At 35.8% G+C, this 246220-nt stretch overlaps 2 protein-coding genes across 7 annotated transcripts; one reads left to right on the top strand and one right to left on the bottom strand.

Annotated features, from left to right (window-relative positions):
- Positions 1-47813: 47813 nt before the first annotated feature.
- On the bottom strand, positions 47814-208373 carry foi (solute carrier family 39 fear-of-intimacy). Of its 6 annotated transcripts, XM_081735933.1 has the most exons (13): positions 208236-208373; positions 153918-153956; positions 143440-143560; positions 104048-104144; positions 90110-90705; positions 87176-87261; positions 76334-76529; positions 71890-72059; positions 69910-70116; positions 66699-66831; positions 63417-63941; positions 58015-58202; positions 47814-54864 (listed from the first exon to the last, which is right to left on the bottom strand). In XM_081735933.1, the coding sequence occupies exons 5-13, from the start codon at positions 90630-90632 to the stop codon at positions 54718-54720; spliced, it is 2175 nt and encodes a 724-aa protein (XP_081592059.1). In that variant the 5' UTR covers positions 90633-90705; positions 104048-104144; positions 143440-143560; positions 153918-153956; positions 208236-208373; the 3' UTR covers positions 47814-54717. The 6 variants fall into 6 exon arrangements, with proteins under 6 accessions (XP_081592059.1, XP_081592062.1, XP_081592057.1 ...); XM_081735936.1 differs by lacking the exon at positions 143440-143560 and having other exon boundaries at positions 87176-87258; XM_081735931.1 differs by lacking the exon at positions 143440-143560.
- Positions 208372-229017, top strand: LOC145667643 (uncharacterized). The gene is made up of 4 exons (XM_081735105.1): positions 208372-209001; positions 218496-218633; positions 227476-227638; positions 228890-229017. Exons 1-4 carry the CDS (start codon positions 208567-208569, stop codon positions 229015-229017), a joined length of 864 nt encoding a protein of 287 aa, XP_081591231.1. The 5' UTR covers positions 208372-208566.
- Positions 229018-246220: the final 17203 nt, after the last annotated feature.

Genomic DNA, 246220 nt, shown 5'->3' on the forward strand with positions numbered 1-246220 from the left:
TTCCATTCTCAATTATATAAAAAAAAATGAGTAGCATCAAGTATTATTTTACGTTAGCCTATGCGTCATTCGCATAATACATCTACTATGAAAGCACTACTATTAATGAAAAATGATATATATACAAATGTCTAGCGAGAACGAAAAAAAAAAATCTACATATGCTCGACAGGGTCCAATTACTGAAACGCCTCTTTAAAGAATTATTATTATTTTTAACTTATTATCTCTGTTTACAACTAATTAAACTTATAGAGGGATGGATACGCTCTACTGGAGAATAGCAAGTTGAAAAACATTCCAACGTTATTGGTTTCCAACGAGGCAAATATCAATGTAGGCACGAACATCTAATTCTGCACTGTAATTATGGCACGTTCAAAGTAAATATCTACCTAACTGAAAATAAACAAACATAGCACGAAATAGTATTTTGTAGATAGTAATGTCGAATGTCGAACTCCGGAGGTATGTCCAGAGTAAGGTTCTCCCACATCGGCACAGATCTATTACTCGCACTCATCAAGATACGATATTAACATCGGAGGATATGTTATATTCAATTTTTCCTAACCTACAAAACTAAATATATGGTGCAACGAAATGAGATCATACATACGAAAGAAGATTTTAAATCACTAATGTATTAAAAGATACTATAAAAGGGCACACGACAAAAAAATAATAATAATAGACACGTTTGAAATGCAATTTTATCGACATTACACGTATTGAATATGCACATGACAAAATATGGCAAGCACGGATACAAAAATACATTACAAATTAATATCAAAGGGACACACGACAAAATATAGGAAAGCACGCTCAAATCACAATTGTTACCGGTTCTACACGTAAGAAATGGAAATTTTATCTAACCTACATGCATGTATTACAAATACGATTAAAAGACACTTTAATATATATATATCAGAGCACTCTCAAAGAAATTTCATCTTAATGTTTACGACTGACATACATCATGAAGCAATATTGAAGCGTATGAAATGAATTACGAAATACTTAAATTCTCAGACGCGGAATATTCGCATGTGCGTTCATGATAAAGATTTCCCAACAAAATAGCATATATCACATTGCAATATATAAAAGACACGTATTAAATTTGGAAAACACGGGTAAAAGAAAATCTAACCTCACCTACATAGATATTATGGATCACACATTTGCAAAATTAGACCTAACCTAACCTACAGCAAATATTTCACAAAATAAGGCATCATCACGGGACATAATTTGAGACATAATTCAGTAATGTATTTAACATAAACGATCTAATCTAAATATTCAAAATTTTCAAGGTACATTGCCATCGAAAGGTACGTACAAAGTAAAATATTACCCTAATATCAACATACATATTTTTCAAATTTACGTAGAGGCACACATAAGATTTAATAATTCAATTACGTAGCATAAGTGGATAATGACGATTGACAAGTTCAGAGACGCGTAACGCACTTTAATTTAGTTACACATCCTGATTCTTAAAGATGCCATTTGCTGAACTGCTATACTGTTTATAAGAAAAATAAGAAAAGATGTTACCATATTATCCGCAGGTTTCACAGAATAATAGTCCCCATATTGAGCTGGGCGATCAAACTTCGCAAAGTAGGTTTCAACTACTTTCTTATTTAAAATCGAGAAATGACTCCTTCGGTACACCGGCTACACACTCCACGAACGTAGAATATCTTTCCGGTCCGCCGCAGCAATCAGCTTCGATAAATTACATCTCCCATTCCATTACTGCATATGTCTAGTAATGGCGGAGATGACATTCGATGGCTTGTGGCCGAAAAAGGTTTTCACTAAATTTTGACTTTTGTTAGACTCCTCCGTATCTATTTCTTCCAAATAACGTCTTAGGTTAGTCTAAACCATGATTTTGATTAGGTTACAGGCCGAATTACACTTTTTAGTTATAGAATTTCAAAAGTTCTGAAGGAGCTAACAAGCCATCGTTTTTCCGCACTGAAATCTAATATTCCACTACGTCATCTTACACTCGTAGCCAGGCCTCTATAAACGCGGTTTCTACTATTATATCTTTGATTATAATTCGCATAATTTTACCATAAATACATATCAACACAAGAATCTAACTGTAAAAATCATGAAATTTCTATATCTAATTTAATATCTAACTTACCGAAAACTCTATTCAATAATTAACTAATTAAAAGATTATCTTCTCCCGGTAATTATTTGGATATCGTCATAGTAACAGAGGATTTCTTTTTACCGCCGAGCCGCCATCTTTGACACTGTTAGTTCCACGTATAGCGATTCGAACGCCCTCTTGCGGCAATAACCGAAGAAATCGCCATGTTAGCAGTAATATAATGTAACAAAAGAAAGCCGAAGTAGGTAACAAATGAATAAAATATAACTACATCGTATTCGATGAAATTTTAAGGTAAAATTTTCAATAGTATTTAATTTTACTTATATTAATTGTTCGTATGTGTGAGCTAAGAATACGATATGGACGTTAAAGAAACGGTTACAGTTTGAAGTGAATCAGTAAGGACTAGTTTTAAAAGACAGTTTGAAGTGAATCAGTAAGGACTAGTTTTAAAAGATTTCCGAATGTGTTTATATACGTATAACATATCAAAATTTGAGTGCGTGTATTCTTTTGGTGCCATTCCTTGTACTAACAATACAAAACAAATTAACATTAAATTAGTGTAAACTTACACGTAACAAAACTGGGCACAGTAATATTATGCGGGAACCAACTTCGATTTCAACCGGTACACATAACAATACGGATCCAATGTAAACAAACCGGTAATTGGTTTGTTACATTTTTCCCGGCAGCTTAGCAAAAAAAAAATTTTTTTTTAACTATTTAGAACATTAACAAATTTTTTTTTTATGACTGTTTAAAGTCTTTTAATAATTCTTCTCTCTTTTCCGGAGAGCAATTGAACAGTTTTACATTCGATAAATTTTGAGTCGGCACTTCTCTCCCCTCCAAATCTTTTAAAGAAACGGAATTGTGATGCACTCGAGTCACAACAAAAGGCCCCGTGAATACAGGCATGTACTTGTGTGTGACCTTCTTAAACGCATCCGATTGAAAATGGGTTTTGACCATAACCAAATCCATTTCCTTAATTTCAATCACATTATTTTGCGACTTTCGCTTTCGTTTTGATAACAAACGGGGTTCCACCTGAATATGCCGTTTAGAATTTTCTACTGTTTGCAGTTCAGACGGCCATGGAAATTTTTCTCGAAATCTATCGGTAGCTGAAAAAGAAATGAACACCTCGGCAGGTGTGCATCCAATGGTGCTATTATAAGAATAGTTTAGCAGATCTTGTGCTGTCTTTAGCACTGTTTTCCACTTAGTGTGATTATGGCTGCACAATAATCGAATAATTCGGTTGAGTTCTCGATGCGAACGTTCGATAATGCCATTCCCAGAAGGGTTGTACGGAGAGACCAAAATATGCTGAATTTGGTGATCCTTACAGTAATTCTTCCACGTGTTCGAGAGGAACTGTGGGCCCTGGTCGGATATGATAGAATTTGGGTAAGGGAAGAGATAGAAATATTCCTTTTCTAGAGTCCGAACAATCTCAGCAGCTGTGGCATTCCTCAACGGCAAATAACATAGAAACCGTGAATAGACATCAACAATTGAGAGGATGTAGTAGAATCCATAACTACATGGCAATTTTCCTACGAGATCTATGCATAATTTGATATGTGGCTTATCTGCCTCAATATGTAGATCCTCACGAGCAATAATTCTATTGGAGAACTTCGTTCGGGCACACAATTCACAATTATTAATGAACTTTTGGAACGTACGTTTTTGTCCTTTCCAAAAAAACAATTCCTGAACTAATTTCAAACATTTACTAACGCCAAAATGCCCCGTTTCATGAACCTTCCTAATCGTTCTCTCAATCAATAACTCTGGGATTACTAGCAGCCAACGTTTCGTTTTCGAATTTTGAATATAGACCAAATTATTCACTAGCCGAATTCGAGAATCGGTACTGTCTGACATTTTCGCCTTTAATTCGTTACAGTACCTATCACCCTCTTGCATTTGCATTAACTCATCTACAGTGAACCACGTACTCTCATCATAACAAACAAAATTAACAAAATTAACAGAATTAACATGGTATTCTTCAGGTTCGGCAGGGAGTTCCGGAGTATTGCGACTCAATATGTCGGCTATTTTATTGTCAACTCCCTTAATATGCTCGAACCGAAGATCGAACCTCTGTAACTTCAGCAAAATTTTTGTGGTTCGGGGATCTAGGTTCTGTAATGTAAAAGCGTATGTCACTGCGCTGTTGTCACAATGAACCGTGACTTTTCTACCCAAAATATAGTATGAGAAATGTTCACATAGAAACAATACTGCCAGCAATTCCAATTGGAAGATCGAATAGGAAACTTCATATAACTTTAATTTTCTACTTGCGTATCCGATAACGAGAAGTTCCCCAGTATCATCATACTGAGCCAGATAGCCGGCCAAATTCTCTAGTGACGCATCTGAAAATAAGTGAAAGGGTTGATCGAAATTGGGTTGACTGAGCGCTGGAGGCTCACTCAACAACTCTCTCAATTGTTGGAATCTATTCAGCAATTCCTCAGTTAGACAATATTTCTTGTCTTTCTTCAACAAATCGAAAAACGGCGCTGTTAGAGCAGCGAACTGAGGAACGAATTTTCTCCGCCAAGAAAGAATGCCCAAGAAAGATCTAAGTTTCTTCTTGGTTTTCGGTATCGGAAAGTACTTTATCGCTTCGTTGTGTTTGGGATTCGGCTTCAATTCCTTCCCATTCACAATGTGTCCCAAAAATAAAATTTCAGACTTGACGAACTGACATTTCTTGAAATTGAGCGCAAAATTTCCAAAGGTTAGAATTTCAAAAAGTTGTTCTAAATGAATGAAATGCTCATCGAAAGTAGAACTAAAGCACATTAAATCGTCCAGATATACTACAACAAAATGTCTAGTATCTAGTCCAAAATATGAGTTCATCACATTTTGGAAGATACTAGGACTTGACTTTAAACCCATTGGAAGGACACATAATACATACTGTCGACCTAAATATATGAAGCTTGTGGATGCGAAGGAATCTGGATGCAGTCGAATACCATAATACCCCATTGTAGCATCCATGGAGCTAAAGATTTTAGCTCCAGAGATGCGAGTGAGAATTTCATTAATAGGTTCGACCTGTATTTTAGGACTTACGACCTTTAAGTTCAGTAATCTCAGGTCGATTACAGGCCTAACACCCCCTGAGGATTTTCGCACGCAATGAATTGGGTTGCGATAACTGCTGGGATGTTCCTTAGCTATCCCCAACCTCATCCATTTCTTCAATTCTTCCTCAAACTCTTTTTGCATAGCTTGAGGGATTGGATAGATCTTTCCGACCACGGGTTCTTGGTCTGTTAATTCTATTTTATAAGGTTCGCATCGGATTGGCTTAGGATATTCGCAAAATAAGTGCTTGAATTTAAGGAGCAAATTTTCTAGTTTTAATTTTGTATCATCATCCAAATCATCACGACCTTTAATATATTCTTTAATTTCTAATTCCGAAATCTCACCATAATCCTTACATTGTTCACTAGAAAAAGAAAGAATTTGGTTAGGTTCACATGATTCAGAATTGGTATCTAAATGAACAAGGAGTATCTTTGGATAAGAGATATCCAAAGTTACTTCTTCCTCACTATTATTTTTCAAGATTAACTTTCTGTTATGACTATCCAAAGTAACTCTAAACTTAGCAAAGAATGGCGAGCCCAATAACAGTCCAGCTTTCATGTCCTTCACTACAAAGACTGGGACATTAAAAAGATTATCTTGTATATTTAAGGTTAATTCAAGCAATCCCTTAACAGGAAAATTATCTTTGCCTGCAAACGCAGTTAAGTGTACACTTGGCACTGGTTTGAGTTTTGCCGAACGAAAGGAATTTTGTAGGTTCTGCCAAATATTATAATTTAAAAGATTTAACTCAGCGCCCGTGTCAAGGATACACCCAATTTGCATTTCCCCCACCTTGCAATCTATAGAAGGGGAAGGAAATATCTCGAAATCTTGTTTGGACATATTCCCTTCTTCTTCTTTTAACACAAAATAAGTCAGTAATTTTAAAGAAGACTCACTTTCAATCGACACATTTTCTTTCTCAAAAGAATAAAGTTTACTAACATTTTGATTCGGGGAGAGAAGTTGGTTGGAGCAGCCGTCGTCTCCCTTAGTGACGACTGCTCAACATGTTTTCCGAAACAACTACCGGACTTGTTGGTTCCGCAGTCACCGAAGGGTACGGTGGACGTAGAGCGGAAGTGACAGTAGTCACAACAGGTAAGTTTTGGGAAACGAAGAAGTTACCATAGTAACGGAAGGACCTGGCATCATAACCGGTTTCATATTACTAAAGTTATACATGCCCGGTACCGTATATGGTACTGGCACTGGTACACCCCCATACATCGGAACCGGCTGAATACCGTTCATGGGTCTGAAGTTATTATTTCTATTTTTATCCCATCCTTGTTTTTGGTTCCGATTTCTTTTCCAGCTATTACGGTATAATTTCCCGTTAAAATTTTGAGGTTTATTTCCAAATTGTACACTACCTTCATTGCAAATCGGCTCGGTTCTGTACTGCATTGTCGGTTCGATTAGAGCTATTAGGTAAAAAGAATGTTTTCCTAACCTGTGGTTTCCTAGGTTGAAATTTTTGATTGCCCTGATTTCCTAACGAGGGAGTCGGACTACACTCTAACTCAGCTATTCTTAACATTAAATCTTGCACTGTACTCACTGAGCCTAGTTTTAAAATCTTTGCTTCTTCTCAGGAAGGCAGTCCAGGATCAGATCCTTCAGCTCTTGATCTGACGGGGAAGTTACAATTGAATTATATTTTCTACAATGTGCCTCACAAAACCTAACAAGGAAGCATGTTTTGACTTATCATACCGTAACGAGTAGAGGTGGCGCTTTTGTGCCCTCTCTAGTCGTTCCGATATGTATTGGAGCTTGAAAAGCCGCACGAAGTCAGAGAAAGATTTGATTTGAGAGGCGACACTACGATACCAAATTTTAGCTGACTTTTCTAGAACTCGTCCCACTATATATACACGATCTCTATCCGTGAGAACGTACATACTCATCGTTTGTAAAAGATCATCTAAGAAAATTTGTGCTACCCCTTGCGTCAATTGACCGTCAAATTTTGGGAAGTGATGAATTTCTTTGAGATACGTGCCAGCCCCCCTTTTATAAGAAGGACTAGTTTCCAAGGCTTAATCTTTTGATTTAGCTCCAAACTTACTGGATTGTCCTGATCGTTAATGACCAAATCTCTATGACCACACTGATTCTCACTAATACCCGTACGAACCGATTTCTTTGTCTTTTTCATCTTTTTCAAACGATTAGCCCTGCGAGATTCTTTGCGGCATTTTTCAGAGTCCGACGAAGAAGATGAAGAATAATTCATGTCATTCTCGGTATCATTTGCTAAAATTTCATCGAGTTTGAATACCGGAGTTCTCGGCAATGCCTTATCATTTCGAACGATCTACAACTTTCAAAAGGAGTTTCAGTTAAATTTAGATTACCACGGTTCTCAATCAAATTTTTCAAGGTTTCGCATTTCGTTCACATCGATCACGACTATGACGATACGCATCAATTACATCTTTTTCTATCGATTGTATCATGTTGACTGTCTTCTCATTAGTTTCCCGAAATTGTCTATGTTCCTCAACTTGCCTCTCTTTTACATTTTGAAGTTCACTATTTAATCTTACATTTACTTTGCTAATGTCACATTTCAAGATTTCCATATCCTTAGCCAAAGTTTCAACCTTACAATCTACAGTTTCGGCAGTTTCTTACAAATTTTACTTGTATTTTCTAAGTAGTCTGACCTAACTTTGGTAATTTCAACATGCAAATTATCTACTTCTCTACTACAGAACTCTTTGACATTTTCTACAGTTTGGCCTAAATTTTGATTACTCTCCTCCAATTCAGTTCTTAATTGTGACACCTCACGTTTCAATTCACGTTTGACAGTGGATAAATCCTCCTGTACCACGGACAAAGATTCTTTAATTGTGACAATGTCTACCTTCAATTCATTTTTGTTAGCATCCATTTTATTATTCATAACTGACATTTCAGTTCTCAAATCTTTAATGATCCCAATTAAGGTTTTAAGTAATGGTCCCCCACCAATTTCGATTTCGGGCACACCTCTCTTTTTCGGATTTCGCACCACAGGTGGTTCAGTTTCTGTATCCAACGCACCATCCAATTTGCAGTCAAAACAAACCCATTTATTGTTAGTGGTACGTAACACTTCCTGTTCCTCATCAGGAATGTTCAAACAACGGATGTGGAACCATTGATCACAAGTTTCACAGCGTATGGATACACTGTCACTAGTATTACACTTATTATCACAACATTTAAAATGTTCGGTAGAACCATCTACACTAAGACTTTCGTCACTCATTTTTTTACATTAATCGGGTCACGCGTCTAACAACTTGTCATCGTCATATCCACTCATTACTCTATCCACTCATTACTTCACATGCTTATCTCAATTTGGCACACAAAACAATAATCTATATATATAAAAGAGAACGCACAAAATCCTTTGTCCGCTCATCACGCTAATACGGCTGAACCGATTTCTTTCATTTTTGGGGGGTTGTTAGGATTTGGACCCTAGATGGTTTTTATCATATCACTTTAATTTTCAATTACCAGTGTCTTGAGATAATTGACCAATCAGGTGTCAATACGTACAAAAAATCCTTTGTCCGCTCATCACGCTAATACGGCTGAACCGATTTCTTTCATTTTTGGGGGGTTGTTAGGATGTGGACCCTAGATGGTTTTTATCATATCACTTTAATTTTCAATTACCAGTGTCTTGAGATAATTGACCATTCAGGTGTCCATACGTACAAATCCTTTGTTATTAGTTCATCATAGGTATAAAAATAAACGTATTTATATGCAACCCGCATGACCCTGTGACTCGGCGGGTTAACATAACTGACAGGCGCTATAAATCACTTGAAAGCGAAAAAGTAAAAATTATCTAAGTAACAAAGTTTATTGCGTTCCGGGATGACCGCAGCGAAGCGGGGCGGGTTGGGGTGACCGCAGCGAAGCGGGGCGGGTTAACATAAATGACAGGCGATATAATGTTAACATTAGTGCAATCTTCTATGGTTTTTATCATATCACTTGAAAGCGAAAAAGTAAAAATTATCTAAGTAACAAAGTTTATTGCGTTCCGGGGTGACCGCAGCGAAGCGGGGTGAACGCTGCTAGTTATAAAATATATTAAGACATACACAAATTATCAACTTAACAAATATCCTAAAGCTGAGGTCGCCAATTATAACAAATCGAGTTTCCAGGAATAAGAACATCTCGGAAATAAATCAAAGATCCTGGATGGTATCGCCAATTATAACAAACCGATTTTACGGTCGTAAAAGAAATGAATACATATCAGGCAAATCCTGGCTGAGATGAGCCAATTATAACAATACGTTTTCAGGGTATTGAAAAAAAAATTTCAAGGTTATATTAGATTTAATTTTTAGGTTGCATTAGCTTTAGCAAAAGAAAAGAAAGACACAACGATAAAGCTATTATTTATCATCAGAAGTTTCCAGATTCTTGTTTTGTGGCCAACCAAGAATAAGAGTCAACATGGTTCAGCTTAATTAGTACTTTTAAGGAAAATTTTAAAATTTTCATAAATTCTAATTGTATAGATTATATTTGAAATTATAAAGCTAAATTTTTATGACTATTTATTCGTGCCAATTTGTTAACAATTTACATCATAACAGATTGAGAAAAGAAAAAAAAATTTAAAACATTTGCCTCCATTGTGGTATCTCTAAGATACTTTATCAACATTTTATAAAATGATCTTGTTATATTGTTTTAACATATCAAGTCTCCAACATGATTCTCAAACATATCTCATTAATACATATAAAACTCATTATCAATCAAAGAATTGGCGATCCATCCCCTCTACTTATGTAGTTACAGAAGATTCTTTTACTTGGGCGTTCATTGCTTATAATGTCCCTGTCATTCATCAAACAACATGTAAATTATGCAGACATAGGCAGTATCATCGCTACTACAATTCCATTCTCAATTATATAAAAAAAAATGAGTAGCATCAAGTATTATTTTACGTTAGCCTATGCGTCATTCGCATAATACATCTACTATGAAAGCACTACTATTAATGAAAAATGATATATATACAAATGTCTAGCGAGAACGAAAAAAAAAATCTACATATGCTCGACAGGGTCCAATTACTGAAACGCCTCTTTAAAGAATTATTATTATTTTTAACTTATTATCTCTGTTTACAACTAATTAAACTTATAGAGGGATGGATACGCTCTACTGGAGAATAGCAAGTTGAAAAACATTCCAACGTTATTGGTTTCCAACGAGGCAAATATCAATGTAGGCACGAACATCTAATTCTGCACTGTAATTATGGCACGTTCAAAGTAAATATCTACCTAACTGAAAATAAACAAACATAGCACGAAATAGTATTTTGTAGATAGTAATGTCGAATGTCGAACTCCGGAGGTATGTCCAGAGTAAGGTTCTCCCACATCGGCACAGATCTATTACTCGCACTCATCAAGATACGATATTAACATCGGAGGATATGTTATATTCAATTTTTCCTAACCTACAAAACTAAATATATGGTGCAACGAAATGAGATCATACATACGAAAGAAGATTTTAAATCACTAATGTATTAAAAGATACTATAAAAGGGCACACGACAAAAAAATAATAATAATAGACACGTTTGAAATGCAATTTTATCGACATTACACGTATTGAATATGCACATGACAAAATATGGCAAGCACGGATACAAAAATACATTACAAATTAATATCAAAGGGACACACGACAAAATATAGGAAAGCACGCTCAAATCACAATTGTTACCGGTTCTACACGTAAGAAATGGAAATTTTATCTAACCTACATGCATGTATTACAAATACGATTAAAAGACACTTTAATATATATATATCAGAGCACTCTCAAAGAAATTTCATCTTAATGTTTACGACTGACATACATCATGAAGCAATATTGAAGCGTATGAAATGAATTACGAAATACTTAAATTCTCAGACGCGGAATATTCGCATGTGCGTTCATGATAAAGATTTCCCAACAAAATAGCATATATCACATTGCAATATATAAAAGACACGTATTAAATTTGGAAAACACGGGTAAAAGAAAATCTAACCTCACCTACATAGATATTATGGATCACACATTTGCAAAATTAGACCTAACCTAACCTACAGCAAATATTTCACAAAATAAGGCATCATCACGGGACATAATTTGAGACATAATTCAGTAATGTATTTAACATAAACGATCTAATCTAAATATTCAAAATTTTCAAGGTACATTGCCATCGAAAGGTACGTACAAAGTAAAATATTACCCTAATATCAACATACATATTTTTCAAATTTACGTAGAGGCACACATAAGATTTAATAATTCAATTACGTAGCATAAGTGGATAATGACGATTGACAAGTTCAGAGACGCGTAACGCACTTTAATTTAGTTACACATCCTGATTCTTAAAGATGCCATTTGCTGAACTGCTATACTGTTTATAAGAAAAATAAGAAAAGATGTTACCATATTATCCGCAGGTTTCACAGAATAATAGTCCCCATATTGAGCTGGGCGATCAAACTTCGCAAAGTAGGTTTCAACTACTTTCTTATTTAAAATCGAGAAATGACTCCTTCGGTACACCGGCTACACACTCCACGAACGTAGAATATCTTTCCGGTCCGCCGCAGCAATCAGCTTCGATAAATTACATCTCCCATTCCATTACTGCATATGTCTAGTAATGGCGGAGATGACATTCGATGGCTTGTGGCCGAAAAAGGTTTTCACTAAATTTTGACTTTTGTTAGACTCCTCCGTATCTATTTCTTCCAAATAACGTCTTAGGTTAGTCTAAACCATGATTTTGATTAGGTTACAGGCCGAATTACACTTTTTAGTTATAGAATTTCAAAAGTTCTGAAGGAGCTAACAAGCCATCGTTTTTCCGCACTGAAATCTAATATTCCACTACGTCATCTTACACTCGTAGCCAGGCCTCTATAAACGCGGTTTCTACTATTATATCTTTGATTATAATTCGCATAATTTTACCATAAATACATATCAACACAAGAATCTAACTGTAAAAATCATGAAATTTCTATATCTAATTTAATATCTAACTTACCGAAAACTCTATTCAATAATTAACTAATTAAAAGATTATCTTCTCCCGGTAATTATTTGGATATCGTCATAGTAACAGAGGATTTCTTTTTACCGCCGAGCCGCCATCTTTGACACTGTTAGTTCCACGTATAGCGATTCGAACGCCCTCTTGCGGCAATAACCGAAGAAATCGCCATGTTAGCAGTAATATAATGTAACAAAAGAAAGCCGAAGTAGGTAACAAATGAATAAAATATAACTACATCGTATTCGATGAAATTTTAAGGTAAAATTTTCAATAGTATTTAATTTTACTTATATTAATTGTTCGTATGTGTGAGCTAAGAATACGATATGGACGTTAAAGAAACGGTTACAGTTTGAAGTGAATCAGTAAGGACTAGTTTTAAAAGACAGTTTGAAGTGAATCAGTAAGGACTAGTTTTAAAAGATTTCCGAATGTGTTTATATACGTATAACATATCAAAATTTGAGTGCGTGTATTCTTTTGGTGCCATTCCTTGTACTAACAATACAAAACAAATTAACATTAAATTAGTGTAAACTTACACGTAACAAAACTGGGCACAGTAATATTATGCGGGAACCAACTTCGATTTCAACCGGTACACATAACAATACGGATCCAATGTAAACAAACCGGTAATTGGTTTGTTACATCTGGACTTCAGTGGATGGTCCATTGGATGTCAATATTTAATCCACAAATGAAACGTCCACGGACCTACATTATTTGGATAAAAAAGGGACGAACGGAAAACAACATTCAATTGTTAGTGACGGCGCATGCGCAGATCCTTGCACAGTGCACTCTCAGCCGGTTTGAATTAAATGGTTGATTAAGGTTGTTGAATTTAAGTAATTTATTTACGAAGACCTTTTTGTGTTGGAGTGAAACAGAAAGATAGAATAGGAACTGCGAAAAAGGTAAGATATGATGAGTGATTTGTTTATATTTAATCACACCCTCATATAAGATACTAGTGAGGTTCGTTCCTTGTGTACCAAAGCTCAGGACTCAATTCGACATTACTCGAGAAGACGGTTCAACCAAATTTTGACAGATTTCTTACATTCCCAGGTTACATTAGAGTTTTGTATTTCTTTTAGCCCAGCATGCACAAAATGAGGAGCTCCATTACTACTTGCAGATTGACTTCAGGAGAGCTCAGTATGGGTTACTACTGTATCGCGGGACCAATTTTAGAAAATTTACCAGATAAATTGGAGGGTTTCTTTTGGTTCGTGAGTAAAAGTAAGTTGAGGGTGATAGTTACCAAAATACTTGTCGTTAGTTATTTTTGATATTGTAAGCTACACTATATATATGGGGGGCGGAAGGGAAAGGTTCTAGATTACTGGTCCCCCATGCAGATATGTTTCTTTCTGTACTAAAGAGTATACATTTAACTTATACAGTGTTGCCAAGCGAGCGTTAGCGAGTGAAGGCGGGTCAGAGCCCCGCAGGGCACGTTTTCTGTCTTTATTACTGCTCAATGGGAAGAGGGGCCAGTAATCTAGAACCTTGCCGGGCGGAAGGGACTATTTGGCGGTATATTTGTTATGAATTTTGGGAAAGGCAGTGCGTAAATGACAAGGTTGTGTCATATCGTGATTGAGTTTTATGAAGTTATACAAAAATGAGTGTCAGTTGTCGAAATTGTGTGAAAGGCATGGTCTACTAAACAGGCAAAAAGTTTATTTTGACTAGTGTAAACAAATTGAAGCTACAGAAAAGAAGAGGAACATTTAACCAAACCTAATCGAGTATAATCTAATTTAGTACATTTTGGTACTTTTTTGGATTGCATGTAGTACCTCCCCCAAAGCTGTGCGACACATAAGGCGTGCATTTTATGAAATGAACTGTTAGATGAAATTGTTTTCCCACCATCCTCGTTTACGCGTATACTCATCGCCGCTGACGCGCCTGCTCCCTACGGACGCTGTTTCTGCTCTCCTGTTTTGACTCGGTTAGATGGCATTCGTGCTTTTTACTGGCCACGTAGCACAAATTAGTCAGTGTTTTATGGACTAGCTTTTATGCCATACGTTCACATCGTATTTCGAACATTACTCATTATCAAGTGAGCCAGGGCCAATATCTAGTATTTTCGGTGAGAAACTAAATAATATTCCTTTCTTATTTTCGTATTCTGGCAATACAGCAGTAATACCATAAGTATAAATACATTGCGGATGTGAGCTCCTCCGTGGCTAAGCAGTTGGCGTGCGAGACCCGAGTTCGATTACCGGCGAGAGCTCAGGTGGTTCGGATTCCACGTTAGTCAGTAAGTTTACGTCTTATATAGTCTTACTGATGAACGGAACGTTAAACTCAACAGCAACGACATTGCGGATACCGGTTCTGAAAGACTGACCTGAGCCTAATAAAAAAAATTACGTGTGTGTGGCATAAAGCCTACAATGCATGATGATGTACCAACTTGTGCTAGGTGACCAATAAAAGCATGAATGCTATATTCCCTAGGTTAGGCCTAGTTTGTTTCAGAGTATAATGAGAGTTCTTGGACATTTTACACTTCTAGTTATCGCTTAAAAGCTCTTCTCGCATCATTTCTCGTCTGCTCAGAGGAATAGGGTGAACATGTATTCGCCAAGAGGTGCTTAGTCTCTACCGAAGTTGCATACAGCACAAGCCAGTAATGTGTATCGTTAGATTTAAATAAGGAGAAGAAAAGTAAAAAAGAAATAATTTAAAGATGAACCCTCCCTCTGGCCCCAATCGACAATAGCACAAGTTCCTTGAGTCCACCTCTTTTCCTTCTTTTACCTTTCTTCCCTTCACCTGCTTCCCCTTCCCCCTTCTAATCACTTATACTCCGTCGTTTCGTAAATGAATGAAAATAATATTTTTGAGTTTTACGTCCCACGGTTATACCTTTTACGCTAAATGAGACGGTGGTGATGATGAGAAATGAATTAAATGGTGGAATGAAGAAAGTGGGAGGAAATTGGAGAACCCCGAGGAAACCCACGCACATGGTGTTTGTCCACCACAAAGTTCACTTGGCGGGAACAGTGTTTGAACCCGGGGCCATATGCACCAGAGGTGAACGCTCTACCACTGAGCCATCGTTTCTTAAAGTGAGAATTCTTCAAGTCAACTGAAGGCATTATTTTATAGTGAAGATACGCTTTCACAATACGATATACTAAAAACTTTTAGGTGCAGTGTTTATCTACTTAAACATATCTGCAGATATTGTAATATAAGTACTGAAAATTCTGCACAATAAAAACTGAAGATGCTGGATCATAGACACTCAGATGAAAGTAAATTGTGTATTTCTATGTACTTGTTTTTTATTTTATTTTAATTTTTATTATTTTTATTTATTTATTTTTTCCCCGGAGTTATTCTCCGTTCTGCCTGAAACGCTCCCGCATTTCAATACTTCAGTGTGTAACTTATCGTTACAATGATTAGAGAGAGAGAGAGAGAAACTCTTTTCGTACCCTCTCCCTTTTCCGTATAGATTTTTTTATCGTGTATTTAAGTATCAGCGCTTTGCCAAGAAACAGAAATGTCAGTTAATAAATAAACGTAAAAGGTCTATAGCATCATTTTTTTTGGGGGGGGGGGATCATAATAGTAAAGTTTATTATTTACAGTATCATTTATATTTATTAATTTGAAATACTAGCAAATGCTAGCAGTGATATTTTTTTCTTCGTCACATCTGCCACAGGTGGATAGAAGAAATGTCATTGGTTAAAGATTTTAGCTCTCAGATTTCTAGAAGCTGGGAGTAGGAGATGTAGAAGCGTCTTTTCTTCGAATATCGGGGTTGGATTAACACGTACAATGTAACTATAGATTTTCAGTTTTAAAGATTCGGCGTAAAAAGTATATCAACCAGATGAGGTTGAGTGGAAATTAGTCGCAATTCGGCGTGTAAGTGAAGACGAATAGCGTAATGACATCTATGCGTATTGATATCTTGCGAAACTTCATAAATACGTCCATAACGTTATTATATTATATATTTACAATATTTCCAATAACGAGGAAGATTTAGTAAGGAAAAAGTAATACAGGTTAACACATCCTATGGTTTTTTTCATTATTTCGGTATTTTCCAGTTTTTTTTTTTGTTGTACTTTATTTTCATTTGAATTAAGTGCTTTCTTCCTACTTTGTTTTCCTGTGAGAGGAAATTTTCATCTCCTTGTATACTTAATGGCGTTTGTCATGGTTTCTTCGGGGCAGAGCGGTGTGATGTGGAGGGACATGTGTGTGAGCTCACAGTAAGAAAGTTTAACGTTATTTTCCATCACCGATGGACTTGTACTAATAACTATCCGATTTAATTTTAAGCTTTCCTCCGGACATGTAATTTATTCCTATTTACTTAGTTCACCTTTTGATTAGAGTAATTTCTATTATTTAAATTTTTTTAAACTGGATTTTTTAAAATTTTCCTTTTTATTATCTTTGCTTTTTAACCAACTTTTGGTGGTAACGAAGTTTGTTTGTTATATAGAATTTAACGGTGGTCCTCCTTCGTATCTCTGCTTGGTCACAGACTTATAGCTGGTTTGAGGTAGTATAATCGGTCTGTATTGAGAGGACCATACGTTTTTGGGGTCTATGGCTAATTGTTTCGGCTTAAGTCAACAAATGGTTGTAAGTTTTGTAAGTCCATAGCACCCATCTCCAGAATTAAATGGCATTTACAGTACTGTCCTAGTAGAAATGCAGTGTTAGGTTAATACGTGTAGCATGTTTCCAGAGACACGAGTCTGAAATATAAAAAAATGTCAAAAATATTGCATAATCAATTTGGTTTTAGTCTTAATATTTAAAGATTTGGTTTTAGTCTTAATATTTAAAGGCTAAATTGTAGGCTATAATGGACGTAGATAAAATTGTAATTGATTTCATAATTTCTTCTAAGACAGTTAATGAATTTTTTATCCAGGATAACACGGAAATAAAATTTACTTGAAAGAAAAGGGTCGGGTTGAAAATGGGCTGTAGTGTAATAATTTGACGTGCAATGACTCAAATATGTTTATCTCCTTTTTTAAAAAAAAAAATAGTACAATTTTTATGTTGCACATTTAATGTGCGATAAATATATTTTCGTAGTAAATGGGCTCAATATTAGATAGATAATATTTTTGAAGTCGATTACAAATATCTACCTTGTAACATTTTTCCTTTCAATTACACATAATATATCATGTCTTGCTCTAAATTAAAGTTAGAGGCAGCGCAGTAACTTAGATATTTTTTTTTGGGGGGGGGGGAAAGCATTAATATTTGAGCCCCCTCCAAAAGATTGTTTTGGATTCCCCACAAAATTCGAAAATAGATCTCGTCTTTCCATCTTTCTCTTACTCTTTGTGGGCCCTCCAGCTCTCTGCAGGGCCCATTCCGTACATGACAAATTAACTAAAGGGACAATATTTACAAATGTCAAAGCCATAAGAATAAAGATTTCTGGGGCACTTAATAATATAGACATTTTTTACTGAAGTGGGTCCATGACACATTTTTGTTTTATTTACCTGTTGTGTGCTGTTTTGTGTATGTAATGTAGTGAACCTGTTTGATGCTTCATTTATAATTACATGTATTACAGTATATGGAATAAAAAATTGTCTTAAAGTAGGCCCCCTCGAACGGCGGGAAGCTTCCCTGGAGGGGCAGTTGCCCTCCCTGCCCCCACAAGTTACCTCCCTGGTTAGAGGCAAACAGGCATGATTACGTTAATTGATAAAAAATTCTTTAGTTGCTGTTTTTACATTTTCTGGTTATAACTAGTTTAGATCTCATAGATTAGCAGATGTTAGAATGTCAAAATAATACACACAGACTCAAGTATAACACACTCTTCTTTCCACAGAATCCGTAGAAAAAGCTTGCGGGACAGTTACAGAGAAATCATTCGCTTGTCCGTATTATACACTAGAAACGAAGAAAAAAAACTGGGAGATTTTTTGGAAAAAAAGAAATCGAAATTTTTGCGCCCTTCTGGCCCGGGCCTGGGTACAGTCATGGTTCAAACATCATTTTCTTCAGTATAACGAGCTCTTTCTAACAGTACCACTACATGTCCGTATCGTACACATCAACTGGAACAATCGAGAAAATCGGAAATTTTTCAGAAAAACTCACCGCTTCGGACCCCTCCGAAAAACACTTGAGCCCCTCGTACCCAACCCTGGTTTCACATAGGGATCTCAAAAAGAATGAGAAATACCGGTACCTAATGGTGCACGCAATCAGTATGCAAAGTTTCAATCTGATATCTTGAAAATTAAAGGCGTGAAAAATTTCTGAAATTTGTTTTATGAAAAATTTCACGCCCCTTCGCCCCCACTTGGCGTCGCCAAGTTCACCATCGGGTTTCAAAACGCATCTGGAGTGTTCTTTGGTCCATCCTAGACTTGACCAATAAAAAAAAACCGGCTTAAATATTTGTTATAGAACCTAAATAAGCGATCAAATACGATACTACGCCGTGGTAACATAAGTTACTATAAAGCCTAAAAGGGTTAAGCTTTGGAAACAGAACGCCACTGTTGAGCTTCGCACTGCCGCTACCTGTATATATATTATTTCGGAAAGGTGGGGATATATTCGTACTTACAGTATATATTTTTTTCCGATATTTTAGAAAATCGGAAAACCTTTAACATTCTTCGATCTTACAATGGAATAAGAAAGCCTGTTTCTTAGATGGAACGACTTTTGGGAGTTAAACTTGAAATTTGAGATTCATTGTATTGTGCTTGAACAGAATAAAGTATGAAAAGGAAATACATTTTGTGGCCCAAGGCTGCAAGAAAAAAAGTAGATTTTCAGAAACTTAAAACTGCCGCTAATAATACGTTTTGTAATTTGTATTGATTAATTTATTTATTAGTTTAACGTCCGTTTCAGCAGCGAGGCTATATGAGACGTGGACCTACTGATTAACGTGGAATCCGAACCACGTGGGCTCCCGCCGGGAATCGAACCCGGGTTTCCCACGCCAAAGGCGCGTATGCTAACCGCTTAGCCACGGAGGAGCTCATTTTTGTAATTTGTAGTTCAATTTGGAATTTGTAATTGTAACTTTGTATACCTTTGAGTCCCGTTTGTATAGTTTAAAGCCAAAAGGTCCCAAGTTGAATCCGTCATGTAATTTTTACTCTTTAAAGTTAAACATAAAGAACCTTACTTAACATCAACCTCATAATCTGATTTTAATTTTGATCGTTGTGATGTTGATTATACCTAGAATTAATTTCAGAAAATAGAAAAATGGAGCGCACGAAGAAAGAATCTCATGATATATCAGTGAGAAGGTTAAAATTCCCTTGCTTAACAATATTATGCGCTTATAATACATTTCATAATCAAGAATAAAACATGTATACGAAACTTTTAATATCATTGAGATGCGAAAGAAAATCGTATTACAATCTTATTCAACATATTAAAAAGACAAATATTGTGGAGCAGTGTATGTAATTAGAGGTAATCCAATAAAGTATATTGTTATGTTATTCGTTTCTTTCTATGTTACGCCTTTCTTATTCTTTAATGTATATAAGTTCAATAATTTGTAACGTTCTCGGCCATTAATGGATGGCATGTTTTGATTGAAGTTAATGTTTCTCCTATGAGTATGATAATATGAAAAAAAAAAAGGGGGGGGGATAGTGTTAAAAAGTTTTGGTCATCATTTGTTTCAATATGAGAAATGAAGCGTAGCTGTCTTGTCTGTTCTCAATACTAAGGAAAAGGGAGAACTGATATTTCCAAATGAATTTGAAACTTTAGAGTGAATCGAGGGAGGTTTCGGTTTGTGATATCTTTCTATGCATCTACAAAGAGTGGAAGAGGATGCAGGTTTGAAGCTTTTTTAATCAACAAATTGTATTAACTAAAGCGTATGGGCAGAATACTTTACATTGTTAATTATATTTTGAGTTCTCATTTTCGGGAGATAAGGATGCATTATTGCAAGGAAGGATTAATTCATGTAAATTTGGAACTAGATTTGCTATTGATACCGAATCTTCAAATAGTTTGACCTTTCAGTAGATACAAATCGAAAAAAAAATATTTTCGTGGAACACAGAACAAGAATTTTGACTGGAAAGGTACGAAATATTAAACGTATTAAAAATATTTCTCATTGTTTTTTTGTTTGCTCATAAAACTTTATAGTATAAATGTTGACGTGTGTATTTGTTGACTGATAGTAAAAATTGATGGAAGATGGCTTATTTAAATGTCACTTTGATATGGTAAAATTTAACCTATGTTAAAAATAAATTGATTCCAGATAGTATGGCTTCTGTATCGGGCTTTAAGTGAATAATCCTTCTGTGGCAGTCCTTTAGAACATTCAGTGAAAGGCCATAATTGGTAGGTGTAGGAACCAAAAATAGTCACAATTTGTACGTTCAGGTTCCCATGATATCCACATATGGACATCCTCTACATCAGTTTGAAGTCCATAATAGGTCCATTTTAGTTCCCAATGGACGTCCAGGAGATGCATGGCAACTGTCCCAAAGTAACATCTTGTGTATATCGAGTAGACGTCGTATGGACCAAAAGAACACGTCCTCTGAACGTCCATTGGGCGTCTGTACGTCCATAATTAGTACGTTTTGGTACCAGAAATGGACATAATATGTACGTTCTGGACGTCCAGTAGATGCACGGCAACTGTGCCACCTGTACTCTCCCGTGTACATCCACTAGACGTTGTGTGGACCAAAACCACACGTCCACTGGACATCCCGTAAATCCATTTTAGCTCCGAATGGACGTCCACGAGATGCATGGCAACTGTCCCAAAGTAACATCTTGTGTATATCCAGTGGACGTCGTATGGACCAAAAGAACACGTCCTCTGAACGTCCATTGGGCGTCTGTACGTCCATAATTAGTTCGTTTTGGTACCAGAAATGGATATAATATGTACGTTCTGGACGTCCAGTAGATGCACGGCAACTGTGCCACCTGTACTCTCCCGTGTACATCCACTAGACGTTGTATGGACCAAGACCACACGTCCACTGGACATCCCGTAAATCCATGCCCGGACGTTAAATGGATGTACATTGGACGTCGGTGTGCTGTGTGGGTATATATATATATATATATATATATACTTGAAGAATATACTAAACACAAACCATTCTTTATTCTTCTGTTTAGAGATCCTTGGTTTCCTTCCACACACACACACACATACTTATCTATCTATCTATATATATATATATTGTGGAACATTTGAGTACTACGGTACATTTTGCTGAAATTTTCTATATACTACATTTACTTTATTTCTACGTATTTTCTGGTCGCTCACGTCTTTGTGCCATTTCCCTTTTGCACCTTCTCGTTGTACCTACAACTGTCGTTATCTGAAGGCGCAGTTCTAGGCGAGCCCGGTGCTTGTGAAATAGATCTCCATAGTTATATTTCCTCCCTTATTTAACCATTTCTTTACAAGTCACTTCGCCAGGTCTTTTACATTGCCTCGTCCATGTCCTACGTGCTGACAAACAAACATTTTGTCTCTAAACGAATATGATGTTTCAGTATTGCACACTCAGTAAATTTTTATCCGGGCATACTTGGAATGTAAACACCGAAAAATATCTTCCACATGTAGGTACCAGCTACTTATCCATAGTTTAGAAATTTCCAGATCTTGACAAGTCATCGAAATTCAGAACGAATGTTTCCCAGAGTTCACGGAATGATAATATCTTGTCTGTTTCCAGTTTCTCTTGACGACTTTGAATGTTATAAAATCCCCTGCTTTGAATACCCTTGATTTTTTGAGGACATTTGCTGTCAGCGTCTGGTGTTCTGACGGTCCTATGCACTTGAGTTTCTTCCATATAGAGCTGCAAATTCTGTAGTCTTTGTTCCGTGCTCTGTTGACATGTCCAAAACTTCGGGTAGAACGCTGTGGAGGGTCATAATCAAAAAACAGGTCCACGTCACGTTCATTGGAGCTTTCCCTTCCCCAGATAATTCACGTTCATACTCGAAATGGTTGTCGTCCTATTCAACCTGTTATCTCGCTATCAGTTACTTCTAGCATCCGCAGAACGCTATCTTTAGCAGTCTTCGACGAGACACTGAAACTAAATAACAGAAGTTTCTCAATGCAACGTTGACCTGAAACGCAACATTTCTGTATATTTAAGTAGTCATATACTCAGACAACTTTGAAATTCAAATAAAATTAAACAATTTCCTCACAAATATTTTACAGGAAGTATACTTTTTGCTTCAGAGAATTTATTTGTTTCAAAAATATGTGTATAGTAACCCAGTAAAGTATCCAAATTGTAATATAATAATAACTCAAAGATCGTGCTGCCATCTTCTGACAATTTTTAAAACAGCACAACTCACATGTCATTGTTAGGAATTACCAATTAGCAAGCTTTATTTATCTGTCTGCGCATATGGGAGCATGGACAACTGAGAAGTCCGTACGGACCCCAGGTGTGCTAAATCCGTTTTGGTTCTTAAAAATGCTTATAATTTCTAAATACAAAAATGTGCAACAAATAAATTGTTATGAGTGAATTGAAAACATCTTAAAAAGAGATGTCCTGAGTCGTGGATAAAAATATGAAAGAAACACAGAAAATACACGAATATAATGAAGGGACCCCAGGTTGGCGTCATAAGGTTAATTCGCGGCCTCTGTTGTACTCCCTACATACGAGAAAAGTTTCATCTACTTCCACGGTTGTTAGGGGTCCTCTTATTTGGATGTTTCTAAAAAGTGATTTTTAAAAAGAATACTTTCTTGATTTTCACCCTTGGAGGGGTGGGGAGTGTTTTAGAACTTTATCTTTTTTAGTTCCGTGATATGAAGCCATGTATTACATTCGTATAAAATAATGAATTCAGCCCTTTTTGTTTCAATTTGGTACTATTTTTCAGCCCACTCCAGAGCTAAGACTGTGGCAACACTGAATCACGACGTGTACAAAATTTTGACGCTGTTTATTCACGCTGTCACTGGGCTTTTGATTTTTTTTTTTCACGAAGAAAAATGCAAACTCAACGTAAGTAAAAATCATATTCTGAAGCACTGGAATTTTCTTTTTCCAATTATTATGTATGTCGTTATGTCGATCATTTCGAAAATTATGAGCCGATTAAATGATGCATCAAATGATCCCTCTGTGCAGATATGGTTGTGATTAGTCGCATTTACATGATAACTATTTTGAAACTCAAAATAATATCTAACAATAATTTCTTGCCCACATTATGTAACAATATGTATTTGAAACAATCGCAGAGGTACATAAAACGTGTTTTCAGTGTCATAGCCTAAACTTGTAACATGGGGGTTGCCTATGAATCACAATAAAGCGTTAGTTTCGCATGTGCTGACGACATTTCTCCACAGTAATGACATAGAAACATGAAAATGAGGAAAGTACGGATGGGAGGGATGTTCTGGGGCTTCGGACTCCTGAAACCTAAACTTTATTTGAAAAGTGATTCTGATTTTAGGGATAATTTTACATATACAGTAATTTACCCTCATATTGAAATTGCCTTGCGCCAAAGATTCTTGCTCCAGTACTTGATTCACGATAGTTCATCACACCGCAAAATCATATTATCTTAGCACAGATTTCAAGAAATAAAGGGCCTTGTGCAGAGTCGTTCTGGCTCGTGATTAGTGCCATACTAAAGAGTTTGACTAACATGTTTCTTGCAGTAGTCAGGCCTTTATTATGACCCTAATCGTACGTCAAAACGATTCTGCATAAGGCCAAAAATATTTATTTTTGACAGATTAAATTCTATACAAGTTTTAGAAGTGAATTGCTCAATGGCGGATCTAGCTCGGGGCCGGGTAACTAGCCCCTTGTTTTCTGGGCAGAAAAATCAAATCAGGTTGTTCTTCTTCTTTTTGAAATCTTATATTAGTATATAGGTGATGTACCACATTTTTGAATCGTTTGCAATGCCCCCCTTCAAGTTTTGGGCTTCTTGATCCGCTAATGAAATTGCTACACCTGTATTAGTAAATGGAATAATCATGTGTTTACCTACTTGTACTTGAATATTTATTATTTTTTTTACAGCATCTCCATGGCTCAAGGGTTGTGGCAGGATGAAATTACCAGCCTTCTGTATTCAGAATTTGCAAAGACACCGAGGCCAGCTTCTGCAGTAGTAATGAAGATGACTATCCGCCCAACGATCAGAGTCAGATGACAGTGACCCTAATGTTTCTGAAGTGAGTGATTCCCAGATCGATCAATCACAAATTCCTATAGTGAATTATTCTGTAAATCAGGTGAGTTCGGCGACCTCCTCAAATATCTCCGATGAGAATTCACAATCCACATCTCAAGATCATTCAATTTTTAGTGCGAGAGCACCTCCTGTCTAACAAACGTTCTAAGATTTGGTTTGCTGGTGAAGACAATGATTACGTAAATAATGTTCCTGCTTTCAGTGGACAGCGTAATATCAGAGTAAAAGTGGTACCTGAGAGCGTTCTTTCACCTCGTCAACATGAGCATCGTTACGCCTGGATGTGCTACAGAGAAGTATCAAATGTTCCATTACTTCAATTCAAAGCCGCTATCGTTTCGACACTTATATACCTTGGAACGAACAATGATAAGAAACGAGGACGTCCATCAAACGAAGAGAAAAATCAACCCAAGAAGAAAAAGATCTTCAAAGCACCAAATCCACTCGATACGATTGTATAAATTATTTTCCACGAAAAGTGAAGGTCAAGCAGGCTCCTAGATACCATGACTAGTGATAGGTAAATTCCCGAGAAGATTCCAAAAGAATGGGAATTTTCCGGGAATTTATGTACAATCACAAAGAAAATTGCATTCTATTACTATATTCCGATTTCAAAGTTAAATTCGTTTCTATATCTCAGTATATTATTACTGTTGTCCCCAGAGGAGTCTTTAAAATGTATATTCTGAACGGTATTGTTATTTTATTAATATTTTATTATATCCAGAGAATATGCATAAATGTATATTTATTTACAATATGTTCTATGCAAGTAAATATGTGGAAAAATGGTATAGTAAGTCCACATACATTTAAACTGCTAAACAGTTTATATGTAAGTAGATTTTCTAAACTTGACTACTAGTGACATTATCAACATATTTTTTTTTAAATTTTATAAACAAATTTTATAAATTTATATTTTATAAACAAATTTGGGTAACTGCCAGAAGACACATGTCCCACCATTTTATCAAAATTTGCGCATAAATATTTATGTTCACAATATTTGCAAGATACTGACTTATCTTTAAAATTTTGCAAGTAACATTGCCATACAGGACCTTTCTTTCTACCCATTTCTCGAAATTTCCATGCGTTAATTCACATGTAAGAGAAGTCCGAGTACCTCTTCAGAAATTCGAGTCAGAGAGAGGAGACTGACCGACGTGTATTACTAACGGTGGTTCAGGGTTTATTAATAATACTTCATATATATTTCTACATAATTTCTACATTTCTTCACAAAGTGGTCCCTTTTCATCATTTGTAAATTAGTACTTTGCTACTTTTTAGTGCAAATGGAAATGGAACTTTAAAAATCATATTATTAGTTATATACAGTACATTCAACGAATTTTAAATTTTTTAACCTCCAAATTATTTAAAACCTATAAGTAAATCATAATAAATGAAAATAAAGTAATTCGTCGTATAGTTCTAATAATTTGGAAGATAAAAGTAAAGAAATGGAAATAAATTCCTTCCCGGGAATTTATATGCCAGGGAGAGACCCGGGAATATTCCCATTTTTTATTTTCCTTCCCACCGGGAATATTCCCACTGCCCATCACTCACCATGACCGAATGTGCGGCAAGAGAATCAGGTACATTTACAAAAAATGTGATAAACTTGTGTGTCCGGATTTCATGGAGAATTTTCACGCGGGACAGTGAAACAAACAAACACAGAGTGTGCATGAGTATCGGTTATTTTGTAGTCATGTGTTCCTTTACAGTGAAGTCGCTTTTCTATTCTCATATATTGTGTTCTGTTTCAACTATGTAGCATTTTTCCTAAATATTTCCCATTAGTAAATGTTTACATGGAAAACTTTTACGCAAGACAGTTAAACATAAAAAAAACTATGCTTGAATATTAGTTATGAAGTAGTTTTGTGTGTCTTTCAGTGAAGTTACTTTTCAATGCAAATGCATTGTGTTCTGTATCAACATTATGTAGCAAATTTTTTTTAAAATTGTAATGCGCCTAGTAAATGTATTTTTTGCCAATGTAAATAATTTTATTATTTATGAGGTCTCATCCTAAGGATGTCATAACCTTCATCCCATTGAAGGAAATGGCAAACCATTTGGAATCACCTTGCTCAGGGACCATCGGATCTAAGACTTGCCGTAGTACCACATCGTTATCACTTAAGAGGTACATTGAAAATTATTTCAGTTTGTTCCAGGAATGTGGCATCACCTGATGCAAGCTCCAATGCTTCTTAATTGCACGCTAGCAACAAGTGATGCCAAGTCTCTGGGACCCACTAGGACCCTCACAGAACAAACCTAATATTTCTTCTCATTTATATGTCAAATTATTAGTCTGAATACAAAGTGCGATTTTTTTTTACCTAGAACATGTAGCGTGCAAGAAGAAGTTAAACATCGATTATGATCACATATTGTATGGACAACTTCAAAAGTGCATTACCACCTGCAATTCTCCATTTCCTGCAATAGTAGGCAATCCAAAACACGATCGTTGCGATGGTTGAGAATTAGAAAGGCGTTGGACCAGACCTCAATTTTGTTACAAATATAGCAGTGCGCTAAACTGCAAATAAGAGAATAAAATAAATTGTTAAGAACGACGTCCTTTTTATCGTGAGGGCAATGGAGGACGTAAAAAGTTACAAAAAGTTCTTATTTAAGCAGTTCAAACAAGACGAATGGTAAGAAATAGATATAAGGGGAAAGCAATTTCTCTATTTTTTTAAAAAAAACTCGTAAAAAAGAAAATGTTACATAAGTAATCTTAATATAAAAGCCTAACAGCATCCACACTAAACGGAAAGAGATACAAACACAGAATAAGGGACACTACTGGCGTAGCAGACTTGCGACCCTCACATGCAAGATAAACAGATGGGAACCTAGTTGTAAACCCAATTGATCTAATAATAATAATAATAACTATTATTATTATTATTATTATAAAAACTCGGTTCCTTTTCAAAATTTCTGATTGTGGCTAAGAGCATGTCTGCATATAGTGTTCATGTGTGCATTTTTTGTCAATGAGCGGTCCCAAAGGCCAAAAAGGATGGAAATCTCCGAGAGAGAGGAACAAAAAAATTTCTTAACATAAATAATAGGTCAAAGTTCGAAGCACTTCCTTTTGACAGGTGCATTTTTGTTTCTTTTTCCTGGAACAGAAAAATTCTGGCTTCTGAGAAGTTGCAATATATAATATTGCAAATTTGCAAGTGGATTTATTTACATTACAATTTGTGGTTAGAAAGAAATTGTCATTAGAAGATATTTTAAAAATTGTTTTATTTCTTCATCCATCGCAAGTCTTAAGGGCCCCCTCTACCTCGTCCCCCGAATACCAACGTCGAAAATATAGGATGCTGATATATCGACGTAGATATATTCGCGATATCGAATGTTGATATATGTCAATATCAATATCGGCGATATCGATATATTGACATATCGCGCAGGCCTAGATCCGGGAAATCGTGCAATACTACTACTACTACTGCTACTACTACTACTACTACTACTACTACTAATAATAATAATAATAATAATAATAATACGAATATATAGAGCATGCTTGAAACATTCATTAAGTCATTTTCAAAATTAATACAAAACTTGGTGTTCAAATAAAATACTCAACTTCCAGTAGAACTGTAGATCTCCGAGACACTAGGATAATGCCAAACGTTTAACACATGCTTTGTTTCCACATGGTTTATTTGCAAATTCGATAGTGTTCACTGGATGTACTGATCCGAAATACATTCTAATAAACTCAGTAGGTAGCGTAGGTCATACCTTCCATTCCAGACTACTAATGCAAACAGAACAAAAAGAAAGAAATGAAATGATATGAAAAAGAAAGAGAAAATAAATGAGTGCTAGTATACTGCTTAATTTCTATCAGAAACACCCTATAGTAAAAGTCCAACTGTATCAATGAAAATTTACAAATGTTCAAAAGGAAAATTGGATGTTCCTTATAGATGTAGCAGACCTTGCATATTTCAAATTTCAAATATGAATTAAATACATTCAATTATAGGATGGAAACCAATTTTGTATCAAACTAATAGAAATAAATTCTTATTTTGAAATAACCAAAGGAGGAGGACATTTTATATTCATGTCGGAAGATTTATCTGTTCCGAACATCCGAATATTTCATCTATTACAGTTATAACGTTGTAATTCACACAGTTGCAGCCATTATTTTATGCGAAAAAACTATATTACCTGACGGGGAGTCGAACCGAGATTTTCCACGTGGAAGTGTTGCACGATAACCACTACTCCACTGATTGCTCTACCCAAACTTTGCTTAACAAATGGTGTGGTTTCTTTCTGAGGACGATAACACAAAAAGTGCAGCAGATCAATGAAGTGTTTCGAATGTCTTGGTAATTTCCTTGCCTTTTCTCAACCAACATTCGTAAATCGTCTCTATCATCATACAGGTGTTTGCTTCCACATTCTTAAGTATTGCTCGTCTAATATGGGAAGTCGATTCTTCATTATCAGATTGTTAAAAAACTTGGGCGTGAACAGGATTTGAACCTAGGGTAGGTAAAGGTATTGCTTGTAAACCCGCTACGTTACCCCTACACTATCATGCCACGAAGCCAAAACCCAAATATTGAGTATTTTATTTGACCACCAAGTTTCGTTATCATTTTGAAAGTAACTTCACTAATGTTTCAAGCATTCTCTATATATTTGTATCATTATTATTATTATTACATCATTTCTCGGATCTAGGCCTGTGCGATATGTCGATATATCGATATCGTTGATATTGACATATATCAACATTCGATATCGCGAATATATCGACATTGATGTATCAACATCCTAATTTTTCGATATCGATGTTCGGGGGCGAGGTATAGGAAGCCCCTAAGACTTAAGATGGATGAAGAAATAAAACAATTTTTACAATAATGTTTTTTAATGTCAAGTTCTTTCTGACCACAAGTCGCAATGTAAATAAATCAATTTGCAATATTATACCGGTATACTGTAACTAGTGCTCTCAACGGGTCGGGTCGGGTTGAAGACCGCCCCCAACCGACCCGTGACATGAATTGACTGACCCGACCCGTGACCCCATCCCAGTGACAAGACATGACAATCCGACCCCATAACCCGACCCGAGCTGACCCGAATGTCCGACCCGAGCTGATCCGAGTGGCCCGACAACCGACCCGAGTGACCTGACCTGACAATCTAACCCATTTGAGAGAACTAGAACCTTATAAAGATGCCACCAGAAAAAAACGCTGGCCAATTCGTATGCATGAACAATTGTTTCGGCTTTTTTATTTGTAGTATAATTATCCTCCTCCTCCTCATGTTCTGCCATTAATGCAGGTCAGTTTGCGTGAGCTAGGTAAGAAGCTTCCAGTTTTGCGATTTCCCGCTAATATCTTCGTCGCAATCCAACATATTGTACCACCCTCCTTATTACAATCTATCAATTGCAACCTTCTTACCCACTCTCGCTCTCCCGATGTCACCTCCTTTATTACATCTCTCAGAATGCAATCCTTCGCAAGATCGAAACTTGTGATCCATCCATTTTTCACTTCCTTATATCGTCCAATATTGCTCTGTCTCTCGCATTTTTCCAGCATTTCCTAATTCGATTTCCTCTCTACCCAGCTAACCTTCTCTATTTTCCTCCACATCCAAATTTCCAAGGTTAAAATTCAGGCAATCAACTCCCAAAGTCAAAATAAAATTTGAAGTCTGAAGACAACATGATTTTCTAGTAAGGAATGTATTTAGAACTTCTTTAAATAATTTTTGCTGTGTAATAAAGTATAAACAAAAATTTCATCGCGTTCCGATTTTTCTATTTAAAAACAGCGTTGGTGTCTGATAGAATCATAAGGAACTAATTGCAGTAAAATATCATATTCTGTAGGAATTACCTTTTAATTTTTTCTTGATTAATTTATCTAAAAGATATTGCAACGTTATATAAAATCAGCGAGTAATTTAGTGCCGAGAAAGTCAAATCATTACCACAGTAATAATAATAATAATAATAATAATAATAATAATAATAATAATAATAATAATAATAATAATAATAATAATAATAATAATAATAATAATAAACGGACTAAATTCAAGTTACAGAATCATAGGCGCAGATTGATAAAATAATAATTATTTTTTTCTTCAACTAGACTATTATACATCTAAACTGTTGTCTGAAATTCTTCACTTTTACGGAAATAACATTTTATAAAAAATGCTGAAAACCCAATAAAAGACGTAAGACTGTTATAGTAAGTATATATTTCACATTCTGATCTTTGATTTTAAAAAATCTTGATCAGTATTTCAGAATTAAAATAAATATTTATACATTATTCAAAATGAAAGACTGCTATATGGTACCACACAAAAACGACTTTTTAAAAATCAAATAGCATCACAGTTACTTTTCGTAATTAAAATGAATGGTCTTACTGTAATATGCTAAACGTATTTCAAATGTAGTAAAGGTATAATAAATAGGAATACCCAGAACTTTTAATATGGGTATGTGTGAAAGTAATTAAAGCTAATCTGCTCTTTTATTATAACATTTTACGCATTTTACGAGTTTTCAGCATTTTAAAAGAAAGCAAAAGTTATTTCGGTTGAAAAAATACAGATAACATTTTAGAATATATGACAATTGAAGAAAAAAATAATCATATAGGGTGTGCACTGATACATCCAATATATGCTCCTGTCATTGTCCTTTGGATTTTATCCTCGTCAGAATTTTCCTTGTATTTTGACCTCTTGGATTCAGTTCCTCCTCGTTACGACTGCCATTTTATACATGATTTCCGATCTGCATACAAACACGCTAGGAGCGAAGTTTTTCTGTGCTGCATTTACCTAAAAATTTCCTCCTTGCATAGAATTTCCTGTCTCCAAAGATTTGGCAGAACGGGAATTCCCATTCTGTCTAAAGATAAGATCATTTAAAATATTTTCTAGAGTCCTGGAGGGCTTTAGGCAGAACGAGAATGAATCTTTCTAATATTGCACCCCACTTGGGGGGTGAAGGAATTTATTTTCAGGGGTGCTGGGGATGTTAGGGGTGTAGATAAATCACTGGATGGCGGTGTAGATAAATCACTGGGCGGATTAAGGTTTTTGGGGCTCTGGAGCCGATAATTTCAAGGGCTATGTTACGAATACTTCCAAGCCCGGAGTCTGTGGGCCCTACCGCATGGCAAAGTCAGCGGGACCGTTAGCTGTGACTCTGAGCCTGTTTCATACATGACAAATTAATTAAGAGGACAATGTTGGCAAATATCAAAGCCATACTAATACATATTATTTCTAGGGCACCTAATAGTAGACAATTAGTGCTCTCAACGGGTCGGGTTGAAGACCGACCCGACCCGACCCGTGACCCGAATTGACTGACCCGATCCAAGCTGACCCGAATGACCTAACCCGAGGTGACCTGAATGACCCGAGTCAGGTCGGGTCGGGTCAACCCGACTCGTTTGAGAGCACTAACTGTAACTTCTAGCCGCCAGAACATTTCTGTTTCCGAAAAAAGAAAAACAAAAAACACCTCTTAAAAAGCAAGTGCTTCAAACTTTGAACTAGAATTTATGTTAAGAATTTTTTTGTTCCTCTCTCTCGGAGATTTTTATCCCTTTTGGCCTTTGGGATGACCACTATATGCACACACGCTCAGGCAAAATCAGAAAGTTTGAAAAAGAAACGAGTTTTTAATAATAATAATAACAATTGGGTTTACAGCTAGGGTCCCATCTGTTTATCTTGCATGTGAGGGCCGCAAGTTTGCTACGCCAGTAGTATCCCTTATTCTGTGTTTGTATCTCTTTCCGTTTAGTTTGGATGCTGTTAGGCTTTTATATTAAGACTACTTATGTAACATTTTCTTTTTTACGAGTTTTTTTTTAAATAGAGAAATTGTTTTCCTCTGATATCTATTTCTTACCATTCGTCTTGTTTGAACTGCTTAAATAAGAACTTTTTGTAACTTTTTATGTCATTCATTGCCCTCGCCATAAAAAAGACGTCACTCTTAAGAATTTATTTTATTCTCTTATTTGCAGTTTAGCGCACTGCTATATTTGTTACAAAATTGAGGTTTCGTCCAACGCCTTTCTAATTCTTAACCACCCCAACGACCGTGTTTTTGGGTTGCCTACTATTGCAGGAAAGGGAGAATTGCAGGTGGTAATGCACTTTTGGAATCGTGTATACCACAAATTCAAGCTAACTTGAAACTAACCGTATGTTGCTGGTTTATATGTAATTTCGAGGTTGCATACAACATTTGAAGCAACTATTCTAAACAGGGGTAAAGTGGATCTGAGAAGGTAGGAGGAAGCATGACGGCATTCCGTTCTCATGCCTATTTTTGCCCATTGTAATTATTTAGAAAGTGGGGGGACGCCATAAATATTTTTTTGGAAGAGGGGTGATGTTGTCTCCCCTGTTTTACCCCTGATTCTAAACCCATCGAACATAGTTTTAAAGAAGCCAGGTGAATAACACTATGCTAGAAATAATATCGTCAGTTTAATTTTCGGATGAATACCTCGATTGAAGTTTTAGTCCTAAGGTGCAGATCTAGGTCCCAGTTGTCTGTAAGTAATGCTATTAATAAATGTTGAGTAGCGTAGTAATTAAAATATATTTAAAAAATACTGAAAAATGTGGATGGTAATGAAGGATGGCGGACTTAACTCTTATTTAACTTCACTCATCGTTTTTATTTTCACTAATATAATTATCCGAGTAGTGATTATCACATGACAATGGTGAAGCTCATAATAGATTACGTGCATCAAAAGAAAAATATACTCAACAATTTAACACAGAGTTAAATTATCTTTAGAATACCAAGATGGTGGAATACATACCATTGTGATATTTGTGCATAAAATGTTATTCCTTCACTTGGATAGAATTACAGAGATTGGGAAAGGTCTCTCTATTTTATGTATAAAGTCTATGGTACTATTTATCTATATAAGTAATTGAAAGATGAAATATTGCCAAGTGAATATAGAAAACTACTTTTAATATTTGACCGTGAGTAATATCTACAGACATTTCACCCAACAGCCACTTCAAACTTACATACGAGAGAAAAGAGATATAACATGATGCAGGGCAATTGCCCCCCCCCAAACAGTGTTAAAGAAACGCATAATTTTTAATAAATTGTATACTAATAAACTTGAACCTCATATCGATGGATAATCTTGTTTCCCACCGCCCTCCCCTGGTAAAACCTGAAATATGCTACTTTTGCAATAATGTCTAATCGTCGTACGACAAGACTACAAAATAACAAATGAAAGTTACTAATACCTTGAAGAGAATTGTGACAGGAAAAGTGTCTTCAACTATTAATTTTTTTCTATGTTCAGCATATTGTAAAATTGCCTTGGTAAGGTAGTAAGTAGGCAGAGCAATTCATCAAGCGGGATTCTTGATTTTCTCCCCCAACCTTTTATTTATAAAAGCCTTGTTATATACAAATATAAAACACAACATCACTCTAATTGTGGTCCGAATGTTAATACATTCTTTGTCTATGTAGTTTGACTGAGTAAAATAGGTGTCCCAAGGCCCAGACAGCCAAGGAAAGGATACCACAGAGCTCTAGGAAAACTAAATGGTTATGATTAGTGATTCTCAATGCTAAGCCAGCAAAGAGAGTTTAAGATCCCGCAGAGCTACAGGCAATCTAAGCATGCAGGGACAGTGTTCCAGGTAAGCTAGGTGGTTGCGATTAGGCACTCCTAGTACTCCAATCATCCAAAGAGAGGATTATGCCCCACAGACTTCCAGACAAGCTAAGTGGGCAGAAGATCTCAAGGTTCCAGGCAAGCTAAGAGAGGGGGATAACCATTCAAAACTGATTTCGATGAAGGTTCTACAGTGTGTTTCATACCCTCTTCTGGACATGGTTGCACTAGTGTTCTGTCACATGACTTGATGATGATTATGCCTGTCGTCTGCCACCTTGTAGTAGTTGTACTAAGAGAAAATTTGGTTTGTTTACAAATAAGAAGCACGTGCTCTTGTTTACCAATATAGATCACGTGTAGAATATAACACCCCCAAGCCAGTTTTAAAAATACGCCGGAGAATTATTATATTTTTAGATTTGCACTCAGCAACCAGGCCTGAAAAAAACAAAAATGCACTAAAAATATGATTGCACTAAACAATAGCATAACAATAACACTGGCATGATAAAGGGATGGTTGTAAAAGAATAAGCATTAAACAGTTAGTCCTTTGTCCAAGGCAGGGCATGTAGCACACCTTCATTTCCTTCAAGGGAAAGGCTTTTTGAGCATTGGCGTTCATAATTAATATAAATACACTAATCCACTTATGATGACATTCGAAGTGCTTGTCAGTGGTCGTTGCGCATGTACTATTGGGTACGGGAGGAGATACAAAGTATCTCAACCTGTTCGTGGCAACTTAACACGTAAAAAAAGGAAATCCCGTATTGTGTGGACTAGTCTACCTGGGAAACTATCTATCCAAAATACTCATGTCTTGAAAGATAGTCTACATCAGCCATTGGCTCTGGTAATATACGGTGTGCGTCTACCGTAATTAGTGGAAGTCTCATATTGTCTGGACGATCCTACCGGAAGGGTGACAGAATGATGACTGGGGAAAGGTGCCGATTCCAGAAATCTGAGCAAAGTTTTCTGATCTCAGTAGAAGGGAGGAAGGTTTGCAGGATAAGAATCTGGCATCAAACACAAATGGTGACTTAACACGTACCATTGGATCCGGGATGAGATATGGGAGTATCTCGACGTGTACGCGGTACCTCTACTTGGAAAGCAGTGGGTATTGAACGATAGAGGTAGGCAGGGCCGAGAATGAATAAGCCGCCTCGGCATGAATGGGGCTCTCTAAATTGGGTTGGACTCTGCCGGGCAGTGGTCAAACCGTCGGATTCGGTAACCTATGTGAACTTGCCTTACAACGCTCGGGCATCATGGCTGCAGATAATGGGAGACCTTGATTCGTTAGGAAGGCCATCTCCACCAGTAGGTAACTGGTAGGCGTAATTGGTGTCCAAATGGCAAGTTTTGGGCATATTTTCACTATTTGTTGCGAACGGAGTCAAGATAGAATACAGAGAGGATAATTAAAAGCATTATAAAGATCGTTAGTCACGAGTATAATTAGTGTATTCATGCAAGAAATTTGTCTAATACAGTTTTTGTTAAGCATTGTTATGAATGACACCTTTATAGAGAAAATATGAAAATATTCCAATTAACAACCCCATGCCGTAATCGTCGCCAACACCTAGTGGCCCACTTGCCGGTAAATGTCGATCGTGGATATAGCGACACGTCGAAGGGTTGTCGCTAGTGTGCCAGGGTTTCGTAGAGTCGAAACAGATATCTAGAGTAGGGGTGTTGATGTTACCACTGCGTAGCAGCGAGGACCTCATTTTGGTCCGCATTCCTTGGAGTCGTTGCGGAAAATCGCGAAGAGACCAATGCAAACTATCGCCACTCATGTGCATGCGGTTGTTATATATTATTTTTTTCCTGACGAATTATTTCTGAAGTGAGGTCCGTGGGTCAAGGGTAATCCCTGCCTCTACATCATGAAGTGAAAAATCTTGAGATGAGTGCATATAGTTGTATGAATTGGATGGCAACTATCGCCGATCATTACAAAGTGAATATTGGAAAACTATGAAATGAAGTAAATAGATACTCATCATTTTTGTTATAAAATTACATGGCGAATGCATTTTATCTGATCCCAAACGGTCGAATATAAACGGTTAAAGGAGCACTCTGGTCAAATTAAAAAGACCCCAACGATTTATCCCTCTACATGCGAGGTTTCCTTCATCGCCTCTGTGGCGAAGTCAAAAGAACGCGCCTAGTAATCATAAGGTTGGTGGTTCGCACCCACCCCGGGGTACTTTTTTTTAGTGTTTTTTTAGACGCGTTAATGTAAACAAATCACGCATATATGCGATTTAACATATTTTGAGGGAGTAGTTTTGTGGTTCATTGGTGTTTCGTCCCGCTCTTACCGCTGGTAATATAATTTTCAAAGTGGGGCCACCGCGGATCGTCGCTGCGGGGCAGCCAATTTTTCCCGAAAGGTCACTAGTTGTTCATCGCTGGTTCGCCGACGCTTTCCGCGTGGGGAGAATAAAATTAAGTAGAGATTGCGATGACAATCCATGGCAAAGTGTTTAACAAATTGAAATCACGCATAGTATTCGGGAAAAGATGCTCTTTATGTTCAAGTAATGAGTACATTGATGTAATTATTCTTTGCAAATTTTGAGAAGGTAAAATTTAGATTTGGATTTTCTGCAAATTGGCGAAATTTTGATGTTTTTCCAGACATTTGAAATCCAAGCACGTCCAACTCGTTGTATAATAGATGCATTTTTCTAGGGCTTGCCCTAAAGTCGTGTTTGCCACGTTTCGGAAAAAGAAGTTCTAAATCTGAAAGCTGTTCCTTGCAATTTCTTGAGCCAATTACTAAATCATCTGCGAACAATGTTATACCTTCTGGTTAACCCTTCTAGAAGTTACGGGTCGCGATTAAAAGAGCTTCTCCCGACGCCTTGTAACCCATGACACAGCGTAGAAATCGATATGATATTCTTGAGTGGCTTACTTCAAAGGTCATACAGCTCAAGTTTTTAGAATGAAGCTAGAAAATTGGATCGCTTAATGTCGATAGAGGACAGGGGCGGATAGGGTCACCGGGCAGATCCCGGTGCGCCCCCTAAATGCAACATATAAAATTAAATTTTGAACTGAACGGAACAAACTTTAAATCGTGAAAATTGGTGCCGTGGAAACCAAGAAACATATTTTGTTTCAAGTGGGGCTCATACATTTAAAAAAAGAAACTGTTGAATTTCCTATTTTCCGAATGTTTAACATCATCCCGACCATAAACACAGACATTTAGGACGTCTCTGTGTAAACTTAGCTTGTTATATATTATTTTGCATTTGAAATACACATAACTGTTTTCTTATAATGCTACTTGACAATATTGAACGTTTCCTTCCATTTTTTGATTTTCCACGCATACATATACATGGAGTGTCCGCAGTTGTTTTTTTTTTTTTTTTTTTTTTTTTCACGACGCGAGTAAGCGTGTTTAAATTCACTACAGTAGACTTGGCAACATCAAGCTTTATGCAACAGAGAACGAAGCAACAAATTATTTCATACGTTCACAAGAGAATTATATCAACTTTTTATTACTATTTTCATAACCAAAAGAAAACACCCTTTTATCCTGAGTTTGCTTATAAACGAGCAGATAACACCAACAGTGTTTGGCTGTCATATTGTTTTCAAAATACGTTTGTTTGCAGTGTGTGTATAACTTATTTTGTAAATCGAACGAACACATTTGTTCAAGATTCTGTATGTGACACTAAACACGCTTATCAGCGAATAAGAGAACATAAATCCTCTAAAATACATCAGGCTAGTGTGGATGCCTACATACAAGGTAACCGAAAACGTTCTTGTCCTTCTAGAGCAGTGATACACAAAGGGCAATCCAGTGGATAGTATGCACCTTTAGATTTCGAAGTAATCTCCATCAGCATCCAACATCATTTGCCAACGTTCCTGTAGATGCACAATACCCTGATGATAAAACTCGGATACCGTGAATACAAAGAAGTCCGCAGGTCTCTCTAATTTGCGAAGGATCTCCCACAGAGGGAATAAAACAGTTGACATTCTGTTGGCGCAAGGGCCAGTGAATATGGTGTATGACAGTGTCTCCCAGTCAAGTTGCTGAAGGGTCTCCCGCGACCTTTTACTATATGTGGTTTGGCATTGTCGTGCAGGAATAGCACACCGTTGCAATTCACCAATACGGTTCCTTCTGCCGCGATGCACGGTGCACCTTTTGCAGCTGCTGAGAGTAGAAGTCACCAGTGATGGTCTGACCAGGTGAAAGGAGCTTGTAATGCATCATTTGCAGACAATTCTACTATATAGAGAACATAATCTTTCGTGGGTGCAGAGGTGGTCTTGTGGTGTGAGGAACAGGATCATATAGCGACAACCAATGTCGAGTACGCTTGGGAGTGTCATAGACGACCCGCTTTTCGTCACCAGTGAGCAAGCGATCAAAGACAGGTGTGTTCAGGTGCCGACTGAGCAACGACAAACAGGTTGTCACTCCTTGTTTCTTGTTGGCTGTCAACAATGGTTGGACCACAATGACATCCGTTGTGTATTGCAAGTGTTAGGTAATCACACACCCTACAACACAAGTTCTACCGACACGGAGACGGAATTTTCCAGGACAGTGCACAGTGCCACCAACCGGACTGTACTTGCTTGGCTTGAGGTACATTCCACGAGCTGCCACATATGGATTACCCTCTAACTTACTGATATTAATCCTATAGAACATCCATGGGATGTTGTGGAACGAGATCTTTGTGCCATGACTCCTGCACCAATATATATGGGATCATTGTGGGATGCCATAGTGTCAAATCATCGTGAAAACATATCAGCAACTTGAAAAATCCATGCCACGTCATCCTTTGAGCAAAAGATGATCAACAAAATATTAGGTAGATGGTTGCAATTCAGTGAGCACTCAGTGTATTAGACAATACTGAAGATATAATAGTTTGAGACCAGTGCTTTGTTGTTTTACAATATGTTGGTAAAACTGTTGTTAAAGAAAGAACTGTTGCCCCTGTAAAATGCATATCTATCACAAGTCAGTATCTTTGCGATTTACTGCTGGAAATTCTGCTGAAGTTGAACCTTGATATTAAGGTGTTTTGGAAATTCAACCGAAGTCACAAATAATATGCAAGGACAATATTCGGGTTTTACAAAACACCTAAGTACCGTGTGCACTGATCAGTTACACATCTGATGTTATGCTCACATACTCAATCTTGTCACATGTGATGCGATAAAAAGTTGCATTGATTCTGTCATTGTTCTGCTGAATGACTGTGCAGTTATTCCGGAGACAAGATGGTGGGCTAAGCACTTTGCTTTGCAAAAAATGTTTTGTCATTTTTCGAACCTAGAAAATGCTTTGTACATAGAGTTATCATAAAAATGAAGGAGATTGCTTCTACAGAAAATATCAAACCAGAAGCTAGGTGCAAAGCGGAAGGATATATAGAAGGTCTTCTGAAGTTCAAAACAATTCTGACATCACAAGTGTTCCTAAGAATATTTCAAGTGACGACACCTCTGTCAAACTTCTCCAAACACAGGGTACTGATGTATTGTAGTCATATCGAATGCTGCAGAGTACTGTCCCAACTGAAAGAGCAGAGAGATAATTTTGAGTCTGCTAAAAATGCAGCGTTAAGACTTTTAGAATGGGCCAACAACAGCTTTGAAGAACTAGAACGTGGTTTCTTTGTATCTAGACCTGACGAAAACTTGCCTTCGAAGGTGGAAAAGGATGCTTCCCTATGAATGTGAAGATGAAGCTGCTTCTGATACAATGATCAGGTACTGCATCGAAGCATTCAACACAATATTGGATACGGTGATTTCGTATTTCTTTAAGATTCAAGAAGCAAGATACTTTATGGGCTGATTTATCGTGTTTGGACTCTAAAACCTTTAGCAAGTAACAAAACTTCCATATACGGATTTCGATAAACTTACGGACCTTCTGAAAAAATTCAGTAAAGAAGTTTCAAAGAAGAGCTTTTGGACTCTTCAAGGAAGTGGGAATCCTTGAAAGTCAGTCGTGCTGACAAGTACAACCGAGAAGAAACGACCAATTATGTTGATAGCGCAAGTGATTCAGGATTAGAGGAAAACGCATTTCTTCACAAGGAATGCGAGCACAGAAAGGGCTGCAAAAATTGACCAATGTGCTGCTTTTTAATATTTTGGAAATATAATTTGTACAACAGTAATGCTTATTCAGGTTTGCTACTAGCATACAGATTTCTGTTAACTTTGCCCCTTAAGCCAGGTAACATGTGAAAGAACTTTTTCAAAACTGAAATACATTAAAAATTGGTTAAGGACTGCCATGTCTCAGGAACATTTAATGATATTTGTATTGATGTCTATTGAGAAGGACTTGTTAGAGAATGTTTTGAATGAAAAGCTGATAGATCTTGTAGCATCAAAAGGTAGTACACTAAACATCTGCTAATTTTATTAATATAGTGTACGTATTCCTTGAACTTTGTGTAATACAGTACTTTAAATAATTCAGAATGAGACGCTGATAGAAGGATATAAGGTTTTAATTGTTAATGGTTAATATTATTGACTTACTGCAGAAAGAAAAATGCGCAACTTGATTTGTGACATTGAGATGCTGGTGGTCCTTGTGAGAAAAAGCGCCCGCGCCCCCCTTATGATGCCTATTCGCCCCTGATAGAGAAAATATTTTCCTTGTAACGTTTGTGGGATGTCCTTAATGGATTGAAAAGGGATGTTAAGGTATTTCATAAATCAATTGCACCTCTGCAGATGTAAGACCAAACGAAATTCTGATGTATTTGGCTTCTTTTTGACTATGGTCCAGTAAATTTAGGCTAAAAATAGGGTGGATGTGAAACAAATTCATAATTAGCTAAAATTTGCAGGATTGGCTCCTAGAAATGTGTAGAACGAATCCTGAAAAGACCCTAATTTTCAATGTCTGCTTCCAACCAAAATGGCTGCCAAGCTGTATACGTCCTAAGTGATGTTTTCCTGCATATTTCAGACAAAAAACATCATTTTTTTTTCGATTGTGTAAAAATGTGTGTACTCTGCAAGGACGACTGTTGTGATTTAAACTTAGTTTTACTCAATAGAAGGATTGTAAACTAGCTGTAGGGCTAGTATATATTGATATTTTACGTAAAATGCGATTTTTTTCTGATTTACAAGTTAATCTGTTTAGCCTCATAACTTTGAAACAATTTGCAAATCGTAAGAAGTGATTCGAAACTTCGTTGTATTTTTGTTTTTGGACGAATGTTTAAAAAAGTGAGGAACGCTGAAAAATGGCTGACATATTTTGATTCTTACTCAAACGGTCATTGCGATCTCAAAGTTGAATTTTTTGTGTACAGCTAGGTACTTGATAGATAACTATGAATTTTTCTACGTTACTTTTCCATATGTTAATTCTGATTGAAGTGGCTTCCTAAACAACATAAATTAAATAAATTCTAAAAATATTGCAACCCCCTCCCGCCCACATTGCCCCATATCACTATTTATATCGTGCTATCTATTCTAGTAAAACAGACTCCGTTTTGTACTTGTTCAAGAATCGCTCCGAGGTAAGTGGAATTTTAGGTGATTTCCAAGCTTTTTGTAGTGTCTGCAATATGTCAATATCATCTATGAATGTTTCGTGCGTATTCCAGTGAAAACTGCTTCAAGTTTGAACAAACTGTGACTAAACTACAGGCAAACATGTATTTTCTTTAGTTTCCCATAAGAAGAACATTGGTTGTAAACAGTGTAGAATTATTAGTTTATACTCAAACAACTAATCGACGTTGTTGAAAGGACTGCAGAAAATGGAAACTTCTCGAAAACTAAAAGGTTGTGGCTACAGTATATGAAACATGTTAAGCTTGTCCTTCTTTGCATTCAAGCAGATCGAGTTGGGAACTGGGAATTACATTTGTATTGATTATAACAAAGATGCCTTACTTTCACGCAGCAGGTCACATTTTTATGCCAAATGTGCCCACTTATAAATACAGCAAATGGAAGAGTTGAATGGAAAAATGGACAACGTTCAATTCACAAAATTTGCTGAAGATTATTTTACTGTTCGAAGAAAAGGCAAAGTGTGGAGTATCGCTAGATATGATATTAGAACAGTGTCTTATGAAATCCATGAAAGTAACTAGGGGAGTAACACAAGGTTGATGAATGGCTGATTCTACTCTATCAAGATGGGTTTCCTCATCCCTTATAAACATGAAAGTATGAGAAGTTTTGGAAGACTTTTGTGAAAAACATTTTGCATCCTTAAAACAATACGTTGAATTTCGGCCATCCAGACAGCCACGAGGTGACTGATCTGACAAAGCTATCCAATTGGCTACTGCTTCACAATCATTTCAACGACAATTGAACTAAGCATTTATTTATAAATATAGCTACCGGGTGGTTGGTGATGATAAAACGAATTGTGACAGTGCAAAAGAAGTTCGTGAAAAAGTACTATCCTCTATTGCAGGAGGTTCCTTTGGGGAAGTTAAAATTCAGAGGGAAAAATAGTAATACATTGATGATCAGGAATGAAAGTGTAGTATTCAATCCTTTGCAGTTATCAGGATTGCTGCTGTGTTTAAGTCATAATAGCATAAAACCTACTGCCGTGATTGACAATTTCCATAGATTTCACAAAGAGCATCTTCCTAGTCTGATGTCATATGCAATCTTTGGAGAAGGGAAACAATGCAAATAAAGTCGTTTATGAAGCTATGGGAACATTTTGTGATATATATATATATATATATATATATATATATATATATATATATATATATATATATATATATATATATATATATATATTATTATTATTATTATTCAGGCTCTAAAAAGGCATTTTAGAACAAACGAATGAAATAGACGGTTTTAGAGCTATAAACCTTGTAATCATGGTTCCTGTTTTTTTTTTCCTGGATGGACACAGATTACTTTAGGCAAGAGGAGGAGGAGAAGGTAGTCAATTGAGACGTGTGTTCCTGAATGCATACGCACACGTAGCAAGTTTGTTGATAACTTGGACTTAAACAAGTAAACAGTTTGCAAAAATTGAAATATAGTATTTTTGAAATAAATCTGTCAACTTCATGGTGCGAAATTTTTATTAGATTTCCCAAACTAAAATTTAAAGTAGTTTATAAAACAAATATTATATATGCGATGGCGATTTGTAAAACACTTTGAAATATTGAATCTGGCATCTATTTTAGCCTAAAAGGTGTTAACGTATCATATTACTGAACTTCGGGAGAAGATTCTTTACACTACTCTAGAGAAAAAAGAAAAAAAGTCCCAACAAACACGAATCGGAAAAATCTTCCTCTCGTAACTATATTAAGTTATAGTAACAGAAATACCTTCCATGATTACTATAGGGTTGGATGACCCTTTACCTTCAGTTGTAACTTGTATTCGTAGTGAAGTAGAGGCATAATACAACTTGTGAATCGTTTCCAGAAGAATAATATAAATCTTAGGCAGCGTTGCCAACTATTTCACGGAATATTATGCTAGTTGTTGCTCAGAATTATGCTATTTACTAGAAAATTATGCTAGGCTTAATATTTTCAAATATTAATAATAATAATAATAATGTGAAATTTATTATTATTATTATTATGATTATTACTGTGTAAAATTTATTTTGTAAAGTAAATTGATTTAACGCACTTAAACAAAATAGTTTGCTTACCTAAAAATAAGAACCTTGATTGGAGTCCTCGATATATGATGAAAACCAAATATGAAAACTTGCTTAGTCTATAGTCTATACAACACATAACATAGGCATACATATATATACAGTATATATACACACACGTTCACATATCTACACAAATATTTACACAACTGTTCAGATTTTCAAAACTCGACTTCAAATTCAATATCTTCCACTTCCTCCTCCGGAATTGCAGATGAAGTCGAAGGGGCATACAATGAAGCTTTTGTCATTGAGGCCAGCATTCGTTCTGTTGGTTGGAATTTATTACAACCAGTTTGTTTTACGCACTCCGATGTCAAAAGAAGACCGTTTATTGTCGACGTGATTAGTTTGTTTCTTGTTTTCGTCTTCATCAAATTTATTTTCGAAAAAATCCGTTCACATGAAGCACTGGAATGAGGAAATATAAGTACGTCAAGAGCAAATTTTCTTAATTCTTCAAATTCACGCTCTCCAAGCAAATCCTCACTATTTCGAATGGTTAGCCAAAAATTATCCACATCAGAAGAAATCATGTCTTCGGGAAGATTAGAATACGGCAGCTTTCGCCATTGATCGTCTAGTTTTTGCTGCAGATCAAGATCATTAGCATCAACTATACGAGGAAGTTTAGATAGAAGAGGCGTAATAGATAATGGTCGTGACTGATCTATCTTCAGCGCGATACCGGGAGTTAGCCATGATAATTTTGAAAGAATTTCGTCCCCAAAATCGAATCTCTTTTTAATTTCTAAGCAGGCTGCAATGTAGAAATCCCTGCACCTTCGCTTGAAATCATTAATATTTTCATGGCTTTTGAGCACTGTCCCTAGTTGATTGTGTACTTCCACCCCAACATAAACGTTTATTAAGGGTTGAAAAAGTCTTTCATCCATAGGATCAATTTGCTGAAGATCAAGTCGCTTCAATTTAATGGGATCCATATACATCGAAAGTATCGATAAATATAAATCGGACATTTTAGTATGAAGAGCACTCACAACAACTTTTTCGCTTTGAAAGAGCTTGCTAGCATTTGTAAACTTGGGCAATGTAAATTTCAAAAACAACAGAAAGAGTTTTGTTTCAGGAGAGTTCATTTGATGTAGAATAAAGTCCGCCTTTTCATCTCCTTCGAATGAGCGTTCAATAAAAAATGACCGAAGTGCTTCCCACTGCTCTAAAAGTCTTTCTATCACTTGAATCAGAGATATTTTGTGCGGGTCTAAGTTTAAAAATTCTTGAAATTCTTGAAGTTGGGCTTGCCGTTTACTACTATGCTTAAAATAATTGTAAACGTCACGACCTAACTGTTCACAAGAAAATGGCAGTTTTTTAGTAGCTTCGTTCGCGCACAAATGCAAAGAATGGCAAATACACTTCATTGTGATCAGTCCTGGAAGACGTTCTTTGAGTTTGCTTGCAACGGAATTTCCCCTACCAAACATTACGTTGCAGCCATCGCTCGCAAATCCAACTATATTCTCTTCCGGGATCTGAGCATCACTAAAGGTTTGCATGAGCTCTTCAAATAGACGGTCAGCCGTTGCTCCTACGAGTGCAGAAGCGGGATCACTTCCAGTGAAAACCTGGACAAGTTTCCAGAACTTTGTGTCCACCCGTTTTAGCTCCTCGTCAAAGAACCTTACGCACACCGCTAAAGTTTTAATGCTACCAATGTCCGTAGATTCATCAATTATTACACTAAACTTCGATTTCCGTAGTTGTTGTGCTATGTCATCAAAGTGGGATTTCCCAATGACGTTTTTAATTATATTAGTGGCTTTTGTTCTTCCAAACTTTACGGATTCGGCTGTCTTACATTTACATGCAGCCGCTGCCACTTTTACGAGATGCTCTCCAACCCGCATAGGAATATTGTGTTCTGCCATGAAAGCTGCCCACAATATTTCTGCTCTCTTTACTTTTGCGTCGGGATTTGATTCCGCACTTGCAAAACATTGGGTTATAGATTTCTGTTTATGCCCTACTGTTTTAACACGATTTGTGTGTTTTGCAGATTCAGAATGTTTTTCAAGCACACTACGTTTTGCTACTAACTCCGCATTACAGGCAACACAGAATGCTTTCCCCGGGTTTTCCTTTACAGGACGTAACCACCCCTTAAATTTTAAGTCACTTTCCCACTCCGATCTATATTTTTGATCGAATGTTTCCCACTTTCGGTTTGAATCTCCTCGCGCTTTTTTCGCTTCTCTGGAGTACCATCACACGCTTTCCTTTTCCGTTCATCACTCATTGTGTCGTAACGTTAACTCACAAACTGTGAACGTGAGAATATGATAATTAACACACGAAAAACTAACACACGATGAAATAACAACCGCAAAGAGCACACGAACAACTTCTTTCAGCCAGCACTAACCTAACACAAACTAACTTTGAAATTGAAGACATTGAATATAAGACCTCAATAGTAATAAAAGAGAAAGAGTGGGAGGGAGGGGGAAGATGGAAAGAAACAACAACTTTGTTCATTTCAGTTAAGAGGAATTTTAAAAAGAGTACCGCATCCCAAAACTAAAAGTGGGATTGGGGTAGGAGATATTTCAACCATCAACAGGATGTGGCCTCAATAAGACTGTAACCATGTCTTTCATTTAACTGTAAAGGCCCAATTGAAAAGTAAGGGGCTAACAAGATTCCTCTGAAACAACACGACTTGGGAGGCGTCAGGGAGTCTCATAGAAAGTGACCGTCACATATAATGAGGAAGAATTTTTTTTTTTTTTTTTTTCGCAAGCAGCCCTTAGAAGCTCGTAGAGTAGGGACCCTTCTGGTTGCAATAAGAAAGATGCGTTTGTTCTCTTTTATCGTTTTATTGCTTCCTTTCCGCAAATTAATTTTTAAAGTTTCTTCTACTGTAGGAAGCTTTGACACTAGAGTAATTCGCCTTCGGTCATTCAACTATCAACGCTCCAACGCAAGGAAATAACAATGGTAGCTGAAATATGCTAGATTTTAAAATTATGCTAATAGCAAGATGCTAGGTGCTAGAGCGTTCGAAAAGATGCTAGGTTTGGCATAATTATGCTAGGAATGGCAACGCTGATCTTAGGCCTTTGGCCCTAAAAAGTTTTTTGTGCTCCTCCCTCCTTATTTGTTCATTCGTTCGTATTGAATATAGGTCAAAACAATACGGCCGTGTCTTTTTATATTGAGCCACCAGTAACGGAGTGAAACACACAGAACTAAGCGCACGCATGACGCTGACAGCCAATAAGCAATAGCCCCAGAAAATTCTGTCGCGCTGTGGTGGTATCAATTTTGTTCTGCCTTAAATTTTTCTCATATGAACAGCCTCTTTTTTTCTCTGCATACCATACTTGATATGCTGCCCTGGACCCGGGTTCTTTTGATCCACTTGTAAATATGAGCTTGATAATTGACCATTCTTCATGCAGTGAACTATTAAGTTGCATCAGCGTTTACGGTAGAAATTACGCTAAATTCGGTGCTCTAATGTTGACCATGGATATTCAATAGTGTTCATGCGGAGAGTAAGTGGGTTAGGGAAAGAGAGAGAAAAAAAAACATGGTAAAGATTTTGTAGAAAAGACAGAATAGTAGGTTAAAAAAAAGAACTGTCTAGTGAAACATAACACAATTCTTAAAACTTTTTCCTTTTTATTACATTAGGCACACCTGCTATGTGTTATCAGTTTATCACAATTTTATGTAACAGATCACGTATCAAAATTTCATTACTGTACTAAACACTTTTTCAATCTTCTGAAGTAATTGACTTTTCTCCTCAGATATTTCTTTTCCATAAGAATAAGTAAGAATTCGTTCTCAACTTCTACTTAAATGCATTTTCTTTTTCTTCTTTTAAAAAAGCTATTTTATTTTCTTGCCTGAATACAATATAAAATAACGTCCATTCTGTACTATTTAACAATATACTGTATTTGAAAATATACAATGCTCATATAATAAGTACTGAAAACAAAACTATTGTAATTATATTTCAATAATACAAAAATGCAAAACAAAATTACAGGAACATTGCGTCGTACAACAAAAGTTTAATCTACTTCGAGAAATCAAGTTGTAACAAGTTTACAAGTACTAACAAAGGCAACAAGATATGTGAGTACAGCAATAACAGAGGACCAGTTTCTTTACTGAACAAACAATTAATTGTTTACGCGGGTAAAGTACTGTAATTAGTCACTTTTAGAATATAAATTCAATTGAATTTAAATTGGAGTAACGTTTATACCTAGAATGTAGGGATGATTAATTTCTTGCTTTGTTGTTTTCTTGTGACTACACAACGAACTGAATATGGAATAAACGTCTTAGAACCAATATTTTACTAACATTCTTTACTTAAATTGAACACAAGGCAAAGCAATAGTTTATAAATGAATGGTGCACGTTATAATACAATTTAATAGTAGATTTATTGCTCACTGACATCAATGTATTAAAATATGTAATATCAGAAAAAAAATCGTATTCATTTATTTCTCTACCAGTGAAAGAACTACCTGCTTCTAAATTTAAGAAAGGAAAAATTTGAATCTACACGGTTACATTAGCAGTATACATCATTTTCAGTGTGTGTTGAAACTTAGTTGCTTGCCATTGTAAATCGACATACATGATACCAAATCCTGTGGTATAGCTAGACACTAGTATCTAATGGACCAATTAAGAATTTGAATTAGCGTATATTCGCTTTGATGCCAAATATATTCATTGTATCCGATAACCTTTGTTTTCATGCGTAAATATAAAGCGAAATCTATTTGCAGGGCACGGCTCTTTAAACAAGATGACGGACAACCACATTTTCTAACAACATAAACCATCGATTATAATGAATTATAATGGACCAGAATGTGAACCAAAACTACTGTAAAATTCACTGAATGGAAAAGTACATACGACTGCGGAAATTATAGTTGAAGGAATAAAACATGTATGCTAATAGCAGTAAACTGTAACTATTCAAATGCCAATATAATAATAGGAGCTTACCTAATGTTTATTTTCAAATTCCAAGGAGACTTGTTTTCCTTTTAATCAGTGCAATAAGAACATTTACCGTATGATAATGTTACTTTCAAAGGTATATACTAAATGTTTGTTTTTAACTTCCAAGGTTTTTCCATGTGTGTATACATTATTTTCTAGATCTATATCTTTTCAATAAAGAAAAGTTGTTATTGTTAATAGCCCTTATCAGAAGGCAGTTAATAAAAATATGCAGCAAGCAGAACCGTGAGATTCATATACCTTGGTAGTAGCAACTTTTTACATTTTGTTTTTACTAGTGAGTAAGTTTTTAACAATTCTTAAATTCTAAGCATATGTTAATTTATAAGATTACATGTTACTGCATATTCCTCTTGGAGGTTACTTTGGAAAACTGAAAACAAATCCATGTTTCTGGTTAAATTTCAGGTTTTTTCCAGGTCAATAGACACCCTATTTTTATTTTCTTGCAAACAAAAATTGTTGATCAACTAAAAGATGTATCAAATATATTTCCATAATCTAAAACAAATACTATTTTTGAATGAAGTCGTTATAAAACAAATATCCATTTCTTGGCTAAAAATCACATTGTCACGAGATTTCGTAAGAAATTTTTAGGTCTCTTACACATTAATTAAAAATTGAAAACAGTGAATAACTTTGTATGTGCAACAAAAGAAAAATTTACATGAAATACTTTCTTCCATCAGATTCAAAATTTACGTAACTTTTTAAAATTTTAGTACTCAAAAAATAATTTAAACTATTAAGTTTACTGTAATATTATTTACTTAAAATGAATCATTCAGTTAAATTCAGTAATTATCAGTACAATAGTTTTGATAAATAATGTTCTTTTTTAGATATTCATATAATGGGCATTTAAAAAATAAGTTAAAATGATACAAAAAAATCAAGCATTCTGATCAAATTCCAAAATTTGTACATGTTTTCCAGGCTCAAAAGCAAATACAAAGCAAATTCTAAGTTTTGAAGGTTAAGAGATATCCTACTAAGTTTTTATACAGAAAACCTTTAAGCGAATATCTCTAAGTACTCGCTGTTTTTATTTATTTATTTATTTATTTTTTTAACACAATAATGGAAAAATTAACGCAAACACATCGGACATTGTAGCTGCCTTGTAATTAGACAGTATTTCAAAACAAAATGATCATTGTGTTTGAGATATTCTTATTACTGTGTAATTCAACCGCTCGAAAATACAATCGGACATAAAATTACACAGGAATAAACAAACTTAAATACTGACTACTTTGTTTTATATTACTAAGTACTAGATCGCTAAATGGCCAAATGTTGATATTGTTCCAGGTTTCTCCATGTGTGGATGAAAAGCAAACAAGCAAATAAGTTTACAGATACCATCTTCTTCAGATAATTTCTTAAGTTATGCCAAAATATTGAATTCCACTGTAAGTATTAGTTTCCTTCTAGATTGAAGATGCAAAGATACTTTCGTAGAATTTTCAGAACCATTACCGGAAACAGAAATCACATAGCCAATGTGAAAATTGATAACTGAGTTACTTAGAATTTGCAATTATACTATACAAGTACATAAGTTAACTCATATATGGATAATATATATATATATATATATATATATATATATATATATATATATATATATATATATATATATATATATATATATATATATATCTATCTTCAAATTCTGAAACAATTCTTTCAATAAACGAAATTTCGAGATTATGTTCATAAATTAAAGTATTGATTTATAATAACAGCCTTTTACTTCACAAGCCTCGGCAATATCTGTATATTTTCTCAACAATTTTATCCTTTCAATTTTTGGTTCTAATTAAAAAGCCCAAGGTGTTCTGAAACATCATATGAAAGAATTGACCTATGTGAGTGGTGAGATTGAAACCTTTCATTTTTACTGATTTATAACTTACACAATGGAACTCAATATTTTATGACTTGAATTAAATAAAATCAGTGCATACTCGTCAATCACCAACATATTTCTGATTTCCTCTTATTTGTAGAATAAGAAGGAATCACAATACATCGAATTCCAAAAGTGAATACTCTCTTGTAACTAATAATATTAATATCTTTGCCATACTTAGAGCAAGACAATGGATGAAGTACAGAAACAATATCTACGCTATAACTGTGTTTAAGCTATTTAATCAGTAACTAAAATGTAAAAGCACACGCATAGTGTATTACGACAAGTGTTCAAAAAGGACTGCTTAAGAAATACAAAGGCGGAAGTGACATTTCTTAATCATTGCTTAACGACAAAGGACCAAACATACGCGATTAAGACGGAAGATTTTATCAAGAGAGAGAGAGAGAACAGCAGGCATTCTTATAAGTTAACAAACCCAACTGCATAAAATACTAAGTTGATTAACGAACTATGTCAGAGGACAGTCTATAACCATTAACATAAATGTTATAGCTGTATGGATGACAAATTCTTTATTATGTTAGAAAACAAAATAATTATTCCAGACGTAAGATTTTTAAAACTAGAAGTATTTTATTTTTATCTTTAAAAAAGTAATAACAAAATGTACTGTACTCAATAATCTCGTAGTCTCAATACATAATTGTGACGAAAATGAATCTGCTGCCGAGCTATACATTGTATAAATGAGTACACGAAACTCAATCTTTATTTTCATATTATAAAACGCTGCAAAATATAATCTGTTTAAACAGTAATATAGATTGAGTATAATTATGTAAATATACATATAAAGATATATTTTATTGAAATGTAATATTACATAAGTATATAAATGGACAGATGTTATCAGGTAAATTGCATATAGTACTCGGGCGATGACAATGCAAAACAAAGCTAAGTACAAATGTTAAGAGTAACTTAAAAAAAAATAGTAAATAGTATGTTAGTAACTGACTTATTACTATAAATCTTCAGTTTTAATACCAAATGCACTATAACAAATATCAGTCAGAGAGCTATCGGTGGGTTAACGAAGTGTCCTAATCCAAACCTGGCAAAGCACCTGGGAACAGTGAATGATCAGTTAGCTGTATACTACCGATCATTCAATGTCAAAATTCAGGTTAGGACAATAGTACTATTTATTTAATAGTTCGCGCAAAAGCTCAACTGTTGAGGGAAGATTGATTATATTTTTCATGAACTTTTGGATCCGCCAAAATGATTTTAATGATGATATGAAACAGAAGCATAACATTAAAGAAAGAAAGAAAGAAAAAAAAAAAAAAAAAAAAAAAAAAAAAACAACGAAGCTCTCCTGCGGTTTTATAAGCCATATTCTTCTATGTCAACCTGAATATTAGTGAATTTTGTATGCTATTAACATGACCAAGATTTCACGGGCCGAAATTTTCTTCGAATACTACTACTATTTGGAAGGAGGAAAGTAATTCAATTTCTGGAAAAAATCATAATAAAATGGATATAATACCTCGAGATTCCGCTTGGGGAAAGAAATTTTCCACACACAGAAGGAAAAACGAACTCCAGATCTCAACAAACTGTGAACCTCCAAATCTCGAATACGTGTGCATTACGTAGCTGAGTAATCAACTAACTTTCAATGGAAACTCTCCCAGTTTTGAAACGGACCGCAGCCATAAGTTTTTCGATCGCTTTTTGGAATAAATTCTATTAAATCGTACTACCACGGATTCACGCAAGATGACTCTTTGGGATAAGAAGAGAAATTCACCAAGAATTACATTTATGAGATTCCTCCCATTGAAAATTTTCCTTAACCATCACAATTACAACAGTAACAACAGAAAAATACGAAAATCTTGCATCAATATATTGTAAGATGTAGAACATGTAAGAATTTTGGAGCTAATCACGTAATTTTGAAGATCTTTATATAAAACTAATAAAAAGGAATGTTAAACTAATTACCGTATTTGCCAAAGAATATGCAATTATTACAGAAACAGGAAACTTATTTTATTTTTTCCCCCTTTATCTAGTGCATTAGTGATTTACGTTTTAGTACAGTAATATCACATCCTACACATTATCACTAATGTCATCTCCCGAATACTAGTCCACCTATACATTCAACCTGTGATTTAATTACGTCCATTCATCGCTTTCAAAAGATCCTTTTCTTATCAAAATCGAAATTAAAACAAGGAAAATAACATCTAACTTTAACTTTTTCTTCTTTCTTTTAGCTACCACTGCTATATAGACCTCTTATATAAAACACCCTTCGTGTTTGGGGACTTACTTCACCAGTCTTTGTAAATACGTTTGCAACCAGATTATTTCAATGTATCTGAACACAAAACATACGTACGACTAAATTTACAAACAATCACTGTGTATATCAATTTTAATAATAACAGAATTCTTACACCTAGCAAGTGCCTGCAGAACTAATTCTGACTGGTAAACTAAGGCGCTACTTTATATAACTAACGTCTGAGTCTTCTTTTAACTACCAATGCTCAAAGTACATGAACGCATACTTTTTAAATTTGTACATGCATTAATGTGTAAGATCAAATATTCAAAATAATAGTTGGTTCTACTAGTAAACATCATCATCGTCGTCGTAAAATTTCATCTTCAAAAATGCAAATACATTACCATCCAGTAGCCCTAAGAATGTTCTCAGGCTCTATTATATTTAACTGAAACTAAAAAACGCACTCTACCTGTGCTAGTTATTAACAAAACAAAGTCGTGAAACTATGTTTTCCGCAGGCTACACACAAAAACAAAACTACATACACGTTACATATATATATATATAACCTACATTAATAATGTGAGTTTTTCAAATGCTTCTCAAATACGTAACAAATATCAACTACATATATATATAAAAAGTATTACATATAAGTAATTACAATTTTTTATACATGAAAAACTTATTTTCATTATATCAGTATTAGTTCTTTAAAATGTCCACACAAAAAGGCATTCTTGGACTTTGATTTGAGTAAAACTGCACAGTAAACAATCAGTTAACGGCTGCAAATAATACATTTTCTTGTTAGTTCTGGTCATGTTCTCTTTTTTTGGTGAATACTGTTGTAAGAGACTGACAAAATCTTCACACATTCTATAGTGATAGCACACCACAGTACAAATATCACAGTTATAATTATTCTACTTTACTTTTTTTTCTTTTCTCTCTTCTCTTGTTAGGCGTCCCCATACACGCCAACAAATGAACTTAACGGCAGTTATATGAAAAAAAAAAAAAAAAAAAAGATGTGTAAAGTAGATTATTTCTAAAAAGAATCTAGTGTTGTACTTTGTATACACAGTGTTTATCAAAACAAAACAAAAAATAATAATACAAATAAAGCTGTTCATATATGTAATAAATTCTCAAGTGGAGCACACAGGTAAACACTGTGAGCTTACAGTTGCATCATGAAAATGCAACGTGAAAAAAATATATATCACTTGGCACTTTAAAAGTGCATTAGCAAGTCAACACATGTATTGTTACAAATAAATGTAACATTTCTTGCTTTTGTTTTTAGTCTTGGAAGATATATTTCAAGTCGTGCTCATACAGAGCAATTAACAGCATAATACCTTGGCCAGACAGTAATCCTAGGAACTGCAGAATTAACTGGAAAAATGAGCCTCCTTCTTTGGAATGACTGCTTGTCAGTTCTGGGATCTGCCAAAAAAATAAATAAATAAATAATAAATAAATAAATAAATAAAAATAAAAACATATTCATTTATTAATAAACACAATTAACACAATCATTAGAAATGCTATAATACTATAAATGATGTCACGGCAGAGGTGTTTTAAGTTTTCGTCATTTTCGCTTTACGCTGAGAGCCTGATCTACTCGTTGTTAAATCAGAACATACGCTCCTGTTAACATTTTCTCACTATTAGGGTTATCAAACACCTCTTTTCTCCAAGGAAAAAGAAAAAGAAAAAAGAAAGCAGGAAAGAAAGAAACGCGTCCGAGCAGCGTTTAAAAATATAGTAGTATCTCCGAGCTTTTAAAGAAATACAATCAAAATTAGGTTATTTATAACAAGTAATCTCCTGAATGGGTTTCCACAAATACCGAAGAGAATCAGTCGGGTGTTTAAACGACTAGTGGTCCTGTGTTTTGTGATTGGTATTACTGATGACGTTACACAATTTTGGTTCTTTTATCTTTCAGTTTCGCGTTCTTTGCGATGAGTTCAGTGTTGCCATATTAAGGCATAAATCCCGTGGCGTAGGGAGTTTTCTCGTGGAGGATTGAGGGACTATATATTATTCCTAAAGACGCTTGCTCTTTCCATAACAACCTCCCTCCTTCAAGAATCAATAGAATTGGTTTTACTATCTTTACTTATCATTATTAGCATGGTTCAGAATGATAAAACAAACAAAATAAACAGAAAACGCAAAGCCAAATAAACAAACATATCGATTGTTGGGATAAATATATATTTTCCTTACTATCAAAAGATTTAATAGTTATGGGATTTAGTCCTGTTTAAAGCATTGGCCATTATTTCACGTTCTATAGTATTGTAATGAAATTTTAAGAACAAAGTAAAAAAAAAAAAAAAAAAAAAAAAAAAAAAAAAAAAAAAAAATCGTATTTTATAAGACATTAAAAATTTTTATTCTAACGTTAAAAGGAACATTCAAATAACCAATATTATTTTGTATTGTTTTTAGAAATGGGAATTTTAAAAATCAGAATATATTTCGTTAATTATGCCATGAATATCTAAATGACACAAAATAAATTTTTAAGTAAACAGTTTAAGTGTGTTGATGGTTAATTAGGTCTCAGACAAAAGCCTGAAAACGATCACGTATTCTCTTATATCATTAAAAGTCATTAGAAAAAGTAATTTTAGAAACCTTCGGGGTCAAACTAATGGAAATTGTTAAATACAAAAAGGTGCCCAAGAGACTGAAAGGGCGCTCAGATCCTAATTCGAAAAACCAAAAGCAGGAGTGGACAGCGCAAAACGGGTGGTGTCATAAAACAACCTCTCTTAATGTTTACATTTTTTCTTTTGTATACCAAAACATTGTCACTTTAAGAGTCCAAAGCTTAACGTCTAGTCTCCTGCCTTATCGCAGAAAGTTGTCTTTTTAATAGCTAACTTTCTTTCTAATACCATTTGTCTCATAAACTAAATTCTATAATTATATGTAAATAAAACTATTTTTGTAAAATAATAATAAAATAAAAAATAAAAACGTTTGCCTTTTACTTTAATTTTACCCATCTAGTTCAATTTAAGAGAAAAAAAAAAACTTTCAAACTTTTGGCTCCCTTAATTAATTCAAATTCTAAACCCCAACCATCCCAGTATTTAAACATAGAGAAAAAGTTAGCTAATAAAAAGAAAACTTTCTGCAATAATGCAGGAAACTAAACGTTAAGCTTTGGATTCTAAAGTGACAATGTTTTGGTATATAAAAGGAAAAATATCACTTACATTAAGAGAGGTTGTCTTATGGCACCATCGGTTTTATACTGTACACCCATGCTTTTGTTTTCTTCCAGTTAGGTTCTGAATGCCCTTTCAGTCTTTTGGGCACCTTTTTATACTTGACAATTTACATTAGTTTCAAACCCGAGGTTATCCAGAATTACTGTTTTTTTTTTCTAATGATTTAATGATATGAGAATACGTGATCGTTTTCAGGGTTTTGTCTGAGACCTAATTAACCATCAAAAATTACTTAAAAATTTATTTTGTGTCATTTAGATATTCATGGCATAATTAACGAAATATATTTTGATTTTTAAAATTCCCATTTCTAAAAACAATACAAAACAATAATAAAATAAAAATAAAAATAAAAACGTTTGCAATTTATCTGAATGTTCTTTTTAACAGAATAAAATTTGTTAATATGTCTTATAAAATACGATTTCTTTTATTTTGTTCTTAAAATTTCATTACAGTCCCCCACTGGTGAGGATTAGTTCTTGAATATCACCGACCAGTGTGTATCGTTCCTGTATATGGCACAAATACCTATCTTTCTAATTATTGGCTCCCTTAACTAATTCAAATTCTAAACCCTATCACTCCGAGTATTTAAACAGTCTTCCCCACAAAGCCAGAACAACAATTTTGAAAAAGACTTTTTTTTTTCTTCTCATGTTTGCATAACTCCTTTCTTCAAGCGTATCGTTTTAAATGTAATACTTGAAATGAGGCATTCTTTTGTTAGTTCCATGAAATTTGGTAACTCTGGACCTTACCATTATTAAAACAATGGTAAAATAGATTTTAACTTTCTAGCAAATTATGCTCCTATTTGTCTTCCAAAAGCATTATAGACAAATTTTTAAAATATGAATTTTCGTAGTCTTGTTCAAAAAAATCTCGCTTACCCATCTTGCTTTAAAAAGCAGTATTTTCATAACCTTACATAGGAAATTCTAATACTTTGGCTTTAAATAATGGCAAAAATATAATAAAAATAGATTTAAGAAAAATCATTTAATTTCAACTGTGGATTAGAATAAAGGGGATTTCAAAGAGAGGTGGGAAACTAGAAGACTATATTTAGGTATCTTCCACACGGTTATTGATAAAATAATCGCTACCACGTGCTTTAGTTTTAAATTCATGTACTTTCCAATAGCCTTATTGTAAACCAGATTTATTATTATATAATTTGTTACAATAGGAATCGTCTTCAGTACACGGACGATTTCTACACAATTTTTCTCCGGTAAGTCTGCACGTACGAGCGAATTTTTAAATAGTACACTATGGGGAAGAACGAGAAAGTTCTAGAAACTATTTTAAAACAACTATTGCAACAAAGAAAACTTACCATATCTACAAGAGCAATATATATGAACATTCCTGCTGCCGCCGCGAAAATCCATAGAGAAACCGATGGTATATTTCCCACAAATACTCCAAGAATCATTCCACCAAAACACAGAAGAGAAGATATTATATTATAGAATATCGCCTGACGAGCACTCATCCCGGCTTTCAGCAGGACAGCAAAATCTCCTGTAAAAAGGAAATTTCATACTGAGATAAGAAAGAAAGAAAAAAAAAAGAAGCAAACAAGATGTTTCTGATTAATAAACATACATAAAGTATAATTACGTCAATAAAAACGAAATTAGAAAATTACCAACATCAGCGACAAATATCAGAGAATATTTCTGCGTATTTTACAACGCATGTGCCCTATCTGTGAATAAAAGCAAGCAACTGTTACTCAAAGATCTTGCTTAATTCCTTTTTTATGAATGTCCAGTCTTGTTCAAAACAATTTGACTACACACCTTTGTTTCAAAAAGCCTACCAAATGCACTCTTACCTATAGTCGGAATGAAATTCAATAAATGTGGATTTCTTCGGTCTAGAGATCTTTATTTAGACCCAAACTACTTGAATTTCCGATGTCCGATCAGCAGAATATCATTTTCTCAGCAAGGTGGGTGGCCAAGGTTTTGAAAACAAGGCTACACTTTTAGAAAACGAGAACCTTATCGTGGCTACATGATTAACACAGGCGCCTTAGGCGTGGAAGACGTGGGTCCAATTTCTGGTGAGAGTTCACATAGTTTGGACCTCACGTTAAGCTGTAGATCATATAGCTTCGGCGCTAAACAGGGTAGTAACAGCAAATGAAATCTTAAGTCAACGAACCAAACAATCTGGACAATGACTGGTTGTTGGATTGAAGTTTAGTGGCGCTTTCAGCAGCGAGATATATGAGGTGTGAATCTAAGCTTAATATGGAATACGAACCACATGAGCTCCCATTAAAAACTGAACCTAGGTCTCCCGTGCCAAAGGCAATTACTCTAACTAGATATTTCAACAACAAGATGTGTGTGTCGGCATTCATATCTATCGTAGATGTTAAAAAGAAACAAAACGAACTGCAGGCTATAACAGCGCTACCGTATAGTTGCCTGTTGAATATATGAAAAATAGTTGTCTGGTGAGTAAATGAAAAATTTCACCAAGACATCTTATATGTTGAAATCGATAAAATTCGTTCTTCTTATGTTGGCTACGTTACACAAGAAGCATATACAAATACAACATTTATAATGTCTTGAAACAGTGTGAAAGTCAGGTTTTAGAAAAGGCAACAAACCTTTCGAACGAGATGAATTGCCATAGTCTTGACTGTCTATTACTCTATAACTTGTTTAATTTTCATTGCTGACATACATATTTACTCAGATGTAGTAAGGAAATATAAAACCTTTTGTCAAGGTATCTGCGAAGGTATTGATTGTGAACAATCGGACATGGAGTTAGGAAATTGTACTAACAAAAGAAAAGCGTTACTATGAATATAAATAATGTGCAATTGAGTTGTTGTAGGAATGGAGCCATAAGTGGCTGTAGTTGTTTATGTGTCTGATTGGAGCTATAAGTGGCTTAAGATATTAATATTTAGGTAGAAGGGCCAAGAGTGGCAACTGATATATTAGGTTTAATGTAATGTCAAGGTGGCTTACATTATTGGAATATTTTGTGGAATACAGGAAGTTTAGCAGCTTGTGGTTGTGGTATAAGCCAAATAAAGGTTGATATTGAAGAGAACGAGTTATCTACATTCTTTGGTTGACTTAGGTATATTTGAAATCTAGTTGAAGTAATATTTCGCTTACTTACAATTATACCCTAACAAATGGTGCAGTCTAACGGCAAAGAATCTACGTGTAACTTATGTTACAACAGTTGGAAAGTCAAAGTAAAAAAAGAGTTTCAAATATGAATCTTGAACGAGTTCAGGAAACGGGACCAAATAATTGACAAATTACGAGCAGAGATCGCGGAATTGAAATCTAAACGAAAGCAAATTGGTTATACACTGAGAGGTCTAGGTAAGCCAAGAAAAGTGAATCACCGAGCTCAAGATTCGTCGGCATTTCGCTCTACAAGCCAGACAAACGAAGATCCAATTCGATGCAAGAAATGTAGAAAAGTACATATAAAAGAACAGTGTCAGGCTTATGGAAAACGTTATTTCAGCTGCACTGGATTACACCACTTGGTATCAGCATGTATATTAAGATCCGTACAAACAGAAAGGAAACACTTGAAAATGGAAGACTTCGCAGAAGGTGGCATTAAGACAAGAAAACATAATACCGATACGAAAGAAGCTGATGTTAATACAGATGACACTAATCAGTAATGTCCGGATTTGTATGTAATTACATATTTTTTCCTTCATATGTAGGTTCGTCAAATCCTTAAATATTTGTGATTCACACCTGTAGGGTGCTCAACTCAAGTTTCATATTACATATTTTGACCAATATTACCTTTTTTTTTTTTTTTTTTTTTTCATAAAACTGTCTTAAAATTTTGCGTTTACTAACTAAAAAACTAACTAACTCACTCTATGGCCTATGGAACCCGGAGGTTCAATGACGCGTTCACAAAAGCTCTCCACTGACTTCTATCCTTAGCCAATTGGATCCAGTTTCTACTTTGTATTCCTATCTCTGCGAGATCCATCTTAATATTGTCCTCCCATCTGCGGCTAGGTCTTCCTAATGGTCGTTTTCCGATTGGTCTTCCTGTCAAGACTTTGATAGCGTTTCTATTTCTTCCATTCTAGCCACATGACCTGCCCACCTATGCCTCCTAGACTTGACGACCCTAACGATGTTGGGTAAACCGTATAAATTATGTAGTTCCTCGTTATGAAGTTTCTGCCATTCCCCATTCCCGTTCCTCTTGGGTTCGAATATTCGTCTCAAGATCTTTTTCTCAAATACTTATTTTGCGTTTACTGAAATTTTAAATTAAAATAAAAAATAAACTCTTCAACTGTGCAAGGCTTGCATCTAGATTCAATTTTGTCATGTCTATCTTTCCGTTTCTTTACCGAAAGGGAAATCTCTCTCTCTCTTTTTTTTTTTTTTTAAAAAAATGTATTTGTCAAACCATGTTTCGCAGAATTTTCGCCAATAACAAAAGAAATATAACAAGAAACAAGTAAAAATCCTTCCTCCGAGGTACATTAGCAGCGCCCTTTATTCTCAGCTCTGGAGGAAGACAGATCACGTGTCTGACAGGCGACTGGCCAGGAAATTTCTAAAATGAAGTCTATTTGATTGTTATCGGAGGTCGGACGTGAAAAAAGATGAAAGCAAATCCTGCAATTCAAGTTAAAACTGTATGCTAGTGTGCTTCCAGGAATTTACTGCAAGAGTTCATTTCAAGAAGCTGGCGACAATGGCAATATCATAACAGGTAGCCTAAGCTTTCAAAGAACTTCGCTTGTTCAACTAAATGACAGGAGGACAGTACTCTAATATTACAGTTGTAATACGCACGTGTTCTGTATTGACCGTCGAAGTTAGAAACGGCTCCGGTTGCCTCAACTTTATCCGCGAAATTGCGGTCGTGGGTAACTATCGATGATGCGTTTACTACGGACGGTAAAGTGGTGTTGTGCCAAGTGTGCAATAAAAAAAATGGGATGTTCAATGAAATCTCAGAACAACATGTACGAAGTGCACTCCATGCAAGAAATAAAAATTTGCGAACTACAAAAAAGTACTCTTGACACAAATGCATCAAGATACTAAGTGAGTGAGTTTTTCAAAGAACTGTACCAAGCAATGACAGCAGCAAACATTCCTTGGAACAAAGTTCAAGTATCAAAATACCGTGCTTTTCTGGAGAAGTACTGCGGGCGTCAATTCCTGACGAATCCACTCTTCGCAAGTGTTATCTCGAAGTTTGTTATAGGAGCTATAGATATCATTAGGGCAGAAATAGGTAGTTCAAATATTTGGATTTCTGTGGACGAAACAACAGACGTTTTGGGATGTAAAATGTAGCAAATTTAGTGATTGGAAAGTTAAATGAAGATGCTCCATCTAAATCCTATCTTATTGCGAGTAAACTGCTGGAACGCACGAATATTCCACTAATACAAATTGGGTGTTTTCCTTCATGTAAATATTTGTTGAATAATAATAATAATAATAATAATAGACTAATTTCCGTCTACTTTTGCTTATATATTTATTCATTCTTGTTAAATTAAGCAACAACAACAAAAAAAAAAAAAACTACTATGTATACATGCATATAAATTCAACTCTAAACAGTGTTTAAAAATGCAGCTAAGAAAGTTCTTTAAAATAAATAAATTTGGTAGTTTTCTTTTTTTTTTTTTTTTTTTTTTTTTAACTCAATAAGGAAAATATAATTCTGACTAATTTTAAACATTTTATTATACATTAAATGTTATTTGTGTTATTAGTTTGTTGGGCCTACCGTACTTTTGAGATTACGCTTCGCCACTGCTCATATGACTTTTTAAAGCACTGTATAGTGTGCTTTCCGATCTATAGTGATGAATTTCACAAGCGTTGTATTATCATTAAGTTCTTAAAAGTTTAATAATCGGCCAGTGTCTCGTATTGTCTTTTCAATAAAAACATGCAGAAGAAACTTCACTCAATGCTGTCTGCTGGAGGCCTCGAGCCTTTAGCTACGTTACTGTTACAGACGTAATCATGACACACATACAGAGCTCAAATTGTGTATGTGTGGAGATAGAAATTCGCGATCACGGATTATTCTACTTTTTCTTTCATTAACATTAACGTTTACCATATAACACAAGCGTTCCCCTATCTCCTAAACTCAACTTAAAGAATAGCACAATAAAAATGGTAGATAACGTATTTTATACGTATATTAACATTATATGAACTGTACAGAAACACTTCGTGCTACATTTACAGTGCCAGTTATTCATATATCTGCTGTACAATAGACCCTTCATACACAAACATGTGTATTTGGGTGCAATATTTTCTGAATGCAATGTGTCTCGCCTATTATTGTCCTGTGGTGCAGCCAATTCCGAATAGAACTGAAAGCGTAAAGTGCTTTATAAAAATATATATATATATATTTTTTTTTTAAAGCTATACTTAAGAAGCGTTACCCTTTTCTTTAGGCCCTTTATTTTAGTTCGCTTGAAATTCTGAGAAAAATAGAGTTAATCACATTTTTCTAATGCTTCTTGGTTGGAGTTTAGCGTCCCTTTCAGTACCATATCATAACACACAACTGATAGTTATTTACAGCCATACTTTTAAAAAATGAACTGAATTTTGGAACAAGGATATAAACCCAAACTTGTTTTTAAATAACTAAGCAAGCACACAATCCAACTAAACAATGTAACTATGTAATATTATGATAATATGGAAAACTTACCTAATTCATGAGGTAGCTCATGACAAAAGACTGCAATGGCAGTGGAAAACCCTCCAGCAATACTGGCAGCAAACGCTGCTCCAACCGCCATGCCATCTGTGAAGTTGTGAATGCCATCACCCATGATAACCATCCAGACGACTGAAGACATATCTTTTGGCGGTGAATGAACATGGCCATGTGCGTGAGAGTGTCCGTGGTGCTCATTTTCGTGTTCCCTGATTATAACAGTGTAACCTTCATCGTCCGTATTTTCAGCCTCTGCCACGTTTTCAGCTAATTTGGTTTCAGAAATCTGGTGATTCTGTTTCACATCATGGTATGATCTTTTAATAATGGCTTCTTCGGGCGACATCTGTTCTCCGCTGTTCATGTGTGAATGAGGTAAGGTACACTGGGAATGTTCTGGTTGCTCAACAATACGGGCAAATTCCGGATTGTTACCTCCTAAGTACTTTCCATTGTAGTCTAACATCTTGGTAATTCTTTTGTCAGACTTTTCGTCAAGGCAAGCGTGGTGTTCTTCTATACAAATGATTGAAAAGATTATACATTAGACACAACAAATTTAGAACTTTTAATTTTATTTGTTTATTTATTTATTTTTTCTACAGAAGAAGAAATAAAAGTACGTTCTCCTATATGGTATACACCTTTACTGATAGCTTATTCTGATCAGGCTTCTCTCTAACTTTCCAGTGACACATTGTGCTTTTTTCACAAGGCTATTTTAAATCTTAGTCTCTAACCGTTAAGTGAAGCCTAATAGGGAACGACATATTGTTGGTTCTTAAAAAGCAAACAAACAAACAAAAGAAAAACTAGGCCATTTAAATAATTAATATTTTTTTATCGAAACTTATTTTTCTTTCTTCGTTATATCGACAATGATATTTCGAAACGATAGTTTCCAAACACTAAAGTGGTAACATACACACAAAACACACGAACATATACACATGGTTTTCAAACTAATACAAACACCTGTATAAAGTGAAACTTATCAGATTAATATGGCATTGGGCTATCTTTCGCCCTAAGAACAGCTCCCATGCGACGTGGAATGGAGTTATAGAGGTCGTGAATAACAGAAAGTGGAATATTAAACCATTCAGTGTACAATGCATCACTCAATTTTCTTAAAGAGGATGGAAACGGAATTTTGCGCTCATTCGTAGAGAAATAAAATGAAATCTTTCAGTTTAACGTCCCACGATTGCACTGCATTCGTGTCTCCAAAACGAACTATATATGTTCAATTACATTGAGGTTCAGAAGAGGTGTTGAACAAAAAAATTATCGTTGATTTTTTATTTAAATCACTTGTACTTGATTTTTTTTAAAGGAATAAAATTTAAATGATGTTCCTTTTCATAATTGGTAATCTACGGGAGTTTCAGGTTTCTTTATATGTGAAGTTAACAATATGATGCTGGTTGAACAATATTGTACTACTACTGACACGTGTGAGTAACCGAAAAATGGAAAACAACATAAATATCACAAAATTTCTGATTCCGCTTTTATTCTACGAGCAGGACTGTCATCGCTATCTTGTAAATTCAATTCACAATGATTAGACGAAAGAAAGCCCGGCATAACTGGAGCCGCCATATTTCACGGTTGGGCGGAGACACTGAGGACTACACCATTTTCTGGGTGTCCGCACACACAACTAAGGCCGGTAGTTTGAAACAAGATGAATGATGACATAAGAACATATCACTCCAATCATCAGCATATGTTCGTGGCAACATTGGAGTAGTGTTGGAGCGTCCTGGTTTCTTATTAGCAGTTTCTTACGCCCGCGCAATCAGATCCCATATGTTCAGGTCATGCAACTCGAGGCCAGGCTGTAAAAGGTGCTGTTTGAGTTGTTCTGTTACTTGCACCGCAGTCGGACGACGGTTGAGTGACAATCCGCTTTCATGCTTAGAGGACCTATCAATAAGGGTTTTCTTCTGACAACTGTTTCTCTTCATTTACAGGTGTTTCTACTAATCAGTGTACATAAACCATTGTATAACAAATAAAGACGAAACCATATCAAGCACAGACTATCTTTTAAATTATATTGCTATTCAAACAGTGTTAAAATAGGCAAAAAAAAAAAAAAAAAAAAAAAAAAAAAAAAAAAAAAAAAAAACCCTATTAATTCTATTCTTCAAAGGATGTAACAGTATGTCAAAGTTGCTATTACTTTGCCCTAGATTGTCATTTTTAGATTCATCATAACATTTAGAGGTTCATTCTTTTAATAGCAGAAATGTAACGTTTAATGTTATTCCTTTATTTAATTTTACTAAGCATGTGTAAGTCTTATTAATTATGTAACAGGATACATTTAAAATGATCAAAACATGAAATTAAGGACGTACCAAAGCAATCGAATAGCAAATCGATGGAAACGTTTCAGTGACAAGTTGTCCTATCTTCAGTAGGTATTACTTGAGAAATCTACGTAGCTTGAAGAACTGCATACTTATTTAATTCAGTTTCTTCCATTGTACAAATAATGTTCATGGTTATTGAACTTTTGCTATTCAATTTCCTTGTTAACATCAATTAATTTTTTCTCATTAGGAAAAGTAACAGCAAATATTCAATAACCCTGAACATTATTTGTACAATGAAAGAAACTGAATTAAATAAATATGTAGTTCTTCAAGTAAAGTCGATTTCCACAAGAGATACCCACTGAGGACGGCAACTTATCGCTGAAACATTTGAGTCATTTGCTGATCGGGTGCTTTGGTGAGTACTTAATTTTGTTTTGATCAATTATAAGTCTCTTTTCGATGCCAGCTGCCGGTTTATAAGACTTGTAGTTTGTAAGACTTGAGCCTTCCCTCCAGACGAGGATTAGTTATATTCATATATTCGAAAAATCAATTTCTCAGTTATTGATAGAAGTATGCGCTCTATTAATGAACGACCATATTCTCTATAAAGACACAATTTTCCAACAAATACTGATACCAAATTTTTTTATTGTATCTACAAAATCATATATCTGACTACAATACGACCCCATAGTACTGTCATAAAAATTTACCAATCCTTAAACGATATAAACTACATCATTTTTTTAAAAAAAGTATTATATATTCTTCACGCATTTGTTTATCAGTTACAATTTTCTTCTGGGAAAATATGTTAAATATCTTTAAAAAAACCTGTAGCAACAACTAAACCAACCCGAACTGAATCAAGATGATACTACATAATACTTACTCGAAATCCTGACATTAAAACTATTAAAACTACTAACTCAGTACCCACCTGCTATGAAATCTGATGTAATTTCTCCGTAACAATAAGGATATGAACTATATTTATGTTTACATAATTTTTCTCCTACTGTTTTGCTACCCATAATATCCATATCACGCATTACTCTCACTTTGGTTGGTGGCTGAAAGAAACAGGAGAACTGTTTTAAACATGACTAGTATAGAGTCCTGAAATATAATTACAAATTGATACTTACAACTATACACTCACTCTTAGAAATTGATCCACACATTCACTGAAATTTTGCATGATCCATATATTGGATACTACATGAAGGGGTCTTTGATATACTATACTGAAGGCTTTGGAAGGAACGACAAAATGTCAAGAATGGGATGTTACGCAAATAAAATTTAAACGATGTTGAAGTTAAAACATTGAACATTTTAAGCTTACTCACTAATAATTGGATACTACAAATTCGAAGAAATCTAGTTAATGTTTCTATCACTCAATTAATTAAATTACCATATTTGACAACATTTGAGGATTTATGGGATTTATAGATCATTCCCACAAAATTCCCGATATATATATATTTTAGTTTTCTGTAATACAGAAGTGATATATTAGTAACTAATCGAGTAATTTTGACTACTCTTTGAAGATATAACTATCTTCTCAAGAACTATCATCTAGACCTGCAGCCAATGAAGAGCTATTGTCGATCAGAAGCGCATATTTAATTGAGTGATGTGTGGTCAGCACATCGGCTCCCAGCGTTATTGCTTCTATTCTCCGCATAAGTCCACTATTTCTTAAGTCACGTAATTTCTCAATAGAATAACGATACAGAGTAAGTACGAAAATGTCCTCCACAGAAAACTGACATCGGGAACACACGCATAGATATCACCACAAAGGAATACTACAGGTATTTATTAAGGTAATTTTACTCAGTAACACACGAATATGAAGTGTAAGGTGAAAACAAGGAATATCCATGTGTAAGCTTTATCGGGTGCTTTGTCCTATCTGTTGGTGACTCTTAGTACTATTTGATTGTATACAAGGGCGCTGATCGCTGATCTCGGGGGGCCGAGGGGGCCCGGGCCCTCCAAAGCTCATGTGGGCCCCCTTACTGTATTTGTAAATTTACAATATTTGACATAATTTGAATGCTATTTGTTTTAAAATCCTCATACATGCTTTTTGCATCTGAATGCCCCCCCCCCCCCAAATTTACTAACAAATCGGCGCCCTTGATTGTATATGCCATGCATGAGTAGAAATATCCATGTAAAAGGGGCAAAAGATTTAACTAATCCTACTCTTCTTACGCGGTTTTCAATATTAAAACGTCGTTTTCTCGAAAATGCAGTTTTGTGACATTCCTTCTTTCTTCCCCTTACCCTTCATATGTAAACAAAGTTTCCCATATTCTAATTCCCATAACAGAAAAGTTGAATTCTCCCTATAGTACTTAACTTTTACAATGCAAGACAGAAGATATTTTTCTAACCCGTTTTGAAATCTGGTCAACTTCCCTAATTCAAAGCATTTTTCCCTCATTGGAACGGAGCACCGAGAAAACATGCTACCCTAAAGTGATATCTGATATGTATTGAAAGGAATTTCCTCTATGCTATATCAGACGAACATACAAATAGATTAGTCACATTCAAAATTACTGCATCTTAAAATCTTCGTCGAACTTCAGTCTTGAAATCTTTTGAGAGCCTGTGTTCATACTCTCATATAGAATTACATGATCTAGTTATATTTGCTCTGAAATATAAGTGATATTATTATATTTAAAATTAGGCTACTTTTTTCCAATTTGTTGTATCGATAAATCAAAAATGAAGTACACAAGCCAAACGGTAATTTCAGTTTGTTAGTGTACTAACACAGGCTCTCCATAGCCGAATAACTTAATCGATTTTGGTGCGAACTGTACTGTGTTTATTAAGTTAGTTTAAAAGTTTAACACCTCTTTTTAGTAAAAGAACTACACAATACACAGATTTACAGTTCAGTGTTGGATCTGAACTACACCTTAATTCCCACCAAGTGAAAATAATACTAACAATACACCCGTTACGGAGGAACTTAGCTCAGCGTAGGTGTGGATTGTGAACCCTCTCCAGATACGGAGGTTAGTTGCGAATAACTAGTAAGTATTCTCCAACTAGAGAGACAGTACAGAGGCATTAGATGGTGCTAGGGTTGCGGCTTAAAAGTTAACAAAACACACAATTTCATTGTGACATAGCGAGTAAGTACCACCATCATGAACTTAGCCATGCGTTGCAACAGTAACGGCGCTGTTAAACCAAAGGTTAAATTACTGATGCCATTAACACGTAGAAGCAGAAATATCCATGTAAATAGTGTGAAAAACGTTATCCTATGGTTAAGGTCGCTGCCAGGGCAGGTCTGGACTCAGTGCAGGGTGTGACGGCACACGAACTATTGGGAGTACCACGCTACAAAATGATGAGTTGCTATCGAGACAACCATTATGAATACAAAGAACACTAACTACTGAATTAGGACAGTAACATTTACCAGAGTTCCAGCGTGACGCAAGTTTCGAAGATATACAAACAATCATACATGCAGCAATCATATTTAGTACACATCACGAATAATGGGAAGTAACGTAACATACCAAAGGAATCTTCAACCGAACAGTAAATGACAACCAGTACCTCAGAGGATACAAGTACACAGCAACAATTTGTAACAGCTATACGCAGATAGATGTTAAAAAGTGTTCAACTGCTATACCAAACGGTCACAACACATGCAGAATTTAACTCTGACAATAAAGAAACATTAGGTAAACTAGACATACTGAAACAATGCCAAACCCGTAGACTTCAGACATATACTGGTGGACACATTTACGAAGATACACCAGGAATTCACAAATCAGATCCAAAAAACTGGTACACGTGAAGGTGATTATGATAGATGGTACTGACTCCAGCATGATACTCATGGGATATTCTGAACGTTATACAGGGGTTCAAAAAGCACGCAATATTCAACTTAAATCAGAAATGTAACTACATCGAGATCCACACACAAGTGATTGATTAAAAAGCAGGTCTTGCCAAATCACGTAATTTATTACTCAGAAGAATAGTCAACCAAAATTGACGTTACATCGAACCTCATAATCGCCTCACGGCGCTGAAACCGATAATAAGTAAGTAAATAATAAAGATTATGAAAATTATTTTTAACTCACCTTTCTACTCCTTTCCCTCCTCTTTCTCCATTCTACTATCAAGGTTAAGCATCTCTCCGTACAAAAGAAAAATACTAAACCTACCAAAGCAATTAATCCTTTCCAAACGTTACTATCTACTGAATGCTCTTCACTCGCTTCATAAGCGTCATGCATTCTTCCCTTATAAAAATGGTCCATTTCATGCGTATGCTGACCACTCATTGCCTAGAAAAGACAGAAAGTTTTGCATTTAACATTTTGCTAGTACAATCAAATAAAAATGATAATGATTTCGAAGCTTAAGTTAATATAAGCAAAAATCTGTGTATTACTAATATAAATTTCAAATTACTGAGTAGACAAATACCAAAAAGTTTTTATTACAAGTGTACTAGAGTGAAAATAAGAAAAATGAATAAGTTTTTGCTGAGAAGACTCTGTCAGTATATTACTATAAACTGAGCAGAAACGAAGATCATTTAAAAATATATCGCCTCTTTTCATAAACTTCAATGTGCACAACAGAAATAATCTAAAACCTTCGCATATTTTTGAGCTCCCTCATGGCTATATGCGCTTTTGGCGTGGGAGTCCCGAGTTCGATTCATGAGAGCTTGAAAGGGGCGCTAAACTCGAATCGAACCAACCAAATACGCAAGATTTTAAATAGCACATGAACACATTGTACTTTATTATGATTCAATATTCTATTGTGATTCGCATCTTTAAAATTTCCCTATCTACCCGAGATTTTCACAATGCACCAAGAACAGAAAGGAATGCAACAGTGCTTGTAATCTGTGACTTTTATAAATATTTATATCATGACATTTCTCTAGATACATTGTGTAAACAGCTATAAAACATTCTGACGACACACTGCAACGTGAAGCTAAGTGTATCATGAAACTGTTTTCCCAAAGTTAATAGAAAATAATGACAGAAGTGTCAGATTTAAACTCATTATAATAAATTCTTCAGCTGTCACACCAAAACAAAATTTCTAAACCTGCACAAATACAAACAAGACAACATAATGTAAGAGCTTAACACGTATGTGTTGAAGGATTCGCATACCTTCTTCCATGCGAGTAGCTTGCATGACATGTATAGATTTTCCGGTTCCCCTTGTTCCCCTTCGAATATCTACAAATTTCATTGTTCGTTTGCAAAGCTGAGTTAGGCGAACGAACAGTATTTGCAATGTCCCTCGTTGGATGTGGAAACGCATTATGATTCCTTTGAAGAAAATTCATATGTTAGGAAAATTATTTTAAAATTTATTCCTAATCAATTAAGTAACGAAAAAGTAGATTCAATAAATTAACACGGTGTACACATGCGAGTACAAGTATAGACAGGAATCGCTTCTGATTGTAAGATCACTAAAGATTAAGTTCACTCCCTCAGTCCGTTAAAAGTCACTTTTGGAACATGGCGCCTCACTTAATAATTATCATAATTTTTTTTTTCATTAACAGGTTGATTGCCAGGAGTAAATTATATTTGAAAAGTTTTAAGTGTCTTGAACCATGGACGAAATTATTAGAGGTTCTGAACACACCAAAACTCGAAACTATTGCAATAATCCTTAATGAATTGAGACCTATTTCTGGAGAACGCAGAATAAATTTACAACAGGAGGCCATGTGATTCACAGCTAAGATGAGACGTATCTCGTAGACGATGAGACGTCTCACACCTAATATGAGACGTAACTATACATTGTATTTTCGTGAAGGGAGCTACGTTAGACTTCTCAGTCCCACATTAATAAACCTGTTAAGAAAAAAGGTAATGTTATCTCACTACACCATTTTCAAGTTTTAAATAAAATACAAAACTCAAATATGGGATCTATGCCACTATGTTGTATTGTATTTGAAGTTTAGCATTCCCAATGATCGAACTCGGGATCACGCATATAGAAAGTACACAGTATAGCCACTTGGTAAGAAAGAGGCATTACATAAAATATAAGAAAGGACAAATACTTACATGTGGCAATAAGTGTAACAAAGCATCACCCGATAAAGAACCAACACCCAAGGCTACCAGAAACTGAATCAAGCGCTGATAAAACACCTTCTGCATAACTGGTATCACGGCAACTCCCAGAAGTCCACACAAACTGATTACACATACGCTCATTGTAGCATACAACCACACTAGAAGACAAGAGAATGAAACACAACGTCAGTGTACCATACATAAAAAGAAACTTCGATACGAAGCTATCATATGCAGAACTCGCCTTAACCAAAAGATCCTTAAATTCTGTATCTATTAAAACATTTGATTGGATAAAGGCTCCTATAATTCTATTCCCAGATAGTTTGGAAATCTAATATGAAATAACTGTAAATTGTTTACCCTGGAATAACAAAAACCTCGTAGAGTAGAATTTTAATTCAGGAATTATGTGAAGAAGCAGTCATATTAATTGGAGAAGGAGAAGAATTTATTATATACTTACGACTTTGAATAATTACAAGTTAGAGCATACGGTAGCAGCGAATCAAAAATTATCAGTTATATTTGTTCGGAGTTTGTTTTCAGCACCGCAAATAACTGAGTAGTCTTAAAAACTAACATAGGATCCGAATTATAAGTACTACTAAGGCGAGAAGTTATTGCTTAGCCACAATGGAAGACAAGCATTTTTAGAATTTCCTTTCTAACTCTTCTTCTCAATCATCTACCCTCGGCAATTACTTCTCACGTTACTCTACAATGCTTCTTGATTTCGTCGCACCGTACGGTATGATGACATTTCCTGGGTCACTTCTTATCTTTTGATATCAAGTCAATTGTCTATTGCTCATCATTTTTTTCTTCCAATATCTTCGGACCACTGCCACTCGATGCTTTTATTCTCTCAGTAATATCCGTCACTCCTGTGATCTTTCTGATTCACACTGATTCTTTTCCTATCTCCGCAGATGATACCTAGCATACATTTCTCTTGTAGGCAGCAGAGGGTAAATACCGGATTTAGTTGAAGTTCACGTTTCTGGTCCATATATCAAGACAGAAAGAGTTCATTCACTGAAAATTTTACTCTTAGATAGATATAGGTATTCCTACTTCTAATGTCGTATTTTCAACTCTAATCCTTGACATTCTTGCGGAATTTCGTTTTTGCCCTTCATTTCATCGTTGAGATATATATTATACACACTGATCTTCTATAATAGAAGAATGTCGTTTTAGAATTCGATCAGTCTTATCTTTCTGTTACGTTGCTCAACGGGACGATTTCCCAGTTGCTTTTTGTAGTTTTCCCAACTTCTGGAATCTTGCTTCTGATAACATATATCTTATAATAGTACCAGAGTTTTGTATCACAATCTTGTCTGTAACTCCAGGTATTTTTAGTACCTCCTAGCTGCATACGTTTCTCAACGTTGCCTTGCCCAGTCATAATTTGACTTCTGGAGTATGAAAGCTTATTTATTTTTCGGTGTTCTCTCATGACTGACGCAAAAAGCTGGAGGAATTTAGGAATATCACCGAGCTGACAAAGCATGTTTATTTTTAGCCGCACTCCTATTGTGAAACCTTCAGTTTAAGTGAAAAGGAAATTTCCAGTCTGTGTCATTGAGATATATAGGAAAAACGTTATGTGGCTGGTCCAGAAACACCATCTATAGAGAGTTAATAACTATAAACAGCTGCGTACTCTGTATTAATATTGGATGGCAACGAGTAGAAAGCGAGGGAGTGTAGTATGAATGTGCATTTGCAGACTAAAAGTATTGGGTTTGGACAATTGAAATGTCCTTTGATGTCTTGTGCAGTGTTCGAGGTGGAAAAAAAGCAGAGACGGTATGTTTTATTATAATTTTGACTCAACATTCCGGCTATGTCTTGATCACTGAAAAACCAGAGACGGTATGTCCTCATTACTGAAAAACCAGAGGCGGTATGGCATACCACCGCATACCGTCTCTTGTGGGAAACAATCTATAACGCAATCAAAGGATGGACCAAGGTCACATGTACGACGTATATGTGATAAAACAAACTGGGGGTTCCCAGTCAGTCAAGAGGCAGAAAATCGTTGAAGAAGGTCGTATGATGGGGAATTCTGCACATCTAGCCACAAAATATGCCAACAGTGCATTTGGACCAGAATGGTGAGAGGAATTTCGTGTCGTAGGTTTGTGACATTATATGCAGGTGACATTAAAAAAATCAGTCCCACTGGGAGCGACCAACAGTATGTTCTGATTAGCTCCACAGGGTCATCATAGAAGTGGGCCGTCGAAAAAGTATTCGTGCAATTGCAAATCAGTTAGGCATACACCATACCATTGTCATTCAGTAGTTCCGTCTAATCGGTAAGGTGAAAAGGTCGGACTCATGGGTGCCACATAAGTTGACACAGACCAACAAGAATCGTTGTCTGGTGATGTGCAATTCTCTGTGTGTACAGAACAACCGCGGATATTACTTGCATAGTATTGTCACTTCTGGATCTGGATCTGCTACGACAATCGCAGACGATCAGGGCAATGATGGATAGTTTTTTAAATAATCCCTCCCACCCGTCAAATGCTGTTGCTGAGTAGTGATCTATTGTGGGAGCGATCCATTATGTCTTTTTCCATCAAGGCAAAATCACCAATGCTGGATCTTTTCAGTGCTGAACTTTATGAAATATATCGCAAACTTGTCCGCAAGCATCCAGCGATGATCAACCCAGATGAATCGTATCTTTCTGACTCTCCCACCGACTACTCTTCCGGCATCTCGATCACTTCTTGGCAGGTAGTAACTTCAATGATGAGGTCGTCTTCGCATCACAGACTCCGAATTAGTTTCGTCATGGAATTCAATCGTTGGTTGAGCGATGGTGAAAGTGTGTAGCTACAGCCGGAAACTATTTTGATTACGCACGAACTGTAGTTTTTTTTTTGTGACATTTGAAAAAAAGTCACGTGATGTACGTCAATGGGAGAATTCACTCGCACCAACTTAATATATATGACAAAAAAAATCAGTTTGTGATATAAAAGAATAACTTCAGGATATAATAAGTTTATGCAGCTTTTAGTTATTCATATTTCACTTTTAATACTTCAATTACACATGTTTATTGTTCACTCTACTTCATATCTGTTCCAAAATATAAAAATAAATTATTTATAACTTCAATCTATCGTATTAAGGACATAGATCGAGGTATTTATTTATTTAGAGGCGAACATGAAGTGAAATTTACAGTCCTAAGAAAAGAAGTAGATAAATGTTTCTGAAGTTGTTAAACAAGACTCAATTTTATTGAATATTTAACTAATAGGGTTTCATCACATCTTGTGTGTTTTACGGGAAGATGTGAAACAGCACGAATCCCGAATTTAAGAACAGAACTACTGAAAAGTATGTCTAAGCTACAATTATATCATAGATGTTAATAGAATTAATTATTAAAATAATATACCAAATCATCTAACGAGATTCTAAACAGATAAATATAAAAATTTCGTTTTAAGTATATAAATTTAGAAGTTTTTTTTAACCTATTTTAGACCTGTGAAAGAAACTTTGCATATTACAATATATGAAAAACTATTGGGACTGAGTAATATTCTGTCTTTGTTATTTAGCCCATTGATTTATATGGAGAATTATTCTTCTGTTTTCTTTGGAATAGAAACTGAATTTTAATGGCTTAATTTCACTGATTTCTTCATCTCTGTTTAAATTTCTTTCTTCGTGAAAATTAAAATTTTATAAATGATCATATTTAATTTAATATTAAATTTCTACACAATATAAAGTCATCTAAAAAAAAAGGAACAATTAACTATACGTGACTAACAAACGAGTAAGGATTACATCATTAAAATTCTCTACTTTTTCAAAGAAAAGAAAGATGATTCTCCATATAAACCGATAGGTTAAATAACAAAGATAGCATAGATGCATTCAACACTGTTATTGTAATTCGTTTAATACTCTGCTGATATTCTATTTGTGTTTGTTTGAAGATATTTACTGAGATACAGTATTACGCTAGTGAAATCAATAACAGATCATCATATTTTTGTTCTTTATATGATTCTTCCTGTATTACGATGCTATATGATTAGACGTAAGTTCTCTTTTGCTATTTCCCTTGTTTTAATTAATATCCAACTCTGCATTTATCCCTGATTCTGTGTGCTTATGAACTACTAAATATATTTTCTAACTGCAGTATTTCCAAGTTCAGTAATGGTCAGTAACTGTACTTACAAACAGAAAAATATTTGAATGTGGATGTCTCAAAACCATTACAATGTATCCCATGCATTTTAAACATACACCTAACCTCGGAAGGCAAAAACTCTACTCAACTCGTTTGCATGAAATCTTACAATAAAACAGGGTACTTTTCCAATTATAGTTAATTAATTTTAATATAATTAATTAATTACTATTCTAAGGGTCATACCTGCATTAGTATTTACTTCTGCAACTTCCTCGTCTATATCTGTATGTCGATCAGGTGTTGCAACAGAAATGCAGTACTCTCTCTTAATTTGAGAAAAAATGAGTGCTGGACACATAAGGGTAAAAGTACGCTGATCAATATGACCATCATGAAAATTTATGTCGTATACAGAAAGTAATTCAGGGGCAGTCAAACACTGAAACAATAAAATAAATAAAAATTCAAATCAAATAAACACTAGTACTACTATGTATGAACAAAATTATATGAAAGGAAAGTAACTAAACAAATATATTATACGATTTTTGTAATACATGGAAAAGTTTGTTCATATTAAAGGCATCAAACAGAAACAAAAAGAGCCAAAAGCTATATTGAATTAGGATACCTGATTACTATTCAGCAAAAAAACCGGTTTAACTCACTGATATTTTCTTCAAGAATTAAACTAATAAGATAATTATTTAATATTTTTCGTATATTTTTAATTTCAGCAATTAGCAACATTTAATACTGTGACCATGTTTTAAATGTTGTGACTCTCCTTTATCCTTGAGAAATGTTGAGTTGAGTTGATTTTGAGTTTAACGTCCCTTTTCAGCAGCGAGGCTATATGAGACGTGGACCTACTGATTAACGTGGAATCCGAACCACATGAGCTCCCGCCGGGAATTGAACCCGGGTCTCCCGCGCCAAAGGCGCCTTGAGAAATGTAGTCCTATTCAAACCTTAGTTACCTACACACTTTGGAAATTCCTTTTATTCTAATCAGAACAGGGTTGGCAAAAAACATTATCCGACTCACTTACGAAGAACTCCTGATAAAAATACGTTGTACTGATCTTGACATACTTGTTCATATAATTGTCAAGAGTCATTTCAGAAGGACAAAAAGATAAACAGTTGCACAAATGAAACCATTATACAGTATATATATAAATCGGGAAACTCCCGCCTTAGCCATTGAGAAAATCCTGTATAAATGCAAAGCAATAACGGAAAAATCTCGTTATTGCTTGGCATGTAAAAGTTTATGGTCAACGTATCATAATCAGTACGCTAAAACTGAGGTATCAAATTAGAGTATGTAGATATCATTCAATTAAATTAAAACTGAAAGTCCAATCCAAGCTAATGTTGGAAGCTACATAGGCAGTCGATAAATTTTGCTAACTTATATCAATATATTTACGCAACCGTGGCTCCTTTATAAAACAACAGGCCCATTCGGGCATACAATTTGGTTTCGTTTCGTGTGTTTAGGTTTAACATCCTTATGTAATACCGAGGTAAGAAGAAGACTTTCGCTTGAAGTGACATCCGAACCGCTACTTGGTTTCCACTTGAAAGAAGGATCGTGGTTCGACCGAGAATTAAACATGGGACGCCTTAATTAAAAGGTGAAAAGGAGATAAAACTAATGCAGATGTATATGACGTAGAAACGTCACCATGAAGTTCATACGATTTAAAGCATTTTTCATTTTTTTGGGTTTAAACCAGTTGCTTTTTTTGTGAAAAAAAAAAAAAACAGCTGGTTTAAACCACATTGGTTTAAACCAGCCAACCCTGAATCAGAATGCTAGACTTCATTTTCTTTTGTTTTTCAGGTTGAACCTGCCTTACATATGGAAATTGAACAGACCTGTTTCAATGAGAAAGGTAACTGTTCAAGTTCTTTTTAACTATGTGTAACTTCGGAGTTCATGGGCACCCGCAGGATTTTTCGCAAGAGAGGACAAAGTCTCTAGCCTTTTGTTTTCTAGTTTTTAAAATTATTTATGGTCTTTTGGAAAATTAGGCTAAGCTTGCGTTATGGGAAGGGAAAGAACATGCAAAGAGTCGCCTAGGGATTGATCTAGGCATTTACGGCATAGTTTCAGCCAAAAGACAAATGCTTTTGTATTTTGCTGATCACTTATAGTGAAACTTCTCAGTAACGAACACTGATGGGACTTTGTTATTTATCCGCAGATGAGAGTGGACCCTTACGCAGAGCTTATACAAATTTAACTTATTGATGTAGTAACTGTAATCAATACATAGCAAATACGTTACTTATATATGTAAATATAGGCTAATATCGAAATACTGTACTTTCTTCGAATTACTGGGGGAATTAAGAAAAAAACACTTTTGTAAAAGATACGTTTATATGGAGGATATATTTATACGGAGGTGTAGTGTACTGCAAATTCTTGTAATAGTTTTCTTCTCAAGTACAAATTCAAACCACTATAAAAGACCCTTAATTCACTTAAGGACTATATTAAAAGTAAAAGTAACCCATAATCAAATACTGACAATATAGATAGAATTTCATGATGGTTTATGAATTTCTTAGGAAAAGGTTTGCGACACTGTCTGCTACGCAATCCTGCGGACATTAATTTTCTGATCGAAATTTTCTCGTAACTGCTGAATCAGTTGAAGGAATCAATCGAGACTTACTTTCAAAGTGCAGAAAGTATTTTCTGTGCTAAATAAGTATGAACTAAGAATAATTCTGTCCGTTATGAAGAGGTACTTAAAACGTTGTAGGTAAAGGAAGACTGCCAATGCCGTATCTGAGTGTCAGTAAAAAGGAGTGTTCTCTCCAATAATAGTACATATATTTTTGAAGGGACAATAAAGTTTGTCCGTATTATGAAGGTGTGCGCAATTGAGAAGTACCCGTTAAGGGAGACTTAACTGTATTATGAAACAGGTATCTTTACAACAGAAGTTGGAAACGCAAAGAAATGATTAAAAAATTAAGTTTCACGTCCCACGATTATGACGGCTAGGACGGGGATGATGAGAAATGAATGAAATGGTGGAATGAAGAGTGGGAGGAAACTGAAAACCCCGAGAAATCCCACGCACCGGTGTTTGTCCACCACAAAGCTCACTTGGCGCGAGCTGGGATCGAATCAAGGACCCATGCACCAGAGGTGAACGCTCTACCCCTGAGCCATCGCGGCCCCTACAAATGAATAAAATATTGATCAAATAAACTTAGAAAACATTGCCCATGCCCGGAAAATATATCCAAATTATTCATTCAATTGAATTAAATAGCGCGCCAGGGCCACTCTTGCATCCCTTTGTGCACGTCCAAGCTCCGGATATTAACTACTACTACTACTACCACAATAATAATAATAATAATAATAATAATAATAATAATAATAATAATAATAATAATAATAATAATAATAATAATAATAATAATAATACATAGTATTAGTATAATAAAAACTTTTTATAACAGGTTTTCAATTTGCCTGTAAATGGTTCAAAAACTACTGGACCGATTTTAATGAAATTTCAGTGGAAACTCTTAAGGAAAGTAATTAGCGGTAAAACTTCACAATTTATTGCTGCTAGCTAAGAAAAAACTTACCTAATATACTAATCCTTGTATACAACAATGAGTTTATTAGATAAGTTTTCGTTCCTTAGCTTGTAGCGATAAAATCTTAATTTTTACCGATTGAGACGTACCTCAAAAGCAACCACTGAATGGAACCTTCACCAATGAAAGATTACAAGTGTTAGAATGGATGTAAACTACTTAAACATAATCAACTATGACTTCACGGAACTGACAAACTGTTAAAGGTGGAACAAGGTGTGAGAAAATTCAATATGGCGGGCGGATAAATGAAGAAGCTTTTCCTGGATGTTGGACATAAATGAACACACTTGATGTACTGAAGATTGGCCGTTTTATATCCCACCTATCTGGCAACGCTGTGTCACTTTATAGTGCCTAAGTGTCGTGTTGGTGCTAGCAAAATGCACCTGAAACTGAACCGTTATTGGGAAGAGGGTCTTTCAATTTCCATGCAAAACTTTCGTACAACCGAATTATGAAACAGTACAAGGAAAATGGTTTATTCATTGCAAGGCCTACAGCTACAGGTATCGTAGCCAGCCAAACACAAATGAGGTTCACACAGAAACATTCGAGCATATAGAAACGGAGTTTATAAATGTCAATGTCACCTTAGATGCTTCGTAGAATTCATCGACTGCCAGACCAGGAAAATCCAGCACACCAACGTGCAATGGCTCACCAGAGATAAACTCTAACGCAGTTTACTGTCACCATGTAATTAATCACAGTCTTCAACTGCAATGCATACGTAACACCTAGGTTCACAACCTCCTCCCCACCACATTACTGAATGTCTGAGAAACTCTCGCAAGCTACAAAAGACACTTCGCACGGTCAAAATGGAAGATATCAGTCTTAGTAAATGAAGTATACACTTATTTTACGTATAATGGTAACATTCGGGTAATTACATACCATGATACCTCGGGCATTGTAATGCGCATAACAGAGATGGAGTGAGTTAATGGGTCAAGATTAGTTAATGTGTCAGTAGGTCGTGGGTCAACAGGATGTTACCCACTGCGACCCACCACCCACCGTGATCCACCTATCCACTATGACTCAGTGCATTGTACTAACTTACTTAGTACATTACAGACAGCACCTTCTGAACACTGGTGAATTTTTCTACGTTTTACTTTCAAGGCCTCCATTTTTTATTTCTTTTTCATGTTTCTGATTACTTACCTCAGATGAGTATATCTAAGTGAAAAAAGAACTTCAGGCACTTTCTGGATATTGATGTTCGTAATTGTAATAATAGCAATAGGACTTACTACTTGGGTTTAGGGCCACAGCCTGACAGTTTTTTGAGTAGTTGACTATTGTAAAAAATATATATTCAAATCACATCTAATTTATGAATTATTATATAAAAAAGTGAATGTAACTATGTGTGCGTGATCATCAGAGTCAAATGAAATGACTTTTGGTATACGGTTAGGCCCCAATCCCAATTAGGATGATGTTATATCGTTTTCATTATAATACATATCCTAAGGAAGGAGTGGGGATCCAAACTTTTATGAAAAATTCGGTATCTCACGAGTAAGTCACGGTAGGTTATGGGTTATGGTGGGTCAGAGTGAGTCATTGTGGATGGCGGGTCAGTAGGTCGTGGGTCAAATTTTCATTGACCCATGCCATCTCTGGACACAGGAGTTTTGGTCTTGGTCTTCCGACTTTACTGATAACATTAAATGACTGTTTTGCTAGTATTAAAAAAATCTCAACTTTGGCTTTATATTTACATTGTAGTGATGTTTAGAAGTTCTGTAATATTTTCTAGCAATCAAAAGAGATTTTCCCTAGCATATAATAATAGAATATTATGGTTTAAATTTCTTATACAAACTTCAAGACGACAAAGAACAAGGATGAATTATATAAGAAACTATAGATACGTAAGTCTCGAACACTGTATTTCTTTAACACAACTCTACAAATAAATAAATAAATAAACAAACAAATAAATAAATAAATATTAGCAGACCAAAAGTGAACTAGCCTTCCCCAATGGATTGTTTAATAGAAATGTTCATACTTTATTCGAGGCGAATTTGATCTCTCAGAGGATCCCATCCACTCCCTCATTCCCATCCACTAACTTTATTCCTGTGAATAAACATGGAAATTCTTACAGAAATTAGAAAATATTCAGCTATAGCTAACGATAATAACACATTAACCAAGAGATAATAAAACAATTTTGTCGCTTTTGATTGTTAAGATTCGTTATAAACTTTATTTACATTACCTAACTTGTAGACTAGGAGTGCGAGCGGTCCCGGGTTCGATTCCCGGTGGAGACACGGTCGAAAAAGTGTAATAGCTTTTTCCGGCCAGCAATCTTGAGTGAGGTTTTTTCTGGATTTCCCTCATTCACACTAGGCAAATGTTGGGATGGTACCCAATATAATGGTCCCTGGCCGCTCCTTTCCTTCCCCAATCCTTCCTTTCTTCTCTTTCATTGGATAGTGTGCTTGCCGAGGTACGTCATCCCTCATATACGTGACAGGCTAAATGGTCATCGATTCCGACAGCCCAGAAATCTAATTCCTAAGCCTAATCCTTGTAGACTAGGAAAACATTCAGTTAAGAAAACAGCTGGAGAAAATTATCTTACCAATTGCTACTACCAATGTCACTTTTATGTTTTAAAATTCAATCTCATATCACTTAAGGGGGAGAAAAAAAGAGGAAATTATATTCCGAACAATAATATTTCACTATCGGTAATGTCAACGAGGAGCGGTAGAGGAAGCAAGGCATTTTTCATTACTCATTTCTGATAACATTCCATCCACCTTTTTTCCAGCTCAACGTTCTTAACACAATTGCAATAGTTTAACAGCTATATTTGCCCTTTGCCTTGCCATTATGCCTGGAATGTGTAGACAGTGATAACTAAACATTGCCATTATGTCTGGAATGTATAGACAGAGATAACTAAGATATGCGAGACATTCGCGTCATTATTATTTTATGCATATACCATTATATCATTGAACGGAAGTTGTTGAGGATTACGAAATTTTGCCAACATACCAGGGATCTGTATTTATATATTATTCTTATATATATATATATATATATATATATATATATATATATATAACTGACTGTTCTATGAAGATAAGCGAACAAGTTCTGTCGCTTTTTCACTCATCACCTTCGAAAATGAAATGAAATCTTTGAGTTTTACGTCCCTTTTGAGTTTTAAAGGAGTCGGTGATGATGAGTAATGAGTGAAATGGTGGAATGAAGAAAGTGGAAGGAAACGGGAGAACCCCGAGAAAACCCACACACACGGTGTTTGTCCACCACAAGGTTCGCTTGGCGGGGGCTGGGATCGAACCCGGGACCCCAAGCACCAGAGGTGAACGCTCTACCACTGAGCAACCGTGGCCCTCATCACCTTCGAACATCGATATTTCACCTAAGACGTACCTGGAAGATCAAAAATAGTCCCTATCAGCATCGACGACCTTCTGCCAACGTTCTGGAAGGCCATGGATTACATTGCGGTAGAATCGGTGGGCCGTGAAGCAAAGAAGGTATCAAGTGAATTTTGCACCTTTACTAGGGATTTGAACTGGCGTCCTCTAAGGTGATTGTCCAAGGAATGAAACAGGTGATAATCGGACAGTGCAATCTCCGGGGAGTATGGCAGATGTTCTCCATCCAAGGCGTAGAATGGTGTCCCGGGTCATTGTAGCCATATGGACCTTAGCGTTCTCTTGTAACAGGAGGAACCCTTTGCGACTCAGAAGTGCTGACTCCAGACTTTTAAGTTTTTCTTGACCACAGCTCAACTGCTGAAACTACACAGTTGCATTGATGCTCTGACCAGCTGGCAGCAGTTCCCAATGCACGATGCCACGATCAGTCCACCAAACACACAGCAGGACTTTCTTCTGTGCAGTACTGGTTTTGGCTGTTTTGGAACCGGTTCATGGGATGCTAACCAATGATGACGGCGCTGCGGCCGTGGAGCTTCGTACAGGACCCACTTTTCATCACATGTCAACACCCTTCCAAAAATGGCTTCTTCCTTAGACGAGACAACAAAGAAACACAAGTGGCTGCTCGCGTTGCCTTCTGGCCCGGAGTCAATCATGTGGGACCCATCGACCCAACTTGTAGTTCTTCCCAAATTGATGGAGGTGCTGCCGAAGTTTCTCCACTCACACTGAATTGTAGTCCTAGTTCCTCACATGTCTGGCCACTGTTCGCCTCAACTGCTGCCTGAAGATCTTAATTTTGGAATGTGTTAGTCTTCCGGTGCGAGTCTTCGAGTGTTTTTTCACCATCCTTAAACTTGTTAAACCACCGCTGTACTGTGCGCGTAGTCACGACACATTCACCAAAGGCATAGCATATCTTCCGTCCTGCTGCAGTGGCGTTTGGTCCCAGTTTGAACATGTACAGCATATGACGCTCTGTGGAGGTCCCATGTTTACTCTGCCCTTACGGAAGTTCACGGTGTAACTGAACTACCACAACCAGGAAGTATGTTGGATATACCCACACCAACAACTTACCTTCGCCTTATCTCCATTCGCATTCAACTAACGGTGTGAGAGCCAAAAGAACACAGACCCTCACAAAAAGCGACAGAACTTTCTTGGTTGCCTTTATTTTTTAACGACATAACTTTAGACAAAATAATAGTATTATGTATTTCTTTTCGCTTCTTCAAACGCTTAATTTCCTCATCGATATTGTGCACCGCCAGATACTGATTCCAGAAATTTCGTTCCGAAGATGTGAGACTTTCGGATGAACCTTGAAGTAAGACTACCAAATGTATTGGATGATGAGGCCCTGAAAGCAGTCCTCGACGAAGACAGTGGTCTAACATATCATGAACTTGTAGAAAGGATCCATGTTTCCGCTGTAACAGTCCGACTGGATCTGCATGGGATAGGGAAGTCATACAAGTTATGCAAATGGGTACTCCCCACATTGTCGGCAGATAATAAGGAACAACGAGTGACAACTTGTTTGTTCTTGCTTATTCGGCTATTGAACACATTCACCTTTGCTCGCTTGCTCACTGGTGACGAAAAGTGGGTCCTCTATGACACTTCCAAGCGTACCTGACATTGGTTGTAGCTTCGTTATCCTGTTCCTCACACCAAAACACCACCTCTTCACCCACGAAAAGCTACGCTCTCTGTATGATGGAATTGTCGGCGAGCGGTACATTTACGAGATTCTTCCATCTGGTCACACCCTCACTGCTGACCTCTACTCTCAACAGTTGCAAAGGGTGCACCGTGCATTGCGGCAGAAGAGGCAGCATCGGAAGGATGTGCTGTTCCTGCGCGAAAATGCCGTCACATGTGGCAAAGTGGACCCGAGAGACCATTCAGCCGGGAAACTGTATCACGCCCCATAATCATCGGACCTTGCGCCAACAGATTACAACCTATTTCATTCCCTTAACAACCACCTTCTTTCGCAAATGAAGGAGACCTACGGAACGCACTCACGGACTTCTTTGCATCCATGACCGCCGAGTTTTATCACCAAGGTATTGTGCAGTTGCAGGAACGTTGGCAAAAGATGGGTAATGATGCAGATTACTTAGAAACCTAAAGGTATACCATCCACTGTATTGCTCTTTGTTTATCACTGCTCTAAAATGGCAAGAACTTTTTGGGTTACTTTATACATAAATTTGAACTTTCTGGATTACTTTCTATATAAATTTAACTCTGACCCATAATTGCTTAGCTTTAACAACGTTAAGATTACCAGAGAACAATGACAGTTACATTCTGATAGTGAACAATCCACGATGTTAAACATATGTAAGATATTTTCAAACTCTATTTTAAAAAATCATAGAAAGCAGTGTTACACTTAGCAACAATTTACTTACATACATACATACATAAGAAGTAACACAATTCAACAAATCGTTGAATTAGCTTAGAAATTATAGCAAGTCGTTTCTAGTATGACTTTGTATAATGCAGAAACTGTACGAGAGAGAGGGAGAAAAAAAGAACTAATTGTAGAAATTATGCAAAGAACGGAATCTAACACACGAAAAACAATCAATCATCTGGTGCCATCCCGTTCGTCTTGAGCAGATTGAGAAAGAAAAAATAGATTGAATTTCGTGAGGAGCAACGTGCCTAATGATAACTTAAAATATATATATATGGCTTACTAATAGAATAAGTTACTAAATACAGTGAAACCTGTCAACTTGGCCACCTCTCTAAGTTGGCCACCTGCTTATCTTGGCCTAGTTCGTCTTGAACCTGCAATTTCCCATAAGACATTCGTCACCTACTACTCTATAAGTTGGCCACCTGTCTATCTTGGAAGTTGGCCACACTGAAGCAATGTTTACCCTATGATGATAATGATAAATTTACCTGTGTATCTTGGCCACCCAAAATACAGTTTTGTTATTTTTCTTAACTCTTTCGAATTCCCATATGAGAGGCAGATGTTCTGTATTTGTGACTGGACACAAAGAACCATAGATTCGCACGATTTGTTCTTGGAGGTCAATGGCCAGAACGCTACCCTCAGAAAGGGGTGGTGAAGGAAGGTGTGAGTAAGAAAAAGCACGTACAGGAAATCAGGAAATGGTTGTACGTATTTGTTTACCCTATCTGTTTTGGTAAAATCATTAGCTATATCAACTCCTCTCATCAGCGGGGAGCTTTAGTAATTCCGGAAAATTCTCAAGGATAAAACTAACCATCTCAATTGTCAACTATTGGCACCTGTCGGCTTGTCAAAAGATAGCGGAGTTTTTGAGGTATGAATTCCCTGAAGATTTTCTCAAAACATCTTTTGCTCCGAGGGAAACACTTCTAGCTCATTAACAAGAGGTAGTTAACTACAATATTAGAATCTGTGCATATCTGCCAAAAAGAATAAAACAAATACGTCTAGAATGAACCACCATTCAGTAACAACTAAAAAGAAGTAATATAAATTGCATATGAATTTCTCAATTTATAACTTAGCTTTTCTTGTTTTCAATCTGAATAACTCAGTGTGTTATAATATCAATTTCAATAAACTGCGTACATACGCTTCTATTTCATGGTTATTTGTGTTATTGTGTTTTCAATCCGAATAATCCAATGTACCAGACTAGTTTTCAGGAAGAGAAAGGTATGCACATATATTAAACATACTATAGTAATATTTTCTAGTACTGTATATTTTTATGATTACTCTATATACATTATTTATAAGTAGCTGTCGTGCCACTGATTATTAAAATTTTGCAATCAAGTAATACTAGAAATCCTATTCTAAAAATACACAAATCACACTTATTTTCTGTAAGTTGGCCACCTGTCTAAGTTGGCCACTTTTCGATGGAACCGATCGTGGCCAACATAGACAGGTTTCACTGTAATAGCATGAAAGGTTGATGCACACAACCGCAAAACTTAAAATTATAATAATTGAACTACTTACATAAATATCACGCCTTTCTGGTCCCTCTGTCGTATTTGCGGTAGAATTTGACCCTTTCGGTTGAGGTACATCACTGCTGCCACCTGCTAATTTCATAGTATGATTATATATAAGAAAAACATACATGCATAAAAGTTCATATACAAGAAACAAATTGTGAACCTGCATAGTTTTGACTTAAAAACGGTTACATTGTTTATATATTATTTGCAATATGTACACCATCAATGATAATTCTAATCCGTAGAATAAAAAAGACCGATAGGAATCACAAACGCTTTTAAAATAATTATCTAGTATATACTATATCTGTTTCCGCTAATACAATTCGTACCCATAATTTTCCGTTTCATCACCGGTAGGACAACTGCTACAAATATAAGACTTCCTATGCACTATTGTATTATGTCTTCTCACCGAAATTATCCGATTTCATACTATTCATCAATTGTAGATCTTTTCTCCCTCCCTTTGTTTTCCTCCCACAACGGAACCCACCATATCACTCGAATACAACTGCTGAAACAACCATGCCTTACCTTCGTTTTACTTATTTCTAGCTATATTTTCCCCTCTGATATTCCACATGCAATTTATTTGCTTTCTACTCTACTTACTCTTCAAATTTCTCGATTCTTCTTGCTTATTAAGAACTCTATAGAACTGTTTCGTTGCCTTTTCGTAACGTCCACATTTGTGCTCCGTACCAGTCAATAGCATAGTCCCCGCGAAAATGTCACAGCCCCCCCTTCCTATGTTCATGAAGACATAAATTTATATCCGATAGAAAATATTTCTTTAACTTTGGAGTTTCATCTAGTAGTTCATAAATTTGCTCATTATATAAAATACATCATATTATTATTATTATTAATTATTATTCCAAGCTTGATTTTCTTCTTAGCCCTTCCCGCTGGTCTAGTGGATAGCGCGTGCGCCTCTGCTACCTGATTCCGGGTTCGATTCCTGCTAGGAGAGCACAAAAAAAAAATTCACAATCATTCGCATTCATCAATCATCTGTGTCCTTTAGCCTAAAAATCATATTTGTAAACTTTAAACTAAAAAATAAGGAAAAAAAGATTTTATTCTCATTACTACCAAACAAGAAATAAAAGGAATATTACCATACAAGGACACACGATCTCAGTTGATATGAATTGAGTACAATCTCGTGAGCGGCCATTCGTCAAGGAAATTCTATGGGTCGTGGTTATTCTTTTCCTTCAGACAACTCCAGACTTCATATTTCAGCATGACTATGTAAGCCATATGTATCCAGGAATCTGCAATTCTTCGATGAACCACGTGTACCACTACGAGGGTAATTCCAAAAGTAGGTCTCCAAGGCGCTGTGGAGGCAAATAAACTGTTCGTGCGGCTTTTGATAACACTGTTGCGTTTGTTTCCCTCATTAACAAACAAGTATGCGCGCACCTCGTTGAGACGTTCAGTCTTGGGTTGGTTGTAATGAAACTCCATCCTGGCGCTCCCACCAAGTGCGAAGTTCGCGCAATTATTGGTGTTTTGTACGCAAAAGGCATTAAACCGATTAAAATTTATCGCCAACTGACGAAATGTACGCCGAGTTGTGTATGGATGGTCCCCAAGTGATACAGATGTAAGGGGTTCACAGCTGGTCGTATTGAAATTCATGACGAAGAAAGGAGCGAGAGACTGTCAATTCCTGATGAGACAGTCGCAAAGGTTGAGCAAACCAATGACTAGCACCTGTTTTCTAAGTTGAAAGAACATTTGACCGGCATGTGTTTCAGCAACGACAAGGTGAAAGATAAGGTTCAACGCTTCATCAAACACACAGCGGCGATCTGGTATGATATGAGCATACAAAAACTGTCAAAGTAATTACAAAAATGTATCGTCTGACATGGCGATTATGTAGAAAAATAAGTAAATGTACAAGCTTTAAAATGATGTAAACATTATTGAAAATAATCATTTCTTTGAATTTAAAAAAATATATATATCTTACTTTTGGGATTACCCTCGTAATTCGTTGGCCTGCAGTCATTTGACATGCACACAATGATAATGTGTTGAATATAGTTGAATGGCACCTTGTTCGTCACGGTCCACCAGCAGATAGTGATATTATCTTGTAGACCCACATACAAGTAGCAGGGTAGGTAATTCCCAGGAATACACGCAATGCCTGTTTGATTCGATACCACGAGGTGTTGAGGTCCTGACTATCAAACCGCACTATATTGAATTTTTTAAGGTTAGAAGTGTTTTCTGAATCTGTGGTAAAAATTTAATTTCACGCACACGTGTCTTTTTGGTACTGCAATTAAAAGGAAAAAGTATATACCTTCAAATTTAGCAAATCTTTTAGATTCCGTCATTTTTATATCAATAACTGAGATCCCAGCACTTTTACTATAATAAACACAAGAACAAAGATCAGATAACAACTATGGAAGTAACATTCTATAATATATATATAAAAAAATAAGCACGAAAGTAGACATTTTTATTGCAGAGCATCGCTATTGATGATGACTAGCATTATAAAAAGTGTTAAGTCCAAAAATCGTAAATTGTAATCTTTTGAGAAAAATGGGATTGAAAATTTAAGCTTTTTGTCAAGTCCGTTTTTAAGTTCATTTAGCGCCTTACACTGCTGGCGAAAACCTAAATGTTTTAAATTATGCATCAAATGTTCCTACAATGTATTACAAAAAGGTTCTCCAACGTCCAAACATTTAGACCATTTTGGACTTTAACACCCTCTGCGCGGCAAACGTATATACTATAATACCAAACAAGACCGTACCCAAACTAATTTTGGAGTCAGACCCGTAATTTGCCTCAAGTCGTGATTCTTTTCTGGCTATGGCACACTACCAAAAAATTACACATTCATATTCAAAAGAAAAAAAAGTTTAGGAAACAAGGTAAATATTTTACTTACCTTTTGATTCGCAGTTATCACATTTTGTTACTTCTGGCTGTTCCATTTTCAACTCACTATTTAGTCTCTCTGCATTGGACACATTAGATAATAGTAAAACACTACCGTTTAATCTTTGGGACCGTTCGTTCGGACTCACTAAATTGTTTTTACTACTGTTAGATGAAAAAATGCCACTGTCTCCAATACTGTCGTGTTTCTCCACCATTTGACTTAGTTGCAAGTTTTCCAGAAGATGTTCGAAACCTTCCATTGTAATAACCTCACCATCACCAAACTCATCAAATATGTGCTGAATGAAGTGCCTTTTGTCCAATGCCTTTACAAGCTTTTCTTTCAGCGACTCCACACCCTGGTCACCACTGCTAGTTCCGTGCGAATGTTTATCACTATGAATATGACTAGAATCTTCCGAGTGATCTTTTGTTTCATGTACATTAGAAGCTATCGTTGAACATTCTGTGTGCGCTGCACACAATAAACACAACACACACATAGTTACCAAAGTGTTGTTATTTTTCATGTTGTACGATTATTGGTAACTGCAGTTCGTGTAACTACTCTCAGCTTGAATAACAAATTAACTTGTCAACACCCTGAAAAAAAGAAATATATATCATATTAACATATATATGTTACAATAAACTTAAACATAAGTGCAACTATGTTTTTTTACTTACAAAGAAATAGTGTGACAGCCTGGGTTTGAATGCATTTTTAGTTCAGTCTCAGTGGAAAGCAAGTATGCTTACTAAAGTGGCAAGAATTTAAAAGAGAACAATTATCTCCGCGAACTATTCCATTTCTTTTCACTTCATGTGATATTCCATTCTAATGAAAGGCCAAACTCCCCCATTCTGCCAATCTGACACAACTTCTCTACTCGAAACGTGACTAACGATCTTCCATACCTCCTTACAATCGTGACCGAAGCGACTACGTTTGCTCTATTTAAAACCCTTTAAAAAACGGAGACGGACACACACACACATTTATAGTGCAATGGTGGCTGAACGCTCAAGATAAATCATTCGAAAATGAACTAAGCTTCTGGGCATAATTTTTGCACAAGGTCTGAGTTGATATAGAAGAAGTCTTGTAGCTTAAGAAGTTTTGATAAGCTCCTCTAAGAAATCAGGATGAAAAAGGAGTCGCTGAGACTTTCATTAGTGAAAACGTATCAGAACTAGATATACAAAAACAGAGGCGAGAACGAACTTTTGCAGCAATAATAATAATAATAATAACGTAGCAAAAGCTACACTGAACCATAGGAAAACAATGGGAATTATCATTTTACAATTCCTAGCCCTTATGGAAATGGAAACCTTCAAACATTGCTGGGACTGATCCATTATCACAGACAAAACTACAGCATACAATTGATACAGACAAGAACAAAAATTCAACGTAGGTAATCGAGATTACAATGCCATCGAATAACAACCTCCAGAAGAAATAATACAGCAAAGAAAGGATAATACATTGACCTAGCAACTGAAACTAATTTGCACATGTGGAAATTGTAACGAGAGTCGTCGTCTTCTAAATCTTTTCTCCAGTTAGGTGAGTGCAAATGTGAGCTTCAGGCACTTAGCCGGTGATGGAATTGGTCAAAGTATTGTTATCCGAATTCTATACGAGAATACCTTTTTAACTATCACCTGCAACGTGTGAATAGTCTCCAGGCTGCTCCAGCAAGTTACAACCATATTGGGATTTATATCATTAATCTTCTTCATTGATGTGACTGCCTTCGGCCGCGATGGTATAATCAACTTCCACAACAATCACATCTGGGCGCAGGAAAATCCACATGGAATGGCCGAGTCCCATCATCAATATCAGTTTCGAACATATGTCTGGGCTGGGATTCCAGGTGACTAGTTAATCGGGCCCTTTATTCTGCTGCAAAGACTAACAGGCGACGCGTATCTGCAATTCCTGTAAGATACACTACCTCGTTTGCTCAATGATGTACCACTGGCATTTCTAAGCATGTGGCTGATGCACAATGGAGCTCCCCCTACTTCTTTGCGCCCGTTCGTGCATATCTGAACAATACATTTCCCTGCAAGTGGATCGGTCGGTATGGCCCTGCTACATGGCCCACCCGGTCACCGGACCTAGATCCGCGGGATTTTCAATTGCGGAGATATCTTGAGAGTGCCGCTACGCTGAGTCTATGCCTGATGAGCATATTCTGCAGCAACGTATTCATGCTGCCTGTAACAATGTGCGGATTCAGTCCGGAATATTCGACAGGGTACGTCAGTCATTGATGCGACGTGTGTATGCGTGCATTGACAGCCATGGGGGACATTTCGAACATCTATTCTGAATCCACTCGAGGTAAGTACAATGTTTACTGTGTTGTACGTACGTATGTTGACTATCAGGTTTCTCGTATTGTGAGGGACGTGTACATCGCTAATCATCGTTACTCCACAGCGCACCATTCGTGCACCGCGCGTCTCGTTTGACATCGCCCATCACTGTGTGTTTGTTGTTTTCTATTTCTGTTCAGTGTTGGCTTTGTGTTTCTTCGTATCTGTCCCGTATCATTCTTATATGCGATAGCTGCGTCCGAGGCATGTATCGTCTCGGCCAGAATGCAGTACCATCAACTACCAGGTTGATCCTGATCGCTGAGAAAACTCTTAATCTGAACAACTACCTAATGTACCATTTTGCTGATGTTCATAGCCACATTTAACTAGTTTTGATCTTTCGAATCACTTTCCGCAATTGTGCACATCTTCTTGTTCCGTTCCAATTGTCAGTATTCGAGTTTCGCTTCCAAGTTGGCACCCCTGTCACTCGTACACGACATGGAATTCGACAATATGCAAGATGACATTTTTGTCTTCTTTTGATGTCACGGATCACTTTCCGGAGTTTATGCACATCTTTCAGGTTTACGTTACATATATATATAATACAGAAAAAAACTATCTTTCATTATCTTTCATTACAGTGTTTGGAAAACGATGAACAAATTAAATCTCATGTCATATAAACTTTTTTTTTTTTAAAGTACGAACGCACATCCATTCTTTGATAACTCTCTATTCATTGTAAACTTTCTACATTACTAATGTATAAAGGTTTAAATCTTTATAAAATATTTTCTTGAATGCGTTATTCACGAACCACGCTGTAACGTATTCTGCCTCTTTGTCAACCGACAACTGAATAACTGCTAGTGAAGCGACTTACAACCCACACTTTATTTAATATATAAAAGCTAAGACCAGTATGTATTGCTTACATGATACTAATCGTAATTCGATTTCCATTTACATCCTTATGCAACACCGAGGATATGAACAATACAATACATACTAACTGCATGGACTGATTCATACCACAATTTCCATAATGATACTTTATGTAAATTTACTATTATTAGTATTCTGAGTTGTTCCGTCGATTTGCGGAGTCTAGGTCGAAAAATAAACTACGAGCCCAAGGATGTACGGTATATTAGAATTCCATATCCCGCAAGAATAAACTATTTGGCACTAACTTTAAGTTGTTCTACGTATCAATGATAGTGATATCCCACTATGAACTTCGCAACATTAATAGCATGCAGTCGTAAACATGTTTTACAAAATAATGGTTCATCATCTCTAAATATTCTGAATTCCACAAAATGAGTTAGAAATTGTAAACCAGTTACTTTTCTTGAAGGGCCTAACTATTTCCTCCTATGATGCCGGTCATGGGCAAAAGCTTCGTTAGCATTCGAGACGGTCCTATCACGATGGATCGAGTCGTATCCAAAATGTCCGAGAATTTCTCAAGAACAAACTTATCGGGTAAATCCTGAGTTAAAGATCTATGGTCTAGAAACGTTACTTTGAGCTTATACAGATTTTCTTTTAATATAGCTCAACTGCTCCCTCGCTTACAAATGCCCACATCTGAGTAATTTACAAAAAACAGGAAACGAGCGTAATTATTATTTCTCACTTGAAAAGCACTTGGGACAAGCAGCTGTCTTCACTTAGTGACTGAACACAAGCAATACTACCCCAACACATACAGATCTCAGCTATTTAAATAACGAATTAATTCTATAAATATGATTTCGAGAAAAATATTCTGTCCCTACAACAGAAATACATGAAAAAGTATTGCTGCCCTCAGAGCACAAACACACGAGATATTCAGTTAACACCATAAAGTGACAACTGCGACTTATTCTACGATAATCATAAACACCAACCTTCTTCGTTCTAGGTATGTCTCTCTTCTCGCTTATCACAGCTATAAATGAACGCACAACGTGATAACTCTCCTTTGAATACTCCAGGAGTGACTCAACAGCAAGAGCGTATCGACCAATGGTTTCCAAGCGATTCCACCTATTTACACTAATGTCCAGTGCTTTTAAACCCATATACCCGGACCTTCCCGCTTGAAAGCAGTAGGTGGTGAACATGTCGTTAAAAGAGTGATAAGGAACAATGCCACTGTGAACGTTCTTGCATAATACATAACTTTTTTCCTCCAGATGTCCAAAAATACAATGTGTTAAGAGACAAGATACATTTATTTACTTTGTATCAGTAATTATGTCAGTTGTTTTCCTCTCATACTTACACGTGTTCTTTTCATTCTTCTACTCCTGTTGTGCGAACACCATAATTTCACAAGAATGAAGTTAATTTACTTTTTCCTCCACCCCTCTAATCAACATGATTTTAGAAAAATTAGGCAACAGGAATCAGAGGAAAATTAGGTGACATAGAAACTGGTGGAAAACAGGTGATGTACAGTAACAATTTGTTATAAATTTGATGACAGATTATTTCTAGTACTCGTTAATCGAATTTAATACTCTAGTTTATCTTTAAATTCGGGGAGAAATTTAAGCACATGGAGTGTAAATAACGATAATGAAAATACTTCTTAATGTTTTATGATTATGATTTACTGTGCTTTGTCTACAAAGACAAATACAAAAAATTTAGGTAAACATCGGAATGGTACAGATGGAAAATATATGTACACTCATGTCCAAAATGATTGTCGCATATCTATAACTGTCTTCTTCTAAGAATATAATTTGACAATTATTTTGCAGGGTACTTTTAATACTGATACTATGTGTATAATCGGGAAATGTATATTTGTGGTAAATTTCATAGGGAAAGAATTAAAAATACGAAAATTAGAATGAGTAAAACAAAATGTTGCTAAATAGACACGAAAGTTTTATTTTCGTTTTATTTTTCTTATTTACTGCTCTTTTGACATGAAATTGGTCACATATGTCTTTGCCGATTATACACATACTAACATTATAAGAAATACCGGGGGAATTCTTATCAAATCATATTCCCAAAACAATATATTTATAGACATGCGACAATAATTTTGAACATGAGTGTACATTTATTGGTACACTATATACAATTATACATCATAAGGGATCTAATTACACAAATTGTGAGCAACTGAGGCAAGGAACTGGGGTAATGTCTTTTGTTCATTCTTCAACTTGTCATACAAGTTTATGAATCTCTTCTAAGTGTTTATAGTTTCTTGATTTACGCTCCCTTCAGGGAATATTTATTGAGCATTGAAATAATGCTGCACGAATTGTGCTCTCTTCAAGCTGGAACGAACTAGTATAGTAAGCTTCCAAATCGAGGTATGTTTATACGCAACTAAGTGGAAAACTTATTATTCCATCTCCGCAATAGTTATTTCTTTATGAGTTCGCAGTTAATACACCATTTACATTCCACATTTCTGGAGGAGAGATGGGAGAACTCCTCAATACTGTAAAACCTTGTACACGTACCACCCAAATGTTTCTAAAACTTCTTGAAACATAAGAAGAGTCAAAATAATTGGCAAGGCAGTCAGTTTGCAACTGCTTCTAGCATCACTTCTCATTTGTAACTTCACTTCATGGCAGAAATGGTATAGCCTGTAATTTGTAGCAGAATAGTCAAAATTGTTCTTAGTTTTGTATTTTATTGAAAGTCTTAAATTTTGAATTTTTCTCCACAAATTTCTGATTTAAATGGGAAAAGCACCATGTCTCTGTACGTCCTCTCCGAGAATGTTTCTAACAGCATAAATAACTGTTTCTTCAAAATCACAAATTATCCTTTTCGGAGCAGAAAAATAATTCTTTCGGCTGTATTTATCAATCAGAACCTCCGAAAGCAAACAAATCAGGTAAATAAATATCAGTTAAATAAATAGTATAAGGAAAGAAGCAAATTTAAGACTACGAAATAAATATTGTATACAAGTTTTAATACTACGTGGTAGATCAAATGCTAAGGATTTTACATGGAGATGAATTACGTACGTAATCAAGAAAGATAACTTACAGCTTAAATTGCAAATAAACATTTCAATCTCTTGCGTACCATTCACAAATTAATATTGTGACAGCAGAACTAATTTAATCTTGTCATTGTAATTTATAATCGTAGAAAAGGTAAAAGTCTTTAAGTTAACGCTCAGAAGAACGCTGGTATCTAATCATTCATTTGAAGTCAAAATTGCCTTAGCTTCTTTATGAAATTGATTATGAACCTCAGGGCCGGATTAACCCATCTGGAGGTCCGGGACTAGAAAAAATATGTGACCTCTGCTAACTTCGCCTAATACATTTCTGTGAAAGTACAGTAGGAAAGTTAAGGGAGTATGTTTCGTATTTTTGGTCATATTTTATCTTATGATGATGACTGCATCTGATATATATATATATATATATATATATATATATATATATATATATATATATATATATATATATATATAGACAGTCAGTTGAGATTTTGGTCAGAGTGGAGGCACCCGTCCACCTGAAAGTTGAACTAAATGTAGTTTCCTGTACAAGTTTCTTCATATTCATTTTTCTCTTTACACATTGGACTTTAGCGCGGCTAAGAGCATGATTATATTTCTTAGTGAGTATCGAGTTTTACTTTTTACCTTCCATAGTAAAAAATTACTTTGCAGTCAGAACTGTTTCTCTCTCTCTCTACATCTTCAACATATACTACTCTTTATGGGCTTTTCTTTGGTGGACAAGAAATTAACTAATGCTATTTTCTCATCACCATTCTCAAAAACGAGAATCTCCATATTGACATTTAATGTACGTTATATTATGTAAATTGAACTCACTTGTACTCGTACACGAGTCAAAATTGTACTCGTTTATACAGTACTACTTCAAAAATTTGCTCCGCAATGGATTATGGCAGAAAGATACATAGAAACACTTTATTAGAGTAACGGTTTATCTTAACTTGAAGAGATCGGTCAATCCTTTTACACATTTTTGCGAACACTCGAAGTAAAGACTGATGATCAATAAATTGTATGTACCTTATATGTGATAACGTCCATCAGTTCTTTAATACAAGGCTGAGTCGTAAGTCTTGCAATATTTTGGTACACAAGATATAAGAAGTATTTTTTTACAGTACAATGAAAGCATGTTAACGTTTTAAGTATGGCCCCTCGTATTGGACTGTCTGCAGCCGCCTTCCTGCCAGAACCTCGATTCCACGTGGTATATAGTTATTCCTGAAGTATATTATATTCATGTACAATTAAGATATCAGAGAATAGTTGGCTCTGTATAATAAATAACAGAGAAATCAAACAAGAAGTTCTGTAAAATATATACTTTTGATTTAATTCTCTCACATTTAAATAAATTATGTATTGATGATGAATAAATAAATAATGGGGAAAACAAATATTGCCTTGATCTTGAATCAACAAAGATAACTTCACTTACTGATGATAAACTTTAATGAGCTAAAACTGAAACATTAATAACAGACAGTGTGATCTTTCATTAAATATAACATTATTGAAAAAAAAAAAAAAAAAAAAAAAAACTTAAATCTACTCTGTAGGAAAAGTGTAATGGACAGAATATTCTACATTCTACATTACATCACAACACGAAATGTTGGCTACATCTTATAGTTGGAATCGAACATGTATACAATTAGCTACATTTGGTGTGTGTGTCTCTTTTGTCACATTATGCATATACAATACATGATTATTTCATTTACGATATATTAGAAGAATGACGGCAGAAATGTTTTATACCAGTAGACACAGGATCATAGTTCTGTGTATGTGGTATATTGAAGTAAAACGGCAAACTAAATAGAAATCTTAGCCTACGACATCCTTTGGAAAATCTTTCAAACAATTAAAAAATATTTAAATTAAACTTTTAACTAATTCCCAATCTATCTGTTCATTAGGCTAAGAACATGTTCGGTAATTTCAACATTTACCTCGCCATTCACTTTACAAAGTACACTCCAACTGGTCTCACTTCTTTTCACTTTACCAAGCAAGTTTACAATGATCTCGCTAACCAACTGACACTATGGTGTTCATGCTATTTTTTCTTAGAGAAATTTGATGGAAAGAAAATGTTAAACTTACGTACAGGATGCTTATCTACAAATGGAATAAGTGTCTAGTTCCGCTACAACTGTACTTACATTACGGAATAATTAAAATAAATACACATGATTTCTTCAAAGACGCGATGAACGAAAGCAGAACAAACGAATTCCCTAAATTTTCGTATACCCCAATCCGAAGTAGTATTTAGTAGCTTTGGTACGTATGCCACTTCAAATTTTACCGAGACCAAATTATGAGTTGTGAGAGACGCGAATAACAATACACACGCAATCTCAGACAAATTTTCATATTTCTGCAATCTATATTCATTTATCTCTAATCAAAACATTTTCACTGTTTTATACCAAACCAATGAGCTAGGTAAATATGATAGAATCTGTCTTTGGGCAGAAAACTCAGGGTAGGCAAAATCTGAAAGATCAAATCTTTTCGGTTTTAAAAGCTAAAGATTTTTTTCTTTTTACAATTATATAACTAAACTGCACGAAAATGACAAAAATTACAACTACAATTTTTCGCAATTATAGTAATCAAATCGATATGTAGATAATTCACACCCGAAGTATAAATACTATGTAATGATCATGTTTCAGCTTCGCAAACTCTACAGAGGGTTGCGAACGACGCACTTAATCGTTGATGTTCCGATACAATGCCAGCTACATTGAGCCCAGTACTTTATAATAGTATCAGCTGAGCATGATTAGCGGAACGATGAAGGTAACAACTTTCTGTAAGGGAATACTTGTAAAGATTTCCTCTCCCATCACAGCCACCCAGCAATAACTGAAACAGTGCAAAGAAGAGAGTTTAATCGTCAGCAATGATTGTATGGGTTTCATTATCCCAACAAGCTCCTGCAACCGGAAATTATGAGAACACACCCCAATCTGCCTGAACACCCAATACAGAGCGCGCCATTAGGAGAGCAGTGACACAAGATAATCTCCCAATGCAGAGAAGTTTCACCATACGACATGATATCAGAAAAGGCTCAGTTTCCAACATCCTCCGAAAGAACCTCGCATTGGAAGCGTATCTCAAACCGTGCGCACACTAGCTCACACATCGTCCCATCCAGAAGTTCACAAACACCAGATAACTATATGAAACATATCTCGCAGCGGCCAAATGGAAGTGGAAATTGGTGTGAACCGTGGGTGAGGAGTGGCTCTACCTAGATATGATCAACAGAGTTTGAACCATTTTCTACTATTAAACAGACCACAGAAGAAGCCAACGCAACTAACTTACAGGAAAATGTCATGCATCCTCTGTATGATCCACACATCCCCACCTGTATGGTGTCAAAGTCACACAGACTGCCATACTACTGTCCAGCCATACTACTTGTTCATCTCAGGCGTTCTATGCAAGGAAAGCAGAAGAAACAGGAATTCGAGAGGTCCAACTTTCGTTCATCTATGTGATATACTCGGACGCCTCAGCAATGGACTACTCAGAGTCTGGACTCCTCAAATAAGCATTTGCTCGACGCTATCCCCGTAATTGCAGGCTCTTTGGCAGACAGTTGCCAAAGCGGTATGGCAATATATTCCAATTCTCTACGAAGAAGTATGATACGTGGAAACTACGCAGCCAGGCGACCATCCGGGCCTGTGACCCTCAGTTTGAGCACAATCAGTGGTTGATAAAGGGAATTTACGAACCAGGTTAAGTAGTTTCAAGTGACTATTTTAATCGTGGACAACCTTTCGTACTAACACTTCCTAGTATAGTATTTTCCACAACTTATGTCATTTGAATAGAATATGATAATGACCATCACTTTAATTATTTTCATATGAAAAGTATTATAGTGATCGCAAGGAGTCGTGACGTTTGACCTAGATTCACCAATTTCAGCATCCAACAGAACGAGAGGGTGTCTCCTGGTCGTCAACCCCATCGACATGAAATTTTGCCAGTGTCGTCTCTCGCGCTACATGGAAAACATTTTAGGTACAGTCGGATTGTCAATAAATTTCATTCTGTTTATTTTTATTGTTGTTTTATATTTATGCTATCATTATTGTTACTGTTTAATTCCAACCACTGTTAGTGTTCGAGTTATAGTTCTTTAAGTGCCTCTTTGTCGCTCGTTCGCATGTCTTCTAAGTTTGGCAACACTGTTGTTGAGGAAACGTGAAGCAGAAGTGCACCTATACGTTCGGAAGGCACCGAAATCTCCCGTGTCATCACACATGCGGCAAGCAGTTCTGATCTGTGTAGATCAGTACAATCGCGCTCTAACTCTACACGGTACATGCATTCTACCCTGACCTTCAGATTTTCGGGCTAAAGGCATACAAAGCACGTGTAGTGTATGACGGGACGATATTTGACGGTTAGCCAAGTTAGGGCAACGATCATTGCTCAGTTACGCCCATGTACATAAAAAAACGTGGGATAACATACTAGATAGGTATTGGAAACATATGCGGCCAGCTCTTGCTCCAACAACTGCTTGCGTGACCTCTTGGAGTGTACCAACTTTGGGCTACTCCCACGAATTTGTAAATGTATTTCTACCAGTATTTGTTCTAAAAAGTTTCAGACACCACGTAGCTGCTTTTACATGAATTCAGTGTACCCTTGGATAAAATAATTTTCAGCCTCTGCTTTGTTTCAGACATGAAAACAACACATTGCCATATAGTTTTACCCGTGGAATTGAACGTCCTCCGTCGTTTTAATTTTGCGTTATGTAGGTACCTTTAAAATTTTTTATAAGCTAAGTACAGAAAGCACCGGTCCGGTCCTGACTGAATTGCGACGCCACTGTCGTACGCTTCACAACTGTGTGGCAGCTGTAGTAAGTGAGGACAAAAATGTGATACAGAGTAACTATCATTTACATTTAGATAATGTCTTCAGTATGAGGAAAGCATTTTTTAAAAAATAAAATCTAAACAAACAAACAAACAAAAACAAAAAAAGAACAAAAATGCTTTAAATTTTGTGAACTTCATGGTGACGTTTCCACATATCAAACCATCTGCATTAGTTTTATCTTCTTTTCACCTTTTAATCAAGGCGTCCCATGTTCACTTTCGGTCGAACCACAACCCTTCTTTCAAGTATAAACCAAATAGCGGCTCGGATGTCACTTAAGCGATAGTCTTCTTCTTACCTCCGCATTATGTAAGGATGTAAAGCCTAAACACACGAAACGAAACCAAATTGTATGCCTGAATGTCTGTTGTTTTATAAAGAAGCTAAGGTTGCTTAAATATATTGATAGAAATTGGCAAAATTTATGGACTGCCTACATAGCTTCCAACATTAGCTTGGATTGGACTTCGTTTTAATTTTATTGAATTATATCTACATACTAAATTTGGAATTTAATACCTGTTTTAACGTATTGATTATGATACCTTGAATTAAAATTTTTACATGCAAAGCAATAACGAGATTTTCCCGTTATTGCTTTGCATTTAAAGTAATAGCAGGATTTTCTCAATGACTAAGGCGGGAGCTTCCCGATTTATATATACACTTGTATAATGGTTTCACTTGTGCAACTGTTTATCTTTATGTCCTTCTGAAATGACTCTTCACAATTATATTAACAAGTATGTAAAGATCAGTACAACGTATTTTTATCAGGAGTCTTTCGTGAGTGAGTCGGCAGACTCATCGCATTTGTCGCCAATTAGTCCCGGTTTCGAGTATAAAATGGAGAACAATTTCTCTCGGATGTAAGCCGAAAAGAGGTTTGGATTCCGCTTTAAGCTTATGTGACCCCTTCCAGCATAATCCCTTGTTGCATAATAACACCAAGGGGAAACAAACTTATTTCTGTCCATGTGTAATATAAATAAATAGAGCAAATTATTTATATATAAAAAAAAACTGATTTAAACCCAAAAAACCGAGTGTTTTGTTTTAAAAAAAGCTTTTTGCCAACCCTGCTTGTACATGATTCATTTTATATAGGCTATATTCGCAATTTCCTAAAAATAGAAATATTTATTTGTTTATATAAAAGAGAACTGAATAAAATTATTTAAAACAGCATATAAACTTGAGAACAAAAATTAAAAAAATATAGGGGGAAAAGCGTTACTTAACGAAGGTGTAAACCTCCTCCTCCCCCGTTTTCACATTTCATATATGTGTACCTCTTTACATTATGTTAACATACATTTCTCTGCGTACTTGGACTTCTACGAAAATCCTTACAATAAATTACTTGAAAGATGTCCAGAATAGTTATGATAGCAAAGTACGATGCAATAAACATGCTTTTCGTTTCCTATGAATGGTTGTTTTATTCATTGAAACTATATTCCAAACCATCTGAAATTTATCAATGCGATTTGCTTCCACTGAAACATTTAGATTATGTTCTATTGACAATGCATTTCTCATTATTTTAGCATCTTTTGGCCAAGATGACAATCGGAAGTGTAATGATTAATAAATTGAATACTTTTTTAAAAAAAAATAATGTTTAGAAAGAAACATATATTAATTATAAATAATAACGAAAAAGTGGAAAGGCTGAAACTATTTTCTTTCATTTTGAAGCATGAGTGTTATGTTTCAGTTGCGATTTCTTTCGTGTGATTTACATTAGTATCATTTATAATTTGTCAAAAGTAGTGGTTAAAGCCTTAAAAATATAGCGATCAATGTTGGAAGAATAGTGACCTTCAATTTCTGCTCAACGATTCTTTTATACACTTATACATATGTATGATGTATTTCATATAGCTTGAAAAAAAATATATGATGTAAGTTGTGCATGAAGATGTTACGTAACGCTAGTGTCGTAAATGTGGACTATATTTTGCGAAATTCACGAATGACAGGAATAAAACTAGTAATAACGCGACAGCTTAAAAAGTACACGAGCTCTTTTCTTTCTCTAACCTAAGGCACGTGTAACTGTGAATAAATTTCAGTTTTCAACTGAAACTAAGCTACTACATTATATTACTAAATAGAAGCCGAAATGTTCATGAAAAGGTTGACGCAAATGATGCACAGGACTTTCGTTTGCCCAATAAATTAGTCGCCTTTTCCAAAACCTGTTTCAGTCAGTTTATCAGTAACACATGTAATATGCAGTTCATCCGATGCTCCTTTTGCTGTTCAACGGGCGAGTAATTGATTCTTAGTCTCCTTTTGATAATTATTATTTCAATCCGTAAAATAAAAACATACATGATAAGCTTTTAATTTTACACAAAAATTAAGGCTCGGATTTTTATGACATTTTTTTCCTGGCATGTCTAATTAAAAATACAAACACTTCTAACTCTTATACACAGTTCGAGTTCAAGCACAGCTCACAGGAAATACAATAATCTCTCCGTGCTAATGTAGTGTAATAATAGTTCAATCACAATTTCTTTCACTATTTTTTTTAAGGGGTGCACGGAGAGATGAGCGAATTACCTTTTGCAATAGAATAGTATATAAATCAAACATTAAACAGTTCTAACCTCCACCACCAACCAGAAATTCTAAATGTGCAAGACTCACCATCACTCTCCTCTAATAATATAAATGAAATATCTAGTAGACGTAAAGTCCAATACATCACTCTCAATGCTAACTACCATCATCTGAATGTTTCCACCTGGAAGTTGAAGAAAGTATTGAAGTTAGCAGAAATAAAAGCTGAAAACCGGGCATTTGTAAGCAACCCCAGTTATTCAAGAACGCCGTGGTAACTGACGACTGTTGTCACCTAGTTCAACTACAATTACGTACTTGGATTGTTTTAATGTGACAATTTTTACACTTTCGCTCTGAATCTTAACCTGCAAGACTCAAAAGAATATTTCTAATGAACATTTTAGTCAGATAAGTATCTCAAGTAACGATGGTATAAACATCATTTATGAAAATGCGAATATCTTTCAGATGGTGAATCAAGGAATCGTTCTGCAATATATATGTAAACAGTACTAACCTGGTGACAACTAAGACTCATGTTGGATATATTACAGAAATGTAATTAATAATATAGAAATAAATAAATGTAAATACCTTGAGTACTAATTATGAGACCAATCAAAACGAAATTAGAGATTGACGGCATGTATTTAAAATACTACTCCATTCAAAATCACGACCAACAGACAAGAAACAAAGCTCAACAATGGAATAATGTTGCGTACTGTAAAGTTTAAACACGTTGAATCTCACAATATGTAAGCAAATACACAATGCACACGTCTCCGAATATAGTGCGGTGGAGGGAGAAATATGCCTAGGATAAATATGAGAGATATAAGGTTAGAACGCTTCTAGAAAGACTTTAGAACAGGCTGAAAAAAAGGGGAGGTATGAAAGCTGGATTTGAGGGAAGTGGATGGTAACAGGAGAGAGAAACGGGAGGAAAGGGTAATGATCTAGTTGAATTTGATGGACACAGCTCTAAAATACATAGCTAGGTTTTCGTTTCTTTAGTGAAGAACGTTTGGATATATTGTTATACAGACAGTTAATTATCCTATATCTATAGTTTTAATATTTAATAGTTTTTGATGATCTATTGGTTAGCGCGAGCGCCTTTGATGCGCAGAGACCACTGACAACTCTGAACGCATTACGGTGATTCGGATTCCATTTTAAATTATAGGTTCACGTTTCATATAACCTAAAAAAGAAGACTAAATTTTAATAAAATAAACAACTTTTGAAATGGTCCGTGTAACAGTTAGGTGAATTAGCCTTTGAGTAGATTGACTGATTGAGTAGAATATAACGAGAACGTCAACGATGTGGTTACATAGCTTCGTTACAATAAAATTAATGTCCGATATATACTCCTCATAAAATTAAAGGTCAAACCAGCAACTTATTACGAGGCGAGCGCGATAGACACGTTTAGTATTTAACACACAGATTTCTTTTCTTTTGAATTTACTACAATATTTAAAATCACGGAATGGACTAAATGCTGTAGTTTCAGCAACAGGACGAGTTTTACACATATTAAGATTACCATTACACGTGTAAGAGAACATTAATGCATTATTTTCCTCCTGATAACTCATATGACCATGAAAACAACGCAAAGGGTAAACTCCCTTCACTAATTGCTGTTTACGTAACTTACTGGAAAAGTTCTTGATTTTGCATAGCCTTCTACACATTTGAATACGTTATGACATAAATATGTCACCTCCTTTTAGTCATTATCTGAAAGTTCTATTAGATTCTTCTTACTGAATATTTTACACAATGTAAATGATATTTTAAAAATCAGTCATGCGTATTCTTCTTTAACTATTGATGTTCGCAGACGTCGCTGCACTCTTGTGCAAGTAGCGAATCATTATTTTTTCGAAAGAAAATCGTTGGTAGTAATAAACAACACAGTAATTTTGGATTTCATTATTGTAATCATATTATATTGCTCTCCCACCGGTTCAGATGTGACTAGGAGACTGTGTTTAGTTTCCAAAACTGTGTACAGATGTCAGGAATATCCCACATTAAAGAAGTCGTACATGTTCATAATAAAAGAATATTCACATTAAAAAAATCGGTAGTCAAAGGGTTGAGACAGACTACTAAAATTGATACAAAAGCTAACCATTTTTCTTTTGCCCGTTTTTCGTAAGTAAAAAGATATATTGAAATGGAACTTAACCACAATAATAATGTCATTCTACACCAGAAGATATAAACCTCAAGAATTTTCAGTGTTGTCATCCCTAGAAATTACAGTGTGGCCAGAATATGAATTACCCAAAAATCTAGTTTAAGGCAGCGACTAGAAAAATGAACTTAACGGTAATTCATGACTTATCATGTTGTCTTGACTCCTTGTTTTTTAAACAATATTTATATTTGTTTTGTAATAAACAGAAAGTTAGTAAAATTACATTTTTTTTTTTTTTTTTTTTTTTGCGTTTTTGAGACTTCCCGTTTTAAGAGGGGAAGGGAAGATTTCCTATAATTTCTTTCTTTGAATTGAAAGCACTGTTGCCTGTTGTTTGTGATGGCATCACGAGGAAACGGTTCAGCAGTTTGAAATGAATTTTGGAACCTAGTACCTACCTTGCTGGTATTATTATGTTACTTTGGTTAAAGGGGAATGCAAGTAGAAGGAGTTCAAAATTTTATCCAAATATAGGGCATCTTTTGTATCTGTAAAGTTAGGAGGATGAAACTCAGTATATAAACTCCTCATTAAAATTAATGAAATGCATCTTTCCCAGTTTTTGAAAATTTTCATCTTAAGGGGAGGAGGAGGAGGGAACGTTCTGTAATTTCTTTCTTCACATTTAAATCGACGATTCCTCTTATTTGTAATTGCGTCACGGAAAACTGTAGAACAGTTTGAAACAAGTTTTTGGACATATTTCCTATCTCAAGCTGAGATTTTATAATGCAACTTTGTTTATCCTAAGGGAGAATGAGGTTGAAAATATATGCAAAAAATATATCTTCTGGAGTTTTGATTATTACACTTTTATTGATACGTGTACCCTAAGGGGGAAATGAGGCTCAAATAGTTTCAATGAATGTAATTCTTTCCGTGCAAAACGCGGCAAATTGCGATTTTTTAAAAACGTCAATTTCAGTAAAACGTCAATTGTTAAAATACAGAAATAAAAAGCAAATTTTCCAAAGGGGAGAACAATTTAAATTTCACTAACCTGTACAGTCCGCAGCAAAAAACCTGCAACATGAGCATGCAAATTGATTCTGAAACAACGAAGTCTTTTGTTCCAAAATAAGTGTGCAGTTGAAGACGCCGTGGTTTGTCCTGGCGTGATTTGTGCCACTTAGCGTTATGTTGATTCCCTGCACTGTTAGGCGTAGTTTCACAATAAACTTACATGCTCATGTTGCAGGTTTTTTGCTGCGGACTGTACCTGTCTGCAATATGCCTTCCAATAACAAATACTGATTGTGAAAGATTTTTCTTTCGAAATACAGCTTGGTAATCAATGATAGAAGGCTACAAATGAAAGAAGAAAATGTGAAAACGTGAATATGCTGGGCTTTTCATCAGAATAATAATTTGCAGACGAGATATACGAGAAGATACTGCATTAATGTATTGTGTATATATGTTTTCGCATGTGTATGTGTTTTCGGTGTATAGCTAGTACAATGTATGGTGTTTCGTGATGGCAATTGTGAAGATAATATGCTAGTGTATTTTAAGGTTTTGGACTTGCAAAAGAAGAAGAAAGAAGTAATTTGTTGTTAGTAATTGCATAAAGAATAACTTCATTGTCTTAAGTAGTATTATTGTTTATTACTTATACTGGAATGAATTATATTAGAGTTGGTATGATTCGTATTAGAGTTCGTATATTAAAGCTTGTAAAATAATTTACTTAGCGACAAAATGAGAAAATTTATATCTCAAAATGCGACATTTTAAATTTCAAATTGCGAGAAACTCCGGCCCCTATATTTTATATATATATATATATATATATATATATATATATATATATATATTAATATTTCAGTTTTTCCATCTCTAATTAGAAGAAACAACATCCATTTGATGAAAGTATTTCTTTTATTTCTGGCTCCTGAATTGTAGGTACTATCCCAGTATTTGCCTGGCGTGTTTTGAGGAAAAGTAAAGAAATTTTCAGCCAGGACGGCTGCCTCAGGGATTAGAATCCTGAGTGTAATAGATCTTATTTATCCTATATTATATAGAAACACCCACCTCCTTGTTGCTCTACAAAATTGTCTCAAAATGTACGTGTGTCAATGGCGCAATGTATGTTCTACGAAACGCGAAAAGGGCTTGACGGGTTCTCGTGACTTTTTTCTTTTTCTTTCTTTCTTTTTTTTTTTTTTTTTAAGTTTAGTTCAATGTCTCACGATTATGTGCCAAGGCTACGGAAGATTGATGAGATGGATTATTACGGTGGAATGACGAAAGTGGGAGGAAACTGGAGAATCTCGAGAAAACCGATGCACATGGCGTTTCTCCACCACAAAGCCCGTCTGGCGAGAGCCGAGATCGAACCAGGAACCCGTGCCAGACGTAAGCTACTGCAGCCCCACAAGAAAATTCCATAGTTTTATGTGTACAACAGAACATAAATGTTTAAATGACATTTTAAGTAGGAATATGGCTTTAAATATACGCACAAAAATTAATAAATTCCAATATTGCCCAATAAAACCCACTGGGCTAGGTTTTCTCTTTTTTTATATGGGTTTCTCACAAACCAACTAGTAGTGGAGACTATTCACTTTGTAACACAAGGACTATCATAGTGACATTTTTCACAACTCTAAACAACCTGGGTAAAACGTCTCTCAGTACTTGGTTGTAGTTAAAAGTTCCAGGTATAGCCTGCGAGGTTAATTTACATTGCAATTTTCTGAAGCAGTACCAGATAAAACGTAAACTTACAGCTTATCGGATCAAGTACGGTCTCCTGTCCAAAAGAGAGAAAACTAATCGTTTGACCAGAAGGCAAATCTAACCGTATTAATATGGCAGATTTACGATTTTTTTTTCAAAGCATGGGAAGAATAATTTTGAATATACAGAATCATTACTAATAAATTGTTGAAATGTGAAACTTACTTCTGAGTTGTTAGGTTATTCATAACCAACACCGTGTATACAAATATGATGAAACTTTTCCTTAAATCTCTGTACTTCAATACATATTTCGTAATTTAGAAAACACTCTTTCATTGATGCAGTTGAAACTAGAATTATCAATACCGAGCTACTTCACACAAATTCAAGGAGAAACATTTTCATCCTATGTTGAAACACGTATGAATGCTTTCAGATCAATAAATCCTTTATTAGTTTATTTCTAAAAGGCGATTTATATTACGTATTGCTGCAGCTGAAAAATATCAAATTGGATTCAATTTACTAATGTATGGATCGTAAGTCAAAAATGATGTAAACTTAAACAATTAATTTAAAAAATATGTACCAGAGAAAATTTACTTTCAACATATCAATTGTTTCATATATGGAACGAATAGTGATAGTCTTTACAACCTTCGCTTACATATTTAGTCCCACAAATGATCAGACTGTTGACATACTGGTAGCATATATTGACTGCCATCACCTGTAGCAAGTTAAATATCACCTGCCTTAATTAAACTTGTTTCTTATAAGCTAACTTTAAGCTTAACAAGAAATAACACAAGTATAAACAAACATGAAATAAAGTTTTCATTGCTTTATTATACTGCTACACCATAATGAAATGAAAATGAAATTTCTAGTTTTATTATCCCCCGATTATGCACTATATTCTAAAGGAGACGGATATAGAAACATACTGATAACAAAATCTTATTCATTTTTCTCAAAGGAGATAGGCTTAGCATCAGTTTTATGTGGCGTTTAAAAAAAAAAAAAATCAAATACAACTGCTGTACGTTCAAAAAAAGAAACTCGTGATTTTGAAAATTATCGATCATTTCTATCTTAGTAAATCAATCTTAGTTATTCTGAGAGAATCTTTGGGAATCTGACCAAATAATTTAAAATGAAGACCAATTTGAGCATTAATTTTAAAAAAGTATATGCATATCGGACTCGACGCACACGTGGAAATCCAATATAAAATGACAAACATTTCAAAATAATATTTTAGTGATTACAACTTACAAGCACTACATTCTCCTGCAGCTTACTGTCCACTCATTGTAATGGATGGAAAGCACTAACATCACACAATGTCGTGAATTCTCCCAAAATAGCACGGATTGTGCGACGGAGTCTAACACGATTCCAGATGTCTTTGATCGCAGAGCATAAAATGATGCACACGGTTTTGAACTAAGTGAACTGTTACACATGATATGAACAAAGTCTATGGTTTTTGAGATAAAAGTAGTTTATGTGGATACAAGACCAAAATTACCTGCAATATTTTTGCTATGTGAAGAATATATTTATTGATGCATTAATAGCCTTAAAAATACACTATTCACTAAATATACATTGCTATTTATGAAATTGCAGCGCAAAAGGAGTCATGTCAATTCTTGGAAAATAAAATAAAATATGAACTCTAAACAAAACATTACAGTTTTAAAACTATATGTATGTTCACCAACTCCGATATAGTTTTGGTATTGTAACAATGTTTTCATCATACACACATGCAATACGTATATACACCAAGGTAACTAAAATGTGAACGTCTCAGTCTGTGAGTCACGATAATTCCTAATATTAAACTATTACGTTAATAGGACGTTGCGTCGCTTCCCTGTACAACCAAGTCCTTGAATAATTACATAAACATAGGATGAAATTTGCGGTGGTTGGCGGGAAAATTAAATAATAATAATAATAATAAATACAAGGGAAGATCAGAAAGTAAGGTTACAAGGCCAGTATTTCTGAAGTTTCGTCTGTTTTAGAGGAATGAGGAGTGTACAGTAATTTTAATACACGGAGTTGGCAACCGTGTAGTTTCAGCCACTCGCCACCTACGGTGCTAGTTGTAGGTAAACACAAATGGAGACTCGTTTGGAAAACTAGTCTCACCAAGTACGCTCAGTTATTCGATTTCTGTGGGCGAAACATGTAACCGCGGCTGAAGTTTACCACCAGCTGGTAGTGGTTTACGGTGAGACTTTAATGTCTCGTCTGCATGTCGCAGAATGGGTGTCGAAAGTTCGCAGCTGGTAGAGAAAGCGTCACCGATGAGGAGCGCAGTGGCCAAGCCAGTACGACATCAACAGATATTAACACAGCTCGTGTGGAGGAGCTGATTCAGAACAACAGGAGGATCTGTCACCTGTTCCCGCACTTGAAGGAGCATCTAGGAGGCCGTGGCTTCGCTCCAGACGAAGTGAAGCACTTCGTGACAACATGACTGAACACGCGAGGACATTTTTTTTTTTACCAGGAGGGAATCTTTCAACTCGTCCCACGATGCGACAAGTCCTCAACTAATATGGAGACGTCGAAAAATAACCTAATATATGTACTTAACTATCTGTTGGCTGTATTTCTTGTATGACATAATATATACACGTTTCACTGCAGGCTTTGTAACCTTACTTTCTGATCACCCATCGTAATTAAATAAACATATTAAAATGTAAAAATTAGGTCTTTTTCTTAAGAAGAGTTTTTTTTTCCTTCCTATTAATACAGTGCGTCGAAGATTTGGGGGAAAACAACTAATACTTATAATACTAAAACAAATAATTAGTAAATATAAAGCTATTACACAACAGTTTTTACGTCCTACACTTATGCCCTGTAGGCTAAAGGAGACGGTGATAATGAGAAATTAATGAAATGGTGAAATGAAGAAAGTGGGAGGACACGGAGAACCCCGAGAAACCCACGCATACGGTGTTCGTCCACAAGGTCCACTAGGCGCGAGCTGGTTAGAAAAGGACAGTTTCTGTTCGTCCCAACATTGACCACTGTGAAGCATAAATAAAAGGGAAAAATACGAAGAGTACTAAAGCATACGTATTAGGTTTATTTACCCACACGAAGAATCTCTCGAAGTTCCTTCATGGCTAAACGGTTAGCGTACGCGCCTTTGGCGTAGGAGACCCGGGTTCGACTCTACGTTAATCAATAGGCCCACGTCTCATATAGCCTCGCTGCTGAAAGGTACTTTAAACAAAATCAACTCGACGAAGAATCTCTCATAATAAGGAGAAACGAACTAAACTTGAAAGACGAAGAGGTATTCGTCTTTGCTGGTCTAGTGATTAGTGCGAGTCCTTTTGGTATACGTGGTCCCGGGTTCGAACTTCTGTAGCAATAGGTATTTAAGGACAAAATTATTTATATTTGATTCGTGAATTAGGATGATTTCTCAAGAACTTTTTCGATATAAATTTTACATATACCGTATTTCAAACCTGAAACTGCATGGTATGAAAGTGAAATAGTGTATTTGTCTTGTACACTTTAAGCAAAGCGTAAACTGATATATAATAGTAGTAATTGTGTATTTATGATTTAAATTATATTTCATGAAATAGAAATTTGAAGTAGTAATCAATATAAATGAGCTGTGGTACTGCCAAGTTAATTTGCTACAAATCGTTCGTAATAAATTTGATTCGGCATTTTTACAGTCTGTATCTGAAATAATTAAATAATCTGCATACAGTGAGGTTCAATGACTAGTATAGAGCTACTAATAAAATTTACGCCTGCTTCTATTATTGTAAAATAAGAACACGGTGTACTCTATCAATTGAATCACCGGTACTAGAATTTTTTAAAAAAAGGCAAGAGTGATTTTGCTTTAACGTAGGTGGCAGAAAACAAATTATTATACGTGTAGTTTTATAATGTCCTCAGATTAATAATAATAATAATAATACAAATAAAACTCAATCTATTTATAACCAATTAGACTTTCGAGACTCTTGGGCACCACTTACGTCATTTCCGTAGAATCATGGCGTGGGACAGTTTTCAGTGGGCGTAGCTTGAAGTACTTTTTAAAGTCCATTTATTTCGTTAATATTGCATATATAAAAGAAAGAAATATGTCTTTCTTTATTTCACACGCTGTTGTTTTAAATTAAAATAAATAAAAATAGTGGAAATCCGCATCAGTATATGGTTTGACTGAATGTGAAACTTTGTGCAATATTACACTATGCCTCTATGAGGTGTCACAAAATTAATTAACGTGATATAGGGTTAACTGCTACCGAATTTTTAGGTTACGGTAGTGAATAGCTGTAACACCATTTTTGTTTTGAAGATCTGAAAGTTTTATACATACTCTCGTGCGAACTCAATAGTTATATTTTATGTATCACAAAACTCGATATTGGGCCTTACTTCGTACCAGATTTCGAAAAAATTACGAACCGTAATGCAACGCAGAACATGGAGAAATAATTGTAATTGCTATGCATGCTTTCACAAACTAAAACAGATCTTGCGTTGTGCTGACGCAAATCGTTATGAAATGTGGCTAACGAGGTGTGGACCCACCATATCTCCATACATGTTCGATGGGGGAGTGTTTAGGTCAGGAAGCATCGAAAGGAAAAGTTCCTCAAAGAAGACTTGCACATCCCAGGTTACATGGGGCTGGGGATTCCCGTGCTGAAACGCCAGTCCCAGAATTGTCTGAGGAAAAATTATAACCTCGGTTTCTGCAATCTTCCTGATGCAGCTGTGACTGGTAATAAACTCTCAATGCATAACTCTTAAGTTTGCGGACTGTACGTATTAGCGCCTCACATAAGAATGCTTTTAGTTGGTATGACGTTAGATCTTGAATGCTGGAAGATCGCGCTAACCACGAGAACATCTAAGATGTATATGGCTACCACTTTAGGAACGCTGAAGCGGAACTCACCTTAAAACACGACTGCTTCCTACGCATCACGCCCGCAACAAACTGTCGACGCGACAAGTGCATACTTAGTGCTATTACTGGGTTACACGGCTCGTCGTGGTCATGCACAGCATGGCCCGCATATCATTGTATGCTGTTGGCCACACTGAGTATGCCTGACCATTTATTTTATTATTTTTTTTTTTTTTTACACTCGCAACACTGTAATGGCTCCATGGTCTATATGTGCACTAATTTTGTGGTACGAGAAACAGACTTCCTGTAAGACGAATGCAGTCGTTATAGTTAATATTGCGCTCTTTCACATCGATAACGCATAGTGACGCCTGTTAACACGCTTCCTGCTCACTTGCACACACACCTCACTATTATAATCGTTGAGTAAACCACCTTCTAGATGTTTTACTCACATGCCATGATGTGTACTATATGACAAAGTGGGCTTACTGACCGAACGCTTCTGAAGTCGAAAATACTTCCGATGTTGCGAAACAAAGTTTTACTTCCTCTTATAAAGGGTGGCCAAAAAGTACGTATACACCCTTGTGCATTGATCAAGTATAACATTCTAGTTTGAGTTTATTTGCTTCGGCTCTTCTGAGCTTAAGATGTAAGTAAAAACACATTAAGAACAAATAATAAAGAAACTAAGTCCACCTGATGGATACCAATAAGAAATAATATAAAATGCAATGAGCTGATCAGTACAGTACTGTATACCTACTTTTGGGCCACCCTGTATATAGAATTTGGTGAAGCAGTTATGGTATTCTTGTTTCGTAATTGTCTCCAAAATCGCAGTCGAAGTGTGTTTTAGATGTCTGGAATGGTGTCAAAACGCCTTCAACACTAATTTTAGCTTTGAAAGCAGCTAGAAGTCGTATGGAGTAAAATCTGAAGAATATGGAGGGGGTGATCGACGATCCCTTTTTTGGTCCAAAACTAGTGTACCATCCTGCACTCATATACCCATGAGCATTGTTGCTGATATTCAACTCGAATTCTACGAATCTTGGACAACAGATGTTCCAAACTCCCAAGTAGGCATAATACTCGGCGTTCACAGTGTAAGCCTCAGAAGTAAATTTCTTGTGGTGCTGCCTTTGGAATCGAAGAAAATAGTGATCAGTGTTTTCATTCGGCTCTTCTGCATGCGCACTTTCTTCGGTTTTTGGGAGCCCTGACCTGTCCATCCCGGGCTCTGACGCTTATATTAGTAGTACGTACTGAAGCACCACCTTTTTGTCCCCTGACTTTGTAGTGTTCCACTCTGTAATATTTTTGTTTGTCACTGAGTGTGTGTGACATAAACCGCGTATAGGTCCACTAGTAGTTCTGTGGCAATGATAATAATAATAATAATAATAATAATAATAATAAAATCCCACTGGAAAGACTGTGCACGTAAATTTATTAAAGATTTTTTTTTAAAAAATGTCACTATCAGTGCTTTGTTGTGAATTCACGAAACACTTTCAGTGCAATGGATTCATCGTTTTATCCAGACTAACGTGTCACTTGTAAATAATTGTATTCCTTCGATACAATTTCTCATTTAAACCTCTCCTTTTAAAGACTTCAAGCAGACTAACATGTATGAGGAGAAAGGATTACGAGTTTAGCGTCCCTTTCACCAGCGAAGGACCTAACGCCGACCACAAGCAATTTTAAAATTAGAGATGTGTGGTCAGCACATTGTGGATCCCTTTGCTGCTATATGAGACATAGTCCTTCCAGCAATAGGAAGCTGACCACATACAGTATGTCACATTCATATTCGTACACATGGTGATCGTAAAGAAAATAGAGCGGTACGCATAAACAAATGAAAGAAATGTATTTCTGGTTGAACATAAATACTTCTGAAACACTTGTTTGTTATTACAGATACAAAGAAACAATGTACAAATCAATATAATATAAAATAAGTGCGTAACTAAATTAAGATGTGCAATATTTCGCCACATTGTTATTCGTACAGTTAGATATAAACACTGAATGTAAGAAACAATTTTATGAAAAATCAAAATAACTAATACTTCGTAGCGTAGCCTTTGGCTTTAATAACTGCCATACATCGCCGCTGCATAGAATTGACAAGAGTAGTACATGTAGCAGAAGTGATCTTGGCCCATTCTTCCGTCACCACCCGTTTTAAATCTTCTTTCGATGAAACGTTTTTACTGTGAATTCTAGGTTTCAGATAAGCCCATAAATGTTCAATAGGGTTAAGGTCAGCGGATTGGGGAGGGGTGTGCAATTGTTTGGGTACATTCCAAATTAACCAGTCCCTATTTATACCTGCCGTATGTTTGGGATCGTGATCATGTTGGAACATATAAGTTGGTAACATGCCCAATTTTTCTGCACTTTGCCTAACATTGTTCCGAAGAATATCGAGGTACATAACCTTGTCCATTGATCCATCAATAAATTGAATTTTACCAACCCCTTTTGCCGACATGCACCCCCAAAGCATAATAGAACCGCCTCCATGTTTTACGGTGGCTATGGTATTTTCAACATTGTTGTCCGAATTGGGTTTTCGCCACACCCTGTGGACCCCATCAGACCCAAAGAGATTAATTTTAGTCTCATCTGACCATAAGACATTGTTTCAAAATTCTTGGCTCTTGTTAATATGTTCTTTTGCAAACTGAAGTCGTAACTTACGATTCTTACGACTTGTGAATGGCCTCTTTCGAGGTATTCGACCATGGTAACCGTGTTTGTGTAGCACTCGACGAATCGTCTCAGTGCTTACCTTCTTACCTGTAGCACATTCTATTATATTTTGGACTTTTGGAGCACTTAGTCGCGGATTTGCTTTCACCTGTCTCACAATCACTCTCTCGTCCTTCTCACTTAACTTCTTCTTCTTCGAATTTCTTGGTTTGTTTTTCACTGAACCACTATACTTAAATTTATTTACTATATATTGAACTGTAGTGTGTCTTTTACCTATTAATTGTCCTATTTTTCTTAACGACCACCCCCTTAATGCTAGCTTTATGATTGTCTCTTTGACTTTCTCTCCGAGCTCTTTACTCTTCCCCATTTTGGAAAGGTTTATCTATGTCTGTACACCACGCTTAGCACCAGCAGTTGATATGTCCTTTTTGTGTACGTCACACTAGCTATGCTTTGTTCTACTGCTGTTTTGTTACCTTTTTAGCCTATGAAATGTAAACCTGTGTACAAGTGTACGAATAACAATGTGGCGTAAATTCGGAACTTCTCACATTTTTTCTTTTCTGCCTTTCTATGGTGTGCTCGTTTTGACCCCTTTCTGCACTGGGTATGTTTATCATGATCCTACCTCACCCCTCCAGCAATCTGCTGTCAATGTTACTATCAGTATGTTTCATATATAGTGGTTTTCTTTTAAATTTAGGTGTGTACGAATATGAATGTGACATACTGTATCTCTTAATTTAAAATTGCCTGTGGTCAGCGTTAAGTCCTTCAGAGGCTTCGTGGCGACAATTTATAAATCAATCTTTACAGTGTGGAATTGTGTATTCGAAATCCACTATTTTGTAGCTATATATTATTCATTCCATTCGATTAACAATTCGATGAAGCAGGCAACATTCGATTCATTCAGTTAACCGTACTCTGCAGTTAACTGTACACTTGGAACCTAACGCATTATAAACATTGTAGTTTATGCATTATACTATATAATGCAATTGAAACAAGTTTATTGGTTGATCAGAGTTTAGCGCACTTTTTGCGCCAAGGCTATTTAAGAAATGGACCTACAGTCTTAAGGAAAAATCCGAAACACTTCAATTCGAATTTCAATCCTTCCCCATTAGAAATCGAACACAGGGCCCTTACACTAAAAGCGCGCGCGCTAGCAACTAGATCAGCGACGAGGGTATTAAGAGGCCTTATCCCGGCGAAATTAAAATACCACTCATTTTACAGCAATTATGTGATATCTTCAAATAGATAAAAGATAATTGAAATGTAGAACAAGAGCGCCCTAGACTATTATTTTGCGTGAGGTACCGTTATCACAAATCACCTAGAGGCTTTCCGTTTTCAGCCGTTTAGAAACGCGAAAATAAATGCCGATTTTCAAAATGGTTCGAAATCGAAAGCAGATAAGTGGTCGTGATAACGGTATCTCGTGTAAAATGATATTGTCTAGGGCGCTCTTGTTCCACATTTCGATTATCTTTTATCTATTTGAAGATATCACATAATTACTGTAAAATTAGCGGTATTTTAATTTTGCCGGGATGAGGCCTCTTAAACAAGTTTAAAATGATTTAAGAGAAATCAAATTTATCTTCTTCGACGTCTTATTTTCATAACGTCATAAAACCTCTACATCTTCAAGGTAAAATATCTAAGCGTAATATTGCCACGACCTTTATTGACTGTTGTCAATCTCTATCAATAGGATTACACTTTGATCCTATTGATGAGGATTTCCATAGATGAATGAAGTATTTTCAAATCGTGTAGGAAAGATATGAACAGGCGTGACTTCGAAAAACATGCGATAGTTTTTCTTTCTTCATAATTCTAACAAACAATATTTATATTTATTATGGCGAAGTTACTCTGTCTCTATTTCCATATTTACCAATCATTTGTTTTCACTTATATTTATCACACCTTCCTTTATAAAGAAAATAACCACAGCGAGATTACGAAACTGAACGGCAAATACTTTTTCACATCATAACACTAAGGCGATATGCAATGTAGATAATTACGCGAAATCTATTCACAAGTTAACGTGTCTTTAATACATTACCTCCAGCAATCAACTTAATCACCGAATATTCCTTTCCAGTGACAAAAAACCAAAAACTTTACAGTATTCCTCACAATTGACCACCACTTCTCCAAGGAAGTACGCTACTAGCTAGTATCAGTTCAACAAGCTTGACTGTTACACAAGTAACCCTTTTTCAACCTTCCACCCCTTGACCTCCAAGAATGAGGGGATTGTGGTCGTGCAACAACTCGATTGCTTCTTCTGAGACACCCTTGTCATCTTTTAGATAAAAATGAAGCCACAACACATGATCCAGCTCCAGCTTGCAACATGGTTACGAAACATTGTGTAGTTATGATAACAAAAGATTATCTGCTGCAAAGGAAGCATATTTCATTGTGCTACAAGTTTTCTTGCTTCTAATCACGACTCTATGTTCCTTTTGCAAATGCATCATAATAAATAGTTATTAACACATCAATTCTCACCATTGTAAATTCCAACTAGTTCTCTTACATATAAAAGTGATAGTCCTGACTGACTAATCAACGCCTGGGCCGAACTACGTAAGTTACAAACTTGAAATTTGGACAATATATAGGATTTTGACGTAAGGTACCTCTAAAGTCCCCCCCCCCCCACTTTAATTCGATATGAACCGGGAAGTGGAAAATGGGGAAGTTGCAATTATTATAGGTCTATATTTAGGACTGCCTTAAGTTTAGAGACATGATTTCTTTTATTTAAAATAATTAAACTCTTGTTCCAGCGTTACTTGATACTTGATCTAAAAAAAAGAAAATGGGTTGAGATGGTTTAAGATGAGCATACCAGGCATTCAAATTTCGTGCGAGACTTCCAGTTGATAAATTCTTCATGAAAGGTGAAGAAAGAATGCAAAATATTGCACGGGGAACATTTGCTAGTTGATGTGTTTAACTACAAATGACCAAAATTTTCCGGAATCGAAAAGTAAAAGTTCCGGAATTGGCCATCCCTAATTTTTTACCAAAGTTCTTGCTCTACACATGAACGGAAACGAAGAGAAGCATGTATTGATAATGAAATCAATTGCAGAATGAGAAATTAGGAAGAGTTGAGTTGATTTGGAGTTTAACATCCCGTTCAGCGAGGTTATATGAGCTGTGGACCTACTGATTAACGTGGAATTCGAACATGAGCTCCCGTTGGGAATCGAACCCGGGTCTCCCACGTCAAAGGCATGTACGCTAACCGCTTAGCCATAGAGGAGCTCAAGAAATTAGGAAGAAAATCCACCCAAAAAGTGGAGTGTTGCTTCATATGGAATAAATTGGATAAGATGCCTATTTCCTTATTATAATATAAAGTTCACTCTTATGTATTACATTTATTGATGAATATAAATCTCCTTTATCGATCACTTTTTCTACTTTCGACTGCCGTCTCTCTCCAGGTTCTAGTTCTCAAACATAATTAAAGACGTATCAGTACCTTAAATCAAAAGGAATATTAAAGGACGTTTGTAACTGAATATTCATGCACTGAAATTACAATTATATTGTTAATTTCTTGCATATGTAGAAACGCGCTCAGTTTCAAAAATAATGAATTTCTGTTCAAATATTTGAAAGATATTTCTAACCTTCATATGTAATGAAAAACTGTTTTATTTCAATGTATTTTAATTATATTTTTTCATAGTAAATTCGTTCTTTTGACCTCAATTTTAAACCGAAATCGGAAAAACTGACATTTCGATCTTCTTTAAAACCGCTTCGGTTTTAATCGAAACCGGTTTCGATTTTCTCCAAAACCCGGTTTGGTTTCTCACCAGAGTAGAGTTTCGTAATTGTCCGAGAACCGGATCCGTTTACAACCAAAACAGTTTTGTTTTTATATATATTTTAGGCATATCGATTTCGGTTTGCACTTTCTTTTTATGAAAATTTACACGTGTTTTTGAGCTTCTTTAATATATGTTCTGGACACACATTACAATGACGTAAAATCAATATACCGAAACCTGAGAAAACCGAAATCAGTTTTGAAGAAAACCGGACTCGGTGAAAACCGAACCGGTTTTGGAAAAAAACTGAACCCGCTTTCGGTGAAAACCCGGTTTTTGAAAATTTTCAAAAATCAGTTTCGGTTTCCCTAAAAACCGGCAACCGAAAAACCTGTTTTTGTGCCCACCAATACCAATCATCATCTAACATCTTTTGAAACAAAAACCCAAAAATGTTTCTTTTGTCAAGCTGCACATATACTTCCTTCTTTTACCTTGCAAGCTGAGATACTTTGAGTATGATCAATTGTCCTGGATTCTAACTTGAGAAAACGGACTAATTCAATGATATGAGGATTTTGCTCGTTTAGCAGAGTATTTAACCTATTATTCAAATCCTCTGCGCGATTATTTGTTCTATGGCATTTTTCATGACAGTTCCACATACTTACTGGGACTAGAATTTTCTAGCCACTGGTCAACAAAATAGTCACAAAACTGCTCTACGTAAGAGGATATCTTCTTGGATAGACAGCCAAACACTGTCAACCATTTCTAACGGAAGAAAAGCTAATGATGCATATATTCGAATCTGTCGTCTCAGATCATCATTGTTTTTGTAGTCTGTAACCAAGCCCAAATCCTGTATTTTACGCCAAGACACTGGTTAAAGTAAAAATTAAATCCACTTACGGAAGCTGAAGGGAAAATTATCCTAAAAGAATTTATTACTGCTTCCTTGAAGTCTACTATTACAACTTCAAGATTCCAATTCAGAACTTCTTTATAAGTGAAAAGAACCTTTCATATACAGTAAAACCTGCCTTCAACGGACCCTTTATTAAACGGAAAACTGTCTTAAAGGGAAATATTTCATGGTACCATGGATTTTGACCTAAAAGACATGTAAAAGTCCCTTCATTAAGCGGAAACTGTGTTATGCGGACAACGGAAAGCAAAATAAACCTTTAACGGAAAATTCTGAGTTTCAGACTACATCGTTTAGAAAATTTTTAAACGTCCTTTGAGAGGGTAAACACATACTGTCTGCGATAAATACTTCGTTCTTTTGTTAAATCTTTATGGGCAGTGCTGACCTTCGTCAATCACTACTCATATTCAGCTCCCACAATTTTTCGCTAGTCCTACGTAGCATGCCAGCTGTCAGTCTTCTTTGTAGGCGTACTTCTGTTCCGCTTGTGTAGAAACTAGCGACAGCCAACAAAAATGAGAAGAAAACTGACAAAACAAAGTTCTGGAAAAAAGGAATTGAGGTAAAGCAGAAGTTATATATCTCCATCACGTGTCGTGAAAACAAGGAAGAAAGAGTTCAGAGGACTTTCAAAATTCCAGAGAAAGCTTTTCTGTGTCCTGAAGTATACCGCCGCCAAGTAGTAGCAATGTATGCAAAAAATCCTGCTTGACTATTGGAAAAAATAAAGGAAAGTGTGCACAGCATATTTTGTGTTTAAGTTTTTTTGGGGTATTAATCCGTAGAAGGAAAAAGTACTGTAATTGAACAAGTTGCGTACATCAATATATTTTCTCATTATGTCCGTTATAAGCATATATATATTTTTTTAACGGAAAGGTCTATCTCCATTAAGCGGAAACCTGTCTTTAACGGAAATTTTTGCGAGTCCCGCTCGATTCCGCTGAAGACAGGTTTCACTGTATATTGTTTCTCTTGTTCGGGAGAAGACCAGAAATCACTGGAATCACATTATTTACCTCTATTGAACTTCCAATATCTACATGAATTACAAAACAATGGGAGTAAAGTTTGCTGCAGCTCTTAAACGTGCCATCAATAAAGAAGGTCGTACTGGCCTGCTAGGCAGTCTGCAAAATGAAACTATTCAAGGACTCTTATTCGCTGTGGCTGCTACTCGAAACGAAAACTTTAGATTTCATATCCCCCTCTGCTCAAAAACTAACAAAAATTCACAGAAACAGTGCCAGCTATTGAACCTGTACGGAAATGGGAATTCTTTATCTCGCTTTTAAATCATGACATTCCATTGTATCTGACACTTGTAAGGAACTGGGAAGGATTTTGACATTTACGGATGTGGGAATGTACGCCAAGTGGAAGGAGACAGACAGACACAGACACAGAGACAGACAGACAGACACAGACAGACAGACACACACACACACACCAAAAAAAAAAAAAAAAGATAGAAGAACACTGTTTGACATACTCTTCTTTTAATGCTACTATTGCATATTTGAAATCAACACGTCAAACGAAAACTTATACCACAATACTTATTATTCTGTGTTACAAATTAAGGATGCTACAGTATCATGAACACTCAAATTTGGAGGTCTCTGGGAATAATAACGCAAAGTTGGATGGACGGGACAATGCACATCCGAAGTATCTTAGTTTCGATCATTACATGACGTATTTCAACTAAATAGAAACGAAGTTAAAAGAAATTGAAAAATTGACTAAGTGCTTACATAAGTATCACATCTAATCACTTTTAGTAGACAAAGATCATAATGTTGTTTACAGCAATTTCATATCCCAAACTGTCCCGAAGATATGAAAAACATTGGTGAAGATTGCCATACTGATTAAAATGGCGTACCTGTGGAAACTTCTTAAAACAATTGTTTCCTTTGCTTCTATAGCATTACAATAATTGTTTTTGGCAGCTGTAATTAAAAGTTACGCAAATCACAAACATAAGTGCGTGTGTATGTGTGTGTGAAGCAAGTTCAAATGAGTAATCATTTTTTTTAAGGGCATATTACAATATGACAACAAAATATTGTAAAAGCCAATTTCTTAAGATCGTGAAACTAACCCGCGTCTTAATATTTCACATTTGAAATTTCTTACGCTAAAAATGCATTCCCTATAGTCAGTGCTATCGAACAGCCTCGTAGTCCCCTATTCATATACCGACAGACACCGAATTAGTGTTGATCAATCATCGTGAAGCTATTTGAATTACGGTGGAGAGCTTCAGTTTATAAAGACAAAAACAACAGCAATGGGAGTCGACATGATCGCCACAAATACAATGCCGTTTGGCTGGCCAACCTAAGCTATAACACCAGTGAATTAGTTTAGAATGGATGATACTAATGACGATACTTGGAAGGATATTATTATTATTATTATTATTATTATTATTATTATTATTATTATTATTATTATTATTTTAAAAATAGCACTATCATTAGTTGAAGTTCTTGTGATAGTTTCTGATCAATGTCGTCGGGTGATCTTAATTTCAGCTCTGCGCATAACCTGACATTCACAAACATAATCAAGAACAAAATTCAATTTATACGATTGTTGACAATAAGTTCCATTACACAGTTGAAACACAATGTGCAGTTAATTTTAAATCAACATCAAGATCAAATGTTCAACTAGCATTGGCCTTACGCAGAACATGCACAAGTTTGCCTCGTAAGTGAGTCTTCTGCACTCTATCATCCAAATAAATATTTCTCGAATCATCAAGTAGGTCACGGTTAAGTGCTTTTGCTTTCCTTGACTCCGAACATTCCACTGTAGATTAACATAACAGGGTCGCACAATCAATCTATTATTTAACAAAGCGACAGACGCGTAGACAGATACGATTAAAACGTTTCCGAAGCAAGCTTGAATTAAATCAATCTTTGCAGAACAATTGAAATTTCATATCATGCAAATATCGGTAGGGGAACACTGACATACTCTGATATATCACAAGGTTAACAGTGTTGACAACTTAACAAAGTTATATTTTTTTCAAATGGCACTACATTACGTTGTTATATATTTCAAATCTACAGTTAAAACGAAAGCTTAAAATACAACTTATTATGCAGTGTTGCAAACCAGGCTGGTAGCTAGCCAAAAAAATTTAGGGGGGGGGGCGGTAGAAGTAAGGGGGCGATCGAACCATATTATAGTTTATCACCATACTATAGTTCAATTGGGAGTCTACCGTGAAAATTTTACGGGGGCAGTAAAAGTTTAGGGGACCGGCCCCCCTAGACCCCCTGGATACGGGCCTGTTGCAAAGTAAGGATGCTACAATATGACAAACATCGAAAAACAACCAAATTTTCGAGAGTTCAACAACTGTAATGACGCAAGTGAAACGGACAGGGTAATGCACATTCAAAGTACCTTAACGTCGAATACCGTGGTCACCATATCATGTACTTATGTTGAACAAGTAAAATCAATGTTACAATAAACTGAAAATTTAACTTTTTTGAAATACTTTATTTCGGAAAAGTGTTTAGGAAAGTATCACATCCAATTACTGTATGTAGATCATTTTAAGTAGCCATTATGCCGTTTACAGCAATATGATATCTCAAATCATTCCGAAGATATGAAAAAAATTGATACATTGCTTAAAACGGAACAATTACAGTAATTTTTAACGCAATATTTTAATTACTTTGCTTCTACATTATTATAATATTTTTTGGTAGGTGTAATTACAAGTTCTCGGAATTATGCGCGCCGACTACGTGGGTGCTCCGGGGCTCCGGCACCCACACAAATAATTTTGTGGGTGCGCCGCACGGACAAGATTTTTAGTTTGAACCCGTGTAACCCACTAAGCTAAGGCAGCCAAAACTTACACTACCGGTATATCTTACTTTATCACAGCAAAGCCCTTTATCAGAGTGTTCATAAAAGATTTTAACTAAAAATAAATCAATCAAATTTCGAAACTTCCCTGAAAACACATAGGCTAACACGTCCCACCACTAATATGCACCCACATAAATTTCGGAAAGTCGGAGCCGTTGCTCGGAATTACGTAACTTTAATCAGTGTTGCAAATTTTACTGATATTTACAGTATCTCCAGATCAGTATGACGTAAATTGCTGTAAACGGCATTATGATCTTCACGATCTATTCTAAAATATCTATGTAATTGAATGAGGTACTTATCGAAGTAGTATTTTTTTTTTTTTAATAAAGGCTTTTGAAGAAATCAAATTTTCAATTTTTTGTAATTTTGTTTCTATTCATTCAAAATCCACCATATCATGATCATAGTATTCGACATTTGTGTGTGCACTGCCCCGTCCATGTAACTCGTGTGATTATTGCTGTATCTCCAAAATTTGGTAGTTTTTTTTCGATGTTTGTGATACTATAACGTCTTCAGATTACAACATTGAACAAATGTGACACTGTAAGTTTTCATTTAACATGCAGATTTGAAATGTGTAATAACCTGACGTAATGCCATTAAAAATATTTTGTTTGTTTGGCAACACTGTTAGCCTGGTGATACCACAGGGTATGTCAAACAATGGCCCCTGCTGATAAAGTTAAAAGGGCGTTTCAGGATAAATGGCTTGCCCTACATATAATGTTAGAGAAAATAAATTGCGAACATCTTTAGCTAGGGTCCGATAAAAAAAATCGCCATATGCGTAGCAAAATGTATTAACCCATATCAGTTCTTCAAAGTTCGTTTTAATTTCTTTCTACTCTGTTCTAACACGAAGCTTATAATGCTGAAATTGCATGTAAATGTGATTGTATTTTATCTCCTGAAATCTTCAAACCCTTTCCACATATGCTACTAGGAAACATTATAATGTTTTCACTATTACTTCTTGCATCATGTTCACTTCGATGACACTAAAGATCAACAAAGAAAATTTCAACTTCTTGTTTATTAGTTTAAAAGTATTAAGATAAATGATCCACTCTGTGTATATATACTATAGTCACGTTTAACTGAACTGTAGAAGAATCGAAAATTCTGTTACACCGAAATAAAGCTTTTTGATATTCAGTACTGTATCTGTATATCTGATATATTCTCAGCGTGGAAAGATGCTGTTGGAAACATATGATGCTTCCAAAATTGAACTGAACATTGCTAAACTAAAGACGTACGACGAAACAAATGAAGTTTAAAATTCAATTTGTGAAAAAAAAAATAAATAAAATAAAATAAAACTGACATTTTCTTGTAAAGTTTTTAAATGATTCAGTTAAACGGAACTGTAGTGTACTAGCAAATGGCCACCATATATTGCTGTGGGCAATAATTTGCATTCTTCCTTCTGCACTTTTCATACAGTATTCGTCTCAACTCGAAGTCTCGCACAAAATTCGAGCGTCACGTGTGGGTCTCTTAGGAAAGCATCTTCCTTTCTAGGTGATATTATATATATGCGGATCCAAGGGGAACTATAACATTTTAGTTTAATAATTGCCATCCCTATTCCCCCCCCCCTTTCTCGTCGAATTTTCAAGAGTCCTTCCTTCCTGGTATCTTACACCACAAATCCTGTGTTCTGACCGAACTTCAAATTTTTTCGCTTAAGCAGTTTGGCTTGGACGTGGCCAGTCAGCCTGTCACGTTTGAAACTTTATCGCACACAATGTGCAACAAGCTCGCTCAATCCTACCGAACACAATGGTATTAAAAGTTACGATGAAGGTCAGATAGCCTCAGGATTGCTACAAAATGAAATGAAATTTTTGAGTTTTACGTCCCACGGTTATGCCGGCTAGGCTAAAGATTGTGAAAATGAGAAATGAATGAAATGATGGAATGAAGAAAGTGGGAGGAAACGGGAGAACCCCGAGGAAATCAACGCACATGGTGCTTGTCCACCACAAAGTTCACTTGGCGGGAGTAGGGTTTGCACCCGGGACCCCATATAATTACTACAATTCAGCATTAAATTATCATTTTTCACAAGATCCCTTCTTATATAGTACAGTACAGCTAAATCAGAAGCAAACAATAAAATACTCAGATATCTAGAACGGTTTAATTTACCAAAATCATGTTGAAATAAATCCATATTCACATAAGTGATATCTTCGTAAATTATGCAATTTTATCTAAAGGTATTTTCTCATTTACTCTTTTCAACGTACACAATGAGTAAATGTCCCTCCCAAATTCTTTGCTTGTAAGCTAACGATCTCTTTTTTGAGGGGAGGACGAGAGGCACAGAAAGTCATTACATGATGAATATAATATTCGAGCATCAGTGGGATTTTGTATTATTGTAATTTTAGAAATACTCTGTTGTATCCAAATTGAACATTTTCATATTGCTATTGTGTTCTCGTCTACCTGAATAGTTCAAGCATATTCAGGACATCTTAGGAGATGCAAAGTATTTCCTGTGTTGACTCACCATCGTGAGACAATTAAGGCACTCAGTGAATTATGAGGTATCGGACTTCAGTGCACAACGCCACAAAAGAAGCTGAAATGTTCAACACATAATTATTACGACTCTAGTCGATTATACTACTTTCTGCAAAGGTATTCTAATCATAAGTCTACCATATAGGTTATTACATCACTTGACTAGTTCTGACTGGACTATATGTTTATTCGACAGTAAGAAGTAAATACATTACAGAGGAGTCCAGATTACCCGAGTTTCGATTAACCGAGGTTCCATGTTATCCGAGCTTAATCCAAACAAATAAAAATTCAAAAACTAATCCGGTTATAACGAAAAAATTTACAGGCATTTTTTTTATAGCAACAATGCAAATATAAAGCTGACATAAAGATAACGACTCCGCCCGACTGTCATAATTAAGCTAGAGAACTTAACTTATTGCATGTGTTGAGTTTAAGTTTGAGAAAGCACTGTTCTATGTCGAACAGCAAGACGAAAAGGCACCAGCTGGCATTATGATGTTGCTACGTCTGTCCAATATAGCGGCCAAAAACGACAGTTTAATGAAGCAGAAGACTATGAAATACTTTTTTTAAAGATAAAAAGGAGTCTATATCTATGCTAAACAGTATTTTATTTGTGTTGTGTTTTCTATTGTGTTTAACTTGTGTACTTATCAATATCAAACCTTTTTTTCTTTACTGTATTATGGCTAATTCCTTATGTATGTATGTCCAATAAAAATAATAAATACAATAATGAATAATCTAATAAAGAGAAATAATCAATAAATAACAATGATAAATACTGTACAAAATTTTCTATGTATCCATCCGTATCAACCGAGTTTTTTTGATCCGGTTTACTTAGCTCGGATAATCGAGACTATATTGTATACTGATGTGAAATAATTGTTTAAGTTGGCGTTTAGCGTCATGTTCAGCAGCAAGACTATATGAGACGTGGAGCTCAACATGGGATCCGAACCGTGAGCTCCCAACGGGAATCGAACCCAGAACTTACGCGCCGAAGAGGCGTACGTTAATCATGTTGCTACGAGGGATCTCTTGAAGTTAAATGTAAGCAACACTCCCCATAAAACAAAGATAAACAATGCCAGACTTCCAACAAACCATAAAAATCAATCTTTATGTGAATATCAATTCAACTATTATCACCATAACGCATAAAATATTTAACCTTGAAAACAGTTGCCAGTTGTTGTGATTTTGAATACTTGGAATGAGATATTTTAGTTCGTACTATCAAGAAATAATGATTATACGGACAGCAGAACTACAATATTGGTACAGACAGAAGAGTTGCCGATACAAAACAATTGGCTAATATTTCAAAGACGAAACAATTAAGTTACAAATACCTATTTAAAACAATTTTAGGGAAAAGTTGTGGGTTTGGGGCACCGTTTTCTTACCATTTCACCAAATTTGAAAATGCAAATTGCATTTCATTTGAAACTTTGAAACTCAGCTTGTTCGATAAAATAGGCAGTGTTTCTTCTTCCAGGTGTACTTTCGGGATTGTGATTACATATTACTCTTGTGCTTGGTTATCTTCTTCAGCAGCTCCTAATATTTAGACTCCTCCTGGGACAAAATTTTCTGGAAGAAAGCCTGTGAGAAAACGTCCCAGGAAGTATTACTCTGAAGAAAAGGGTATGACAAAGGAACTGGACAGGTCTTCGATTGAAGCATCACTAGTGATATAACGCAATCTCTAATGATGTAAGTAAGTAAAAAACATGCCTTGGTTCGAAAATGAAATGAAATCTTTCAGTTTAACGTCTCAAGATTATGCCCTTTCAGGCTAAGGGAGACGATGATTAAGGCATGTGAATGATGGAAGAATTAGTGAATGAAAATGTGGGAGTGCCCTGAGAAATTCAGCCGGGTTCAAACTAGGGATCCAATGGACAAGAAGTATGCGCTCTACCAATTAGCCACCATTCTCCCCTCATGCCTTTGTTGGACAGCCAATATCTTACCTGTAGAATCTTTCCAAAGGCAGTTTACTGTGAGATTAATGGCATTTTTGAGCTCCCACTATGACACCTTCAGCCCTTTTGCATTTGTTTAGTAACTTGAATTCGATTCCCGGTGTGGAGAGCATTTGAACTAATTACGATATTCAGATTCCACCTTAAACTATATTAGATTCATGTCTCATATAGCTTTGATGCTAAAAGATGTTATACCTCTACTTCAACAAACATGACACCGACACATCGACCTACGGTCCAGCGCGAGATCTATTCACAGACGTTCGAATCCGATCTCCAGTACCACGGCGAGAATGCTATCCTTTTAGTGAAGTGAGTGATTATAGGACTAATACTAATAAATCACTACTACAGGACATCGCTAATAACTAGTGTTGCCCACGACACGAGGAGAGAGAGAAAACGTGTTCTTACGCGGTCGGTTTGAAGATAGATTTCCGACAAGAAAAAATTGTAAAGCTGCTAATACCGAACTTGTAAATTAATTTCGGGGCAAATCGCTATTTTTAAGACATAAGTGTATAAATCAATTAAACGTACGATATGAGTGTTGAAAACGCAAAGTAAAATGGAGAAAATTGTAAGAAAGAAGAGTAAGCTACATTAAATGAACTAAAAACACATTAGCACTTCATATTTGAGTTTTGAAAGAAAGATAATTCCAAGAAACTATTTTATACTTGTGATTATTTGTCTGAAAAGGGTAAACATGTTTTAATAAAACATGTAAATACACTTTAATAATTAACAGTATTCAATAAAATGATCACGAAAATTCTTGTCTTTTCACGAACGTTTATAATTTTATCTGCTTTCCGTACAGAAATTCCAAAATAGTACACTTACGTGAATATCCGCAACCGCGTAAACTTCTTGGCTTTACCACTCGAATTGAAAGTTAATCGAGGTGGAACATCACAGGCAACTGAACTCTACCAAAGACAAACACACTAGTCCCTAAACTTCCTGGAGTCATAGGTTAAACGACAAGATGCATTCCCAGTAATTACATGAACAAATTTAAATTTAGTAGACAACATGCATACATACTAAGTGAAACATAGAACATTTCGATAGGATGCCATCTGTTTGAACAGACAGTTTTTGAGTTGGACCTATGTGCTTCATTCATTACATCCCCCTCCCCATTCAATGACAGATTTTGCTAGTTCACAACTAATTTGCCTAAATATTTTACAATTAGTTAATACTATAAAATTTCTTTTCCCCGTTCTTTTTTTTTTTTTTTTGTTACCCCACTAACAAACCAAACGCATACAATAAAGGAAAAGGGAACCACTCCCAATACCTAATCTGAAGAAATAATAGATGCGTGTAGAGCCACTCCCTTCCCCTACGATTCATTTGTTGTGTTGGTGTTGCACTTGAAATGACCATCGCTTGGCATCAAAAATGAAGGAAGTCGGCACAGGTGCTGACTGCCACGGGTGCTGACTGCCACAGCCAATTATTGGTGCTGACTGCCACGACTGTCGCTGATTGCAGATATGAAGGTGCTGACTGCCACGATGGCGTGTTGACTGCCACGAGCCTGGGAGGAACTGTATTTGGAAAGAGAGGAATTAATCCCTCATACTAAATTTATGATTATTAATTAATTTAGTAGGGATTAATTTAGTAATCATCACAGCAAATCTATGTGGCATCCTGTAAGTTACAAAGTTGCTCACTAAGTGGAACGACATACACTTGGATGTTTATAAAGTCTTTTGTGTTATATCTGTCTTTTGTGTCTTTTCTGTTATATGTACAATTTGCACATTTCATTGTTTATATTAATTGTTTTATTGTATTATTTAATGGATATGATGGTCTGAAGCCAGCTGACAAGGGAAGTTTGGGAGAAGCACTCGCCTGCAGAGAAATAGGTATGTCATTTGAAGGACCAATTCATGCTGATTACAACAGGTAATAAAACTCCTGTACGTTGAGAACTGTTCGAGATATTCAGCTTGGAAATTTATATGAGAAAATGAGTGGATGCACGTTTCAATACGTTAAGTATTCTCACCCATGGCGAAGCCTGATGGTTTGAAATTGCTATTGCTTGATCACTGGGGTCCATTCACAGACAAATTGTCCATTACAAGTTGTATGACGGATGGCAAAGACCTAATGGTTGAGAAGATACCAAAGAATTGCACACGATTTGTGCAACCATTTGATGTGTTTTGATTCCGATCAATCAAAGATTATAGCAGGAGATTTGTACATAGTATGAATCTTCTTCATCTGGACGTTATAATGTACCAACGAAACAATCAAATAAAGTTCGTGACCATACGAATCACTTCCGAACAGACAGTTTTTGAGTTGGACCTATGTGCTTCATTCATTACATCCCCCTCCCCATTCAATGACAGATTTTGCTAGTTCACAACTAATTTGCCTAAATATTTTACAATTAGTTAACACTATAAAATTTCTTTTCCCCGTTCTTTTTTTTTTTTTTTTTTTTTTTTAATATAAAGCAGAATGCATCGAGACTGAATTCATAAAACTGAATTCTGATTACCTGGCTAGAGTACTAATATTTTAATTTAAATTAGGTATTTGATGTTTTCCCAAAGTTCGACACGAATGTATTTTGCAGTTTCTGACGTTTACCATATTTTACTCCATCCGTATTCTACTCTTAAATAAAAACATCTTAAATATAGTATAGATATCAGTGTTGTGTAATGTGTGTTCTTGAGTTACCTCACTTTACATTTAAGCAATATATCTTAGAACGTACCTTACGTTTTCCTCCAATAACACACGAATTCTTACACAACTTTTCTCTTCAATTTCTCTTCTTCAGAAGACGCATCACAAGAAGTCAAAAGGACTACTACGAAACAAATCGGACAAAGTGAAAGCTAACTAAAACTAATATCAAGGCAAGGCACACGTATTACACCAAACAGGACCAGCCATAAACTATGCAGACTATCTTCACAAATCAAGATGGGAATTTTTCCAGTGTCGCCTCACTTCGTCTTTTTGACCACAAATCCTGAAAAACCTTGTACTGAACACCCACTAACAAACCAAACGCATACAATAAAGGAAAAGGGAACCACTCCCAATACCTAATCTGAAGAAATAATAGATGCGTGTAGAGCCACTCCCTTCCCCTACGATTCATTTGTTGTGTTGGTGTTGCACTTGAAATGACCATCGCTTGGCATCAAAAATGAAGGAAGTCGGCACGCACAAACAATGAATAACTGAGTGAAAGTATCCACGGGCAAATTATACTCTTTCTACGTACACAGAATCTGCTTTACATTGGAATTCACTTACCTTTTCTTCTTAAAGTAATATAACAGGTTTATATATAATTATCAACATACTAAGAACATTCTGAAGAGAAATCTTATTAGCTGTATTATTATCCGGATTCCTGCAAAACTATTTGCAATAGCCAAACTGTATTTATTCAATTCATATCCCTGGACAAACAGTAAAAGATAGTTAATCAACTGAATTAACAAGTGAAACAATACTCAAATTACAATAAATAGTGTTATTTCAATTTTTTTTTTGGGGGGGGGATTCTGAGAGTTTCACATTTTTCATTGGTCTATGTACGGGTTGAAAAATTATACTTAAAAAAAATAGTTGAGTTGAGATGATTTTGAGTTTAACGTCCTTTTCAGGAACGAGACTATATGAGACGGGACCTACTGATTACCATGGAATCCGAACCACATGAGTTCCCGCCGGAAACCGAACTCGGGTCTCCCAGGCCAAAGGCGCGTACGCTAACCGCTTAGTCACGAAGGACCTCTTAAAAATAGTTTTGTTGATTAAATCGATTTTTTAACATTTAAATCACTTGTACTTGATTCCTTCCACGGAACAAGCTTGAAATGATTTCCTTTCTTTAATTCGTAGACTATGGAGAGTTTCAGGTTTTCTTTATTAACTGACAAAATAAAAGCAAAATCGGAAGTTTCCAATATTCATGTGTTTTCTGCAAAAGTGTTTCTCACATGTGATAGTTGCTCATTAGCAGTACGGTACATTATTGTTCTTCCAACATCAAAGAGCGGGTGTTTACAGTGATCTTTTGAATTCAATTCAAACGACTAGACAAGAGAAAGATAAAGTATTACCATCTTAGAATCTATCAATTAAAATGCTACAATAGCAACAAAGGCGTTTTTTCTTCTTTTTTTTTAGGCTAGCCATCGGCTAGCAACCTTTCAGAGGGCTACACCCTCTTTTAGGGAAGGGAAGTTGAAGGTAAAGTAGGAGTGAGGAATTGATGGATGAGCTATAAGCTGTTTTATTGATAACAACAAAAGCGCCTGAACTCCAACCTATAAACTTTGATTTCAAACCTTTGATTGACAGTTATTTGTGATTTCACGTTTAACAAAAACAAATGTTTTAAACTATGTGTACTTTAAATAAATTATTGTTCAAAGCCTTTGTATTTTAATAAACCTTTTCTAAAATGAATTGTGTTGTCATCTTTGGAGTTCTTTTAAACTATACGTTTGTGGGCGTTTATATGTTTATGGCCAATCCTTTCAACAATGAGATCTCGGAAACTACAGGTTCTAGGAAGATGACGTTTTCACTGATCGATTGCAAATTTTGCGTAGATTGTCCAGTTCTAATTGAATATTTTTTAAAAACATGGCCATTATTTCTTTATTACATTTTTACATGTATACTGGAAGTGTTGAAATTAAAAACAAAAACCGAAAGCATCATATCCTATATTGGGGTTGTACATGTCTCAGGCGTTTGTTTCATGGCCAAATAATAAATGATAAAAGGAAGGATAATCATTTCTCCAGTCTAAGATGAATCTTTATTTTTGGAGAATTTTGCCCAATGAACACCATACTGCATGCAAGAAGAAAGAATACACTTGTCATACATGAATAGACTGAAATAGTGTGATGTCACCTCCGTCTGGTTGCCATGGTGATCGTAGTTTTATTTTCTAAACAACATGGCCTAAGAACCTAAGTACAAAGCTAAAACAGTGACGTGTTAACTTACGGATTGCAAACACTAGAGTGAAAGAAACACTTATATATGTTTAAAATAAATTCCAACGAATGAAATTACGAAAACAGAAAAGGCAAGCAATTAGGTAAATAATATGTTAAAATATGTCAAGTGTTGAAAGTGAAATTTTCCCCTATCGCATATTTTGTGATTTATACCTTTTGGAAGTTACGTTAAGTGTCAAAATCTACGTACTTAGCTTATTTATTATCGGATATTAAATTTAAATAATTCTGAACATTCTTATTTAGTATAATTAGTATCACACATTACATTCCAAACGTGTAGGTCTACAGAAATAGAGTTTAAAACTTATGCTGAATCACTCATGATTGGATGCGATCACCATGGTAACGAAGAGGAAATGACGACATCACTATTTCAGTCTATTAGAAACTTCAACCGGAAGTAGGTTCAAATCTTACAAGCGGTCTGAGATATTGAAAAAGTAATCGAAAAAATCTCCCCTTTATAGTATGATTTGCCGATTTTTTTTTATCACGACATTTTTAACTTTTGTAAAGGGACATGTACAAATGTTGTAAGGAATGGCAAGGAGATTCATGCTCATATGCGAATGATGCGCTGTGTAGAGAGCGCAGGTTCAGCTAGTTAAAAAAGAAAAAAAAACTAAAGTATCATATCCTACACATTATACATTCCAACACGACATAATATTATAAGGGGTTGCATACCACTCAGGCATTTGTTTCATGGCCAAATGATAATGAAAAACGAAGGATAGCCATTTCTCCACTCTAACAGTAAGTTGAATCTTTATTGTTTGGAGTGTTTTGCCCAATGAACAATATGTATCACTGACATTATAATTAATTGTGTGTGTAATGTTTTTGCTTATTACATACTGCATGCAAGAAGAAAGAAAACACTGATCATACATGAATTAAAAACTCCAACAGGAAGTAGGCTCAAATCTTGCAAACGGTGCGAGATATTGAAAAAGTAATCGACAAAATCTTCCCTTTATGGTATCTCTTGCCAATTTTTTATCAAGACGCCTTTCACTTGTGTCTGTAAAGAATGGCAAGGAGATTCTTGCTTATATGTGAATGATGCGCTGTTCAGCTAGTCTATATATTAAAATGTTAGAGAACTTTGTGTGTTTATGGTCAATTCTTTCGACAACTTCACAACTGATGGCAAAGTGATACTTATGGTGTTGTATAAAATTTCAAATATAAGAAAACTGACAAAAAAACTACTACTACTACTATAGTACGACAGGCCATACATATGTTAAACTATATTTCAGCTATCAAAAAAAGTCCAAGAAGAGTTTTATTATTTTTATTACGCAGAAGACTGGTTAGCATAAAGCTTACTAAATTAAAGTTACCATTTAAGTATGAAATAGCTAACAAACTCTTTAAAGTGTAGAAATATTCCGTTTTCAGTAATATAACGCTAAAAATCCTAAACGGTCTTTTTAAAAACCTATAGAATCCTAAAATGCACTTTTTAAAATCCTAATTTGAATTTTTTGGGACCTAAAAATCCGAAGCCTAGTAATAATAGAAAAAACTCAAGCTTATGTTGATATAAAGTCAACAGAACGCCTAGTGATCTGTAACCAGCCTAACTTCTTGAGGGTTGTGGTTGTATAAGCACCAGGCGCCCAATAATTATTTTAAATAATTTTATTAGTTTTACAGTAAAACGATGAACTAGAACGAAAATTATGTGAAAATATTATATCATCATTTTCAGAGCTCTTGTTAATATGGGGTTGCGTAAAATTTAAGTTGCAAGATTTGACTAACAACTTCTTCCCCCCCCCCCCGAAAGAAAAACTTTAATAAAAGTACTATGAAAATCAGAAGGCGATGACAGTGACGATAATGAAGTCAACTTATTACATATGGTTAACCTAAAACTTCACATTCACCATTCACGCTCGATTAAAGAATCAATGTTCAAGAGGAAGTAAAATTAAATTCTTACTCATGTAGTGTCCAGAGTTGGAGTGGGTCAAGTTTTCTGGGTGGGTCAGTGGGTCGTGGGTCAACAGCATGTGACCCACCACCCACCATGACCCACTGTGACCCACCACCCACCGTGACCCACTGCGACCCACCGACTCAGTATGATCTACCGACCCTCTCTGCTCACTTCATTGTAGACAGTATCTTCTAAGGACGTAAATTTGTCTCCGTTTTACTTTCAAGACCTTCATTTCCCTTTCTTTTCCACTTGTTTCTGTCTACTTACCTGAGGTGTATATCTAACCAAGTGAAAAAAGAACTTCAGGCACTTTTGGATATTCATATTTTTAATAGCAATAATAGCAATAGGACTTACACTACTACTTGGCTTTCGAGAATTGTGAGCTTTTAGAGCTAACTACTGGAAAAAATACATTTTTGAATCACTGTAATATATAAATTATTATATAAAAAATTGAATGTAACTATGTGTGCCTGATCATCACGGTCAAATTGCAAAGTCAAATGAAATTACTTTTGGTATATAGTTAGGCCTTAATCGAAATTGGGATGTTATATTGCTTTTATTATAATGCATAATATCCTAAGGAGGTAGTGAGCATCCGAATTTTTGCGAAAAAAAAAATAAAAAAATGAGTATCTCGCAAGCCGTTAAACTTACGGAGATGAAATTCAGTCTATTAATTCTTTATTGAAAATAAACAGTGTGTGTCCTAGCATTTTTTTTAAAATTTTCCTTTATGTGAGGGGAGGGCACTTTCTATATATGGAAAATTGGTAGTGAGTTGGTTTGTAAAAATGATCGAATACGATCGATGTTATTTAAAAAAAAAATAGAAACAAAAAATACAGTGCTTGGCTTCATATATCCTTTGCTTTCTGCTATAATAATTGCTGAATCATATGTTTATTATATGGAGCGCTTACAGCACAGGGCAATCAACCCATAAAGTTGTGAAAAAAATAGGCATAAAATTTGTACTGTAAGCTTAATTACACGGAAATTTGAAGTTTGGATTGTACGCATAATTGTATGGAAAATTTTACACTTTTTCTCCCTTTACGTTGGTCTACTTCCTTTAATTTGGAACTTTGAAATTTCATCCTTTTTTCCACTGAAAAGTATTGATAATTCAACAAGGAAATAATTATACTATGATAATTTAATTGAAATTCATCGTAATTTGGCACATGGCAAACAGCAGTGTGGTAATTGTAGTTGAAGGAGGGAAATTCCCATTCAACTCTGAACACTTTCCAGGAACCTCGTTCCCTTTCGCTTTCTAGACGGGGGAGGGAACTTGGTAATGGTATCAAACCTTCATGTGTAATTACAAAAATTAAATTTATAAACAAATAAGAAATCATCAGTTTATCAGGCTTTAATTGATAATTTATTCACAAGATTCCCTATCAAAGGCGTGGTAGATGAAGGTTCTGTTCTACATGGGTCGACATTGCCAACTGACATGGTCGATATGGAAAAGATGTATGGTGATAGAGAGATGATACTTCTTGCTGAGTATTTCAAACCTGACCAAGAAAAATAGTTATCAGACTTAAGTCTAACAAGTAGATTGTCGATGAGAAGTTGCAGAAATCGGGTAGAAATATTATCAATTTCCACGACAGAGTGTGATCAGGGATTTCTTCTTATGAATTTACAGATGACTAATATTAGAAATACACTAAGTGCTCAAACATTGTCTAACTTGTTGCTCATCAATGTTAATGGCCCACCGCTAGACAAGCTCAAAGTAGACAAGCTAGTTATTTCTTGGCTGAAGGATGGACATCATTCCACTGCGGACTTTAGGTAAACTAATTTGAATCAATATTCATAATAATTGCAATCATGCATATTTGTAACTTAAATTGAACGTGGTGTTTTAGTGATTACACAAATTACGATTTTGAGCATACTTTATAGAGATGCTCTCACAGAGGGTATCCGAGCACCTTTATACCCTATGAACAACTGATTTTTCAAGTCTTTTGTGAGAAAAATACTGTGAACTGAGAAACCATAACCTTTTCCATATTGTACAGAGATATTTTCCGGCGAATAGAAGTGGAATGCGTTCAGAAATTAACACTTGCAAGAATATTCTCTTAGTACAAGTATATTTTAGGCACACACTAATTTCCCCCACCTCGAACTGTTTCAATTTCCTCACTGACAAACACTTTACCATTTTATATCGTAAAGGTCAGATCCACTGTTATTGTAACAGAGTGGTGCTTGAGCGATTGACTAGAAATTCAAACTCCGATTAGCGACAATTTCACAGTTTTGTTTTATTACAAGTGTAAACTCTTTAGTCAATTCAGAAGAGGCCATGGATCGTGTTCAGAGTTGATGACGATGGATTTTAGTGAGTCAGAGTAGGTCAAAGTGGATGAGAGTGGTTCATGGTGGGTGGTGGGTCAGAGTGGGTCACCGTGGTTGGTGGATCAGAGTGGGTCACGGTGGGTGGTGGGTCAGAGTGGGTCACGGTGGGTGGTGGGTCAGAGTGGGTCACGGTGGGTGGTGGGTCACGGTGGGTGGTGGGTCAAGTTTTCATTGACCCACGCCAACTCTGGTAGTGTCTAGTGTCCTCGCCTCTGGTTCACATCCCGGGCTCGATTCCTGGTGGGAGATGATTGAATGCATTACAGTGGTTAGGATTCCAGCTTAAAATGAAAGGAAACAATAGTGAGAGCTCCCTCTTACAAGGTGACTTATGGGGATTTAAGGGTAAAAACCACCCTTTGAACGTTAGAGGTGGTCTCCAAGCATAGACAGTAAACAACCATTTAATACAGAAGAACGCATACTGCGAGGGGCGTTTCAGGACAGATGATTCATAATCTGACGTCAAAATTCAAACTGACGGATCCAATATAGTGATTACAATTACAAAATGTCTTCTGGTTTGAAATTCTCTGCACTTAGCCAAGAACAATTATAGTTGGCAGGGGTTACTTACTACAAGAAGGTTACACACCGATTTGAGATCCCTCTCTATTGATTTGAAACCCCTTTATTTTAACGGAATGCTTGATTAAAATGAGTCTCTGCGCCTCTCCCTATTCGGAGTGCTTATGTATAGTGAGTCCCCTCGCCTCTCACTATTTCAGAACTTCACATATCCTCAATTGTTATAATTATTAATTAATTGAGGAAACGCTTCACAGTAATGATATTTCGTTATAAAAAAAAAGAGAAAGAAAAAATGGCATAAACATTGGAAAATTCTTCCAGTAATGGTATTTCTTAATATATATATATATATATATATATATATATATATATATATATATATATATATATATATATATATATATATATATATATATATATATATATTGGCATAATGATGCATAAACATTGTTTACACCAAGCTCACCTTATTACAGCAATAACTGTGACAAATTGCAAAATGCAACACAATCTTGTTCAAAATAACTGTTTTTATATCACGCATATCTAATAAGATTTGCAAATCTGGGAGGAGAAAACTGATTATGAATCAGTGATTTGGATCTAAATTATATTATTACGAAGATGTAAATTTATGTTATAGTTGTAGAGGACAATATCAGTAAAGTATCTCAAGAAGTTTTTCCACGGTCTAAAGACGAACACATCAAGAGGCTGAATCCTACCACTTGTTACTGCTGAATGGTTTCTATTTTGAGGTACTCTTTTGCTCGTAAAATAGGTTGACAAGTTGGTTAATTGTGACCACTCCACGAATCTAATAACAAAATGAAAAAGAATGAAATGAAACTTGAGTTTTGCGTTCCACGGTTATGCCGGTTAGGCTAAAGGAGACGGCAATAACGAGAAATGAAGGAAATAGTGGAATGAAGTAAGTGGGGGGAAACGGGAGAACCCCGAGGAAACTCACCCACATGAAGTTTGTCCACCACAAAGTTCAATGGCGCGAGCTGGGATCAAACCCAGGACCCCATGCACCAGAAGTGAACACTCTACCACTGAGTTACCGCGGCCTCAGTAACAAAATGGACTTTGCATTAGACGCTAGGAGAAACACCCCTTGAAACCATGATTTCACAAGACCTAATGTTAATTTTCCCAAAATTGATGCATTCACAAGGACATTTTCAGATTAAAGGAGGTTGTTTTGGACTATACGGCTAAATGTTCCATTCTTTTCCTGCAAAATAATTAAGAACGGTGATAACAGAACACCATTTTCAGAAATTAAAGGCTGTATGGTGTAGCTGTAAGTCATAGATTTATTGACTGTGCCGCACTTTCTACTGTTTATGTCTCTGTAAACGCTATAATGAGAGATGCAGAGACTCACTTTAATCAAGCATCCCATTAAAATGAGTACAGCAAGAGGTTTCAAATTGGTCTGCAACCTCCTCGCAGTAATCTCTGCCAACTATAATTGTTCTTAGCTAACTACAGAGAATTTCAAATCAGAAGACATTTTGTAATTGTAATTGTGTTGGATCCGCCATTTTGAATTTTGAAATTTTGACGTCAAATTCTGAATCAGCTGTCCTAAAACCCCTTCTGGCAGTATGTTTTCTTTTAAATTAAATGGATGTTTTCAGTCTATACTTAGAGACCACCCCTAACCTTCAATGGGTGGTTTCTACTTTTAAATCTTCACCATTACCGAAAAAAAAGTGTCGATTACTTTTCGATATTCAACAAGTGTGCAAAGTTTCATTCATCGGTGAGTGACACTTCCGTAAGTCTCCTTGTTAGTTATATGGATAGCGTACGCGCCTTCAGCGCAAGAGACCCGGCAATACAATATTTTAGTTTTACGTCCCACGATTACGCCGGTTATGCTTAAGGAAAAGGTGATGATGAGAAATGAATGAAATGGTGGAATGAAGAAAGCGGGAGGAAAAGGGAAAACTCCGAGAAAACCTATGTAAATAGTGTTTGTCTACCACAAAGCTCACTAGGCGCGAGCTGGGATCGAACTAAGAACTCCATGCACCAGAGGTGAACGCTATATCACTGAGCTACCGAGGCCCTCGTGGGAGACCCAGATTCGATTAACTATGAGAGCTCATTTATTTCGCATCCCATATTAATCTGTAAGTACAAGTTTCATATTGCCTCGGAGTGTGTTAAAATGGAATGTCAAACTTAAATTAAATTATTGCGAAAATACTGGTGGAATAATGAATATTCGGAAACACTGAGAAAACGCAAACATAAATACACCAAGAAAATAAATATGTCATGCTGTTCACCACAAATGTATGTAGCCTACAATCAAACCAAAGACCCTTCACTGTACAATGAGACAAACTTGATGGCGTGTGGTAAAGGGGTGTGACTAAGCGATGCACTAAAGCGCGAGTAGGTGAATAGGTGGCAGATACACTGATATGAATGTGTACAAACAGGTGGCAACATCGCAGATCTCTCATTTGGTAGCAGAGTTTAAAGTGAACCTAGAGCATCACCTTCAAACACCATCAGTTTTTCCCAGGTTTTCGAGCTGTACGCACTATCACTAAGCAACTATGCTCCCTCTGAAGTCTAGTACCTTAACATGCACAATTACACGTTTAATTCAGTTATACTCAAAGCTTCACCACAGCATTAGTAACTTTATATACGTAATTACTTATGTTATATCAAACCCATGGGTTAAAAATAGGTATCTCAATAGCAGAATTTAGTAAATCATAAATCGTTAATGATTCAAGTGGAAGAATTAAGATATTTTCCCTTACTTGCGTTCACATTACAAAAATTATGCATTAGAAAACACACTACATGAAAATATAATATAATAAACAGTGTTACGTGAACGTAAAAAATTGGAAGTGCAAAAATGACTAAAACATATATTCAAAATGATGCTGTAACACAAGAATAGAAACGCTTCTAATTATAAAGACAATTCTTTCCTAGCTCCACAAGCATCACTTTACTGAGCAAAGAAACCATAGTCTTCCAGATAATAATACCGAAATATCTTGTTTTCTAACTACACATAAATATTACGTGTTTCTGTCACGCAAAATTAAGACATGAAAGCCTGAGGACTGCGAAGCACCAACGATGTGGCCAACCACTTATATCCGAATACAAACAAGTACAAAGTCACGGATGAGCTCTCATGCTTCATAAGTCACGGAAGCTGCGGTGTTAAAAGGGCTCTTTCGCGTAATAATAAATAACGATTGTTCGATTTAAAAATGTTCCACGTGCAAAGGCTTCGTTGACTGACTTCAAATTTCATGCAGGAATGCAGAGTAAGAGTACAAATCACACGGCTTTCATGATTTGTACAATCCCGAATTTGGTATGTTACATATCTTCTCTTATTTGTTTGTATTCGGTTGTGTATGCAAAAACAACGCAAAGGCTGACAAAGACAAAACATATATATATATATATATATATATATATATATATATATATATATATATATATATATATATATATATATATATATATCAGCACTCTGAATATTTGTTTCAAAAACATGTATTTTTATTCAGATCTATTTTCTATCAGAAGTCTTATGTTAAAAGGATATTGTATGCAATTTGTCATACCTTTAAAATTACTTTTATTGCTATTTGCCTCTATTTTTATTGATTAATTTAGAAAATAAATGTAAGCAAACAGATTCGTGTGTATTTTTCAAACATGCGGTTATATTCGGTAACTCGAAATTTCATAAAGATTTCATTCAAGAACTTACCAATCGGGTAGGAGTTTACAAAATGTTCCCTAAGTGGCTTTGCTAATTTCTACTTCTCGCTCTTCTCCAACACTTTCACGCAATTTTCAGTCTAGTCAGCTCTTGTTTCGGAAGCAGAACTCTAGGACGAAGGACAAAGAGTGAAATTTGAAATATGAGGAATTGTCATTTCATTCTCAACTTCACACTTGCGCATGAGTGTGTTTGTATGGTTTGCCAGTAACTTTATTCAATTTTATCAGTTTCTTTATCATGCGAAATGAGAAACACCTGCCTCTACGGAAGCAAGGCAGAATTCTGTTATGGAATTCGGAAGAAGTATCCAACAAGAAAATTGCTAGAATTACGCTTCTTTAATCATAAAACAATTGGTAACGTCTTAAAACTACAAGCAGAAACTGGAGTGTCAAGTTTAAGATACTGATGTGGGCCAGGGGCGCACCCACATGGAGAATCTACCGACTCCTCAACTTACATCTTCGTAATTTGACATACACTTGTATACTTTCCTAATAAAGCTATATTTGTTAAGCAGAAAAATGATGGATGCAACAAAGTTTTTATCTTACACTTCTGCATTTTCTCTCCTTATAAGAAAAAAAATCTAGTTCTATCATATTTTCTGACAATATAGGTAGGAGTACTTACAAATTACTTGTCTTTTCGGATCAGAGAAAAACTAACTAAGCGTCCCTACAATAGGTTCCGTCTTCACCCATATCCTCTATGGGAACTATCACTTTCCGTTTCAAAATTGGACTCACATAGTTTGCAAGTATGTGGTTTCACAGCGTCAAACGAAACCCATTGTTTTGTTTATAATAAAATAATTTTGCCTATAGATAACTCTTCAAGAATATGATTCTTGTATGTGTCAATTTCTATAACCTGGCCACCTGTTTAAATTGGCCAGTTTTCTGTGAAACCAAAAGTGGCCAACAAAAATACGTTTTAAAATATTATACACATTTCATGTTTACTTCGAGTTATAACCTGTGTTATGAATGAATTTAAGCTTGACTTATTAAAAGGTTAAGAAGTTAGCTGCTATTTCTATGTTCCATTATTAGGAGTAAATAAATCCGTATATAAAAAAAATCTTATGACTTACTGTAACTCATGACCTTGCTATGCAAATAGAAGACTAAACATTTTAAAAGCACTGCCTACCTCATAGAAAGATACACACCGGAAACGCATATTGATATGATAAGAACCTGCATACTCTCTGTTTACAGCACGCCACTAACTGCTACTGTAAATATGTCTTTGACCCAGCAAACGACTAAAACTCATACAAGCACCACATAATGTTTCATTAATTATCCCATAATATCTGCCTCTTCATAACAAGCAAATAAAGATTCCTAAGTACTCAGGATACATACTAGATAGAAGCGCAAATCCATCTAAATGTAACTTATTCTCACTGAATATAATGAATAACTAAATGTTGTACAACTCTAACAATAAAATCATTTTAAGTAAAATCGAGCGCATATTCTTCCTTAATTACTCATCTCAAGCTTATACATTTTAAAATACTATTAAAACGTGATACTTTCTCTGCCAGAACTTTCGCCGCATTTCGATCCTCTATACTCACTGAAGTTATTCAATAGCTTCCTGTATACTGCTACTATATAACTTCAAAATATATTAATTATACCTCAACAGCGCAACTTTCATCCCGGTGGATAGCAAGATGCGGAAAGGATTGTCCTATTATTATTACAGGAAGACTCGACAGAGTGCGAATCTACCAAAAATGTTGCGCGAAACATATAAATAATCCATTAGCCTATGTAGTTTAGGCTACTGTGCTTATCAATGTATAGATAAGTAGAAAAAAAACTATATGTTGGAATAATCTTAGAACGTTATTCGAGATATGGTTCACACCAAAGCCTTCTTTTTCAAAATACACTCCATATTATCTAATATAACCAGACATGGAAATGAGTGGCAAATAAATTCATGCTGTATGTATTTTTGTTTCTAGTTTCTTCCTTTTCTGAAGCGAAGCTATATCAGTAGCATATCTACAACTTCGTAACCAGGATTCTCGGTACAATATTACCTTGGATACAACTTTTAATAGTAGGTTCCCGATCATATAGTCTTTAAGCTGGGTTGTCACTTTACAAGAATCTTGTAGCTGTCATTAAAAAATCTTGCAACCCTACAATATTTCCGCATGTAAACACAGTCTTGAAAAAAGACATATATATATATATATATATATATATATATATATATATATATATATATATATATATATATATATATTCATCTTGCAAGCAGTTAAACCATGTGCAACTTTCTGGATCGTCTTGCTTGCTACCTGCTATCGCCCTCCCGCTGACAAAGAAAAAAAAAACATTTTCGCCGCTTCCAAAATGACAGATTCCTTTGGACGGGGAAGGAAAGCGTGCCAAAATACACGTTTTTAATGAGGTTCACTATTTGTCTACCAGAGTGCACTACTGCATAGTTGGAGATAGCTTTCTTGCTTTCAGAAAGCTGTAAAATGTAAACAACAAATAGAAAGATCGGGTTACAAGATTTTTTAATGATAGCTACATGATTCTTTTAAAGTGACAACCCAGCTTTAGTGCTACGGTAGCCTACTAGACAAGAGTTGAGTTTGTCTCGTACCGTCACGAAAACTCTGTCTCGTATCGTACCGTGGACAATCTTATTGGTACTAAAAAGGGATTGTTAACTCCAATTTACTAGTAAATAATTTGAATTGTTGATTATCAATGTTTGCATTTGACGATGGTGTCATATTTTTATTTACTTATTTAGAGTTCATATAGGTTTTGCATTTAAGAAAAAATCTTATACAAAAGTCAAAATAATTCACATTATCATATATATCATATGGTATACTTTTGTTAAATATTTTTTTAAAAAATTGCTAATCTCCTAGTAATAACTCTTACGTATTCTATCCTGAAATAACATAACCCAACAGAACAAAATGTACCAAACCTAGGCTATCATCATCATATCCGACTGCAGTTCGATTTTGAACATCCCTAACGAGTTTTCCTTATTTTAGTTGGTTGGTTAGGAATTTAGCACCCCTTTCAACACAGCAATTATATGGAACATGGACATACAGTTTGCAGTAGGCTCCGAACCATATGAACTTCCATTAGGAATTGAACCCAGGTTTCCCGTACCAAAGATACAAATGTTAACCATAGAGCCATGAGAGAACTCTTCTTTCTTATTTTATTCACCAGTTGAATAATTTTATGAAATCACTCATACCAAGGCCATCTATGATCCAAGTGACGTCACGTAGTTCGCACATACAAACAAACAACTTTCGCCTTTTCTGATTTAATTTACGATAGACTGTTATAAAATTCATGCATGTATGACTTGCATGACAAATTTACGCGAATAGAATCAAACTTCTATCCATAAATATTGCATTTTTGTTAAAAATGCTTCTCCTACAGGTGAAGTGAAATTTCTTCCGGAAGGACTTGATGAATCCCCCATAACACAGAGTACTTAAATCAATGTGACCTTGTAGACAACTTACTGAAGTAGTCACCTGGTGATTACAAATATAACTCTTCAGCATGGGTTCAAATCTTGTTGTAGGCAGGTATTCTTTTCACTTCTTCATAAAGCAGAGTATATATTGGTAATAAAGTCAAATACGTATATAACTTTTAACCGATATACTTTAAGTCCTACGTTGTTGATTTCTGCGAAATATTCAGGTGTAGACTTAGGCATATATCTACATAAAATTAGATCCGTGTATAAGTAAATGTAAAACAAGTTGAAATATCAAACCCCTACAATTTATAAAATTGTAAGTACTAAATAGTATGGTTTTAGTAATAGTATGTTGAGCCATTAGAAAATGCACATAACTGACAAATACTTTTTGCGCATGCGCGTGATTCATTGTCAAACACTCGTTTTACTTTGGACGAAAGGGGAAAAGAAAATCTTGAAATCGTGAAAAAAAATCTTATTCACTGGATTTACACTTTCATAATCCCAACATTACAAAGATATATATATATATATATATCGGGTGTTGCAAAATAAGTGTTACAACTCTTGGGAGGTGAATCCTGCCACTGAGACAAGAAAAAAAGTTCTCTTGAACTTTCGGCTATCGGACGTAGTTTCAGATCTACAAGGTGCCGAAAGCGTGGGAAAATGACTTTCCGACGCCAATAGTTCGAAAACTATCCAACGTAAAGAGGACGGGTAAAAAATTCACTGAAGAAGTCATACCTGCTGTATTGAATTTTGCATGTTTCACAATCCTACCATGCACGCGCAAGGGATTCCCCAAAGGAACGTAGGGAGTCCCGGATAATCTGCTAAATGAAAGTTGGTCTAAATGGATATGAATTGATGGGGTTTCTACCAGGTAACAATAATTCGTTTGTATTAAGTCGATATCTGGAACAAATACAAAATGGCGGACACTTTCATGCCCGTTGTGTGTGGTTGCATAATCGCCAAGTACGGATGCTGGCCAACAGTGAAGTTCTGAGTATTAAGTGTAGCGAATTTGTACTCAAATGCTCTAGAAAGACATCTGGAGTGTCGGTAGAGCACAACAGATGAAGCAAGGTGATTCACATGTGTGGAAACAAGGTAACGAAAAATGTCCAGAAATGCACTCATACTCAGTAAACGTGAGTTCAAAGCGTCAGAAATGTAAGGATTAGCGTCAAGAACATGAAAACCAATTCACCAATAATATTCCCTCAAACCGACGCAATATGATGTGCACGGTTGCATACCAATAAGGATGCAACAACTGAGGACAAGTTGAAATTGTGCAAGGAGACTCACTAAGAAACTGGGTAAACTAAATGAATGTCTCTAGTGGGATCGCATGATCGATATTGAAATGCGGACAATTTGTGTGTTGATATCGATATGTAGCTAGTGGAGAAATGTCAAAATGTTCCACTACTGCTGGGACACCGTCCCACGTGGGAAAAATAGGAAATTAACTACTCGGGTCTTGAATCTGAGGCCGTGGGCTCCCAGTAGGATTGGAAACAGCGACCAGGCGAGCGAAAGCGAGCGCTCTAGCCCTGAGGCTCGACGGAGCCTGACTTTCTCTGCATACATTTCTTTGAGGAGTACCCACTTTGTTTGGCAAACGCTCTTGTACAGCCTCCCGACATGCTTGTGTGTTACATTTTGTTACTCCTACTGCACAGTTGTAAACAATCAGAGCTTTAAGACGTTTTTTCTTATTTCTCGTGTCGTTTTATTTTCCATGTGTATGGTGTTCCAGCTGTAGTGTTACATGTGCCAAATTGGTTCTTTTTCGTCTTTGTCTTGGCATGTGTACTGTGTGTAAGGTACATATTTCTGGAGGTATTTTGATATCGAGCACGTCATATGTCCCAGAAGACATGAGACATGATACAAGTTTGTTATTTTCACGCTCTATCACAATTTGAACCATGAATTCAGAGATTTCTTTTCATATGTGTCGACTGTGGGACAATGTCCCAAAGTGGGACATTGATACAATCTTGTTCTAGTTACGTTCTACCAAAAAGTGCACCAGATGTAATAGCACAATGTACAACGTTATTTTACTAGTTTTCGCATGTGAGACGTTGTTCCAGCAATAGTGGGACATGTTGACATTTGTCCATTAGCTACATGTCGATATCAGCACACAATTTGGCCACATTTCAATATCGATCATGCGATCCTACTAGTGACATTCATTTAGTTTACCCAGTTTCTTAGTGAGTCCCTTTGCACAATTTCAACTTGTCCTCAGTTGTTGCATCCTTATTGGTATGCAACCGTGCACGTCATATTGCGTCGGTTTGAGGGAATATTATTGGTGAATTGGTTTTCATGTTCTTGACGCTAATCCTTACATTTCCGACGCTTTGAACTCACGTTTACTGAGTATGAGTGCATTTCTGGGCATTTTTCGTTACCTTGTTTCCACACATGTGAATCACCCTGCTTCATCTGTTGTGCTCTACCGACACTCCAGATGTCTTTCTAGAGCATTTGAGTACAAATTCGCTACACTTAATACTCAGAACTTCACTGTTGGCCAGCATCCGTACCTGGCGATTATGCAACCACACACAACGGGCTTGAATGTGTCGGCCATTTTGTATTTGTTCCAGATATCGACTTAATACAAACGAATTATTGTTACCTGGTAGAAACCCTATCAATTCATATCCATTTAGACCAACTTTCATTTAGCAGATTATCCGGGACTCCCTACGTTCCTTTGGGGAATCCCTTGCGCGTGCATGGTAGGATTGTGAAACATGCAAAATTCAATACAGCAGGTATGACTTCTTCAATGAATTTTTTACCCGTCCTCTTTACGTTGGATAGTTTTCGAACTATTGGCGTCGGAAAGTCATTTTCCCACGCTTTCGGCGGCACCTTGTAGATCTGAAACTACGTCCGATAGCCGAAAGTTCAAGAGAACTTTTTTTCTTGTCTCAGTGGCAGGATTCACCTCCCAAGAGTTGTAACACTTATTTTGCAACACCCGATATATATATATATATATATATATATATATATATATATATATATATATATATATATATAGTTCTTGGATTTCATATATGCAAAGAAATCAACGTATCGACACTAAAGCTTTAAACTTAAGTTCTTAGTGAAATTTTCTGAAGTTCAAACTTCTCTATTCTCTTATCACTCAAAACAATCAATTAGTAGTTTACTGATCAAAGATAGTTTACTGAAAGATGAAAATCGAAAAACAGAAATATTATTAAACCATTTATGTTTCACAAATATTTTCAATAATAACTCTATAATACGGCTTAGATCGAAAACAACGCAGGCAATTCATTAGATTTAATCAAAAGCTAATATTTCATTAAGAACTACTAAATATCGAATAAACCCTATTTCTTTATATATATATATATATATATATATATATATATATATATATATATATATATATATATATATATATATATATATATATATAGGTTCAAGTTAAGATCTGCCTACATCCCTTTCTCGGATACAAAAGCGTCAGAAAATTGTTATATCCACCGTAATACAAAATACTCCTTTCCGGCCTCCAATTTTGTTTCAAAACCACTTGCTCTTTTTCTCATTTATTGTTTCATACTTTTTTTTCAAAAATATTTAAAAGTCGAGATTCACTCGTGAGCAATACCCACACATGCCCCTTAGTTGAGTTTTCAAAGTCTAGCACCAAAAAAGAGCCATTTTTTAAAAGAAAAATCGTTACCAGACAGGAAATATATTTTAAACTTGTTCCTACAGTTTCAGGTCACACAAATAAAGCTAAATATTTTTATTTAATGTGATGTTCAATTATACTGTGTTCAAAAGTTAGGCACAATTAGAAAAATAGGAAAAAAGGACGCGAGGGAGTTGTGCGATCACTGTATATATTTATCAAGCGGTAAAACTGACTTCATGTGCATCATAAAAGTACTACCAGTTCAATAGACTCCTAATCGAAAGGTACACAAAATACAATGTACACAGTACAGATGATATCACACATATACAGTCGTGATCGAAAAAGCACTGTATAATAGGAACATGATATAAAGCTGTCAGTGGAGCCCTTTTATGAAGGCAAGAATCATCGGACTCCTAAAAACAGACGAAACACCGATATCTATACGTAACATCTTGAGGCGCAGTCGGCTCAGACGTTATTTTCATAGATGTTTATCCACGTGCAAATTGAGCCAATGTTACACATGAATTTCTTGGAAAGTGAATATACTTACTGTGTAGATTGGCTAGCAAGGCCTCCAGACATGAACCTCATACAAAATGCCTCGGATTCATTACAGCCGAGTTGCAGCTCACCACCCTCTATCAAGTGCAACTTTAGAATTCTGTCCTGTTTTTCGTGAGGAATATTACACCCAATTGCCCGAAGAACACTTGAACCACTTCGTAAAGAACATGCCACATTAATCCGAGGCAACTGTGTCTGTTACGGTTAACCACCACATTTTAATCTTTTGTTTTATTATTACTGTTGAGGAAGTGATCTTTACTTACTATTTTTTGTGTCTTTTCAATAAAAAGCAATTGTTAATTTCGAGTATTATACTCTACTGTACACCAGATAACACCAATTAATTTGCCATGTTTTGTGCTATTCTGACATCTCACTAATAATTTTTTTCTCCTATTAGTTATGCTTAGCTTCAAGACACTAATAGTGCTTTTAACATGGTAGATAAAATCATGGGCGGCGATTAGGGGGAGCAAAGGGGGGCAGTTGCCCCCCCACTTTTTTGAAGTAACCCATTAAGGTATATAGTTTCATTTGGGAATGTGAAGTTTTTGTATGTATTACTGGTTCATGGAAAAAATGGCGCCATATAATATTTACTGTATCGTGAGTACGTATTAGTTGTCTTCCAATGGAGTTGAGAAAGCTATACAGGAATTGGATTTTAATTGCCACCGAAAATAACCCCAAAATTAAGCTATTGGAGCACAACAATTCCAGCATACTTTCACTTCTTCTTACAAGGGTTCGATATGTTAGTCAGCCTCTTTGAAACTAATTGAGAGAACATTTTGCAAAAGATATATTTTGCAAGTTATTCTTTAATTACACGAAAATTGACAGTTCGTAAAATGTCTTTTCTTCTTTCTAATAGTAAGGAATATTGATTAAAAAGGGAGAAATGTGAAACAACTTCTACTTTTTCCATTGCTTTGCAGTGCAATATACGAGTGAAGTGGTGTGTTTAGGAATGTACTAGTGTACGTATATATACAATTAATTTAGTGAATTCAACATAATTCTAGGTTTTAGGATTATTTTGTATAACTGGAGTGTGGAATGATTCTAAGTATTGTGCTTTGATGTGGTCCAAAAAAAGTGAAAACTGCTACTAATGGCAACGAACATGTTTCGGGAATCTGCAAAAGTAAATATTTCTTTAAATGTAGCATATATGCTTGTAGTATTCACTGTCTTTCATTTTCTAAGAGTAATAACACACATTTAATAGCATGTGTGGAATTAAAAATTAAATTGTTCATTAACCCCAGTTTCAATGTAACTTCTACAAAACAAGCCTCATTATTCATTACTATGATTAATATTATCATTTCTATTTATTTGTTTTGCAAATTTGTTATTAAATAATCTGATCACACAATTTTCCAGACAGAGTTTTAAGATGTTCATGAGCAAGGAATCAAATTTCTTCTTACACTTCGTTGTTTGAGAGTACAAAGAACTAATACCTACTTCTGTTGCTCTCCCTTAAAATGATAAGGCGAGTCCATTGGACTCATCTCGGAAAATAAATCAATTTCAGTAGTTTACTATAAAGCATTATAGATGCCGCCTTCAATATATGATCCCTTTGTTTACTATCATCGACGAATAAACAAACAGCCCTGATGCACGTGGAAGATTTATTAGGTAAAAATATGCCTAAATTTCAAAATAGTGAAGAAAAACAAGTTGAGTCCAATGGACTCATCACATCTTTTTGTGTTACAAGAAAGGCTTATCATTTTAAGGGTTAATAAAATATGAAATACAATATACAGTATTTCAACTGAAAAATATAGTGTCCTATTAGTTATACAACCTTTCGTCAGACAAAGTGTTAGGAACAACCAGGGAAACTAAGATTTATACACAAATATTCAGATCATGTCTTGCCCCCCCACTTTTAACGTCCAATCGCCGCCACTGGATAAAATAGATAATATTGCAAGTTTTGTTTCAGTGGCTATAAAGGAACAAGAGATTTTGTGCCTGAAGTTTGTTCTATTGTCTCAGTAGATAATTTAGTATTGAGATACATATTAGAACAGAGAATCCCGAAATTCGCAGGTATGTCTACATAAATTAGAACGAAGGAAAACGACGATTTAGGCAAGTGAATGATGGAAGAATTGGAGAAATGAGAATGTGGGAGAAAACACACGGACACGATGTTGTCCACCACAATCTTACTTGGCCAGAATCGAACCAAGGACCCCACACGCCTGAGGTAAGCGCTATACCACTAAGCCCCCGTGACTCCTGATAAAAAGAAAAAAATATCGAAGAGTTAAGTTTAATATGAGAAATTAACGACACACAAATTGATAATTGCTGCCCTACGCTACTTTCAAATATTGAGGATCCCTCAAGGCAAAATAACTTCTAATTAAGTTCTGTCTTTCTAAACACTTGAGAAATACGCACCCTTCGAAAAATTTTCAGCCTAATTCTCAGGCGACTGCCAACAACTGACGAAATTCGTAAGTTCTAATAATGCTTCTTGGATTAAATAACAACAAATTATACATCACATAATGAGGACACGATCTGGTGTGGTTACTGTAACAAAATTATTTCGTCGCTTTACGGAATTAAGAAAAATAGAGCTATTCATGGAAATCGTTGTCTACAAAACAAAATACTAACGTACAACACTTACCTAAAGTTTTACATCCATAAATTTCATATAGACTGTGCCCTAGAAAAGTAAACAAAAATTTAGTTAACAGACATATTTCCTTCCTATCTAAATATTAAACTAGTATACAAAATACATAGCACTCTTTTCCAACAACTAACATGTATGTAAAGAAGAAAAGAAAATTAGCTGTTAAGTTTTAGGAATAGTACGGAATATTGGACGTAATTAGAAAAAGAAAATAAATTGGCTGGCACATCGGCTGAGAAGGAACTACGTGAAGGAAAAGAGAGAGTATGTGTTGCTGCTTATAGAGGGCGGTATTTCAATGGATACTACTTGAAGACAAAGAGGTTAGATGAGGATTGTGATGCATGGAAACTTCTTAGTTTACGGTAAGAGACCTGCCAATTATTGTAAAATACCCATAATAATTGCAATATGTGTTAGAGAAAAGACAATGAATTAACTACTAAATCGGCATGAACATGTACCAACTTCTCGCAGACAATAAATAACAGGTAATAAGAAATCACAGAAATCTGGATTTATAAAATCTAGCATGAATGATGTCTCTATGTCGACTACATTCTCGTGATTAGTGTGTTGGTTTGGCACAAATTAAAACAAACGAGTTATAGCAACGAACTTTTAATACACCTTATTATTACTTACTACTTACTAACTTCACTATACTGCGAATAATATTTTAGGCTAATATTTTACTTCATATAAACATAATGAAAATATATTTCATTAAAAAAATGGATAGCATATCGGTGTAAAGTAGGGACGGACAAAATTTTCCGGAACCGAATCGGAAACTTCACTTTCTGGATTTCGGAAAAAATCCTAGTGTAACGCATAGACTATTAATATCATATATTCACTATATATTAAAGTCCATTAAAAAAAGACTTGCCGGGCGGTTATTAAAGTCAATAACAAATTACTGGAGTAGACTAACATTTTTTTTTTTTTATTCGAACCAAAGCAGTGAGAATATTAGCTGATGAAAGATTTCCAGATGTTAAGTTTTGCCTTTTTCGCTTTAGAATGAGAATGTGGAAGGAAATGTGAAAAAATGAAATGAAATCTTTGAGTTTTACGTCGCGCGGGTATGCCGGTTAGGCTAAAGGAGACGGTGATGATGAGAGATTAATGAAATGGTGGAAGGAAGAAAGTGGGAGGAAACGGGAGAACCCCGAGAAAATCCACGCACACGGTGTTTGTCCATCACAAAGTTCACTTGGCGGGGGCTGGGATCGAACCCGGGACCCCAAGCACCAGAGGTGAACGCTCTACCACTGAGCCACCGCGGCCCCGGAAGAAAATGCGAGTACACGAGAAAACTCATGGACATGATGTTGCCTATTAGTCCACTACAAACTTACCTGGCCGGGGATCGAACCAAGGACCACACGCACCAGAAGTAAGCAATCTACCACTGAGTCACGTGACCCCTAATACTAAAATATCTACGTATGAGAAGTTCACAACCATAGATTGAGAATTCTAAAAAATGACAGTACTAGCTTTAAAATTACATTTCGTTCTCCCCCAAAATATGAAATGCATTTATAGTTCTTATAGTTAATAGTTCTTATAGTTAGCATGGTACTTAGAACATGTAAAGACTTTTGAGAAAGTAGCTTCGGTAAAAATTTACATTTTATTGCTACAAACTGAGTGAAAGAAGTTTCACATAGCTTCAAGAAGCTATATGCAAGAATGAGTAGATTAGGTAAGCTTTTTTCCTTTAATTTTAAATATAAATTTTACACTTTTATCCCATTAACTTCCTTAAGAGTCGCCATTTTTTTTTTTTTAATGGTAACTGAAGGCATACTACTTGCCTCAGTGAGAGCTGCCTTGGTGTCCTTCAACGTGTCACTTATTCATCAATTAATAAATTGTTAAAACTTTGAAAACAAGGGACAGAGAAAAGCTGCTTCATACTATACTACACTAAAATCGATATAAATTTAGCCACATTGTTAACTCGACTGTAATTATAATCTAACCCATATTATGTAAATCCAAATATAGACATGTGCTATATATCCCGTAAGTTGTCCCTTGTACAAGTGAGTAGCATTGCCACCTTCCAGAGACTGTGTTTCGAAATTATTACGTTGTGACATTCTTTACATGATTCGTCGAGATCTTTACGAGATTTCAACACAAAGATTTTATGCGTCTAGTAGCTATAGGAAACGATTACTACTATTTAACATCTGTATAATCATACTTATAATGACTAACCAATGATAAATAAAACGTGACGTAGTTCCGTCACATGTTCCGGCATTCTTTGTTACCGGTAAGTTTTAAACAAATGCACAAAATAAAAAGCGTATTTTACACTGTGGTTGTAGATACAAATAGAATTGGAGTTATCGTCTAAATTTCCGAACGGAAAAACAAACTAAATAAATGAGGTGCATTACGTAAAGGAAACGCTTTTGGATGGAAAAACAAAAGCTCAAGTGAAACATACAACGGTTTCTTTGTGCAGCAATGAAGTTGTTTTGAACCATAGATAAATAGTTTGAACCGAGTTCTACTAACAACAGAAGTGAAGAAGTTACTTGTTACTCATTGGAACTATTCCACATGTTACAGCTAAACATATCTTCTGCGTGTACTACGAATACAGTAGCTAATAACATGACTGAAAATGTCAACACGTTCGAACTTCCACTCTCTATATATGAATAAAGAGTTTAAACTTTGGAATATTTTAGATCAGGGCTGTTTAACTGTCAGTTGTCTCGGAGCGAAGCCCTCAAGATTTTGATTAACAGCACAGCCTTCTTGATTCGCGCTACATTGGATTGCTCGCTACACTCGAAAGTTAACCATAATTTTGTTCCATCTGTTGAAAATTATGTTCCTTCAGGTTTTAATGGTATGTGAAGTAGAAATGATAGAAAATCATTTCTCCTTATCTGCACGTGTGCTTGAGGTGACTTATTTCTCTCTCAATTTCATTTCACCTTTCCGTTCTGAACAAAGACGCTTGTGTCTTATGAGAAACTTGCTGAAATGTCCATTCTTTGCAAGGGGAAAACAGGGTATGGAAAGTATTTTAGCCTTCCTGTTCTCCTTTTGGATAAACATTTCAATGAAATCGTAATGATAAAAGAACACAATTGTTCGGATAATTTTTGTAGCCCTCTATTTCTTTAGGACACGCCTTTACATCAAATGACATGATAAAAACCCAGCTTGAGGTAAGTACTATGTTCTAGAATTCATTTCCCAATTTTCCTGAGATGTCTAGGATTTTCTTATAATGCGATCACAAACAACAGACAGCATCAATTTCAATGTAACGAAAGTAATTACAAAAATTGCCACTCCAACTATCCGCTTATCGTTCTATCCGACTAAGTTTGGGCTTAAATGTCACCGAGACTGTCGCCAAAAAGCTTAGCGACCACGAAAACTATGGAGTCAACAGTAATCATAAATAAATTCGGACATTTTATTTTTCTTCTTTTCTCCCCCTATACCGATGGGAGCTGAACTTGGACTTAAACGGCATCGAGTGTGTCACTATTCATCTCAGCGACCCAGAAAACTATGTACTCGACAATAATGTCGGTCATTTTCGATTATATTTACATGTGATCCTTTTTTATCCCAACCCTAGGGGCAGGGTTCGCCCAAGTGGGCCCAGCCCGAAAAAACCCACTGGGTTTTTTCGGGTTGGACCCACCTGAAAAAACCCACTTTAAAACCCACCTGGGTTTTTTACCTATTTGTTAATATATTATTGGTACAACTAAGGTGATCACATTGTAAGTGATTTTCATCAGATTTTAGACTTTCCTTGGGCGAATTAGAGGCTTTCACGTTAAGGTAGACAACAACATTCAACTTACGATCTTCATAAAGTTCTGAATGCACTGAATGAATTAAAAAAAAAAATACCTTAGCTTGAGATAGTTATAGAACAAATTAATGTATGGATTATGCTGAAAGCCTATTTGAAGTACAATAAGCAATTATGTACTTTAGAAAATATTTTCCGTGAATAGTGTGCTCGTCGACACCAAGGGACGTTATCACTCATACATTTGACGGGTTTAAGGTTATAAGTGCCGGTACTAATAGTACATATGTAAATACATTAGTAAAACTATTAGCATTATTTCTTATCTTTGATGTAAAACACAAGTTTCTTCAACTAAAATTTGGTTTTCCAACAATAACAGTTTAGTTCAGTCATTTGTTGCTACTCTTCAAACAATTATTCTGTAGAATCAACACCAGCAATAGCGTAAAAATTCTTGTCAAATTTAAGAAGCTTAATGCTCGGGGTTCCGAAGACTATGTAATGCTTACTATTTCAAGTGCTGAGTTCAAATTTCCGTACTAGTGCAAGTTTTGATGTACACGCTGTGAGAGAAGTGCTCGGGAAATTAAACGCAGAAGAATCGGAAATGAATACTTCAACAATAAAACTATTTATTTTACGCTTAAGCCTGCCATACGTCCCGTTTTTGGGCCCGAGTGTCCCGCGTCCTCGTAAATTTAGTCGGGACAGGGAAATTTCCCGTTTTTTTTAACTCCGTTCCATTTCTGCTATCAATATCAGTTTATTCGAAAAGTGAAAAAAAAAAAAAAAAATCTGACATTGGCTGGAAATCCAGTAATTAGTGAATGAACAGTACGCTGTTGCATGTAACAGTTTCGAGGAAGTTATTACACCACCCTGTTCGACTTGATAGCGAGCGAAATTTAAAATGCTACTTTTTCCATTGCACTTTATGGAACTCGGATACTCTCTGGTACATAAAAAAAAAATAAATCAAAAAATGAATGTTTCTACATTTACAAACACAGGGAAGATGACTGACCTTTTCTCCAACAACACATTAGATAAGTTAACAAGAATTATAATCTTTTCAGAGGCTAGGTCATAGAATTGTGCTTTGGTCCAGGTCTTAGAAAAATGGAAATCTGACAATTACACACGACAAGGAGAAAAATCAGCTTTTCATCAGATTAAACTGACGAAAGTAATTTTGGCAAATACAGCTATGTAAATAAATATTGCTAAACGCGCGAAGAATATTGAAGGTAGATTGTACCACTGATTTAAATAATTTCCATATTGTTTTCCTGTAAAGCATTTTTATAGCACATCTTAAGTTTTTAGGCATCTTCAGTCCGTACAATTAATTGCGGGGTACAAAGAGAGAAAAGCAGCTGCTGCTTAGTGAACTTTCACCTATTATATTCCGGAACAGGACGTTTGGGCGCCACCATTTGGGCGCGAGGTACATAGTAAAAATCACAATTTACGACATATAAAGTAAGCTAGGCACTGAAAACTAAGCGCGAATCAAGATATATACATTTCCTACACTTCTATCTTTATCTCACCTCATTTATCTGTATATTTTTTATCTCTATTTTATTTATTCATCTAAATTAAATAGTTTAATGCGTTTGTGGCATTTGTTGCCTAACCTCGTCATGGATTGATTTTTCGCTTGTTCACGATTCTTGTACTTCTGATCTAATTTTTGTATTATATAAGAAAGCTAGGAAATAAAGGAATCAGACGAACTGTTAATTTTCTTAATGCTAATTAAAACATATTGATTTAATTTTTGTATTTTTTAAAGAAGTTAATAATTACATACTTATGAATATTAAAATTCGTTTTCTTTCGTAATACGTTTGTCAAACTCTATTCTTCCTTAAGTCCAATAAAGAACTATCAATAAAAGATTTCCGCGCACTCGGGTTAAGAGAAGCGACCCGGCGTAGCGTAGTCGCTAACGCTCTGGCCTTCGATGCGAGCAGTCCCGGGTTCGATTCCCGGTGGGGGTACTTGCTGGTCGAAAAAGTGTAATACGCTCTTTGAGGCCAGCCACCCTGAATGCGGTTTTCCTGGGTTTTCTTCATTCATACAAGGCAAATGCCGGGGAGATACCTAATTTATAGGTCCAGGGCGCTACCTCCCTTCCCCAATCCTTTATTCTTTCCCTTTCCCCGGATAGTGTGCTCCCTCAAACGTGACGGGCTAAATGGCCTTAGATGCCGAGAGCAGAAATCTAAAAATCCTAAATCCTAATCGAGTTGAGGGAAAGATGTTAATACAGGATGTCTAAGATATTGAGTTTAGGAACTGCAGTATGCCGTATTTCTGGTATCACTTTTTTTTTTTTAATTAACATTCCAATATAAAAATCAAAACTTAACACATTTTTTTAGTCCCATTTTAAGCATTTAATCTGCATAAAGGAAGTGGCGAAAGGAAAAAAAGAACGATTTCAAAGTGAAAAATAATAGTTAAGCGTACATATATTGGTCATTTAGCCACTACAAATGTGTTTGACATTTACACTTATTGCATAACTACAGTAGAAGGCCTGCTTTAAGTTTTTTTAATGGAATAGGCTCACTATGTGTGTAATGCAATCAATCATATCTATTCTGGTCTACTTACCTTTGGCTTGTACTTAACTTTTAATCAGATAAAAAACACTTAACTTTAGTTGAAACTTAAATTCACAAAATTTAATTGTTAATTCAGTTTTTAGAATTTTGAAATTCCAGTATTTCTAGTATGTAAAACAAAATCCAGTATAATTCAAGGACTTCCACTACAGTAGACACCTTGTGATATCTTGATTCGAACTTAGTACTCAGCGCCTAACATAATGACTTTTTAATTTAACTCACGCTCAAACGTCTGGGACCCAAATGACTTCGCGCCCAAACGTCCAGTGCCCAAATGAAGGGGCCCAAACGTCACGTACCGTTATATTCTTGAAAAAAAAAAAATGAAATCTTTTAGTTTTAGTCTCACGGTTATGCCTGCTATGCTCAAGGTGACGGTGTGATGAGAAATGAATGAAATGACGGAATGAAGACAGTGGGAGGAAATATAAGGATCCCGAGAAAACCCACACACAAGGTGTTTGTCCACCACAAAGCTCACTTGGCGCGAGCTGGGATCGAACTAGGGACCCCATGCACCAAAGGTGAACCCTCTACAACTGAGCCACCGCAGCCTATTATACTTTTGTTCATAACCAGACTACAGTTCATTGCATTGTGTTGGAAAGTTGATGGGGGGGGGGGGGTGTCTGAGGTGTCCCGTATTCTCATGAAGAAAATATGGGATGTTTATTTACGCCGGAAGATGTTAATTTCATACAAGACATTTTGAAACATTTATTTATTTCATATAACATGAATTGTATCTTTGTTTTAAATTAATAGACCCCTTTTGGTATTCACATTTGCCGAACGTCAGTCACGCTTCTAGATGACTTGATCTACATGTGTTCGATTGTCTGCCGAGCTCTTTCATGGTTAAGCGGTTAGTGTACGTGTCTTCGACGTGGGAGATCCGGGTTTGCTTCCCGGAGGGAGATCTTGTGGTTCGGATTCCATGTTAATCAGTAGGTCCCGTCTCATATAGCCTCGCTGCTGAAAGGGACGTTAAACCCAAAATCAACTCAACTCGTTTGTCTGCCTCTACCACACGCGCTACAGGGTACAACTTTCGGCCTTTTAAGTTAAAATTTTCAGAGTACAAGCACAAGACACTCTAAATTTCCTGTATAGATTTTGACTGCATACCAACGTAAAATGTCAAAATAGCGGCCATTTTTTCAAAACAGCGAATATCCGCGCTACGAAGTGCAATTTTCAGTCTTTTAAGTTGAAATTTCGACGGTGGAAGCACGAGATACGCTAAATTTGCTGTATAGATTTTCTTAGAAATCGAATGTAAAATTTCAAAATGGCGGCCATTTTTTCGAAACAGCAGTGAGTAGACAATTGTTGCAAGTTGTGACAATGACAATCTTCAAATATAAATCACATTTTAACACTTTTACCCCAAAGACATTGAAATATTTTGAAAAAACCCGATTAAACCCGAAAAAACCCAATTAAACCCGAAAATACCCGAAAAAACCCATATGGGCCCAGGTGGGTTGGGCTTTTTCAAAAAAAAACCGGGTTTTTTCAAACCCTGCCTAGGGGTGCTAGGGCTGTTTTACCACTGCAGTGTTTTCCAGATTGTAAGTTATCTCTGTAGAAAGTTTTGCTGGGCGTTCTACGGAACATACTATATGTATATATTTAGACTGTGCGGGAGAAACATTATAGACGTAAGCCAGAAATTTGTCAAAATGAGATGTCAATTCTAAACGTGAGTTGAATATAGGAATGCCACTTCAGATTTTGCTTAAAGGGGGCGACAACTCTTTGACAAGTAAAATTTCACATTTTTCACTAATTTACTACTATTCTATTGATAAAATTTATATAAATCTCAAACTCAGGGGGTCAATTGCTACCCTGCCCCATAAATGACGCCCCTGGTTGAATAATCGCGTCTTGGTGCTGTTGTGACTCATGCTTTGTAATATAAAATACCGCCTCCTGGAAATCTGTATTTTCTTTTGCTTATACTGTTTCTCCCGCGCATTCTATATATATATATATATATATATATATATATATATATATATATATATATATATATATATATATATATATATATATATATATATAAGAGTGATTTTTTTTAAAAAAATAATACCAATGTGTTCTGTAATTATATGATAGGTTATCACAAAGGTGACAATTTTCTCATCAGAAATGTGCATTTAAGAGGACTTTAAAACAAAGCCCATTTTCACACTAATTTCGTAATTTATGTACGGATTACATATACAGCAGTTGACTAGCTGTCAGGGAAGTATAAATTTATGTTTAGCTTTAATTTGATTGATATTTTATAGATTCACGAAACTGTGAAGATATTTACAATTATCATGTTGGAAATCGTGTTTGAAATCATAATTGTTATAGAACAAAATACGCTGTATGTACCCGTATTCTTATTATGTGCGGATGTGGTAAGAGATATCGGGAAATCAGACCATATTGCATAAAAATGTAGACACATAAATAATTTCTTATTCTTATGGCACTCGAACGTCTTTTACAACGGACAAAATGGCATATGAACGAACGTGTATAGCGACACGCAAACGAAAATGTACTTTTTACCAAATCTTAGATTTCCGGGCATGTAAAAAAAAATAAAAAATAATAATAATAAATAAATAAATAAAAATAAAAATGTTTTAGCGGTATGATTTAATTAGGGTAGTTTCACTAGTATTTAAACAGCATACACTTACTGTATATAATTAAATGTATGACAATAACAAGGCCACGGTTAGCGTACGTGTCTTTGTGCAGGACACTTCAGATTCGATTCCCGATAGGGCCTGTGTTTCGCATCACATGTTAAGCTATAGATCCCCATCTTATATAGCTTCGCTTCTAAAAGGAAGCTAAATTTAAAAATCAAGATTCAATAACAAGACTTGAAACTGTATTATCATCATTATCCGGAGATGATACACTACGTAGAAAGTACGTAAATGACATACAGGATGGCCCAAAAGTAGGTATACACTCCTGCATTGATCAAGTATAACATTCTAGTTTATGGGTTTATTTGCTTCGGCTCTTCCGAGCTTAAGATGTAAATAAAAACACATTAAGAACAAATAATAAACAGTCTACCTGATGGATAGCAATAAGAAATGATATACAGTGAAACCTGTGAACTTGGCCACCTCTCTAAGTTGGCCACCTGCTTATCTTGGCCTGGTTCGTGTTGAACCTGCATTTTCCCGTAAGATATTCGTTACTTATTACTCTGTAAGTTGGCCACCTGTCTATCTTGGAAGTTGGCCACATTGAAGCAATGTTTGCCCTATGATGATAATGATAAATTTACCTGCTTATGTTGGCCACGCAAAATGCCGTTTTGTTATTTTTCTTAACTCTTTCGTATTCCCATATGAGAGGCAGATGTTCTGTATTTGTGACTGGACACAAAGAAACATGGATTCGCACGATTTGTTCTTGAAGGTCAATGACCAGAACACTACCCTCATAAAGGGTTGGTGAAGGAAGATGTAAATATGAAAAAGCACGTACAGGAATTCAGGAAATTGTTATACGTATTTGTTTACCCTCTCTGTTTTGGAAAACCCATTAGCTATATCAGCTCCTTTCATCAGTGGGGAGCTTTAGTAATTGCGGAAAATTCTCAAGGTTAAATCTAACCATGTCAATTGTCAAGTATTGGCAACTGACAGCTTGTCGAAAGGTAGCGGAAGTTTTGAGATATGAATTCCCATAAGATTTTCTTAAAACATATTTTGCTCCGAGGAAACACTTGTAGCTCATTAACAAGAAGTAGTTAACTACAAAATTAGAACGTGTATATGTGCTAAAAAGAATAAAAGAAGTACGTTTAGAACGAACCATTTGTATAATAACTGATTTGGTATTTTTTCGAAAGGTATCTACAGAAAATGTTTGTCACTGTCGAAAAAAAAAAAAAAGACATATAAACTGCACATAAATTGTTCAATTTATAATTTTGCTTTTCTTGTTTTCAATTTGAAATGAAACCTTTACCTCCCACATTTATACCGGTAGGCTAAAGGAGACTGTGATAATGAGAAATGAGTGAAATGGTGGGATGAAGAAAGTGGGAGGAAACGGGAGAACCTCGAGGAAACCCACGCACACGGTCCACAAGAAAGTTCACTTGAAGCGAGCTGGAATCGAACCAGAGACTCCATGCACCAGAAGTGAACGCTCTACCACTGAAACACTGCGGCCCCTGTTTTCAATCTAAATAGCTCAGTATGCTACAATGTCAATTTCAATAAACTGCGTGAATATGTTTCTATTATATGGTTTCTTGTGTTATTGCGCTTTCAATCCGAATAACTAAGTGTACCAGACTAGTTTTCAGGAAGATAAAGGCACATATATTAAACATACTGTAGTACTTTTTTCTAGTACTGTACATTGTTATGATTACTCTATACATTATTTCAAAGTTGCTATGCTACCATTGCTTATTAAAATTTTACAATCAAGTAATACTAGAAATCCTATCTTTAAAGAACACCAATCACACTTATTTTCTGTAAGTTGGCCACCTAAGTTGGCCACTTTTCAATGGAACCGATGATGGCCAACATAGACAGGTTTCACTGTAAAATGCAATGAGCTGATCAGTACGATACTGTATACCTACTTTTGGACCACTCTGTACAGGTCAAGTTATAGTAGGCTGATTGATTTGTAGCTTGCCGTTCCCTTTCAGTAATATACGAGGTGTTGGCTACGTCTCAACGAAGACCGAAATATATGCACTCGCGCCGGGAATCGAAACAAGATCTTACTGCGAAGGCGTGTTTGTTAATAGGCACAAGGGGGTGCCAGAGCTGAAATAATCGCATAACAAAGAATACTCACATTTCAACCGAGTTGATTCCTTAGGATTTATATTATTAACGTTTTAAGCTGGTTAGCGCAAATCGACATACAGTGGTTCGTGTCTTATCTAGGGATGGCCACAAAGTTTCGGTTCCGTCGGAACCGGTTTTAGACCTGGATTCGAAAACCCGGTTCCAGAAACGAATCTTAGGAACCCGTTCCATACCTGGATCCGAAAGCCCCCAAAGACCCGTAAAGGAGGCACAGAGTTCACCTTCAAAACACTGCAAAGGAAACCATGCGCTTGTGCCCTCCCCGCCCAGATCTGCTTGTGCTTCCAGAAAAAAAAAATGGTCCATCAGTGGGTGTTTAGCCAAATGACTTTGCCAGTTTGCCTGTTTAGCCATTGAGTTTGCCAGTTACACAGTTTGTTTAAGAAAATGAGACAAGCGGCCGCCGGCTGGGCGCCTGCCTGTCGCTTCCACCATTTCATCTAGCACACTGTTCACAGCCTGCCAGCAGCTCGGGTTTAGCATAGGGATGGCCACGAAGTTCTGGAACCGGTTCCAGACTTGGATCCGAAAACCCGGTTCCAGAACCGGATCTTAGGAACTGATTCCAAACCTGGATCCGAAAACCCGGTTCCAGAAACGGATCTTGGGAATCGGTTCCAGACCTGGATCCGAAGAACCGGATCCGTTTAAAGCCGAAAACAGGTTCCGCCAGGAACCGGTTCTGGCCATCCCTAGTCTTATCCCACTCCCCATTTGTGGCCAAGTAGCTAAAGTTTTCATTTTCTATACACGTAATCCCTAATTCAATCCCCGCTGCAGTTTTGCTTCGGATATAAATTCCAGTCACATATTTGATTCTCAACCTCTTAATCTACATAGCATAAGTTTTGGGCACAAATCTCAATGAAGCAAACAATAAAGAAGATATCACATGATTTTATTTCCTGGCTATACATTTAGAACTCTGTGCATAGCCTTGCTTTCTCTTGTCTTGATAAGGAGGTATCTATGACTCCCAGAGCTGTAATCCGAAAGGTATGTTTTAGACTCAGAAGGTAAGTAGATTACTGTTAATTATTTTCTATATGCGCAAGGAACTAAGCAGTTCTTTCCTGTGTTTGTCTAAAAGCAGTACTACTAGATAAAATTTCAGGGAATACGCAGGTACATGAATAATCATCGCAATATACAGATGGTGATCAGAAAAATGGAAACACCTCTAGTTGGCAACACGTCAGATGTATGGGTTGGCAGTGGTGTCGTGGTGCCCGCAGCGCCAGACCGCTGGTGGTGGTGTGTTAGGTCGGTCTCCATACTACGTCAGGCGCAGTGGAATAGCAGTGTCCAGTGGCTGCAGCAGACGGAGGTAGTGTAAAATGGGAGACCTCTCAGAGTTTCAAAGATGGCAAATTGTTGGTGCGCGGTTATGTGGAGTGAGTGTGACGGCAGTGACTACTGTGTTAGGTGTGTCGCGTGGGACAGTGTCGAAGGTGATGACGGCCTACACAACACACGGGAAAACCACATCGGGGAAGCGGAACAGTGGGCGGAAGAAAATCATGAGTGACGGGTCACGCCGGGTATTAAAGCGTATTGTCACGCAGAACCGTCGTGCCACTGCGGAGCAAGTGACGGAGGAACTCAATCAGCACCTCCCCCACCCTGTTTCGACAATCACAGTCCGCCGCGAATTACATGACATGAACTTACGGGGTCGTGTTGCACGGGCCAAACCGCTCATCAGGGACCATAACGCTTTCGCACGCCGCAAATGGTGCTGCGACCATGCAACTTGGACCGTTGAGGACTGGAAACGTGTGATATGGTCGGATGAGTCATCCTTCACCCTATTCCCAACCACGGGCCGTGTTTATGTGTGGAAAACGCGCAAAGAAGCTTATGATCTGCAGTGTCTCCGCCTAACTGTGAAACATGGCGGCGGCTCGGTGATGTTGTTGGCCGCCATATCATGGTTTTCATTGGGTCCTGTAGTCACACTTAGCGGACGAATCACTGCCAACGATTATGTCGCAATTTTAGGAGACCACTTGCATCCTATGGTCCGGATGCTGTTCCCGGACAATGACGCCATCTTCCAGGATGATAATGCACCCATTCACACAGCTGGCGTTGTTGCAGCGTGGTTTGAGGAACATCGGGATGAAGTTCAACACCTCCCCTGGCCCGCCCAATCCCCAGATCTCAACATAATTGAACATCTGTGGTCCGTCTTGGAAACACGACTCCGGCGACGATTTCCACCTCCATCCTCTCTCACAGAACTGGCCGATGCCCTGCGCGAGGAATGGTGTAAAATTCCACTTGCTACCATTCACGACCTCTATGCCTCCATCCGAAGTCGCATCAAGGCTGTTCTGAAGGCGAAAGGTGGCCCGACACCATATTAAACTGGTAAGTTGCAATTTCGTTCAGGTGTTTCCATTTTTCTGATCACCATCTGCATCTAGCATGAACATGCACAGTCCGAAATCCTACTATAGGTTAAAATCTCATCTACCAAGCAATTATGTATATGTAAACTTATCGGATACAAATTCTCTTATCACATGAATGGACTTTGTAAAAGACTATGTTTTTTGAAGCGAAAAAATGTCACAAAATTGTTTTGCGAAAATTTCACTAAGCCCAAACCCCAAATTTGATGGGCGGTATCTCAGAAACTCAAAGCATGCACATCAGTATATTTCAGACGCTTGTACAGTAGGTAAAGTTGTATCAGCACGACAAGTTTAATCCAGATTCGATTATTCTATTGAAGCTTTTTCGAAGATGTGACTAAATCCAAATTCAAAATTTGATGGTCCGTAACTCGGAAACCGAAAGCATGCACATCAGAATTTTGTTTTTTGTCAAGGTCACGCACTATGCCAGGTATGTCCCACAACGGACAAGTTCAGTTGAGCTTGTACGATATATAGACCTATTGTCCTTGATTTTCAAGAAAAACATCAAAGGACGAAAATTACTGATGGATTATTAACTGACGTGCACAACGTGTATGTATTGAAGCCATAATTAATCAATTCTTGTATATGCGATCCCTAGTGTTAATTTTCAAGCTATCCATTCCACTTTTTCCACATAGACTTTCAGGAAAAGGGAAGTGGCTAACCAATCTCTGCTGTACTGGTTTCCTTGCCCTGCTTGGTAATGTTAGGCAACGAAGCTAGATCCTGTCTTTCGGACTGTGCTTATTTTCTAAATAAGAGAAGAAAGATAAATGTAAAATGAGGGATCAAAATAGACGGGATATGAAGTTTATTTCTACAGGGTTATCCACAATTGGACAGGGGGAAAACATGGTGAACATTAGCAGAAACAAAGAAAAATAGCTGGAAACTAAATATTTTATTTTAAAAAAACACAATTTAAACTGGAATAAAAAAGAAAACGAAAAATCACATTTTAATGAATGCTGTACCACTGTAAGCGTTTGAAGTCAGACCCAGAGATGGCCTTTTTGCAATCGGAGACTCATTCAGCCTCACTCTTCTCACAGTGGCTCTCGCGCGATGTTTACGTTTGTTTCTCTCTTTGGACCTGCTCTTGCTTAAGGGCTCGTGCTCACACTTACTCTCATTTGGGCTCGTATTTGTTCGATCTGACGCTCTGGCTTGCTATTCACTTATGACCTTCGTTCGCGCTGAATTATTGAGTACAGACCGATTAAACCCGCATGTTTAGACATTTCTGGTAAGAATCACCAAATAAGTTTTATAGTAGTACTTTCTTGAATGAGTGGCGTGGAACAACTAGTAGTAGAATTTTTACTGTGTTGGATAGTAAATAACAAATAGGATAGCAGATCTATACGCCTGCTGGACCAGAACGCTAACATGGTGCGGAGATAATTTTGAAGGGACTGCTAATTACAGTTCAAAACTTTCGTTCATGATTTCTTAGTACACAATTGCTATTACGTATTACGTACGATTTTTCTTAAGGAACTACATAAAAACAAAATAATTTGAAATGCACTGAAAAATAAATTGTTTAATTTGATTTTGACACTTTCTGAAAACTGATTATACAACGAATATGATAGTTTATCAAGTAAATATAAAGCGTTCCTGCCTGACTTCAGCACGCAAGGTAGTTTGGAACAATCATAAGAGAAAACGAGACACCATAATACCCAGATTAGTATAGTATACGAGGAAAATCGGTATCTCTGTGTCTATTTTTTCTCGAGCGTCTAATACATTTTAATACAAAATCAAGATGTACGAGCGGTGCAGAAGACTTTTCTTGGAACAGACTCAGTGTGACTTCCGATTTCTTCTACCGATCGGCATTTTATCAGTTGTAAAGATGGTCGGAGTGCTTAGGACGTCCACGACATACAAGCAGCGAGTGTTATTAGTTTTCTACGATGCAACAGACCAGTCACACATGGAAAAAGAGCCAGTGTATGAAGACAAGCTTTGAACTGTGCTGTGGTGCTGCAAGGAGGAGAAAATGCACGAGAAAATGTTTAAGACAATGGAAGCGATCGGGCCGACTTCGTTCCTCGCTAACACCGAACATTACGCGTGTTGACGAAATGGCGAAAGCGGATCGATGTGTTCATGTGAAGGACATTACCAGAGAACTTGGCACTTCCTGTGGTAGAATTTATTACATTGTCCACGATTCGTTGGAACACTGCAAGATGTATCGATGAGTTCTTAAGCTTCTTAATGTGTCAGCAAGAGTAAGAGAATGGTCATGCCACTGATCTATTTGCAGCGTTACGTCGAGGAGTGACAGTTTCCTGTACCTCATTGTCATTGGAGACGAAAGGGCGTGGGTGGATAAGTATAGCGAAATGGTCTCGTATGAATCTTGGGACGACAAGTGGGTGATATGTAATATCTCCAGGATACATTAATCCATGGTTGCAAATAAGCACTTGCCCGGGGCGAGTGGTTCATCGGTGCAGGCGAGTATTTAATAGCATACAGAAAGTAAGTAAATGATTTCTATTGTGAGATGTGGGCTAGTAGCTTTTTTCTTGGGCTAGTAAAATTTTGTTGCTAATTCATCCCTGCATTAATCCCTCATGTTTCAAACCTCAACTCTCATTAGTCCATGAGAAATGGCACAAAATAGGAAAAGTGGTATTAATTTATCTCTCAAGAATCGCTCGATCGATTTTGTTCAAACTCTGATGTATGTATAGGTGTATACAAGGGCTTCGTCTGAAAAGGGACTCAAGTACGTACTACAATGTTCCTTTCATCCTTATTTGTTTCACACATTGAAATACTTATACTTCTTACATGTAACTTACTTTCCGTTTGCATTATATTTTCTTCTGTTTTTTGGATGAAATGTACCTTTTATTCAAATGTTGCAGTTTTCCACTACTCTACTTCTTATCCCCATCCCCTCCTCTCAGAACCTATGGAGACTACAACAAAGGTCGAATTACATTATGTTGTTGTTAATGGTTATTCTCTTTCCAGCTGAGGTTATTTCACTTTGATTGGACATTGTAGATATAGGTACATTGAAACTTCAGATATTCTCAAATGGGATACTTACGGGGGGTCTAAAGGCAATTTTAACCTCATATTCATGTTCAGGCTGATTGATTCATATGAAATATAAACACCAATATCAAGTTTCACTTTGGCTCAAAATGGGGATGGGGACGCCACAGATCATCAACTGGAGCCTCAGTGAATTTGGCACTTCAGGTGTGATTTCTCATTCATTCACTTAGCAAATATGCTAAACTACATCAATAGCTGTTTTTTTGGCATTTGCTCCCTTATAGGTGCGGTATGGTTGGTTTTGGCTAATTTTGACCATGGCAGGGCTCACAGTGGTCTGGTCTCTTGTAAATAGTTGGAAAATGGCCAAAAGTACACGAAAAAGTGACCAAAAAATGTCCAAAAGCACACGAAAAAGTGACCAAAATCTCATCAAGCCCCTTTTTCCCTTTGTCAATTTGTCAAGAATACAAGCTGAAGTGAGAATAAAGCTGACTGTTTCACATGTGGCAGCAAGTACTAAAGCTTTCAGAAGAGCAATGTGTAACAAGTTTCTGCCTTTTTCCATTTTTTTTTTTCTTAGAAAACTGCCAATGCAAAACATAAAAGACACGAAACACTTTACCTCACAAAAAAGTAACTTTTAGTAACAAATTTGAAAAAAAAGTAACTTTTAGACAAACTTGAAAAAAAGTAACATTTAGTGTAAAAAGGGACCCGCTATGAGCCCTGCCTTGGCGTACCCGTGTTATAATTTTGAAAAAAGAAAAAACATGTGATTGTAGAATTAAAGCAACATCTAAAATTTATTATTTCATAATTGCGATCATCATAGGTCAAAAAGGACTCAAAAATAATGAATCGAACTTTTTGAAGGAGAAAAATGGTCGGGGGAGCTAGTAATTTTTTCAGACAAAATCCTTGTATACATCTATATATACATCCAAGTTTGAACAAAACTGATCGAGCCATTCTTGAGAAATAAATTAACCCCACTCTTTTTTTTTCTATTTTGTGCCATTTCTCATGAACCAATGAGACTTGAGGTTTCAAAAGTGTTGAATTCATGTATCTTGGGTGTACCTACATATCATCCACTTATAGTCCCAAGATTCATCTGGGGACATCTCACTACTTATCCACCCACACACTTTCGAGATTGCATTACACTTCCAAGTCAAAACAGCACAGCATGTTGCAAAAACATCGCGGCTCGCCAGTAACGAAGAAATTTCGACGAACAGCGTCAACCGGTAAATTGATGATGACAGTCGGAAACTCGTCCTACTGGATTTCCTGCTAAGAGGTGAAACTATCAACGCAGAATGCTACTGTTACACACACTTCCATTTGCGAGCAACCATTAGAACAAAGTGTCAGGGTATTTGAGATGTTAATAGTGTGGTTTTCCTGCAAGGTAATGCAAAACCGCAAATGGTGAACAAAACAATTGCTAAACTTCACTCTTGGCAGTGGGAGATTACAAAGCATCCCACATACATTCCAGATCTTGACCCAATGACTGCCATCTTTTTGGTCCACTGAAGAAGTTCGTGGCAGGTTAGAGGTTCACGAACAACACCGAAGTGCAAAACATTGTTCATCGTTGCTTCCGTAATCAGCCGGCCGCCTTTTACACAACAGGCATCGTGAACTTGTGGTACGGTGGGACATGTCTCAACAAATGTGATGATTATGTAGAAAAATAGACAAAGGAGCACAGAATATTGTGAAAAACCCATCAGCCCTCCTTCAGCACTGCAAGAATCAGTTGCCAAATCAATAAGGAGAAGGAAAGAACTTCACAATATCACGGTCAAATTTAACAAATAAAACTAATCTTCTTTCAAACAAACAATAGGTTGGAAATACAGGGTTTTCATAAAGTCTGGACGGATATAATTTGCTTATAATTTTCATAAAAATGCTCATAATGAAATCAAATAAAGTGCAAACGGTAGCGGAAGGATTAAATTTTTAGTTGGCAACACTGTTACCGTATCAAAGATGGCGTCGGTGAAAGAGAAAGCGTAATGTGTTCTGTGGTACGCAGAGCTAAAATCACCAATTCTGGTGTGTCGAAAGTTCACCAAAGAGTTCAAAAAGCCGGCACCGACTGAGAGTGCAATCCGAAAGTGGCATGCTAAGTTCTTGGAGACAGGAAGCGTCCTGGACCGTCCTCGAAGTGGGAGGCCGCCAACATCACCTGCAACAGTGAGCAGGGTAAGGGAAAGCATCATCATCAGCCCACAGAAGTCGATTCCTAGTGGCGCCCAGTTGGAGGTGTGGCGGTGAATGAACTGAGCTGGTGCAGATTACAGATAAAAATTTAATTCTTCCGCTACCGTTTGCACTTTATTTGATTTCAATATGAGCATTTTTATGTAAATTATAAGCGAATTAAATCCGTCCATACTTTATGAAAACCCTGTACTAAAATTTTCAATTGAGTTTTCTATATCGCCCCAAAACCAAATTGGACTTTTTTTAAAACAAAATAAGAATTTTATTACTGTTTTTTCTTTAAACACGTACGGTATTTATCCAGGCCCGTATCCAGGGGGGCCTTAGGGGAGGCCGGCCCCATAATTTTTGCTGTTCCCCCTAACATTTTCACGGTAGGCTTGCAAATGAACTATAATATGTTGATGGCCTATAATACAGTTGGATCAGTCACCACCCCTACATTTTTGGGCAGGCTACCGGCCTCTATTTATCTAAACAAATAATTGGAAGTTATAGGGAACTGAAGGTGTCGCAGGAGGATCTGAATCCTCTTAGCCACCCCAAACTATGAGGCTGTGGGACAAACATCCCTAATGATTTTAGATTCCAATAAGATATTAAATATAAATAAACACTTGAATAGGTTATTCCAGACTATGTACTCGGGACGGTGATCTGTAATTCAAACCAGTTGGGGCCGCGGCGCATGGAGTCCCTAGTTCGACCCAAGATCCCGCCAAGTGGGTCTTATAGTTGATAAACACCATGTGTGGGGCTTTTCTCGGGGTTGTTCTGTTTCGCCATTCTACTATTATCTATCATTCATCTCATCATGACCGTCTTCTTTAGCCTCGGTGCATAATCGTGGCACTCAAAACCTTAAACAAAAGAAACCACTTCATACATATCTCTTTAAAAATAGGATATTAATATACTGTACTTACCAGTTTCGTTAGCAATTAAATTTGTTCACAGAAGTTGCAGTTTCTAAAGCTAGAAGAGCGTCGAAACTTCTCCAATGATACCACTGTACAGACTGAACAATGACAGCGCATGTTTTCAAATTTTATTCCAACATTTGATTTAAAAAAAAAAAAAAGTAGGGACGTGATTACGGTAGAAAATTCACCACAAAAAAATAAATAAATAAATAAAAATAAACTTTCGCGTAACTAATATAATCCAGAACACATTCTCAAAGCGTCCTTGTGCCTAAAAACGTTTCACATTAATACGGCAGGGGGAAAAAAAGAAAAAAACTTGTTTACATTCTCATTCCACTACTTCAATACATACATGCAAGAACTACCTATCATATATATTTTCCTTTTGCTTTCAACTTTTAATTGACAAGCATAGTTAATTTTGAATTGAATTGTTTAACGTGAGATAATGTTAAAATATTACATGTCCTCTCTTTTAAATTACATGTTGTAACGCCTATCCAATGTTTACTGAACACTCACATATTAAGCTTTGTTGTCATTCTACACTGTTATAACGATAATAGAACAAAAATAATATGCAATAACAAGCATGTTTTGAGCAAACAACCAGTTTCACTGTGTAAAACGCCAAAATCTTCAACTAAAGAGTTTATGGTTCTAAACATGTCAAGAGAAGAACTGGAAGTCTACGCGCCTCTCGCGATTTAGGTTACCCATTGTGATTTTTCTCGTTGCGGGTACCCGGTAACACATAATGACTTTCTCACATCATTTACCTCTTTCCAGCAACAGACGTGGAGAACGTGAGGTTCGAACCACATAAGCTCTCAGCGAGAATTGAACCAAAAGCAATATCACAAAGTGAAAGATGCAAGAATATTTTATTAATGATGGTGATAGTTCAATCTGACACGATGTACAGAGATAGCAATAACTAAATGAACAATATTAAAATATAGTTGAGGTTAAAAAATTCCATGAGACAATGAGACAAGAGGAGAAGCAAATACAACATTCCAAGGACATGCAAAATACAAGATACTTGACACTAGAGGCCACATTCTGTAACATTCTTCGCAAACTGTGGATCCAGACTGCCTTGCAGTTGACTTGGATATTTCCAGTATTTCCGGTGTCCTGCTAGATAAAACTCCAGTATGCTAGTAAATTAAAAAAAAAAAAAAAGTATCACATACGACTATATGCTGTCATATTTAACAGCCTCTAAAATGCGCTGAAAACGAAGTCGTCTTTAATATTCCAGTAGACAGAATGCACAAAGTAGCGGATTAAAATCGAAAAAGAAAAAAAACAAAGTACGAGGTGCACCCAGAAAGTAACTTCCCACGCATCCCATGGCTAGGGAACCGTATGTTGCGCGAAGCGACTGCTTGCACGTGAGAGAGTAAGGTCCTAGTATGGCGCATGCGGCAGCGGAACTTCCCTAGTACTCCCAATAGCGTCCTGGCAGTGGTTGAAGATGGACGTCCCTATTCCAGCTCCCACCGCGTGTGAAGTGCGAGCACGAATGCACAAGGCATAGCACCGATTGAAATCTATCGTCAGCTGTATCGTTGCAAAAATGTCAATTCTGACCCCACACGTCTTGCTTTGCATTCCCGAACAAGGTCCACAAGGTCGTCCCCCATTGCGCTCCTCATCATGCATATTTTGGCGTCCTACTGCAAATTGTCTACACCAGTAACACATCATCTGCTTGCTCATGACGGGACGTCAGGCTCGTAGATCTGGCACAGCTGACGATGGATTTTAATCCGGCTATGCCCTGTGCATTCAAATCTTTTTTAAAAAATAGCTAGAGCAATTATATCGGCCGACGTCGTTACAAAAGTCAATCCGTCACCATCTCTATGGGATTACAGTAATTTTACGGTAGCTCCTCACATCTCATTTTCTACAAGGTGTTCAATATACAATGCAACCCGGAGTTTGGGATAGTAGAACTTTTGAACCTGAAGTAATACACGAATAATGGTTATACCAAAATGAAGTCTTGTTCAAGCATATATTTTTAAACTAGGAAGCAACGATTGAAATACACTAGAAATCACACAGTGTTGCCAGATGTAATCGAAGGTGTAAATCAATTTTTTTGCAAAACATGTAAATTGACTCATAACTCATACGTATTGGTGTTCTGTCGTTAATTTTCAGTTTGTTTAGTTGTAGCTTAGAAACTATGGAGCAGAAAAAAGAATGTTTCATTTCCACCGATAACTAATCGGATGAGGCCTCTGTAAGGGGGAACTAGGGAAATCGTAGCTTTCATAAATTAATACACTGAATCGGCAACTTTGCTGATGTTTCAGTGAATCAAAAGGTGTGTTAAGGATCTGTCTACATTCGTTTCCAGGTCTTGAATAGTTCGAGAATTGTTCTTTTATACCTCTTGCTTTAAATAGCCCCATAGAAATGAAGAGCAGGGTTGCCGGGTGCATGTAAGTAAAAAATTTATCATGATAATTTCAAAGTTTGTATTTCATTGAAATGAAAATGAAATGAAATCTTTAAATTTTACGTCCCGCAGTTATGCCGGTTAGGCTAAAGGAAACAGTGATGATGAGGAATGAATGAATTGGTGGAATGAAGAAAGTGGGAGGAAACGGGAGAACCCCGAGAAAACCCACGCACACGGTGTTTGTCCACCACAAAGTTCACTTGGCGGGGCCTGGGATCGAACCAGGGACCCCAAGCACCAGAGGTGAACGCTCTACCACTGAGCCACCGCGGCCCCTTGTTTTTCGTCGTTTTCAGGAATTGCATAATATAGACAGATCCTTAACACACTTTTTGATGCACTGAAACATCAGCAGGGTTGCCAATTCAGAGTGTTATTTATGAAAACTACGATTTCCCTAGTTCACCCCTACAGAGGGCTCATCCGATTAGTTATCGGTGGAAATGAAAAATTCTTTTTTCTGCTCCATATTTTGCAAGCTACTCCAACTAAGCAAACTGAAAATTAATGACAGAACATCCATACGTATGAGTTATGAGTCAATTTATGTTTTGCAAAAAAAAAAAAAAAAAAAAAATCGATTTTACCTTCGGTTACATCTGGCAACACTGTGTGATTTCTAGTATACTTCAATCGTTGCTTCCTAGTTTAAAATATATGCATGAACAAGACTTCATTTTGGTATAACCATTATTTATGTATCACTTCAGGTTCAAAAGTTCTACTATCCCAAACTCCGGGTTGCATTGTATATTGGACACCCTGTACTTTTTAAAGGTAGTAGCAGCTACATATATCGCCGTTAAGTGGCACCAAGCATCCTCCAGCAGTTGGCAACTACTGGACGAAGTTAAATCTTTCGCGCGTGAAACTTTTAATGTCTACCAGAGTCTGTGTTGAAAATATGATTGCACTCCGAACTCACGCGGAAATTTACTAAACTTTTGAGTGGCAATACACAACTGTAGTTTTCACTATTTGATTTTTCCGTCTGTCACTTAAGACAATACAACACGCAAGCATTTTTCTTTCCGTACCATAAGTAACTAACTCTATGGCCTATAGAACCCGAAGGTTCAATGCCGCGTTCACAAAAGCTCTCCATTGACTTCTATCCTTGGTCAACTCGATCCAGTTTCTACTTCGTATTCCTATTTCTGCGAGATCCATCTTAACATTAGCTACCTATCTGCGCCTAGGTCTTCCTAATGGTCGTTTTCCGATTAATCTTCCAGTCAAGACTTTAATAGCGTTCCCACTTTCTTCCATCCTCATTACACGACCTGTCCACCTAAGGCTCCTAGACTTGATGATCCTAACAATGCTTGGTAAACCGTATAAATTATGTAGTTCCTCGTTATGAAGTTTCCGCTATTCCCATTCCCGTTCCTCTTGGATCTGAATATTCGTCTCAGTATCTTGTTCTCAAACACTTTTAGTGTTTATGTTCTTCCCTCAGAGTAAGCGACCATATTTCGCAACCATTAAGAACAACAGGCATGATCACTGTTTATATATTTTAAGCTTGTTTCGTATCATGCTTGTTAAAATATCTTGCTGAGAACGCAGAAATACTTCATTCATTGTTGCTTGAAGCAATATCTAATACAAATGTTGGCTCTTGTAACAACTGATTTTGTATTTCGCATAAATCCTTCTCCAAATGCGGTGGAGTTCTAAGCCACATTGTTCAAATTGTGTTACTCGCTTCGGACGTTAGTTGACGAGTTGTATAAATCAAAGTTGACTTTTGAAACTGCCGATATTACAAACCTCTACTGCTTCGTGATCCAAGAAACTCAGTACCTGGAATTTAAAAAAGCTCAATGGATCAGGGTTTCGTTAGGGTTAGACCTTTAGTGACATGGTTTATAATTTTAGCCTTCCCTACTGGTCTACTTGACTAGCACGCGGGCGTTTGGTGCACTGGGTCCCGGATTCGATTCCTGACGGGAGAGTCAGAATGTGAACACATTAATAAAGTTCGAATTTCACCTTAAACGTTTCATAGCCTCGGTATTGAAGGCATGCTAACTCCGACCAACCAATGATTAAAAATTGCACTAGAAGAAAGTTCAATCTTCAGGTTAAGACAGTGTTTTGGACTGTTGAGGAAAAGAACTTGGAATCTTCTATTTTGAAAAAAATCTGATCAGGACAGTAGGTGCAAAAGGAAGAGAAGATGACAGGCAGGTAAGACAGTGATTCGAACAGATAGGAAGAAACAGTAACATGAAAACCCTACAAAGAATTCATTTTAAAAGTGACTGGAAAAGTTTTGAACAGGTAAGTCGACAAGCAAACATACGAAGAACCTAAGTTAAATAACATCACTTACTATAAAAATTTACTTTAGAAAAAAATCATTCAAATGTTTGCTCTAGTACAGAGTAGATTCTATTCATAATCTCTGTCATGCTTATGTTAACTTAAAGGACAAGAAGCTCCAGCAAGGACATCTTTGGACGATTTCATACGAGAAGATCCTTTAAGGAATATCTTTTTCATTAAAAAAAAAAAATACTTATTTGCATCTGGAATCTACTTACTTACATCTATCACTACAGCAATTCTGTGAAGGCCATGACCAATACAAGTTGTATCTATTAGCTCTGGACAAAATTCCTATGACCTTGCATTTCTTCCTTCCAGCAAATAAATTTAGTGAATGAAGTTTTATAACTTTATATGCAATGACAGTAGAAATATGTACTAACCTTCCAAATATACATTATATGGACTTTAAAACTTGATTACTTAAGTTTCAAACCACCTGCAACAGCTATCTACTACAGCAGTACATCGATATCTCTCATTCAAGAAAAAAATGCACAAGTATGGCAAATTCCGAATTTTATTGATAATTATATTCAAAAATTAATTTTAAACAATTCAGCTGTTTCCTCGTGCTTGGATCAATTTTTTTTTCATTCATGTATTAGAATTAAGTAATTTAATAGTAACCTTTCCAATCCAAGCTGAAATGCAAAGGAAAGTCTGCTTCAACAAAATCATGTTGCAGTACATGAAAAAAAAGTACATACACTTTTACATATATAGTCGTGACACCAATTGCTTTTGATCTGTTTACAATCTTTGCATATAATTATATACATAAACAACTTTCGCCTTCAAAATTAATTAATTCGAGACACCGTTGAATATATAAATTTGCACGGTCTGGATAACTTCTCGTCTTATATGCAGAGTTGAACGGGTCATTGTGTTTTGGTATATTATCTTAAGTCTTCATAATACATAAAGGAGCTTTAAAAACTCTCACGTACAGAGTAAAAGGAAATGTTTTTAATAATCTTCAGCATTCAATGCGTAATTTGTATTTTAATCGACCCATATCCTTTCCATTTAAACAAACTACAGCATCAAGCATACAGGGTGGGTGCTAAATAGCTAACACGGAAATTCTTATACTATCATATATTAGTCAAGAACTCAAAAGAAACACTCTTACTATGTTTTAATTGAATATTACGTACTTTCAAAGCTAAATGGCTAAAAGAAAACTTTTAAGTACATTTATTTCGCAAAATACAGAATGAGAAAAGATGGTTTAAAAAATTCTTAGCAATTACTCACTACTTAAATATCCTTGCTGTGCACAATCATGTATCGAACCGTACTTTTTCCCGTGTAAACCAATTAAGCGCGGGAGACTCTCTTTAGTGTAGATGTAGAAGGGACACTTATGTGCAGTCATGAATTCTTTTTCCCGCCCGCAGAAAACGGCAATCGCTGGCAGTCGGCCAACGAGAAGACGCGTTGTGAGTAGTTATCGTTTTATTATTATTATTATTATTATTATTATTATTATTATTATTATTATTATTATTATTATTATTATTAAGCAGCGATATTACATCAAATTTCCAGGTAGAAACCATTCAACTGGATCGGTACACTGTACGATATTTTGAATACGAGAATTTGTTCATGAGGAGAGTGTCTGCGAAATTTGACTCAGGCTTTCATCGCCAAACACGACATTCCTGTGTCGTCAGGCTCCCTACTCACCCGACATGACTCCGTGTGACTTTTGGTTATTTCCCAAGCTGGTTCTTTTCCGTATAAATACCTCCCTTAAATTACATACTTATAGAAATACTAGCAGCGTTCACCCCGCTTCGCTGCGGTCACCCCGGAACGCAATAAACTTTGTTACTTATATAATTTTTACTTTTTCGCTTTCAAGTGATATGATAAAAACCATAGAAGATTGCAGTAAATGTTAACATTATATCGCCTGTCATTTATGTTAACCCGCCGAGTGACACGGTCATGCGGGTTGCATATAAATACGTTTATTTTTACCTATGATGAACTAACAAAGGATTTGTACGTTATGGACACTTGAATGGTCAATTATCTCAAGACACTGGTAGTTAAAAATTAAAGTGATATGATAAAAACCATCTAGGGTCCAAATCCTAATAACCCCCCAAAAATGAAAGAAATTGGTTCAGCCGTATTAGCGTGATGAGGGAACAAAGGATTTGTGCGTTCTCTTTTATATATAAGATAAGATTATAAAAAATTTTTGAACATCACTCGGAGAATCAAAGGTATATTTATAAAATCTACTATTGAAGGTAAACAACCAGCGGAGTGTTTTTTTCAATATTATCATCTCTGTTATCGATGTTTTCACTTAAGGAACCCTAACATTGCCGGGATTGTATCTTATACTGATGAGGAAGAAAGACAAAAATTGAAATATAATTGAATTAGATTTGAGTTTAGCATCCCATACAGCAGCGAGGTTATATAAGGCGTGGATCTACAGTTTAACATAGGATCCGAATCACATGACAAATTAACGTAAGTTCTAAAGAAACCAATATAGTAATAATAATTTAAAGTTCATAACATATGCATACTTTTATGCAGTTGTCTCCAACCGATGTGCCGCGACACACTAGTGTGTCATGCAGTCCCATAGGGTGTGTCGTGAAATTTAAAAATTTAAAAATTAGGATGCAGTTAATAATTAATTAAAAAATCAATTTCGAGTCCGATTGAAACTGTCAACGCCTCCAGCAGCATCAACAATCCTCAGTACTTTATAGTCACTACCGTATAAGGGTCTATAACCTTACAGCCTTACACTAATATAATTAAAAATCAAGACACTCGGTCATAAACATGTAAAAGCTTTTTTCACGCCAGCTCCTGAGTAAGATTTTCCTCATTCACACCAGGAAAATGTCGAGATGGTATCTAACATATAGATCCCAGGTCGTTTCCATGAATAGTGTGATCGCCGAGGGACATAATCCCTCATAGATGAAGGGCTAACCTGGCCATAGGTGATGAAAGCCCACAAACCTAGTTCCTAATCCTAATTTGAAATCAAATACATCTTTCGTGATGTCTTGGGCGTTTAATAAACTGTGTCGTCAGTTCAAAAAGGTTGAGGACCTCTAATGACTAAAAACTACAGCAAGGTAACAGAAATATCACCTCAATAAAAAGTGAGCGCATCTAAGTAACCAGTGTCGGACTGAAGCTATCAGAGCTAGGCGGAGATGGAAACTTAGAGGGGCGCCTCATAGACAAATTTATGTAAACATTCTGGCTTTTAAAATGACTTCTTAATTTGTTCACAGCATTAAGCATACACAATTATACACAAAACGACTAGGACGAAATACCGTAAATGTTGCATAGCACAGAATAATATAATTACAGCTAACAAAAGTGTGAACGTAGGATGGATAAATTAGCAGTAGTCTATCTATTCCAATAGAAATAGAAGAAAAAAATACCATTAGGTACAATTGTATGACTATATTAAGTTTCACACCATGAGTAATCGTTTAAGGTCTCTTGAGGTTTTTGCTATTTCGCTTCCAATAACATCGTTATCTACAAGAAAATTCTGGACCTATTCAGTATTAAAGAGCATTAAATTTCCCAGTAGACTTTATCCCAAAAGTGATCTCAGTTTTGATTTGATGATCTTCAACTTAGAAAATAAGCATTCCCATGAGTTACCCGGTTAGTTGGAAGAGCGATATCATATCTGTACACACAATATAAATTGCTATAAGTGCTTTCATTTAAAGTCAGCTCATACAAGAGTGTAAACAAGCGTGTACAGTTGCTCAGCTCACAGTGTATGTAGTCATGTTTACAACAGTCAGGATTCAGCTGATCCTGATCTTCCGTTTTGTTTTCACTCAATTCATCTTCATTTCCAAAATCAGCTGGGCACTGAACCACATCAAAAAAAAAAAAAAAAAAAAAAGTATCCTTCAGATTCTTGAAGTAATCTTTGTAATGAATCTCAAATTTGCTTGACAGGGTTTCTTTACACACGCCTGTATTTTCTGCTAATGTTTTCAGGGCTCCATCTGGTAATCCATTTTTCTTTATTTCTTCAAATTTCTTTGGATCCAAACAGGTACAATCTTTTATTAAATGTTCACTTGGAATAAACCTCTCCTCAACACTTGTAAAATGCTTCAATTAATGTTTTACGTCCCACAGCTATGCCGGTTAGGCTAAAGGAGACGGTGATGATAAATGAAATAAATGAAATGGTGGAATGAAGAAAGTGGGGGGAAACGGGAGAACCCCGAGAAAACCCACGAGCACGGTGTTTGTCCACCACAACGTTTACACGGCGCGAGCTGGGATCGAACTAGGGTCCCCAAGTACCAGACGTGAACGCTTTACCACTGAGCCACCGCGCCCCCTAGAAGCGCCCTTACGTTAAGTCTCGACTCTATAATATTACCACAGTCAAATAACGCAACGAGAGAATGAGTCATACAGTAGTCACAAAATCACTTGTGATAACACAAGATCAGACCGAGTTGTTACATATCACCTAGGATATCTGGCAGTGTTGGCGCCCGCGGAGAAGAGAGCAGGGCGCCTTGACAGCTTGTAGCCTGTAAATAATCTACGCAAACCTGCAATTACTCTGTTATATGATATTTATTATAAAGACAATAATGGAAATTGTAACTACAATTGCCTATTTTATTGTGACAAAAGGGCGCCATAGGACGGCGGGCGCAGACGGAGATCGCCTCGCCACCCTGTTAAGTTCAACACTGTAGGTAACCAATTTATAGTCACCATGAAACATAATAGTATTTTCCGAACCTCAAAGGAAATGAGAGGTCTTCACGAAAGCTTTACTGAAAGCTAATGTGTGGCAATCAAAAAATATTTTAACAATAGTTAATAATTACTATGGAAGATCTGAGTTCCACAAGGCATTCCAAAATAAACTCACCGTCAGTTTGGTTCATCCTGCAATATACGAATTAGTTCACCATTTATATTAATGCTACATTATAATTTGAAAAATGATTCCTCATAGGTATGACTAGTATCATAATTCTGGTTTATGAAAAATACTTCTGTCTCGTGATTTGCTCCTACAAATGTTTAAGAGGTACGGAAATGCAAGTCTTTACTGATTGCGAGATACGCAACATATTAAAGTCAAGATTTTAGTTAGTTAGCATTTAACAACGTAAAATGTTAGAAATCTGCACTACTTCAAAATTGAATATTTGAAATATGACATAATATTTTATTTTTAAACATATATTTCTTATCTATCAATTTGGCTTTGTAAATCAAGAATTTACTATTTATTTTCAGTTTTTCCTTAACTACTTTCTACTATAAAATGAAAAAGTTTTCATGCTACTTGTACGTACGAGCTTGCATATTATAGAAAGAAAAAATGATATGCATGAGAATCTGCAAGTGATAATACAAAATTGAAAGTTTCTTCTTTGGATGATCATCTGTTCTAATATCGCAACAAAGCCTTCTTCGAGGATAAATATATGAACAAAGAAAAGCAGCAGAAGTTTCTCACGAAGGCTCCAAAGACGGGCGAAATAATATAAGAAATAAACATAACTGAATCGAACGTTAATGTTCGTAACTTAATTACCTTAAATACGTTTTATTCGTTCCCAAACCACTAGTTCAACTTTTAAATTGTGCTCAAGACTTGGCGAAGGCAAATGATATCTAGAAGAAAATTCTAATCGCTCACCTGGATCACATACTTTCATATTCTTACATTACTATGTTATCCTCTCAGTTTATTTCTACTGATTTAGAATAAAACCGTAGTTAAAGAAAAAACATCAAAGTATGTGATCCAAATAAGCAATCAGTATCATCATCTGATACGCCCTGATCTGTCCTGACGAAGTCTTCAGCACAATTTTTAAGCTAGAATATTTGTTAAGTAATAAAAAATGAATTAAATGTAAATAAGAATGTTTATTATATAACTTTTAATGTGACATTTATTTAACATTCTAATACAATATTGGAATAAGTTATTAGTATTGTGATATTAGAATTATTAACTTAGAACAAATATTAATTACTAAGAATGTTACATTTTAAAGTTTAGTGAATTCAACGCTTCCCATACACAGAATCTGCTCTCATATCGTCTATTACAATGACATGTATTTATTTAAACTGCTTCCACTTAAGAATTATACAGATGGAAATACGTAAGCCCTCTGGTAAGCGCTTATCTCAGATACAGATATTCGGTCAGAACCTTTCTGCCTTGTAAGTGCACGCGACAACCAATCCAATGAATACATATTTCCTCTTTTGTTTGCATAAGATGATTACGACATTTTTAATAAAATTGCTTTGGACATTTGGGAAATTTGCTAATAAAAAAATCAGCTGCATATTAATGTAATACAAATATGTTCTAGAATGCAAGGAATAAGATAAACCAGTACTTAAATATTCACCGCTAACTCCTATCTAACTCCTATATTGTCTCATCCCTTGAACCTATTTAAAGGAAAATACTAATTATCTAACCTCCTCTTCCAAATAATCTGATACTCAACAAACTTTCCATATTCTAGAATGGTGTAAGTTCCTGGTTCAATCCTACCATACGCAATTTTGTAGTAAACATCATAATGATCGTCAGTTTGTCGAGGTTTACCGATTCCCTTCATTTACTCAATTCACCAAATACTTCCACTATCGTTCACATGTATTCATCAGTCCTCTCCTCTAATTTATACCTTGTCACATTAAAATTACCATCCAATTAATTACAATGATTTCAAAAAGTATCCTTTCTTCAACCACTACGGGGACCGACCACATATTACGTAACGCTATTTTTGACCAAATTTTACTCCCTCCTTCCCCTTTGTCAAACTTCGTAACGCAAGCCGGAACCCCTCCCCCTTTGTTACGTAATACTCTGATTTTTTTCGCCATTTTTTTTTTTTTTTGCTGGTTATTAAAACAGAAAACTCTGTTTAATGGTAGAACTTTTTTTTTTTTTTACAAAATGTCTGTATTCTGAGCTAGCTGTAGTGCTTTTAGCCAACAAATCAAAGTATTAGAAAGTGGCAGTACCGTAATATTTTACCCCAAACGTTTAATTAACCACTTTTAATTCTTCGAAATTGCATACTGTCGTTTTTCCAAGGATGGACCCATCCTTTTAGGTCACCGATGATTGACAATGAGATTATACTGCAGGAAAATGCAGGCGAAACAGGATCTAAATAACTGACAACGGCCTCATTTTCCGGGATCCAGGAAGCTTCGTGTATTTAAAGTTCGCCAGTGTCGACGATGCAAAAAAAAAAAAAAAATCTTCCTCGTCGACTACAGATTCGAAGTGGCTGCACACGTGAAGGAGCAGGGACATCTTTGAGAACAAGCTTCCGAGCATCTTCAGGTTCTGGATTTCAGTTTACCCCTTTCTAAATTCTTCTGGTCTTAAATCAGTGCCAGAATCCAAATAAACTAGATTTCACCAGAGATATTCAAATCCAAAAGTTAAAAAAAAAAATCAGTACGAGATAAATATTCGACGAATTAAGTTTTTAAATCGTGGATCTTTCCGTCGTGGAAAATATTTATCTGAAATAGCGGCTACATGTTGATATCAACACACACATTGGCCACATTTCAATATCGATCATGCGATCCCACTAGTGACATTCATTTAGTTTACCCAGTTTCTTAATGAGTCCATTGCACAATTTGAACTTGGCCTCAGTTGATGTATCCTTATTGGTATGCAACCGTGCACCTCATATTGCATCGGTTTGGAGGAATATTATTCGTGAATTGGCAATGGATTTCATGCTCTTGACGCTAATCCTTACATTTCCGACGGTTTGAACTCGCGTTTACTGAGTATGAGTGCATTTCGGGGCATTTTTTGTTAAGTGTTTCCACACATGTGTATCACCCTGCTTCATCTGTTATGCTCTACCGACACTCCAGATGTCTTTCTAGAGCATTTGAGTACAAATTCGCTACAATTAATACTCAGAACGTCACTGTTGGCCAGCATCCGTACCTGGCGATTATGAAACCACACACAACGGGAATAAAGGTGTCTGCCATTTTGTATTTGTTCCAGATATCGACTTAAGACAAATGAATTATTGTTACCTGGTAGAAAGCCTATCAATTCATATCCATTTAGACCAAGTTTCATTTGGCAGATTATCCGGGACTTCCTACGTTCCTTTGGGGAATCCCTTGCGCGTGCACGGTAGGATTGTGAAACATGCAAAATTCAATAGAGCAGGTATGACTTCTTCAGTGAATTTTTTACCCGCCCTCTTTATGTTGGATAGTTTCCGAACTATTGGCGTTCGAAAGTCATGTTCCCACGCTTTCGGCACCTTGTAGATCTGAAACTATATCCGATAGCGGAAAGTTTAAGAGAACTTTTTTTCTTGTCTCAGTGGCAGGAGTCATCTCCCAAGAGTTGTAACACTTATTTTGCAACACCCGATATATATATATATATATATATATATATATATATATATATATATATATATATATATATATATATATATATATATATATATATACAGGGTGGGCCATTTTAATTAATCCACGGAAATATCTGAAAAATGATAAAACATAGAAGAAATGTTTGAAGTAAACGTTATATATTGCTAAGGGGGAAAACCATTTCCGCCAAAAGTACCCCTCCCCACCCCCCGGAAATGGGGGTAACGGGGGGTAACTTTGAAATGTCAAATGGGACCATGGGTCGAGTAATACCTCGTTCGAAAGGTCTTGGAAAACTAAGTAACGCTGTACCAAAATTTGTTTCATATGGAGCACCAGTTTCAAAATGGCCGCCATGATATAGTTCGGAAACTCCAGTAGCCGTAGTATGAAAACCATGGGAGGTAAATGAATGGAACAAAATTGAAATACGTAAATATCATAGGGCATATCGAATGGTGTGGTCCCTGTGATCCCAGTGGCCTCCCTGAAGGGGTCTTGGGGGCTAACTTCAAGATTTCAAATAGTAACATGAGTCGAGTGGTACCTCGTTCGATAAATCTTGCAAAATCAAACATCTTGCAGGAGAAAACGATTGAGGTGAAATGGCAATGTTCTCAAAAGGCCGCCGAAACATAGTATCAGTGTCAGAGAAAAGGTTTAGTATCCGTAGTATGAAAGCGATTGGAGATAAATCAACAGAAGAAAAACTGGAGTAGGTAACTGACGTAAGGCACATCGAGAGGTGTTGTCGGGGTGACTCCACTGAAAGGTATCCGGGGCCAACTTGAAAATTTCAAAGAGCAACTTGAAGTGAGTAACATCATGTTACATAGACAAATGAATATCAAACAGCTTCTGTAAGAATATTTTCGACATGAGACACCGTTTTCAAAATGATCGCCAAGACATGGTGAATGTGTCTAACGGTAAGAAAACGTCTAGTGCCCATAGTATGAATACGGGTAGAGATAAATGAAAATAACGAAAATTAAATAGGAAAACCACGGAGGCGTTCCAAGGCTCGAGAATGATACAACAGAGATAAAAATGTTAGAGTAAATTTGCCATAATGTATAGAGAGATATCCAAGTCCTGCAAAATAATCTTTTCCTGTGCTCTGTATGTGAGTGGGGTGGAAAGTAACAGTGAAAGTTCAAATGAGAACTCTACTTTAATTCGCAAATTAAGGCTACCTTACAAATAGCTGTGGTATGGTTGAAACATTTGTTTGTAAGGATGACGCTGTAGTGACTAAAAAAGGTGAAATTTTATTTGAATGGTAACGCATATCTGTATGGCTAAGTATGATTTGATGCGAAAACAGAAGGAACGTTATACGAAAGAAGTTGTCGAATAATGCAGTTGCTGGAACTTACAAACGTGTGAATTTGCTAATCTCCGTCGCCACAGAAACATTTATGCAATGCGTGCTGGTTATTCGGAAAGCATTTCGGGGATATACGTACACACTTTTTCGTCCCTCAAGCTCACAATATGACATGAGTGCTAATAGTAAATCAAAATGCAACTGTGGCCAAGAGCGCCCATGTTGTGGTTTCCAAGGGAGGCAAGAAAAAGCGACATTTCAAATATAGTTTCAAATTTTGCTGTAGCTATACTAAAAATTCTATTGAGTTTTCGATATTCCGAAGCACAATTTCCTCTAGGGGGGCAAGAGCCCCCCTTGCCCCCCTTATGGGCTCCCTTGACTGTGGCCATCCGCATTAACTGAGTGCACTAATTCTCTATCCCTGAAGTCTGCCTTCCAAACAGCATTGGGTAGGTCAAGCGTACGCCCGAACCGTTGTCCGGTCGGACATTGAAATTTTGAAGTTAGCTCACAAGATCCCTTCAGGGAAGCCGCTGGGATCGCAGAGGTCACATCATTCGATATGCCCTATGATATTTACGTATTTCAATTTTGTTCCATTCATTTACCTCCCATGGTTTTCTTACTACGGCTACTGGAGTTTCCGAACTATATCATGGCGGCCATTTTGAAACTGGTGCTCCATATGAAACAAATTTTGGTACAGCGTTACTTAGTTTTCCAAGACCTTTCGAACGAGGTATTACTCGACCCATGGTCCCATTTGACATTTCAAAGTTACCCCCCGTTACCCCCGTTTCCGGGGGTTGGGGAGGGGTACTTTTGGCGGAAATGGTTTTCCCCCTTAGCAATATATAACGTTTACTTCAAACATTTCTTCTATGTTTTATCATTTTTCAGATATTTCCGTGGATTAATTAAAATGGCCCACCCTGTATATATATATATACACACACAGGGTGGGCCATTTTAATCAATCCACGGAAATATCTGAAAAATGATAAAACACAGAAGAAGTTTTTGAAGTACATGTTATATATTGCTAAGGGGAAAAACCAATTCCGCCAAAAGTACCCCTCTCCGCCCCCCGTAAATGGGGGTAACGGGGGGTAACTTTGAAATGTCAAATGGGAACATGGGTCGAGTAATACCTCGTTCGAAAGCTCTTGGAAAACTAAGTCACGTTGTACCAAAAGATATTTCATATTGTGCACCAGTTTCAAAATGGCCACCATGATATGGTTCGGAAACTCCAGTACCCGTAGTATGAAAACCATGGAAGGTAAATGAATGGAACAAAATTGAAATACGTAAATATCATAGGGCATATCGAATGGTGTGGTCCCTGTGATCCCAGTGGCCTCCCTGAAGGGGTCTTGGGGGCTAACTTCAAAATTTCAAATAGTAACATGAGTCGAGTGGTACCTCGTTCGATAAATCTTGCAAAATCAAACATCTTGCAGGAAAAAACGATTGAGGTGAAATGGCAGTGTTCTCAAAAGGCCGCCGAAACATAGTATCCGTGTCAGAGAAAAGGTTTAGTACCCGCAGTATGAAAGCGATTGGAGATAAATCAACAGAAGAAAAACTGGAGTAGCTAACTGACGTAAGGCACATCGAGAGGTGTTGTCGGGGTGACTCCCAGGACCAACTGAAAGGCATCCTGGGTCAACTTGAAAATTTCAAATAGCAACTTGAAGCGAGTAACATCACGTTACATAGACAAATTAATATCAAACAACTTCTGTAAGAATATTTTCGACAAGAGACACCGTTTTCAAAATGATCGCCAAGACATGGTGAGTGTGTCTAAGAAAACGTCTAGTGCCCATAGTATGAATACGGTTAGACATAAATGAAAATAACAAAAAATAAATAGGAAAACCACGGAGACGTTCCAAGGCTCGAGAATAATACAACAGATATAAAAAATATTAGAGTACAATTGCCATAATGTATATAGAGAAATCCAAGTCCTGCAAAATAATCTCGCCCTGCGGTCTGTATGTGAGTCGGGTGGAACGTAACAGTGAAAGTTCAAATGAGAACTCTACTTTAATTCGCAAATTAAGGCTACCTTACACATAGGTATGGAGTGGTTGAAACATTTGTTTGTAAGGATGTCGCTGTAGTGACTAAAAAAAGGTGAAATTTTATTTGAATGATAACGCATATCTGTATGACTGGGTATGATTTGATGCGAAAACAGAAGGAACGTTATACGAAAGAAGTTGTCGAATAATGCAGTTGCTGGAACTTACAAACGTGTGAATTTGCTAATCTCCGTCCCCACAGAAACTTTTATGCAATGCGTGCTGGTTATTCAGAAAGCATTTCGAGGATATACGTACACAACGTTTCGTCCCTCAAGCTCACAGTATGACATGAGTGCTAGTAATTAATCAAAATGTAAATATGGCCATTCGCACTAACTCTGTGCACCGATTCTCTATCCATGAAGTCCGGTCGGACATTGAAATTTTGAAGTTAGCCCCCAAGACCCCTTCAGGGAGGCCGCTTGGATCACAGGGACCACACCATTCGATATGCCCTATGATATTTACGTATTTCAATTTTGTTCCATTCATTTACCTTCCATGGTTTTCATCAGTAGCGTAGAGTGCTATGAGACATTGAGACACTGTCTACCCTTTCAAATTAAAAGAACATAGCTTGAGAATTTCCTTATTAATAAGAACTAATATTCATTTCTTGTTGAAGAAAAATATAGAAATACTAGGGCCAGCGATAGCTTGGTTAATAAGAATAGTAGTAGAGTCAAATTTCTAAATAATTTTACTTTTCAAAACTCGGGAAGAAAAATTCTATCTCCGTCAAACTGGCAGCACAGAGACAACAAGAAATATGTCTCAACGCGGCTGGAACAAATACAGTTGAAAGCGGCGCGCGCATGTGGCTGTAGGCTTCTCACTCGCTAAAACAACCTAGCAAAGAGACATCGGGCAAAATGTCTCAGTAGCAGTGATACCATATTCATTCAGTTTAACACGTTAGCCGCCAAGCCATATTTCGGGGTATTTTGTACCCCACTATTTGTGCATCAGACTTATGCACATGGCGGCCAACGTGTATCGCAATACCAGAGTGTATCAACACTGGGAAAGACAAAAGCAAGGGCAGGAGATTTTGTAGTCTGCTATTTTGTTGTTGGTTTTAAAATCGTTAGGTAAATTTTTATTTGGGTCTCTCTGAGTTAGTAATTTATTATGCGCAAATCAAATGATTGGAAAACTAAATTATTAATTCAATTTAATGTATTTAGTGTATATACCGAGATTTGTCAGAATAAATTTATATCGATATACTGGTTTAATTTAATCGTTAAGGAATGTGTTTATCGAAATTAGTTTTCTGTATATTATATATAGTACTGCAACCCCGCGAAAATTAGTTTCTAACGAAACTTTGTTAGGAGTTTCACATATACTGTATATATGAAAATGTAAAAATTGTTACATTGAAAATGTTCCTTTCGGAAATTATTATTAAAACAGAGCTCCTATAATTTTATTCACTCAGAGGTTTTCATCAAGAAGTAAAAACCTTAAACTCAAAATTTTATTAGGTTCTGGATATCGATACGATATTTTGAACCATGTGTCTGCTCTTTCTAATAATAGATTAAAAATGAAATGAAATCTTTGAGATTTACGTCCCACGGTTATGTCAGCTGAGCTAAAGGAGACGGTGATAATGAGAAATGAATGAAGAAAGTGGTAGGAAACGGCAGAACCCCAAGAAAACCACACACACGGTGTTTGTCCATCACAAAATTCACTTGGCGCGAACTGGGATGGAACCAAAGACCCCCATGCACCTCTGAGCCACCGCGACCCCAAATAATAGATTATATAATTGATAATTTTCATATATTTGGATATATGTGGAGTATAAACATGTGGATTTCAGGTTACAAGAGACGTCAAACTATCTCAATACTGATATGAGGTTTTAAACTGCAAATAATTCCAAAATAAATAAAGAAAGAAAATGATCGGGTTAAATCGAAGTCTAAAGCTATTGGTATTATGGGATAATGTAAAAATGGGAACTTTTTGTAACAAGTATTTAAAGAGATGCATCGGTAGCTCAGTGGTAGAGCAGTCACCTCTGACGCGTAGGGTCCCTGGTTAGATTCCAAATCCCACCAAGTTGGTTTTATACGAGACAAACACTGTGTGTGTAGATTTTCTCGAGATTCTCTCCCGTTCTCTCCCACTGTCGTCACTCCACCACTATCATCTAACAAATCACCATTTGCCTTAGTCTCGGAGCATAATCGTGGAGCACTGAACTCTCTCTCTCTCTCTCTAAATATATATATATAATATACTGTCTACCCATTGCAAAACTTAACGCTACGCTACTGGTTTTCATACTACGGGTACTGGAGTTTCCGAACCATATCATGGTGGCCATTTTGAAACTGGTGCACAATATGAAACATCTTTCGGTACAGCGTTACTTAGTTTTCCAAGACCTTTCGAACGAGGTATTACTCGACCCATGTTCCCATTTGACATTTCAAAGTTACCCCCCGTTACCCCCATTTACGGGGGGCGGAGAGGGGTACTTTTGGCGGAATTGTTTTTTCCCCTTAGCAATATATAGCATGTACTTCAAAAATTTCTTCTATGTTTTATCATTTTTCAGATATTTCCGTGGATTGATTACAATGACCCACCCTGTATATATATATATCGGCCAACAAGCGCATTGGAAGGATCAAATAAGGCCATAAAAATGGAGTCAAAATGAGATTATGTGGAATATAGCGAGAACGAGAATAGATATCGGAAAAGGTTAAACGTACCCATGCGAAGAAAGCAGAACAAAGGAGTAGGAAGAAAGAAGAAACGAAAATGGAAAATAAGTGTTTTTGCTTTGGGTGCATACGTCACCCGTATGCGAAAGAGAAGCAAATCCATCTCACTGCACGAAGATTCATCTCTACAAGCAAGAAGGATGCAAACGCCCACGATAATTGGGAGTGAACAGCAAGCCATTTCAAAACGACTCAAAGCCATGGGTATGATTCAGAAAGAAGGAACTTGGGTCCCGTATGAGTTGAAATCAAGAGACGCTGAACGGCGTTTGTGTGTTTGTGAATAGTTGCTTCAGAGGCAAAAATGGAAGGGATTTCTGCATCGCATTGTGACCGGGCACGAAAAATGGGTTTATTACTATAACCCTAAACGCAAAAAATCATGGGGATATCCCGGCCATGCTTCCACGTCGACGGCCAAACCGAATATTCATGGCTCCAAGACCATGCTCTGCATTTGGTGGAACCAGCTCGACGTCGTGTACTATAAGTTGTTAAAACCAAGTGAAATAATCACAGGTGATAGTTATCGAACGCAATTAATGCTTTTGAGCCGAGCATTAAAAGACAAACGGCCGCAATACAGCGAGAAACACGACAAAGTGATTGTGAGCACGACAACGCTCGACCCCACGTTGCAAAAGTGGTCAAAACGTATTTGGAAAAGAAGTCCTACCCCACCCGCCGTACTCTCCAGACATCGCTCCCTCTGATTATCACCTGTTTCGATCAATGGCGCATGACCTGGCTGACCAACATTTCCGATCTTATGAAGAAGTCAAAAAGTGGATAGATTCGTGGATCGCCTCCAAAGATGAAACACTTTTTCGACGCTGCCCGAAAGATGGGAGAAAGTAGTGGCCAGCGATGGACAATACTTTGAATAATGCCTGGGCAAGCAATTCTTTTCATTAAAGCGTCATATTTTGGGGGGAAAAACGGCGGAAGCAAAGTTGTACACCTTGTACTTCACTCTGTTTTCGTAGTATACACTTAGTACAAACAAATAATAAAATCCTTTTATCCGTGTATCAGTTAAATACAAATCGCAAATACTTCACTTTAAAAAAAGAAAGAAAATTACTAACAAGTAAAGGGTCCAGATGGATGAATCGAGTTGCGCGATGAGACATAGTGCGCCTGATAAAGGATGTAAAAATATGTAAATGTGCAAAGTTATAGCGGCTGAGCGCCATAAGAAACAGAGGGGAGGAGGTCAAACTTGATGAGAGAAGGGCTATGCTATGTTATTGTAATACATCAAATAAATTGTTGAATCGTAAAAATAGTGAAAGATAGACAATGCAAACGGCGGTAGTTTCACATATTAGCAAAAGAAGAATGGGTAGAGTAGATCACGGACCTGCGCCGCCATCTTGAAATTCGCCATTTTGAAATCTGAGTTATCCTTTCAAATGGAAAGATAGTGACGTGCTATATCAATTAAGGCCAACATGTTCTCAAAAAGTCAATTATGAACTTTAGTGACCGTTATCTGGACTTATTTGGAAGATTTAGGATTATTTACGAAAATCTAAGAGACCGATACTCGTATGTTGAAAGTTTAGATTATCACGAAAACACATATAAGTTAAACATATCTACAAGTCAAGAAAACTAACAGTGAAATTTGATATCCAACAATGAAATTTGATATTAATAATCATGTAATAATATACAACTTGGATATCAAATTTCACTGTTAGTTTTCTTGACTTGTAGATGTTTAACTTATATGTGTTTTCGTAGCAATCTAAACTTGCAACATATGAATATTTGTCTCTCAGATTTCCGTAAATAACTATAAAGATGATCCTAAATGTTCCAAAAACGAACAGATAATGGTCACTAAAGTTCATAATTGACTGTTTGAGAACATGCTGGCCCTAATTGACGTATCACATCAGTAATTTTTAATTTCAAAATGGCGAATTTCAAGATGGCGGCGCAGGTCCGAGATCTACTCTGCCCATTCTTCTTTTGCTAATATGTGAAACTACCGCCGGTTGCATTGTCTATCTTTCACTATTTTCACGATTCAATAATTTATTTGATGCATTTCAATAACATAGCATAGCCCTTCTCCCATCAACTTTGACCCCCTCCCCTCAGTTTCTTATCGCGCTCAGCCGCTATAACTTTGCACATTTATATATTTTTACATCCTCTATCAGGCGCACTATATCTCATCCCGCAACTCGATTCATCTATCTGGACCCTTTACTTGTAAGGATATACCTCTTTCGTCTCGACACTAACGGTAATCAAATCATGAAAGTCTCGAATTCATCTCGTGTACCTAGTGAAGCAGGTGACGCATAGTACAATTATCGTATGCCATAAATACCCTTTAATAGTAAATCCTTGTAAGAAGGCAATTTGGAAACTGGAACTGAGAATTTAAAAAACATTTCCAACATTTCAGTTTTTCAAAAAAAAAAAAAAAACTCTATTTAGAAGAAAAAACCTGAACTTGAGATAGTATCCCAATATTTGCCTGATGTGCTTTGAGTGAAACTAAAGGAACCTTCCGTCATAACGACTGGCTTAGGAAACTGACCCCTGAGTGTAATGAGGAATTTTATTTATTCTACATTTATATAGAATTATTCACCTCTTGGTTACTCTACAAAACTGTCTACCTTCTTCTTACTAGAAATCGAAATATAAGCGAGTGTCAAAGGCACAAAGTGTGTCCTATGAAACGCGGATGGGACTTCACGGATCCATCTGTACGACGTTCTTTTTTTTTTTTTTTTCAACGTTATTTTAAGTTTAGTTTAATGACTGACCGGGCCTTGGGGAGACGATGATGAGATGAATGATAATTGTGGTATGGCCAAAGTGGAATGAACGGAGAACCCCGAGAAAAACCATGCACACGGTGTTTGTCTGGCAAAAAACCCACCCGGCGGGAGCTGTGATAGAACCAGGAACCCGTACCAGAGGTGAGCCAGTGCGGCCCCCCATGGAATCACATAGTTTCATAAAGACAATAGACCATGAATGCTTAAATAGTATTTTGAGTAGGCATATGGTTTTAAATATACGTACAAAATTTGATAAAGCTCAATTTTGACCAATAAAACTCATTGGGCTGTGTTTTTCAGAACCCTGAGGAAAACACTGTGTTGCTATGCCTTACGTGCCCACAATTTTGGGAGAATGTTATCGTTAGAGATTAACTTTACTCTTTGATCCGAACACGAGGTAAAATGATTTTACAGGTATTTCTATGGAGGAGTATTTCTACTTCTAACCTTTAAAACGGAAGCGGGAATAGGATGAAATTGTCAAGACTTTTCGTCAAGCTAAATACATGCCATATTGAATTCAAGATGGCGGCGAAATCCCCACTTCGGTACCCACCCCATGGCATATGATATAAATGGAAGAAATAAACGATTTTGTACACTTCTGTTGCGAAGAAGCTGGATTGACTTCCAGAGACTAAATCCGCAAAAACGAACCTAGAACCTTACGCCCCTTGGATTTGTGCTTACAGGGAAATCTACTTTCTCTCCATTCTTACAGAATAACATGCGTAGTTTTACAAAATAAACAGCCCTTTGTTGGGAACCAAGTATATAACTGGCATATAGAAAACAGTCATAACAGATGATAAAGATAAATAGTACATAAAAATTTTTAAAAACTGTCATATTTGGTAGAATATGATCCGTATAGGTCGCATGATCATCAAGACAGTAAAATAAAACAAAGACTGAAGTCATATCTTTAGGGTACAGTGGTAAGCGTAGCAGATCTATAAACAAGTTATCATTTTAGCACGGGTTCGAATCTTGTTTATCAAGAAGTGTGTTATTTTTTTAAAAAAAATAAAGATTCAGCGCCTTGTTATAAAGAATATGGATATAAGAAAAGTATACAGCTTTACAACATAGTACATTAAAACACATGTATTAAATTATAAATCATCTTTTTCATCTTTTGTAGATTCTTAGGGCGAAAATCAATACAGGAAGACTTTCATCTAGTTCTTCTAGCGCAAACGGAATCTTTATGTAAGAAAACAAACGAGTTTCGTGTCACAGTTGTAAAAACACAGAAGACTTATTCAATATTGAAAGGGACGTATAAGTGCCGGCTGCATTAAAGATATAATGTGAGACATGGGATCTGACGACGACCCAAGCAAAAAAGGTTTCCTGCTAAGTATTACAAGTATTTCCATATAGGAATCAATACTGAAACCGAAGGATCAACTATCTCTTATTATTTCGGGTTTCAGTAGAACAAAACTGAAATAAAATATGTACTTCGGATACTGAATCCATATGTAAAATATTTTCTTTCTGTTAACATTTTCAATCTATGGAATAAATAATAAAACCAAAATAGATTTCTATAATCTCTGGTTGCAATAGAGGAGTAAAGTCGGAGAGCAAACCATTCTTGTGATAATGAATATATACAAAAAAAATCTACTTCCCGGTACCTCTTCCACTTTCCGCTATGGTGATCAGCGTTTAAACGGGAAACCATTGATTTCCACCACTCCGGCTTCAATACGGGACGCTGACTCCGTATCAAAAAGTCATAACGCACAATATTTTACAATTTTTGGTCTATGGTTGGACTTCAGAAGTCGTAGTAAATCTCAACCACTTCCATTCTTTGTACAGTGACACAGCAGAAGATACAATCTTTTCTTAACCGTTATCCGGGCAAGCTATTTTTGTAACGTAGACTGCAACTGGGGCCTTACCAACTCGATATGTTCATAACTTTAACTTCGACTAAAGATAGAAGAATTCAGAATTTTATGGCATCGAAATATTTATGGTTATTAAGAAATTCGAAGAAAAATATGAAGCTACTGGGCCTGGGAGGCCCAGGTTGCCCGGATAAGGGTTAAGACCATGAGTCGATTCCAAAAAAAAAAAAAAAAAAAACATTTGGCGTTACCTATTACCAACTTTGTTGTACGCCGAAACCGGAAACGTTGATTTCCACCACTTCTAGTTCGAATAAAGGGGTACCAGAGGAAATGGAACCTATTCCTTGCAAGCTGAATCTGTACCGCAAAACTGCTTCTCGATATCTTTTATACCATCTTTGCTTTATGGAAATCAATATTGAAAGCGGAAGTACTTGTATATTTCTACACCTTCTGGATTCAGCAGTTTGTTCTTGAGACTCTGAATCAATTCTATAAAACTCTTTCTCGCTATCTATTATAGTCTTGTAATCAACGTTTTTATTACAACGTGATCAAAGTTTTTATTTAACGTCCCACGAATACGCACCGAGGCTAAGGGAGATGGTGATGTTAAGATAGATAATGGTGGAATAAAGAAAAGGAGAACTCATACACACAGTATCTGTCCACAACAGAGTTCACTTGGTGCAGGCTGGGATCGAACCAGGGACCCAATATGAACCAGAAGTGAGAGTTCTACCAATGAAACCACCGTGGCTATTATCGTGATCAACGTTGAAACAGGAATTACTGGTAAATTTCAACACTTCCGGTGTTTAAGTACAATGTTAACTGTGGAGATGGTAGTTTTCTTGGGAGCTGAATCGAGTTCGAAAAAACCGCTTCCTGATATATCTTACTAATTTTGTCCTATGGTGCTTAACGTTAAAACAGCAAACGCTTGATTTCTATCACTACCGGTTTGAATTAGAGGTTAACGGAGGAGACTGAATCTATGTTTGGGAAGCACATTCTATTCCAGAAAACCACATCCCGGCGTAACTTGCTATTTTTTCTCTATGAGTACAAAATTTCTAGCACTTTGGTAGTATTACTTTTTTTTATTTTTAAAGAGCTGAATGGATTCCAAGAAACCATTTATCGCTACTTATTACCGTTTTTTCTCTATGGCGATCAACGCTGAATCCCTAGTAAATTCTTTACACTTTTAGTTTTAGTTGAAGTGGAAACTTTCATTGAGATTCCGAATCGATTACTAAAAACAGCCTATCCCTATTGATTACCGTTTTGGCTTTATGGCAATCAAAACTGAAACCGGATATAGTTGATTTCTACCACTTCCGGGTTCAATAGAGTATTAATAGAGAAGGTGAAACCTATTCTTGGGGCGTTGAATCTATTTTAAAAAAAAAGAAAGAAACGTTCCCCCCGTATCTCTCATTATTCTTGATCTATGTAAGTAAATATCGATACCGGAAATATTGCTTAATTTAAACTACTTCCGTTTTAGTGAATAAATTTCAAAAATTATTCCACAAAAATCTTACTTTCTAGAGTGTAAACGAACCAGTTGTGTTGAATTCACATTCTCGTATTCTCCACGAATTTTAACATGGGACTATTTTATTACTAAGCTTTTCTCGAAGCTTTACTCTATAAATAGCAAAGAAATGTTTAGATAAAACTATTGCGATCGTGTAGTTATCGTGTAAAATAATTTCACAACAGAAAAATCAATGTTAAAGAATACATGAAAGAATGTTAAGTTTGGATTATCCCCGGGTTGGAAATTACCTTCTGGACTTATACATAAAACATATATTGCATTAAATTGTGCAATGTACGGAAAATCTGATGTGAATACAATTAAACAAATGAAGATAGCTTATGCAATTGTGATCTTCAGTTTAACGGAGGTCAACCTCAAAGGAAAGAAAAGAAACAAGCAGCAAATGCGCAGTTTCTTATTTATGTAGTCTTAAATGGTGCCCAGTGTGATCCGTAATTAAGTAAGAAGTGATTAAATGTACATAAATATAAGCTACTGAAATTCTAGGAAAGAATGCTTTTAGAAGAAATGTATCTTTCTTTCAGTGGGCAAGCACTATTAGTTTAAAATGCGTAGGGTTATTTTAACATAATTATATTGTTAAACATAATAACATATTAATAACTTAATAATAAACATCAGCATTATTCTTGCATTGTAAAAATACCAATTTTTCCCCTGGCAAACGATAAAATTGCTATGAAATTTAGCATAAAATAGTTCTTTTTTTAGGTCTGATTAGTAGAGGAAATTAGGAAATGAAAAAAGTAGAGGAACATTTTTTAACGTTCCATGATTATATACCAAGGCTAAAGAAGACGGTGATAATAAAAGAATGAAGACAGTGGGGCAAAATTTAAAAAATTCCTAGTAAACCCAAGATCACCATGTTTGTCCACCACCAAAACCAGTTTTCGGGATCAATAATCAAATAAAGAACCCCACACGTCAGGGGTAGAAGTAATACACAAATCACATTTTAAAAGTAAGAGTCGTATTTTTCTTTCAAATAAAGATACGAGATTTAAGCATCAAAGAGGCGAAAAAGGTAAGAAAGGTTATCACTGAACAGTAACAAATTACGCTGTAAAATGAAGTTTAACCTGGACTATAAGAAGATGCGTAATAAAACCATACTAAACAGGTAACAAAGCAAAATGTGTCAGTGTTTCAAAACGCAATTTCTTAGTAACTGAGATAGGAAGTGTGATGCAACAGAGAAGAAATAGGTTCCACCAATAGGAAAGAATTCCAGCAACACTCGATATAGTACCCCACAACATATCACCCCTACAGGACTCGGTGCTATCTTATTTTAGTAAGGTAGAATAGGAAAGTGAAGACTGATTTCAGCAATACTCGATATAGCACCCCACTACATATCATCCCTTAAGGGCTCGGTGCTTTATTTTGGAAAGGCAGAAGACAGAGGTGAAGCTTGATTCCAGCAACACTCGATATAGCACCCCACAAATTATCACCCCTTCAGGACTCGATGCTATCTTATTTTAGAAAGGCAGAAGAGAAAGGTGAAGATTGATTCCAGAGTACTCCAAAATATATCGCCCCTTCAGGGCTCGGTACTATCTTATTTTAGGAAGGCATTAATTTATAAAATCTAAGGAAGGAATACATGAACCTTCACACCAGGATTGTACGTACAAGTATCAAAATACATTGGGATCTTATATCTCATATATACAACATGAATATGACACGAATTCGCAACAATGGACAGAGGAAAGAAACTACTTTGGTGCACTAATACAATATGAATGAATATGTAGGTAGAGAAGGCTACTGTAAGGGTTCAGACTAAGAATAGTCAATCTAATTCAAAAAGCATTTCTGTCACTTTAAATGATTAGGCTATCTAATGCAGTCTGAACTAATGCTACCCTGGCGTACGCCAAAATAACTGCGTACAGATTGATAACATGCGTGCAAACTGATGTGCTCTGAAAATGACTACATATTTCTAGTACCTGCTATCTTATACGAGGAGCATATTGAAAGTCGTGAGCAATATGTTTTCACAACCGTAATATTTAGATGTAAGTGAAACAAATAACTCTACAAGACTTTTCTGGCGGGCAGCGATGTTTCGTTTCGACAGCGTGCTGTGATTGAATTTCTTGTTAAAGAGAACCAATCTGCTTCTGAAAAAACATCGCAGACTGCAGTGCCCTATGGAGATACGTGCCAGCAGTGTTACGAGCTGGATGAAACATTTTAAGTGTGGAAACACGAGTATCGAAGATGAGCCTCGCAGAGGACGCCCTCGAACTGCCTCCACGGAACGCAACAAGGTAAGGATTGATGAGCTGATTAAGGGAGATATGCGTATAATGTGAATGAAATCACTGCAAAACTTGGTGTCGACATAGTGCTGTGCAAGAAATGATTCACAGCTTAGATTATCGGAAGGTTTTTGCCCGTTAGGTCCACCGTTTATTAACCGAGAACCACAAACGTCAGAGATTAACCATTGCCCAAACCTTTCTTCAGAAAGTTCGACATGAAAGTGATGACTTAAGGTTTGCCCAAGTGGGCCCAGCCCGAAAAAACCCGGTGGGTTTTTTCGGGTTGGACCCACCTGAAAAAACCCACTTTAAAACCCACCTGGGTTTTTTACCTATTTGTTAGTATATTATTGGTACAACTAAGGTGATCACATTATAAGTGATTTTTATCAGATTTTAAACTTTCCTTAGGCGAATTAGAGGCTTTCACGTTAAGGTATACAACAACATTCTACATAAGACCTTTATAAAGTTCTGAATGCCCTAAATGATTAAAAAAAAAAAAAAAAAAAACTTACCTTAGCTTGAGATAGTTATATAACAAATTAATGTATGGATTATGCTTATAGCCTATTTGAAGTAAAATAAGCAATTTTGTACTTTAGAAAATATTTTCCGTGAATACTGTGCTCGTCGACTTGGCGAAACCGAGGAACATTATCACTCATACGTTTGACGGGTTTAAGGTCATAGGTGCCGATACTAATAATACATATGTAAATACATTAGTAAAACTATTAGTGTTATTTCTTACCTTTGATGTAAAACAGAAGTTTCTTTAACTAAAATTTGGTTTTCCAACAATAACAGTTTAGTTCAGTCATTTGTTGCTACTCTTCAAATAAGCATTCTGTAGAATCAACACCATCAGTAGCGTAAAAATTCTTGTCAAATTTAAGAAGCTTAATTCTCGGGGTTCCGAAGACTATGTAACGCTTACTATTTCAAGTGCTGAGTTCAAATTTCCGTACTAGTGGAAGATTTTATGTACACGCCGTGAAAGAAGTGCTCGGGAAATTCCCGAATTAAACGCAGAAGGATCGGAAATGAATACTTCAACAATAAAACTATTTATTTTACGCTTAAGCCTGCCATACGTCCCGTAAAAAACGTGACAGTCCCGCGTCCCCGTAAATTTAGTCGGGACAGGAAAATGACCCGTATTTTAACTCCGTTCCATTTTTGCTATCAACATCAGCTTATTCGAAAAGTGAAACAAAAAAATCTGACATTGGCTGGGAATCCTGTAATCAGTGAATGAACAGTACGCCATCCTGTTCGGCTTGATAGCGAGCGAAATTTGCAATGCTACTTTTTCCATTGCACTTGACGAAAACTCGAATACTCTTCGGAGCATAATAATAATAATAAAAAAAAAGCTGGCTTTTAGTGTTTTTACATTTACAAACACAGGGAAGATGACTGAACTTTTCTCCAGCAACACATTAGATAAGTTAACAAGAATTATAATCCTTTTCAGAGGCTAGGGACACAGAATTGTGCTTTGGTCCAGGTCTTAGAAAAATGTAACTCTGGTCCTGACAATTACACACGACACAAGGAGAAAAATCAATCAGATTAAACTGACGAACGTAATTTTGGCAAATACAGCCATGTAAATAAATATTGCTAAACGCGCGATGAATATTGAAGGTAGATTGCACCACTGATTTAAATAATTCGCATATTGTTTTCCTGTAAAGCATTTTTATAGCACATCTTAAATTTTTAAGCATCTTCAGTCTGTACAATTAATTGCAGGGTAAGAACAGAGAAAAGCAGCTGCTGCTTAGTGAACTTTCGCCTATTATATTCTTGAAAAATAAATTAAATAAAATGAAATCTTTTAGTCTCATGGTTATGCCTGCTATGCTCAAGGTGACGGTGATGATGAGAAATGAATGAAATGACGGAATGAAGAAAGTGGGAGGAAACGTGAGAATCCCGAGAAACCCCCACACAAGGTGTTTGTCCACCACAAAGCTCACTTGGCGCGAGCTGGGATCGAACTAAGAGCCCCATGCACTAGAAGTGAACGCTCTACCACTGAGCCACCGCGACCTATTATACTTTTGTTCATAACCAGACTACAGTTCATTGCATTGTGTTAGAAAGTTGAGGGGGAGGGGATCTGAGGTGTCCCGTATTCTCATTGAGAAAATATGACAGATTTATTTACACTGGAAGATGTTAATTTCACATAAGACATTTTAAAACATTTATTTATTTCATACAACATGAATTGTATCTTTGTTTTAAATTAATAGACCCCTTTTGGTATTCATATTTGGCGAACGTCAGTCAGGCTTCTGGATGACTTGATCTACATTTGTTCGTTTGTCTGCCGAGCTCCTTCATGGCTATGCCGTTAATGTACGCGTCTTCGGCGTGGGACCCGGGATTGCTTCTCGGAGGGAACTCATGTGGTTCGGATTCCAGGTTAATCAGTAGGTCCCGTCTCATATAGCCTAGCTGCTGAAAGGGACGTTAAACACAAAATCAGCTCAACTCGTTTGTCTGCCTCTACCACACACACTACAGGGTACAACTTTCGGCCTTTTAAGTTAAAATTTTCAGAGTACAAGCACGAGACACTGTAAATTTCTTGTATACATTTTGGTGGCATACCAACGTAAAATATCAAAATGGCAGCCATTTTTTCAAACCAGAGAGTATCCACGCTACGAAGCGCAATTTTCAGTCTTTTAAGTTGAAATTTTGACGGTGGAAGCACGAGATATGCTAAATTTGCTGTATAGATTTTCTCGGCGATTGAATGTAAAATTTCAAAATGGCGGTCATTTTTTCAAAACAGCACCGAGTAGAAAATTGTTGCAAGTTGTGACAATGACAATCTTGAAATATAAATCACATTTTAACACTTTTACCCCAAAGACATTGAAACATTTCGAAAAAACCCAATTAAACCCGAAAATACCCGAAAAAACCCATATGGGCCCAGGTGGGTTGGGCTTTTTCAAAAAAGCCCGGGTTTTTTCAAACCCTACTTCTTGAGTATTGTGGCTGGAGATAAAGCTGGTTCCATCATTATGAACCTGAAACAAAACGACAGAGTATGGAATGGCGAATTCGCCACTAAAGAAAAAAGCGAAGACAGTGCAATCGGTAGAAAAAGTTATGGGGAGCATCTTCTGGGATGCACAGGGTTGCATTCTGTTTGACTTTCTTGAGAATGGACAAACCATACATTCTGCCCGCTATATCCACACACTTTTGAAGCTCCGTCGTGCTTTGTATGATAAACGTCCTGGTAAAACCATCCTTCAACACGATAATGCGCGTTCGCAAACTGCATGTGCCACTATGCAGCAGATCAGGAGATTTGGGTGGGAAACACTTCCACATACTCCCTACAGCCCCGACATGGCACCCTCGAACTACCATCTTTTCAGTTCTGTGAAGGAAAAGATTATATTCGGTAAGCAGTGCGTCACTGTCTACGGGCAGCCGGAATGGGATTCTACAGCAAGGGCATTTTCAAACTTGCAAAACAATGGGAAAAATCTGTGAAAAAAAAAAAAAAAATGATTATGTGGAAAAGTGAAAGAAAGGTCTGTAGATTGAGATGATATAATGGTTTCACTTACAAATAAAAATTACAGCTGTGAAAAAATGTCGCTCACGATTTTCAGTATGCTCCTCGCAACATGCAATTATTTCATCATGAAAATCATTCGCAGTGTTCCAGAAGATTTCTTGGGGTACGAGTTGCATTCATGGGTGAAGATTCATTTTACATGGACTTCTTCTAACGGGTATAAATACACGTTCGAATTTGTCATAAAAATGACTGTGCAAAAACACAACCCAACTTGTGCTAGGTGGGTATTAAAAGCGCCAAAACTATCTAAACGAGTCAGGGCAGGACCGAAGTAGGAGGGTACGCCCCTCAGCGTGGAGTGCGTCGGCAGGGAGCAGGTGCGTCAGCAACTGAGGCATTGCGCAAAGACAAGGATAGGGGGGGGGGGAACACTACATATATAAATCACATAGTGTAGAGCACTTGTTATGATTAGTCTTGCTACATCATTCAGAAATACTCTGTGGAGGAAATTGGTGTATTACACAGTCATCTTTGATATGCACTGATTTACTGCAGCCTTAGTATAGCGCTTGTAAAGGTTTATAATTGTAAACATGAAAAACTGGTTTCCTACATTCTGATAAATTTCTTTGTAAGTTGAATTTAATAACCCTCGCAATGCTCTTTCATATGCACTCATTCATTTTAACCGTAAAGTTACAATTTTTGTGTACAGTTTCACCATACGGAACAACACAGAAATTCATAAAAAATATACTCCTTTCACTTTCTATAACTCCAGCAATCACTTTTGAGGTGCACATTCACTTTAACAGTTCTTCTGCAAAACTCAAGCCTGTGCGAGGTGGCCACTAAAAAGCTCTAATGCTAGTTTAACAGAACATAACCGAGAGAGCGAGGGGGGGGGGAGGTTAAAAGCCCCGCAGGACTTGTTGTTTTCTACCTTTTTCACAATACACACAAGAATAAGGTGGCACTAAAAATCTATTGCCGACATCTGCACATGTTACCACTCCTTTCTGCTGACGATTTCTATAAACTTTGTTGTATTTTATCACAAATATTTCAGAAATTACACATTTATCTACAATTGCCTCATGGAAAGTTACGTGCATTTTAGGTTCGACTTTCATTTCTACATTTCCACCTAAATACGTATCTCAGAGGTAAGGGCACACCATATTTCCATTACTTACACACTACTCTATTAAATTATTATGGATCCGTATAGTAAAACTGCACCTTTTTCTGACTATTGTTAATTACTACCACAGAATGTAGGAAATTAACAAATACTTGCTAAATACAATTGCAACTTAAGGAAAAAAAAACAGAAGTAATTATGAGTAAGGTAGACATTACTCGAGCAGACGGTTCTACCAAACTTTGACATATTTCTTACATTTTCAGGTTAGGTCAAAGCTTTGCACTTCTTTTAGCAGAGCATGCACTAAATAAAGGAGCTCCATTACTACTTGCAGATTGACTTCAGGAGGGCTTAAGAAATACAGCGTGGACACATGGTATAAAAACTATAGTGCATAAAATACGAACCAATTTCTGCTAGGTGACCATAAAAAGCATGAATTCTATCTAACCGACTCAGGGGAACAGCGCAGCAGGAGGGCCTAAGCGGTAACGAGGGGGTGGATCCGTACGGAGCAGGCGCGTCAGTGATGGAAGGTATACGCATAAACGAGGTTAGTGGAAGAACACACCTACACATACAGCCTTCACTATTACTCAAAATTCATTTCAATATGCTGTGCACTGACGGCAACCACTTTTATCCACACTTTCAATCCTTCACGAAAAATGTTTCAGATCGTATTTTACCTATAAATTTTGCATTTGGTAGAATTGTCTCCTCGAATGAACCCGTAAGGTGTATTAACATAGCCGTAAGTAATTAGGAAAATAGCATTTAAAACAGCTTTATGTTCTTCCGATCACAGGGGGGCATCCACGGAACCTTAGCCCAAACCTTCTAATGAAAATTGGCTGGTATTTCTTAAAACGATCTTTGCTGAATATAACAGTAATAATAACGATTTATAATTACTAAATCTTCCACTTTTTCGAACAGAACTTAGTTCGGACTTCTACAAATTTATCCCTTGTACACCAATACACTTCAACTTATTAATTGCTTAATTTTCCGATATCAGCACAGCACAGTGTAGGAATCAGCATATTTGTTTAGCTTTAACAATAGTTCTTGGGATCTGTGACAAAATGCTCAATAAATTGTTACTTATAGACATAAGCGGTTCTCAGTTACAATAGCGAAACCGCATCAGACGAAATGACAAGTATACAAAAATCACGTTAACAACTACTTAACTTTTTACGCCTATGTGTTTTGTACGTAACAACAAAGTCGCCTATACATTTTCGTCCACTCGCACGACTTATTGTACACGATTATATTTTAATTTCTATAAATAATTTCGAAGATATACTTGAACACAAATCAAAACTTTGCCATCAATATATCACTTTCAACACTTAAAGACCTCATAGTAATGCCGTTTACTGTAGTTGTCATGTATAGTATGGCTTGAGAAGCAGAAAAAAAAATTTGTTTAATTTACCCTTGCATAAAGTTTGCTAGATATTAGTGCACAATTTATCTAACTAATAGGTTAACGTCCTATCCCAAAACAGGTCGTGCACATACATTCACGTCGCTTAATTTGCAATTTGACTTACAAAATTAGTGAAATATAACAATTACATACGAGTATGTTTTTATATGGGTCTGATCAATAACGAGAGAAATACTTACTTGGTCCCTGAAAAGTATCCGATTTTCCAAATATCCCGCGACCGTTCACCAAAGCTTGGGCCGTGTGCAACCGCTTGACATGCAATATGGCGGTCTCTAGCAAAGCTATCCAGCCGCGCATACGGCATGCACAGTAAGCAAAAATAGGTCATATATTTCGGCGGCCCTTCAATGGGCATATGCGTATGTGTGGCAAGTGTAACTTGAGAAACCTACTTAAAACAACAGTTGCTTAAATACATGTGAAACTCTTAATGAATATATTCGCTTGGCTTCAGCTTGTGGTTGTCAATTACATAAAACATACAAAACACAAGAATATGTAATTTCAATGCGTGTTACAGTGTCTAAGTACAAAAGGGTTCAAGTGCAGTGTAAACCGCAGTTCAGTATCAACATGGCACAGCTGATTAGTGATCGTAATATGTCTACTCCGTGTATAGGTTTTGCTAATCCATATGCACAAGGTGATGATGATAATTTTTTGTTGATAAATGAAAGACCGTCACTTATTGAAGACGTTGAGGAACCACCAACATTTTGTGTGAGATGTAGGACCTTGTCGAACACATCTGCACTATCAGGCTTTGAAGCGGAAATTCGAAACGCATCAAGACAACGGTCTGGAAGTGGAAATATTTCCCGTAAAACAAGTCAGGATTATAATAATGCTAATGGCAGTGGGCCATTGTTGAATAACGCATATCCTCCACAGGCAAGAGTGGTTATAAATTCGGATGGTTCGGATGTGCCTTTGCTGTCAAATGTAAGTAGTTGACTTAATGCTATGAATGATTTTCTTGTTTAATTTTTCTTGAACTTATCATATTTCGGTGCTATAAGTCCAAATGGATTTTAGGAAAAGGTTTAATTTCTAATACATTTACAAGTAAATTATTCACCCTTACACTCAAGGTCTACAACTGTAGTACCCTTGTATCAGTAATTAGGGCAAGGGTGTTATAAAATAATCAGTAATTACTTTATAACATCCTTGAATTAGAGCAAACCCATCCGATGTTCACTTTTCACTGTGTTGGCTAATTTTAAAATGTCCAAGGGGTAAAATTTCTCCTCTTGGTTTTCTTACACAGACGAGAAATAACACACCGTTAATTTTAACAAAATGGGTCCAGCCTTCCCTAACTCGAAACCCACTTATCGATACACAATCCAGTTGCACATTTAGAAGTAGACCCACTTTAAAAGCGTATAGTGGAGTAGGGTCAGGTTAGCTTAGGGTTAGAAAAAAGTTTGCACCCATTTTGTTAAAACTAATCGGGAGTAAATTTCTCGTGGGAGTATGTTTAGTACAAGGGGTCCAGAAACACGTAAATAACACAAAATTTACAGGAGAAATGAATGATACTAGTACTTAGACGTACCATAACGTAACCAAATTTTAGGCATTTATTCCGAAGTTGGGCGTCCGCTTTCGCCACATTTTTTCGCTGTTATCTCCTTTCCACACTTTCTGTAATTTGTTATTAGGTTCATTAATCCGTGCTCTTCACAAACTTAAAAGATTTTGCTCGTTATCAACGTATTGATCCACTAATGTTAAAACTGTTATATTCATTGCCCTTGTACATTCGCCATGTTGATAACATAAATGCTCGTTTCTTTCCCACAATGCAACTGTTCGGTTACTTTGCGCCAAGTAGTTCCCTCCGCTCGCCGTATAGTCCCATGTTTATAACCGCTTATATATAACAAATAAAGAGATTTTTCGAGACTCTTATATATTATCAAGCACACAAACGATCAAATTATTCATATCTTTCCTGTAAATTTTAAAAAAATTGCTAGAAACGGACGCCCAACTTTGGAACTTAACCCGTAGAAATAAGCGAATTTCTATCATTTGGAAAATTATGCGGGACCCCTACACTAATTTAACATAAGCTAAACTAACCTAACGTTGCCTAAACTAAACTAACCTAGCCTAACCTAACAAAATCTACTCTAAACTAACCGAATGTGAACAGAAATTACCAAAAATTGTAATATTTTTTTAGAGAAAAGAGCTGGACCCCTTCTGCTAAACATAGGCCTTCTCGTGTCTGCGTAAGGATACAAACTCGAGCAGACATTATGAAGTTTTACCAAAAGATTATTCATGCCAGAAACATGCCTCAACTTGTACTTTTCGTAGCAAGGCATTCTACGCTCTTTACTTTCGTGCAGCGTGCCGAAATAATTGTGTGAATACTAATTATATGCATACAGACTGATATACCGTTAAACAATTATTTATACGAAAAATAAGCATCAACTGAGCTAGGTGACCATTATAAGCAGGAATCGTATCTACTCCGCATCAGGGTAGAGCGAAGCTGATGGAGCAGCGCGGAAGTACGCCCGTAGGGATCAGGCACGAAGTGAATATGCGCAAAAATGATTATTCATGTCAAAAACATGTATCGACGAGCAATTTGCTTGCAATTCCATTGTGATTGTATTTTTCAGTATTAAAATGTCTGTGACATAAGTAAGAACAGAGCTTTTGACTGCGTAGACCACAGTCTACTCTTGAATAAATTAACTAGTTACGGTATAAATGGCACTGGACTGACCTTAATTCAAACATATTTGGAAGACCGAAAGCAAGTTGTCTTTACAAACGGTATACAGTCTCAAATGGAAAGTCTAAAGTGTGGCGTTCCTCAAGGGTCGGTGCTTGGTCCACTGTTGTTTACCATAATGATCAATGATCTACCAAGTTTTGTACAAGCTCAATCAATATTGTATGCTGATGACTCCACTTTTGTGAACATAAACCACGATGTAGATAACCTTGCTCACTTGGCAAATAGCGTTTTAACTTAAGCAAGTAAGTGCTTTGAAGCTAATTGTTTTCATCTCAATAGAAGTAAAACACAACACATGTTATTCGGTTTGAGAGAAGTTCCAAATATTGACATCACAAATAGTGTAAAATTTCTGGGTATTTATGTCGATAGTAGGTTATCATGGGAACCACATATTCAGTATATAGCTAGTAAATTATCTAGAGTTGTCTACCTTCTGAAAAGACTGAAGCATTATGTGTCGGATGGTTACGTAAGAACTGCATATTTTGCATTCTTTCAAAGTATTGTCTCATACAGTATACTCTTTTGGGGAAATGCTTTACGTATCAGTGATATCCTATTAATACAGAAAAAAGTAATTAGAATTATGACAAATTTACATCAAACAGCGCATTGTAAACCTTTATTTAGAAATTTGAGAATATTAACTGTGATAAATTTGTATATATATATATATATATACAGCTATTTTGTTTGTGAAAAACAGACTACCTGAATTACATTGCAGATACAACTTGCATTCGTACAATACAAGATACAATAAACTCATAGATGTACCATATAAGAGACCCAATAAGTCGAAGAACAACTATGATGTACTAGGCATAAAATTGTATAATGGGTTACCAAGTGAATTATCTTCAAGTCCCATGAATGTGTTTAAACATAAATTATACAATTGGCTAATAGAAAGACCGTTTTATTCATTAGATGGATACTTTACGCAAATTAAATGTGAAAGTTAACATATTGTAATTTTGATGTATATTTTGACGTTGTCTATTGCCATAATTGGTTCAAGGACAATAAAATTATTATTATTATTATTATTATTATTATTATTATTATTATTATCAACTTTCGTGCCTAAAACAAATTATCTGTTGGAAACATTAACGTAAGTATTTAGAATTATCAACAGTAATATATTCATTCGAGTTGGAAATCCCGAAAATGTATATCTTCTGGTTGAAGAATCCAAGACAAAAAAACATCGTCTATCAGACAGCGCGTCAGTGATAGTAAAAAGTGACTGATTAACGGAAGATACTACTATTTTTTTTTTTTTTTTTTTTTTTTTTAATTTTAATTTTAACCCAGGGAAGCGAGTAATTGACTCTAGTTCGATATATTGCTTAAAAGTATGTATTAGTGGGAACTTTTAACAATTTTTGATTACTTTGCTTCTATAACGTTACAACAATCCTTTTTGCGTGTATAATTACAAAAAATTCTTAGAGTTACGTAAACAGTGTTGGAAACTTTAACGTCATTTAAAGTATTTTCAGAACGTTTAGAGGTATGTAATAGTCGTGAACGGCATAATGATCTTCATAACTATTGAAAGCCATCTAAGTAGGTTTTCGAAGTAAGAAACTTTCGTAAAAAGTCACATTTTCAATCCCTTGTATCTTTGTTCTTATTCATTCGTAACCCGTGATATCATGACCATAGTATTAGTCCCCAAAGTACTTCGTATGTGCATTGCCCTGGTGTCTCACTTGCGTTATTGCTGCTATAGGGGAGACTAAGATTTGGATGTTTGTGACACTGTAACATCCTTAATTTGCAACACTGAATGATAATAATAAATATGGTATTGTGAATTTTCATTTAATATCTAGATTTGAAATATGTAATAACATGACGTAATGCCATTTGAAAAAATTAACTGTGTTGGCTTAGATTGGTAATATTGTTAACTTGGTGATATCACAGAGTACAGTATGTCGAACAATGGCTCCCTGCCGACATTTGCAACCTATTGCTTTAGAAATTACAAGGGCGTATCAAGGTAAATGGCCATTTTTTCCCGTCCGATGGGCTAGTTGGTATGCTGCACAAGGGGGTTGCTTGTTAATCACAAATTAGGTCAGTGTGTGCTCAAGGACGCCAGAAATCTGCGGACGCATGTCATATTTTCTTGCTAATACCTATGTATGCACTTAACCTTCTTTTAACAAAAGAGACACTGACCAAAGCTTAAAACTTTACTTTATTTTAAATTATAATTTGTTACTGTTTCGGATATCTAGCATATCCTTCTTCAGACACGATCGAAATTAATGAAAATACAGACATATATATAAATGTTGTTATAACAGAGTTTAAATTCTTTAACCGTCATATATATATTCATTGTTATAAAAAATTTTAAATTCTTTTAACAGTCATATATAGAGTCATTGTTGTACTTTTTTATTTTTATTTATTTATTTATTTTTCTTATTTACCGAGGCCTTCAGCACATCCTATAAGTCTTCGTGTTCACTTTCATTTAATCTTCTTGTTGAAAGCGATTTTTTTCGATAATCTTCTAGTTAACCATTCTTTTTTTCGAGTAATTTCGAAGAATTTTAGAACAGTATCTTCTCCCTGTATAATAGCTTCCTTCCTGAAGCAGGGTTGGCTGGTTTAAACCAGCTATATTTTTTTATTCTTTAAAAAAAAAAAAAAAAAAAAAAAAAAACTGGTTTAAACCAAAGACCGAAAGATGTTCGTAAAAGGATAAGTGTTCGTAAAATCTTGATAAACACACATTTATGGGTTATCACGTTTCACCCAAGTATATTATACGTACTATATTTAGACCTAAATTTCCCATTCATTACTCAAAGAGATTATACTACAAAAGCAACTTTTTTTTTTTTTTTATATATAATTTTATGAATGTTTCTTTTGTGATTTTTTATAGTTTGTTATTAGTGTTTTGCAATTGCAATCGAAGAAAATTCTAAATATTGTTTCGTTTAATAATGTTTACTATTGATAAAATACATCGAAATGCCGTACTTTTGTGAGTAGTGTCATAAAAAACCCCGCGATAAGCATTTATTGAAATCAGAAGTCTTTGGTATCTATTTATGTATAGATGGATCAGAGCCAAAGTGGACTCAAATAATTTGTATCTTTATTCACTTTTCTTAGTGATACACAAATTAAGTAGTTGTATTTCTTTAACTTGGACTAATAAAAGTCGTAGTGAACTAACTTGGACTAAATTAATTCTTCTGCACTCTGCAGTACTTTGAAATTGTCCATATGTAATTCTGTATAATTATTTCACTTGTGCAACTGTTTATCATTTTGTTCTTCTGAAATGACTCTTGACGATCATATTAACAAGTATGTAAAGATCAGTACACCGTATTTTTATCAGGAGTCCTTAGTGAGTGAGTCGGCAGACGTATCGCATTTATGCCCAATTAGTCCCGGTTTCGTGTTCAAATGGAGGATAATTTCTCTCGGATGTAAGCCGAAAATACGTTTGTATTTCGATTTAACGTATTTCGATTTAACAGGGTGTCTATCGATCAGAAAGTCATGAAAAAGTCACGAAATCAGAAGACGGTCATGAAACTGTAGAAAAAGTAACGAAATTCATGAAAGTGTAGAAAAAATAACGAAATTTAGTTTCTTTTTTTTTTTTTTTAATCTACAAATATAAGCATAGATTAGAAAGTTTTGTTCTATAAAACGTCAAAATTCACCACCAAAAATGTCAATGGTTGGCTTTAGACGCTACCAAATCGCAAGCAAAGCACGCTTCTGTCGCGTACATGAAAATTCGGCCCAAGTCGCACCCAAATTCGCTCTTGAGAATGTTACTAAATTTAATGGTTTGCTAGAGAAAAAAAAAAGTCACGAAATTTCATCTTGGAATTTTAGTAGACACCCTGTTTAAGCTTATGTGATCCTTTCCAGCATAACCTGGTTGTTGCATAATGACACCAAGGCGAAACAAACTTATTTCTGTCCATATGTGATGTAAATACATAGAGAAAATTATTTAAACCAAAAGAAAAGGTTTTTTGTTTCTTTCAATAGCCATGGTTTTTGCCAACTCTGTCCTGAAGTTTGCACGCTCTTATTTCTGTATAGAATGATGTTCTCCTGGAAGGTACCGAATGAATTATGGAGAGTTCTGACAGTGTGTATTGCACAATATTTCGTAATCATTGCTCAATAGTCTGCGAACTGCATCCCGATCGTAGTTCAGAGCGCATGGAAATAGTAGGTCCTATGTTCCATTCTCAGGTAGCTTTCGCACTTGTAAGGGAGGTGTGATATAAAGTTCATTATGCTGACCCCCTGAATTTTATACCTTTACTATATTAAAAACTCTATATACTGACATTTCTTTTGTTAGAAAACACTGTTTACCCCCACAGAAAGTATAGTTCGGTTTTGATATGCCCAACTTCATATACCGTGCATTTCATTGCAATTTATTTTATTATAAACCATTTCTTAATTTTATTACAAAATTGTTCATAATATTTGTCATATTATCTTCGACATTTTCAAGTATAAATGTATTATATTATTATTTTTTTTATTTCTTTATATAATGAAATCTAATAGCATAGTGACATTTTGAATTGTGCTCTCTATTTTTTTAAGAACTAAAGGTGAGTATTTTATAACTAAACAAGAAATAATTTTAGTTATATTTAGTCCCAGAAATAAAGGTGGTGGAAACCAGTGTGCTGACCACACGCAAAACAACTGAAGTCCATCTCCTTGACTACAGCTAATTATGGACTACAATTGAAGGGAATTCAATTCATTTTTCAGCTGTAAACTTATTCATAGTTTTTATTAATGGTAGAATCTACAACAGATTTACGCTTGTAAAATTCAACTTCATCTTCTTCGCTTGAAAAAAAAAATAAATAAAAATAAATAAATAAATAAATAGGAAGTTGCAGAACATCAAATCACATCTTAAACTATAACCATATTTTTCTTTTTACTATAGTCCTACCTGATCAATAAAAAAATAAATAAATAAAAACCGAGCAGGACGAAGATTCGAACGCGGGTTGGAGGAATAGGAATCCTGCTCGGCTCTAATGACCTACGGAATAAAATAACATAAGTCATCTACTCAGTAAATATATGGCAGTGACCGTAAGTTTCACGCCATGAAAGGACGTAGATGTATCTTCTTTTTATTAAGTTTTACCATATTTCTATAGTGTCTTGTGTGAACTACTAAGAGAAAGATCATGCATTTATCGATTTAGTTAGGGATTGGGCTTTTAAAACATTTAATTAAATCGCGAGATGGTAGAAAGGTGCGTGTACCGATTTCATTCTCAGAGTAAGGGGCAAAAGATACTATCCGCGAAAAACATTCACTCTTTTTGTGACTGATAATATATATACAATACACATATTATAATATGCTACTTTTAATGTCATTTGCCGTCAGTTTGTATGTTCTTCTGGTATCTCATTCACTGTTATACATAACAGTGGATTCACTTGTCTGCAATTAAATCTTTATTCCACTTTAATAAATCTATTGCTTCTTAATAGTGAGTTACAATATGCAAAGAACATATGTAGTAATAACTAACATTCTTCGTATGCCTGTGTAGACAGTGGCATTCCACATCGGGTACTTCGGTTATTTAATCGAGTATCCATAGTCAGGGTCAAACATCAGCTTAAATCATACTTCACATGGTTAGTTGTAACAACACAGTGGAAATAATATCAACTACATAACAAATTTTATCAGTATGACCACGTAATATACCTGAATTAAAAAGATGATATGTCCATGTTAACTGGGGTCTCGTATTCAAAAGGGAAACACGGTTTACTGGCTTCATTCGCATTACCCTTCGCACCTTTCAATTACGGTGTGCTGCACAACGACCCGTGATTGAAACCAAGACTGCGAAAAATTTAACCTCTATCACGCCCAGTCTCTCTCTCTCTCTCTTTCTCGAATAGAGACGCAGTTCGGAAATCTTTAAAATTTGAGACTTCCAACTACTTTTGCATTTCCAGCTACACAATCCTCTCGTTGCACCATTAAACTCTCAGCTGTTCTTTCGACGGGGAAAAAAGATGGAATTTAAGAAATAGGCAGCCCCTTTTTCACAGAAGGAAACCGAAAACCATCTACTTCTTACGATGGCAAGCAAAAATTTCTCTCTCCAACTATCGTTCTTTCTTTTATGTAGAAGCGCTGGCCGATGGCCGCCAACTGACTGCTTTGTTTATAATTTTTAAATTACGAAGGACAAAAAATATCGTTCAAATAGTTCTCCCTTTGAAGAACCTGTTAGAAGACAAAAGTGTCTTCAAGTACGTTTGAAGGCTAACGCTATGTAATATATACCGGTATATGTATGTATGTATGTATGTACCTAAAGAAAAAGAAGAATTTACATAACACAGTTACGCAGAACAAGATAAACAATCAAGAATTAATTAGCTACAAGTTTAAAAACCGAAGTGAGCTATTTTGGCGACAAAAACAGCATAGTGTTTTAATTCCTGCTTGAGAGAAGAGTTCTATTTTGATCTCTCATATAGTTATGATAAATCTTCCCTCTAAAAATCCTATGTTTCCTATAAGTGTCTCTTGAGTTCTTCAGTAACACGTATAAAACCACTATGGATCATGCACCATATTACTTTGTGATTGGTTGTAGGATTGATGACAAAAGTACCATGTCCACTTCGACATTTTATAGCATATGGAAAAAAAACTCCACGGTGGACTATCGAAATGCAAGATCTCAGCTTAATTTTCGGAAATAACATTACTTGCAAAAGCATGGGACTTTGGCTTAACCCCCTTTGTCCGTCTGTTCAAGCTCTGGTAAAGGGTTCGTAAATGACATGTCTGCATATTTATTTCATAGCATTGACCCAGAAATATTGTTTTGCCACGTGGCGGCGTTTGGATAAAGTATGAGTTAGGAAATTAACACCGGTCCGATTCCATTGCTGCCGAAAATGATGTAAAAGAAAGTATTGCGACACAAATTTCAGTTTGTTTCGCAAATTCCTACGCAAGAAATGCTCTAAAAAATTTTAAAACTCTTTTATATATATATATATATATATATATATATATATATATATATATATATATATATATATATATATATATATATATATGCCTCTAATCTGCTTGTTTCCACCAATTGTTTCCCTAAAACTAACTAAATAAATAATTTACTTATTATTCAGGAAACATTATGACACCTAGGCTTGCACGCGTGGGAAGAATTCTGGACGTTAAACTAGCTCTTGTTTTTCTAAGGTAATATTGTGAAATCAAAATCATACATAATGAGGTTGTTAGGAATGTTGATAATGCTCTACTGCTAATAGATCTCGCCAGTATTACTCGATCATTATGAGTATTAAAATGTGTAAAGCTTCAGGACTTCTTATTCATTTATAGGTAGGAATAAAACTTGATTGCATGAAATTACCAAAATCTTACTGCATATGTGCGTTTTATACGATACAAGATCAATTTATATGAACGTTATAGGGAAATTCAGTGTACGGCGGTGGTGGCATGTAGATTTGTATGCGTATTACAAGTAAACATTGAATAATGTTTTATTTGTGTAAACTGTTGAATGAAGGAAGTAATGTATTTATTTTGTTTTACTTTTCCTCCCTGCAGGATGAATTCGGAGGAACTGTTGTGTCAGCATTGGAGGTTATGGATGAGGATCATTGTCATACGCAAATGTCTCAACCACATAATAAAACTGCGAAAAGGCAGTTGATTGCAGCCACATTTATGTGCCTTATCTTTATGGTATGTAATCTATTCGACAAAATTGAGAAAAATCCATCCATCTTACAAAAATCTGTTTGTACTTTATTTCTTAAGTAGGGGAGGCCGGGTTAATAAGAGACAAAAAAAAAAAAAAAATCTAGTACTTGTATTGATTTCTTGAGGAACTAGAAAAAAATACATGTGATTGTACTAAAAAAAAAAAATTAAACCTACTGATGTATTAACACATTTTTCCAGTTGCTTTTTCATGCCAAAAAAGAAGTTACGAAAAGTTCTGCTAAAGTCAGTGTATCTTATTATCCCAGTATTATTAAGGGGTAATAAGAGACAGGGCTCTCACTACTCATGCAAATAAAATAGAAAATGAGTAATAGTTTTGAGAAGCATCTTCAGACAATTCTGAACAATTTACTTTTCTTCAGATTAGAAATATGTACATATGTTCACGAAATATCAAGATTTAAAAAATGAAATTAAATAGTTCGTTCGGAAAATTTAGTTGCCTGAGTATTAAATATCAAAAACAATTAAAACAAAGTTTAGTTGAGTTTTACGTAATCTAGATACATCATGGACAAAACTCATACTACCAAGTAAAAAAGGAATGCTGACAAGAAATTTTCTGGAGAATGTAGAAAATGAACAAAAAAAATGCCTAAATTCTCAATAAAGAAAAAACACTGCATTTGAAAAAATAGTTTTAGCTAACTTAGGTGGATTGAAAAAGCTATTAAATTGTAATCATACAAAAAGAGAACATTGAAAAATGTTGTAAACCTATTGTTGATCAAATTTTTTTGTAAAATGTAGCCTATGTAAAAAACTACATTTTCGAAAAAATATGTAAGATGAGTATTAAACCTTTTACGATGTACAGTCGAACGAACCAATGAAAAATGTACCAAAGAGTTTGGAAATGTTATGCTATCCTATGTAAACTCCAAGTTAACATTTAAAAAACTCATAAATGTAATTTAAGCTTCAGTGTAACATAATTATAGCAGGTAAGGCCTGTGACAAACATCTTGGCATTTCAGCTAAACGAATAAAATACAAGCTCTGGCGCGACGTTGCCAAGTGGTAAAGGAGTGTGGCTATGGGTAAGCAGACAAACTACAGCACGATCAGTTGCCAGGGGATAGACGTGGATGTGTGCAAAATAAACGTGGCAATACCGCTAGCCTCATTTGCTAGCAGCATTTAAAGGGAACTTGGAGCGCCGCCTTCAAATGCCAAGATGTTTGTCACGCCGTTTAATTATCTAAGGCTGGACCACTTAAACATAGGAAAAAGGTATAGGCCAAAATGAACTGTTGGCATATAGGCATGAGTTTAACAAATGTTTAGAATAGTCCTACAAACACCTAGGTCTACCAAAGAGGAGGATATTTAATCTTTCTCTTTTGGTTTCAAAAGCCCTTTTTCACTTTGCTATAAACACAACAAATTTTTGGAGCTATCCTCTGGAAATCTGGAATGGCCCATTTCCATCTAGTTTGATAGATCCATAAAACACAAATTTGGATATCACTGTTTGAATATCATCATAGGCAGGCCAATTGAAATCATTTAGGTTTTTTTTTTTTTTTTTTTTTTTTTTTTTTTTTTTTTTTTTTTTTTTTTTCAAAAATTTAACCTTACACGGTTCTTCATCTGGGAAACCAATATCCCTTCCAACATACCAGTCAAAAACGTAGTAAACAGTGTAATACATTTCTAAGCAAGATTCTGCTCTGGTTGGATCATTTTCTTCTGGCAAACTTTCGCCAGTTGATGATGAAATTAGTTGATTCAAAGCATATTTTCCGCTGTCACTATCTATGTACAGACTCTGACTGGATTGCCAGAGTAGGAATTTTCCTATTTACTTTCTATATACAAAAAACTAGCAGGTTATACTCGTCACATGCGCTAAATAAGCATGAAGTTGAAGTGGGGTAATAAGAGACAGCTGTCTCTTATTACCCCTTCAAAATTTCTGAAAGGGCTAATAAGAGACATGCCCTCAGTTGACCTAAAATGCAATGTTTCAGCATTTTTCAAAATTTCACATCAATCTTCATAATCTTAGTCACAAAGTTACGTAACAGTCATTTCCACGTTTGTAACTCACTTTTCACAATAAAATTTTATTTTAAAAGTCACGAACTTTCATGGTAAGTTCAAAGTGAAGATGTTTTTGCAAAGTGTGACAACAATATAAAAACTCATATTAGTTCATAAGTACAGGTGGGGTAGGAAGGTAAAGGTATTAACGTTGCCATTACTTATTTTATATATATATATATATATATATATATATATATATATATATATATAATTTTTATTTGATATTTAGGATATTTTTTGGCCGTGTCTCTGATTACCCCGGTCTCCCCTATGTACAGTATTATGTGTAATTTTAACAAGAGCAGTGTACCGTTTCATACTGTTTTCCTTCTGGCCCAATTATATTGTAGATATAGAGAGATTTGCCTTTCAGAATGACAGGAAGCTGAGAGACATTTTAAACTCAACCGAAACTTTATAGTTCCGAGTGCAAACTGACCAGCATAAATGTAAGAGAACCGATAATTTGAATGCCAAAAGGTGCTAATTATAATTGGGTAACGAACAGGATATCGTCGGTCTGATGCCAAAACCACGAATGTGCAAAATTTTGCTATTTTCACGTAAGTGCAGTTTCATGTTACTTGGGGCACGCAGATTCCAATACCAAAGTCTCATTTGTGAAATATGAGTATATTAGAAGTTATCGTCAATTCCTAAAACATGTACCTAAGTCTGTATACTAACATTTCGGGGTAGTTGAATATTAAAATGCTTATAACTCAAAAGTCAAATTTAGCACATTCGCGGTTTTGGCATTGGATCGACGATATATTGCAACCCAAAGTACTTATCTATACTATAAAAAGTACTTACTCATTTTTCATGTGTCGTCTTTATAAATCAATCTGAGATAATCCAAATAATTATCAAAGTTATATAGGGGAATCAATCATTTTTTATCTCACAATATATCTGCCTCAGAATTTTGTTACCAAACTTCCTCATCTAAAATACTGGTTCAGTCTATGAAACCGAACGAATTATTTACATATATGAGGAAAGGTTACTCATGAAGTCATAAATGAAAAAGATGCAACTCTTTACGCACTGAACAAGCTATTGTGTAAGATTTGGATACAGTTAGAATATTTTTCGTGTTACATTATCGTTAATAGTTTATATCAAAATATTCGTCAAAAATGACAACCTTAAACTAAAAGAAATTCATAGGTTTATACAAGGAAATTGCATAAGTGAGGAAACCACGTGAACCAATGAGAAAAATCACAGACAGAAATGTTAGGGGGAAAAAGTACCATACTGAGCATGAGCCGTGCACTTGTCTTACGAAAATTTAATAGGCAGACGTTTTCTGGAGAAAAAGGAAATAATTGTTTTAATACGAAATCGTAAAGGGAAATTATTAATAGTAATATAATGTCCTATCGTTTTCAGTATACCAATGAATTCATAAATGAGGGGGGGGAAAATAATTCAACATTTGGTTAAGCTAATAATAAATATTGTTGTTTGAAAGTAGATAAGGAAGTAAATCTACAGTTACGCACAAAGAATCATATAGAAAAAATACAAAATGTAGGAAAATATGACATAATCCATTATTAGAAATCATCAGAAAGGTAATGAACTAATGGATTCCTTTGAGTGGATGAATAAAAGAACAGACTTAACAAGTTCAAATATATGCGTCATCTCTTCCAATTACAAAGAGTTTTCCACAGGTATACAAATATGACATAGTGTTGCGCTTAATTGTATCATATGGAAGTCATCCGCATATAGACTTGCAAAATTGGTGATCACGTTCCTACATCAAAATCCAAATTCATGATAATGGTACTCGAACTTACAACTGAAATTATTTCGTTGGTGAATGCAAATAACGTAAAAATAACATCTGTTATAGACATCGCTGACATGTGCAATTTAATGTCCATTCCATTAGTTAATTTCTGTACACAAGCATGGTTTTAATCTAGGAAGATGACAAATTTAGACGTACACGAAATTATTAAATTACTATAAATATTTCTTCATATTAATTTTTTTGTTTTGATTATGTGGTTAATTTTGACGTCTCATCTTACATCTTCAGGCAAATGGAGACAGATGATCAATAAAAGTGAATGATGATTCGCGAAAAAAACCCACGGGCACAATGTTGTCCACCATAAAGTCACATGAACTAGGAACGAACTAGGAGCCTTCTGCCCGAGAGGTGAATACTGTACCATTGACCCATCGTCTAATAAAGACAGTCTAAGAATTGCTGTACAGCCATAATCCAGCCTCGAAATATTTGGGAAAGAGTCAATACATAATTAAAGGTACAGAAGTCGTGCATAAATCCAGATTGCAGGGGGAAAGAAATACGGCCAGTTCTACATACGCACGAGTTAAACACAAATAGATGTAATTTAATTAGAACACACAATGAAATTATGAAAAGATACAAATCTCGATAAAACTGTTAATAATCATTTATTATCACTATTACAAACATTTATAAATTATACTACAAATATCTATTTATGGAAGCTATAGGATGCTTATTGATTATCTAGAAAACATTTTATGCTTTGTGTCGTAGTTCAGATATGGTAATATGTTCTTTCCTTCTGTAAAAACTCATAGTTAAGTTGAAATTCTTCGAAGGAGAAAATAAGTAAATTCAATGCACTATTAAAATCTGTTGGTTAAAGATGTAAAATCATGTGGACCCGATTTTAAACTCCTTGATTTGAGCATCGAAATTAGTTTTACCGGCTACTTTTGCCAATAAAAGTAGCGTGAAGCAAAACCTAAAAAAAAATTATGGTGGTTATAATGTGAGCAGAATCCTTGTGGTACAATAAACTGCTCATTTTTTGTTTATATTGAAGCATTATACAATGAAAGTTCAAATCTCTCTCAACTTTTCAAACCCCTTTCTTTCTTTAAATTAAAAAAAAAAGAAGAAGAAAAGAAGCTGCAAAATTCGAAGCTAGTTATTCTGAATCTTTTAAATATTTTTATATCCTTAAGTTATTCTTTAGAATAGCAATGTAAAATGTAATTTTACAAGTTGTAGAGAAAGTTTCTTCCTGAAGCACTCTTATAAATAAAGGTTAATAGAAAAATTATTGTCGTTCATTCTAGGAAGGTGCTGAGTTAATGTATAAAGAACTTACGTTGTTTGCTCCCTATCAATCATAAATTTTCATTTAATTTCAAGGAATATTTTTAATTACCTAAAATTGTTTAGGGGAAAGAGAAACAAAGGATGGAGAGCACAAACAGATATTAAAATTCTTACGATCAAGGTATAAAGGCTTACTGATAATGAACAATTTCTGTAACTATTTTCCTCTGTTTCTTTTAACTGTGTTTCTGTGGTAGTTTTTCTATGACTATTACTATATTGTTTTATCTGTCTCTACACCATTGTTGATACCTGAGAAAAAGCTTCTGGAAAGTAAAAGAAAATTTGTAAGTAAAAATTTAGATTGGGAAACAATTGTATAAATTACTTACCTAATTTTATCTTCTTATTCATTGAGTAGTAATAACTATATATTTCATATCTTTCTTTTCGTAAGATGTCATTCTATGTCAATACCAACACAAAAAGAGAGAAAAAAATCTGATTTTATTAAAACTTGTTAATCTCAGTCTTTTGCATTTTACCAGAGTAAAGCTTCGATGCACTTCAGTATACAATCAGTAAAAAGTCTGTGAGCACACTACTGATTTTTCAGAATTTTCAAAATAAATAAATAAAATTTACTGCCCCAAATCCACGTTCCTGAAGGAATTCCATGCCTCATTTAAACTTTGTGAAACATGTTTTTGTCAATTATTCCATTAGCTAAATCATCAACTAGGTTCTCTGTAAAGCATTCCGAAACAGTGACACTACCTTCTCTATTCCTTGCTATAAGAATTACACGATCGGGGTGAAAGCTTTTCGAGACGACAATGCACATTTCTGTTATTGTAAGACGTAAAGTTGGAATTTAGATTCGTCAGTCCAAAGTGCCCTCTTCTATTCTTCATCGTTGCTGTCCTTATTTTATTTCTTTTTTATTTTATTTTTATTCTAGAAGTATCTTTTTGTTAGGTTTCTTGTGTGAAGGAATGGTTTCTTTACCGCAATCTTACACTAAAAACCATAGATATGAAGGAGGTGGGCTACCGTCCTGTTCGTTGAAGCGATGCACCGTCAAACAAAGCGTGACGTTAGTGTCTGTTAATTAGTTATCTGTTTGTTGCCAAGCATTTTTCCTCAGTAAATTTGTCTTGATGGCAACAAGATTATGAATTTTCGTACCCTCATATGAACGTTGTTTGTTTACAAAACCGAATCAAATAAACTTGGTTTTATGGACACAGTGTCTTTTATTTGGAAAATTCTGAACCATCAATAATGTGAACAGGCTTTTGACGATGACTATACATGATCATTCTTTGCAATAAAGGTGGTCAAACAAATGTGACTACAGTTTAAAAGCGGAAAATATGTAAAGTAAAATAATAAAGGTCTACTTACAAAAGCTATAGGGCATGTATTCGTAAGAAAAATGTTTTACCTTGTCTCTCTGTTTTTGTTACTTTAATTGAATAGTCCCTTCCTTCTTGGGAAGGTCATCAGCATCATTTGCACTAATTGTTCTTTTAAAATATATATATATATATATTGAAGTAAGAATCCAGTGATACAGTAATAAAAATGGTGCTGACGATGTTCCCAGAGAGAAAGGAACAATTCAATTAAAACAACAAACCCGGAGGCACAAAGTAAACCACTTATCTTAAAATAATGATAGTCTGGTATGTTTACACCTAAACGTTACGATTTGCAAGGCATTAAGGATAAACAAGATGATGTTCAACCGAGAGATACAAGATTTCTTTGAAATTTTCTACTCTTATTCATGAGAATCAAACATCTTAAAAATGGTTAATTTGTTTATTTGTAAGTAATTTATTGTTTTGGATGTGCGGGAAGTAAAAGATGGTTGAAAGTTTCAAACCCTGTAAAATTGGAACCATCATTCAATTGAACAAGTAGTAGTGTCTCAAGTACGCCACGTGAAGATGTTTGGTTTGTATGGCGTGATAATTTATCAGTTATTATTGAAAGCGGCAGTAGTAGTAGATTTATAACCTTCCGGCTTTAGTATAGAAGTTAGTGGAAATGAAGTATATATATTATTGGGGCGCTTAATCAATTGCAAGGAACTACTACTCGCTATCTAATACCGTTTTCACTCTATAACAATCAACGTTGAAACTGAAGTATCGTTTTCGCTCTATGTAGAGCAATATTGAAATCAGAAGTCGTAGTGAATTTCTACCACTTCCGGTTTTAATAGAGACTTGAGAATTGAAATGAAATGTATTCCTGGGGCATTTAATCGATTGAAAGAACCCACTTCTCTCTCTTTCTCTCTATCTATTACATTTTTTAGTCTATAGCAATCAACGTTAAACCTAAAGTGTTTGATTTCTGCCACTTCTGGTTTTAGTAGGTATATTAATAGTGAAGATAAAGTATATTCTTGGGACACTTAATTGTTTACAGAAAGTTGCTTCTCGCTATCTATTTCAGTTTTTATTCTATGGCGATCAACATTAAAACCAGAAGTGGATCATTCTTCCACTTCTGTTTTAATAGAAAGAACGGAAATGATACGTATTATATTATGACGCTTAATTGATTGCAGAAAACAGCTTCTCCCTGTCTCTTACGATTCTCACAAAATGGTGATCAATATTGAAATTGGAAGTGGTCGATTTCTGTCATTTCCGTTTGGAATAGAGGGTTAAGAGAAGAGATACTACCTATACCGGTGCTAAATAACTGTTCAAAAAAAAAAAAAAAAAAGTTTCTCGCAATTTTGTTATCGTTCTTCCACTATGTAGACCTTTATTGAAATCGGTGGATTTTAACCATTTCGGTTTCAGTAGGAAGGTAAGGATGGAAATGTAATGTATTCTTGGAACCCTTAGTTGCAGAGAACAACCTCTGTGTATCTATAATCGTATTTGCTCTACAGCGATCAACGTTAAAACCGGAAATGTTTAATTTTCCACTAGTTCTGGTTTGATTATCGGGTCCAAGAAATAACTCGATTTCTAACTTTTTACGCTCTAAATTCTGACCAAATTTGATGATGATTGATCAAATAGTTCTCAAGACTTTTTTTTTCTCCCGGACGAACAGACGTAGTAAATATATAAAGGAGTTTTAGTAACGAAACTCTTTTCAAAAGTAAACATTGTTACTGTTTTATAATTATTGCACTAAGTTTAAACGAAATGTAAAATTAATATTATGTATCATGGTATAGGCGATCGTACTACAGGTGTATGATGACTTCATTGTAAGATCTTGAGTATTGAAGGGTATATGAGAATTCGATGCCTCAGTAGTAGAGTGCTGACCTCTGTTGAGAGAAATCCTTGCTTCAATCTCAGGTCATGTAAGTTTATAGTAGACAAAATCGTCTTATGAGCTTCCTCTTGAGTTCTCTCACATTTTCATTCCAGTAAATTATTTCATTAACATTCATTTCCATTAATCCTCTACCTCATTTTAGCATAAAAGGTGTAATCGTGGGATGTTAAATGAAAGATTTTATTGTTGATCAAGAGTATGGAAGATGCGAGTCGTTAGGAAAGTAACTACAAATTTATGTAGAATTGTCAGCAACGTTAGCAAATAAGCGTCTTAATATTTTCTTCTTCTTAACGTAGTAATAATAATACTTAATCCGTTACCTTTATCTCTCTTTTTAACCTGAAGGTTGCTGAGATTGTGGGTGGCTATCTTGCTGGCAGCTTGGCTGTTATGACTGATGCTGCTCATCTAATGTCGGATTTAATAGGGTTTCTAGTCAGTCTGTTTGCCATATGGAATGGCAGAAGACCACCTTCTAAAACAATGTCTTTTGGATATTATAGAACCGGTAAGTACATTTTTCTAAATTTTGTTGCTATTAATGTAGATTGATAAAGATTGAAAGTTTTCTTTTAATGCACTTCTAGGCAAATCGAAAAAGGGCAGTTGCTTTTCTGTTCTCTCCTCGACATGTGTATGCCTAGAATACTACAGATTTTATAGTGAATAACGTCCAAACTGTGAATTCAGGAGTGGATTAGCAGTAAACTAATTTATTACTTTTTGACGGCTAACATTTTAAAACTAGCTTTTGTCATTACAATATTAAGTCACTCTTTAAATCCTGAGAAAATTATTTTTGTGGGATGTCCAGATGGCTTAACAGATAGCGCAACAAGGCTGAACTCTTTTTATTTCTTTTGAAAGGACAAAACGGTGAAGGGAATCTTGTAGTTTTAAGGGATTTTAAAAGGTACCAACTGAAAATCGAAAACAGGATAGGCAGTGAGCAATTCCTGATCGCAGTCGAGAGTACCTTGATGTTTCACTCGTTCAGCTTGTGAATTATTCCAAAGATGAACTGATCTCTCACTGTCTAAAATGCTAAGAATACAATATGAAAGCAGAACATAGAAATTGGAGACTGGCATGAAAAGGAAACGATTAACTGACGAGTCCTCCCTGTTGGTCAGGTGTCTAACGCGCGTCTTCGGTTCACGAGTTCCCGGTGAAAGAGCTTCGAAATTTAAAGGCGTTACGGTGGTTTGGATTCCAGTTTAAACTGTAGGTCTACATATCATATAGCCTCAGTGCTAAGAGGGACGCTGAACTCCAATGCAACCATTAAATGATAAGGAAAACACTTTAAAGTCTCATTATATCATCTTATTTTTTTCTCAGCTTGTCCCACTCAGATGGGGTTGCTGTTTTTGATGAGAGTTCGTTATAGTCGTCTACGAAATTTAATGTCATTTCGGCCATCAGCCGTTTTTCTCTCAGGTACATTAAATCCCGCCATCTTCTTTTAAACGTGCCTCTTCTCCCAGGTCCGGCTGCCTTCATTTGGATACCTTTTTTCGACGTATTCTTCATCTATCCGCAACACATGTCCAACCATCTTAATCTCAATTCCGCATCCTCATTCTCAGTCTTTGTAACCTTTGGTGATCCCTTATGTATTCGTTCCTAATGTGATCCTTCCTTGTTACCCAACATTCAGATTCACCTCAGAATCTTCATTTCTTCCATCTCCATCCTAATTATATTCTTCTTCGACGCCGCTGTTGTGACACTCAGAAAAATATAACAATCTTTTCAGGCCAGCCATCCGGAGTGAGGTTTTTCCTAATTTACCCAGGCAAATTCCAGGATGATTCCGCTTCCTTCTACCCACTTCCCAGAAAGTGTGATCGTCGAAGGACGTCATTTCATATATATCGGACATGAGAAGCCGTAGACGCCGGACCCCAAAAATATAATTTCTAATCCTAATTTTAAAAACGCCATTGTTTCTAGTGAGTATAACATGGCCGGTCTCACTGCTGTCGTATATACAATTTTGTCTTGAGCTTGATCAGGATTTGCTTGGCGCATAGTACTCCTGAGACTCGCTTCAATTTGACCATTTTGAATCCTGCTACTACTTCTCTACGTGTCCTTGCTCTCACGCTGTTGCTCCTATAAGCACATAATTATAGTCATACAAATATAATGAGATAATTATTATTTATTTGTAATAAAGTTTTATAAGTACCGGGCCTTCACAGTGTTTCTCTCCTTTATTTACTCAAGTCCCTGGGACTTAGGTATTAAAGGAGGGCTTTGAGTTACTTTCAGTTTAGACCTACATAAGAATTCAAGGAAATTGTTTTTTCGTCTCTCGTTTCCTTAATTTTTACGAGGCTAAATGAAACGCTAACTTCGTTGTGTGGGTCTGTAAGAGCTTTCCTGTACAGTTTCAGACACTTACTGTATGGCCTTATTCACCGGAAGGTCGAATCATTTCATGAACTCATTTTGTACTTTTGGTGAAAGGATTCTAAAAATGAAATAATACCTCGTGATAAAAACTGGTTGTTTACATAGAAGAAAAATAAATGCGATTTCTTAATAAAAGAACTGAAGATTCACGCTTCTTCTGCCCATATTAACAATGTGAGACTCTCTTTTAAGTACCGCTTCTTCATTTCGTGATGCAACTTATATACTTAACTTCGTGAAAAAATGAAATTACAATTAGTGATTTAAGAAATTATTAAGTATACCATTATTATACATTGAAACTCAAATGTATTGACACGTAATTAACATCTTGTGTGGGGCCGCTGAACAGAATAATTAATAGTCCACTCCTACCTTCAATCTCCATGTAAACTTGTGATATATATATATAATATAAAATATTAACATATTCTTTCCTTATTGTTATGCTTTCTTTTGGTTTTCAATATCGACACAATCGAAGAAGAACCTCTCGTTTGCTTGTAGCATAATTGGCATTGTCGATCCACTTCTTTATATTCTGCACCTACACTTTTTGTATCTATTTCTGGGCCTCTGGTTTTTGTTTTGAGGAATAAAGTATTGCTATTATTCATATATATGACCTTCTTATTGATTTGTTTTTATTTTAATGCACGAACGTTTCTTGTAAGTTTTATTTGTTTATTATAACTTTCTCGTTACAGTCTTAGCGGTTTACTTCTATTACTTAATAGACAAAATATTAGTGTGTGTACGAAATATTAGTCAGTTGTTTTTTGTCGATATATTATTCCATTCAAGTAGAATAACTTCAACAAGTAAATACCACTTCGGCGTAATAACTATTTAACGAAAGTATCATCGACTTCCACTTCTTAATAATGCAGCATTGATGAGCCTGCATACCAATCTATCGAACTTCCATGATTTTTGTACTCACATGATTTAATTACAAACTCGACATAGGTTCCCCATCTCTTAAATTCTACACACCTTATTTCAATTTTGTGGAAAGAAACCGTATATTCATAACATTCGTGGAGTTAAGCAGCCCATTATTGAATCAGTACATCTTTCTTTCTTCATATGTACAAAGCACGTGCTCTTTAGCAGTACACATTCTGCCATAGTTAATGTTTCTCTTTTTATCAACAGACTAACTGGTCAGATGTATTTCTAGTCTTCTTGCTCTTTTGAATAAGTGTATTTTTGTCTTTCTTTATGTATTTTGCGACTTCATAGATAGATTTGTTCTTTCTCGTAACAAGAGCGATTTAATCTATCAGTATTCAATAGTATTTCCTCATTTGCTCTTAGTGTGAACCGTCTAGTGCAGTGGTTCTCAAACCTTTCGATAACGCGGACGCCCTGTGCACTCCTAAAGTGATCCGCGGTCCCCCTGTTCATTCGGAAAGTGACCCGCGGACCTTCTTGCAATGCTATCTGAAATTTCACATGGTATTAAAAGCTATACTGATTAGAATTACCACTGACAAGAAAAAGATCAAGAAAAATATTGCAATAAGTAATTTATTCTAAATATACATGAATGTTTCCTAATGAACGAAATTTCAATTGAAAATACAAACGAGAGAGAAGAAGAAGAAGAAGAAGAAGCTTTTTTCTTCTTTCTCTTTTTCTTCTTTAAGAAATCTTTCTCTTCTTTCCACGTTCTCTCTCTCTCTCTCTTTGAAAAAAAATGAAAAGAAGGAAAAAAAAAACAATCAAGACTGAAAATCAATGTGCTTTTATTAAAAGGAAATTCACTTGATAAACAACGTTCTCAGATGTGGGGTCACTAATATGAGATATGAAATTATTTCTGTTTTTCCACAATTACACTGAAATCCGGAATAAGTTTTGTCACCATTGATCCGATTTTACATTAAAACGATTTCGCTTTCAGGCTTTAATACTGAAAACAGCAGAAAAGGTCTGTTCACTTAAGTGAGTGGTAGGGAAAGACATTAAATGTTGCAATGCCTTTTTAGTCAACTCTTTACACTCATAGAGCAGAAATTTAGTAAGTAGGAAAACATGTAAATTTACAAACGTAAGTATAACTGAAAAAAAATCATCTTGCATAACAGCTGTGAGTTTCATTTTATTATAACACATTTCAAATTTTAGGCGTCGCAGACCCCTTGGCTACATCCCACGGACCCCCAGGGGTCTGCGTACCCCACTTTGAGAACCACTGGTCTAGTGTATGCTTTGCTTCTAAGCTGCACCGTCGTAGTTAGATTTTCGTCGTTAGTTAGATTTGAAAGCAGTTTTGGTTATATCCTTTAGTGTCAGTTCCTGCAGGGATCATTACTTGTTTCTATATTACTCTCATGATTTCGTTATCTGCTGTATGACCGTATGCCTTTACTCTTCATAAAAGATGGTTCCATTAAGAAGTCTTTGTTGGCTATTTTACGACTACTAATATTCTCAGTTTGTATAAGAAGTAGCCAGGTATTGAATTTTTATTATGTATAACTACTGCTACAATCTAAAAGCCTAGTTCAAGGGAAGTTTTGATTCTTTCCAATACGTAACTACCACCTCCCTTGAACTCACTTCTTGATCCCTAATTCGAAGTCCTAGCAACCTCGAAAGGAATCGAGAAGGGAATCTATCGCGCAACGGAAAAATAATAAACGAAAACGGAACCAAAAAGAATGAAGAACCAGAAACTTACCTCCGGTGGATGCAGATTAGAAGGGAGAGTAATAGCTCCACTCAACTCCTTTAATAAAGCTCAGCTTGAACATGTACGTATATATGAATATTTTACCTTAGTTATATTAAGTACTTTGAAAAGGAAAAAAAATCATTTTCAGATACTATTTATTAACAATGCTTCAACTCAGACTGGTGTGGTAGTTAACCACACTTCTACAATTAACGTAAGGTGCCAGTATATTCATTATAGTATCATAACATTGTGAGAAAAAAAAACTTCAATAGAACACATCTAGAATTCTGTCTGTCAATCTCATATCCAATTTGTTTACAATATCAACCATTATCAGATTTTATTGTTAACTTCTTTTTTTCTTACCAGAGAACTGTCCATAGACCAATAGTCGAAGTAGATTGTATTGTAACTGTTAGAAACTATTACCTGACAATTCGTCACACCACTTAAGAGGAACAACCATATTGTAGTCGCAGACAACTAAATAAAGTTAAGAGTTTCACATCACTCGTCATAGGTACGACATAATAACAGAACAGAGTGATTCTCGCTTGAGCGAGCGTCAGCTGAAAGAAGTGTTACCGCTTCCGGTTCAGTTCAAGTGCTAAATACAATCAATAAAGGAACGGAGGTAATATTTACTGACATCCCCGTTCGGCAGCTCCAACCATGGGTGCATTCTACTATCGATTATAATGTAATGCAATTTATACGAAGTCAAATATAGTACACTTGACGTCTTAATCACCACTTCAGCATGATAGAATTTCCGTTCACACATTTCGCATAACTCGATATGCCGTAGCCACTCAAATAGTAATGTGTACAGCCGAACATCCACTGGGCAGACACAGCAACTAATGACTCGGACGTTTAGTAATAATAATATTCCCTTTCGGGCGGACAAGTTAGGTGGACAGTAATAATAGACAATACTAGACAATCTGTATTAGGTAGACAATGGACACGATAGTATATAACACACTTCATAAAGGACAATTGGATGAGACTTTGTATACCTATATTAACTAGACAACATTGGACGAATGGACGAGATATACATATATTTTTTTTTTATAGACAGACAGTTACTGAACAAACAGCAATTCGACATAACGTAGTTAGAAACACCAGCAATCTAAGCAGAGGGACAACGTTCAACTCATTACTGTAACATATGATAACCGAAGGTGGACAAACTTTGGAGAACTATAGATGCTATTCAGACAATCTTCGTAAAATGGCAACCTTACCCAGGAAATCACTTGAACTTTAAACACATATAGCAAGAAGCACTGATAAATACCATCAATATATATTATATGAAATTTCACGTGGACTGAAGCTTTAATAGGAAATATTCAGATACATTTCTAATACGGTTAACTCAATACATAATGAACTTCACAACAGAGAGAGAGAGAGAGAGAGAGAGAGATTTACGCTACGTACGACTTACATAATGAGAGGGCTGGCTAAGACTATTCGAGGCCGCGCACAGGCTGGGCCCCTTTGGGAGAAGGTTTCCCCCATAGGAACTCTTTACTCGGACATTGTGCCGTGTATAAGATACACTCGTGAACTATACATTTTCGTACTCACAAATAGTAATTTATACTTCTGAAGAACACCAGTGCTTTCGTTATCTTAACTCTAATAAACAACTGTAGATTTAATTTCTATCTCTGATAAACCACTGTAGCTAATACGAAGAAAGAATAGTTTATTCAGTAGGTTCGTATTCCAAAATAATTCAACTGAACTAGATATAGATATATCCGTTGACCCTTGGCAATTCGAGTTTTACTACCGAAGGTTCCCATAAAACAAGATTAAGTTCACTTTACTTCAAGGCTCACATGCAGAATAGTCATTGTAGATAGGCTTAAAGTTAGTCACGTTACCTGAAGTGCTGCTACTAGAAGAAGTAATTAGATTTTTTTTACGCCATTGTTCAGCTTACACAAAAATCACCATGTGCGCGATCAACTTCCACGTCTATCTGTTAGAATTATCTCCCTTCCATCCAAAACCTTGGGAGAATATCGTTCTCACTATAATTTCACTCCCTGGAGATTATTATTATGCAGAGTAAAACGACGAACTCGCTCTAAGTCCATCACAAAATAAAATTTCTTCTAACAGAAGAAAGAAAATTACGACGCCACTCTTGTTCGGCTTTTGGTGAAGTACACAGAATATATAAAGACAGTCGTTTCACCGCTTCGCTTCTCTCTCATTCCCGCTGTTGGAAATTTTGGTGAAACTTTTATTACAGCTTTATTAAACAAAATAAAGATAATTCGCATAGAATATAGATATTCATGAACAAAATATATAGTAAGAAAGAATACTACAACCTTAATTTGAACTATAAATCAACGTTATAAACTGGCCTCATTCCGTAATGCTCCTATGCCTGTATATTCTCCTACTATGGGCGACTCAATAGAAGAAGAAGAAGAACATTGATAAACAAACTCAAGAGCAGTTTACTAAGAGAACCAACGTCTAAACACAACAAAATCTGCATTTCAACGCAATGTTTGCGAAAGTATAATAAACATAAGGATACTTTAAATTGCCCTATTATAAAATTACGATAATAATATGAGTAATATAATTCAAAATTCACATTGAGCCTATTAACTTGTCTGTAACAAACAAGGTATGTTACAGTTCTCACCGAGCCTTGGAAAAGAAAAAAAAATCTCTTTTTTTTCTTTTGAATTTATGACTCGATACTTAAGAAATGAAGACTATATAAATATAATTACAAATAATATTTGTTTAAACTAAATCTTGATTAGGATGTTTAGATAATAATTCCCTCCGCTTATCCGGAGAACAATCAAATATCTTTAAGTTTTGAAAATTTTGAGTACCTACTGACTCACCAGACAAGTTATGCAAAACTGTACAATTCTTTAGGAGCTTATGAACCAAAAAGGGTCCAATAAAACAATTAAGATACTTAGAAGTTTCTTTCTTAACAGCTGAAGAAAGATAGTGTGTTTTAATCATCACTAAATCTCCTTTTAATTTTACTTCCCTTCCAGTTCTCTTCATTTTCTGGCATTCTTTCTTAGGGTTACATATAGAAGTTACTATATGTTTCCGAGCTTCTGATTCTTCTTGTAGTTCAGGAGGCCACGGGAATGATCGCTTAAATGCTTCTGTAGCAGAATACGAAAGGAATAACTCCGCAGGAGTTTTCCCAGTACTACTGCAAATGGAATGATTCAGAAGATCTTGAGCCATTTTGATGACCTTACTCCAATTGGTTTGTTGAGTATTACACTCCAACCGAAGAATTCGATTAATTTCCTTATGAGACCTTTCAGTTACTCCATTCGCATTTGGCGAATAGCTAGACGTTTGAAGATGCTTTATATTATGTTGATGACAAAAAGAATTCCAGAGTCGTGAGGTAAATTGTGAACCTTTATCCGATATGATTACCCGAGGGTATGGAAAAGAATAGAAGTATTTTTGTTTGAGGACAGAAATAATTTCTTTAACATGTGCTGTGCGAAGAGGTAAATAGACAACAAATCTAGAATAAATGTCAATAATTGACAAAAGATAATAATATCCATTACTACAAGGTAATTTTCCGACCAAATCTATTCCTAACTTATCATGAGGAGCTTGAGCTTCTATTTGACATGCTTCCTTAGCAATGATCCGATTAGCGAACTTAGTCTCAGCACAAAGAGTGCAATCTTTCACATATTTCTTTATAGAATTTCGCTGGTTACGCCAATAGAAAAGTTTACGACATACTGACAAGCATTTATACACTCCAAAATGGCCTCGCAGATGAACTGCTTCAACAATGTTATCCACCAGACATTGCGGCACAATGAGAACCCATTGATTTGTCCGAACATTCTTACGATATAGAAGACCTTTATGTTCTACGAAGTCGGAGACTTCAGATGGATTAACGAGAGATTCCCGAACTTTCTGACAAAATGGATCGTCAGATTGACCTTGAAGAAATTCCTCACGATTAAGAAAGGAAAAGTCAAGATTAGACAACAAGTTAACCAAGAGATGGGTACTATCTCCAGGAAGTTCCGGAGGATATCTACTAAGTATATCAGCAATGAAATTGTCTTCTGATGACACATGTTGGAATTGTAGATCGTATCTTTGAAGTTTTAGAAGAATACGAGTAGTCCTAGGATCTAAACTTTTCATGGTAAACGCATGCGTAGCTGCTGCGTTATCGCAATGTACAACCGTCGGACGACCTAGAATATATTGCGAGAAATGGTCGCAAAGAAAGAGAATAGCTAATACTTCTAGTTGGAAAATGGACAAGGACAGCTCATGTGGCTTTACCCTTCTACTAGCATAAGCAATAATGACTGGGGACGATTCACCTTCAAGATATTGCGCAAGAAATCCTCCTAAATTTTCTCCACTGGCATCTGAGAAAATATGAAATGGAAGTGAAAAATCAGGCTGGCTAAGAGCCGGTGGTTGACTTACCATTTCTCTTAGTTTGTGAAATAACTCTAATAAATCAGGAGTGAACACAAACTTCCTATCCTTTTTCAACAAATCATATAGAGGAGATGTTAAAGCAGAGAAATTAGCTATGAATTTTCTTCTCCAATTTACTAAACCCAAAAATGCTCTTAATTGCCGTTTGGTTTTCGGAATTGGGAAACAACGAATGGGCTCATTATGTCGAGGATCAACCTTGATATTGTTTCCACTGATAATGTGTCCTAGAAAATGTATTTCGGGTTGGATGAACTGACACTTTCGAAAATTTAATGAGAAATTGGCTCGAGCAAAAATTTCAAAGGCCTTTTTTAAATGTTCGAAGTGGTCTTCGAGGGAAAAACTAGAAATTAAAATGTCGTCGAGGTAGACCGTGGCAAAAGATTTAGTAGTCTGATCAAAGAAAGAGTACATGATATTCTGGAAAATTGAAGGTGCACTCTTAATACCCATCGGTAATACACACATTACATACTGATGACCTGCGTATACAAAACTAGTACATGGATATGATGTGGGATCTAACCCAATTCCATAGTATCCAGAGGAACAGTCGAAAGAACTGAAATACTTCGCCTTGTTTACGCGGTTCAAAATTTCGCCTATAGGTTCCACCTGAATTTTCGGCGCCAAAACTTTCTGATTTAGAGCTCGGAGGTCTAAAACTGGACGTACTCCTCCTGACGCTTTGCGTACGCAGTGTATCGGATTACGATACGGAGAAGGTTGTTCCCTAGCTAACCCAAGCTTGATCCAAGTTTGAAGTTCTTTCTCAAAAGCAGGTTGAAGTGCTTGGGGAACAGGATAGTACGGTCCTACTATCGGTTTCTCATCTATTAATTGAATTTTATAGAGTGGTGCACGCACCCGTCTAGAATACTCCGAAAATAAATATCGGTACTTCAAAAGAATACTGGCTAAACGCTGTTTCGAATTTTCATCTAAGTCAATTCTCGACTCAACATAATCCTGAATCTCAACCTCAGAGACATTAGGTTCTGGATCCACCGACGAGCAATGTTCGACAGGATTCATCGGAAAATTCGTAGGCTGCTTCACTGACTGTTGAGGTTCCTCAATGATTGAAGTCACTAAAGAAGTGTTTTTATTCTTCTGTTCAATAGCTCCAACTGGCCATGTGGGTGAAGAGACTTCCACACGATTCGAAGAAATTCCAACAAATAAGACTTCAGGCTTTATGGTCTGTAAGGAAATCTGAGTCCCAGACGAAGTTTGGAGTCTAACTTCATTTTTACCTCGATCAATAATACCATTGAATTTATCCAGGAAAGGACATCCTAAGATGATATCAGTTCGCAAATACTTCATTACAAATATAGGAGTTTCAAAAAGGTGACCTTGAAAATTTAAATTAAAAGTTTGTAATCCCTGTACTTGGAATTTTTCTTTTCCCGCAAAGGCTCCTAGAGTGAGTCTAGTATACGGATGTAGCTTGGCCGCTGGGAAAGTTAATTTTAAACGTTTCCATACTTCCCAATCCATTAAATTCAGCTCAGCGCCGCTATCCACCGTACACCGCAGATCTATGCCCGCAATGTTCCCTTTTATCATGGGTGAAGGGGAAAAATAGTACTCAGACGAGGAACAGACATAATCGTCTTCGACTACAAAATTAACATGAAATTCTAAAAACGGATTTGTAGAATCAGAAGAGTTTGACGAGGTCACTGTGCAAATACTTCGAAAGGGGTCTTGTCCTTCGCAGCTTGCCTGCCCCTTTCTCATTGGCAGCTGCGAGTCATGTTTTCCGAACTGGTTACCTGTTCTCTCGAATTCGGAGACCCTTCACTGTTACTGTTAGACATCTGTCTAGATACATCATTTTCTTCTACTCGATCGTTATTATAACTATTATTATTATTGTAGTATCGATTTCCATTATTTCGATACCGATTTCCTCTTCCTCTAAATCGTCGATTGCGATTATTACCTCGAAACGAGTTCTGATTGTAATTATTATTATAATTATTAAAGTTCTGAGAATACTCCGGGTTCCTCTTTTCAGTTTGACAACTGCTATCAACAGTTTTATTTTGATTAAAGTTTTGGTTAGTTTTGATAACCTTCGCCTGTTTAATAAATGATCTCTTCCTAGAAGGAGGTTCAAACTCGGTACGCGGACCGGTAATCGAAGACAAATTCCCAATCTGAATCATCAGATCGACTAAGTTCTGACTTGGATTAACAGATAATAATCTTACATCATCGTAAGGTAAGCTTCCCAAAATTAATCCTGAAAGTTCCTGAAAGTTAGGATTTTCAGTAATGTTATAGTACATTTCAACCAAGAAAATTCTAGCAACGAGGAATATTTATTTTTGTCATACTTTAAAGATTGGAGATACCTTTTCTGCATCAGCTCGGTCTTCTCATTACAATATTGACTTTTGAATAGCCGGATACAATCATCAAATGAACGGATTTCATGTAGGACAGACTGAATCCAGACTTCAGCTCCATCTCTCAAGCAACTTTGAAAAGCTCTAATCTTTTCAAAATCCGAAACGGAATATCGATCTATACAACGTTTGAAATTTCTGAGGAAAGCTCTAGATGCACCCGGACGAATTTCTCCACCAAAAGTAGGAAAATAAGTAAGATCTTTTAGTGAAATCTGTTTAGATTCATAATTATATTGCTGACCAGGAATCCTAGACCATATAGGACCATTGTCAAAAGGACTTAAGTTAGACACATTATAGAAAGGTGTAGAACACTGACTTAAAGGGTTGATTGGATTACTAATGGAACTACCCCAACTGGGTTGATTGAATGATGAGTATTTCGGAGTCGAGTGACTCGAATTCCAATTAGACATAGTATAGACCGGAGAACTACTATTGCCAAAGATAGGCACGGTATTTCTACCAGTACTTGCAAAAGTATCTAAATTAAACGGAGACTTCATCGTCGGAACATTAGGGATAGGTTTAGAAAACCAGGAAGTATTAGTTGCTGTAGTAGCACCATTAAATAACATTCCATCCGAATGTGAAGTCGGCTGATCACTATAATCAAACTTACTCTTTTCAGCAGACGTCCTATCCTTTCGGACATCTGTGAAACAAACTCTTTTAGGAGCAACACTGTCGTCTTCCCCTTCGGTCTCAACATTTGTTTCTTTCGAAACCGGAAACTTCGCTCTAGCTTCTTTAATTTCCTTCTGAAGCTGCTCATAACGAAGCTCAAGTTTTTGTTGCAAAACAGAGACTCTTTTGGTTAAGCTTCTCTGTTCATCACAAACCGACTCGAGAATAGTGGCAGTAGTTTCATATCCTTCTTTAATCGAAGTTATCTCTTTGCTATTAGTATCAACTAATTCAGGCAAATTTCGCAATTCACCTTGCAATTCTTCCGTTTTTTGATTTACTTTCAAGAGGTCACTCTCGACAATTTGCAGTCGAGCCACTTGTTCCAACTGAGATCCAGTTATCACATTTATTTGTTCGCGTAGTTCGATTCCTCAACTATTTCTTTGTGTGTCTCTAATTTGACTTCATTAATTTTCTCAGCTAAGATCAACATTTCATCATGCTGCCTATCAAACTTTTCATTTTGTTTGTCCAGTTTCTCGTTCATATTTTGTAAAAATGCAAACAAACGCGTTTCCATTGAACTCTCTGATCCACCAATAGGGGACGAGGTAACTACTGAGATTTTTAGAACATCTTGTTCTTCATTTTGGTTGGACTTAACCAAAACACCATTTTCAAAAGATTTTTCGATTTTCCCATTTCCATTTGAGGGTTGGCAACCCTGACAAATCCATTGGTACGAATCTCGACTTACTAATTCAAATATGCTATCGGATTCTTTTATCCCGACACAACGGAAGTGATACCATCGGGTACACTTTTCACACATGACTGAATCTTCCCGTTCAGCAGTTTCTGATATTACAGACTTAAAACTTTGATTACAGCACGCGTATTCTCTATCAGAATCGGAGCTAGCAACACTGCCCCCAACTGAAATTCGCTCAGACGTTGACATATTAACAAGTACACAACAACACTATCACAAAATATATCACACAATATATAATATATGTATATATCAATACAATAGAATACTTCCCTTGGGAGAAACCAACACCAGTAACCCCACCAGTGCACGTCACCAAACAGTCTGCCTCACTCTCATTTTCTTTCTCCTCTCTCTCTCTTTTTTTTTTTTTTTTTTTTTTTTTACTCTCCTTCCATCCACAATCCTACCGTAAGAAAAATCCTTGGCTGGTTCGCCAAAAATTGTATAACTACTGCTACAATCTAAAAGCCTAGTTCAAGGGAAGTTTTGATTCTTTCCAATACGTAACTACCACCTCCCTTGAACTCACTTCTTGATCCCTAATTCGAAGTCCTAGCAACCTCGAAAGGAATCGAGAAGGGAATCTATCGCGCAACGGAAAAATAATAAACGAAAACGGAACCAAAAAGAATGAAGAACCAGAAACTTACCTCCGGTGGATGCAGATTAGAAGGGAGAGTAATAGCTCCACTCAACTCCTTTAATAAAGCTCAGCTTGAACATGTACGTATATATGAATATTTTACCTTAGTTATATTAAGTACTTTGAAAAGGAAAAAAAATCATTTTCAGATACTATTTATTAACAATGCTTCAACTCAGACTGGTGTGGTAGTTAACCACACTTCTACAATTAACGTAAGGTGCCAGTATATTCATTATAGTATCATAACATTGTGAGAAAAAAAAACTTCAATAGAACACATCTAGAATTCTGTCTGTCAATCTCATATCCAATTTGTTTACAATATCAACCATTATCAGATTTTATTGTTAACTTCTTTTTTTCTTACCAGAGAACTGTCCATAGACCAATAGTCGAAGTAGATTGTATTGTAACTGTTAGAAACTATTACCTGACAATTCGTCACACCACTTAAGAGGAACAACCATATTGTAGTCGCAGACAACTAAATAAAGTTAAGAGTTTCACATCACTCGTCATAGGTACGACATAATAACAGAACAGAGTGATTCTCGCTTGAGCGAGCGTCAGCTGAAAGAAGTGTTACCGCTTCCGGTTCAGTTCAAGTGCTAAATACAATCAATAAAGGAACGGAGGTAATATTTACTGACATCCCCGTTCGGCAGCTCCAACCATGGGTGCATTCTACTATCGATTATAATGTAATGCAATTTATACGAAGTCAAATATAGTACACTTGACGTCTTAATCACCACTTCAGCATGATAGAATTTCCGTTCACACATTTCGCATAACTCGATATGCCGTAGCCACTCAAATAGTAATGTGTACAGCCGAACATCCACTGGGCAGACACAGCAACTAATGACTCGGACGTTTAGTAATAATAATATTCCCTTTCGGGCGGACAAGTTAGGTGGACAGTAATAATAGACAATCTGTATTAGGTAGACAATGGACACGATAGTATATAACACACTTCATAAAGGACAATTGGATGAGACTTTGTATACCTATATTAACTAGACAACATTGGACGAATGGACGAGATATACATATATTTTTTTTTTTTTTATAGACAGACAGTTACTGAACAAACAGCAATTCGACATAACGTAGTTAGAAACACCAGCAATCTAAGCAGAGGGACAACGTTCAACTCATTACTGTAACATATGATAACCGAAGGTGGACAAACTTTGGAGAACTATAGATGCTATTCAGACAATCTTCGTAAAATGGCAACCTTACCCAGGAAATCACTTGAACTTTAAACACATATAGCAAGAAGCACTGATAAATACCATCAATATATATTATATGAAATTTCACGTGGACTGAAGCTTTAATAGGAAATATTCAGATACATTTCTAATACGGTTAACTCAATACTTAATGAACTTCACAACAGAGAGAGAGAGAGAGAGAGAGAGAGAGAGAGAGAGATTTACGCTACGTACGACTTACATAATGAGAGGGCTGGCTAAGACTATTCGAGGCCGCGCACAGGCTGGGCCCCTTTGGGAGAAGGTTTCCCCCATAGGAACTCTTTACTCGGACATTGTGCCGTGTATAAGATACACTCGTGAACTATACATTTTCGTACTCACAAATAGTAATTTATACTTCTGAAGAACACCAGTGCTTTCGTTATCTTAACTCTAATAAACAACTGTAGATTTAATTTCTAACTCTGATAAACCACTGTAGCTAATACGAAGAAAGAATAGTTTATTCAGTAGGTTCGTATTCCAAAATAATTCAACTGAACTAGATATAGATATATCCGTTGACCCTTGGCAATTCGAGTTTTACTACCGAAGGTTCCCATAAAACAAGATTAAGTTCACTTTACTTCAAGGCTCACATGCAGAATAGTCATTGTAGATAGGCTTAAAGTTAGTCACGTTACCTGAAGTGCTGCTACTAGAAGAAGTAATTAGATTTTTTTTACGCCATTGTTCAGCTTACACAAAAATCACCATGTGCGCGATCAACTTCCACCTCTATCTGTTAGAATTATCTCCCTTCCATCCAAAACCTTGGGAGAATATCGTTCTCACTATAATTTCACTCCCTGGAGATTATTATTATGCAGAGTAAAACGACGAACTCGCTCTAAGTCCATCACAAAATAAAATTTCTTCTAACAGAAGAAAGAAAATTACGACGCCACTCTTGTTCGGCTTTTGGTGAAGTACACAGAATATATAAAGACAGTCGTTTCACCGCTTCGCTTCTCTCTCATTCCCGCTGTTGGAAATTTTGGTGAAACTTTTATTACAGCTTTATTAAACAAAATAAAGATAATTCGCATAGAATATAGATATTCATGAACAAAATATATAGTAAGAAAGAATACTACAACCTTAATTTGAACTATAAATCAACGTTATAAACTGGCCTCATTCCGTAATGCTCCTATGCCTGTATATTCTCCTACTATGGGCGACTCAATAGAAGAAGAAGAAGAACATTGATAAACAAACTCAAGAGCAGTTTACTAAGAGAACCAACGTCTAAACACAACAAAATCTGCATTTCAACGCAATGTTTGCGAAAGTATAATAAACATAAGGATACTTTAAATTGCCCTATTATAAAATTACGATAATAATATGAGTAATATAATTCAAAATTCACATTGAGCCTATTAACTTGTCTGTAACAAACAAGGTATGTTACAATTATTACTACAGATATCACTATTATTGCAATTTTTGTAAAAGTTTGTGTATATATTATTATTATTATTATTATTATTATTATTATTATTATTATTATTATTATTATTATTATTATTATTATTATTATTATTATTATTATTATTAAGGAATATATTTGTATATGTGTTAGTCCAAAATTGAGTGTAAGGATTGCTGACGTCCACCAACTTCATTCCACGAACGGGAATAGAATTCATGCCTCCAATTGTTCCAGAGTACGTAGTTTTGACCTGTATTTCCTCCTTTCTCCAACTTCACAGTAAAAAGTGAGGTTTGGACTTCTAGCAGGTCATTCGTGAGATCCTTGTCATCGCAGCCAACATCCGTGAATATTGTGATTTAAGTAAGCCCGGATTAGTGTATTTTGGCGGCGCGCCGTCTTGCATGAACACAAACTCATCGATATGTATCTCCAACGGGATGCGATGGTTCATCTTGCAACATCGTTAGGAAGCGTTTGCCATTCATGGTGGCAGAAAACTGATTGATATCATGCGATGCATACCTAGTTATTGTCTGAAATAAAAATTTTCGTATCTTATAAACCCCCAAAAGGCATAAAATATGTATACAATTTCGAGGCACTCCTCACTTCTACGGTGTGTCTAAAGAAAACTTGCTGCGACCTAAAAGGCATGGTATATGAAATTCGTTTGCCCATCGTGTAGATTAAAAATGATATGATGTGTTTAAAATAAGATAAAGATCTTTTCTTCCGATTTGTGTGTAATGAAAAATCCTTTGTACGTATTTCTATAGACAGGACAGTAACAAGTTGGTTCATTGTTTCTATTTACAAATTCTTATTATACAGCAAATATTTCTAGAGTGTTTAAATATTCCAAGTAATTGCAATATAAATCAGTTTACTGAGTTGTGGACAGTTCAAGATTGTATATTGAATGTCTACTATTTGTGCGCTTCAATAGGAATACATACCAAGGATTTTTCCTTACAAATAAAATCAAAGAGAAGAAAGAATATCTTATTTTTGCTATCGTTATTTTGATCATCTCTCATACCATGGTAACATAACATGCGTTGCCAATCATCCAAACTTAGAAGAAGATTTGAAATAAGGATTGGTAGCAACGTGATTGGTCACGTCTAGGCTATTATAATTATAAGTTGTTTATGTCTTCTCTTTCTCTCCCTCTCTCTAGTACGAGTGATAGCCTACTATTTCCGTTAGGAATTATATACCGCGACCTAATTTTTTGCACTAGATTTGTAACTAATTATAATTTGATTACAATAATTTATAGAATACTATGTACAGTATGATTTAAACCATAATATTTTCAAACTTCTGTTAAAATTACATTTTATATACATAATATACGAGCTTTCATAGGTAGATTTTACGTAATAAAAACATTCATACACAAAATAATGAACCTGTTAAACTACAAAATACATATAATTGACAACTGTATTCTACATTTTAACTACTTATATTGCTTTGTTTATACAATGCGCGATATTCTCTTTTTTAAGACCTTTTTTGTTATTAACTGTACATGACAACGCTAATCTGTGAGTCAGCTGCCAATACTTTCTTACTATGGTTTTTTATGAATTGACCTCCGGTAATGGGTATGAATTAAATGTATTGATTTTGGACTCCTATGTTGCTACATAATAATTTTTCTTACAGTGTCCTGTTGCTACACTAAGCGCATAAATCATAGTGCTTATCTAATGGAAAGGTGAAGTTTCTTGCACTTCGTAGCACTTCATTTTCAGACGATGCATCTTGACAATGTCTTCCGGAAAACAGTCCAGACAATTGACAGTTGGAAAGTGTGCTTAGTAGCAAGAAAGCTTGTGATTGATTGTTTAAGATGCACTGTTCAATCAGGGATGGGCTTTGATTCTTACAAGGCAAAGGCAAGTGACTTGATATATTTGGGACCGTGAGACAATACGCAAAAGACAATTCTCATATTAGTTCATACAGATACGGCTTTGTTCTGCACACACACACACACACACACAAATAAGTAGTTTTGATTTTCGATGCCAATCGCACTCCAAAATAACAAAAGGATAAGATATCAGTGGTGCCAACTTAGTCATTTTCTCCAAACTGAATAAAAGGAGGAATTTTATAAATAAAGTTTTTATTTCTTGCAAAGATCGCACTCAAATTTTAAACTCATCCTATCATTTTTAATCTACAGAATGGGCAAACAAAGAATTTCATAACATTATGTAGCAGTAAGCTTCCTTTAAATCAACCGAGGAAGAGATGAGGAATGC

The sequence above is a fragment of the Thermobia domestica genome, chromosome 13 (genome assembly GCF_964235325.1).
Source record: "Thermobia domestica chromosome 13, izTheDome1.hap1.1, whole genome shotgun sequence".
NCBI classification, from domain to species: Eukaryota; Metazoa; Arthropoda; class Insecta; order Zygentoma; family Lepismatidae; genus Thermobia; species Thermobia domestica.

Bases quoted from the DNA above. Each gene is read 5' to 3' on its own strand.
- foi (XM_081735932.1), bottom strand. From the start codon at position 90,632: ATGAAAAATAACAACACTTTGGTAACTATGTGTGTGTTGTGTTTATTG. The intron at 76,530-87,175 runs GTAAGTAGTTCA...TTATTGTTTCAG, and splicing joins CAGAAAGGCGTGATATTTAT to TGTTTGACTGCCCCTGAATT. The intron at 66,832-69,909 runs GTGAGTTAAAAA...TGTTTCTTTCAG, and splicing joins GGAGGGAAAGGAGTAGAAAG to CCACCAACCAAAGTGAGAGT.
- LOC145667643 (XM_081735105.1), top strand. From the start codon at position 208,567: ATGCGTGTTACAGTGTCTAAGTACAAAAGGGTTCAAGTGCAGTGTAAA. The intron at 209,002-218,495 runs GTAAGTAGTTGA...TCCTCCCTGCAG, and splicing joins ATGTGCCTTTGCTGTCAAAT to GATGAATTCGGAGGAACTGT. The intron at 218,634-227,475 runs GTATGTAATCTA...TTTAACCTGAAG, and splicing joins TTATGTGCCTTATCTTTATG to GTTGCTGAGATTGTGGGTGG.